This window comes from Rousettus aegyptiacus, unplaced genomic scaffold (assembly GCF_014176215.1).
Source record: "Rousettus aegyptiacus isolate mRouAeg1 unplaced genomic scaffold, mRouAeg1.p scaffold_m13_p_1, whole genome shotgun sequence".
Classification (NCBI taxonomy): domain Eukaryota; kingdom Metazoa; phylum Chordata; class Mammalia; order Chiroptera; family Pteropodidae; genus Rousettus; species Rousettus aegyptiacus.
This window is the reverse complement of record NW_023416284.1, coordinates 181141360-181375207: the sequence shown is the minus strand read 5'-3', so window position 1 is coordinate 181375207 and position 233848 is coordinate 181141360. Positions and strand designations below refer to the sequence as shown.

The following is a 233848-nucleotide window of genomic DNA, read 5'->3' as shown; positions in this document are numbered from 1 at the left end:
GTTACGCATGTGATTAAAAATATGCCATCAGATGCTATGTCATATCACGTTCCCAGGTACAAAATGATGTCTCAGACACAAAATTTATCCATGTGACCTTTTTCCCTACGTCGTTTGCACAATACCAACGGGATTACTGTTTCTATCACTTAAAAGCGCATCGCATTTTACGTGCTTGGCAAATGCGTACAGAACTTAATTTCCTGTTCTCGGTGCCCCTTCGTAAAAGCTGTGTCTTCCACTCCACTTGAAAAGTTTCAATAGAAACTCAATTTGCCAGAGTGAGCGATGGTCCTTTGGACGCAAGCCAAAACTTTGGGGTGCCGGGTTCTTTGGGTGGGTGATCAGGAGCTGATGAGCACAGTGGAGTTCTACCGTGTGTGCTTTTGACTGACAAGAGTCAGCCGTTTACACTTGGCTAAGAAACATGAGAAGAGGCGAATCCATGTGGCCCAACGCTGGGCAGCACGGCGGGTCCCAGGGCGAGCCTGAGTCGGGAGCTGTGGATGAAATGTCCCTCCCGGTGTCCGCCCGACGCCCCCCACGAGCGTGAGTCGTTGTGTCATTTTTTAAAGACAACTGAGCCCCCAAAACACAAGTCGGCTATTTCAGCTCATCCTCAGCCTGAGAAGCGGTCAGTCATCTTTCTCAGCCCTGGAAGAAAGGTTGATTATGTTGGATTTATCGAGAAGTAGTCTAGTCTCCAAAGTGGCCGTCCCCTTTGAGCGATTTTAAGAGGGCCGTTAACGAGACGTCGCGTTTTGCCATGTCCTCCGGACGGGGAATTTAACCAGGTGTGAGCAGCGATGCCTCGGTTGGTCCCCCGATCTGGGCGTTCGACGTCACAGGCTGCCACCTCCCTGGGAGAGACCCGGAAGGCTTCTTGCTGGACAGAGCGCGCGTTCGCCCCACTCCCCTCCCGCGCGGGGCGCCCCCAAGCCGCGTCTTTGGGCTTCTGCCCCTGGACTCCGTGACGAGGAGACGCGTCCCCCACAGACACTCCGTCATCCATTCCCTTCGACGCCGCGGCTCGTTGCCACCGCCAGCCGCGCGCGGCCCGTCCTCGCCCACCCGCTCTCCCTCCTCGTCTCGTGACCCCATCTCTCTGCCCCCCCTCCCCTCTTCCTTCTTACTTCCTTAATTCAACTTGTCTTCCGCCCGCCGTCTGTGGGGCCCCTCCCAGGTGCTGAGCACTCAGGAGACCATATTGCAGCCCGCAGCCCCGGGAGTGCTGACCGGCCCACGGGAGAAGGGCAAGACGCACAAACCCACAGAACCCGAGGGCAAAGGTAAACGTTCTAGAATTTTCCACTTTAAAAACGATCGTCCACAGACGGAATGAGTTCCGGCGCAACATTCGCCAGCACGTGAACCTTCCGAGGGTGCCTGCAGGCGTCGGGTGTCCCGTAATGTTGACTTGACGTGAGGTCAGTGCAGCCACGCAGACTTCGCTTCCGGAGACGAGGCGGGTCGTTCCAACCAGAAGCTATCGCGGAAATTCCCCAGACACAAACTTTAAGGGAAAAAAAAATCCCTTGATTAGAAATCTAAGAAATACACCTTTCTGAGAGAACAGTGTCCTCACTGATGGTGCGTTTACACTTGACACCCACTATGTGCCTAACAAAGGAGCCCTGACTGAGTGTATGGGTGAATGGGTGCATTTCCCCCCGAATATGAACAGTAATAGCTGTCCGTCTTAGGCCTTGTCCTTCGATCCTTGGGCCTCCTTCTAACTTAGGCTGGACATAGCAGAACATGCGTGAGCCACAAGACGCAGCTCTCGAAACATGCAGAGAGGAGCCTTTGCTTCACTTGGAGGAAGGGTGTATTGACAGCTCATCTTGTGTGTGTGTGTGCGTTGTTTTCTTTATTGGAAAAAAATTAAGCATACCTTTGTGAGTATCTCTTTTTAAAAATAGCAACGACATCAGGTGAGGGTTACTAACGCTGATAGCGATCATTTATCAAGCACTTCTGTGCCAGGCTCTGTGCTACGAATTCAACACGTGCAGACTCACTCTGCTCTCCTCCTCGAGAGGTGGCTGCCCCTGAGCCGGGAAGACGGTGACCCGTGGCGAGCCCGACCTGCTTGGGGTCGCCCAGAAGGAGGTGGCCTCCCGGGAGGCTGAGCTCTGGGCTCTGCACCCCCTCCCTGTGGAGCGCTTGGTTCGGGAACAGGATCACCCACGTGGAGATCTGGTTCACCTGCGTCCTTAGCCTCAAAATGAGCACACAGCCCCGGCGGCAGACAGGTCACGCTGCAGGACTGTTTACTCCCCCGACTAATCCAGTTCAGCCAACTGGCTTTCAATCAGATGGTTAAAAAAACATGTCAGAATCGAACGCTCTGACTTCCCGTGGGGGGCTGAAGCAACCGCGCGGTGGCATTGGAAGGCGTTGGTGACTAAGTGAAATGTGACTGAAGACTATGTCTCACGAAGACACAGGCTGATTCCGTCTAGGGTTTCACTTCCTGTTTCTCTTCTAGGCTGGGCATTGTCCCCTCACAGTGGGAATAATACAATCCTCTTCTCATCCACGTAGTTGGCAGCTTTACCAGAAGCCATTTTATTTATCTAAGATTGCGATTGTTTTATCTAATGGTTTTTTTTAATCACTTCCTTTAAGAAATCTATCATTGGATTTTAAAGATAAAGGATAGAGTAATGCAGTTTATAAAATAAGGAAAACGTGTCCCTAATCCCACTGTTTAAACGGGAGCCCTGCAAGCTGAACAATAGATGGTGATAGATAGTGTTGCTATTCATGTCTTTTCTCTCCCGTAAGAAATTATTCGCTAGTATAATAAGATAGAACTAGTTGGGTTTTTATGCCCCGCCCCTTCTGTTTTGGGTAATATCCGAAGGACATCGTGCAAGAGAAAATACTGGGACTTTAGACGAAGAGAAGCTATCTGGAAGATTCATGGGATAAAGGAATCTCACAGTAAAGAAAAAACTACAGTTTGCCAAACGAATAGACCCTGGTGCGCATCACTGTCTGCCTGCCCACGGCTGCCTGATTACTCCCCCGGTCTCGTGAACAGCGGCCACGTCACATCGGGTGGACTCTGGACCGTGTTTTTCAGGAGGAGAAAGCAGCCTGGGCCTGGGCCATGGGCGACGTCGAGCTGCTGGGGGCCAGCCTGTCCCCAGACGAGACCAGGAGGATGGGCCCCCATCGGTGCACCCAGGGGCTGGTTCAGACGTGAGACCGTGAGGCTTTCCTCAGGACACTGACAGGTCACGTGGGACGCACAGGACGGAACGCGAAAGAATGGGGAAACTGAGCAGGGTGTTGGGAAAGGACTCGAAAACTCGCCCTCCACCCCGAGAGTCCAGTTTCAGCCTCTCAGACAGTTCGGATAGGAGAGAAGGAGGCCAAAACGGAAGAAGCAAGTGCTCCGTGGCTCTGCGACGCCGAAGGGCGGGGCCTCGCCTCTGGGGTCTGCCGCGCAAGCCCACCCGATCCCACATCTGTGGGGGTGGAACTCCATCACGGCTCTCACGTGCCCACGGGCCTTACTGAACAATAACCTGCCGCCGAGAGCTAGAGCTCAGGATGGCCGCAGTCCCGAAGGGCTGCACGGGGAAGGAAGAAGGAAGAAAGAAAGAAACGGTCAGAACGGAGAGACCGAAACTCAGCTACCTAAAGTTCTAATCGAAGGCAGTCACAATTATGAATTATGTCTCTGCCATGGCCCGACTTTCTCTACGTCCTGCTGCCACAGTTAGGAGACCCCTGCTGTGGGTGCTGGGGGGTGGGGTCGGGTGGGGCCAGAGCCGCCAGCTCCTGCTGTGAGCACTCTCCCCTTCAAAGGGGATTCTCCGAGTCGGCTTGCCTGTGAGGGGAGATTTTTTTTTTTCTCCAGAATATGATGGGGGGGGGTCGCCTTTTGAAGGGTGTGCCCCTGTGGCCACGAACGTGCTGCCCACTTCCACAAACGCCTCTTTGTGACAGATGGGTGACAGGGAGTGCAGTCCGAGCAGAAGCCCTGGCCTCCTTTGCTGTTGGAAACGCACTCCCACAGCGCAAAGAGCCACCCTCCTCCCGCTCACGTCCCTTACGACACGGTTTGCACCCGTGCTCGGTAGCTGTGTAGCACCGGAGCTTGGAAGACAGATGAGGTACGATTAACAGTAATTCTGATATGTTTCACTTCGACCGGGTTTGCCAAGTTCCTGACCGTATCCCTAATCACCGGTGACTTAAACACCCCCTAACGAATGACAGAAAGCCACAGCTGCAAAAAAAATGTATCCTGTGGGGCGTACGGTTTCTGCTGAGATCGACGAGGAGAGCCTGAAGGTCATGTAATTCCCACGTGGAGTCCATGAACTGCACATGGCCTCACGCCTTTTTAAGTCTGAAGACGCATCAAAGAGGATTTTTTTCAGTCATTCATCTGTCCCTTCATTCATTCAGCTAACATCCGTTTGGGGACTTCTGTTTGTGTCATCTTGTGCTGGGTCCCGAGTCGAGCTGATTAAGCAGGGAGGGGTGAAACAGTGGATTTAAGCCTGAAAATTATATCATCTCTGATGGAAAGAGCTAGAGCAACATTGTCTTCAATCATAATATTGACACCATGTTGAATTCCTGAATTATATTGTAACTCTATAGAAGAATGCCATGTTCTGAAGAGATATATATTTAGGGGTAAAGCTCACGAAGTGTATAACTATCAAATAGTTTGGCAAAAAGAATATGTGTGTGTCCTTATATATGTATGCATAGACACACATATGTAATTTATATATAATGTATACATTATGATACTTGTATATAAAGAGAGAGCAAATGTTGCAAATTATTAACAATTGGTTAATTTAGGTGAAGAGAATAGGAGTGTTTATTGTACTGATTTTTTTTCTCTTCTATACTTTCAGTACAAAGTTAGAGGAAAATTTATCATCTCTGACCTCAAGGAACTTATTACCTAGAGTTCAATTTTTTTTTTTCCCTAATAAAAAGGAAAGGAGGGGAGGATTAGATTAAAGACACGGGGTCAGAAGTCACTCAAAGGATGCTGAAATTCTTAAACCAAAGCTGGAAGTCTCTGGCGAGGGCTTCTGGGCAGCCCGTGCTGGCATACAGGAGAAAGCCCCATCGTGCATGGACCAGGTCCAGCTGAGCCCCTGCCTCCACCTGGGGGTTCCAGCTAAGATCCCTCCCACCCCCACAATCCCAGCTTTTTCTTTTCTAGTGACATCTCTCTTAAGCAAGAAACACCTCACCTTTTCAAGGCACGAGAGAGAAGGAAATCATAGAGAAGCCATGGCAGGTGCCCGATCCAGTCTCTGAAATTCGGGCACATTATTACGATGAGCTCAGCGAGCACTTTTTAAACCTGTTTCTTCTGACAGGCGTGGTCCTTGGGCTTCTCGGGTATTCGTCTTCAGAAAGCAAAGGTTTTTAAAGGAAGAAGAGCCGCCTTTGGAGCGCTGCTTGCGCTTAGTGTGGAAAGGCAGAGATGAATGTCGGTCGTTGGGGTGAACGGACGAGGGATGGGAAAGTGGACGGGTGTCGGGTGGCGGAGCAGGCGAGTTTGGATGGATGTCGCGTCGATGTTGGACAGAGTGAGTAGATCCGTGTTTCTCTCCTCGGCCCGTCCTGGGATAGGGAGGCGGAGGGAGGTGGGACAGGGACTTGTCCCGGTATTAAAGAGGACGGACAGGCGGGCGGGCGGGGCGCCGGGGTCTGTATGAACGGAGAGCATGGAGCCAGCATTCGTGGTTTCCGGCCCAGACTGGAGAAGCAGCTGTGGAGACTGAACAGTTAACAGGCTCTTACGGTGGCCGGATCTCAGGTGCTGAGGCCTCCGTGCCTGCAGAGAAGTTTTTGCTCTCGGCACACACAGAGTATATCTCTGGCCCAGCTGGTGTTTAATCGCTCCATAGCCCAGGTGACCAAGGTTTTTTTCTATGGCCTTGCTTAGCCCATGGTCAGCGAAGGAGGAAGGCGCAGGACCAGAAGGATGTGATGGGGTGACACCTGCCGGCCCCAGGCAGCCGCGCCTTCCTCCTGGCTTCTGGAGCCACCGATTCTGAGTGGCCTGGGCTCTGTCCCCTCCGGCTGGCCTTGTCCATTCCTCCCGACCCCACAGAGCCTGGGAAATAATCCAGGACTCCAGGGTGTGCTGTCAGTCACTACCTTGGTTGGAATGTTGTGGGAATAGATCCTTCTGGAATGAATGAAAACCCATCGATCATTCTTCACTCCAATTAGCGTCTTAGAAGTAAGTCTGAAAATATTATTCAGAAACTTTGCCTATGAGAATTTTATAAAGTCCATTATGACTGCTTGTTTTCAGAGTGATTCATGGTAACTTTCAAAGAGAAAAACAGCCTGCTATGGGCTACATCGTGTCCCCCAAAATTCACGTTTTGACGTCCAAACCCCCAATAGTTCAGAATGAGACTGTATTTGGAGACCGGGCCTTTAAAGAGGTGATTACGTTACAGCAAGGTCCCTAGGGAGGCCCTTAATCCAACACAACTGGCGGCCTTCATAGAAGAGGAGGTGAAGACGCCAACACACGGAGGGTCGGCCACGTGAAGCCCCGGGGAGGAGGTGGCCGCCCACCAGCCTAGCAGAGACCAGCCCTGCCGGCGCCTTGACCTGGGCCTTTCAGCCCCCAGGACAGGGGAAAGGTAACTTCCTGTTGGTTAAGCCCCCAGCGTGCGTTCCTTTATCGTGGCAGGCCTAGCATACGGGGCCTCCATACCCATCGGCAGGGGCGTCGAGGAAAGGGGAACCAGAGAACGCTTTTTTGGCGGCCATCCTGTGAGCAGTAAGGGATGGGGAGGTGAGGGGCATGTCACTAAGAGGAAGGGAGGTGGCCCCCTTCCCAGGAAAGCGGCCCCCGCGAGACCGCCGCCTCTGACATTTCGCAGCAGAGCGGAGCCCCGGCCGAGGGGAGCACACCCCCATTTAGAAGCAGCAATGCGTTCGCCCCACACACCCTCAGAGCCACGAGCAACAGGTGAGAGCTGAGAGAGAGAAACCGTAACAGCACCTCCAACAATGCCAAACGCGTGAAGAATCTGAGCCCATCCGGCAAGGAAGACACCAGCCTCCGCGGGGCTTGTGGGGCCTTCAGAACGCCGCCCACTCACCCGCCTGGAAGGCACGAGGCCCGGGGCATGGCGGTCAGGGCCTGGACCGAGAATCGGAGCTGCGGCTTCCGGGCGGGCTCCCTCCGGCCTCGCAGCACGTGTCTGCTTTTCACGCAAATGTCCCACCTCCACTGTGCACCTAGAAAACGAAGACGTGGAGACAGCTGGCCTTTAAGGTCCTTTTTTGTCCTTTCTGTACTAAAATCCCATGGTTCTGACTTATAATGATGACTCATCCTGAGTCAACAAGAAGTTAAATTATGCCCTGAATATTCTAGTTTCAGAAAACAGGCAAGTGCGTATCCTGTCACATAAATGTTCCCACCACATTTATTAGAATTTGAAAACCATTCTGTTATTTAAAGATGAAAGGTGCAGATACTGGGAATGAATTTTTGTGAAGCGACTCATCCCCCCGTGGTGCTCGATGGGGATTGGCCGTCTTTGTAGCAATTTCCTCAGATTGCGTATTGTGCATTTTCAAGGTCAGAGGGCTCTACGTTCTGAAGTCGCATATTATATTTCTGTGTGTGACAGCATTTAAAGTTGCTGTGCCACACCCAATTCTAGTTTTCTTTCAGAAGTAAGATTATTCAAGCAAATGAATTTGGGCATTTGCAATGCAGTGAGCATCTATCTTCCTTCCTTAGAAGTCAGTGTCTTCCAAATGCCAGAAGTCTACAGATGATTGGATGTATCCATCTTTAAATTATTTTAAAATCGTAATTATTTCAAAACAAAGTAACAAAGGGATTCGAAGATTGTATCTCCGTTCCTTTCCTCTAAGCTGAAGACACATTCCCTTCTTTTCGTTTAAATATTTACCCCTTAAAGGAGATAAGACCAACTTCGCAAAGCCGGGAGGTAACTGCAGGGCACAGGACGGGCCACGGGGGAGCGGCGGAATTCATCGGCACCGAGCACACGCGCCCCCTTTCTTCCATCCCAGCCACTACACCTCCCTCCCCCTGACTTGTCTGGACTTTATGTTCTTTCGTATTTTTGTCGGTTCCAGTTTCATATGTTCCATTGACTCTATTTCATTCTAAGTCGAACGCTCTCACTTAAAGAAAAAGTGGGATTCCCTCCGTATGAATTGTTTGGGACACTCAAACCGCTCAGTTTGCTCCATGACCTCCTGCCAGAAAGTGAGACCCGCCAACACCTGTTGACAGAGGAGGCGGGGCCTGGAACCATTGCGGCCCCCGCGCGACCGACCAGTGACCCTTCCTTAGTTTCCTCCCATGAGAACACAGGTATTTGTGGCGCCGTCGACCCGTTCGACAAACCTTCGTCGGAGGCCTGCTGCGTTTAGGTAGACCCATAGAACGTGGGAGTTCCAAGGAATTTTGAAAATCGTCTGGACCGACGCCTTCATTTCACAGTGAGGAAACCAGTGCTCCTGCGAGCGTTCGGGGGACAGCCAGCGCCTTCCGTCATGATGGAGAGAGTCCCTTGCTCTGGCCGGAGGGGCCAGGACACGAGCAGCGGCGTGTGATGCCCGCGAGGGCCTCGCCCGGGCTCAGCGGGGCATGTGGGGAGGACTTCCCCTAGCTCTCTGGGCATCGTGAGCTGTGGCTCTTCTAATACAGGCAGAGGAGGAAGTTCGAAGGTTCAAGTTCAAAGACATATAGCCAGAAAGGTCAACGTTCTTGATGTTCACAATGGCCATGTCATTCCTCTAGCTCTAATTCAAGTTCTTTTCCGCCTGTCAGCGAAAAAGAGGAAAGAACTTGTATAACTTAAACATATTATGAAAAGAGGGTCCCTTTTGACATAGAGAAGAAAAATGACGATTTAGTACCCTCTCTGTCCCGAACGGAGGGAAATGTCACCGGGTAGGAAAAACGACGAGCCAGTCTGGGATTCTGGGAGACGGGACGTGGACCCTGGATCGACTCACATGTGCTCACCTGCATCATGGTTTCTCACCTGTAAGATAAGGAACTGGGGTCAGATGCCCCTCACGGCCCAGTATGGCTCCATGTGGAGAAAGTCTTTATAGATAAGCTTTACTCCCCGTCATAAAATTTTTCTGAGACCGGTGTGGGTGACCAGCAGCATCCACATTACCTGGGAAATTGCTAGAAAGGTACGTTCTCAGGTCCCACCCAAACCTACTAGATCAGAAACTCAGGGGTGGGGCCCAGAACTGTGTGACTTGACCAGACCTGCAGGTGACTCTGGCCCCGGCAGGCCTTTAAGAAGCACTGCTCCAGCGTAGATAAAAGTCAGCGTTGGCCGCCCACGTGGAATGGGGCCTGTTCACTGCCGCGAAGATGATAAGAAGTGAATGGCACTTAATCAAAAATCACTCGATGGTAGAAAAAAATAGACTAGACACATTAAATTTGATAAACACATCGCATCAAAAGATTTCCCCAAACAACATATAAACATGTAGTGCTTTCCATTTCTTTTAATGCAGTTAAATAATTTTGATTTTTTTTTTAAAAGAACAGCAGTGTAGTTAACCAGATGTCCCTGTCTGACTAAATGTACAACCCACAGAAAGCTTTCAGATAGGTGAAGTCATAGAATAATTAACTTCTAGAGAGCTGTGCGAATTTTTTTTTCCCAAGCCATGCCATTGAGTTTTTCTGGGGGAATAACTTGTAAAAAAATTAATTAGGTAGAAGTAGATAGATCATCTATTCAGTCACAATGTTTTCAGTATAAATGTTACTTTTTTTAAAGGCAAGGAGAACAGCCCCGACGGCTTTCCCGTGCGCACTGTGGCGTTTTCCAGCTCACTTTCTCACGTGAGAGGCTGACTCAGGCCTCCGGGCGCGATGTTGTTTGGACGGGGAACAGAGATGAGCTCTGTGTTCTCTCAGGTGAGGCAAACCGTTCTGAGCTGCGACCTCGGATTATACTCAAGGTGGGAGAGAGAGAGAGCGGCCCCCGAGTCTGGGCCGACATGATGCCGTGTGAAAACCCCCTCGGCACTCACATCCGGGACCGGCTTTCTACCTCCGCGTGACTAAGGGCACGCGAGGTGTTGCACGTCTGTGTTCGTTAGTTCTGCTTGGCTCGGGGACGTGACGTGCGGCCTGCACCCCACGGCTCCCTCCTCTGCCCTGACCCTCCCTGCCCCCGGTCCCGCTGGTCTTGGACCGTTTTCCTCATTCACCTCCCTCCCCTTTGCTCATTCCTTCTCTGGTCCCCACCCTCTGTTGGCCACAGGCTCAGATTTCAGTCCTCAGACCACTTCTCCCCTCCCTCACTCCCAAGGTAGCACCGCCAGATTTAGCAAATAAGGAAACAAACAAAAAAAACTTCCCAGTTAAATTCGAATTTCAGAGAAACAACTGGCAATATAATTTTGTAGAACAAGAATGTCCTGAATATTGCGTGGTGCCAAATATTTACTTGGTTAACAAGGAAACATTGCATGAAACATGCTTATGCTAAAAGTTACTCTTTATCTGAATTCAAATTTAATCAGGCATTCTGTGTCATCTGCCAGCCCTGAGATCATTTCACCCAGTTTCGAGACTTTTGAGGCAATCTCTGTGCTGACTCCTCCCCAAATTTTATCTCCAGCCTAGATATCTCTCTCTCTCTCTCTCTCTCTCTCTCTCTCTCTCTCTCTCTCTCTCTCTCTCTCTCTCTCTCTCAATCTCTCTCTCCCCCTCCCTCCACATTCCCACTTGCTAACACCTCATTGCTACATGGATAATTAATAGATGTCTCAGCCTTAACATCTCAAACACAATGCTAATCTTTACCCAAATACTCGCTCCATCACAGGTAATTTTGTCCCCACCCCCCCCCCACCATTGGCTCAGCCACACCCCGAGCACACGCCTGATTCTTTTTCCTCGAGCCCCGCATCCCACATACCGGAAGCCCCTTGGCCCCATTGGTCTGCCACCGACATCTCTGCTGGGTCACTGCGAACAGCTCCTACTCGTACCCCTGTTCCATCGAGACCCACATTCCAGCAAGAACGGTTCTTCTGAGACATCGGTCACGTCCTAACTGACTTTTCAGCCCGCCATCCTGCAAGGCTTCCCACACCAGACAGCATAACACCCACAGGTCCATCCTGCAAAGCTCCCCTGGCCCAGCGCCCCGTGTCCCCTCAGACACCGTCCCCTCAGACACCGTCTCCCCCGGCCGCCTCCGTGTTCCTCCAGCGTTCCGGTCCCAGCATTCGCTCTTCCTCCCGGAACTATCTTCGTTTAGAGAAACATCCCCCTGGACAACTCCTGCCCCTCCCCGAGTCTCCTGTCAAATCTCGCCCTGTCAGCGGACCTGAACTGACCCCCTTATGCGCACTCCAACCTACTTACCACCCCTGGCCCTCCGGAAGCTCCTTCCCAACTCCTCATTTTTCCATAAATATCAACTTCTACCATCGTATAAACTTTATTTATTATATCAAACCCAGGTCGCTTTGTTTGGTCCCCTGATGTACTCCAGGCACCCAGAAGAGACGCCTCGCAGGAGGCATTCGCACTTGTCGAATGAATGAATGAACGAACGAGACTTGGGCAAGTGGAGATGATTGCAGGGCAAACAGCTTCTGCTCCCTCGAGAGCACTGTTCTCAGATGGATCAGCGGCGACGTCATCGGCAGAACCTTAGTCGGCCTTCGGTTGCTTCCTTCCCGCCCGCCGTCCCTCGCCGGTGAAGCCGGGCGTGTTAAACGCAGGTGAGGGGCAGCCGCCCTGTGCCTCCAGTGGGGCGGGGTCTCAAGGGAGCATGACGTCTCTCCGCAGAGCCGCTCGGCAGTTTCCAGAGACGAGCCTTCCAGGGGCTAATCGTTGACTTCAGGGCCTGCCAAGGGCTCTCCGCACGCGGATGTCATGTCTCCACGGTCATCTCTAAGGGCGGATGAACCCGTGGGGGCCACAGGGCGCTGGCTGGACGCGGCTCTGGGGCTATCCACAATATCTCCTGGGGATCGATAGTTACCTTCCTGGGTGAAGTTCTCGATTTTAGTTCTGGAGGACCCTGAAAATGCCACGTTTTGGGGAACAAGGTTGGGATTAGTCCCCAAACACCCCACCCCTGGGCTCACAACCCACGGCACTTAGCGTGTGTGTGCAGCCCCGGGTGGGGTGACATGGTGCCGAGGCCACAGGCTTTGGGCTCAATGACTTGGACAAAGGTCCATCTCATGGGACATTCGCGACCTCTCCAAGCCTCAATTTCCTCTCCTGTAAGATAGGGTTGCTATGTCAAAGGGGCGCCGTGAAACCCACATGAAAGACTTAACGCGGAACCCCGAATAGGGTGAGCGCACAGTGACCTGTAGCTGTCTCCATTCTTCGGGTGACAGATGCTGGCCGCCAGAGCCCAAGAAAGCAGCTGGCAGGGAGGAGAAATAAGGTTTCCCAAGAAAGGTGAGACTCATTTCTCTTAAGGGTGTGGTCTCGCTTCAAAGAACGTTCAGGAGCGAGGCAGGAGTTCACACACGAAACCTCTCTGCCCTGGCCAGACACTTGACTAGTCCAACGACGATAATGCAGGAACGGCCTGTGATCGTAAAGCGATGTTCTGGCCAGTGTACTTTTTAGTCCAAGTTGTGTGCATGCCAGACACAGCTTCTTCCCAGAACCAAACTGGATTACGTAATTGGTTGTCGACAATACTTACCAAGCTTGTCTTCAAAAGGTTGGCGTTAAGTAGTAGAGGCGTGATAAAACATATTGGTCTTGTTGTTGTTGTTGTTATAAAGAATACTAAACTACAGGATCCATCCTTATAATAAAGGAAGAAATCAAAACAGACCCAGATGGGAAAGAAAAACAGAATAATTACAAAGAATCAACAAATGCAAACTATCACAGTTTATACCAATGGTATTCGGCTATGCTTACCCGTGATATTCTGCCCAAAGCCCTTGTCCTACACCAAAGCCAGGATCTGTTCCATTTCTGAGCACCATGAACAGAGAAAATTTTATTTTAAAATTAGCATTGGGCTGGGAGAACCTAAAACCTATTGCTTTTGAGAGAGCTGCAGTTTTCTCTTGGATGACAGACAGAGAAATTGGGTGAATAGTTTTTCTTTTTGACCTTTTTATGGAAACAACATGCAAATCCTAAATGTGTCCCTATCACTGACTTTTCCCATGGTGAATCCCCTCCCCCTCCCATGTGATATCTACCAAGCGAGACCCTCTCCCACTCACTCACGACGTCCCTGCTTCCCCAAAGGTAACCACGGAGGCTTGTAACACAGACTGCAGACTCACCGAGCAGGTGAACCTCGGTGTCTAACCTCTTCGTGTGAAAATGATATTCGTAACGTTCCTTCATGTTGCCGCCTCAAGTTCCCTTCATTTCCGTTGCCGAATAACGTCTCATGGCTCAAACGCACCGCAGCGCATCTCTCCCGTCGTCGATGGCCGGCGCTCGTTGGCGGGCGCGGGCCGCCGTGAGGCTTGCTGAATCGCGAGCGCGCATTCCCATCGGGCGTACGCCTGAGTGTCGCGTCGCTGGATCCCACGAACAGCTTCGACTCTATCAGAGCACAGGACAGGACTTTCCCGAAGTGGTCGCCTCCTTCTTACCTCCCCTCCAGGGCGCGAGTTCCGGCTGCACCACAGTCTTGCCAAGAGCTGGTATGATTAGTTCCTCTTTGGAGTGTTGGCCCTTCCGATGGACTCACACTGGTGAGGTTGTTCGTCTTTTCCAATGCGCATTGGTGATCAGGATGTTCTCTTTTCTGAAGCGCCTGTCCAGGTTTTTTTCACGTTTTCTGTGGGGTTGGCTTTTCCTCACTTATGTGCAGAACATTTTAACCCATTCTGGATAAGGGCTCTTTGTCCGTCATTCACGTAACCAATGACCTCTCACTTTCCATAACTTGCCTTTTGACCCTCTTCATGCTGTCTTTCAATGAGCAGAACTTCCTTTCAGGACAATCAAATTCCTCAGTCTTTTCCTTTACGGTTAATGCTTTTGAATTCTGTTTAAGAAAACTTTGCCTATCCCAAAGTCATGAAGACAGTTTGCTATTGTGTCTTTGAGATGCCTTTTTATTTTCTCTTCCACATTTAAATCTACAGCGAGCCAGAGAATGACTTTGTGCATGGTATAAGGAAAGAATCAAGTTTTATATTTTTATTTGTGGCTATCCAATTACCTCAGCACTATTCTTTTTTTTTTTTTTTTTTTTTTTAACTGACTGTTCTTTCCCAATTGCCCTGTGGAGCCACCATCATCATAAACCAGTGCCCATGAGGACATAGATTTATTTCTGGGCTTTCTGTTTTGTTTTGTTGGTCTATTTTCTATTCGTGGACTGTCTTAATCCATGCGGCTTTGTGGAACATGCTCGTAGTTCTTGGATCGGAAGGGGTAGGTCCTCCCTCGCTGTCCTCTTTGGCTCTTTGCATTTCCATATAAGCATTAGAATCAGCTTGCACATCTGCTCGAGTTCACATAGAGTGCACCAAAATTGTAGATCGGTTTAGGGAAAATTTACATCTTTACATACATATCTGAGTTTGTGTTCATGCTATACTCCTCCATGTATTTAAGTCTTCTCTAATTTCTCCTAATAGACCTTAATCGTTTCCTGTGTAAAAGTCTTACACATCTTTTGTAAGAGTCATTCTCGGGTATTTGAGCTCTTTCAAGCCATTGTAAATACTATTATTTGTCTAACTGATCATTATGCTGTATGTTTTGATAAACCAAAGCTGTATGACAGACCACCCCAAACCTAGTCCTGTGAAATAACGGCCACCGTATTGTGCTCACGGCCTCTGTGGAGACAGTGAGCTCGACAGGTGCAGTGAGAATGTGCCCTCTCTGCTCTGGATGCCGGGGGGCCTGGGCCAAGATGACTCGAATGGCTGGGGGACCCATCTGGAGGCCCCTCTGCTCACATGTCGCGCACAGGCGGGGCTTTTCCAGAACTGTTCGCAGAAGCTCTTCGCGTGACCTCTGTGTGCTTCGGCTTGTCACAGCTCGGCAGCTGGGTTCTGGGAGGACCACCGAGAGTGACCTGGGGAGTCACGCAGCAGCATTTCCATTCTCTGTCAGTCACAGTTGAGTCAAAGGTCACCCGGACTTGAGGGCGGCGCGGGGAGGAAACCCTACCTCTCGCTGAGGGAGTGAGTGGTAAGTCACACTGCGGAACATGTGGGAGAGCGGAGAGGGCCGTGGGCGTCTTCGGAAAATGCCTGTCACGTGGTATCGCGAGCCCACCGATGTGAGCACGTCAACCTTGCTAACTAATTCTAGTCCATGAGCGGCAGGTTCTTTCGGAATTTTATTCATACGAACACGTCTCTGCAAATAATAGGAATTTCATTTCTTCTTTTCCAAGTCTTACACTTATTTCTTATTTTTCAGTACTTGGTGTTCTCATTTGAGTTTGCTTTTCCTCCGTTCTCAGGATATAATTGTTTTGAAAAATATTCTATGAAAATACACGGGAAGTGCAGAGATTACGAGAAAGGAGGGCAGCGGAGGTGGACGGCGGCGGGGCGCGGAGAGCCCAGGGTACGTTCTCTGTCTGCCGCAAGTTTTTGAAGTCCTTCGTTCCTTTTATTTTTTTTCTCAAGGCCCAACGACATAATTGATTAGTTTATTTCACAATTTAACCAAACCTTGGTTGTTAAGCCAACCCACCAAGAGGGTTTTCTTGAAAACGACTCAGACTCCTCTCTTCATTTCAGCAAAAATTCTAATTTGAAAGGCCCTAGGATCTCCCTCTCCAGCGCCCCGTGGGGCTGGCTCAGGGCAGAGTCGTCCACAGAGCCAGCCCCTACGCAGTGAGCTCGCGAAGCCTGGCGATCCTTCCAGAAGAAATGTGTAAAGTTGACTGAACATCGTGACAGGCCACGTATTTCAATGAAAACATGCTCAGGGGTGTGAGCATGGGAAGACCAGCTCTCAGCGTGAACGGCCCAGTCCAAGGCAAAACCTGGCCCTTCGCGGGGGGAGGGGGGGCGGAGCTCCGAGCCCAGTCCGTACCTGCGGGGGAGCGGGCGGGCGGGCCACCGGGTCAGCCCCAGGAGCTCGCCAGCTGCTCTCTGCGGGTGCTCTCGCTGCAGGCACCCGGGGTGCAGACGGCGGGGGACACCCGGGGTGCAGACGGCGGGGGACACCCGGGGCGCAGGCGGCAGCGGGGGACACCCGGGGCGCAGGCGGCGGCGGGGGGCACCCGGGGCGCAGGCGGCGGGGGACGCTAAGCGATGACGTCATGGAGACTTACACCCCGAATCAGTAGGCGAACCCTCTTCAAAGGATTTGGAGAATGCTGAGGCGAGGAAACATCCCAAGGGCCCCCTTCTCCAGAGAGAGGCCCGGAAACCCCGGCGGTGGGAGCGTGGGCGGGACACCCCCACCCCCACCCCAAAGTCACCGCAGCAACCAGCCGAGGGGCCCGGCGTCGCCAGTTTCTGTGTCCGTGGGGGAGGCGGCCCCGCCACAGCACGGAGGGGACCTGGGGACTCACGTGCGCCCCAGGCGACCCCCGGCGCTCAGCCGGAAGCGGGGCGGTGACGGGGCCAGCGCGACAGTCGCACGGGGCCAGCGCCACGCGCGTCGCGCCCTCCTTCGGGGTCCCTCTCCCGCTCGGGCTGTGCCCTTCTCTCCTGGGGACGGATCCCGCGCAGCCGCCGCGCGGGCTCTGCCGTGGAGACGGGCAGCGACCTTAGCCCAGGTCCCTTGGGAGACGTCCGGGTGGCACGTCTGTGTCCTGCAGCTTCGACGTGGAGAAACGCTCACGTCCCCCAGACGGGACGCCCTGGGCGGGGGACGCGGGTGGTGGGTGTGGCGGGGCAGGGGGCTCCCGGTCTTCCTCCTTATCCTCCCCTGTCGCGTAGCCCGAGCTCGGCGGGTGGAGGGCGTGGGGGGAATGCGTGCCCCCTCTCGGGAAAGGCCACCCCCAACACTGCAAGACCAGTCTCCTCGGCCAGGGTCCTAACCCATCTGTTTTCTCCAAAAGCCCAGACTCCTACGCCAGCACACTCAAAATGTAAAATAATAATAATAATAATAATAATAATAATAATAATAATAAATAACCGAGCCACTTTCACGGAGAGGCAAAGCCGCCACGCCAGAGGAACTGTCCTGCTCGTCATCTGCCTGGAACTTTCGGATGTTAAACCTTTGGATCGAGAGCAAAGGAACCTTCGGACAGGGCCTAAAACAGCGCCGTGTCCCAAAACACGCTCCGCAAAGATAATAAGAAAGCAGATATTATGACTGCGGGACTGATGACTACCACACCAAAAATTAAAAATGTTGTCGAGAATTGGCGTCATCGTCTCAGCTTATCTGCACTGATACAAACGCCTTCCTCCCACGGTGTAACTGACCCCCTCCCCCTTCTCATAAACACCCTTTGCCTGTGTCTCCTGCTCAGAGCATCATTTGGGCTTCTGCCTGAATCAGTGCATTGCAAATAGCTATTCTCGTTTTGAACTCACATAAATGCCTGTTGCCTCTCGCTTAGTCCTTTTATTTTTCAGTTAAAAAAAAAAGAGGAAGAAGAAAAATCATTGAATCAACAGCATGAGAGGATGGCAATTCGCCAATCATCTTAAACATTTTACACCATACACAAAAGATGACCTCAGAATAAGGAGTTAAACATAGAATAACAAGTGGGGAAAAAAAGAATTGCATGTTGAAGCAGTTGAGATGTTAAAAGAAACAGAAGGATAAAGTTTATATGCAAATGATAGGAGGAAGCCACGCCCACTGTGCTGGTGCGTGAGGCTGCCGCCGGCCCGCCCAGGTGCGCATCCTTCTGCACTCTTTGCCAGGTACGGAATCGTGAGGAAGTGACCGGCCCAGGCTGAACTTTGTATTCCTCACTTGTAAAATGGGGGGGCGGGGGAGGGAGAGGAAATAGTGTCTGATTCAAAGTGCTTAGCTCTGGATAAACGGGCGTGAGTGAAACCGAGGAGTGAACCACGGCAGGTAACAGCGGGGGGGCCGGCTCATCCCACAGGACAGTCGCGGGCTTCACTGTACAATCAGGAGACAGAGTGTTTGGGCACCACTAAGATGTTAATTATGAAAACTCTGATATGAAAACCGGCTCAGGATGTGCGACATGAAAACGTAAGGACGTGTCCCACACTCCCGTGATCATAGCTAAAATAACGCACACCCGCGAGCAAAGACCGGAAAGGGACACACGGAGCGGAAATGAGAAAGGTGATTTTATGGACGGTTAAAACTTTTTGTTAGATGGATTTATGATAGATGAAAGCCAGGATGAAGAAGATGCCCGAAGAGAAACTTCTTTTGAGGTATAAAAGTCGACACGGAGAGTCTCACCCGCCTGTAGAAAAAGGGGATTCGCGTGAACACGCCTGTTCATTTAGTTAGCATTTACGGAGCCCTGTGATGGGTCAGATCTGTGAAAACAAAGATCCTGTCTTTGCAAGCCAGTAGGTAATCAACACACAAAAACAGCCAGCGAAACACCATCGCGGAAGGTGCGTTAGCACAGGTGCGGCCTGGCCACTCTTCCCACTGAAGGAGCAGGGGACTTCCTGGAGGAGGTGGCAAGCAAGTCTAAAGGGCTGGGCGAGGCACATCCGCAGATGAGCGTGAAGAGGGTGGTCCTCAGAGAGTGTGGGAAGCGCAGAGGGATGAGACTGGAGGGAGAGCGAGGGCCAGATCCGAAAGGGCCGTGCCTGTTACCCGAAGGCGTTTGGAGCTTTATGTGGAAGCGAGAAGTCGAAGGAGATTTTTTTTTGCAGCCAACCTGAGTGGACCTGGACTCGGGCAGCAGCAGAGGCACTGAGAGGGGACGGCTGCCCGTGAATACCTCTGAGAAGAAAATCGACAGTGACGTGAGGAGGAAGAGACGCGAGAGGAGCAGGGAGGGATCGGAGAGATCCTCGACGTCACCGCTCACCGCAACGGGGAACCGGAAACCCGTGAGACAGGAGGCCAGAGCACCTGCACGGCTGAGGCCGAAAGGTCGGTGTTTCGGACCTGTTCAGTTTGGACAGCTTCAGGGTCTCTCCGGAAACAGTCAGTCGCCGGGCTGACGGGTCTGAGCTTCAGGAAGGAGACACCACGGAAACCAGATCTCAAAGTCATCTGTGTGTGAATGACCGGGGCGAGGAGAGCAGAATGAGCTTTTTTCGAGATTCTACGCCATTTCCGGTGCTTCACATTTCCCGTCTCCTGTAAACGTCTCAACCCGTGAATTTCATGTCCGGGGAAGCCGAGATTCCAAAACCTGTGTAAAGACTCGGGACTCTGCCACCTCTTGCGAATCAGTCACAAAGGTAAGGTTTATTGAACTAGGCTCAGCTTTGGCTTAAAACCGAGATAAAATGAGTGATTATGGAGAAAAGATGCCATATGCTTTTTTTTTTGCCAACTTTGGTCTCGTAGTCGCCAAATTCCAAGGTTAATTTTCTTTGGAGTGAAACCGACTATGTATAGACTCAAATGCATGGCGTACAGATGAGCTTTTAATAGCTAACGACACTTAGGAAAATGAGCGTTTGTTTCAGTAGAGATTCTCTTCTTCACGTTGTTCTGCCAGTAGATTTCTTTCGGACTTGGTTTGCATCCGAACGCCGAGGGAATGCAGTGGGGAGAATTCTGAGGTAGGAATCATCGAAAGGCGGGTCTTTGCTTCAGCTCTGCCCCCATTCGCCATATCACCCGGGACAAGCTATGCCCCTTGAAAGGCGAGAGACTTGGACCAGAACGAGCACGTCTCAGACCTTACGTGTTTATGAATCTGTCGCGGACGTGGTTAAAATGCAGCTGCTGAGTCGCCAGCACCATGACCACACTTAGATTAGCTTATCTTCTAACGTGCTTTTGGGGCAAAAGCTTAAATGGTCACCAAAATAAAGAAAAGCATTACGCCAACAACTGATAACAATAAATATTTACTTTAAAAATGAAAATGCTTTCGTTTTCTGTTGATAAACGTATTCATGCTTATCAAAAAATTTTTTAAAAATCAAATGATAGTATAAAGTTCAAGGGCAGAAAACCATCTGAAGGGAGATACCACTCAGAATACGTGACCTCGTCTCTCTTGGATGCGAGGCGCACACGAGCTAACTTCCAGTATGCTTCTGTATCTCCTCGCCTTTTAAAATTAGATCGCGAAGCTGGTAACTTTTATGTGTGCTGCCCGTCAGCTGGGCATTAATTGATTTGGATGCAGTTCTTCCTCTTGCAGGACACAGCGGTTTCAGTCTGGGTGCAGGAGGAGGACATGGACGAATCTGGGGTCACCCCTGCCAGGCCGACATGGCCGGGAGACATGGAGAAGGGGAAGGAGCTAAGTGCATAGTGAGAGCAATTTTTGAGAGGCTCGCAACGAAATCCCGAGCTGAGAGTCACTGAGAGCTGACCGACAGAGGGTTCTGTGTGCGCATCAACGTATGGGGAAGGACTCAGGCCACAGTCGCTTATCGAGGAGGACACCCTGTCCAGTCCCACTGGACTGACCCCTCGCTGACGGGCACTGTCAAGGCTCTTCCAGGGTACTCAGAATGACCACAGTAATAACACCACAGCCTGGAGAGCGTGTTGATCATGAAAAACATGGGCATGGCACATTTTTAAGGCTCAGTTAGAGTTGGTCGAAACATGTAACTATCCAGTGTGAGAGCATAGATTCCAAATATCAGACTAACTTTATTCTTCACGCTTTGTACGTCGTCTCCTCAAATCAGCCACAGTTCCTATTGTGTACCGATTTACCGTCACCAGTGAGAGGGGAGCGAGCCATGGCATAGCTTCCTGCTTACCTCGTACCGTACAGTTTCGGAACGTCTGATAAGGGGACAGGCAAAGAGCGGACATCTCTTCCTGTCTCCTTGCATTGGCACGTGAGGTTGCATCTCTACTGTTGTTGCTGTTTATTGGCTATTTGTGAGTCCTTTTTTCGAGTTACCAGTTTATGCCTCTGATCTCTCTCCAGTTATCAGCATTTATTTCTTACAGTCTCGCTAATGAATACACTGTTCACTCTCATCCATTCCGCAGTGGCTGTGAGCTAGGAAGCTGGGGTCACACTCCCCCACTGCCATTGCCCCGTTCTGAGGACCATCTCCGGAGCGTGTGCAGAATTCAGTGGCTGCCTCCCTTACCTCGTCCTTAATTGCTTTCAGGTCTCTTTCGCTTCTAAGACTTTGAGCACCTCGGGCCACTGGTCGTGCCTTACTCCTGTTTTTCTATCTTCGACGACTAGTCCAGATTCTCAATAAGTATCTGTTAAACTGAATTGTTAGATCGTGATCTTGCAATATTCACGGTTCTTTGTTTAAATAGAAATAGCTGAGTAAGGATATCTAAAAGTAAGATAGATTCTAAATGGGACTCTGAATAAAGCTCATGGGATTTTTAATCCATGAATGTCATACTTCCACGTAAAATTTTTAGAAGTAGTCAAATTGTTCTCCCATCTTTCTCAGCTACATTTCTGAGATACTTGAGACAGTGAGCAACATCATCTAACTAGGCAAAGTGTTACTGTAGCAACCGTAAGCACAATAATAATTATAATCGCAATGGAATAGAGACACGGTAAGGTATTGAGATTAGAAGAAGATTTGCAGTTGTCAAAAATTTTAACTTCGTATTGTTTCCACTGAAATCATTGACTCTGCTTGTAATAAATATGGCACAAATGTGTTCCACATGCAGATTTGGAAATAAATTTCATTCAGAATTCAAAACTTTTGCAGGTCCCACTAGAAACAAATGAATTTTAAACCACGATTTGAGAAGTTAGGAGAGCGGACTCTTAAAAATTGCATGGGCCGCAAGAAACCGCTGTAACTATCTTTTACGAGCACTTCTGTACGGTCGGATTTATTTTTTACACGGGCGTGAAAACCAGCCATCGCCACCAGCGGGCTTCCTGTGCGGACTGCGTTTTGTGTCTTAGACGCCTGCCTCCCATTGCCACCTGAGCCCTGTCACTGACGGTCAAAACGCCACATGCCGTAGCGGCCCCCGTCCAGACACCCCACTCGCTGAGCGCGCGCTGCCTTCCCCCAAAACCAAAACCAGCTCTTCCCACCCTCTTGTGCTCCTGGCACAGTTTTCTTGTTTGTTTGTTTGGACTTTTGCAGTTCATCGTAATTCCGCAGTGTGTTCTCGTTACTTGTGACTGTGTTTATTTCCTCCCAGACTGTAAACATCTAACGCACGCGGGTGACCATAGGAGACAGATGTAAATATTCAAATATTATTTGTGACGGTCGTTCTCCTCCTGACCATTCGAAGGGTATCCGGAGAGTGAAATCCTTTTCTTTTTTCCCCGTAATGTTAGAGACTTGGCATTTCTGGAGTTTCAACAGCCGGCTCTTTTCTCAAAGTCACAAACACACTCGCTTCTCACCGGGCGGCTCTAACCCACTGTGGGGAGTGGCCCGGGCACGTGCTCGGTGCCCGTGGGGTGTGCGCCCCGCTCAGCCCTGGTGGCTGCTTCGCGGGGAGAAACCACGTGGACCCCCGAGCTTACGTTGCCCGTTCTGAACCTCTCCGCTCTCTCGAGCCCTCAGTGCTGTTTCGTGGGAGGTCGCCTCGCGACTCTTCTGAGTGGAGCACAGTCCCCACTCAGCACAGCGCTGCCAGTCAGAGGTGACGGGGTGCTGGAGAGGGGGCTGTTTTACAGAGCAAGTCGGTCGTACCCCGGCTGAATTAAACAGGAGCCAGTCGAGGACCTTTTCCAGGCTGGCGTCCGTCCGAGCAGAGCCTGGAGGAGCCATTTCGGCCCAGGGATGCAACAGGATGTGGGGAGGCGGCGGCAGGAAAAGAAAAGCCACCTTCGCGGGCTTTGTCGCTGACTCTGGCAGATTCTCGAGCCAGAGGTTTCAAACGCGGAGCCGGGAGAAGCCCTCGCTGCGCTAATGGGAAGGGGCAGGGAGTGACTCATAGGCCACCAGCCCTGATCTCCGTCCCCCTAACTGCTAAATTGTAGCTTTAAAAGGAAGTGACATGGGGTGGGGAGAGACGTCAGCCGAGGACCACTTTTTTCTCTCCCCGAAGGGTCCACCCCGTGGGTGGAGTCTGCCTTTTCTTTCCAGGGCTGGCTGCCTTACAGCGCCTATAAGCGAGTGGCGATTCCTGCGCCCCAGAGGCTCCCCGTCGGCGTCCGAATCCGAAGCCCATGTGTCCAGGGCATCCGGGAAGGAGGTACGTGCTGCCCCTGTGCTGTGCCCAGGCGCCTTCGCCGCTGGGCGTGGCAGATTCCGGTCCCTCTTTCCGTCACTGATTATTTATTCCCTCCTTGGCTGGATTTCACGAAACCCTCTGGAAGGGGTAGGTACAGAGCGAGGAAGCGTGGAGGGCGGCGGAGGAGGAAGCGAGGAGGGGACCCTGGGGGACGTGGAGGGCAGCCCCGGAAGGCAGAGGGGCTTCGCCGCTGAGGAAGGACCTCTCTCCTTTGTGCTGGGCTCGGGAGCCCGTCCCCTCCCCGCGGGGATCGCGCTGCTGCTCTCGGCTTCATTCTCCCCAGGCCCCCGAAGCCCCTCGGATGAAAGCATTTTTTTTTTTCTGCAATAGATGAAGCCCGGGGAGAAGGTGCCTATTACGTATCGGTCTCTTTTGTGTCCTGCAACACGTTCTTCTCGCTCTGGCGTTTCTATGGCAACCACGAAAATGCTACACCAAATGCGGCCCCAACAGAAATGGACTGATGTGGCGTCTCGTCCGGAGGTGGCCGCGGCCAGGCTGGTGATGGCCGGGGCTGGCTGGGATCCGGCGCGGCCGCGGGCCACCCGCTCCTCCTTGCTTTCCTGTTGGTTTTTCCCTAGCACAGGAGGGCTGGGGGAGGGGTGTTGTCAAGGAAACAGGCATTTGTAATTACCTCTTTCTATTTACTTAATTTTTCCGCCTGCAAACGTCTCCGTCGTCATCTCTAGGAATTATAAAAGGAGTGGTCAGGTGTTTATGCAAGTCTTCGGTTGGGGGTCTTTTTTTAAGAAAACCTAAGGTTTCTCAAGACGTGATGTTAGCGCCGTGAGCAGCCTTTGGTGGGGGGGGGGCATGCACTGCTTTCAGGGAGGGGGGACCCGGGAACTGAGGCGTGGAGGGTGTTTGAGACTCAGCACCGAGAGGAGGGGTGTGGCGTCCTCTGCTCGGTTTTGCCTCGAAGTGTAAAGATTTAAAGGAGGGGTCTTCACTTTAAAGCTGGAGTCTGAGGACATGCAGCACCGGACCTAAGTCCGACAAGTGTGAGGGAGCAACAAAGGGCGCCCGCCCGCGGCGGCTGTCCTCCCTGCCTGGCGGGCTCCCCCCATCAGCGCGAGGGCGCACGGACCTCCCCCAAACGCGGGGAGAGGGTTAGGCCATCTGTGCTGGTTAGTCAGGAGTCCTCGCTTGGAAAGCATCCGAGATAGGAGAGAGAGTGAGTGAGTGTGTGAGTGTGTGTTCCTCTGTGTGTGTGTAGGTGTGTGTGTGTTTCTCTGTGTGTGTAGGTGTGTGTGTATATGTGTGTGTGTTTCTCTGTGTGTGCGGGTGTGTGTAGGTGTGTGTTTGTGTGTAGGTAGGTGTGTGTGTGTTTCTCTGTGTGTATGTAGGTATGTGTAGGTGTGTGTAGGTGTGTGTGTGTGTTTCTCTGTGTGTGCGGGTATGTGTAGATGTGTGTGTGTGTTCCTCTGTGTGTAGGGGTGTGTGTTTGTGCAGGTGACAGGGATCACAGAAGCAAGTCAAGAGTCCTAAGTGAAAACTATTGAATCTTCTTAATTTCCTCAACGGGGAGAAAAAGAATTGATTTTCAGGAAAGATATAAAACGTGAGGGAAAGGAATCACCTAGCTAGCAAAAAGCAAAGTTTAATATGATTAGAATCGAAAGACACGTGCGTTGGAAAGACACGGTCCAAATGCGCCTGTCGGCAGGTGGGGGTCAGACAGACGCTGTCACTCAGTGCACCTGACGGAACGTTGGGCGGCGGCCAGCCTTCTTCTGCTGGGCACCCCAAACTGCCAAACGAGCCTTCGTAAGGCAGGCGAGTAGTCACCTCATCCTCTATTCTTAGTCTTATCTGTAATTCTGGATCAAGATTTGTGAAGGTCACTTAGCCCTCACGTCGCCTTCCCGCTGTTAAAGCCAAAAGTGCAAACCTCCCAGTGACCCCACCTCAAGGAAGCAGGAAAAAAGGGGTGGTTTTCATGAGGTTCTGTTTGCCAAGATCCTTATCTCAATATGCTATTATCTGTGGCTTATAAACGCTATCTGAAAATGGGCGCCAAAGAGCAGGGCACAACACTGACTAAACAGAGTCGAGGCGAGAACTCGTTAAAGGGCATAAAGCATAGAAAAGTGTCGCAAGGAAGAATATGACTCTTGTTTTGAAAATCACCTGTTAGTACATGAATAGTTAGTTGCATGGTAGGTTTTCAGCGTTTGCAAAGTAGTCATGCTGGTGACTGTTTTTCTCTCCTGGGAATGGTCCTCGAGGATGTAGATTTGCCGCAGGACCCTCCAGAGCAGATGGGCAGAGTTTAAGTCGAAGTCCGAGATGTGGGCAGTCTTGGGTTTCCAGACTCAGGAAACGCACTACAAGAAGCCTATGGGATGGAGTTCAAAGGAAAAGTAGCAAGAATCGTTTGGGAGCACAGCCAGAAACAAAAATGCTATCTTATAATCAGACTCTGAGTAGAGGGTAGAAACTTGATGAGCAGCCTTGACCTGATGAAAGGCGTTGGGGTTACAGACGCAAAGCAAGTTCCAGTCCCGTGAAAGAGGCTAAATGGAGGCGCGCCGAGGAAATCACTTCTGAAGTCATCGTGAGTCACCGTCACGCTGGGGTCTCACTGTGTGCAAGGCTCTGAGCTGGGAGCTGCCGCGTTCGTGAAGCACACAGAAGTTGCGGTCCGTGCTCTCCAGTCGGAGTCCACCAACCAGGGCGACAGCACGTGTGGATGAGCACAGATCTGGAGGGGAGGAGGCGAGGCAAGGGGGAGGTTGAGAACACAGGATGCAGTTCGTCTAAGAAGAACATTCCGAGGATGCTGCTGCTGAGAGTGTGAAGGAAATTGAGGCAGACGATTCAAGGGAAAGGAGGCAGAGGTGTCCCGGGGGACGGGGATGGGTGCTGAGAGGTGGGTCATGGCTCAAGGTTCTTGTCCCGAGTGGGGAGATGTCCATCTGCAGTGTGAAAACAGGGCATTTACACTCTATGCTGGTGCAAAGAACTAGTAGATATATAGGTCCAGGGACAATTTTGTTTAAGTCAGAGCAAGAAAGATTGGCGATGTGAGTAGGAGGCAAAATCCTGCCTAATCCAGGTTTTAATTCAATGGAAGCTCGAGAAGTAAACACCAGACTTAAATTAGACTTGAAATGAGTAAGAAATCTGGGAGAGAGGATCCCACCTGCACCTACAACATCCTTCTAATAATACCTACCATTATCATCACGCTAAATCGCGGGGTGCTCAGATGAGCGTTTGGAAAACTTGTTACGTTTTTTTTGCGGGATCTGCTGTGTTCTGGAAAGGAGGTAACGGGTATGGGGAGATACTGCATTCACAGTTCTAAATGGTTTTTGACACCGAAATGTTTAGAGGAACATATGTGGTCAAGCCTGGCATCATAATCATCCGACCTTACCCAGAGCCGGGGCAAATGTCGTCCAGTAGTCTGCCCAAGACAGAGCCGGTTTGCGAAGCGAGTTTTGAAACTCTGCAGTTTGGCTTCATGCGCGGACCAAGGATCACTGACTGATAAAGGCCATGGGAAAGAGGAAGCTGAAATCATGAACTCGTTCTTTTAACAGTATTTATCGACCATTTATGATGTGCCAAGTTCTGTGAGCAACTGTGAGCAAAACCAGACACAGGATTAACAGCTACTGGTTTCAGATATCTTGGGGGTTTTAAAGGGGGCTACTGCGACTGGCTGATTTCCGTTTTCTTCTAATGACAAAATAAGAGGAAATGTCTTAAAATAAGAGCAATTTTGGTGAATGTTATCACAGAACGGTCCATCTAACCTGCCTTCCTCTGTTTCTCAAGACGTGCTCCTGCTCCAGGCACTATGTATTATGGATATAGCAATAAATAGGAAACTATTTCTTCACTAAAAAAGCTCAGGAACCAGCAGGGAGACAATGTGGAAACAGGGAGCTCCTTAGCCCAGGGAGTGTTGTTTTTGATAGAGGTGTTTTTGGTTTCTTTTACTATTGAACAATTTTGTGTGTAGATTGTGCTAGGTAGAGAGGGAGACAGTGGTTAGCAGTTGGCTGTTGTCCATTATGATTTTCTTGCATCGTCCACGTTGGTTGAGCCGAGGGCTGGTGTCAGTAGACATTTCTGATTAACTAGATGGGAGAGGTGGGCTTTCTGACCCTGGAGACGCAGAGGGATGCCGTCGAGAAGCCTTGTACCTTCTGTTTCTGAAAAGCGGAAGCTGAGCGAGATGAGTTCTCATAGTGAGTTACTTATAGACTTCGGTGGGACTGTAGTCCCTCCAGATGGACTCAAAGTACAGCAGCATATTTAAAAGAGAGACTCACCTGCATCAAGAGTTCATGGCCGAAGGATTCCTAGGTAACCGCTTGTCATTTAGAGCTAGATTTCCCACGACACGCTGCAAGTCTGTCTCATTCTGACAAAACCGAGTAGCTTTCAACACCTTAAATCTCTACTACCCAATGGAAAGAATGTTAATACCTCGTTCCCGTCCATCCTATTTGTATTTCCTGATGTTGTGAAGCTCCTCGTAGTAGAATTCATTTGCCACACTTAATTTCTACCTTCGCTGTGGAAATTATACGGGCAACGTAGCCAAGTTCATCTGGAACACCGCCCCCATGTGCTCCCCTGACCTTCCAAAAAAAAAAACATCTGGCACGTCCCCCTGCTTTGTTTTTTTGATCTCAGATGAGGTCAGCTTCTCCCTGAGGCATGAAGCTGTTCCAGATAACTCGGTTGGCACAGATCTCTCCCCTCTGAACTTGGTTTGTACATAATCGCTATTACCTCGTCATTTCTACGCGGGGCCCCGTGAGAGGAGAGGCCCCTTTTGGACTTCATGGTAGTTCAAAGCAGGACACTACAGTCCCTGCAGGAGGGTCTTCCTCCGTCTGGGCGATGAGTGGCAACCTGCAAATGCCATCAGAGACGCCGAGGTGACCACCGACCTGCAGGACATATGAGGACGATACCAGCCCGCCTTCCCTGAGTGCTTCCTGGGTGCCGTTCTGTTCCGTTTGTTAGTCCATTTCATCCTCATAACAGACTGAGGAGGCAAAAACTTCGATCGCTTCCCATTTTGCAAATCAAGAAAGGAGAGATCGGAGAGTGTAAGTTACTCACCTCGAGTCGCAATAATATCAGAGCCGAGATTAGGACCTCGCCCACCCCGCCCCTGGACCACTGTCCTGTGCCCTCCCATTCGCCCGCGTCATATCCGCCCACCGTCTCCGAGGCCTCGTGCACCGCAGGCGCGCAGAAACAGTTCTGGAATCGTGAGCAAGTATCTGCCGCGCAGATCTTCCTCTTGCACGCCTCTCGATCCAGTTCTTACGCGCTGCAGAGATCCTAAAAGAGAGGCTGGCGTTTTAGAACCGGAGGAAAAACCGACAGCAGTGCTTCTAGGACAAGCCTCTGGTTTTCAGGGAGCTTTGTCGTTTTTTTGTGGTTTAGCCCAGAGGTGAGACGGCGGGGGAAGGGAAAGGGCTCTGCGATGAAAATATCTGAGCAGCCTGAACACCAGATTCCATACGGACTGTTTTCAAAACCAGGGCTTCACTCAGGACGGAACTTTGCTGAGAGGTAGCTCTTAACACAGTGAGCTGGTGGCTCTCTGTGGGTCCCAAGGCTGCGGGTGGAGAGCCACAGGCTTTCTCTTCTGTTCTTTGCCGTCAACAACTCTGTTACCGCCCCCATGTGCTCCCCTGACCTTCCAAAAGGAGGATCATCTGAAAAGATCCTGCTGGCATTTATCCTAGACACAGACTCTGCAGTGAGAATGGGAGAGATAAACTGACCCAGGAGAGAGAGCTTGTCTTTTTCGCATCTCTGTCGGCTACCCCGCGAGCTGTCACCCCTCTGTGGGGCAGAGGTTACCCCAGGTGGATGGAATTTTAAAGAGTCTGCGCTCTCCCCCAGCGCAGGAACCCAGAACTTCCCACGGTCCCACCCCCTGTAGAAAATTCAGGCTCATTCCTCCTCCCTCTCTGTTTCCCGCTGCGGGGGAGGGGGGAACTTCCTGCCCCCCCTCCACGTGTGTGGCCCTTCGCGCTTGTCGCCAGCATCCCTGGCCACCGTCCTGATGTCCTCCCTCCATCCCATGGGTCTTCACGAGACCGCCACTCTGCCCAGACGCTGTCCCTGTTGTGTGACATTCTCTCTAGGGTTCCACCCCCCCCCCCACGACGGCCCCAGGTGCTTATTGATGGCGGAGGCTCCACCTGCACTGTCTCTAGCACAGAGCTGAGCCCCTGGCGCTGAATGGGACCAGGCAGATTTGCTGATCTCGGTGGGGCCAGGTTGGCCTCTGCCCTGGGGGCTGCCCTGTGCATCTTAGGCCATTTAGCATCATTCCTGATCTAATCTCTGCGGATGCCTGGAGTATTACCCCGCCCCCATGCCCCAGCGAAACAACCAGAATTGTTCCACGCATTGCCAAACGTCCCCTGGAGGGGCAAGGTCCTCTGGCCGGCAAAACCCACTGCTTTAGGGAACTCCATCTGACAGGGATCTGGTTAGTCCACTCCCATCCCAGCCTGAATGCTCAGGGGAAGGACCCCTGCCGGTGGAAGGGATTAACTAGCTAAAGGGAAGTAAAAGCCCCAGGCACACCTGCCTTCTCCCTAGGCCTTCACCCAGAACCCCTGAGCTCCAGGCCTCAGCCCTTATCTGTTCGCCTCTGAGCACCCGCCCTCCCTGTCTGTCTCCGGCCTTCTAGCTTAGGAGGGGGCCGCCTCCCCTGCTCGTCCTGCAACCTTTGGACCCGCCGCACCATCCCCAGGTGAGGCCCGGCCCCAGCCCCTGGGTGCACACCGTGGCCCTGCCCTCCGTCTCCCGGGTGGGGTCTGGGCGTGAGCGGGGCCGGCCTGTCCCTGTAACTAACTTCCCACGAGAGTCCAGGTCCTCTTACAGCGTTTCCACCCAGACCCTGGTGTCCAGCCTGCTGTCCGCGGAGCGCTGGGCGCGCAAAGATGAGCCAGGCGGGTCTGCCTGGGGGGCAGCGCCGACGCGGGACTCGGGGTTCTAACCCGGCTTGGGGAGGAGGAGTGTGTGATGTGGGACGTGGGACGGGAAGCACGGACCGCCCGCCCAGTGTGGGGTCTCGGAAATGCTTTCTAGAGAAGGGTGCAGCCCTGCCTGAGGAACCGGGGAGCTGGAACGGGGCGCTGGCTCCCGGCACCTTCTGTCACCTGAGGGCGAAAGCGTCAGGAGGCGATTAGAGGGGAGAGGAATGTGGCCTGATGGGGAGGGGTTAGAGCATTCTGGAAGATCCGATCTGGGGTTCCCTGGCCAGGCAGGCAGACCCCGGTCGGGCTGGCCTCTACGTCCAGGGGACAGGGGTCGAGTCAGGCCTGCGGGGGCGGGGTGAGGGCACAGACCTGGGCGCCTGGCTGTGCAGAGGGCCTCTCTGACCTTCCTGGGTGGGAAATGCAGGGGGAAGAACACCGCCCTCTTCCATGACGCCCCTCCCCGCGGGTCGCCCACCTACGCTCTGTGACGTGGCCGTGCCCGGCGCCCTGCGCCGCGCGCGCTGCCCGGCTCGCCTCGTCCCGCCCCCACGCCAGCGGGCCCGGAATGACCTTCTCCGGCCCCGCGGGAAGCCGGGGCCCAGACCCGTGGCCGCGCTCTGCGAGATCGCCGCGCGACGCGATCCTTCCCTCGGTTTCCCCGCGTCGCCTTGTTACGGCGAAAGGACTTTGCGAGCCTCGTTTTGTGCAGAAATGCACATTTTAACACGCCCCCACCCCGCACACCCGCCGACACACGCACAAGTCATGCGGGAGTTTAAGAAGTTACTTCAGACCAAGCGACGCGATGAACGTCTCGTGGTGCCGCCGAAATCCTCACTTGGCCTCCATTCCTAGAGGAATCCCGAGGAGGACGCCTGCGCCGGGAAACGCGGAGAGAGGCCCTCGGAGGAGTTTTACCTGTGTCTGGTCGTGTCTACTATTTGTATTGGTTCCTGTACCTGCCAGACCGAGGCACCCTTCTCCCTTCCTCCTACCTCTGTCTCCTCAAACCGCCGAGCCGGGTTTGTGGGTCAGACCCTGCGGGCGTAAGCAGCTTCCCGCAGCCTTCCCCGCCCCGAGGAGCTGGGCCTCCCGGGGCGGGACGCGGGCTTTGCCCACAGGGCTGGGCTCCAGCTGGGTCTGTCCCGTGGGCGCCGGGCCGGCCTCCAGCCGCCACTTCCTGCTGATGGTTGCACCGTGGGACACGACCTGCCTCTCTCTCCCCCACCCTCGCGCCCGCCCCCGGCGGGGAGGCGACTCGCAGCCCCGTAGACAAGGTGGGTCCCACCTGTGCCAAAGGCCTGCAACGCTCCGTGAGGGAGAAGCGGGAGGCTGCCCGGCCTCCTTCTCCAGACGCTCTGCTGGACCCTGCACACTGGGGTCTCTTAGGGACCCCGAGAAGCGGCGCGGCAGAGGGGAGGGGCACGGCTGGGAGGCTCCAGCCACGGCCGCTGCCCCTGTTCCGTGGGCCCTCGGGCTGCCCCCGCCCAGGGACCGTCCCTCGGTCTGGCACGGAGAGGTGGCCTGGCACGTCCCCTGTCCCCATTTCCTGGCGTGGTCCCGGGGCGGGGGCGGGGCGAGGGGAGCCCGGGGTAGATGCACATTTTCCGGCCACCACATCCTGGGCCATTTCGGTGGCGGGGCCGCCCGTGGGCGGGATAAATGGTTCCGCTCGCGCCAGCCTCCGTTTCGCAAAGGACCCCAGGGAAAAGAATGTTTTCAAGTAAAACAAACGCGGATGTGCCACAATTTAACCACATTTACAGGAACTTTTTAAGACCAGCAGAAGACTCCGTGCCTGGCGGTTTGGACGGCTTTAAGCCGTCGCTCCAGACCCTGTGGAGTTAGCTCCCTCTGCTGAAGGAGCGATTCTGAGGACAGTTCTGAGAAGAAAGCCAGCCGAGCTGGGTGGTCTCTGCGGGACTCCGCGGGAAGGGAGGACCAGGGCCGTCACCTTTCCCTCCATCTCCAAACGGAGCCCCTTGGGGCCGGGGCAGAGCGGGCGGCACCCCTGAGAATCTGCCCGCCTCTCCGTGTCTCTGTTCCTGAGGGTGTAATTGGTGGGGGTCTCTGGGTCTCTGCGGTCACCCACGTTTTGGGGCCCTCCCTCCCTTCCACTGGAATAGCCCCCTCCCTAGGTCAGGCCAGGGCTGGTTCTGTTCCTTGTGGGCCGTCTTCTCCCCTGACCTTGACTGTCTCTCGGATAAGGAAGTGTTTTAACTCTTACTGCTTGCTAACAGCTTTTATCTTACCACCATTTTATGATAAGTCATCCTCCTGGTCCCGGAGAGGCCTCTTTCAGTGGGGTTCTCTTTTGAAATCTGAACCGAACAGTTGAGCATGTGAAATGTGCCCGAGGCAGAGCCTAACAAGCCCTGGTACCCGGCACTTTCGGGGTCTCCCGCTCCTCCGGGGGGATTGAGCAATAACCCGACCCCAACCACCTGTGTGGGATAAGAAGCTTGGATGGAGAACCCAACGCCTAACTGCTCCACCCACCCACTTTTTTTTTCTTCACAATAAGATGTTGGAGGAGAAAAATATGAGCTGTAGACTCTGCCCAGGCGCAAGCAAACCAAGTTTGTGTGGTGGATTAGAGAGTGATGAGGAAGCAGGGCGGGCCTCGTGTGTGTGTGCACACACGTGTGTGCATGTGTGCATGCATGTGTGTGCACGTGTGCGCACGTGTGTGTGTGCATGAGTGTGTACGTGTGTGTGTGTGTCCATGCTCTTTCAAAACCAACTTGTTAAGCAGAGAGGTGAGGTGTCACTCGGCCGAGTTTTTCACAGTCATCATCTGAAGATGGAAGTAGTTCTGTCAAAGCCTTAAGGAGCTGTGGGGTCTGCACCTAAGAGGTTCTACTGTATGTTCCAGTAAAATTCCTGCTAGAACATTCCCGCGACGCGGGGCAGCCAGCCTGGCGTTACGGTGTGGGTTCTGCGGGAGGAGGAGAGAAGCATTCTCTGACCATGGAGTGTTTATTATCTAACTGAGATTAAGCCGACGAGTGTGCTAAAACACATCCTATTTTAAAAGATGGTAGATATTCAGCCGAGGAGAACACAACCCCAATTCTGAATTACAAAGTGAGAAAATTTATCGTCACTGTGAACTCGATGAGGCTCAGTCCGGTGTTACGGGGAACCTCCTTCGACACAGCTCGTGTGACGCGGCAGTCGCTGGCTTGACCTGCTTGGTTACCTGCGTACGGCGGGACCACGCTGTGAGGCGCCGGTGTCGTGGCCGACGTGCTGCATCCAGGTGACATGGGACGAGCCACATGCCACATGGAAGTGTCGTCCGCTTTCTCTCTCATGCATTTAAGCTGTTGATTTTAACTTCCCAGAAAATTCTTTCGTTCAGAGAACGTCGTCCCCCGGCTGCCATAGCCGAGGAAGGAGATGGCTGCAGGTGGAGTCGCCCGCTGCCTGTCCCCTCTGTCCGGGAGACGAGCCCCCAGTTGGCCTCCCTGCAGAAGACGGAGCCCCCTGGAGCATCTGCTCCCGATTTCGTTCCTGGAGAAAGGAGTGGGAGGTGAATCCAAGGAAGGAAGAGCAATCGGGAAAGGATCGGAGTGCGAAGGGCTGGGTGACCTGGCGGAGGTACTGAGGTCCTCGGTGCAGAGTCACGGGAGGGCGCGGCTGTGGCAAACGGAGCTGCCGCTCGCTCGGCGCCTTGCTCAGGGCGGTGGCAGAGCCCCACCCCGCTCCCAGCCTTGCCTGTCCACCGCGGTCGCCCGCCTCGGACCAGCAGGAAAGCGACTGGACGGAAAGAAAACCAGAGTCAGGACGACGGCCGTGGCGATGACGATGGCCATGGTGACAGCCCCATTTAAGATTGTCCTGTCCCAGGCCGGGTTCTGGAAACGGCTGAGGCCCAGTGCAACCCCGCAAAGTCGGCATGGTTAGTACCCCCATTTTGCAGATGAGGAAACTGAGGTCACGTAATCCGCGAGGGCTGCGTAGCCATAGAGACAAAGCAGCTCCGCGGCCCCCGAGGCCCTGCTCGGTGTTGAGGTCGGTACCCGGGGTCGGGGCCGTGCACCGCGCAGCCTCCGCGCTCCATGGCCAGGCCCCCCGTGCGGGAACGCGTCACCGAAGACCAGAGGGATACGGACGGTAAACCAGTTGCGGGAAATCCCCTCGCTTCTCGTTTTGTGTGTTTCGTTTTTTTTCCCAGCATCTCTTGGACATTACTTTAATAGCATGGTAGAAATTTACGGTAGAAAGTCTGGAAGGTTCCATCATCTCTGACCAACCTATATTCCTAGAAGAGATGTATTAAGGTGCTGAGCTTTCCCACATCAGCTATAGGTGGGCGACTTTGTCTCGGGAGCTGGGTTTATGGAAGGCGAGAGGTCCCAGCTGCCCGTCTGACCTCTGCTCTGTTAGTTGCGATGCCCAGGTGGGGGGCGGCGTAGCAGCTCCTCGCCCCTGACGCCGCGGTCAGGTTCCCCGCACGCCGGAGGCTGGGCCTTCCTCCGGGGCAGGGCGCTGGACGCGACACACCCGTCAGGTCGCTGGTCGAGGGAGGATGCGTGAAGCAGCGTCTGCTGTGGCCAGGTCCGCACTGGGCGCTGCTGGGCAGCAGGTGTCCAACACGATCGCTCCTGCGGACTTCAGGCTCATGGGGAGGCAGACAGAGGCCACCAAGGGAAGTGGCGTTGACGTCGTGCGGCCCTGGCACTGTGCCGAGCGAATCTTCTACGTCGCTTCCTCACGCGGTTGGTAACCTTTGTGGCTCTGGGCCAAGCTCTGCAGTGGTGACCTTAGCAGCAAATAGAGGGGCATCGAAGTGCGCCTAACCGCTCGGGGGAGGCGCGGGCGGGCGCGGAAGGTCCACACAGCGGGAGGAAGGCGCAGGGGGCAGGGGGCAGAGGGGCAGGAGACGCCCATGCTCAGGGGCACGAACACGAGCCCGCGCAGGGCGCTGCAAGAGCCGGTCCTGAGAAACCCCGCGGTGCGCCCGCCTCCTCCGGGGGGGCCGCCCTGACCGCCCGCCCCGTGGGTCCGGGTGCCCTCGCCTCGCCTTTTATTCGAAAATTGCCCCGCGTGCTCCAGGAGGCTGCAGCTGTTCGCCTCTGACTTGGGACCGGCTTTCTCGGTTTTCTCTCGCGGTTCCTCCCTGCAGTGCGGCGGGTCCCCTGAGGCCACGCCAGATGCGTCTCCCCTCCCCGGGGCGGCACCTCAGTCCACATTTGTGGAAGGAACGAGAGGCGTCCGCTGCGGAAGGGGCTGGAGAAGCGGGGCGTGGTTGTCGCCCGCAACGCGATTCGGCCGAAGCCTGAACGACTTCGCAGCGACAAGGTGCCGGGCCGCGTGGTGCTTTTGTTAACGAAGAGACTGAATCTCCTTCTCCAGATGAGTTTTCTGTTTGCCGCGGGGACATGCAGCTCCCTGCGAGTCCCAGGCACGTTCCAATGGTGACTGTCTCACAGGGGGCCGGGCAGGTCAGAGGACAGACCAGAAACGAGGTGTGCCTGGCTGTCACACACGTGTGGTCAGCTCTGCGTGGCTCCGAGTACGCTCTGTGCGCTAGCTACTGACTTTTTTTTTTTTTTTTAATGGATCCATTTTCCAGATACTTTTCCTTACCTTCTGGAAATTATTCAATGACTTCCTGATTTAGAAGGATCCGAGGAGCCGCCCTTTGGGAAAATGAAGGCGTCGCTGAGTGAGGCTGGCTTCGGGGCGTGTGAACTGGACGGGCACACGGCGCCCCACACTGGACGTGGGGCTCGCCTCCTGCCGTCTCGGAATTCTCGATCGCTTTTGCACCGGGCCCCACGCATTACGTCGCCCGGGCTCTGAGTCTATGAAGGTTCGCTGTGCCGTCGCGAAGGCCGCTGAGCTTACGGCACACTCCATCGCCTTCCTCGTGCTGTGCGAGGCGGGACGTGGCCACCAGCCGCTCGGGGCCTGCGTGCTCCTGGCGGCCAGAGTCCTGCCGGCTCGTCTCAGTGCGTGTAGGAAGCCGCGCGGCTGCCAAAGCCTGTGGTGAAATTGTTCCCCAGCCCTTCCCTCCAGCCGCGTTAAGTTCTCAGCTGACTCTTATCTGAAACCTCGTCCGAAGAAGGACTCTCCGCATGGCGCTTCCATGGGGCGGTGGTTCTGGTTTGTTTCTTTGTTTGTTTATTGGGGGAAGGGGGTTAAGAACCGTCTCCAAACACGTAAAGGTGGCAAAAACCAAGCCCGAAGTTGCGGCAGATCAGAGGCTCTCCGTCTCCGCGGTGATTACGAAAGGTCGTCGCTGTCCTATGTCGGTTGAAGTGTGCATGTGTGTGTGTGTGTGCGTGCGCGTGTTCCGTATTTCGGTTGCCTTTCTGAATCAAGACATGAATCCAAATGTGTGTTTCAAGTTCTCCACCAAGACCTTCAATTTTATATTCGGAGAAGGTTAACGTTTTAAAAAACAAAATTCTAAAAACGGTAGTCGCGCGCTCTCCGACATTTGGAGAGTCTGCTAACTCTATTTGCAGGAAATTCGTTTTCACATGGGAAAGGACAGGAAAATGTAAAGACGGCAAGGCCGAGCCTGGATGTGTTCAGTTTTTCCAGCCAAGACTGATCACTTTTTAACGAGCGGAACAAACTCACAGTGTTCCTCTCTGCACTGCTTGCTCAGCGTGGAGTTCTCGCAGGGCCTTGGGAAAGTGTCATTAAGTCTGGAGATGACTAACGCCCTGCTTCTAAAAGCTGGGAAATGTAAGTGCTAGACATTTCGTTCTGGTGTGCAGGACTTTGTCCCCAATATTTTAATGCAAGAGGGAACGATCTCTCAGAGCCGTCGTGCGTACACGGAAGATAAGTCGTGCTGGTGGACTTGACCTGACTCATTCCGCTGGTACCGCGATGGGGTGAGTCGGTTGGGGAAACTTCCGGAGCAAGGGCGTTGTTTAGTTTAAGGAACAGTCTGACAGAACATGCCGCGGCGTTACCACGTCCATGCTGGTGAAGCTGGGAGGTGGGAGGCCAGCCGGATCCGTAGCCCACGGGGCAGCGAGACAGGCTCGTTTTTGCTCCCTCTGTAAAACAGGAGATGGAATTAACCTTCTCTCCCTTATTCCACTTCACATGTCTCTCCCACTCATCCCTGCACACATTCCCTCTTCATTTCCACGAAGAGAAATAAATTGCCTCCTAACATTCAAAACTCCAGCCGATTTTATATTTTTACTATTGGGATTTCAACGGTTTTTCTTCTTCTTCTTCTTCTTCTTCTTCTTCTTCTTCTTCTTCTTCTTCTTCTTCTTCTTCTTCTTCTTCTTCTTCCTTCTCCTCCTCCTCCTCCTCCTCCTCCTCCTCCTCCTCCTCCTCCTTCTTCTTCTTCTTCTTTTCTTCTCATTCATGTAATTGTTCGACTGCTTTATCCAGATATACTTTGCATATCATAGAAGGCGCCCATTCTAACTGCATGGTTCAATGAGTTTGGGTAGATTCTTACAGCTGTGCCACAATCCACCCAAATCCAGGTTAGAACCCTCTGTCCCCCCAACGGGTTTCCTCGTTCCTGTGCTCTGGGTCCCAACCTGCGCGTCTCGCCCCAGGCGGCCGGTGTCCGTTTTCTGTCTGTGTAGTTTTGCCTTTTATGGGAACTGCGTATCAGTGGAGTAACTAACTCCATGTGCAGTGGTTTGTGTCTGGCTTCTTTCATTTAGCGTAGGTTTTTTTTTGTTTGTTTGTTTGTTTTAGGTCTGCTCCTGGGTTTCCTGGGTCAGCGCTTTGTTTCTTTGTTTTGCTGAACAGTGTTCACTGTGTGGATAAACCACATCTTGTTTAGTCATTCACCCGGTGATGGATGTTTGGTTGGTTGGTTTTCAGTATTCTTCTAAGTTTAAGCTTACTACTTTTATTCCTGATCCAAAGTGCATGTCAGAAATAAGGCCCCTTTTCCTTGCTGGTTTATCTGCATCTCCAGAATCCCACGCGGGGAACCCGAATATCCGGACCCTCAGAAAGAGCGAGGACCACTGTCCCCAGCCATCTCTGGCCACAGGGCTCTGTGAGAATCATGCAACGGATGTTTCGAATGTGATGCCGTAGGTGGATCAGATGAACAACTCTGACTTGGGGGAAAGAAAAAGTCCCCCGGACCCAATCCTGGAGAACAGGGGACATAAATTTGTGGCATCTGTCTTGTTGGCTCATCTGTCTTCCACCCAGAAAATGTGAAAATCTGGACATTGGCAAACCAACGAGCCCAATTATTTATCTCCCCATGTATTTCCTTAACTAAAGGAAGCTCTGGGAAATTGACCAGATTTCGTTCACGAACTCTTTCCTGAGGTGCCTGCTGCACATGGGCCCGTGTTTGTTCCTGGGGACAGGGAAGCCACCAGATGCCACCCCTGCCTCGGGGGGGTCCTGACCGGGATGAGGACAGCTGTGTCAGCTTCCGCTCCGCTTGGCCCTCGCCGGGCAGCTGATTCCAGAGCTCCGGCCCCATGGCTTTGGCACGTTCGAGCCCTGAAAGGTCATCCGAATTTCGTCACCGTGCATCGGCTGTGGCGAATGTGGTCTCCTCCATGCTTTCGTGGGTAGCGCTGAGGGTCATGAACACACGCAGAGCAGTCGATCTCAGGTATTCGAAACAGCCTGTGCGAAGGAGGAAAACCTCTGCCCCACTGAAAATTTTCTCTGGCTCTCAAGCACAAAGCCTGCGCGTCCTACATGGTGGCACTAGCTGCTGCCGGCATGCCTGCCAGGGCTGCCTTCCCTTTGCTCTTCGAGGCTGCCCGGAATGGTGCTTTTACAGCCTTTGCCCATGGGTTATACTTAAGTTGCAAGGCGAGGTCCCACCCTACCTTTATGGCTTAGTCTCACAGAGGTCACATCATTTTAGAAGGATCCACTCTACCTTTCTCCAGTGTTCCGACAGGTGCCAACATCATCCCAGCAGACTTCGGCGCCAGTATCTGGCTCTAGTCCCTGGTGAGGGGTGAGGGGACTGAGCCTTTTCCTGCAGGCTGACTCTCCTTCCCAAACAACACGTGTGTAGTCGTAGCATACGCAGACCGACTGCAAGCTCACCGTTTCATCTCCTGCAGGACCAGGAGTCTGCTTTTTAAAACGACTTTACAAGATACGATTCACATACCCTAAAGTTCACCCATTTTAAGTGTAAAAGTCAGTGGCTTGCGATACATTCAGAGTTGTGCAATCGTCACCACTACCTACTTTTAGAACATTTTCATCATCTGCAAAAGGAACGGCGTACCCTTGGGCAATCTCTCCCCATCTCCTGGCCCCTCCCACGCCGGACAACCGCTGGTCAGCTCCCTGTGGGTTCACCTGTTCCGGATCTTTCGTTCAAACACGATCATACAACATATGGTCCTCGGCGACTGGTTCCTTTCACTTAGTGTGACGTTTTTGAGGGTCATCCATGTCACAGCATGTGTCAGTCATTCATTCTTTCCTTGTGGGTGAATCACATTCCATCGCGAGGACACAGCAGATGTTGTCTATCTGTTCATCACTCAGTGGGCTTCGATTGGGCCGTGACTGTCTTTCTAGCTGCTGTGAATAATTCTGCTGTGAACATATGTGTACAAGGCGTTGTGTGAACTGAGGTTTTCATTTCTCTGGGGCCGTTAATTCCTGGGCACGTGTTCACCCTGTTCAGCGTGCGAGAAGCTGAAGGTACGTGTTTTTCGTTCGCTTCCCACAATCTTCTCGGAGGCTAAGGAGGCAACGCTGCCTTGCGCTGATGTCTTGACCTTTCGAATCCGAGTTCCTTTGCCGTTCAGACCTACGTCAAAATGCCGTTACAGGATTAAGGCAGGAGAATTTTATGCGTGAGATGCCACAGGAAAGGCATGAAGGAGCAGTTGGCGGGAGAGCCACAGGGAGCCGCGGTGCGTCGCATCCTGCCTGGTTTATCCTCGGTTTAGAAGTGTCGTGAGTGCAGCAGCCGCTGGCTCTGACCCACCCTCAGGACCGTGGGAAAGGACTGGCTGGCTGTGCGTGGCATTTTGTGCCTTTTTCTTAAGGTTTAGGGCAGTAGCATTTCTGAGCCCAGGTGTTGCGTTCCAGAGCTCTCCACGCTGCCAGGATTTGCTTTCTTGGAAACCAGGAAGTCCTGTGAGGAGCGTTATCTGACACCAAAAAGCACTTAGCTTTTAGATTTGGGTCCATTTTTTGTTCTCTGATTTGCATCAGTGTTTACCGATTTTTAAGAATCAAATTGCTCTTAATCTAAAGCTTAGATCAAGGATTAAAAGAGTTAGTCTCCCAGTAGTAAATCATTTGCTAAACTATATACTTCTTTCCATGGGAGAGGCCAGCTGGTAATTGTACCTTGAGGTTTTGTAAGAATGTATTTTTTTTCCATATTCCTCGATACTTAGTCATTTCTTACTGTATATAGAAATGTAAAGAACATAACTATGAGAAAAATAACCAATTGTATATACACATAAATCACTTTAACTTTTTTTTTTTTTTTTTTTAGTATTTCAAATCAATTGTTTTATTTTTACCTTCAATGGTTTTGTGAGGTTAGTGACCAAACTAAACAAGCTGTAGAACTTCCCTAGGCCTTCATCTTGTTATCCCTAAAATAAGTTTACTAGTAAATCAGGGAGCATTGTCAATATCAAGCAATATATGTCCACATGCTTAAGTAACCTAAAAAATGCAGTGTAAAAGTTTGAGGCCTTTTTTTTTACTTAAATAATATTACTCACGTGATAAAAACTCTCGGAAGAATAGTTAGAAAATGCAGAAAAGCATAAAGAAGAAATTTATCATTTCCCATTATCTCACTAACCTGATACTTCCTCAGCAATTTATTAATCTAGGAAAGCTAGCGGTGTGCATGTCAAAATGACACAGTGGTCACTAATGCACTGTCTGTAACAGAGAGAAAACAAGAAACACCCTAACCGTCTATCAATGTGGTGATACACTTAATTTTTGTATAATTATGGCAAAGAATACTCTCCTGCAACTAAAAACAACTCAAGTAGATGCACTAAATTTCAAAGACCTAGTGTGCAGAAAACATGATCACAAAAGGATTTAAATATTTACATGTATCTTTACAAAACTGATATATTTTTGTATATATACATACAGTAAAAGAATAAACACATAGGAGGACACACACCGATTTCAACCTCACACTGAGGAAGTGGCTTTAATATCTATAATATTTTATTGCTTGAAAAAAAAAATGAAGCAAACACGACTAGATAGAAACCTGATAAATATTTTATATGTTTTCTATATTAAAAATATTTCAGAAATTTAAGAAAAGTTTGATGACTCATCATCTGGAATACTCCCTAAACAAAGAGATACATTTTTTATCTTATAAAAGCTGTTATCGTTGACGTTGTTTATTGTAAACATCTGTTCGCCACTAACTATGCTTAATTATTGTTGGCCTTCTGGCTCTCCTGAGTCTCTCTCTTCCAATTTAAATATTTATTCAGAGACGAGTTCTCAGAGGGACCGAAATTACTGAGGCTTTTTCTCAATATTTTGTAGTCACTTTCTACTTATTCGTTTATAATTATTTATAACTCTTTCTAATTCCTTGATGATAGATTTGGTTCCTGATACTGAAGGAGCTCCGATCCTAAAAGCAGAGGCAACATTAAAGTCTGTTTTAGTCAAGACACAAAGAATCCATTGGGTGTGTAAAAGAATTCCTCGAAGTTTGGGAATTCACGGGCCAAACTTTTACTGACTGTGACCAAAAATACCCATCAAACATCTGAATTGGAAAGAGAGCCCCCCATCCCCGCTGCCAGAACTGAGTCTCTGCTGCTGCCCACGGCCCCCTCAGTTTACCCTGTGTCTCGGGCCTTCCCTCCTTCAGCAGAAAGTGGCCCAGGGCCTCCGGCGGCTGTGTGTCTCCTCTCTTCCCACGGGCACTCTGTCCCTTGGTTCTCGAGAGGCACCAGTTAGGAAGACAACTAAACCCCCTCGCTGTTGCCCAGTTCTATTTCCTAATCTCCGATCAGTAACGTGCCCCCGTTAAACACCTGAACTGCTTCTCCTCCCTGCTTTACGCCTTCCCCCGCAGAAGCCGTCCCACAGCAAACCCAGTGACATGCTTGTGAGTGTCGGGAGCACGTCTCCACTGAGAGGGACGAGTCAGGTTCAGGGGGCGGCTCCTGCATCCACCTGGCTTTCCCTCATCTCACTGAGGTCCTATCAGCATGAACGTGGTTCTCAGGTGAAGCTCCTCCTGACTTCCGGCTCCTTAAGCGGGATTGAGGAAGGCTGATTTGCAATACACAGAATCATCTTACTTCCCCTGGGAGAGGAGACTGTCAGGTGGGAGAGCCAAGGGAAGGGAGGAGGAGCTCAGAGCGCTTTGGTGATTTGCTCTGTCCCTAATCACCTGAGCCGTGGGGCTGGTCACCTGATTCTCTAGATGCCAGATTTTTATTTATAAAATGAGCAGTTAGACTATTGATCCCCACGGCTCATTTCTTCACTGTTGATTGGTATTTAATGCATGGAATTATAGCATGAACTAATGGAGTAGGGAAGGATCTTTCAATAAATGCCTTGGAATACAGCTGGTAAAATATTTGGAAATAAGTTAATTTAAATCCTCACAGAACATCATAGCCAAAAACAAATGTCAGGTCAAATAGTTAAAAATAAAACTATTTATGGAAAAACTAGATGGAATAAATGAATAGTTTTCTGCAGAACAGAAAAGGTAGAAAGACCTTTCTAAACCTAGACTTTATGAAAGACATCACAGTTCTTCACAATAATTCAAAACTCTGATAAGCTGAAAATTAAAGCACATCAACCGCAAAAGTTGATCACTCTAGATGGAACAGGAAAGGTACGATTCTGTTTAATATGCGAGGGGCTCATGCGAATCGATAAGCAAGAGAGAGTAGGTGATAGATAAAATGATGTCTTTTTATAAATAAATAATATAGATAGATACAGATATAGAGAGGGAAAAAGATAAGGTAAAATAACAAGGAAAAAGCAATAATTCAATAAGTGTTTAAAAATATCCAGCTTCGCTTATTACCCCCCCGAAATGCAAATTAAAAGTGTGATACCACTTTTAATGTATAAAGAGTTCATCTTTTTTTTTTTTTAATTTAAATGAGAATTTTTATTGCTACACACATGTGATGAAATGGGTATTTTTGCATATTGCTGGTCAGAACGTAAAAAGCTACAAATCTTATGGAAAGTAATTTGGTGATATTTACCAGATGCCTTAAAATGTTTGTTCCTTGAAGCCAGAAATCCTGTATTCAGGAATTTTTTCTAAATAAATGACCCAAAATTCAGGAGAAAAAAAGCTTTATGCTTCAAATTGGTAATCATTGCATTTATTATTGAAAAGGAAAAAAAGAAAAGCCTAAATATAAAATGAGACATGATAATTACGATATGTCCAGTATAACTAATAGAATATTTTTAGTGATGTTGAAAATGATCTTACTAAAGGTTAAGAAAAGGACATTTAAAATTGATTTAACATGAGATCTTAGCTATATTTAAAAATGTTTAAAAAGCTTCTGTAATGGCTTTACTAGCAAGTGGGGGGGGGGAGGTGGAGGGAAAGCCCATGCATTCACCAAAGACTGGGAAAAAATAAAAATGGACCAAACTGTCGGTGGCCATTACAGGTGCTATAATTTCTGTATTTGAGAACATCCAAGTTTTATATAATGAATGTAAAATACTGTTATAATGGAGGGAAGTTACCTTTAAAAATATCCGTGACTTGGGCTAAGTGACTTACACAGTGAGTATAGTTCCCTTTACTTTTTCCAGATTTCTTTATTTAAAAGAAAAAAAAAAAGTCAACTCCGTCCCCCAGCCAACGTCTGAGCCGCCCTCCTGGGGTGCGAGTGGGTGATCTGGTTTCACTCTGGTTATATTCCTGTCGGGCCGGTATGTCGCCCCGTGTACTTTCCGTGCTGGTAGGGGGCCGATGTGCCTGGTCACACGGCGTGAGGGTTGGAGAGAGGGCTGGAGGGAGCAAAAAAAAAAAGGTGGGTCACCCGCCCGGCGCTCAGTGTGATGGGGAAGCAGCCTAGGGTTTTGCCAATTCGTGTTATCACGTTCACGGGGCGTTTTTGACCGTAGAGTTAACGGTATAGAAATAAAATGTATTCGATCATCTAGAGGTTCAGGTGGAATTGACATTTATTGAGCATTTATTTACCCCGTAAGACGTGGAAGGAATGGGGTTGTGTCCTGGGCTTTGGGTTCCTGGGCGTGGAACTGCCCCACATGAACACAGAGAGGGGCTCCGTGGGAACCCCCGTGCTTACATTCGGAGGTCGGATGCAATGGTGTGACTATACCACTAACGCTATAACAATACGTATAAATCAATGAACGTTTAACTTAAGGGGTGGATGGGCAGCCTCGTGGACAGACCACCTAATGAAGGAACGAAGTTCCCAATGGATGAATGAACGTTTGCATGAATCCAAGGACACCTGTCCTGGAGTCTGCTGAATGTGAATGCTTCGACCAGGCATCCTCTGATCCCGGACTTCGTGACTAATGCAGACCAAGAAAGAGGAAGAGAGACGATCCTGCGTCGTGTTTTGTCACGCCGTTATTAATGAAACTTTTCGAGGAACGGCCGGTCTGCCTGGCCCCACACGCGTTGTTCATCTCCGAGGACTTTAGCGCTCTGCGGTCGCGTTTCAGGCCTCTCGAGAAACAAGGATGCTGTAAGTCAACTTATTTTGGGCACTCGCAGCCAGCAACTCTGTCTTCCATTAATGATTCATGTCCGGAAAGCATCGAAGTGCATTTGTTTTCTAATAAGTCTCTCTTCGGGTCCATTATGCATGAATCAAGTCAGGGAAGTCGCCTGGGTTCATTGGCACGCCTGTGTGAAAATCAAGGACATAAGAGATCGTAAATCTAACCCTATTGATCTCCTGCCTCCCCCACTCTCCTTGGCAGATGATAAGGATGGGCAAGAACAGGGTCCCTGAGAACTCGGGGGTCAAGGGCACATAACAGACAATGAGGAGGATGGAGATGGACCCGCTGGAGAGAAAAGGGCCCAGTGACTGAACCAACAGAGTGCTGCCTCGGTGACCACCCTGGCGGGGGTACCACTCCCGCGTCCATGAACCAGAGCTCTGCGGCTGAGGACATGCACCTGGGTGGCCCCATTTCCCGCCTTCTGAGCCATGGAATCGGGAGTGGGCACGGCTGGCCCAGCATGTGGCCAGCAGAGCCCGCGGCGGTCTCCCGTCACCCTGGTGAGGTCGGTACATCTGTCGGGTTCTCCTGCTGACCAGTGAGGACGCTGAGATTTTCTGGAGGCCAAGGGACCAAGCTGATATGGACACGGATGGTCAAAGTGGAGCCTAGACCCTCGACTCCGCACTGGGGCTGCCCCTCCAGTGCTGGGAGAATCACAGTTTCTAGGTTCCCAAGCCCTGCGGGCACGCGCCCTTGAAAAATGCGTTCCCAGTGGACTTAACCCCCTAGCCTGCACCTGCCCCGGGGCGGCCGCTGTGTCCAAGGGCATCTGTGCCCGCGTGCTTTGCTCACGTGGTTACGATCACTCCACATCCTCTTGGTTTTACGAGCTAGCCTATCTCTGATGCTCAGAGCTGGCGGCTTAGCCACTTGTTCGAGGCTGGTGACCCTGCTCACGGACGGCATTTTGTCCTGTGAGTTGTGACACAGGGTCACACTCACAATGGAGCCGTCGCCCCAGACGAGGTGCGCAAGGCCAGGATGAAGGAACGGGCTGGTGCGAGCTCATCAGTGTTCCCCGGGAAACGACGCGGAGAGCGCCCCATGTGTCCCCCGTCTCCTGGCCGGCCCTGCACAGACTCGGGGGGCGGAGCCCGCTTAGAGATTAGAGCTCCTCAATATGGAGAGGGTTTGAGCTGTACCCCTCACCCCAATGGGTCCTGAACATGAAAATATTAAATGGTAACATAAGCTCAAAGGGTGTATTCTGAAATAGGAAAGATCAGATTTGATGACAAAAGTCGAGGTGCTGTGATTTCCTGGCGGCTAAGCACGTGTCTGTCTGCACCCCGAAGCTGGCCCAGCGTCACCCCGGCCCGGGCAGCTTCCCTGCGGGTTCGTGCATCCTCCACGCCGCTGGAGCCGTGTCCTCGGCTTTTCCGGAAGGCTGTCGGCGGCCGGGGCAGCACCGGTGCGGTCACCGGGCACTGAGCGGTGACGGGTGGGGCATTTTCCACACCAGTTTTCGCCTCTTGTCCACGAGGTGAGCACAGAGCCCATATCGTGTGTCCGGCTCATTTCTTCTGCGCGGTTTCTGTAGGGAACGGAACGGTGTCATCCATCATCGTGAGGACAGCCCCAGAACCAGCGACTCTGAACCACCTGGCTTTAGAAACGAAATGGGGACCTGCCTCATCGCTTAACTGGAGCTTGTGAGTAGACTTAGGCAGTCGTATAAGTCACTTCGGCTCAGGGGTACCCTGGATTGTGTAGATGTCAGAAAGAAAGAAAAAAAAATTGTCCAAATGAGGAAAATCTTATCAAAACCAAAGAAACTGATCATGAGAGCCACTAGCTGAAAGGTTAGTAAGGAAAGATGGTAGGTGGTTTGCGGGGGGCCATGAGGGCAGCACTGGGGGGCGGGGAGACATGCCGTGAGCAGCCGGGGTGCAGGCAGGGCTAGGGGTCCTTCGTGCAAGTTCGAGCTAGACGTGTCCTGTGCATTCACGCATGCAATCGTCAGGCCCCTCCCGGGGGGCAGGCTTGTTCCCTCCATTAAGCAGGTGCAGAAACGGAGGCTCGGAGATGCTAGTTACTTGCCCAAGGTCACACGGATAAGGACCGGGGGGTCAAATCTAGCATCTGCCCGCAGCGTCGCCACACGGCTCGGTCACGGCCCGTGTGGGCAGGAGAGAGGCGGGCGCTGCGGTAAGGCCTGACCATGTCGCCCCGGAGTTGGGGGGCCGGGAGCCGGAGGCGGTTTCTGTCCTGCGTCAAGCTCTCGGTTCTGTTTCTGGTGCCGGCTGGTACGCGTCTGCCCCCTGCCGGCTCCCGCAGGCCAGAGCCGGTCTCAGGCCGCTTCCCGCGCTTGGCCGGACCCGAGGGGGCAGTGGCCCCTTTGTGTCCCTCGGCTTCCATGTATCTCCAGCCTTCGCAGGGATATTCCCGAACCGAGGGCGGCTGCGACTCAACTCGGCCTCTGCCTGGTCTGCCTGCCGTGTTGGGAAGCGTTCATCACTCGTGGAAGACATTCATTTAAAGCAGAAATGTGCACGCTTTCCCATTGGGGAGATTAATTTCCCTCATATCACTTGAGTTTTTCATTTCGTGATATTGGACTTTTATCAGGACTTAATAAGAAATTTTTGGAAACTTCCCCAGACTGAACATAACTTAAAAACATATTTCCACCAAGTGTCAGCCGGCCCCGTGGGCCGCATAATGCTGTGAGGCCAGAGCCCCCGCTCCCGGAGATTGTGGGGGGCTGGGTTGGGCTTTGGGTGGGTAACGGGTAGTCTTGGGAGGAGGGTGTGACAAGCCTCTGTAGGATTCACCAGGAGAACCCGCGATCACCCCGACAGTCACGACAGGGACCATTCCTGAACGGAATACAGGAGGGTCCCGTGAGGGCCCGAGTTCCCGTGACGTCTCCCTAACGCGGCTTCCTGTCTCGCGAGCAGCAGAATAGCAGTCAGGAGCTGGGCCCGGGCCTCAGGCGTTTCCTCGCTGTCTGCCCGTCCTACGTCCCCTCGTCTAAGCCTCAGAGTCCCATCTGCACAACGAGGCCTGTGACGTGGGCTTCGGGGACAGTTACAGGGATAATGCGCGTAAGCGTTCAGCACTCTGGCCCTGGCGCCCGGCTTACTGCTCGGGAAACCTGATGTTTACATATTAATCTCGTAGCTGTTAGAGCCACGAAGGCTTTAGAGAAAACCTAATTTAATTTCCTTCCACCTTTGTTTTGTTTTTTTAAGATGGGAGAAGGTATCTAGGTTGTGTCTGTCTGCATCTTCCTCTGAGTTTCGGTTTCCTTGGACTAGACGTAAAAGCCCTTCAGAATTTGGTTTTCTCTTCCAAACTACTCAGAACCAACTATTAGACATAAACTTAGACTCCTCGGCCTTCTATAGACTTAAGTTTTTATCGTCCTAAGATCAGATTTTGGAGAGAGGCTCAGGGTTATTTGTTAGAGGACGTAATGAGAAAGTCGAGCGTGATTTATGAATTCTCCGGAGTCTGGTTAGTTTTAACGGACATCATGTACTGTACACGTTGGACCAAGGACAGTTCCATAAAATTTTTAAGGAAGCTAATTTTATATAGGCTTCCGCCAAGCCATTAGACAATGATGATTTTTTAATCGGGGAATATTTTAGTTAGAAAATATATGGTCCCAGAGACAGTTCGGGTCAGTCTGGAACTCTCTCTCTCCTGTTCTGCTTTGGGCCTTGGGCCAGTCCGACTCTCAAGAATCCCAAAAGGAAATGAATCCTCTTTGTCAGGACTAGGTGGGTATAAGCAGCTGCCTCAGGTCCCACAAGTGAGCTGCTTGTCGGAAAAAGAAATTCTAACCCTAAAGAAAAGTTTGAATTGTTTATTATGAGCCAAGGCCTTGGGGGCCGGTCCCGGAAGCAGAATCTCGACAGACCGAGAGGAGCAGTTTTGCAGTTTTATGCGTTGGAGCTGAAGGAGGAGACAGCAGGAGGGTCACATGAAACACATTGATGGCAGATTGCGGGGGTGGAGAAAGGGAAGCGAAGTCCCCGAGAAGTGCCCAGGACCGAGTAACGAGCAGAACGGAGACGCGGACTTCCTCCCCGATATGGTGGGTGCAGGACGGTTCGGCTCTCGCCGTCGACGGAGGGCTGCAGGGAATGTGGGGTTCCTGCCTGGTACCGGGGTCTGGAGGAGAAATCACTGGGACATGTTAAGTGTGTGATTCTAGATGCACAAAAGCGAGGGGCGGGGCTCGTTCAAAGCAGAGCTTCCTCTGTCCTGCAGACCATCGGTCGGAAGGGACCTCCTTCCATCGCCTGCTCACCTAGGGTTTTTATTGTCTGAAGACGGAACGCCCCGTGTGGTTGGTTACTTTTAGTGCTGAGCCTGTGTGGCTTGCTGAGATGGCCTCTTTGTGTTCACGCCCTCTCCGAGAGGTTTTTCTAAATTCATTCAACCCAGTGTGGAACCTGAGCTCCGAATGCTCCCAGGCCGGGACGCCACGTGACTCGTTTTGCTCGGGGCTGCATCTCTGTCCCTGGGCATGCTCCACCCTCCAGACCAAAAACACTGGTCTGGAGACAGCATTCGCCATCGGCCCTGCTTTCTGCCACGCTCCCCTCTGGGCCAAGCACTGCAGAGCTTTTGTTCTCCGCATGTGGTTAGCCTCGCCCCTTCGGGAGCCTTCTCTGTAGACGCGAGCTGAGGAGGAGGGTGGAGCTGGATCCCCTGGTCGCTGAGGAGGGAGCCCTGGCAACAAAGGAAGAGCCGGGGGTGTGAGGGCATCAGTTTTCTCGCCCGGAATGCGAGAGCCTTCCGTTTGTGGAGGGTCCGGAGCTCACCTGCTCGCTTTCCTCCTGAGGGCGTCGATGCCAAAGTGCTGGGCGGGCTGAGCTCAGACTCCAGGTGGGCCGACAGTGCGTGTGTGCGTGAGCGTGCGTGTGTGTGCATGCATGTGTGTGTGACTGCTCGTTCTGCTTTTGGTAAGGCTTTCTTTTCTTCCGGGATTTGTTCTATACTTGATTTGACAGTTGTGATGTATATATACAGATATGACATATATATATATCTATATCATATATATATAAAAGATGTCTTTACCTCTTGATATCGTTATGAAATTTTGTCTATTTTATCACAAACTTATTACAGTGTGACCTTATTCATTCAATTTATTCACTCAGTCGTGTGGGGTTCTCAGAATTAGCTTTATGGTTTCCTCATGTCGGAAATACAACCCGTTTCTAATTTTGGGTGCTTATAAATAACGCTTGTTGACTATCTTTGTGCAGAGAGAATTTTCTAAAAGCTAAACTTGTCCTCGGGAGGGGCCGTCAGAAGCTGGTGCACGAGACAGTCGTGTGGCGCTGTCAGAGGTATTTTAACGTCGAATCGCTTTCTAGGTGGCCGGAGCAAGGCCGACCCTGTTCCTCGTCTCGCTCGGCGTGGACAGTTATTGTTTTAAGTTTGGAATGTAAAAAATAGTGTCGTTTCGACTTGCATTTCCTGTTATTGCTTTCATCCTTCGTGACGTGTTCTGGCGTCTCGGGTGAAAACTAAATAAGGGGTCGTCTTAATTTCAGTGATGATACTAAATCCGTCATGAGTAGTGTTTTAGCAGTTACGCTTAGATCGATCTCTTTGGAGGAAAGCTTTTGCTTCTTCTAAAACCCTGATCTGGTTTGGCACTTGTCATGTGAATGTAAAAACCCAACCGACCACCCAAGGAAACCTTGAAAAGCCCGCCCGGGGGAGGGCTCATCTCGTCCCAGGGTTTTAGTCTCTCTCGGGGAATGACCGAAGCCCGTGCTCATTCAGTACCTTCAGAGCGCTGACGAAGGCAGAGCGTGTCCGTCTGAACTGAGGTCCTGCGTGTCGCCTAACACAGTGCTTTCTGCCGAAGCGCCGCGAGTCTGTTTAGAGCGGGTGCAGCTCGAGTCCCCCAGCGGGGAGACCACGAGCTTCTCTCACGTGCTTCTGTCTCCACCGCCGGGGGCTTCGCGGCCGGGGCGCCTGCCACCTTGCCACACAGACTCCCGCACCGCGGAGCGGTGAGTGCGCGTCCGCGCGGCTGCACGCGGGTGTGTGCCGGTGTGTGCCACACGCGTGGCTCCCGGAGGCGTCCTGCCGGCTTCCGTTTGCACGTGCTCTGAAGTCCGCGTCATCGTCACCACGCTTTGGAAAGGCTGTCCCAGGGTGAGGAGGGCGAGTTTTTGTGAACGCACCGTTTCCTGTTTCTGAGTCATTAGCGGGAAAGTATAGGATAGAATTAAAGCGCACGGGGGAGGAAATGTTTTAACACGCCTGAAGGTATTTTACGGAAGACGTCAGGCTCTGGATAGGTGGTGAGCAGGAAGACTGAGTCAGTTTGCATCTCATCGGCTTTCCCAGAAGCATCGACGTATTATATCTTAGCTGCTCCTTCTCTACCTCCTGCGTGATCGAAAAATTCCGCCATTAATTTGCACACCCCCCATGGTCCAGGCGCAGTGTTAAGTGTTGCAAAGCTTCCTTACACTTGATCCTCTCAGCAGCTTCATGTTGAAGGTTCTGGTTGCACAGACGAGGAAGCCAAGGGCTGTGGAAGCTAAGTGACGTCCGTGCTGTAAGGTGGCCAAGCCTGGGTCTCTGGCCAGAGACGCGTGACTCGAAACCTCCATCCGTCATTCCTATCCTCTGACAGCTGTGCTCGGTCTCCCCTCACAAATGACAGTGCTTGGATTCAAGGCGGCCTCAGGTCACCCTCACGTTTTCGAATTCCTCTCGTCTGTTGCTGACAGGCTGGATTATCACCTTTCCGCTCACGCGACAGGGTGTGCCAAGCCTGCTTTGGTGTCAGGTGTGCAAGCAGTGTACTCATTCTCCATCGGAGACCTGCAGGTGCCTCCCCTTCTTCATCACACGCTCTCCAACATCTGACCCCGCCTAACCGCAAGGGAGGGAGGCTGGGAATGGTCCATCCGGTTCTGTGACCGGGAGACGGACGATCTCATTCTCATTATGGAAGAGAATAATGAAGCGAAAGAAGGAAAGAGAAACCACCATCCTCCTCCCACCAAAACGTAGCCACTATGAATAGATAGCAATGAAAAGAAAGGGCCGTGGATGTGAATGGTCGCAATGCACGTTGCTTGACGACCCCTAGTCTTGTGTCTGTGGTAACATTTCTCCCTCAGATATTCTAATATTCGTCAAAGGCCTATGCGGGCTGGATTAACGCCTTGTCAACATGGTCATTCAATGTCCTCTGTGTGCGCTATCCCTAGGTATCTCCCGTTCTTGTATGAACAACTTATTTTTACATCCAAATGGGACACAGGGAGACTCCTTCCGCTGAGTAATTAATGCCTCCAACATTCATGAAATAGTTTGTTAAACAGCTGTGCATCAGTTTAAGGTAGACTCATAGCCAACAGTGTGCCCTAGACTGGCAGAGACTTTGTCGAACGACTAGTAAAATTCGAAATTTACTGAACCATCGGTACCTAGGAAATAAGGGGCATCTGGAGTGCATTATTTGCCTCGGACCTATTATGGTTTCTGGTAAACGGTTGCTTTTCATTTACGTTTACGATGTTGGTTTAATTTTCAGATGATGTACATAATACTAAGTTCATTAGATCAGATTGCACCTTTTGAAAAATTCGGATAATCTATCTAAATTGGGGTTTCTAGCATTTCTCCTGTTCTCTCCAATTTGAGGAAGTGAGTGCAGAACCAAATCAACCAAGGCCTGCCCGTGACGCCCCAAGCCTGGTCTGCGAACCCTCCTTGAACATCACCGGTATTACGTTAGACCCCTCCTTCATGCAGCTCTAGGAAGAATGTCGCCAGCTGGCATGGCGGACCTTTATCTTTTTGCAAGGAAAATAAAACTTACCTTTTCTTCATAATGCCCTGCTGCTGGCTGGACCCTGCGGAAGGGAGCGTTTGACCCCTGCACTCCTTGTCAGCCGAGCTCCACTTTTTAGTGTTAAGTCAGCATAGCAAAGGACTTTGTCAAACACTTTACAAACACTAGATCTCAGAAATGTAGTAAAGCATCAGATTTCTTTGGGCCAGATTGTCTGGAAGCATTTAGTGGCTAGCCCAGGGACCGTGAATAAAGTGCATGAATATTCAGCATCAGACTGTAAATGTTGCCACACGGCTGGGCGAGGTGTGTTCCTCCCACGAGGCCCCGCGAGCCACGCGCGCTGTGGGCGAGCCGCCGGCTCTAACGCCTGCTCCTTCGACAGAGTCTGGCTGTGTGGAAACTGGACGTGTCGTAAGGAGTCTGACTACCTGGAGGCGTCTGCGGGAAATGTGTCTGGGGAAGGTCAGGGCCCAGGGACGTGGTGCTTCAGCCCTGCAGAGTCCTGGCTCCATGCTGGGGCCAGGGCCCCTGGGGAGGACGGGTGTGTCCGCTGGCGTGAGTGGACTTCAGAGGAATCAGGCCAAAGGTTACTTTCAGTTCCCCTCCGGTCACAAATGTATAGAAGTCGGGCAGAGATACAGCGTGCCTTCCAGGATCCTAAGCAAATGTGAACGTTCTAGAAGGACGTGAACGTTCTAGAAGGACGCGCCTGGTGACGGTCCGAGTGCCCAAGACTATCCTCAGAGCCCACCCCGGTGGCCCGGGAGCCAGCCCCACGCCCCAACCCTGCCGCAGTTTATGATGATGAACATCACAGGGGCTGTACTCAGTCTTGCCCCGGGGTCGTTTCTGGGCTGCTCTGTGCAAGGGGGAGGTCTGAGCCTCTCCTCACACCGCGGGAGCAGCGCAGCCCACACACCGCTGCAGGAGGAAGAGCCCGCATCGCCACCGAGTCCTGGGACCAGTCACCTGCGGCGGCAGCCTGAGGCCAATCCGTCACCCGGCCTGTGGCTCGCATCCGTTTCTTATTCTGAAACGTGGGATAATAATAATAGCCCTCTCGCGGGATTCCTGTGAGGCTCGGTACGTGACGATATGTGTGAAACTGTTCTACAGATTTCTCAGGGCGTTATCAGTGGAGGTTGTAACGGAGCCTCGGCTCCCTCAGCTGCTGCCGGTAGGAAGTTGACGGAGCCCGAGCTGTCCTGGGCCGCTCGCAATGACCTCTCGCTTCCAGGACACCCCGGGCTGCCGCGCCCTCCCCTCCCCCAGAGTATTCGGACCTCGCGCATCTACGCTTCTCTTCGAAGGCTTTATTTGCCGAACCATAAGCTCATGCCGTTGTTTCATTTTGGGTTTGGAGACTGATCGTGGGATGTGAGTCCGGCCGCTATGCGTGTTTTGGATTTCCGATTTTGGAGCTCGCGCGTGCACACGCGCGCGGGTCGGGCCATCGCGGGGGCGGTCCTTCGCCTTCGTGGGTGGTCATTTGTGTTCCCTGCTCTCTCAGAGTTCGCCCCTGGTCTACCTTCATTAAACCATTCCACAAACGTTGTTTTTTGTTTTTAAAATTAAGTCCCGATTGTGTGCCAATGACTGTTCCGAGTGTCGAGGAAATACTGGGGACCCTCCAGATAATCGTGTGCCCTGGAAAGGTGGCAGTCCAGTGGGGGAAGGCGAGTGATTGAACAAGTAACAGCAGGGGGTACCAAGTGGCACCGTAGTACGGGACCCCTCCCATGCCGCCCCCCCCAATCCCGCCCGAGCCAGGTTCGAGCTCAGGGAAGTCTCATCAGAAGTGGCCTCTGAGCTGAGAGCCGGGGGATGAGATGGGGTTAGGTGGGGCATGGGTGAGGCCGTGTTGGCCGCAGGAGGACGACCCAGCAACACGGACTCTCTCCCGTGAGCACCTGCAGGGAGAGGAGCTGGCGAGACCGTGCACACGGGGAGGGGAGAGGGGTCGGGGCGCCAGCGGGCTGGGCCACACCTGAGTGCTGGAAGCCGTGAGGCCCCCGCAAGCCGCTTATCCTCTCAGGGTCCCGGTTCCTCCTCCGTGATGAGAGTAGCACCTCCCTCCCAGGGCGCTGGGGCAGTTTAAGGGGCTGAAACTGGGCCCAGCACGCCTAAGCACTGTATAAATATTTGCTAAATAAGAATAAATCCACCAACGCACGACCCGTTTTATCTCAAGGGCGTAGAGTTTTGCTTTTAAGGGTTTTTTATTTTCCTGACCGTAAAGGCGCGCACTGTTTTTCCCTAACGTGCAGCATTGGTCTGTGTTTCAGACGCGTCCCTGAGTCCCGGGTCGTCTTCGCTCTGGAAACGCTCGCCCACAGGTCTTGGCGGTCGCGGACCCCGGCCGCCGCCCACCATGGACCTGGCCGGGCTGCTGAAGTCCCAGTTCCTATGCCATCTCGTCTTCTGCTACGTGTTCATCGCCTCGGGGCTCATCGTAAACACCATCCAGCTCCTCACGCTCCTCCTCTGGCCCATTAACAAGCAGCTTTTCAGGAGGATCAACTGCCGGCTGTCCTACTGCGTCTCCAGCCGTAAGCAACTCACTCACAATCCTCTCCCTGCCTCCTCTCCGTGGCGGTGTGTCAGCCTCGGGGCTTTTAGGTAGTTCACTGGGCTTGCAATGCGTGCTGAGCTATGCATTTTTGTTTTGTTTCTGGTCATTTGGTTTGGGTTGAAAGTGTCTATTTATCCTCACTCTAGAAAAAAAATTGTGTGTGTGTGTTTATTTTTGAATGAGTAATGCCAGTAACACAAAATTTACCAGGCGTAGAGGGTGTACTATGAAAAGTAAATATGCATTCAGTCTTTTTCTTTAGTTTCTCTCCTTAGAAGCGATCGGCGTGAATGGTTTCTTAGTTATCCTTCCAGAAACAGCTTATGCATGGAAATATATGTCTGCATGGTTCTTACGTGTGTACATGGCTGCAAGTGAGTCTCTCTGTGAGAAGACACGTTATACATGCACACATTTAAAAAAACTAAATGGCAATATAAAATGGCTTCCTTTTTTCCTTAAACTTTTTTATTTTGCGGTAATTGTAGAATCAGATGCAGTTGTTTCAAATGGCTTAGAAATATCCTATGCACCCTTTAGCCAATGGTAACCTCTTGTATAACCACAGTATACTATCCCAACAAGAAAATTAACACTGACAGAATCCACCAAACGTAGTCAGATTTCTCCAGTTTTATATCACTCATCCGTGTGTGCGTGTGCGTGCGTGTGTGTATGTGTGTATAATTATACTATTTTAAACGTGATTAATTCAGCTGGCCTGAATTTCAAAAATGAAAATGAAAAAGACAAATCAGAATAATGGGATGTCCAGAGATGAGTTTTGCTTTTGATTGATCTTAAATCTATACTTCTTCTCAACAGTAGAAAATGCAGTGCGTCATTAGCAATTATGTATGTGTGGTGTGAGTATATTTTTACATGTGAGCTCTTTCAAATTAAGCCATTTAAAAATCTCAGCTCTCTTAGATTATGCCAAGAGTCCAAAATTATTGCCGTCTTTCTGAAACCTTTTAAACGAAGCAATCAAATTTGAATTTGAATGAAAACAATACAAGCTGCATACCGATCAAATGATCACTGTCGATCCAATCCGTTATTTTTTAAACCTCAAAATACCAACTTGTGAGGAGAAAAAAAAATGATAGAAACATCCTTATTCTTGGTTTCTTTCACCAACTCAGAACTCGCAAATATGTCTGCTAGTATTTCTGATTCAATTTGAGTTGTCTTGTATTAACATACTTTATATAAACATGGCTTGAAAATGTTGTTGAGATTATAAAACCAAGTTATAATGGCAAAAATGTATCTTTAGTCCGCGTGCTGATGGACCTTGGGTGCAGTCGCCCATTCAATGCAGTAGCTCGTCCGTCATGTAAGTTTCCTTGTCACATTTTTACTCTAACGCTGGCCTCTGGTGCTTGGGCATCTCCCATGGTCTTGAAAAGGGGCAGTTTGTCAGAGGCCTGGGAGATGGCCCAAACCTGCATTGTAGCTGAAAACAGAAGAGTTTGCATAACCAAGGGAAGGAGACGGTTGTCTTTTACCGTGATGTTTACTGTTAAAATGTTTTCTTTTACTACTCCAGCGATAGGCGTCCATTTAAACAAAACGTAAATTTAACAAAGCGGTGCCGAGGGCACTTTTCCTTGAAACCCAGTGCATGCATATTACACGCGCTCACCTGGGAAGAGTCCAAAATCCGTCGGTTTGGACCTCGCAATGATCTGTATTTGCACTGATGCGGCCCTCGTCCACGTCTGAAACAGATGGCTAGACACTGGCTTTCTCATCCGGAGTCAAGACACGAGAGATCGGGTCAGGACGGGGCTTCCTGAGAGCACCCCGTTTTGCTTTGGGGGGGTGGCGAGGACATACAGAGGTCGCGGCAGGATCACATCGAGGTCCTGCTGAGGGTGCTCAGCACCCCCACTCGCTCCCATTGCCCCGTGTGCGAAAGCTCCAGAAAGGCTCCAGCAGCTGGAGTCTGGTCCCCACTCTCTCTTTTAAGCTAATTTTCCTCCAGGCTCCGCCCCCTGCCCTGGCTTCCTCCGGCTCCCCTGGGTCCCCGGCCACCGTGCCTGGCCTCCGAGCTCTGTGTGGTTCCCACGTCTCCGCCTGCCACCTGGTTTTCCAGGGCCGTGTGGCTCGCGGTTTCCATGGCCGTCAGCCGCGCGCAGGTCGGCACTGCTTCCTGAACGGACCGGGCTGGTTTCTCGTGCAGCCCCCGCTGGTCGGGCTTCGACGCAGGGCCATCGCCCAAAGCGCGGACTGATTTGACTGTTCCCCCGTACTTCCTTCCTTCTGTCATCTCTCACTTGGAATTGAAGATCCCGCCTCCCACCCAGCCCACCCCGAAGCAGGGTGAAAACATAAAAAATAAAAACGAAAGTCCCCGCTCTGGGTCCCAGACGCTCCTGCGCAGTAGCAGCCTCCTTCCGTGGAGACCGGTTAGTGCAGGCGTGGCAGGTGCAGGTGAGGGCCAGGAGGGTCCTGCTGGGAGGCCGAGGGACGGGGACCAGGAGCCTTGGAGTAGGACAGGGAGGGGTGCAGAGCACCGGTTGCTCCGAGTGTGGCCACTGCCCCCGCCTACCCAGCAGTCGGACCCCAGATGTGGGGCACAGCATCAGGGAGCCTCAGGTGGAGGCAGAGAGGGAGGCGGCCTCCCTGGGGCTAGGAGGGAACTTCAGACGAGCAAAGAGCACCCTGGGAGCCGCCAGGACCTGTTCCTCGATGTCTGTGTCTGCCCTCCAAGGGGAAGCCGCTTACTGATGCGCTCGGCAGAGGATGGCACCTAATTTTCACTAAGCGGCAGGGACGCGGGGCTGCCCCGGGCTCCGTGCCTGCCGAGGCCGGCCTCTCCGTGCACCCCGTCCCTGCGGAGGACAGAGGGGAGCATGGCTGCCACGTCCTGGGGGCCCCAAGGGGTGTGGAATCCGTCTTGGAGCAGGACCGGGAGCAGGGCTCGTAAGCATTGCTGTGTCGTCACGACGTGAGGCCACGATTGGGTGTCCCCCATTAAACGAAAGCACGAGGCAGGTCGAGGGTGGCCTTGGTAAGAGAGTGGTCCATCAGAGGGCGTTCCATCAGCGGGGGTTGCTGTGGCCTTTTCCAGCGTGACCTGGGGGGAACCGCACGTTCTGCTGCGTTGAGTTGTGCCTCGCAGGGCGGTCAACAGCGGGGCCGCTTTTGGTCCTTTCGATCCAAGGTAATCGTTTTCAGTGCTGAGCTGGGCTGACTCCTTCCGTTATCACGGTAGTTGTCACCTCCGAGACGTCAGACAGGGCCTTCGTTTAATTGTCCCCTAAGCCCTAGTCGACCCTTCCCGTCGCTGTCCTGGGTCCTGCTGAAATGTGACGCTGTAGGACCCACTGGTCCCTCCGCTGGGGCGGCACGGCCCAGAATCTGGGCACTCGTCCTCTTCGAAGGTCTCCAGGGTCATCCTCCTCAGCCCCCCGCTGGCGACCCCCTCCCAGCGCAGAGTGGGGTCTGACGCGAGCAGAAGCACCTGCGGTGGCCACCCTGTCCTTCACTGCACCTGTGTGATCAACACCCGTGTGATCAGATGGTGGCTTCGGCCAGTAGAGTCACATTGAAAGGGGTCTGAAAGGCCCAAGGCCCGTTCCTCGGGACGCCCTAGGGACATCTTCACCCTAAGGTGAAGCCTTTGCCCCCAGGCAGACCAATTTCTCTCTTGGGACACTTCCTCTTCTCACTTCTGTCACCTGCTGGTGACTTTGACGTCTCCTGAGGTGTGCTGGTCCCCACGCCTGGTGGCTTTAACAAAGCCTCCCCTGAGTCACAGCCCCACCGAGTGGCTACAGCCTCCCCGGCCACGCCGAGTCGGGCGCTTCCGGGAGCTCGCAGAGAGCATCTTCCTCTGTATTTCCTAGTTCTGAGGTCCGCGCTCCTTGTCGACAGCAGGCGGTGACCGCAGACCCCTAAGCAGATCCATGCAGTGAGGAGACCACACCGAATCAAGCAGCAGACCTTGCTCTAGTTGTTTTGTTGTTGTTGTTGTTGTTGTTGTTAGATGACTTAATCGACCAGTGTTGAGCACCTTCTGCATGCCAGCCCATGTGTCTGCTGCTGAGAAAAACAGTGGTGACTAAGGTGGCTCCTGCCCGGTCCCCGGGGGCTCAGGGTCCGCCTTCCCACAGGTCTCAGGATAACCTCGGGCGATGGCCCCTTCACCAGGCCTGCTTGCCGTGTGCTGCGTGGGCCATGAGTAACAGACCCAGACTGTCCCATTTGCCCCGGGTGCGGGTAAAATTAGACCTTGTTCTATGTCCTCCTCACGTTGTTAGGCCTTTCAGATAGCATGAAAAACAAACAATGAAAAAAGCCTTATCAGGTTAGCGACTCAGCATTTCAAATGGAGCGTAGCAGATGTGATCCAGAAATTGATGTAGGTTAGGTTTTATTTAAAATCCCTTAGAGAGTCAAAGAGCTCGCGTGTCTGAATTTAAATGCTACGAGAATGACTGTCGGCCAGGAGGAACCGGGCTCCTCGTCTGCCCCTTTATTCTACAGACCTGTCCCCGGCGAATGCTTACAAGCCCTCGCCATTCCGGGCTCTGGTTTTGAATACGTAGGCACAGAGGGGTTGAGCAACCCGCCCCGGGCACACAGGAAGCAGGCGGGCTGAGACTGGATCAGAAACTCTGTGCCGAGCGGCTCTCTGCAGCTCTGACCAGCTCGGCCTTGTGGTTGAGGAACCAGGCTCCTGAGCCGAGGCCAAACGTCCGCCTGGAGACTGCGGTAGAGAAGTGTGATTATAGTAGGTGGCCGTTTCCGTTTCTAATTTGTCGTCTCTTCAGTCGGTCGTGTTGGCTACGTATCAGGCATCGCACTTGTTTGAGCACGTGGCTACTCTGGTCAGGCCATTTCCATTCTGTGGATCAGTTAACGGAGGCTCAGAGAGGCCGGGTGACTTGTCTAAGGTCGCAGTGGGTAGGACAGCGGAGATCCCTGAGTCCATTTTCCCTGCCGTAGTTCGAAGCAAACACACATGGTGTGCGATAAGGGTTTTTATCTCACGCCCACGGGTGGTGCTCCGTCGCTGCCTGCCGGGGCCAAGCCCGCGCCTTCTGAGACGAGGCCGTAGGACGTGCAGCTTCTGCTGCTCCCTCCCCCACGTCCCCCTCGCCTCTCTCGTCCTGGGGAAAACCAGCCCACATCATGCGGACATTCAGACTGCCTGTCGCTGTCAGCGTGCATTAACAGATGTGCCTTTGTGTTCGTTCTGGGTCCTGACCCAGGGCCAGCACCAGGAGCACAGAGACAGGGACCGGCGGCCCCGAGAAAGGGCAGAGCCATGAGCCGGGTCAGCAAGGTATTCATTGTGGCATGTCAGCAGGAAGAGGGACGGGTGGTCCAGTCAGAGGAAGACGCACATTCCGGTGTCACCGGGGGGCCCTAGCTGGCTGCTCGGGGGGCCAGGCATCAGAAGGAGACGGAGCTGCCACTCCTCCCAAACGTCCTCACGCTTTGCTGTGTCTGGGCGGCAGCAGGAATGAAGAAGGCCGCCACAGCCCCGCAGGAGGCCCGGGGACCGCGGGGGCGGAGGTGTGGGCGCCGGGGGTTCTTCCCGGGCAAGTCCAGGCCTGGCGAGCTTCTGCGTACCTCGAAACTTATTTTCGCCTTGCCCTGAACAGCTCTGTTCAAAATGTACCCTGAGAAATAATTGATTTGCTTTTTTTGAAAAATCTATTCACATGTATGTAACCTTTTATAGAAAGATGCCCAGCTAGGTCACTAGTCTTTGAACCATGCAACACCCTAAGCATAGTATTAATTAAAATAGCGAGACGATGTCCTGGGTTCACGCCCAGTGGAGCTATGGTCCATGGTCTAAGGCCACGCCTCCCTGAACAAGCCTGATTCCTAATCTCAGAAGCTAAGCAGGGTCGGGCCTGGTTACTACTTGGATGGGAGACCACCTGGAAAGACCAGGTGCTGTAGGCATAAATAATAATAATAAGTTATTTTAAAAAGCATGATGCAGAATTGTACAACATGAAACCAATTTTAAATTGTAGACTAGACATAAATTTATCAGAGCGCTATTTGTAGTTCTAATTAGAGATGTTTTTTTTTTAATTAGCTTTATGTTTTCTGAATGTCGTCTATTTCATACGATGAGTATATATTTTATATCTTGGTGGGGGGGAGGGGGTGACAAAAACCCAAACACCAAAGGGAACGAACTAGAGATGGCTGCGGAAGGAAGCAGAAGAAGGGGCACACTGGAGCGAGCCTTCCGTGCCATCGGGCGGGTAAAGTCATTCCGACCCTCCCTTTTCCTTCTTCTTCTTCTCCTTTTTTTTTTTTTTTTTTTTTTTTTTTTGGTGAAAACTCTGCCAGGCTGGGGGTGCTGACCAGGGTGACGAGCTTTGACAGGGTCATTTATATAGGCTGAATTGTGCCCCCCTCTCCCCGGAAGATGTTGAAGTCAGAACCCCCCACCCCACTGCCTGCGAACGTGGCTTTCTTTAGAACGGGGTCTTTGAAGATCCTCAAACTAGGACGAGGCCGTCAGGGCGGACGCTAACACGGCGCGGACGTGTCTTCGTAAAGAGGGGAGAGTGGGGCCCGGAGAGGCGCGCGGAGGAAGGCGACGTGGGGCGCATCCGTGCCGGACGCGGGGGGACGAGGCCTGGAGCAGATCCGCCCTCCCGGCCCCAGAGGAGCCGCCGCCGCCCGCAGCTGGACCCCCGGCCGCCGGCCTCCGGGACTGTGGGGTGCTATTCCCGTTCCTAACCCCGCAGTTGGCAGCCCCCCAAAACCAATGCGCTCTGCTTTCTAAGTCGTCTTCTTCCCGCGTGGCAGTAAGGTGTGAAGGAAAGCCCCGTGGACTGGCACGACGCGCGCCCGCCCGGGGTCAGGTCCCCCCCCTCGCCCCCCCTCGGCCCGCCCCCGCTCCCCCCCCCGTCCCCCCCCCCTGCCCCCCCTCCCCGCCCTCAGCGCCGTCTCGCTGGCCCGAGGGAGTGACAACGTGCACAGGTGGAAGGCCTCGCTTTCACCCATGGGCCACGCCAAGGAATTGCTCTTCCTGCCCCTCGAGGTCAGGGAACTCAAACGAGGGGGGTGGGGCTGGTGACCCGGGCGCGGTGCCGAGAAAGGTGACAAACGCTATGGAAACCTCGCCCCGAGGCAGCAGCTGCGAACACACAGCGATGCCTCCTGAAGCCTGCAGACAAAGGCTGGTGGGCCTCGCTCATAGTCTCGTAGCCCTTGTGTTTCCAGCCGGCGCTTTCTTTGCATCTCTTTGAGCCCGCGATGCAAGCCCAGAACTGCTGCGGCCCGCCCCCAAAGCGGCTTGCCCCCAAAGCAGCCCGCCTGGGGAAGACCAGAATTGAACTGCCCTTCCAACCCGCAGGAAGGTCTCAGAGGTGAAACGGGCAGGAAGCCAGGGAGTGACTCAGGCCCCGGTTTTGGGTTTTGCCTGCACGGGACGCAGTCCCAGGGCCGGGGACGCAGTCGGAACCTCTCTGCGCCCTGGCCGCAGAGGGGACAGTGAACCTTTTCTGCCTCCGCTCGCTTTGCGTGCAGAAGCCGGGGAAACGCGCCTCTCACGACGGCAGTCGGGGCCTGCCGCCCCCGTCCGGATCCCGCGGCAACGGTTTTATTTAGACCCGGGCTCTGGTTTGGCTGGCCTTCTCCACGCGAAGCTTGTTACAAAAATAGCCCTTCGTGCCAGCGCCTTGCCGTTTATGCCGAGGCAAAGACAGTACTGGGGTCGAGACCCGATGGCGTCCGTGTGCGAGGAGCTCAGTTCCTCACAAAATACTGCAGTTGTGCGGTCGATCCCCTGGAAATGGGAAGCATGTTTATATCCAGATGGTTTCGTCTTAGGCAGCTGATTCAGAAAAAGGAGAGTGAAAGGCGAGGAGACAGGACTCTCCAAAGGTTGTTAGAAGGAGTGACATGACCACGGTGGAGCTCGCCCGGTTTATTTTGAGTAACAGTCCGTTCTGTATCTTGCATATACGTGTGCGTGCACGTGCATGTGTAAATGCGAATGTTTTGCTCCTAGCAGAAGACTATACATGTGATCCTTGGCATAGGGATGACGTTCTACTTTAACTAGGGAGCTTAACCACTCTGAATTTCTAAAAGGTCTGTTAAGGAAACAGCAGATTGAGGAAGACGAGGGCCATGCTGCATGGTCCGAGCAGATGCTGGGCTCCCGCAGAGGGGCTTAGCTGTTGATGCGGCTTATAAATAAGTTAATTCTCAGCCGAGGGGCCCGATTGGTTTAACGAGCATTAAATTTCACTTGTGACTTAGGTTACGGCTTTCCAGTGAGGTTCTAAGTTTGACTGTGGTGTCTTGTAACTTCAGAAGACAAGTGTGTGTGTGGTCTTCAAAGGGAGTGGGCGTGGCCAAGGAGGTAAACAGGGAAAGCTGTTAGCATATAAGAAGACATCCTTAGAGCTTCTCCTGTAGGCTTCTTTTACCATTTAGATGGATAAGAGAAAAAGAAATTTTTATATTTTATAAATTATATAGAACGAGTTTTTATGTGTGAAAAATTTGCATGTGGTAAGGGTGCGTATTTAATTTTTTCATTTAAACGGTCAAAAACATCCAAAGACCACTGCCTTAGCCTAGGGTTTGGGTGTTAGGATACTGGAGATAGAATTTAAATAGCGCGGTTTAAAGCGACTGGGAACTAGACTGCATAGAACCAAGCTCCAGAGCAAAGGGGATATTAACGGCAAAAAGCATTTCCATTTTTCCTGTTTCAGTTTATCTTGGGTCCAGAGGGACCTGCTATGAGGCACCCCTGCTCTGGCCCCATCCCAGGTCTCCAGGAGGATTAAAAGGATTCCCCAGCTCCACATTGTGTTTTGGAGAAAAATGTCCTGGAAATGCTTTGGCATTTTATCTCGGGTTCTGTAGCCCCACCCCCAGAGAGCCCTGAGCGGAGGGGTCTTCTGCAGACCCCCACAGCTCATTCTGGATAGAGCTGACAGGGGTGTCCTGTGTCTGGGGCCCTGGAGGGGGACCCACTGTGGTGTTCCTGTGAGCAAACTGCTTCTGGAGCCCAGAGGCCTATCTGCCCGGGGCTGGCCGAAGCCCCCAGGCTGCCTGGGCCTTTGGTTTTTCAATCGGAGAACAAGGGAAACAGATTTGATGTGCTATAAAAGCGTGGGGTAGTCTCTGTTATTCTGCACTGCGTCAGGCACGTGTGGGACAGCTGGGGTGGAGCGTGTTGTTCAGGGAGCCCTGGTGACCTGGCATGGGCGAGGGGGATGCGATGGAGGGACCCGGGAGGTGACTCCTGGGGAACGGGACGGGTGGGGGGATGGGCCAGAGAGACAGCCTTGCGGTGTCGGGACGCGAAGGGCATCCCGTGGGTGAGGAACTGGGTATGTGTCCCGACCTCAGAAGGAAGGAGCTGGGCATCTGGAGAAAGATAGCGCAAAGACATGAGCACGGACCGCAGGTGACGGCAGCTGTCCCCGGACCACGGAGAAGCCCAGTGACCGCCGAGCCCCTCCTGCGAACTCCGGGGGCGCCGGCTGACGACTCAGGGGAGTGTTCGCCGAGCGGCCTCCGAACGACCGATCTGGGCCGGAGCTGCCCTCGTGACCCTGAGAATCCCTCCTCGCCTTGAGAATCTGTCGGGAAAGATAGGACGGCAGGGTGCCTGCCACCCTGGGTGCCGAGGACAGCGTGTCGGGGGGCTTCACGAAGAGGGAACTAACCCTCGGCATGTAACAGGAGAATACGGAGGCTTACTGCAGAACAAGAGTGTGGACTAGATAAGGAGACGGTCGTGGTACAAGGCGTGCTTACGGACGGAGGGGGAGGCTGGGATGGCACCGGTTACACGGCAGAGGCCGGGACATAACGCGTGACATTGAAAACAGCAGCGGTCGAAACTTCGGGCAAGAAAAATAACATTTCGAACTGGCCAGAAGGTTAGGAAATGCGCGTTAGGAACGGGGCCCCCTTGGGGACCACTTTGCCTGACGATGTTTGTAGGGCAAGGGGACAGACCCATCTGGCGGAGGGTGACGGGCGGGCCAGGGGAGAGGGCTCACAGCGTTGATGAGGCTCTCCCCGTCCGCCGCCTCCGGCTACGCGGCTCCCGTTTGCGCCAGGGCGACTGGGAGGTGACCCGCCTTCCCAGTGTGCCTCAGCCTGGCGGGCTTCCCCACGCGTGGGACTCCAGTTCTAAAGTTGGGACGGCCCCACGCGACCTGACATGGCGGTCTCCGTAACCGAGGTCCGAGTGCAGAGGGCCAGGCCCAGCCCGTCCCCAGAACGAGGAAAACGAGCCCACGCGTTCTCTTCTGCTCCTTGCGGCCGATCTTAAGCCAAGGGCCGCACGCGACCCGGTGGCACACGCTCCCAGGCGGTCGTTTCCGTCCTCGGAACTCACCCCTTCTCCTTCCAAAAGGAGCGTCTCCTGACAGACGCGCTAACGTGGCGTTTTTGTTCGAAGGTCCTCTGAGCAAACGCCACCGCCGAACATCCCGTGTTTTGTGAGTGTGGCCTTCCTGTGCGTCCCTTCCGCTGGGTGGAAAGAAGGAGCTGAGTAAATTCGACGACAGCATTTTTTAAGCGAGGGTGGTGCTGAGCGGGCGAGCACGCCTGGCCGGCACCGCCTTGGGAGGCCGTTTCCATGCCACACGCGTGATCGGTCAGGCCGCCGCCTGACCGGATGTGGGAATTCCCGGCAGAGAGGCGACCGTGGAAAACTCTGTTTCCCGTCATTTGCCTCAAACTAATGTGCGCGCGATGCTTCTGGTTATTTTCTTGGAATTAACAGAGGGGACCATCACACTCAAGGGGTGAAGCGACGCCCTCCACAGGCCCGTGGTGGGTGCCACTGACGAGCGCTTTCCTCCAACACCTGTGTCCCGTGACGGCGTGGCCGGCTCCGTTGATACAGCCCACGCTTGCTTTTCCCGTCAGACCCTGGAGACTGCGGACTCCCCCGGGAGAGTGGTGTTGGATCAGGGGCCGGCGTCTTGCAGCCAGCAGCCAGCAGCGTCCCGGCCCAGAGCGAGCACCCTCTCTAACAGCTGAACGAGTGAGTGAGGCGGCCACTCTGAGCCGGGTGTGAACCCTCGCACTCCACGGACTATCCCGCTGGACCCTGAAGATAATTTGATGAAACCTGCAGGGCGTGGGTGATCAAAAGGCCCAGATGGGCTCAGGGTATTTTGCTGTTTCCAAGTCATATTTATTTAATGAGCCCAAACCTGTTTATTGAATCTAATTTCAGCTCTGAAACCAAGAGTCACACACGTAGGAGGGAAACGTAAGACTGTAAGGCATTCTTAAGTAGCACAGAAGAGACCTAAGTACGGTAGGACGTTAGAGGGGTGGAAGTTATTGCGGGCTAGACTAGCCAGGGGGCTATGACGTCAGCCAGAGCCGAGAGCAGGACATCCCGGGGGAGGGCAGAGACAGGAGGGCCAGCTTGCCGGGTCTCTCGGCTGCAGCCCAGCCAGCGTACGCACAGATCAGGACTTTCTTAGCTTAACGCCCAGCCGCGGGGAGGGCGGCGAGGGCCAGCACCCACTGGCGCAGGGAGCTGGGATGCCGGCCGACACTCACTGGTCACTGTGCTTCCCCGAGCCTGGTGGGCTTTTCCCGCCAAGGATGGCCGCCAGCAGCTTTGGACTCCGCTCCCCATCATTTCCGCCTCCGGGAGGAAAAGGGGGTCTCCCCGCCCAGGCTCCAGCCCCTGGCGCAATCCGAGTCGTGAGCTCGTGTCTATAGCCAGTAGTGCCACCAGACCCAGCAGCTAAAATATCAGCAATTTTCCAAGTCAGTTATTAAACACGGCCTTATAAACTTACAGTGTGTTACATTATAAAACAAAGTTACTAAAGACTCAAACCCTGCTACTTGCTAGTTAGTTTACTGCATTTTACTGTTATCTCCGCCCCAGAGGTTACTTGGGTGGACCCGTGGGTGCCATGGGAATGCTGCGTAACTCTGTATTCAGTACTGGCAATTACACCTGGGCATTCACTGCGGAATCCGCAGGACCGTAGAAGTGGCAGAGCTGTCAATCAGGGCTCCATCCCTCCCCCTGGAGAACTGATTGCGAAACATTGTCCGGCTCGCCACTAGCTGCATTGTCTGGACAGGAAGAACATCCTGTAGTGACTTCGTCCCAGTCACATGCACACCCTGAGTGTGTGGGCGCAGCTGGTCAGACGAAGACACAGCGTCACAGAGGGTGTCCAGCTGCCGTCCGAGGGCTGGTGCGCATGTCAGCACAGCACAGGCTCTGAGACTCGGGAGCGGGGGGGTGGGCCAGCGCAGGCGGTGACCGAGGGGCCGGGCCGGGTGGGCCAGCACAGGCGGTGACCGAGGGGCCGGGCCGGGGGGGCTGGCGCAGGCGGTGACCGAGGGGCTGGGCCGGGTGGGCCGGCGCAGGCGGTGACCGAGGGGCCGGGCCGGGGGGGCTGGCGCAGGCGGGCGGGGCGCGGGAGGCTTCCGGCTGGACTCGTCCTCTCCCAGGGCCGCGAGCCGCTCACTTCCACCAGGATCATTAGGGCGCTCACAGAGATAAGATTATTCACTTACAATCTGTACCCCAGCTGCCCACTTCTTGAAGCCGAAAAGGAACAGGTTATAGTCCCAGATCTCCAACTAGAGGCAAGATTGGAGAGCATGTTGGGGTGCAGCCAGGCGCCTTCATGGGGGTGCACATGCGCATGGCCAGGCCTCCGGGCAGATGCCCGCAAAGGCCTTTGTCCGGAACTTGGGTGGGTTTAGAGCATCGCATTGGGCTTATCAACAGCCTTCTCCACCCCCACCCCTACTCACCCCCCCCCAGCCACCGCCTCCTGCACCCCAAACATGTGGCCAGCGCACTCAGCGGGACGCCCTTCAGGTCGGCTCAGGACACATTTACTGAGCAGCTGCTGTCGCCACGTCCCAGCACGGGGCTCTCGTGGCGGGGCGCCCGCAGGTGACTGGAACCCCGCTTCCGGCCCCAGGTACTAGGGCCCCCGCGTCGCCCTTCAGTGGCCTGTCCGCTCCCCCCCCACCCCCCCGCCCCGTGGCTCCCCAGGGGATGACCGCGCTCTCCCGGGGTGCGCCCCTGCTCGTGCGTCTCCCCCCGCCCCCCGTGCATCTTCCACGGCCGACATGCAAAGTCAGGCCAGAGCCATGGGGAGCTCCAGGGAAAAGCGCCGGGCAAGCCTGGGCCGTGAGCGGGTGCAGCGTGAGAACAGGGTCGGCAGGTGGGACGAGGCGGCAGGGGAGCCGGCGGAAGCCAGGGCAGGGGGCGGAGCCTGGGGGAAAATCAACCTAAGAGAGAGTGGGGACCAGACTCGAGCTGCCCGAGCCTTTCTGGAGCTTTCGCACGCGGGGCAACGGGAGCGAGTGGGGGTGCTGCTGGAAAGCCACCGGGCCGCACCGATGAGAAGTCCAGAAGGCCGCGCGGGGTTTTGCTGCTGCTCGGAGGGGAGACGGTCGCCCTATCTGGTGATTCGAGTGAGCAGACTCAGCCCCTGTGAGCCCCTCCGTGCTTCACGTGTGTGCTTGACCCCCGGACAGAAAGCCCAGGATGTTTGAGGGTCAGAAGGAAGTGACTGTGGGTTTAAAATTCGCTTTTGCTCCTTCCTGTGCGTGAGAGACACAGACCCCAGCGAGGCATCCTCTCTGCAGACCCAGGCTGGCTCCATGCCGTCCCCAGCCGCTGTCGCCGTGGATGGATGTAAACTCTGCACCTTCTGGCGTGTGCAAAGAGTCGGGGAAAGAAGGCAGGAGCCCTCAGCTCCAGGAGCTCGAGACCGGCTCGGATGAGCCCATTGGGTTGTGCAAACGTCTCAACGTGCAGACGTGTGGAACCCCCGGCCTGCGATGACATTCGCAAACTAAGCTGCAGGTTAGAAATGCAGCGCTCTGGAGAACAGAGGAGTAGGGTCATAAATTCAATAGGATCATGAGTGTACGATGCCACATTATGAAGATTCATTTAATACTATGCAAATTGCACTCGGGGCTGTAGAAATGAGAAGTGTCTGGATGTTCCCTTTGGGGATTTAAATCAACATTCAAAATATTGTGTAAAGGGCATAGTTGTGGCCTCGCCAAAGGAATGATGGTTAGTTCATATCAAGCTGGATGGGAACTGGTTTTTCGAAATGGCAGTCAGCAGGCCCAGTCGCCTTTAACTCACTCTGTCTAAGGAGAGCTTGCGGAACAGGTCGGCCAGCCGACAAAGGCAGGGTTTTGAAAATCTCTGACTTGAAATATGACACTTTCCCGGGAGAATTCTGGCCTCCAGTTGCAGGCACTCCGCATGTCCGCATGTTGCTGGCCTGAGAGTTAAATAAGTCTCGGGCAGTTCCTCTGAGGCACAGTGAGTGAGAAAAGGGGCCGGCGGCCTTCTGCCACGGCCTCTACACAGAGCAGACAGGCCACAGATGTTCCACTCGTCAGACACGCGGGCGGCCTGCAGGGCCCCCGCTGGCCGGGCCTGCTCAGGAGCCCAGGGCTGCTCCCCCGGAGCTCCCTCCATTCTTGCCTCAGCTGGTGCCTAGGCTTCTGCCCGTCGCCTGGGGATTCGAACACGCCACTCCCGTGCCCTGCCCGCTGGCATCTCTGTGCTCCAACACGTCCCGTCTGGTCTCCGACCCTTCCCGTGTATCTCTGCCTCGATTGTCTCCATTCGTTCACTCGGCGAACGGAGGCTTGGCCTCTGACCCTCCATGGGGTCTCACCCCCCGAGCGGCCTCCGAAGCCAGCGCTAGCCCCGTCCTGTCTGCTCCAGCGGCTCTGGATGTCCCCTGGCCTGTGCCCCGCGACCCCCCATGTTTCATTCCGCTGGTCCAAGCTCCTCACTGGGTCTAAGACTGGGTGCCGACCGTCAAGATGAGGGACAAAGGAAACAAAGAGTCCATCCTCTCTGTGCGTTTGTGAGCATCACTAACATATTTTACAGTTAAACTTGCGAAAACATTTTCTAGTGTGTTGGCGACCCTTTCCTCATAAGTGGCAGGTGATCAAACCCATCTGTCCAGCCCGTGGACCGGATGCATCACAGGCAATTAGAGGAATGGTGTGAGCTCGGGGGTTGGTCCCTGTGCTGCAGAGGAGGGGGTGGCCCTCACTTCCTGGAGCCTCTCTGCTCAGCGGTTCTCTGGAGCGAGGGAACTCAGGGGTGGGGAACGCATCTCCTTCTAGCCCCTTCCGACCTCCTGTCGCCAGGCTTCGAGCTGATTTATGGGCGGCCCAGCTTTTCCATTTGGTTTGCATTTCTGTTTCCTGGACAGGGCCAGTGATCCTCGCTGGATGCATGCCTCCCTCCCAGGCACCGGCAGCCCGAGGTCACGGTCACCTTCGCAGTATCCGTTCTCGCACTTTGCTTACGATCCCAGCGGTGGTTCTGATTACAGCGCCCATCGGATTCTCAACTCCTTCCTGAGGGCGGCTGCACATTCCATCCCGGCTGCTGTTTGAATGGTTATAAATTATGAATTGGTGGAATTCAAATTAATTTTTTGTGCCTTATGTAAATACTTTGGAAAAGAATTCTTTATTTAATCGGCACCAAATAGTTTCTTTTTGAGCGTGTATAATTATTTTCCATTTCTTCTAAATTTTTTTTGTAGCCACGAATCTTGAAAATCCAACTGATGAATGATAGTTATTTTTTCCACCAAGTTGCTCATCACAGGCATTATTGCTGTTTTAAGTGAATTCAGATTTGACCTATGGAAATAGAAGTCGTTGTATGTCTTACTGGATTTTGTGAGTGTTGTGGGGGGGGGGTGGGAAAGACCTGCAGATCTGCAGATGATACTGTGGGGAGGGGCACTGAGCCGTTAAAAACAAAGGAGTTCAAGTTACGAAAGAACAGGAAGCAAACCACAGAGGTGATAAACACAAGAACACACTGGAATGTCTTGAAAGGTTGGTCCGAATATTGAGCAATTTACTTTTTAGTAATACGGTGTGTTCGTGTGCTTGGTATATAAAAGATAAAGACGGAAATGTAAAACATATACTTGGGTTTTAGAAAACCTGTTTTTAAGCCAGCTCTGACTGTCTGAGTGGAACCGGAACTCGGCCTACCCCCCCGATGCGAACGAGATTGTGCAGGGGCGTGATCGCCGCTGCCTTCTCAGTCCTCGTTCTTTTTCCTCCTCCACAAATACGAAAGACAGAAACCCTCAAGACAGAAACCCCCGAGGCATCGGCGGTCGACTCCCAGTCTTTGGCTCCTGGTCAGGCTTGCAGACGGGGGTTCCTGCCCCTTCCCAGGGGCACCCGCATCGCCGGGCGTTCAACCTGGGGCTCGGAGTTCATCGCTGTCCCCTCGCGGCTCCCCGAGGGCCCTCCTCTCTCTCCCAGGGGGCGCCACCTTCGCTCTCAGTGACTTTCCGTCCCCCGTGCTCCACATTCAGCTGCCACTCTGTCCCCGCTGCTTGGACCGTTCTGCCCTTCCTTATGTTTACCAGAGGAGTTTCCCTTTCAAACACACTAACTTATCTAATGTTTTATGCTGGTCGTTTACCGTCATGCCTCTCCAGCCCCCACCCGGCATGCCCCCCCACCTTACCTATTTCAGGAGCCTCTGTCTAGACTTCAGACACCTGTCTCAGCCGCACAGAGCATGCTTTGCACCTAGCGGGACTCGGAGATATATTTGTCGGCGGAATGAATTCATTGCATGATACTCGTTTTATCTTCCCATTGTCTGTGTTTACCCAGATCTATAGCATCTTTGTGGCATGGCCCAGGGCCCTGGCATCTGCCCGCGTGACCCGCCCTGTGTTCGGCAGGGTCCGGATAGGCACACACCAGCACACTGCGAGCAAGAGAGGCCCCCACCTCGTCGGCGTCTGATGCCATGGCCACTTTTAAGCGGCAAAAGGCATTCTAGCAATTTTGCCTCCAGAGGATTTCTAGAATCAGTACTAGATTGCCCAGTTTTCTTTGCAAAAGAGAGACCGACTCAGCCTACACATATTTCGTGGAAACACAAGTCTCTTAAATTCACATCTGCATTGGGAATAGTGACTAGATAACAGCTTCATATTTTCTGGGAACCGAGGAATTCCTTGGAATATTCACCAGGGTTCCTAGAAGGTCCACCTTCCAGCCCCTTCTCTCTCTGCCTCGGACTGGCTAATTTCTCTGGTTCTGACTTTGAGTCACTTATTTTTTCCTCTGTCCTCTCTAGCCGCCCAGCCCATCCACTGAGTTTCCTACTTTGGTTATTGCTTTTTCCGTTTTAAAATTTCCGCTCGACTCTCCTCCTCCTCTGCTTCCTTGCCGAAGCTTTCTGCCTTCGGCTTCCTTGGAGGGTGTTCGTTCTCCATCGCTCGTCGAAGCATTTCGATGGCGGCCACTTTGAAATTCTTGTTAGGTAAGAGGGACGTCTGTGTCCTCTCGGCGCCGGCATGTGTCACTGGTCTTTTCTCGTCAAAGTCGAGACCCTCCTGGCCCTTGGTACGCACCGTGATTTTCACTCACGCCTGCACGCGGTGGGTATTGTGTCGTGAGACTGACCGCGGTCCAGATCTGTTTCAGCAGATTTCCAGGGACACTGAATGAGCGGGAAGAAGGGGTGGACATTCAGGTTCCCCGGTGTACCTGGAGGGAGGGAGGGGGAGGGAGGGTGCCTGGTTCTGTGGGGCAAAGGTGCACGTCCAGACTCACCACTCTGGCGGGGCGGAGGGGGCCAGGTCGCGTCCGGTAGGGCAGCTCGTTACCGCTGGAGGATGGTGAAAGTTCCCGCTCCCCAATCAGCGTGCTTGGACACTGCCCAGCAGGCCGGAGAGTTGGAGGTAGAGGCCTCATGACAACCTGAAAGCGGTTCCCCCACCCCCACCCCAGCTGCATCCCCGGCGGTCACTGATGGTCGGGTCGGGCCACATCTTCTTCCACGGGGTAGGGCGGTTAGTGTCTGAAGGCTTTGTGTCTTGTACAACTGCCCTTTCCCTGGTCCTTGACCCGCAGAGGATAAGCTTTTCTTCACCCCACTGGCCTCAGGTTGCCAGCACCTGCACACCCCTCGTCTGGGGAGTCGGAAAGAATATGCGTGCGCACCGGGGACCCCGCCGCCTGTCTCCCCAAATCCCGGGCTGGCCCTGCTGCCTTCGCTCCCTCTCTTGGAAGCTTCTCATGTTCCCTCTGTATAAATTGCCCTGCAGTAAACGGAACAAGAAGTGTCACCGCACCTCGTCCCGGAACCGCGAGTCCCGAAGGACTGTTCTGATGCCCTGTTTTGACGAGGCGGCCGGGGAGGAGCTGGGATTTCACGTCGGCGCCTGTGGTGTAACCGCCGTCGCAATTTTAACTCTTGCGATGGCTTTTACCCTCTATGTCTCAAAAAGCCGATTTATCTTCAATTTGTTTTTATTTTTTGTCTTCTGCCAATAGGACATTTTTTTTTTTTTCCTCCTGAAAATGCTATCGCTTCTGGCTTTAAAATCAGGTATTTTTCTGGTTCGTCTTCCTTCCACGCCTGTTGGAGACCTCTGGAGGAGAAATAGGCCAAATGAAATTTTAAGTGTGCAATGTGGTGAGCTGCGCTTGCTTCCTCCGCCTCTGCCCTCCCTGGTCCTCGGCCAGAGAGTGATGCTCTTTGGTGCGTTTGACCTTAAGACGTCCCTCACAGTGGTGGTTGATGGCGCATGACTTACCGCCAAAGTTAGCGCAGGAAGCAGGTGAAAGGTGACGCCCCTCCTGCCCCGCGGTCGGTCCTGGACATTCGGCTCCGTGGGCCGAGGTCCTGGGGTCTGGCCGGAAGGGCGGCTCGGCAGGGGACCCGAGCCAGCGGGACGTGCACACTCACTCCGTGCGGTGTGGCCGCCTGGAGGGGGCGGGGCGGACAGGGGCGGAAGGGGCAGCGCATCAGGGACCCAGGACAAGTCGCCACTGCACGGAGCGTCCAGGAGGAGAGCCTCGAACTGGCCCGTCCAGCCGTGACGTGGGGCCGAGGCCGCCGGCTGTGTCTCCCTAGCGCTTATTAATCAATGATGTCACACAAGTGTGTTGATAAACTTCATAATCTTTCAGATGTGGGGCACGATTCTGTTTTTTTTTTAACTGTGGCAGAAATTATTCTTATATGAAGTAACGCAACAGGGGGAAAAGACAGGAATGAAAAGTCATCAGAGCTTAAGGCCACTACAAATACGTGTTTAATTCTGGAAATAAAATCCTGCCTTTTATCAACCATGTCAGAGAATGCATCTACTATGCGTGACACCCATAGCACATAAAAATATTTTGAATTTGAGGGAGCGGTTTCTCAACAGCTGCTGATGACAAACAACTGTAGATCAGCTTTGATTGGCATTTTGCTTGCTTTTTTAGATTTAATTAGCACCCGTAAAATTTGGGAAAGTTACACTTAATCATGAGTAATGAGATAATGAGAACTGAGTGCTATTTCTAGATAATTGTCTTTGCAGATAAATATAGAAGGAAGGAGAGGCTTTTGGTGGGGGGTTAAGAAGTGACCAAAGTACCTGCAAGGCTGGAGCCAGCTGTAGAATAGAATATTAAATATTCATATCACTCAATTAATATTCATATCAAAATATGAATATTAAATTATAGGCATTCGTTATTATTAAATCCATTAAAATGACAAGTAGAAGTGCTGGACCAACTGAAGGACATTTTGAGAATGCAAAGTTTGAAACTTTTACCCAGACCAACTTAGAGTCCATTTTCTCAAATTTCAGATGTTTAAAATATATTCCACATTTATGTAAAAAGATGGACAAAATGTTAATAAACACACCAGGCCCCTTTGTATATGTTTATTAAGATGAAGATGAAATGTATTCATATCCTCCGAATGCAACTGAGAAAAGTTTTAATTTTAAAACTCATCTTCCAGCCTGTGCATGTAGAATGGAGAAGATAAAATCATCTCGAGAGTGTGAACTTGTTTTCCAAACATTTAACAACTGGACTCAAAGTTAAACCTAAATACATCTTGACTTTGAGGTCACACCCACTTATGTGCTCATTATTACTGTTTATTTCTGTCAACAGTAGGCTCGTCTTTGCATAGCGGCAGAGTGAGTCCCCGATTAAATGCTTTCGGGGAGAATTTAAGTCAAAAGAAGGGCGGGATGCAAATTCCACAACCCTACGGGGGGCAGGGAGATGTGAGTCTGAGCTGGACAGGTAGACAAAGGTAACCTCGCTACAGGACTTGCAACCAGAGAGCCTTGTGAATCCCAGACAAAGGGAACTGTGCCTGCAAAATTCCACACACTCTTATTCATTCATTATTTACTTAACAGATATTTATTGAATGTATATTACATGCCGGGCGCTTTGCTCGATGCCAGCTTTATAAAAAGGAGTTAAGATACAGCCCTACGCCCTAGAGGAGTTTACAGTCTAATAATCTAATGGGAAAAGAAAAAGAGAGAAAGAGATAACATAAATAGACAATTATAACACAATATGTGTTACTAAATGCTATGTAACAAATTACCCCAAAACTCAGTGGCTTAGAACCGCCATCTGTTATGCTTACGGGTTTTCTGGGTCACGAATCTGAACAGGGCCCAGTGGGAAGGGCTGGACTCTGCTCCTGGATGTCTGGTTCTCAGCGGAAAGCCTCCCGAGCTAGAGGCTGGAGTCGACGGCAGGTGTCTACTCAGCGCTGGCTGCTGGCTGGGACCTCAGCTGGGCTGTCAGCTGGAGCACCCTACATGTAGCCTGGGCTGGCTCGCGGCGTGGCAGCCTCAGGCGGGAGGATTTCTTAGCAGGTTGTGCAGGGCTTCAGAAGCACGCCCCCCCCCACCCCAAATCAGAGGGAGGGGAATTTTATTCTGCCTCCCAATGGGGGAACAACTATGTTCTAGAAGAGCTCGGGGGATAGGGGATATTGTTACAGCCGGGCTTGAAAAGTACAATCTATTGCGGCGTGGTAAATTTAAACATGTCTTTGGCAATCATCCCTGCAAAAAATAGACCCTAACTCCTCTCGCTTTCGAATGTGGGCGGGACTTAGCGATTCTCTTCCGGTAAACCGAGCGGTGGAGATGATGCTACGCGCCTTCTGAGACGAGGCCGTAGGACGTGCAGCTTCTGCTGCGCCCTCCCCCACGTCCCCCTCGCCTCTCTCGTCCCGGGGAAAACCAGTCCACATCATGAGGACATTCAGACTGCCCGAGAGAGGCCCGTGAGAAGAGGACCTGGGGTCTGCAGCCGACAGCTGGCACTTGCTGGCCAGCCACGCGAGCGGCCGCCAGGGAGGAAGAGCCTCCGGAGACTCCAACCTCCCGAGAGACCCCAAGCCAGACCCTCTCCATCACATCAGTCCTGAATTCCCAGCTCCAGCAACTGTCAGAGAGTATAAATGTTTCTTCTTGTTCGGAGCCATTAAGGTTTGGGGTATGTTTGTCACACAGCAATAGATAACCAATGCACCTACTGGTTATCTATTAGGTACAGTATATAGGAGTGTGTATTGGGTGGATAGAGGAGAGCCACCTGTCCAGGCTTGCTAGGCCAGGAGGGCTTCCTGGAGGAGAAAACACATTGTGATGAGTCTTCAAAGGCTCAGACTGGGGACAGCAGGCTAAGGCACGTGAACCTAGATAGGTCACGTAAGGACAGTGGACATAGGGGAAGAATTATGGGTGAATAGTGACCAAGTCTAACTGATTGTCTGCGGCCTTCCTGTCGGACCGTTTGGAGCCGATGTATTTAAAGAGCTGAGAACAGGGCGCAGGGCCCCAGCTGGTGGCAGTTAATCCACCTGCCCCTCTCCCCTAGGTCGGCCTCCGGTCACCCCAGAGGTGTTAAAATGCATTAAAAATGCAGATCCGGACCCCTGCCAGCACTCGGACCTGAGAATCCCCATTGTAACACCATCTCTAGGTGACCGCGAGGCCGCCTGAAGTTTGAGAAGCCCTGCTACAGAGGACAGTGGCTGGGCACCCGCCTCCCCGTTTCTGGCACCCTGGCTGAGCAGGGGAATTTAGGTGACAGCCCGAGAAACCAGAGTGGCTCAGAAAAGAAACAGAAAACCATCTTTCCTGGTTGTTACAAATGACTTTCTTACTTCTGTGTTCTATTTTTAACCCGAAGCTCTCTTTGAATAAAAATAAGACTGAAGGAAAAAAAAAAAAAAGTAAATTAGTTCCTGTGATTTCCTTTTCTTTTGGTACTTCGACATCTCCCTTGGGGCTGCGGTGCTTGTTAATCTAGTCCCAGGGAAAATCAGCCACTTTTCATTAATGGCTTCTTCACCTCCGCCGTATCCGATTAGGTGCGGGTTTCGATCTCTGTCACTGCTGGCTCACTTTCTTCAGGAAGGACCAGGAAGGTCAGCGTTGCAGAGGAAGCCGCACCCATCCATGGGACGAGTTCTCCCTTGTAAAATCGCTCGATTTATCGTGACTTCGTCAGCCTAGCTCCAACCGCGGCGGCCGGACAGGGAGCACGCTGAACAGTCCCGCGCCCGCTCGTGGCAGGGGTCATCCGGTGGCCTGCATCTTGCCCTTGCCAGGCCCCCGGGCTGGAGGCGGTTGTTTCAGAGAGAGCAGCCACCTGAACTGCGACAGGGGCCGACATTCTGAAATGAGGCGGCAGCAGATCTCTAAGTCTGTGACTTGGGAGAGAGCAGGAAGCATGGCCCGTAAGAGCGCGTTCTCGGAGACTAGAGCCGGGTGACTGCAGCATCGCAAATGACCCGGGGAATCCTTCGAATTCAAACATGTCACCTGTTTGTCCCTGATTCTTTTACGCAGGGGAAAGGGAGGACTGGGATCGGCACGCAGTCGGCATGACAAACGTGACTGCTGAAGCCGGCAAGAGGCGCAGGTGACCCCGAGCGAGTGGAAAGCCAGGCTCGCTGCCCCGGGACGTGCGCTGGCAGGCGCCCGCTTTCTCCGTCTCCTTGTCCGGTCCGGCTCCGCCTGGACACTGGGCAGAGGCGGAAGGAGGGGGAGAGAGGGCAGGTTGTCCCGGACACTCAGGATTTTACTGATGTTATCTGGAGATGAAATGGCCTATCGCTGAGGACCGACCTCCCGATCAGAGAGCCTGGTCCGTTACGTACTGGCCTGTAAATGCCTTGCTGTAGCGCTTGGCACGTAGAGCTTCGTTAAAAATATTAGTAACTCTCACGGAAGCCCTTCCATGTGAGTAGCAAGCGTATGAATGTCGATGCTGATATTCCCATCCTTCTGCTGCGGGGTTCTCATGCCGGGGACGCACAGCTCGCATCTCCCTCGCGGGGGTCTGAGCGGAGAGCTAGCACGGAACGTCTTGGGCTTCCCCTTTTTTCCTTCTTTCCTTCTTTCCTTCTTTCCCCGTTCCCCCTGTGCCCGGGTTCATTCCGATTTGGAGCGGGCTTCCCTAGAGACGCTCTTTGGAACCTTTTCCTTTGTCTTTGTCTCCGCCCCATGTCACTCCGGTGGTGTTCAAAGGAGTTTGTGGCTCTGAGGGATTTTAAGGGACAAGCTGGTGTTCTCGGAGGTCAAGAGGCATAAATGCTCTTTATGCAAGAATCTGCATGGCCCCACAGCGAGGATGAATGTGCATCATCTCGCCCTTGGTCAGTCACGGTCTTCAAACCGGGCCTGGCGTGGCCAGTCCTATCAGCCAGGTTCTCCAAAGAACACCATATATATATCTCCACATCTACAAAGAACCTTCACAGCAACACCTGGATTAAATAACTGGGTGCTATAGTGGTAGCCAAGTTAACACATAAAACTAATCATCATATCGGCCATGGCTGGAGCCAGGCCAACGCGCCCACTTGTGCTTTGAACCCTTACCTTTGACCTCATCGGCCCTATGTTTTGAACAGTGAACAGTACGAGGGGTGAGCAGGACCCAGCGCATGGGAGAAATGGCAGAGGAATCCTGCTGGAGGGGTTTGCAGTCCTATAGAGAAGTTTCTGCGTTTCTGCTAGTCTGATGTGTGGTGCTGAAATGTGTTATTTATGCAGAAGAGACTAAGAGGCTAATTAATGGTTTTCGTAATTTCTCTATAATTATCAAACTTGAATCTTTTAAAAACCCGCATCGTGAGGCACGTCATATCCAGATGTTTTGTACTAGGACAGTGGAAAATGTTCAGAATGTAGATAATCTTTCCCAAAGGCTCCCCGCACCCTGGATTTCAAAAACGAATCTTCAGAGAATGAATCAGTATCACCAGTAACTCTGGAATACGTTGGCTTGAGGATTTTCTAGAGCTTCAAGTAGAGAATGTTGACTAATGTAAGCGAGGCGTTTTCCCCTTGGGAAGCATCCTCATCTCGTATTCTTTGAAAACAGACAAAGGCCCAGGTCGGTTCCGCCATGAACATTTACGCGCTCTGACAAAGTGAAGGGGGAGAAAAGCAATAATGCGTAAAATGCGTCGGGCATTACCCCGGGTCCTTTACGTGTGTTAGTTCCTTGATATCTGGGAACCGCTACGGATGAGGAAACTAAGGCAGAGCGAGGTCAGATAACTCGTCCCAAGCCTCACAGCTGGGACGTGAGGAGGCAGGACTGAACCCGGGCTGGGCAGGTGTGGCCCCGAACCCGCCCGGACGCCGCGTGCAGACCGGGTTTGTCTGTTCTCACCGTCAATGGCTGTGGGGCTGGTTTCTCGGCCTCCACACTGTTGACACTTGGGGCTGGGGAGGTCTTTGTCATGGGGGTGTTCTGTGCGTCGTCGGGCATTCAGTCACACCCCCGGCCCCCACTTGTGAAGCTGGTAGCAACTGATCCCCAGCCCCCCCCCAAGTTGTGACAACCAAAACAGTCTCCAGTATGGCCAAATGTCCTGGGGCACGGCACAAAGTCACCCAGCCGAGACATCGCCACAGAGGGAAGAACCATTTCAAGACAACAGTAAACACAGTGACTTACTAGGTTTGCATTCTATTTTGGACGGGAAACACAAATCATTCTACCCATCTGCTTTTAAAATTAAGAATCGGTAACATAAAACGCTTCTCTAAGCATATCCGTAAGTTCACTAGAAAGGTATTCTAGTTCTTTATTATAGAATGGTTTAAAGGAAAGATATAATAATATAAACATAAGGACGGGAGAAGACAGAAATGTGGGGAACTGTTCCGTGGCTCTTGGTGAAGGCATAGCACCCCGTGTCCACACTGACGGGCGCACAGAGGGGGCCCGCTGAGGCGGCAGCCCCTGGCCTCCGCCTGGCCACCCTTCCCTGCCTCCCGCAGCCCCCAGCACTTCCAAACTCACGGCCGCATTTCAGATACGGCCCCTCTAAACGACGTCTGTTTGCTTTTTCCTTTAATGTCTGTATTTCGTAGACTCTAAGCTGTCATGGATTGCAAGATGCATCACTCTAAGAGAAAAAAAAATAGAAATGATGCAATTAAACTGAGGCACGCCGTGGATAGTAAGAGGCCCCGATTTCAAACACGTTAGGACGAGAACACATGCTAAGAACGGCGAAGGTGTCGCACGGAGCCGGGCCTGCCCGAGCGCAGTGCTTAACTGACACGGAAGAAGAAAACATGCCGAAGAACAGCACCATGGTCCTTGCGAGGCCTCCGGGGGGCAGCAGTGAGCGGCTTGGGGGTCGTAGGTAGGAAGGGGTGACGGAGACTGCAAGGCAGCTGGAGGTTGAGGGAAGAAGCCTGGGGTCGTGCCCCCCAGGCGGCCTGGGTCCTGGAAGGACACAAACCGGAGACCCCAGGCAAGTCACGACACACACCTGTGTGAGCCTCGGTCTCTGCGTCTGCGTGGAGTCAGACTCCCCCAGGCGGCCTGTGCGGCCGAGTAAATGCGTTGTGTGTGAGCAGCCTAGCTCACTGCCCGCATACAGTAAGTGCTCCATAAATGCTGGCTCTCCCTCCTTCCCTGACTCCCCCCAACCCCCTTCTCCATCTGCCTTCGTGTCCTTCCATTGTTCCCTCCCCCGGCCTGGGAGGGGTCACCCACCCTCGCCAGGGCTCATGCTCTGGAGAATGGAGCTCCTGCCTCTGCTCGGGCCCCGCACTCATCAGCCTCACAGCCGGAGCTGCGTGGGGGGCCCCGAGGCCACGTCACGGCAGCCGGCGCCTCTGTTTTCCCGGCCTCAGGGCTCCCGGGGCTGGCCGTCATGGTGCCCGCTCCCGGCATCGCCCCCTGAGTAGGTGGAGCTCAGACAAACCCTGGTAACATGACTTCTTGGGGGCGTCCGAAGCGCAGGCTCCTCACTGAACGGCCGCGAGGGTTCTCAGGGACATGAGCTGTGCACGTTGACGAGGCCAGCAGGGAGTTCCAGGCGGCAGCAGCTGGGCCAGCGACCCCGCTCCGGCCGGTCTGTGTGACCTGGGGAAGCCACTGGCTTCCCTCCGGTCATCCGCAGAATGGGGAGCAGACGTCCGTCTCGCCAGAGGGCTGTCAGGGTTTCACGGGGCGACGCGGACGGCAGCCCACGGGACTGACTGCCCACTGTGCCACCCCGGCCATTCGGGTCCAGCCCTCCGGAGCCGCCTCCCTAGAGCCTCGCTGGTGCCTGTTGCCATGGTGACTGCTGAGCTGATAAGGACTCAGACTGCCAGGTGTCACGAATAAAAATTCAGGGCTCCGGGTTCAATCGAAGTTTCACATAAACAGCGAATTAATTTTTAGTGTGAGCAAAGTCCCAGAAATTGCATGGTTCATGCTTTAGAATAACTCTGTCTTTCATTTAGTATTGCATGAGACAGACTTAGGCTAAAAAAAAAATTTGCAGTTTATCTTATAATCACGTTTCCACTCCGTATTCTTGCCCAGCAGCATCATGGGGTCAGTACATTACCTTCTCAAAAACACTAGTAAGACGTTTCACTTGAATCAACTGATGTAGGATAATTAAGACCTAGCTGGTGACCTTGATTATCACGAGTTTGAGAGAGGTTTAATGAACAATTTATGCATCGCCCTCCACAGTTAAAAGTCACTCTAGCAAGGAAGTTGGTCCTGTTTTGGAAAATACAAAGATAAGTGTCCTGTGGGCCCCTTGGCTGACAGAAAGAAGCAATGTCTTGTGTGGAAAAAAAGTTTTGTTTTGTTGTTATAAATTCCAGGATGGTTTCTCCTTCACATTTCTGTCCCTAAAACCTAGTTTGGGAAGTGAGTTTTAGCATCTTAATGCTTTTGTCCTTTTAAAAATCATAATATATGTATTTCCCTGTGGGTAATGAATCTGAATTATGAAAATAAGCCTAATTATATTTCAATGAGGGGAAGGTAAGAGAAGCCATTAAGAAGATGAAAATTTAGAATGGGTATTTATCTTAAGTGGATTTTAAACTTCGGTTTAAACGTTCCTAACGAGATCGGTAATTTCTTAATGTTGCTTTTAAAATTTAAAAAAATAAAAATGTAATGGGCTTGAGGACGCGACCATTCCGAACCGATTTCCGACGTGGCGGGATTTCCGCGATGTTCCCTTGGCGAAAACTCCTGGTGTCGCCCGGGTTGTGGAAAGACAGACATTTGCCGATACTGGCGCAAGCCGCGTCCTGCGGGCTGTGGGCGGCACGACGACTTTCTGGGACCGAGAGACCCGAGAAGGAGGCTGACGGCGGCATCGTTACGTCGAGCGTTTATTCAAGGAACTTACCTAAGGGGCGCGTCTTGGGCGGCAGCAAGGTGACATGCGTGTCCTCCGGACCACGTGGCCGACGCGAAGGGGTCGTACGGGACGAGGCAGGGGTGCCGGGGCCTGACCCACCCCAGATGGCGGGGAAGCGCCTGCCGCGCTTGCCCGGGGCTGGGCAGAGGTCTGTCCCAGGAGCCAGTGCGTCTGGGCACAGGGGGCGGGTCACTCGGACGGTCTCCGAGGGTATTACGGGAGGTGGTCTCTGTTCCGGCCCGGGTCTGGCTGGGTCTAGCTTGAGGGTCAGCAGTGGTCACATCACAGAAGAGTCTCTCCACACACACACCAGAAAAGAGACAAAAGAAGCAATCCAAGTATTTGTGACAATGTCTTCCACCGTATTCCCCAGGAGCCTGTCGACGTAAGACCATCTAAACGCGCCCCTGGAGAAGCTAGCGGATGCCTCAGGACGAAGGTGCTTGGGGAGTGCCCTTGACTTTGGACTCATTCTCTGAGGAAGGGCGAGCCTGTTTCCTCTCACTTTTTATTATGAAACACTTAAAAACATGTAAGAGCAGAGAGAACAGAGTAAAGATTCCCTATGTCCATGGCACCCAGATTTAACTTTAAATCTTTTATCAAATTGGCAGTTACTAGATTATTATTAATTGATTGATTGCTGAAAGTTTATAAAGTGAGTCCAGGCACTGTTTGTCATGAAATACCATCTCCAATTATCATGAGGTGTGTTTTATAAAGACTGAGGTGTGTTTTATAAAGGACATCTTAGAAACATAATCACGATGTAATTCTCACAACTATCCAAATTCTTATTTTCTTCGTGTCATGCGATACCGTCTAGATTCAGATTTCTACAACTGTTTCAAAACGTTTTTTTCTCACGTTCGGGGTGTCTAAGTCAGGATTTAGAGTCCAGACGGACGCCGCGCCCACCCTCTTTTCCCGCGTGCCCCCCAGAGGAGTTTAGGCTGCCCCCTCCCCCCGGATGGCGAGCCGGGGGTCAGGCAGAAACGCTCCGTGGATCCAGCGTCGTCGTCGTCCCGAAGAACGTCTCACGGTGCTTGGCGGGGGCAGCGGCCTCCTGGCGGGACACACGCCGGGGAGGTGGCGTTCAGGGGACAAAGTCCGGGTGCCAAGGGTGCTCGCCAGTCCCGAGCCGCTGCGCACCCGGGCCCAGGGAAGTCTGACACCCAGGTACCTGACCGAGGTGGGGACAGCTCTCCTGGAGACCGAGCGGGAAAGGGTGAGGACAACGGCAGGCGGGGTCTGGCAGAGACGAGCCGGGAGGGAGGCGGGTAGAGTGGTGGGGGCGGCCAAAGGCGGGCAGAGCGAGGCCAGGGCGAGGTGGGACCCATCCGCCTCCGGCTCGGCTCCCCGCCCGCCCCAGACGGATGCATTGGAACCCAAGACCCTGGTGCCTCCACCGCCCGCCCCTCCCCCCAGCTTCCCAACTCACTCAACAGCAAGTCCGTCCCCAGCCGCTCAGAGTGCAGATCTCAGTCGCCCCTCCGCCTTCTAGTCCCCCGCCCACCACGGCTCCGGCAGAGCCCTGAGCCCGACTCGTCACCCCGCCGAGCCTGCTGCACCTTGGTCTCCGCACAGCAGCAACGCCGCCTCCCAGGGGGGCTCCCGGCCCTGGGCCGCTGCCGTCCCCCGGTGCCCGGCGCGGGGAGAGGCCGCATCCTCACGGTCGTGTTCACCGAGGTCACGCCCCGCTTCACGAGCATCTTGCAGTGCCGCTGGAGAGGTCCGTCTCCGGGCCCCCCGAGAAAGGTCAGCCTGGCCCCCCAGGGTCCCCCTCAGGTGGCCCCGCAGCGCTGACCGCCATCTGCCCTGTCGCGTGTGTAAGGGACTGACCATTTCCTGCCGCCGCCTCCGTAGGGTTGGTTTGCTCACTGCGGTGTTCAGCGCCAGAGCGGGGCCCGCGTGGGGGAGGGAGACTGTGACGTTCCTGGGGCGGCAGAGTCAGGGGCCTGGGGGGCTCCGCGAGCTGCTTCCTTGGCAGGGAGTCCCGAGAAGCCAGAGCATCCGGGCCACCGCAGTGGAGGGCCGGCGAGGTCCTGGGCCCTTCCTGTTGCTGCCCCCACCTGAGCGCTCGAGGGCGGCAGGAAGCACCGTGCTTCTCCCTGGCTTTCCCACCCGGCACCGAGACAGTCGTGTCTCTGGACCTTTCGCCTCCTCCTGAAAGCGCGGCCGGTCCTGCGCGGTGAGTAGCGCCGCCGCCCGAGGATCAGCTGCTCCTCCGCCCCTAGCTCTTCTCACCCAGGCTGACTCTGTCCGCGCTTGTAGGTCCTGTGCTGCCCGTCAGCCCCCCTCTGCCCCAAGCTCCGTGCCCAAGCCGCGCCCCCGTCTGCGAGGGCGTCAGTGGGGAGCGGGAGCACCCCCCACACCCCCGGCTCCTCCCGGGGAACGTGTTCTCATGGGGCCTCGTGGCCCGGACCTGCCCTCTCACGGCTTCGCGGCGAGGCCACCCCCTGGCGGCCTCAGGTCTTGAAGTCTGAGTGCCAAGGGTATCCCAGGTCAAGTGCGTTCCCTCCTCGCCCTGCCAAAGGCAGAGTCCGCAGAGAAATGGGCGCTTTGGGAGCTGGGCGGGGGCCGCGATGGAGGTGCCGAGTCGTCGAGGGGAACCGGCCCCGTGATACCAGCTCGCAGCAGGTGCGTCTCGATCAGGGACGTCCTGGAGGGTCTCAGACGCGTTCATTCTCACCCCCTCTAGGGAGCCCTTCTGGACCTGGCTTCCCTCCTTGTCTCCGTGACACTTTAATGGCTCAGATAGACGGTGTATCGGTTCGTGGGCCTCTGGCCTCGGCGCCATTCCAAGGCCTGGGCGTGCGAGGGGGAGCGGCTTGGAGGACTTGGGGGGGGGGTGGGGACCGAAAGGCTGCAGGCTCCGCGGGACCCCCAGCCGGGCGGCAGAGAGAGGAAGCGCTGAAACCCGGCCGCGGCCAAAAGGCGCGCGCCGCCGGCTGAGCTGGAAAGAGTCCAGAGCGAAGTGCGCGCCGAGCACCGGCAGGCGGAGAGCACCGTGGTGTCGGAGCTGAGGAAGCCGGTGTCCGTGTCCTCGGACCTGGGGCCGCGTGGAAACAGGGCGAGCACTGTGCCCGGGGGGGGGGGGGCGCGTGGCCGGGGGCGCGCGGGCGAAGGAGAGGAAGCGAGGCGCACGGTCTGCGGGCCGGGGGGACCCGGCTCCCGCCAGGTTCGGAGCTGCTTGGCCATGGCTGCGAGCGGGGCCGGGGGACCTGCTGGCCTCACAACGGCCCCTCGAGGTGCACGGGGCCCAGGAGGCAGCCGTCTCCACCAGGAACCCCGGACTCTGCATCACGCGCTGTAGGGTGGAGGGTGCAGCTGGCGAGCTCCACGCCCCTCACGGCATCTCCATGGCTCACGTGTGTGCCCGACGCCTGCCGGGGCCCCGAGCTGGACAAAACCTTCCCGTTTACTCAGCAACCACTGGTCATTCAATTTCCTGTTTTCATTCCAGTTTCTGTCCAGGGCCCAGAGTGCCGGCCGGGCACCTATAACCGTTAAATGACCTGCAGGTGAAGGGCGCAGGTCAGGTGCGAGGCCGGGGAGAGGCACGCCCCTCCGCCCTCGGCACAGGACCAGAAACCAGAGATCCGTCTTTGCATTTCGGAGTGTCGCGAGGACGAGAGGCTTAAGTGTTCACCTGAGCGCTCATCAGCGAAATGCTAAATTATAAAAAGCTATTATAAATACATAATTGCATATACTTACGTTAGAGATTACATATAATTATACGCGCAATTATGTGATTATTAAGATTAGGTAAAGTTAATTATGAAAGTAGCCGCGTTCCTTCGCGGCCTCCCTGCCGTCCCCGCGGGTGCGGGGAGGCTGCTCCCGACGCGCCTTTGCACGGCAGGCAAACTCGGGAGTCTATCTCCTCCGCGGGAACTTTGCCCTCTGGCCTTGGGAGACTTCTCCTGGGCGCGTCTCCCAGCAGGAGCCGCAGGCGGGGGAGGAGGCGGTGGTCCTGCAGACTCTCGAGAGTGACGAGTGACGCTGTGATGGGGGAGCCTTCACGCCCCCGTCGGGGGGCGGGGGCCACGGAGGGGTCTCGGCTGTGGTTTGAGACCTTGCGGGGGTTGCCGGGGAGCACGTGGGCTCCTGGGGCTCAGGCCGGAGTGGGGCCCGGTCTTGCTCAGCACGGTCTGTGGCTGCAGGCCTCAGGGCTGAGGACAGGCGGGTCCAGGGGCGACAGGCGCAGGAGCTGCCCGAGGCGGACGCGCAGCCAGGGAGTGCCCCCCATGTCCCTCCTGGCCGTTTTCGTCCATGCCTTAGTTGCTTCCTGTGTGGTCACTGCTGTGCTGGGAGCAGCAACAGTCCAGTTGGGGGAGAAGCCCTGGCTTTACGCCCGGCCTGTGTTAGACGCTCTAAATGCTTTAGCATAATCGAATCATCACCACGACCCGACCCCCCTCGAGGTGGGTGTCTTTATCTCGCAGGAGAGGGGCCGACCACGGGGCTACCTGGGGGCTTCCTCCTATGTCCTCACCCTCTTAAAACGACACCCCCCCCCCCCACTATCACGGCTTTCAGCGTCTCTGCAGCCTTGGGCAGCCGGCTCGGCCGTCCTGTCTGGGTTTGACCCCCGCACACCCGCTTCCCAGTGTGGGAGCACAGCCACCACCTCGCTCCGGTGCGCCCCGTCCTCGCCACGGGGTGGGGACGGCCACAGTGGCTCAGCCATGATGCTGTCAGCGAGTAACTCTCGCCCCTTCCTCCGCCTCTGCTGCCCGCCCCTCCCCCTTCTCCACGGACCTCTGGTTCCTCTGTGTAACCGCCTTCAGCTGCACATGCCACTAGCGAGGATGAGAGGCAGGCCTCTGCTGCGGACCGTGGGCCCTGCGGCCGCCCGGGTCTGGTCCCTTCACGGCCCCGAAACCACGGGCGGTGGATGGGGATTTCGCAGTGAGGGTCATTATTCCTTGTGCCCTGCGTGGCCTTGGCCCCAGATAACGTGGAATCGCCCCCAGGGGCCTCCAAGTAAGTCATGCTCGCAAAAGTGGGAGCAGCCACTTTTGAGTGGGCGGGGCCGGAGGAGGTGGGGAGGGGAGGGGAGGGGGCGGGAGGAACCAGGTTCCGTGATGAAGCCCATGAACCGTGCCCAGCAGAGGCGGGTTCTCTGCCGACCTTCTGAAACACGGCTTCCACGGCTGAGCAGAGTCTCCCGTGTCTCACGCATCTGCTCCGTCCTCTGCTTTGAGCCAATGCTGACTGGTCCCTTTACATTTATTCTGGGGCCAGAATGCAGTGCGGGGCGGGGAGGGGAGGCCGGGAAACGTGGGTTTCGCGCCGGGTACCGTCTCGTGGGAACGGTTCACGGGGACTGAGGCAGGTGCCGAAAGGCGGCTGAGGAGAGAACCTGGGGAGACGGTGAGTCCCGAAGCCTCGGAACCCACTCGGCCCCTGGGGCGTCCCCCCACTCAGCCAGCGGGGGCAGCAGAGGGGCTGGCCCCGGGGGCTCGGGGCTGGGCCACTGCAGAGCCACGGCGGGGCCCAGAGGGTCCCGGGCCCGTGGTCACCACCGGTCTCCTGCGGCTGAGACCTCAGGCGGGGGCGGTCTCGCCCTGGAGCCATGCCGTGCCGGCGGGCAGAGCGATTTGGGGGGCGGGTGGAGGGGACTCGGGGTTGGGGGAGGGGAAGCTGACCCCCAGGCCCCCGCCTGCGACAGGGACCGAAGTGCTTCCATCACCACAGGCAGAATCTGACTCTGAGCCAAGCTCGCTGGGACAGTGGGAGGGAGGGAGGGAGGCGGCCTCGGGGCCTGAGGGGCTGGGCAGGACAACGGTCGCCTGTGCATGACCCTCTACGGCCATCGTCCACCGTGTGGACCTGCTGCCCGCTCACGCTCCCCAGAGAGGCCAACGGCCTTGCAGAGTCCCAGGCTTCGTCCCTCTGCAGGGGACCGAGCGCTCTCCAGTGACGGGCCCGTGGGGCTGAATGTGACCACACTCAGAGGTCACCATTGCAGAGGACCAGAGAACCGTGCGGCGCCCGGAGGCTCCCGGGAGAGGCGCTCGTGGGCACATCGGGGGCCCCCACACCCTGCCTTTCTGTTCTCCTCCCTTCTGCCTTTTCCGTTTCACAGACCTCAGGATACGAGGGCCCCCGGCGACTCAGCCTAGGGTAGCAATCTGCTTAGCTACTAAACGATGGCTCACACAGTAGGGCCAGGCCCCGGCCACGGTGCGGGGAGTCCGCAGAGGCTCTGCATCTGGAGTTTTCTCTGCCCGGCAGCCCCTGTGACCTCGGAGGAGCCGCGTGCCTGCTGCTCTCCGAGCTGGCCTCCCCAGACGGGGGCCTGGCCAGTCCTGCCTCCGCCTGCCTCCCACAGCCCCCGCCGCCCCAGGGCCCGGGCAGAACGCCCTCCCCAGGCCAGCAGTGTGACCAGCAGTGCTCTGAATATACAGTAGACCGGGAACTCGCTTACCCTGAAGGTCGAGACGTTGCCCTGAGGCCTGGCCATCACAGAGGGTCCAGGGGATGACCGCGGCCTCCTGCCCCCCACCCCCACCCCACTGAGCCCCGCGCTGGGCACGGGTCACAGCCTCAGGCCCCTCTCGGGCGGCAGAGAGCCCCCTCCCTCTCCCCCCTCTGCTTTGACTGTGATTCGACGCGTGGTTTTAATTCCCAGCTCGGCTATGCTTCAGCCGGCGTCGGCGTGTTAGGGGGAAGCCCGCCCTTCTCTGGTCGCGCATCATGTGGTGTGTGCCCGTCTGGACACCTGCACACGCTTTGGGGCGACGCCTGGTCTTCGCTTCCCTCCCACGTGCCCTCGTGGCCTTTGCGGTTGCCTCCCGGCCTCTGGACGAGAGCTCGTGGGACTGCGACCGAAGCTCTCCACGCGCGGCGCTGCCCCCCTCTGAGCAGCAGAGAACCTGCTTCCTCCCAGGCCTCGCGCACTTCCGAGATCTGCCCCCTCGCTGGGCAGACAGCGAGTGGGCGGCACTGACTCACGCGTGCTGGGGGGGCGGAGCTGCTGAACCCCCAGCAGCCCAGCGCGCGAGGGCCCCCCGGCAGTCCCGAAGCCCCGACACTCGACGCGGGAGGTGCAGAGTGCCTCTCGGTGGGGCGGCAGATGCCCCTCCTCACGCGGAGCCCCCGTCAGGCAGAGCCCCTGTCGGCGTAAGAGATGAGCCGCCCGGCAGGCGGCCGTGAAGCCACCGAGAGGAGGCGCGAGCATCGACAGAGGCCACACGGGACGGTCCATGAAACCTGTTCGCGGAGACGTTTGCAGGCGGCGGGCAGCTGTTCGCACAGGAAAGCCTGGGCAAGCGTCAGGAGCAAGCCATGCCGCCAGCCGCCAGGGCTTTCGCGGGCTGGAGCCCGGGGCGAGGACGAAGGGGCGTGGGCACCGCCTGCAGGGTGTCCGTGACAACGGCGGCGTCTCCTCGGGGACATGGGCGGAAGGACGCGCACTTGGCGTGTGCACACGCTCAGGTACACGGCCTTCGAGAACCTCGCGGCGTCAGCCCGGGCCGCGGGAGAGACGCTCTCCCACCCTGCCGAGTCACGCATAGGCGGGTAGGGTCTTTAGGGGAGGCAGTTTTGGAACAGCCATACAGTTTAAACATACGCATACTGTTCAACCCATCGTTCTATTTTTTGGGGGGGGGAGAGGTTATATTTATGTTGGAAAATGCTTTCGCAAACATTGAAAAGAAGAACCTGCATTTTCCGAGCTGTGGGATGCAGTGTTTTCTGCAGCCGTGAAAAGCACTGGGGGACGAGGCCCATCGGCGGCAGAATGGCCGCGTGAGCCACGGTGTCCCCGCGCGCGAACCGCTGAGCGGCCATCGCATCGCCCTTCGTGAAACCGCCGCTCCGGCCGCCTTTCTCCCTTAAACAAGGGCAATTTCATCTGTTGAACAAAGAACGAAAGCTATTCCTATTTCTTCATTTCTAACATGGGGAGAATGACAGTACCTCATAGTCTCCCAGGATTCACAATAGGACTAAGTGCATCGTCGCGTGAAAAGCCTGGGAACAGTGCCCACACGTGGCCGGATCCCAGTAAACACTTGCTAACATCGTTATATGGATGGCTTAACACAGAAAGATCCGAAATACACCATTTGAAGAAAATATACGTATATGTTTGCATCAGCGATAAAAGCACGAACTCATTAATGGGGGGAAAGGTGTGCGTGAGAGCGGGTGTGTGTACGTATGTCAGCGTGTGTGTGAGCGTGTGTGCGTGTGTGTGTGTGCATGCGTGTTCTGCATGCATACGTCTAGGAGCAGGACTAGAAGGCTCCCTTCCAAGCTGATCTGAACAGTTAAGCCTGCGGAAGGCGGTAGGATTGTGGGGGCGGGGGAAAAAAAACGGGCAACAATCTTCTTCCTCCCTGAGATTTCGTGTCCACTTGTGCCACGGGCAGCATATTGAGACGTGAGAGAAATCGGGCTTCTCGCCACTGTCCCCGCCTGGTCCCCACCTGGTCCCGGCCACTGGGCAACGCCTCCAGCTGGCCTCCCTGCTTCCGCTGGCTCCTCCAATCTGTCCCCATGTCAGCCATGGTGGCCTTTACAGAATGCAAATGATGCCGCGGTGTGCGCCTCTTTAAAAACGCTCCAGCGACTTCTCATTGCCTTTGTCATGAGACCGTAACTCGTAACTCCTTCTTCCGGGGCAGGAGTCGCCGTAACACGCTGTCTGTCCATCTCTGTCCCCTCTTCCCTCTCCCCGTCAGTGACCGCAGAGCCTCGTGCGCTGCAAACTTCTCAGACATACGATAGTAACGAAAGGCTGGCTGCTTATCGGTTAGACGATGTCCAACATCGTGCTCGGTGTCTCGATACCCACGGCACCTCTAAAAGCGTTTCCTGCCCCTGTTGTACAGACAAGAATGCTGGGACTCAGGGGACCTTGAGAGACAGGCTGAACGTCTCACAGCCAGTGAGCGGCCTCGGCAGGACTACAGCCCGATTGTGCCTGACCCCCAAATCCACGCGCATGCCACTCGGCGCCCAGCATGCTGCCCCTGTCGCCCCAGGCCCCAGGAGGGTGGGCGCCGGCCCCGACGTCTGCTGTGACGCCCCAGGTCCCTACATGCGGCCACACGCATCGGCGCCGGGACGTGTCGAGGGCATTCAGCTGCCGGCTCCATGCTGGGCCTCGGAGTCGAGGCGGGGCTCAGCGTGACCGGACAGAGCAGTCCTCGCCTGACGGGGCTTCCCGTCTGTCACGGGACACGCACGGGCAGCATCGCGAGCTGTGATGAGTGCCGTGACGGGCCCTGGGGCACAGCGGGCTCCGGGGGCCCGGCCCGGCCTGGGGCGGGGAGAGCAGGACACAGGGAGGCGTCAGGAGACGTTCGCAGGGTGATTAGTCACATCGGGCTTCGTCCCGCGGCCCCCGCGTCGCTCAGCTCGGGGGCTTTTCCGGGCTCCGTGCCAGCGACGGACGAGACCGTCCCGACCACCTGTCTCTCAGAACAAATCAGGGCAGTGACCGACGCGCCATTCTGCGCAGCGTCCACACGGCCAAACACCCCTTCGTGCCGGCCGGCAGGGCCGCCCCGCGAACCCTCCCTGAACCTAGACCTCTGTTCCTTAACTCGCTGCTCCTCGGCCACCAACGTCACTGCCTGAGGGACAGCTGACCGACTGGGGGCCTGGCGCTTTCTCAGCTCTGCGCCGCCGGCAGGCCCGGCCCGCTATCGGGGGAGGGGCGCCTTGGCCGCTTTTCGCGGTGCCGGTCGGCGCAGAATGCCTGGGCTTGCTGGGAGCCGAGCGCGTGGGGTGCCCGGGGCGCCCGCCTGAGTCACGCACGTTAATTCCCTCAGCGCCCCGGGACGCGGACCCCCTCCAAAGCGCGGGACGCGGCGTCTCCGTGCGGTTCACCTGTCTGAAGCCCCACGGTGCTCATTGCTTAGGAGCTAGACCGCAGTGCCTTCTAGAGAGTTCTGGTGCTCCAGTTCAAAAGCATCCGTCTCCAGCCCAAGGAGAGAGGTCCCCAAAAGCCGCCACTCGAGGCTTTAAGATGCGAGGCTTGGCCAGAGTCAGGACCACGCCCGCTCGTGCGTGCGTGCGTGCGTGCATGTAGGGGGTGATGAGCGAGTCCTCTGCTCAATGTGCACCCCCACGCGCCAGTGATAAAAACGGGGCGCGACCTTCACAGGGGACTCACACACCCAGCCATCCACCTGCCACACACGTTCAGCTGCAAAAATTCATTTCGAAGCTGCTGTGCAGCTATAGTTTTCATCACTGACATTCGACTGTTTTTTTCTGGACACTTTCTACATACAGGCTTTTCCTGAGGCCACCAGAATTGTTCACTGGGTAAAGCCAAATTGGTCATTAGTGCCTGGAAAAAAAAATTTAAAAAGCGTTTCTATTTTCACAGGGAACTAGAAACACCATTCGCGCACGTCCGTGTGGGCCCCGGCACGATGGCCTTGACCTGGCCCTTCCGGGGCGGATCTCTGCAGCCCCCCCCTCAGCGCTCCATTAGCCCCGGTGCTCTCACGTGTTGCAAGGGGGGGAGGAAGCCTGGGTAGTCACGTGTCCTCCCATGGTGTTTATAAGCGTCCCAATTGGTCACTTCCCGGGATGCCGAGAAGCCTGTGCATCACCTCACACGGCCTCCCAGAGCTCGGCAGACACGGGGCGTGAATTCCCGATGGGTTCAGGCTCTCTGACTTATTTTCCCCAAGGTACTTAATCAAGGGACGCAAGTTGCAAGTCGTTTGTCTTGTCAAAGCTTCCTCTCCCTCCCTGGAGGCCGTCGTGGAGTCTTCCTGCTGCTTCTCGACCCTCTCAGGGACTGGGGTGTGGGCTGAGGTGACCCAGACCGTTAGCCCCTAGACGTCGCCCTGGGCCCCGGCCCAGTGGGCAGAGCCCCTGCTCCCCGCCCGGCCCAGCGGAGCCAACCCCGGGTCCCGCGGGACCCGCAAAATGAACGTGCGTCTGTTGTGTTTTGTTCCAGAGCTGGTGATGCTTCTGGAGTGGTGGTCCGGCACGGAGTGCGTGATCCACACCGACCCCCAGGCCTACCCCAAGTTTGGGAAAGAAAACGCCATCGTGGTTCTGAACCACAAGTTCGAGATCGACTTCCTGTGCGGCTGGAGCCTAGCGGAGCGCTTCGGGGTTCTGGGGGTAAGTCGGGCGCCCGCTCACCCGCCCCACACGCCCTGCCTCGCCACTCACTCTGCACCGTTCGGAGTGTGCAGACGCTTTACGTTTCTACTCGATGAAGTGTTTTGGACTAACTGCTCTTCCTTCTTGCTTGGAGCAAAGATGATTCTTTCATGAGCCATATAATACTGGCTCAGCAATTACGCTAGGCTAGGCATCTTACGTGCCGTCGGTTTGTTTAATCCTCACAGAAGAGTTCAGGAGTGGGTAAGGCGTACTGCCCGTGTTTCAGAGGCTGAGTTTAAACCCTCCGCTCGGGACCACATGGCGTGTAAGCAGATCTGGGGCTGGACTGGTCTCGTTTGACGCTACTTCCTATTCTTACTCTTTTGTGCTCTGCTGCTTCCTGGCTGACAGGCAGCATCCGCCTCTGAGTTTTTAGCCTTCGAGTTTAAGCAAGTTGAATCCCTAAGCGAAATAGTTGGAACTGCGGAATTTAGAATAAAGACGAAATTCCGTTTTTCTCCAACTAGCTCAACGGCTTGCGTGCCTTTGGGTCTGGGTCGGTTAGGGCGACTTTTGTCACCTTTGACACTCGAGCTGTGTAATAATGGCTGAGCCTGTGTCAGGTAACCGAATCAAGTCATTGGGGGCCCAGGTATTCTAACGGGAGTCACAACGGCCTGGGCCCGGGGCGGCAGAAGGCACCAGAATGCAAATCTGTGCTTTGCACTTGGGAACAAGCCCCTGCAGACGGATTGGGGTGGGGGGGTGGAGCTCGCATCGCCCATAGACAACGTCGGGGCGTTTAAGACGTGAGCGACTGAAGACTGGGGAGAGGGGACGGGGCGGGAGTCGCGGGCCAGCTCCTCCGGGACCCTCTCGCTGCGTCTGGTCCCTGACATGCCCGCGGAGTCCGTCAGCAACGGAACTTGGGGCCTGCTCCACTCTGCTGGTCTGGGGAGGACCCTTGGAAGGCGGACAGAATAGCCCAGGGGCACATTTCGTAGGCGCTTTTAAACATCGATGTGTTTTTAAATTGGGGGCAAAAGAAGAGACGGGGAAATGTGGGAAGAAACACATCCCGCTCCTGTCCGTGGGACGAATGACGGTCGCGATTTCGCCGTCACTACCGAACGGCGAGGGGTCCTCGGCGGCTTCTTGCGCGGTGGGGAGACCGTGTCGGGTCGCGGCCGGTGCCCGGAGGCCCCCGGGAATCCGGCTGCCGGGCGGCGGGTGTGCGGGCGGCGGTTCCGGGCACAACGGGCCTCCTGCCGGCAGCTTCCTCTCGCTCTCCTGTTTACCCCTCCCGCCCCGACCGGCCACACGTCTGTGTGCGCGTCCAGGTACATTTTCAGGCAGAAACCCCAGAATCCGGCGTCGGCGTTCTCTGCTGGAGACGCTCGGGCGGGGACCTCGGCCGCAACTCTGTGGTTTTGTTGTCTCTGAGAGGAGAGAGGAAACGCGGAGCCCGCCCTGCCGGGGGCACCATGAGTGACCTTGGGGGGTCGCGGGGCTCCGCTCCTGCCCCTTAGGCTCCCTCATTCTTTGTGTTTTCTAACTCCCAGAGCCTTGGCGCGGGGAGCCGATTTGCCCCAGGAGAGTGACCAGCACAGCGTCTGGTTTTGGAGCCTTGCTTTGTCCCCCGGCAGGTGTCGGAGGGAAAGCCCCAGGGCCAGGTGCTGGGGACCCGCTCCAGGCACGGCGGAGCCGCCTGCCCGTGCGAACGGGGCCAGGGCTGACGGGGCGGGGCGCGCCCAGCTTCCCGGCCCCTCCGGGCTCGCGGTCTGTGTGTGGCTTGTTCCGAAGAGATGAATTCTTTCATCCGGTCAGGATGAGGCTGATAGGAACTAGCGAGGAACGACACAGACAGAGAAGCTCCGAGAAACACACAGACGCCCAGAGGCAGCAGCCGCAGAGACGCGGCACAAATGGGAGAAAAAGGAGGACCCCGCAGTGTGTCCAGAGGAGGAGCTGCACGTGGAGATGGGGCCGGGACTGGACGGGGCCGGACTGAGGGGACGGGGGCCGAGGGGACAGGGGCCGAGTGGACGGGGGCCGAGGGGGCAGGGGCCGAGGGGACAGGGACTGGACGGGGCCGGACTGAGGGGACGGGGGCCGAGCACACAGGGACCTGGAGCCAGGGCCTTTAAGGGAGTGTAACTATCTCGGCACCACTTGGGGTGCTCACCGGTACCCTGAGACCCGTGCCGCTCCACGCCCTGAGCGCAGGGCGCCGTGCGGATGGCCCGAGGTGGCCACGCAGATGCCCGTTCATGGACACACCAGACAGCCTTTCCGTCTTGACCTGGACTTCTCGAACGCGTGCCGCATTGGTAGGATTTCGCTTCCTCTTAAAAGCCAAGCGACGGAGGCCATGTGTACCGATGTGCGCGCGGCCCCCGTCCCCGAGTGTCAGGGGACCGCGCCCCGCGGGGAGGCAGGCAGGCCCCACGCCTCGGGCCAGGCTGACGCATCTCCCGTCCTCGCAGGGAGGCAGGGAGCCCTGCCGAAGGCCAGGACGGTGCCAAGGGTGCAGAGTGGCTGCGGGTGCCCCGTACCCCCTTTCCCCAGGCGCTGGAGGTGTGGCCTGGGCTGCGGCAGACATGTCCGGTGAAGCGTGAGTTGGCAGAGCCCCGGAGCTGCCGGGGGAGGCCATGGCGACCTTGTCAGGGGCTGGACGGCTCGGGGGGGACGCTGCTAGACCCCGTTCTCCCGGGGCGTGTCCTCCCTGCGTGCAGGGGACAGTCGGCCATCTCCGCAGGTCCCAGGAGGAGCTGAGGTCTAGTCGGAGGGCGTGGGGCCAGGCGAGCTGCCTGGCCTCTCTCCCAAGTGACCCGTCCATTTCTACCACCCTTAAAAGGAATGAAATGGCATTCTGTTACGTGCATTGTTCAGCGGTACCTTTTGTCTTAACTGACCTTCAAAAAAATCACCTGATTTATCTCTTTTTAAAAATAACGCATGGTATTGAGATGCTTCTGGAGTCAGATGAGACTAACTTTTAAGAAGGGACAGAGATAGGCTCCCGCCTGGGCATTTTCCACCTTCGCATGTAAGAGCCCAAAAGGAAGTGAGTATAAATTGAGGCAAGTGAAATTTGCAGGAATTCTGGAGAGTGGGGTGGTCGTACAGGCATCCGAGGACCCCGTGTGGTCACTCTGGTGGCCTGTCCTCAGAGGCTCTGGCCCCCCCGGGGCAGGCATTTCACGGAGTGGGTGCTGGTCATGACCTTTGAAAAAACACGGACTCTTTCCTGTCCGGGGGTGAGTGTGACCTGCGGACAGCTGAGAGCATGTGTCTTATCTTTTTGCCCCAGAAGCATGTGCGCGTGGCCCCGAAGGTTCCTTAGGCTCACGTCTGTCTGGGCTCTGAGCAGCCGCAGGTGCTGGTGAGCACCCCGCAAACAGCCACTGTTCCTGTCAGCACTGACCTGCTGGGCAGGTGTGGCTTGGCTCACCCACAGGCCAGCTGGGGGGCGGTTTTTCCTCAGATCTGCACAGAAGCCACAGGGATTCCTTATCTGTGGATTCCTTATCTGTGGCTGCATGAAGTGGCTTGAAATAACAAGTGTGTCTTATCTCGGTTTGGTTTGTGCGGCCTGGGATCCAGCCTGAGGGGCCTGGCCGGCATCTCTCATGGGGCTGAAGTCGGGCCCTGGCCAGGCAGTCTCGCCCAAGGCTGGCTGTGCAGGCGGGTGCCGGGCCTCCACGCTCAGACCTGCTCCGTCCCCCGGGGCCTGTTCCCAGGGTTTCCCCTGGTGCTGGCGTCCCCCGGGGCCACGTGGGAGAGAGGAGAGCAAGCACCCCGGGCTGAAGCCGCCGCTGGGCTTTTGGTAACTGACATGTCCTATCCTGTTGGTTCGAAGCCAGTGGACGGGCCCAGCCCACAGCCCAGGGGAGCGGGTGGGTGACCTGGGGTGTGAGCACCAGGAGGGAAGGGTGGGGCTGCCGGCCACACCGCAGCATGACACTCAGTCTCAGCTGGTCATACTCCCCCTTTAGGAAATATCATTAAGGGACGTGTTCCAGATCAACCTGAAAACAGGTCGAATGTTTGCTGCGTTTCCCCACACGGGCGGGGCGGGGAGAGGAGGGAGGGTGGTTGTTCCCGAGCGGAGGGCGCTCTGCCTGACGTCACAAGGGCTATGCCACCCTCCAGACGTGGGCACCGTGGCTGGCCGTCGGTTGCCACGTCTTCAAAACATTTTCCCAGCAGGTGTATTGTTTGTTTTGTGTAGAAGACACCACACTGGGGTCCTGGAGAGGCAAAGACGGACTGAAAGTCACGGTCCTTGGGGTCGAGGACTTTGTAATAGAAAGGGGGGAGGGGCCCTGCCCCCCACTGCAGGGGTTGATGGGAGCAGCCCTGAGGGCGGAGCCTCGCCCGTGGCCCAGGGTGTGGGCGGGCAGGGGCGAGGTCTGGTCTCCCTGCAGCAGCACCTGGGGGTTCCATGGCGTCTGGGTGTCGCCCCTTCTTTCTCTGGAGGAACTGGGTGGAGTATTGGGGGGTGAATTTTGGCACTTGGGGCAGCTCTGTTTACCAGTCTGTGGGGAAGCATTTCACTATTTCAGCAGCTGGTACCCCCTTTGGGGGCTTACCTGCACCCTGACCGTGACCCCGAGGACACAGAATGAAGCCCGGAAGGGTGGGTACGGTTTTGGGAGGGGACGAGAGATCGAGGGATCTGATAAGGATCACCTAGAAAGTAGTTATGAGGCGCAGGGGACAGAGGGGCGAGGGACAGGGTAGCCACGTAAAGGGGGACCCCGAGGGCCACGCCCGTCGGTGAGGGCTGGCCCTTTGCCAGGGTCCTGGGCCGTGTGGACATGTCTGGCCAGCCACGCACCTTCCCCCTGTTCACGGACTCTAGCTCTGTGTTCAAGGTCACTGTGGGGCGACTCTGTACTTACTGAAGCAGTTCAGACAGAGGGGTCCGGGTGTCCACGTGGCCACGTTGCTGTCTTCGCCTGGGCCGAGGTGGTGGCCTGCACAGCTACTGGCGAATGTCCTAAGACGCTAGAAAATCACTCAGGGGCTGAAACCACCACGGACCCCAAACCGCCAGAGTTTCGCCTGAATCTTGCCAGGATGCTCCTGGCCGTTCACATGAAATAGGGACCTTTCTGTGAAAGATTGCATGCATCTGACAACCAGCGCCATAAAAGGATCCCTTGTTTAGCCCAAGTTTTTCCGCAGGACAAAGGTCAGTGCAGACTGGTCCAATAAAGCCACACGAACGTTATTTCCTGTAAACCTCTCTCGGTTGTAATCTTCCCCCAAATGGTAGGTTCCCTGTGTTTTGGTTTTGGACATTTAAAACTTAGCCAAAAAGCAAATGCTCCGAACGGTCATATGTCGGGAAGCCCCGAAGGGGAATTTATGCACATGGCACCTTGACCGGGGGCCCCCCTGCTGGCCCACCTCAGCCGTGTGTCCTCTGCTGTCCCTACGGAGTGGTCGGAGGTGGGGGCATCATGGAAGGTGACTGAACGGGATACTCCGCCGGTTCCAACCACCTCATAAACCCGGCATCAACGCTTAATAGTCCACCTTGTCAGTCGGCAGGTGGCCGTGTCAGAGAAACCCTCGCCTAGAGAGGCCTGACCCCACTCGTTTCTCGCCCGGAGGAGGGAGCCACGCCATTGCGGGCGTGGCATGCACGGGACACCAGTGTGTCCTTGAAGCGGTTCGCGTGAGCGCCGCGTGCTCTCTGCGTGGCGTGGACCCGTGGGCTGGCCCACACCGGGGCTTACGGGAACCGTAATGATTAGCTGCTAAGCCTGGCTTAGACAGGGGGCCGAATCCAGAAAGATCCGGCCACCCGCTCGCTCCGTGCTGATGACAGCGACACGCCACTGGACAGCTGCGCCCGGCTCTCCGCGCTGCCGCTGCTGCCGGTATCGCCGTGGGTCCTTTAGAAGCATCGCTGTCCTCATAACACAGCCGCCAAAACCGAGGCTCGGGAAGGTTCCGGATCTTAGTCAAAGTCACACGGCCGAACCGCGGCGGAGCCTGGTGGAAACCGAAGCGTTTCGCACAGCCCCGTCGTCCCTGCTGAGGTCAGAAACCGAGCCGTTGCTTGGATTTGGAGGGTAAAGGTTTCTACCTTAGTATCTGAAAAGTTTCTTGTGTCAGATAAAACATAATCAACAACGAGGAGAACATCCAGGACGTTCGTGCGGAAAGGCGCAGGGATTCGACCAAGACCAGCAAGGTCTCCCTCGTTCCTCCCGATCATCAAGGGTGACTGGGCTGTGGCCGACCCAGGGCTCGCCCGTGTGAAGGGAAACGTGCCGGTTCCCACCACTCTTAGAAGTGACGTGGTGAGAGCCACGCTGCAAAAATGTTTTTTTTTCTGATCGGAAACAGGACAATCTAATAAAAAAAAAAAAAAATCGCTCCTACGCTGACCAGCCAGCTGTAGCTACCGTTATTTTTGTTTTGCTTTTTTTCATCGGGCCGGAGACTCGGCTTTGATCCCAGATCTTCTAAAAACGTAGTACAATGAGCCACCCACTAAATAGTCACAGAGAACAGATTTCGGTGGCTCTAAACTGAAGACTGACCAGCTTCGTCTGGAACGGGTCGGGCAGGGCACATGTTAGGCTTCGTGGGCCAAACCGTACTGTTTCTGTCGCGGCTGCTCAACTCAGCTGTGGAGCGGCCACAGGCAGTGTCGTCGTGACAAAACTTTATCTGTAAACGCGCGTGGAGCGGACTCGGCCCGCGGGCCACGGCTCGCTGCCCCTGCCCCGTGGGGCCGCACCGCGCGCCGCGCTGTCGCTCGTAATTCATCCCGCGCTCCCACCGCGGGCCGCCGCAGCCGTCTTCAGCGATCTAGCGCTCCAGGCGATGGACATGCGGGCCACCGAGGCCGCCTCCTTTTGCATCCACGCTTGAGTCCACGTCACTGCCAAAGCTGCCCTTTCCTTCTAGCGGGTCACCAGAGGCCAACGACTAAGACCCACTGTCAACAGGAGATAACCTGAGGGTCCCTTTCCCCGCCAGACGGCGTGGTCCACGGCGCTGGGCCACTCCCCGCCCAGGCCCGGCGGCCGCGGCTCGGGGCACGTGGTCCCCTCTGGGCCATGGAGACCAGCTTTCGTCATGTTTATGTTGCTACAAATCATTTTTCCAATGAGTTCACACGGATGTCATTTTCAAAAAAGTCTTAGGCTATCAAGAATGTAAGTGTAGTTCATTAGTGAAGAAGTTTTGTTCTGCTTTACCTGAAAGGTTGTAAGTTGAGAGGTGACCGATGAAGGAGGCAGGGCGCTTGGAAGACACCCCTGCCCACGGAGCAGGGGGGCTGAGGGACGGGAGGGGGGTCTCCCACGGTCGGAAACCCCCGGCGGACGCACAGTGCGTGGGCTTTTCACTGGGCTCCTCGTGGGGAACGGTTAATTCTCAAGTCGGTGTGTTTTCGTGCTTTCGGGCGACAGGCATTTCCTTTTGACGTGTGGCATGCAGAGGAGTCAGGGTCACCAGTGTGCCGCCTCCTCCGCGCGGAAAGAGAAGACGGGCGAGATCCTCCACAGCAACGTGACTGACGCTCTGCCCCAGCGCTCCTTCAGGTCCGTCGGCCCTTGCTCCGGTGGTTTCAGCCGTGAAGACGTTCCGCAGGTCAAAGGACAGCCGGGCTGCAGCCGGACGCCTCCCGCGGTGGCCCCGACGGCCTCGGCATTCCGTGACATTCAGCAACTGTGTTCACAGCAGGAAAACCGGCCCCTCCCTCTTATTCTCACGGTTCATGATCTTCCCAGAAACTCCAAAACATACGCATCCCCCCCCCCCCCCCCCCGCAGATCTCCGAGTCACCTTGGCTGGAACCGGGTCATGTGCCCACACTAAGCGAAGCATCCAGGGGGACACTGGGCTGGCCTGGCATCACTCGAGGTCACCCCTGGAGCCTGAGCATGTTGCTTTTTGTACAAAATGGACGGTCCGGTGAGAGAAGGAGGGGTGATGGCCATGGGGCAGGTCGCCCGGCATCTGGCCTGGGGACTTCGGCCTCCGACGGACAACCCAGCGTAATTCCTGAGCTTCCCCAGCTGGTAGCTGTGCGGCGCCAGGCCAGTTACTTAACATCTCTGAGCCTCAGTGTGACCACCTGTAACATGGGCTATTCTTCTTGGTTTAGAATCGAATAGGATTTATACAAAGTGTGTAGCCCGCGCCTGGTGCATGGAAGCCCCCGCCCCACACGTGGCGAGTTTTCTGACCCGCGGGACTTCATGCTCTGTTCTCTGTGAGAGAATTTGCATGTTGGATTTGTGCGAAAAACGAAATACGTGGACGCACGAAATCAAACACATCTGTGCTTCTCCTCCCCGCCCCGGGGACGGTCGTGGTTTTTTAAGGTAAAGGGAGAGGGTGGCTGGGTACCGCCTGCTCAGGTCTGCGTGGCAGGTTGGGGACACGGCCCGTGGTCCCTCTGCCGAGCTGGAGCTTCATGGCTGTCCCGGAAGGCACGGGGAGAGAGGAGAGAGGGCCCTGCAGGTTGAGGACCATAACCAGACACGGGTCACCGGGAGCTCAGCGAAGGCCGCCCGGACTGTCCGCGTCAGCACCTCAGTCGTCTGTGCCGCTGACCGATGACGGCTATTTCAAGGCGCATCTTAGCTAATTCCAAAGTTAAGGGGGAAAGGTGCGGAGGCCACATCCACTTGGATGAAACGGTGCTTCTGCATGTCTCCTGCCCCCTGGTGGCGGCAGCCCTGTAGTCGGGCAGGCTGGTTAGGGGTCCGTGCCCTGCAGCCCAGGGGGCCCTGGTGGTGGGCCAGATCCTGGGGTCTGGAGCCAGCCTCGGGCAGGTGACCAGCACCGCTCTGGCCGCAGAGAGGAGCTGGCAAAGGGACAGGGTGACGGCTCCCGGCGTGACCTGGTAATCTGATTCTAACTCACGGCTCCGCCATTATTTCCCGGCCACGGGACCCAGAGACGCCTGGGGCGCGTTTCCCGGCCCGCGCAAGGGCAGCGGCAGCCCTGCAGAGCCAGCGGGTCGGGCGAGGGCTGAGTGAGGCACAGGAAGCGTGTGACTGCTGTCACCGCTGCACGACGGGCTCCGCGAGCCAAAGCCACGGTGACCAACTGGAGTCCCTTGGCTGATGGCCATCCGTGACCCCGGATTTCTTGTCCTTGGTGCCTGCCCAGACACCCGCGCTCCCCCACGGAGCCGGGCCCCTTCCTCCTCACCCCGCGTGGGGCAGCACCCTGACCTCCAGGTGGCCGGCGGGGAGGCTCCGAGTCCGCGGCACCCTGACTCGCTGAGTCCCGGGCTGTCCCCTCAGGCCTTTGGAGCGGACGCTCACTCCTCCTCTTCTAGCGAGATCTCCGTCAGCCACCAGGGAGGCCCATTACCCCGTCACGGACACCCCGGGCCCCTCCTCTGTTGCAGGGCTCCAAGGTCCTGGCCAAGAAGGAGCTGGCCTACGTCCCCATCATCGGCTGGATGTGGTACTTCACGGAGATGGTCTTCTGCACGCGCAAGTGGGAGCATGACCGCAAGACGGTGGCGAGGGGCCTGCTGCGCCTCCGGGACTACCCCGAGAAGTACTTCGTACGTGAGGCCCCCGCGCCCGCCCGCCCGCGCGCCCCGCGGCGCTCACGGCCCCGGTCCTTCCTGCCCGCTGACCTCGCCACGCCGGCACGCGCACGCACGCTCGGGATGCTCTCACACATGCACATACACACGCGTGCACACGTACACGCTCAGGGTGCTCCTCTCGCATGCAGATGCACACACACGCACACTCAGGGTGCTTGTCACACACATGCACATACACACGTGCACACATACAAACACAGGATGCTCATCTCACACGCACATGTATGCCCATGCGTGCACACGCACACACACGCACACACCAGAGGTCTTGCCCGGAGCCATGAGCAGAGGAACACTGGCCTCTGGGCTACCCGGGGGTCAGCTGCCACTGCCAGGCCATGCCCCCTCTGACCATGCCCAAAGGCTCCTGTGGGACCATTCGTGACCAAAGTGTACGATGGGGGTGGGGGTGGAGGCAGGGTGCGGCCGGGACCCTGTGTGCCCACAGGGCCGTGCGGCTAGGCGTGGGGGTGGGGGCGGCATGTGGCCGGGACCCCGTGTGACCGCAGGGCCGTGTGGCTGCCGCCCTGTCCCCTGCAGTTCCTGATTCACTGCGAGGGCACTCGGTTCACGGAGAAGAAGCACCAGGTCAGCATGCAGGTGGCCCAAGCCAAGGGGCTGCCCAGCCTCAAGCACCACCTGCTGCCTCGCACGAAAGGCTTCGCCATCACCGTGAGGGGCTTGCGGGACGTGGGTAAGGGAGAGCCGGGCCCCGCGAAGCCCCCGCCCCACCCCTGCCGCGCGGAGCTCTGCCCTTGGCACCGCTTCCCCAGCCGGCTAGGGACTGGGAGGGGATCTGGGGACAAGGGTGACTCATGCACAGCTGGTGAGCCGGGGTCCAGGCCCCTGGCCGCTGCCTGCACACGCGAGCACACACACATGCTCACGCACACGCACACACTAGGCCAACACTGCTCTCCACTGCCTGGCACCGTGCTGCAAGGCTGTGGGCCCGGGGGCATCCAGGTCGACCTGGGCTGTCGTTTTGTTTGGCATTTTTTTGCCCACCTGTTGGCACCAGCTGCCTCCCGAGATGAGCTCTGACTTTGCCATCTGTGGCAAAGCTCGGAGCCCTGAGTGACCGCACGTGAGATAAGAAAGTATCAACAGCTGTTTCCGGTCTCTCGCCATGACTTCCTGTCTCCTCTTCAATCCTTTGTCCCATCAGTTTAGAAATGCGACACAGCCAACCCTCCTCCCAAAGCCCCGCGCCCCGCCCCTCGTGGCCACAGGGGTGGAGGGCTGAGCAGCCTTCCCCACAGCATGCCGGTGCCAGGCTGGGCACGGTACGAGAGGGAGACGGCACCCCAACACCCCGTCCACGCGGCCTGGCTCCCTGGCCTGGCCCTCGAGTCTCCTCCGCACCCACGAGGCTCCCCGCTCCTCCCTGGCCTGCTCGGATGGTGCCCTGTGGACGGCGAGGGGTCTCCTGTGGCGTTGCTCACCCCGGGGCATGAAAATCACAGATTCTTATTTGCTTCTCAGCCATGTTTCAGGCGACTGTGGTTCAATCCCGTACGCACTCTAGTGCACAGCTGTCCTATTTTTCTAGGGGAAAAAACGCACGTAGCACGGTCCTGCTGCCACGGCTCAGACACACCCTTCGATAGTGTCAGTGGATCTGTCTGACTGTGAATCCTTTTTAAATACTGGCGTTTGCTGTCACGCGTCTAGGGTTACACTGCAGTCTGCTCGGAAGCGCGCTGGCCTCAGGCGCGGTCTGTTTTCCATTGCTGAGCCGCGGCGTGCTTTTCCGGCTACGAGATGTGACGCGTGTTCAATGCGGAGCATCTGGACAGCATGGAAAAGCACGAAGCAGCCACCAGCTAGCGCTTTGTTGTTTTCCAATGTGTGTTATCTACGGAACAAAACTGGGTTCACGCTCTATATACTGCTTTGTATTTGTTTTATTCTTTTATAGTTTCAGCTGTATATGACTGTACACTCAATTTCAGAAACAATGAAAATCCAACACTGCTGGGTGTCCTAAATGGAAAGAAATACCACGCAGATCTCTACGTCAGGTAAGCTGGCTGCGTCTCCATTCCCGAGAGGCGAGCGTCTGTCCGCAGTCGCTCCCAGGGGACCCACGGCCCTCCCCCCGGGGAGTCCGTGTAACGCTGCCTCGCGTGCGGCCTGCAGTGAACTGGACTAGGTCACAGGCTGCGTTCACGACGTGAACGGCAGACACGCGCCGCCCTCGTACACAGGGGACTCCGTCCCTGTCGGCCACTTCCTGGTCCCCCGGCCAGCTGGCTCTGGTCCGAGAGCTCAGGTTGGACACAGGTTTTACAGTCGTTTTGAGACCGAGTGCGAAGGGACTGTTCAACGTCCCCTTTTCTTGGAGGACGTACGTGTCTGCCGCAGGCAAACACACACAGACGTTTCTCGCTGTTGTTATGGTTTTATTGAAAATGCGTCACAAAGTCTTAGACGAACCAGCCAGTTCTCTTCACCTGTTCGGTGCCGCAGAGACTGCGCCATCTGACTTGTCGTCCAGATCAGTGGGGAACGAGGGAGAGACGCGGGAGACAGCACGGCGACGGGCCTCGCGCGTCGAAATGCCTCGCGACCGGGCTCGGGGAGGCACCGCTGGTTTACGCGCTAGGCTGCTTTCCCTGAAGGCTAACCCAGGGGTCCGAAATGCCCACAGCTGGCGAACTGGCTGCGCGTCCTGTAACATTCCGATTATTTTTTTAAAAGATGTCACAGAGACCAGGTTACGAGATGGCACAGGAAAATCCAGTGGCCGATCGCCACTGGCAGGCTGTCGAAAAGCTCACCCTTCCTGGAGAGGTCTGTTGGTGGAGTGACAGCCTGAGTTAAATAGCTTTCTACCTCAGGACTCCGGTTACCCCTTAAAAGGAGGAAAAGGGCCTCGCGATGGTTACTGTTTCCTTGGCTAACGCGGCAGTCAGTCCACAGTCTGCCTTATCGCTCCCATGCCAGCCTGCGCGGGCCGGAAAAGCACCCGCCTTCCCCAAGGAGGCCTCTGTCACTTGTAAGTGCCAGAGAAGTCAGGAAGGTGAGGTTTTGTCCCCGAGTTCCTTCCACGGCTGGCAGGAGCGCCACTCTGTGGCCAGTTGTGCCCGCGGGGTTTGGGGAAAGCCGAGCAGGTCAGCGTGCGAGGTTATGTGAGGACGAGGCCACAGGGCAGGTAACGCCACCGCCGGAGCGCAGGTAGGGGCCGGGGGGAAGCAGCCAGTCAGACCAGTTCGCCCCTGAAGCTGGTGCCTGCTGGTGGCCTCGGGGCAGGGCTGCTCAGGCCTGTCCACACACACCCCTCGTCTCTTGCCCATTACAAACGACAGAACATTTTCACGTTACACCCCACCCCAGCTGCCCTGGGATCACTGACCCAGCACCGGTGGGCAAAGTGTCCAAGCCTCCGAACCTGGGGAGGATGCCCTGGTTTCTCCATCGGGGAGGGGACACTTGTCCCCCAAGATCCATGTCTTATTGGGCAAAACCTTTGCAGAAAGTCGGCCTCAGCACTGCCCAAGAGGCCAGGGGAGTCATCTGAAGGGAAGTACCTTGCATTGGCAGTAAGTCCTAGCTGAGAAAGTTCTAGAATGTCATCGCCTACACTGAGCTTCTGTGCAGCTTGGACTGGCTCCTGTGGAAACTGAGGCAGTGCTGCCCGCCACCGCAGAGGCCAACACGTCCTCTTGGCCATTCCTTCATGGGCCACAACGGCGTCCGGCCCATACCCGCCGTATGCATGTGGCCTTCGCCCCTGGATACGAGTCGCCTCCTCGAGATCCAGGAGCTGGAGGATGGCCGGGGCTCTGCAGCCACATCCGCGTGCCCGGCGCTGGCCTCCTCCTCCACCTCCTCCTGCTAGCCGCTTTCTCTACATTGCAGGCGGATCCCTCTGGAAGAAGTCCCCGAAGACGGGGACAAGTGTGCGGCCTGGCTGCACAAGCTGTACCAGGAGAAGGTCAGTGCAGCGGCGGCTCTGGGGGTTGAGGGGCCATCTCGGGTTGTGGCTGTGGGTGTCTTGCGGGACCCTTGGGAGCTGGCAGCGGTGGCGAGAGTCTTGTCCCCCAGACAGGACCGCGTACCCGTTATTAACCAGGCCTGACGCTCCACGTGGCAACAGGGAGAAGAGCGTTGCAAAGTATTTGTAAAGGGGGTTTCACAGAGAGAAAGTAACTATTGCATAGGTGTAGTGGACAGAAAAGGCAGTCATGGCCCCAACAGCCCCGATCTAGTTTCCTGTCTCTGCTCTTGCGGCAAAACATTCCCTAGCGATGCTCATGATCTTGCTGGCTTCTGAGTCCACAACTGGGTTGTCTGGTCTCAAAACAATCCCGGGCGTGAGCAGGAAGAACCCCGCAAGGCCCGCCGCCGCTGGCTTTGATCTGCAGCGGCCCCCGACTCTCGTCTGCAGTCAGCTCTCTCGTTCCTTCCTCGGAGCAGGGCCTTATCTTTCATTGGTTTCTGTCCTCCAAGACAGTCGCAGGGCAGAGAAGGGCTAATTATTCCTGCCCAGGCTGCTGGATCTCACAGGAGGAGGAAGGTTTAGCTTCCACCTGGGGAGGAAGGCACACCTGCGCCCTGGTCCCACGGCCCGGTAAACACTTCCTTCTGACCCGCTGTGTGTGTTGAGGCCAAACCATCTAGGGGCGAACACAGACAGAGCTCCCGAGCTCCCAGGGAAGGGGCGATCGCTTCCGAAATGGCTCGTTCTGTGACTTTAATCACGACACCAAGCGGTCGGAGCGGCACGTCATTCTGTACACCCTGGTTGGAAAAGCAGCAGGATGTACTCTAGACGTTTCAGCCTCGTGTTAAAGGAAAGCACCCAGCACTTTAAGCCTCTCGAAGCTTGCTTTCCGGAAGACTCCTGCCCTCTGAGAAGCAGGCGCTCGTAGGCTGAGACGGGTTGCAAGCAGGCCTGCCTGGCGCGGCCACCCCGCAGGGTGTTTTCGGGGTGGCTGCCGGTGAGAAATGGGGACACTCCCAGGGCTGTGAGTGAACGCAGAAGGCGGTGTCTGCCACCCCCGCCCCGCAGGGGTCTGGGCGTGAACGTCCTGCACAGCCTCAGGACGCACACACGCCGGGCAGTTAGACCTGGACGAGCACAGACGGAATTTAGCTTCGGGGGGCCGTCAGACGACAACCCGAGCCGACACCCTGGGGCGGGGGCCTGGCTCAGGGCGGCGCCTCCCTCGTCCCCCTGACCTGTGTGGACGGCCTGACTGGCCGTCCCAGCCCCCTGGACCTGGGCCTCGGGCCGCTCACCTGCCCAGTCAGACGAGGCCGGAGCGGGCTGGCTTGCGCCCCAGGACTTGGTGGCAGAGGTGCGGTGGCCCTGCCTCTCCATGTCACCGCAGGGAGGGAGAGCCAGATGTGGCAGTGGCACAGCCCCGGGTGCCTGCAGGACCCTGAGCTCTGAGCTGCCCGGTCCGCGAGGACGGGCACTCAGGCCGCCTCTCCGTCCCCAGGACGCCTTCCAGGAGCAGTACTGCAGGACGGGCACCTTCCCGGGGACGCCCATGGTGCCCCCGCGGCGGCCCTGGGCGCTCCTGAACTGGCTGTTCTGGGCATCGCTGCTGCTCTGCCCTTTCGTCCGGTTCCTGGTCAGCATGGTCAGCAGCGGCTCTTCCCTGACGCTGGCCAGCTTCGTCCTCGTCCTCTTCGTGGGTAAGTGGGGAGCCAGAGGCTGGGGGGGCGCACGCAGCAAGGTGCCCTCGACGGGGGAGGGCTCCGGCCCCAGTGGGGATGCGTCTGCTCGCGGCCGGGCCGTTCCTGAAGAGCGGCGCGGCCTGCGGGCAGCAGGGCGAACAGCCGCAGGACGGCGGGCGCACACTGTGACCGCGCCCGTCCTGGGCCCCCTGCCACCTCGGTGGAGCTGCGCAGCAGCTCGGCCGTCTCGTGGACCGTCGCTTCCCCTACAACCCTCCCTGACACTGACGCCTGCTTCTGAAGTGGGGCAGCCGGGGTCACCGCGCTTGCCTCTTGCCCTCCGAACGGGGGACACTGTGCTTCCGGAGTCCGAGGGAAACCAAGGCCTCATCTTCATGTCTCTCTCGTCCTCACAAGGCCTCTTGGGGCAATGGAGTGTGTCAGCGGCCCTGTGTCCCCCGAGACGCGTGCCCGTCACCCCGCGGCGTCCCCTACGACATGTGCCCGTCGCCCGTGCACAGAGGTTCTCGTGCTGGGGCAGGGGCTCCCGTCAGCCTCTCCACAGCTGGCCCCAGGCCGCGGTCTGCCCGGCCGCTGGACTCGCGCTTCCCAGCCGGCTCCCCCTGACCGTCCCGACCAGGGCCGGCGCGGCACACCTGTCTGCTCTCGCGTGTGAATTACGACAGTATGAGCGGGCCGCTGCCGGGCCACCCGGTGACTAAGACGCGGTCCCCGCGCCCAGGCCGCTCGCCGAGTCTGCCGTCCCGGGGCGCTGACCCCGTGGGCCGCTCCCTGCGGGTCCCCGTGTCTGTGCCAGGTCAGCGCCGGGAAGAGGCGGCGCCTCTCGCTGCCCCGGTCCTCGCCCCAGCAGCGACGCGGGCGGGCCTCCTCCAGGGGCCTGGCGTGCCCTTCATTAACGTGAGTCCCCGCCACGCAGTCCCAAAGACCCCTCTTCGCCTCCGGGATCACACGGGAAGTCTGTAAGCCGCGCCCGCGGCTGACGTGTCGGAGGACCGGAGCTGGGCCACAGAACAGCCCTGCTCTGTGACTGTCACGCAGTCCCGTGAGACCCGACGCACGTGCTCGTGGCCGCCCGTGAGGCAGGGGCTGTCCAGCTCTCGGGACGGGCCGTCTCAGGGCCCCCGTCGGCCTCGCCCCTCTAACGCCCCGTCCTCCCTGTTTCCGCAGCTTCCATGGGTGTCCGATGGATGATTGGCGTGACAGAAATCGACAAGGGCTCCGCCTATGGCGACACCGACAGCAAACAGAAACAGAGTGACTGACTCAGGACACGTTCCCATCCGAAGGGGACCTTGGGGACCCGGTGGACACTGCCTGCCATCCTTGCCGGGACGCAGCGACATGGCTGGGCGAGGCCTGCTGGGAGCCGGGAGTCGGGCACGGACGCTGGACGGAGAGGAAGATGAGCTCAAATGTGTTTCCCCACGTGCTCTCCTGCCGCGTGCGCGCGCGCACGGGCGTGTGTGCAAGCTCACGCGGAAGTGAGAACGACTGGCGGCGGAAGGCGGCGGGGGCGCCAGGGGAGGGCGGGCAGGCGTGGGGAACGAGGGGGGCCGTTCCCTCCCACCCTCTGGTGCTGCTGCCTGTAACCCCACCTGCCAGGGAGGGCGTGAGAGGCGCTGTGGGGAAACGGCTAAACGATGCCTCCAGAACAGAATTAAAGTGCTCGGCTCCTGGTGTGCGTCCACACAGCCTGCGCCGTCCTTCCGTGCCGCCCTCCGCCGTGCATCTGGTGTTCTGGACCCTGGTGATCGGACTGGTCTCTGGGGGAGGGGGCTGGAGGGGGGGACTCGGCCTGGCGGCGCTGAACGCACCCCGATGACCACTCCTGGCGGCAGACGCGATGCAGGAGCCCGTGTGCGTTTAAGGAAGACGGCGGGTGCTGGGAGACTAGCCGCATGCATCCGCATGACACTGTGGCACGCTGAGGCTGCTCTGGGGCTCCCCGCCTCACGCAGGGGAGTGGGCCTGGCCCAAGGCCCGGAGAAGCGAGGCCCTCAGTCGAGGTGAAAAGGAAGGCCGGGCTCGCTGCGGGGATCGGAGCTGACTGCACCCTCTGTTCTCGTCCCAGCAGCAAGCAGCAGCTGGGTCCCCAACACAACGTAGGCTCACACTACAAAAACGCCACGCAGAGCCCAGGTCACGCTCTGCGCGGGCTCGGGCCGCAGCAGACACCGGAACAAAGAGCCCGCGGCTCTGTCTCCCTCCCGGAGCCCAGACTCCGAGGCCACCTACGTCCCACTCGTTACGGATGGGTCCACGTGCCAGACTTCTTCAAACGGCTGCCGGCAACAGCCGCCAAACGCAAAGCAAGACCGAGGAGCCGTACTTTTGCAGGAGTCAGGGACCCGGCTCTGTGCCCTCCGGCCGCGACGCGATGGCACGCGGCCTCGCGGGCGTTTACAAGCATGAACGCTGCCGAGGAGAGGGCTTCTCCCCGTTCCACGCGTGCCCAGCCCCGGCCGGTGCTGCTGGTCATGCAAGGGACACACCGCTCCGTACAGGTGGCCGAATCGCAAAGGCGCAGCCTATTCAGAATCCGGTTCTCAGGTTCGCACTGTCACCGAGTGTTCGCCAGGTGCAACCGAACGAGAGACGCCCAGGTGACACGTGGAGCTCTCTCTGCTTCAGTACGGGACAGTCACGCGTCACCGATCCAAACCTGCAGAGCGCTGCGGGAGCATGGGTGAGGCCGGGCCTGAGTGGACACTGACCAGCGTCCCTGAGGGCGGAGTTGACACCCCGTGTTAAGGCCGTGTGCTCGTTCCAAAGACAGAGCATGCGGGACAGGAATTCGCGGGCACGGGGTGTGGGGGGCACAGGCGGCACCGTCCTGCAGGCCGGCCACACCCCGGGCTGCACGTGCGCCTCCCCGACCTCTGCAGCTGCTGCGTGCCCACACCCTGGCCGAGCCACCTGCCTCTGGACACCCAGCGTCCCCATCTGTGAAACAGGGATGATGACACCTACCTCGTGGGTGGTTCCAAGGGTGAACGAGGCAGCACCTGTGAGCGCATTCTGGGAATCGTAAAGCACTCAGCGAATGAGGGATGGAAGGTTAGAAAGTGGCCTCCACGTAGCTACTTCCCCAAAATGCTCAGAAATTAGTGAAGTGTCCAAACGTGTCATTTCTCTGTCATCCTCCCATTCAAAATGGTGGCGGTCTCGGTTCTAATAACACCTCTGGACCCTCCGCCTGGCTCTGGGCCCGACGGAGAAGGTGAGAAAGCAGCAGAAACGCACGCACAGCCCCACACCCCGCTGCTTCGGGTCCAGGTCGGAGGACAAAGGCGGACAAAACTCTCCTCCCGGGCAGGAGCCGACGGCACCCTTCCTGAAAGCTGCCTTAGAAAACGAGAGGATGCGGGCTGCTGGGGGGGCGGGGGGGCGGGGAGCCTGAGCTTCACTGGCTGCTTGGCCCTCGCACAGACACACATCTTGCTAGGAGTGTGGGAACCCAGTTTTGCTGGTCACCATGACAGCAGTGACGCATCAGGCCCCCTGAACCCCGGAGCCTGGTTCAGGCCGCAGAGGCACCACAGGCTGGAGCTGCCCACGCACCCCTGGCACCTCTGCCCCATGGCTCAGCCAGCCCTGCTGCCACCAGAGGGGCAGCTGGTGTGGGTCGGTGATGCAGGGCCGCCCTGGACACCTGGCGTCCTCGGGCAGGGAGTCTAATGCGCTTCCTCTAGGGACCGAGCTGCAAAGCGACTCTATTAAACAGCACGAAGCACAGGGGAGGCAGCCGGAAGCCTGGGGAGTGCGGACTGACCCGAGACCGCCACGGTAACGTGACCCACCTCGGGGGACGGCCGAGCGCCCTTCGTGAGTCTGTCACCTCGTGTGCCTTTTTAGAGATCGCATCTTGCACAGGCTCACGCAGCAGTGCTGGACCATCTTTTGACCGCTAAATAAATGCACGTCAAACCTAGTAAAAGGAGCTAGTGATGTTTAAAAAGAAGCAGTGTTCTGACACAGCCACAAGTGGACGTGAAGATTTAGACGCAAACCCTACGGCAGTTAATAATCGCCCGGCCCTAACATAGTAGTAGATGTGACAGACAAAAGAGAGGCCCCGGCAGCCTCTGGCTGCTCAGCCGGTAGGGGGGACGGTGGTCTGGCTGGTCCCCAAGCAAGACAGACTCAGCTTCCCAGGGGCTTTCGGACGTGCACACAGGGACGGAAGTGGGGAGGGCGGTGGCAGCGGGATGCTGGCCCGAGGCCGCGACAGGAGGCTGGTTCCCGCCTCCCCTGACGAGGCCGCCAGGCTCTTCCCACGACTGCGGACGCTGAGTGGCGCTCTGGGCGCAGCCGGCCCCTGCGGGACCACTGCGTCCGGCCACTGGGTCTGAGGGGCCATGGAACGAGACGGGCCCGGCTCTGCTGCCTGGGTCCGCGGGTGGCCGTGCACCTCCCGGCCTCCCCCAGGGCCTCGAGCAAGAGCCAGAGTGCCTCAGTGTCCCTGCGACAGGCCGTCCCGCGGGAACGGGCCTACCCGCCACATGCCTCGGGAAGTAGCGCTTACGTCGCCTGCGGAGTGGAACGGGGAGGCCTGCACGCAGCACGCCCGGTGACACCCCGGTGACACAGCGGTGGCCTCGCCTCCCGGCCCCGCCTCTCAGTCCTGGGCGCACGCGGCAGGGCCACAGGGGCCGCAGACCCGGGCCGCCCGCTCGATTCCCGAGTCCGGCTCTCGCTCCGATACGCGCTCTTCCTCCAGCCGGAGCGGCTCGGACTCCGGACGCCGGAGGTCGGAGGTCGGAGGTCGGAGGTCAGAGGCCCGCTGCTGCGCGGGCGAGCAGGGGCAGCAGGGCGGGCCCCGGGGAAACGCCCCTGGGCGGCCCCAGCTGGCGGCCCCGCCTCCCGGCGCCCGGATCTTAACGTCCGCGGCTCCTAGAACCGGCTGTGGGAGGGACGCGCTGAAGCGGCAAGAGGCCCCGTCCCGAGTCAAGGCCGGGCCACTTTCAGCCGAAGAACCCGCTGGGGCCGGCAGGCCGTCCCAGGCCGGCGGCAGAGCTGCCCGCACGCTCCGGTCTGGAGCGTCTCCCGCCCACCGGAAAACGCGGTGGCCGCGGGGACGAACACGGAACTGGCTGCAGCGTAGCAGGGCAGCTTCCTGAAAATGTCTCCGGACGTTTAATTGAAAAATATTTTAAAACACTTTTATGAATGAGGCTCAACTGTCCTCGAAGAACACGCTAACATAAGGGTCAGGCAAGCGACCCCTCCAGGTCCAGTCCCTCCACCCTCCAAAATGATCGCGCAGGGAAGGCTGAGGGCCCAGGCACCCCCAGCCCCAGCCAGCACGGCGCCCGCCCACCCACCCCCCGCCGCCGTGAGCGAGTGGCCCCGGAGCTCTGTGACACACAGGGCACGTCGCGCCCTCCGCAACCCTGGCTGGCATCCCAGCTTTTCCAGAATTCCCAACAAATGCAAATGAAAACCAAGCGCCCAGACGTCTCCAAGCACTGGATGTACAGCAGGAGGGCAGAGGAGAGGAAGGGAGGGAACATGTCCCTGTTTCCTGTGGCCCGTGACATTCGCCACCATTCACAGCACGTGCAGCCACTGCTCCCTGTTTACGATACTCCGCTATTTGAAATGACCATTGCTCTGATCAGAAAGAACAGAATACAGAAATTTCACCAGAACAGTTAGGGCACATGTCCTGAGTGTCCCCTCTCCGGGGGCAGGGATGGGGACCCTGGGCCACCTCCAGCAGTGCCCAGTTACTGCAGGCACCCAGAGGAGACCGACCGAGAGCACGCTGACTCAGGCTTTAGTAACTAATTCCCACTGTCTTCTTTTGATTCCCTTTCCTAAAGCAAAAAATACGAACCTTTCTTAAGCAGAATTAGGCCAAAATAAAATCCAGTCAACACTTTGAAGTTCGAAATCTTACTGGGAACAGCGAAGTCTGCCCCCCATCAGGGATAAGTGGTCCCAGAGCGGGCACCCCCGGCCCGCAGCCGCGCCCCGTAACAAGGTGCTGGAACGCATCTACTAGGCGCTGACTCAGATCTCTTCCGTGCCCAGAAAATGTCCTCTAGGGCTGCGTGAGAAAGGCTTCCCACCGAGACTCAGGCAGTGCTGCCTTTAACGAATTCATTCAGACAAAGTCACAGTCTCGTTCCGCAAGCTGGAGTGCGTAGGTGTTTTTGAAGCTTCTGGCATCTGTGTCTGTTGAACTGTAAGAAGTCAGCAGTTTGAACACAAAGTGAGGGTTTCCGAAATGAATTCCATTACACGAACTGCACTTTCTCATCTTATTGTCCACACGCCAGTTCTAGCCAGACCTTTGCTAACATTCTAGGAAATTATGAACGGTCGCCAGCAGTGTCAGGGGCCATTCTACGCGTGTGTTGGAATGACAAGGGAGGAAAGGGGTGGAGGGCACAGCCAGAGTGGAGGAGCAGTGCGGGGTGGCGCAGGCTTCAGGCACCCATGGGGCCGGGTCGCAGGCCCACGGAAGGCCTGGCCCTGCCAGACGGTGTCATCCCAGAAAGCAAGCACCTGAGGCCAGAAGCACAGCACACAGGCCCCTGTGGACGACGGGGAGGCCGTGGTGGACAGGCTGCCCCGCGTCCACTTCCTGTCCGGTCCACCCACACCTGATGTTGGGGAACGAGCTGCTCCAAGTGCAGAACATCCCGTCTGACACTACACACAGAAATTAACAATGGTGACAGAGCTGAAACTGTGAAACTCTTAGAGGAAAACACAGGTATAAATTTTCATGACGGGTCCAGTAATAATTCCTTAGATACGACATCAAGAGCACGTGCAACAAACTCCTGTACTTCCAAAGACACTGCTAAGTGAGAAGACGAGACACAGACTGGGAGAATAAAATACTTCCAGGTCACGTACACAGTAAAAGACTTGTGTCCAGAACATATGAAATCCTCTCACAACTCGATAATAAGTAGCGCAATTTAAAAAATGGGCAAAAGATCCAAACAGACATCTCACCGAAGATGAAGGACAGGCCAGCAAGCCCAGCAGTAGCAGCAGCAGCAGCTCACAGGGGCACAGACCGAAACCTCGCCAAGACAGCACCCCCTCAGGCGCGGGAAGGGCCATGCCCAGGGCAGCAGCAGGGGTGGCGGGACCTGGAGAAGCAGGGGCTCCTGCTGCCCGCAGACGTCAGCGGTTTGGCAGGTTCTTAAATATTGAGCATGGACCTTCAACAGGTTCTATTCCCAAGGGAACCGAGAACGTGTTCACGCACAGACTTGTCATGTTCAGAGCAGCATTATTCATAATACCCAAAAAGTGGTACTAAAACATGAAGGAAACTCGCGGCACGCCGGACACCCAGGGCGGCGCGCGGCACCGAGCAGCGCGGACGCCGCCACGGCGCAGATGAACCTCGTTAGCGCTGCGCAGAGCACGCGCAGCCAGACCACGTGTTGTCCAAGTCTGTTCACGTGAGGCGTCCGGGGCAGGTGACTCCGGGGAGACCGGGTGCGGCTTAGTGGTCACCTGAGGCTGTGGGTGACCACAGACACACATGAGATTTTTGGGGGGCGTGAGGGAAATGTTCTGAGATAGGTTGTGAAGATGGCTGTACACCTTCGCAGCTATGCTAAAAATTGTGGCGCAATCTGCTTCAAATATTATATAAACTTCACCTCAAGGGCTATTTTAAAAAACGGAAACTTTAAAAAATGCTGTGCTTGTATCAAATGCTGACGTCCCCTGGACAGTAATTTCTCCGCAAGCGGAGCCGCCGTGCGGGAGGGAAGGTGAGCACAGAACCCACCGAGGAATTACTCGCCCAGTCGGCCGCTACGTGCAGGGAAGGAGCTGATGAGGTAAACAAACCGACCTTGTGAAAATTTAATAGCAAAAAAATTAAAGACCACCGCCAATGACACATAATTTAGGCTATTTTAGAAAACTAACTGCTGGCATAGTTACATCCTGAAAAGCCGCTTTCTTGCCAAGAGATTATTCAGTGGTATCCGTACTGACCTAGCACATCTTGGTGTCTGAATAAACTGAGCCCCCAGCATGTGGTCAGCAGGCTCACACCTGCACGTGTTATAAACCTGCTGGTTGATGTAAAACCACTTCCGCGGGCCGTCTCGTGTGCTCAGCGGTGTTTCTCCCCGAAGGACGTGCCGAGCCCACGCCCATCTGCAGCACCCGCGGGCCTGTGGCTCTTCTGCGGAGGACACAGACGTGCGAACGGACCCCGCTGGCTCTGAGCTGATTCCATTAAAAGGCAATGTGACTGTGCTTTCCTAAAATAAACCATTTATTGAAAAAAGAACCTTTTTCTTAAATTTTATCAATCAGCCTTTTGCAAAACAAACCTGCGGCTTGCCAACAACAACAACGAAAGGAACAGTTTCACAGTCAGTGCACGCGACAGACAGGAGGTCAGCGACAAGGCCCAGGACGCCGGTAACTACAACTGCTTCTGAACCTAGTAAGGTCGAAAACACCACACTGATGTCATAGTTCTCAGTCACGGAGACAGGGCGGTGACAGAGGCGACGGTCCGTGTACAGTAGTAATGGCACTTAACATGCAGCTTCTTTACCTCGTGGACACTGTCACTTGGGAAGGCCTGTGCCAGGTCGAACCAATGGGAGCAGCAGGAGAAGTGACACTCGTCACCTGTGCAGTCTTCAGTCTTGGAAGGTTGGAGAGCTCACACCGCCTCTCGGCACAGTCTTCACGTAAATGTTACATACAGTAGTGATTTGGGGGTTCCAAGGACACGCGCTCCGAGGCCGCAGGCCGACCACCTTCACTCCTCGTCTGTGCAAACCTGTGGGGAAGGCGGGACAGCTGAAGCCCTCGCACGGCGCCCGAGTCTCCCCGGGGAGCCCCATCGGCGCGCCCTGCCCGTCCCAGCGCCGTGTCTGCGACAGACACCGTCCGTGCCGGCCGACTGCTCGGCGACCTGGCCACGGACAGCATTTTTATGTGCTTTACAATGAAAAAATACACGTTCACTTAGTCATGAGCCCCTGATGCCTCCACAGCAGGTCGCTGGCTGCCTGACGTCAGGCCCCAGGAGCGATGTCGCACCCACCCGCCGTCCCTCGCCCATCGGCACGCGCTCCCGCAGCACCCACCCCTGCGGTTTCTCCCACTCACCCTCTAAATCCTCTCCTGGCAGCACCCCTGCCTCCCGAAGCTACGTCCCGCCCCAGGCCTCCCTCGGCGCCGGCCCGAAACATCCAGACGCCCATCTCAAATCCCCGAGCAGCTGCTCCAGAGACATCTCACACTCGTCGCCAAAGAGTCGCCATCATCTCCGGGCCCCACCTCGACCGGCCGGCGTCTTCACCGATCGTGGTGACGGGGTTCCTATAACCTAGGGACCCAGGCCGGACACTGCGGAGCCATCCCAGACCTCTCCACTCCAGTCACCCTTCACGTGCCGTCGGGGTCGGGGGCTCCGCACAGCCACCTCACTCCTGCGCATCGCTGACGACTCGCCCCAGCCCCCCGGCCCCCCGCCCCCGGCCCGTGCGGTCTCGCAGCTTCCTTACGCCCTCCTGCCTCCAGAGCGTCGGCGCCAAAACACCGCGCAGCCGCGCCACGCTCCCCAGAAAGCGAGCCCCTTCGGGGGGTCCTGCTCACCTCCCCAGCCTCCCCTGTCGCACCCGTCACGTGCTGTGCTCCACTCGCATCTGCCCGCAATGCCCTGACCACTTCTCCCCTCCGCAGTGGGCCTTCCCACGCCCCACCCGGTCTGCCGTGCCCCGCCCACACTCCGGACCTGGCTGACACACCCCATTCTAGATAAAGCAGTATCTGGAGCTGCCCGGCAGCGCGAAGCACCTCTTCCCAGTGACCCCATGACACGGCACACGTACCGCGACCACAGCTTCCCATGATGCTTGCTCGTTAGGGCCCTGGCCTGCTCCCTGCATAGCGGTGAGCCACCCCTGCCCTGAGGGCGGCAGCCTCCACTCACAAAGGGGGACCCGCTCTCCTCCAGGCCCACCGGTCGCGAGGCACCTCGCGGACATCGCCAAGGCAGGCCACGCGGGACGACCTCAACAAATATCTTCCAGAAAAAAAACACACATGGCTCTCCCTGACGTGGCACACTCGGCTCCCCTCCATCTCAGATACGGACGCAGATGTCCCATATTTAAGTTTCCCAACATCTTTAAAGTGACAGATGCAGACAGGACCCAAACATTCAGACATGGAGGAAACTGCACAGCAGTCTGCCAAACCTTGACAAAGGAGTGGTCGAGGAGCTGGCTGGCCGTCCACCTCATCCTGGGCTCACTTTCAAGGCAGTGACAAAGGAAGTCCTTTCCTTCTGGGCTTAATCTCTCAGGGATGGGCGGCTTATGCCCCATTCCCACTTTATACATAATCTGAAAGTTGTGTTCATATTCATGCCAAGGCCTCTACAAAGAGAAAAAAAATCAGGTTTTAACACTACGTGGCTGTAAAAAAATGCAATTTCCCAGTCTCTTTTTTGGCATCTCAATAGTTACACGTATCAGGAGCCTGCTAACTTTTCCTTACAGTCAAATAGTAAATATTTTAGGCTGTGGCCACATGGCTGGTCTCTGTCACAACTATTCAATTCTCCTATTTTAACAGAAAAGCGGCCTCTGAAAATGTGAAAAAAAGAGTGTGACATTGGGCCAGAAACCTTTCTTTACACAGTCATGTAGTCAGCAAGGCCTGCCTACCCCATTCAGATGTTCTATTTAGTCCAGCATTATCCACCATCATCGTGCAAATAAAATATGTAACATACAAAAAGATATGGAAGTGTCACTACAACATAAAATTCAACAGTTATCTATCTTATAGAGAAGTTATTAAATGCTACCTTCTTGCATAACGAGCATCAAATGCTATTACTGCAGAACTTATTTTGTTATCACAGGAAAAATAAAATTCGTGGGAGGAGGAGCTAAGTTTGTGCGGCATTGTAACGTGTGCACCACTGTTCAGTTACGGAGGTGTTTTCTTCTCTGACGTATGGCTTGAATGAGACGATAAGCAACGCGGGCATCTTTCCGCGTCAGCGCTAACGGAAATATTATCAGCGAGCATTTACTCAGCACCTACATGGTCTTTCTCAGTAGCTGCAAGGTGTAACTGTATGTTAACTTCATTTCCTATGAAAAATACTTAATAGATTTCAAACATTTTGCTTTAAAATGATGCTACACGCAGTGCCTTTATACATTTCATAACTGCTCGTCAGCTGTATCTTCGCGAGGACACCACTTTCGGAGTTTTCAGATGTGACATCACAGAAGAGTCACCCCGCCCGCCCCCACAGTCCCCGGTGATCACTGGTCTTTCACCGCGCCAAGAGCGAGGCCTCGCCCGGAAGGCCATGCACCTGTAATCGCGCAGTGCGGCCTTTTCGGACTGGCTGCCTTCGCGCAGCAGTGTGCGTTTAAGGCCCGCCCCCTCCGCCGTCCCCTGGCTAGACAGTGCATTTCTTTTCACTGCTGCATGACGTTCCATTGCACAGACCACCGCGGCTGGCCCAGTTACGACTGAAGGGTGCCCTGGACACTTCGAAGTTTGAGCAATTATGAATAAAGTTAACACGTGCCTTCATGCGCCAGTGTGTGTGTGGACTAAGTTTCAGCTTCATTTTTCTTGTAGCTGCTTGTTTCTCTGTGTTTTAATTCAAGCTTTATGTTTTTATTAATTTGTAAAAGTCCTCTGAGTCATATCTCTTATAAATATTTGGTTCCTAGTCTGTCACCTTAACCTTACTGTATCTTGTGACAGGTCACTTTTCATCTCTGGTTATGTCCTCTATTTAGCAGAAAACGTATCCCCAGTATTCATGATAATAAGACCACAGTGACTGCCCTGTTAACGTAAGGCGACCTCTTGAAGCTTCTCCTCCACGTACGGGCTCTGCTCACCTTGCCGGTCACCATCTCTATGACGACGCACCCCAGGCTCCAGATGTCGGCCGCACGCCCGTGGCCTTCTCCTTTCGCTCGAGTGATGACTTCTGGAGCCATGTAAGCTTTAAAAGTCACAGATACACCGGCAGGTACGGGTTAGCAACACAGCACCACATAACACACCACACAAAACAAACGAGCAATGCGCGGGGGGGGGGGGGGGTCCTCCGAATTACATAATAGGAATATCGCTGACTGAAAACGTTGCAAATCAATTTCTTGAAAGGGCATTTTAGGGGCCAAATTATCTTCTGAATGACAATTTTTGAAAGTGAGAGACTCTTCAGACAAATTGTATTCATAATAAAAATACAAAATGTAACCTGCAAAGGAGGATACAAAGGTTTATGATGCTGAGGATCAAAGCAGGTGGTCGCCACTTAAGCGTAACGCTCCTTCCACTAGAATAATGTTAACAAACCGGTGAGAAGAGCCTGGAGTTCTTCTGGGAGGAAAAGGCCCCTCCTCACTCCTTTGACTTTAAGGGGAGTTGGTTTCCCAGGCTGACGGGTGTGGACATGGTCCCCGTGTGGTCACACGCCCTGCCCTCCCAGCCAGTGCGGGCGGCAGGGCTGGCAGGAGGCTCAGTGCCCAGGCGCAGAGAGAGAGCAAGCCGGGCCCCACCTGCCGTCCCCAGGGTGCTGTTCACTTCCCCGGGCATGGTCTGTGCGTTGTTTTTAAGCTTCACTGAGCATCCAAAATCTCCCAGCTTGATCAGCCCAGATGAGGTAAGGAAGATATTGGCACCTGACAAGAAGCAAGCAGTCGTTAGCCTCTGAAACACAATGTGGCCACCTTAAAGTTTACACAGGAACCTGAACTACAAAGTAAATAATATCGAGGTTCATGAAACTTTATTAACCACGTGTAATCATAGGAAGATTTCAAGCTTTTTGTAAATGTTAACAGAATTTTAATATCAGTGCAGACAGCTGTGACCCATAATTTCTAAACTGAAATACCTGCATAAATTCTAACATTAGAAACCCACACAGATACTTAAACACGAATGCTTGTGGTGGCAGTCCCCGAAACAGAGCTGTATGCCATGAGCAGCTCCCGCAACAGGGAGCGGCACGTGGCCAGGAGCCGGCACACACACTGCTTAGTCACATCTGAGGCCACCGCTGCGCGGTTTTAGACGGTGACCAAACGGGGGGTTCTGCAACTGCCTCCTACTTCGACAGGCAACAGCCACCCCGCCTTGTGTCTGCAGGGACCTGGGGTACCGCTCTCTCCCAGGCCGCCTGCCCTCTGCTGCAGGACAGCATCACTGCCACTGAGCCACACGTCTCCGGCATCACGTGCCCAAGGAACCTCCTTCCGCAAGCGACGCAGAGCCGCTCGAGAAAGATGAGCAGCCGCAGGTGAGCGGAAGCTCAGAGCTGACCCTCGTGGCCGAGCGCGCCTGTGGGGGTGCAGCGCACGGCGCAGAGTCCGGGCCGGCTCCAGTGCCGGGAGCTGGTCCACGGGTGCACGTCCTCGGCCGCGCTGCACAAGAGCACAGTGAGTGGACTCGATTCAAGGACTCCGAGGGATGCCTTGTAAGGCCGTGGCCAACGACACGAAGGTGCCATTTCGTGACAGTGGGCAGAGGACTGAGTACGGTGTTTGTGGCGGAAGAACTGGAAACGCACAGTGAGCCAATCAGGCGAATGCCCAGAATGACGGCCGACAGCGGAGCAAGGCAGCGGACGAGCAGGCCGGCAACGAGGCTGCGCGTGCTGGGGACGCGGGGAGGCCGCCACGGAGGGCCTGGCCCGGTCGCACTCCCAGACCGCGGCAGGTTCTCGTGCCATGCAGCTCCACGACTGGCCGGAGCCGGGCCAGTTCTGGGGTGCACGGGTTTAGGGCAGGCCTCAGACTATGCGACGGAATGGATTGCTTCGTTCTGAGGCCAGAGACACAAATAATTTGTTGCTGTACTTATCCCCGAGGCACCCAAACACAAAGGTCAGAGCCAGGGTGAGGCTCAGGCAAATGCAAGAGGGGCACTTCTGAGGCGGACGCATGGTGAGCCCCCTCACGCCAGAAGGAAAGGCACTAGAACCAATCGCGGGCACAGGGCAGTCGTAAGCAGAAGCCCACGCTGGGGGATCAGGTAAAGAAGCCCGTCCCTGCGTCCCCAAGCAGAGCTGCGCATCGTGGCCCACACTGGCGGCTCTGATCACAGCCGCTTTATAGATTCATGACATTCACACAAACACGAGGCTCTCGGCCGGGGAAAAGGGCGCTCTGCTCGCGGCTGTGTAAACGCACGAGGCCGGCCGCGGTGGCCTGCGCACGGCGGCTGTCTCGGGGAATGACCTTCGCCCGAGGCAGAAAGACAGAGCAGGCGCCTCTCCTTGGCGTGTGCAGCACGCGGCGGCTCCACGCGGGGCCCTTCGGAGAGGCGCGTGTGAAGCAGAGGAGGGCGCGCGGCGGCTCGCGAGCGCGGGGTTACCTTTGATGTCGCGGTGGACTATGCCGTGCTCGTGGAGGACGTTGATGGCGATGGCGATCTGCTTGGAGTACAGCCGGATGACGTGTTCCTGCAGGCCCAGCCGGGACACCTCCTCCAGGGTGCCCTCGTCGCAGTACTCCATAAAGATGTACATCTCCTCCTGCGGGAAGAATGAAACGCAGCCGTGTGTTCACGTGGACATGAAGCAAAGGGTCTGGAAAGGGTCACAGGCCGGGCCCCGGAAGGACCGTCTTCCTAGCGGTTTGCTACACTCGCCATCCTGAACTCGCCTCACGGCAGGCATCTCTGACTCTGTCGCGGTGTCTGCCCGCCTGCTCTGTCTGGGGTTATACAGCTGGTCGGGATAAAACATCTCCAAATCGCAGGCGATGAGTGTCTATAATCATCCAACGACATCAGCCGCATAATCTCAGACAGGGCCCGACAGGGCTGTCCCTACAAATGTATTATTAAGTACTGAAACACATCCTTTTCAAACGTGAGTTTGTGTGAAAACGTCAAAAATCACCAACATCCAATTTCCCCTGGAAGCTCATATTCTACCAAGATGCTCCGAGTTATCCTTTCTCTCAAAGTGTTTATTTCTAAGCATGAGGGGAAAAATGAATTTGGGGTTTAATTTTCTCTCGTGTCACAATGCCTCCTTAAATGCATGTAAAAGGAAAAGCAATGTTACTTGACAGTGTACTCAATAGTGGTTCAGCCAAAAATGGAAGGAAAAAAAAAAAAGGATGGAGAAGGTGCGCGAGGGGCATTTGAGAGGCAGCTTCTCGTCGGCAGGATGGGTTTCAGTGCTCTGTGCTGTCGGGTTAAGACTACAGTCTACAACTTACATTTCAGGAAGGACTCCTCTAGTTTCAGAGAGAAGGCAGAAATGGTGTAAGTCATGGAGGTTTCCTGATAATTAGGCAAAGTTACTGTGCTCTGAAATGAGAAGACCTGTGATGTAGAACAGGACCCCGCCTGCGCCCTCACTGACCCTCACACGGCAGTGCGACTGAAGGTGGCTTACTCTGTGCAGCTCCACACCAAAATACCGCACCAGATTGGGGTGCTTGATGCCTTCGAATATCTTCAACTCATCGGCAGTCTCCTTGATAGTTTTGTGGTCATTAGGCTGAAATCGAATCTGTGGAAGGCAAGCAGCGGTTACTGTGGGTGCCGTCACCTCCCAGGAGCGGGGCCACCTAAAGCCCGGGGCTGTGAAGCCATCTCTTAATACATTTACTGTCCAGACCCACAGCACTACGGCCAGTGTGTCTGTGACTTTACTTCCAGACCTTCTTCCCCTCACTGACCCAAGTGAATGAAACGTGCCTACTTTAGAATCCCTGCTGCAATGACAGCTAACGGGATCGCTTTCTTAACTGCGAACTGAATTAACGAAAGCCTGAAACATGCAGTGAGCAATCCCAGGTGTTCAGGTCCTGAGCAAGACAAAAAGATGAGATATGCTCCTGCCCTTGAAGTGTACCACCGGGCTGGGACAAGTGCTAAGTGCCATGCAGGGAAGGTGAGAAGCAGGGCAGGGGTGACCAGCACGGTCCGGACACGGCCTGTGCCTGGTGAGTGCCAAGCCGCTCGGGATGCTAAGGCCGCAGCGGCTCCAGCCTCGTCCTCCCCGGCCCTCCGCTTCGGAGTCACAAGTCCCCCCACCAGTGACGACAGCCCGTTCCCTGACAGGCTCTGTTCAGGTTTTCCTACTCTTCCCTGTCTACCGCTGGCTGCGAAAATGGTGCTCGCATCTAAAGCTGATCACGAATGTTACCTCCTCCCCAGATACCCCTGTGAGATGCTACCGCCGCCCTCTGAGCTTCCCTCGGGCTTCTCCCACGCCTGGCACTCACGTCCGGGTGCCGGCGGGACGACGCGGGCACCTGGTCTTGCCCTCACTGGAACTGCAAACTCCCTTCCTCCCACGTTATCTCAGTTCCAACAGTGCAAGCGCTAAACGCAGCCTCAGGCCCAGGTGACGCGCGACGGGAGCGCGGACGCCAGCTCCAAGCGCAGAGGAGAACCTCAGAAATGCAATTCCCTCCCCAAGTCTCCATTCACAGAGGCTTCAAACGAAAGGGCCGCCGAGGGCCAGGCCACTCACCTCCTTCATCGCCATCAGCTCGCCCGTGTCGACACTGATGCAGGTGTAGACCTTCCCGTACTGCCCTTCGCCTGCGGACGGGAACACGCACGCAGCTCAGGCACCGAGCTGGCGTCCTAAGTCACTGCACTGCACACTAGTCTTTCCCAGTGCTGGAGCTATGTCACAGACGCTCAATTATGCCTGCTGAAGCCTACTACTGCGAACCCTAAAACACGCCTGAATGTTCCCTAACAACTGAAGTCTCAGGCGATCTCTCCACTGTCTCACCTGTGAGCATCTGTGAGGGGAGCAGAAGTGGCTTTGGCACATCCCAGAAGAGGCATGAAGGGGAGCACCGGGCACCCGGAGCATACTCCTGAGCCCCTGTGGCCCCCGAAGGAGTCTGGGCCTGAGGGTCGGAGGCCAGGGGAGGGCAGAGGGGGTGGCCGGGAGTAAGCCTGGCCACTGCCCAACTGCGCCTAAAGCTTCAGGTCCAAGAGCGTGTGGGAGGGGCGCTCCACTAACACACCATTAGGGACATTAAACTATGGGGAGCGATAACTAAAAAGACTGATAACAACGATCAGTGCAATTAAAAAGTACTAGATTGTGTTCAGTGTTTTCTGCCCAAATAGGAAGTTCAGGTGACCTGAGGCTCACAGAGCCCTGTGTTACACTGTAACACCTCTTCACACCTAAAGGCTGGACAAACAGATGCATTAAATGGGGTGTGTGTGTGTGTGTGTGAGAAACCTAATCGGCTTCCTTCTCTCACACGATCCACCACCAGCTATTCTACAAGAAGCTGTTTCACCTGGAAATGAATTAATTAAAAAGACGGCCCTGTCTTCTATTGGTATTTCTCTTCGATAACATTCTTGTGGGAATAAGATGGAAAGCATGTAGACTACACAAGCGGGTACAACTTACGCAGTTCTCCACCAGAAATTTCTGGAGTCATCCAGCAAAAGTATTCAATTTAATGATCTACTTCTAAAATCTCATTTCATATTGCTCCCAGAACACATTTTGCAAACTAAACAAACAGAACCCTCTGCAAAAAAATACAATGCACACGTGCCACGTCCCTAAGAGAAAAGGACCAGCTATGTAAGTTTTTACCTAAAGAAGTGGAACTATTGCTATTTCTAACAGAGACGGTCTTTGTGTCACGTTCCTTCATTTTCTTACCAATTTTGTTTCCTCTTTGCCACTTGAAGGTCACTTTCCTCAAGCCAACGTGCATAACGTTATCATAAGATTTCGGCGTATCGCAGACTTGGCCGATGATGTTCTTTCTCCTCATTTCTCGATACCTCTTTTCTTCGAACAACCGGACTGACTTCTGGATAGCTTCTATGGGTCCTTGTTTAGAAGCAGTGTCTGCAGGGAGAACGGCAAACTCAGTAGTCCCACTCACTGTTCTCAAGTCAATTTCCAGCAGATGACCAGAAAAACAGAGCAACACACAGGAGCACGCCATCCAAGCCAAGGGTAGCATCTGTTCAGATGCGCAGCAGGTGAATTACGGCCCATCACAATGCAACAGCTCCAGAGTGCGCCACCCACTGATACTCATATGAAATACAAGCTCTGCAGACGAAACCCATCACTGCCTCTCCCAAGCCTGCTGCTCAGACTGCAGTAGCCGCCCTCTTGCCTCAGTTTCTCCTCTCTCCAAGTCACTCTCGTTGCCCGGAATTAAACATAACATCTGATCATGTTACCTTGCTACATAAATCTATTTCATGGTCCGTGACGATGTGTTAATCAAAACTGCGAGGTCCTTCACGTGGGTCCTACACGATTCGGACCCAGTCTACCTCCTTCGGTTCACATGGACTCCAGGTCCTACACGATTCGGATCCAGTCTACCGCTCCCATTCGCTTTTTCAAGCATCCCCCTGTTCCTCTCCTGCCACAGGCTCTGGACTAGCCGCACTGAAGACTCTTCTGCCACACACCAAACCATTTCCCACTTCCATGTCTTTGTTCGCGCTTTTCTGTCGGCCAAAAACACCCACCACGGTGCCTGGTGATTGACATGACCTGTCCCAGCTCAGCAGCGATACTGCATCTCCCGCAGGAAGCCCTCCTGCTGAGAAGCGAGGCGCACAGCGAAGGGCTCCAGAATCAGACCACCCGGAATAACATCCTGGCCTCGCCAACTTAATTGACTTCTTCATATGCAAAATTCCTAACCTATGAAATGAAGGTAATAGTACCTAATTCACAGAGCAATTGTGAGGACTTAGACTTAATGAAATCATGCATGTAGAGCATTTAACCCAGTGCCTAGGATACAGGAATACTCAATAAATTTTAGCTACTGTTCTTATTATTCCTTATTTTTCATAAGGTACTACGTCTCTATTTCTCCAACTTATTTCATCATGATTTACAGTAAGAAACACCTTTTACACATACAGAATCTGCAAGTTTCATGAGGCATTATTCTCACCACGTGTGATTCAGGCTGCATCCTGTTTTTCTTTTAACGCTGACTTTACCTCCCACCAGTAGGTCACAACTCGTCACCCGCAGAAGCACCGCTTTCCACACATCTCTAGCACAGCCTTTGCACGCTGTATCCTAAGTAGCCATCTGAGAGCCTGAATTTTCTGGCAGACAAAGAGGTCACTGGGGCCTGGGATGACTGTAAGGTTAATTTGAGATGAGCAATTCTCAGATATTTACAATGTTCCAATTACAGTTTCTTCATACAATCTCTGCTTTAAAACACGGACCCCAATTCCCTCACCTGAATAAATGGCACTGATCATTCGGCACCAAACAAGATTTTGCAGCTGTGAGGCCGGGGACTCCACTGTCAAATATTTCTGGGAAAGGCTTATATATATATATTTTTGGTACAGTAAAAATTTCTCAGGATTTCTCAGTCTTGACTATGTCAATGTGAACTGTAATTCTCCCAAGAGTTCTCAAGTTTACTTGACCACAAAGTACTTGTTTTGAAAATCATCGCAAAGACCTGGTATCCGTGAGAACCACTGGAGAGACCCTCTGCCCTGCCACCGGGGCTCAAGCCACCAAAATCTCCCCCGGCCCCTGGCCCTCCACATGCACCTAACCTGCCTCCAGCCTGTTTAATGTTGTTTTTGTCTCTATTCCTTTTTTCAAAATCCCACCTAGGTCCAGTATCTCACCGGTCTCCCCGTCTCCTCCCCAGTCCAGGCAGGTTCATCCACCTCGGCGCCTCCCTTCTCCCCGCCTCCCGCGCCCAGCGCACGCCAGCTGCTCGAGGGGCGCCAGGGGCCGGCTCCGTCTCGGGGCAAGGCCTGCGTCACGCAGCCCATTGCTGAGCAACGCCGCGACCCGATATCCCCCCACCCTTTCAAGTTCATCTCCTTGTACGTCTACACCACCCAGACCCCTCCAGCGGGTCTACTCCTTAGTCACGGCCTCCAGGTGTTGCTCACTCTACGTTTTTCTCTTGGCTTGATGCAGACCTGTCGTTCCTTGGAGGGCCAGCTCCAGCCTCCAGGAAATCCCCCTCGACCGCCCTGGCCGAGGTGGACAAGCGCTCTGAGCGGCCGCTCACGTTTCAAAGGGGCGCTGTGGTGGGAAGGGCACTGGACTGGAAGACAGAGACAGTGTGTTCCAGCTCTGGCATTTGCCACCCTGGCCGAATTATTTATGAAAAGAGAACAAAATCAAAATCTGTCCTGTCACCTGCTCTAGAGTGTTGTGACAAAGATTACGTGAAGGCATTTTGTCTTCAAATGCTAGGCCAGTGATTTTTCTCCTATCTATTCTTTTGGTGAATGTTGACAGATCACCTAGTTGGTAAGATAAATGCTTTCTTTCAACTTCTTAGCCCAAGAGACGAACAGTTTTTCATTTGCCAAATATTTATGATAGCCGACCACGTGCAAAGAATGCTCGGGGCCCACCAAAGGCGACGTGACGGCGACCTCCCCGCTGCTGGAGGAGTGCGGAACGAAACACGCCCCGGTGCAGGCAGCTGCGACTCAGCACGAGAGAGGGGCAGCGCCCGCGGACACGGCACCCACGGGAAGTGACGTCAGGCGGACACGGGCGATCGCGACGCGTTGCCGGAGAAGGGCTAGGGGCTCGGGGGCTGGGCGCTGGTTACGCGAGGCCACGCTCACTGTCCGCGCCCGGCCGTGGGGCCCCGCGCGCTCTCCCTTACCCTTGGTCTGGCTGATGAGCGTCCGGAGCTCCCAACTCCTCCGCGCTGACCCGCCTGAATCACCTTTTGGATACGCCGGTTCTGCAGAGAGTATTTTTTCATATGAATTAAGACATAAAACAAATATGCTTTTCGATCGAGAGCATGACCAAAGCGGCGAGTGGCCACGATGAGTGACCGCCAGCCTGTCCTTTCTGGGAATTATAGTTCGATGTGAGTGTGAGAAGCTGTCTCTACAACCAATTCAAGAAAATCGCACCAAACCAAACAGCTCTTAATGGGGTTACAGGATTCTAACTATGTAAATGTTCCACAACCGACAGACAACACAATACTGGGCAGAAAGTGGACTCTTTGGGGACCCCACTCGAGGGGAGCCCAGTGGTGCTACAGCGCGAGCAACCCCGGCTTCCGGGGCTCGGATGCCCAGGTCTGCATCCTAATAAAACTTCAGCACATCAGCAGCCAACACAGTACCACTTTTGTATTTTTAAAATGAATAAGAGTGTTCGGCAAGTAAAATATCAGGACAGCAATTTTTTAAAGGCAATAAAAGGAAACCTAGGAAATGCAAATACAGCTGAAAAGGCATGTACGTTAAAAATCCACGAGTTCAGCATTCAATCTCCTCACAAAGCCGTCACTTATCCTCCTTCCTTTCACAAGGCAGCAACGCCGCATCGGCGGCGCGAGGCAGGGGAGGCTGGGTAGGAATGCAGCGGGCACACACGTACCGTCTCGCTCCTCGGTGGGGCTGGAGTGACGACTCAGGGACCTAAACTGCAGTTCGGCTGCTATGGAAGCCAAGCGATCGTTCTCAGGGACACTGGAACCCCTGTTTCAATATTTTTAAAAATTGAGCTATCAATTCCATGGAATTCAAAATGCAAGATCTGTGAGATTCTTCTAGAGCAGTGATTCTCAACGGGGAGGTGACTCTGGCCCCTGGGGACCTCTGGCCTCTACTGGGTAGAGGACAACGCACAGCAGAGCCCCAAACAGCGAATTATTCACCCAAAGGGAACAGTGCTGCTGCTGGGAATCCCTCCTCTGGCGTTTAGGAGAGTTACAGTTGCTCCCCTCCATACCTGACACATGAAAACCTAACTGCATAACACATTGTTTTATGTCAAAAACAACAAAAATAAAAACAAAAGAAAAATGGTACTTATGGAAGTGTTACTGACGTGTGGAAAGCTCCATAACTTAAGACCAGGATGGATAAAAAATATTAGCCAAATCTGGTAAATATTTAAAATTACCATCAAATTATGTACTTAAATCTATTTAAAGTACTAAAAAGTTTCAAATCTCTTAATAAGAAAACAGAAGTTTCTTATTTAGAAGCTCTAAGTTTCTCAAGCAGTAGCCAAGCAAAAGTGCAGACGAGCAGGAAGCTTAACATGTAAACAACACGGTTAATTTGCTGCTTTTCCATGATTAAAGTTAAAAGTTAATTGTTTAGCAATCAGAATGAATCCATAAAGAGTAAGACCCAGAATTAAGGAAGGGAGCTGTTAAAATTATGATACAAATCATTTAAAATAAGTATGGCATTAGTTTATTAACAGTTTAGTGTGTAATTTTTAAATGAATGACACAATGAAGTATGGTAGCATTTATGCTCTCTTTAAACACACACTGACGAGCGTAACGTGACGAGGTCTAATGAACAGACGTCTACGAATTATGAAGCATGCAGTGCTCTGTTACTTCCCTATACTCAAATCCAGGGCAGTACTTGCTAAGTCTGAAAGGAGGGGACGTCCCCTCCTGCCATGTAGTTCATCAAAAAGTCTTTGGCGCCACTTCACAGAAAAGTCACTAACGTTGAAGCAAAGAAACACAGTCCACTCCTGAGCCAGCCCCGAGGCTGGGGGCGGGCGGGGGGGGGGGCTGTGAAGAAGCCACTTAGCACCCCTGCTTTCCACATTTCCCAGGGACAACACTAGTCCACGCTCCATCCTCAGAGATCTCTGCCAGGGTAAAAGGCAAGAAAACACACTTAAATGAAGTGTGCTGGCGGGTGGTTAACGGCCAGGTGCAGGCCGGGGGAGGGCTGGTAGAGTCTGACGGCTCCTGCAGCGGGATGACGGGCTCACAGAAGCCCTGAACATTAAGAACCGGCTCTGGCGAAGCCGTCAGAGCCGACCCTGGCAAGCAGAACGTGCGGAATGCTTTATAAAACAACGGTACGACGACTGAAGCCCAGCCTACTTCCTAAGTCAAAGCAAACCAAACCGAAATATTTGCAGGATGCCATGGGGCAAAGTACGATGCCACCGCGGCAGGTGTATCTCGGGCAGGGGAGGGCTGCGGGCGGAGAGGCTGGGCACCCCTGCCCACGTGGGAGGCCGCAGGCACCCTCCTGCTCCCTCCCCACGCTCACAGAGCCGGCCTGCGCGGAGACGCCGGATTTCGGGCACATGTGGTCCTCCTCGGGTCCGCCACACAGGTGCAGGGAAAGGGGCCGAGGCACAAGGCGCGACTGCAGGGTGAGACCCAGCCACCCGCCATGCACGTGCCCGTGTGGCTTTGCTATTCTCTATCTATGGTCACTTCTACACCGCAAAAAGGGCAAGAAAAGCTTCATTCCTTTGTAAAAAAAAAAAAAAAAGAAAAAAAAAGAAGGCCTGCAAGATAGTATACTGTGACGGCAGCAAAATTTCTAAACATCAGGGATCACTCTAAGTATGTGCAAATTCAAGATGAAGAATACTTACGAAATGCTACTTGGACGATGCTGAAAAATCACTATGCAAGTCTAAGACTAAAGGCACAAAAACGCCTCTGCAGGTGTTTGGCTTTATACGGAAATGCATGTCACGTTCCACGCCGCCAGCTTTATAAACGCCTTAAACTACAGTTCACGAGACTTGGAAAAAGTGGGGTGTTACTCCCCTTTAAATCGCACGTGAACATGGAGCTGGCACCACTGTTCTGGCTGCGGGCTCCCCTCAGCTCACTGCTCTGTAGGGCGCAGTGCCCCTCTGACTGCATTTACAGCAAAGACGGATTCAGTGCCCCACGGGGACAGGGAGGTGAGTGTGGGCACACCGGCCACAGAACGCTCTAAGCATAAAAATAAACACGGTGAATGGGACTTCATTCAACGTTAACTGTTAATTTTTTTAGTTGACCGCTTAAGCTGTAAAATACATGGACATTTTTTAGGTTACAGATGTTTGTCACTAAAAATTAGGAATATTAACCATTTTAATGAGAAAAAATAAAAGTGTTTGTAGAAATTTTAGATTGTTATAAAGTTAAAAAAACTTCAGTCTGCTTTAAATCCTAAAGCTCCGTGCCACCCTGCTGCCCACGTGGCACTAACCCCGTCTGACGAGACCGCGCCCGGCCCAGTTCTGTCTGTCGCCACCCTTATGGGTAATAGTGACAACGTCCCTTCCACCAAATGTGAGGGCAGAACTAGAGCAATAGAATGTCCTTTTTCCATTAAGCACACGAGCCCCTGAGGAACACCGGTGGAGAGGGAATCGCAGCGCCCGCCTCGAGCCCGTGGCGACCTGGCCCCGTGTGTGGCTCCAGCCCGTGAACTCCTTTTCCACCCTCACGAACCACCTGTAATCAGCCACTGCAGACGTGGGGCCCCTGCTGCTTAGAGGAGCGACCCTCCTAAAAGACGGATGGGCACCTGCCGCCTGCGCCGCCGCGGCAAAGGCGGCGTCTCCACCGCCTGTCCTCGCTCCCCGGCGGGGACCCGGCGCTTTCCTCTGCTTCTCCCCCCAGGGAGTTGTGACTGGCGGAGACCCTGGCCCTTCTGGTTACTATCAGCTCCAAAGAAGTCTTAAAAGCGGGCAGACGTCCACCCGCGCTGGCTGGTGCTGGAGCCCAGGGGTGGGATGCCCCGCGGGGAAGCCGCCGGCACCTCCCGCGGCGGCCAAGGACCCCCGCCAGGGCCTGGGGCGTGGCGGGAGCGCGCAGGGGGGCGGGGTGCACGACACTGGTAGAGCGAGACTACCTGGCGTCGTGAGCACTGCTGATGAGTTTGGGGGGCGCAGGGTCGCTGCCCGAGGGGCCGGGGCGCCCGGCGGCGGCGGCGGCGGCGGCAGCAGGGCTGCTGTGGCTCCGCGCGTCCGAGGGCGCGCTCCGAGGGCTGAGACGAGAAGGACAGCGTCAGGACACGGCCGCGCACGGGGCGCTCAGTGAAAAACGCAACGAGATGAGGAAGTGAAAAGTGTTTTAAAATATAGCATGGAAACTGTTCCTTGACTGAGACTCAGGTCTAGGTGTGAAAAAGAAAAAAACCCAAAAACCCAAAAACTAATTTCAACTAATTATTTTAAAAAGTGTGGTCCTTCCTCACAAAAACTGTCAAGTAAAATGAAAAAGTGATCACCTGGCAGAAGGTGCTCGCTGCGACAAGACGCAGAAATGCCACCACACTCAGTAAGGGTTTCGAAGGAGCTAGTTGCTGAGCTCACTTCGGTGCGGTCACTTCGTAGTTACACACACATAAATATCGAGACTGGAAAGATCATTCCAGTTTTTCCTCCACTTTTAAATTGATACGTTTATTATGCCATGAACACCCAAATTTGTTTCCCTAAGGTCATTTTTCAAAGAAAAAAACTGAAAGAATATTCCAAAGCTGGAAAGGATTTAGTAGCTTGAGATTATAAATAAGCTGAGAAACCAAGTTATCTTGAAAGGCACAATTTGCTGTAGATTTGTGCATCTTTTTCTTTTGCAACTAAGGCACTGCAAATGAGAGCTTTTAAAGGCGTCTGGACGCAGAGCAGCACTTCGTTATCAGAGCAAGCACCCAGCAGCTTCCAGAGTGTTAGCATGCACGCAGAAGACACTCCACCACGCAGTGACCAGAGAAGCACCGAGTACCTGAATCCCTCTGGAGTCGGGATAATTAGATGGGGGTTAGGAGGGTCGCTGTGGCATCGTGGCACCTTCACGGGACGGGGGCTGTTCCGATGAATAGCTGCTAGTGAAAATGGCGACAAATGCAACTGGTTAAAGGGGCCAAGACACGGCCAAGCTGGGTGAGTGACCGGAAGCAGGACGTAACTTTGCTGGTGACCAAAATACACACATCTATACAAGAAAATCACATCACACACACAAATATTGTGGAAAACGTCCCTTTTTAGTTATGTTACACACTCACACTTTTCTCCATCAAAACCGTTTGTTTAAACCCTAGGGGTGAAATGTACATAACGCATGCAAAACGAACAACAGACCACCCGAGAGACAGATGAAAGAAAGTGTGGCTTATGAGGCCTCTTTCTAAGAAATAGGTGTCCTTTATGTTATCTGCACTTTTAAAAGGATTCGCGTGAGTAGTGACAGTGTAACAGGTCCCGAGCTGGGGAGCGGTCACTGTCATTTTCCTGAGTGTGCAGAGTTTTATCTCATCCCTTTAAACCACACCAGGAAGACAGGGCACGGTTTAATTGTTTTGGTTTTTTTTCCAAAACAAGTTTTCTCCCTTCTTTTAAATATTCTGGTAGACACAGATAAAATTTAAAACAATTTAAAAAAGCAATCTTACCTAGTCGATTACAAAAATGTTGACAATTCTACTTTTCCAATAACTAACTGTAACCAGTAATGGACATGTGTTATATTTTGTCCAAGTCTCTATTTTCCTCTTCCTTTCAACTTAGTTTTAATCCTCCCGAGTTTGTTTAATGTCACATTTTCTCTTCCTATGTTAATAATTTTAGTCTACATATGCTTTATTCTAAATATGTTTCATCCTAAATGGAAATACTTCCTTTTCCATGTTTTTTGCTCCCTTTTAATAAGATTACACAGGAAAGACAAAAGTACCAAAAATGGAGAGAGCTGAAAAGAAAACTTGCAAAACAAAAATCAAGCACTTGTTAGGAAAAATTTAGAAAATTTGTGTTCCTGCTCATTGCCCTTGACTACCATGACAGTAAATGGAAGGAACCCAACGGGAGCAAAGGTAAAAAGGAAAAAACAACAAAAAATACGATTTGGTGAGGATGGTGATGTCTTTAACGCAGCAAACATATGGGAACAGAGTCAAAAATGATGACAGAATTTGATACAAGACATTCTGATAAAACACACATGCGCACACACATACATACACACATAAGTTTAACACTCTTCACATGTGAAATAAAACACTGATTTTAAGAGTATGCCTATCTAACTTGTTGAAAAAGTGAGACACTTAACAAACGGCAGGAAAACAGCCCTATAAATGCTGTGTGGAAGGCAGAATGCGTCCGTGTAATGATATGAGTGCACAGAAGATGTGGAAGGTCCAACATCGGGTTGCCGTCACCAGGCGCACAGGCAGAGCAGAGACAGGGAAGACAGCAACGACCACGAGAACGGCCTATGTGCTCTCGCTTCCACCGATTTCTCCTGCACGGGCAGGAGACCAAGCGCTGACTCCTGCCCGGTGTCAACGGCACCGTTCACAGGGCTATCGCCTTCCTGGGCCCTCGTGGGTCCTCACTAGCACCCAGTGCAAGCACCAGAAGGGAAGGGGAGGCTCACAGGTGGTAGACGAGCAGCCCCAGGGCCCTGCACGCTGTTGGGCGATCTGACTCTGAGTCGGGCGCTTTCTCCATCTTCCACAGTGGCGGGAGGACAGAGGGGGACAGAGGAGGACAGAGGAGGTCAGAGGAGACCTTGAGCTATGGACCAGCTGACCCGCCCGCAGGCTGAAGAGCGGCGGGGAGAACGGCGAGTGACCCTGCAGCAGGGGCCACATGTGGGCTGTCGGGAGCACGAGCATTTCTTTCCTCTGTAATATATTTCTACACTGATAACTTTCCTACATCTACATTTTCTATATTTTTTATATACTTGAACTACATTGTAATTTTTCTATGATTTCTTACGTGATATTTTAAAGAAGTCGTTTTTACCAAATTACTGGTCATGTAGTCTTAGACAAACATTTTAGATTACAAAATCAAAGTATTTATGATAACATTCTTGATCAGAAGTTTGATAAAAACATAGCACATTTTACAGAATATGCTCAAATAGTTTTTTCACTTCTTAACAACCTTGGGGGAAAAAGGTAAAAACTGAGCGTATTTTAAAGGCAAAGAAACCTCTACTAAGCTTTCTACAGCTGCCAAGGACCTTTAAGACATAGCTGCTCCTCAATAAATTCACCATTTATGAATTATTTTGTGTAATTAAAATTGTTTAAAATTTCTAAGTTTTCACTTTTGGGGTGTTTATTACATAAATACAGTTTTGCTTTGGTTTACTATCTCAAGAATAGGGTAAGACACAGCCTTTTTCTGATACATATTTTGTTTTCAAATTTCAACACACACTATAAAACTGTGTTTTAACTACAATTAAAAACTGTAATTAGAGTATACTGTAGCATAACTTGACTCCTTTTCTTCTAGCAAAACCAGACGGGAGCTCACTGCACGGGGAAAGGGCCCCGAGGAAGGCCGGGTGAGGGGAGCCACCCGCTGTCCTCCGGGAGGGGAAGGCGGCGGTGCACAGGCCCCCGCCGGCGGCAGGAAAGCCCTGCACCCCCAGCCGCCCTCCTCCCCGGGAGGAAAAGCTTCAACCGGGAGAACGGAACCGAGAGCGTTGGTGTGAGTTGGGGAAAAAGTAGTTTGCCAACGCTGGCAAGCATCGAATGCCTTGTGCTGGCATCTGAACCTTCCTGTTGGGTTTAGAAGGATTACTGTGGAGTTCTCTATGCACATACCTCATTCCTCTAACTTCTACTACCATTTTCCTGAATATTCTTAAAGCACATCTATGCCATTTTAAACAAGTGCAATTATGGGATGATGCGCTCGCCCAAAGCAGCGGGTTCTAGGAGAAATGCTGTAGCTCTGTCTTACCAAGGTACAAACCTGTGACAGGACTGTGCGGCTTTCCTATGACGTGGCCAATGCATTCATTCATCAAGGCTTGTAAACTCTGGGGGCCGAAGGAAATGGGGAAGGAGAAGAGAAAGAATGAATGCTCTCTCAATTATGTGACTAGCATTCAGCTTCCAGCATATTTAAAAGAAACGTGCGATCCTGAGTAAATATTTTCAAAGTTGGTTTAAAATAGGTACAAACACAAAATAAACACACATGCTACATAATTTAAAATAACATACGCAATTTCATTTCACAAGCGAACGCGGGTTAGCGTTCAGCCCCTCACAATGAGGCAATGTGCACAAGCGAGAGACTTCTATCCGTAATCGTCCCTACTGTTTGGAGGCTAAGAGGAACGACGTCGTTTTGATCTGATGGAATTATCTAGGATAACAATGATAATATTTAACATTTGGCATCAGGCTTTCAAATGATGCACAGTGAAGTGAAACACCTACTTTGTGTTCTTCATTAAACTTTTAAACGCCAGCGCCTAAGGCAGCGCTTGAGAAAGCATGACGCTGGCCCCGGGAAGCCGCGCCGCAGCCCGCCCTGCGTGGCCAGGCCGAGCTGCGTCGCGACGCGGAGAAACGCGCCCTGGCGGCTGCTGCGCCGCTGCGCCCTTTGCTCACTCAGTCCTCAGCACTGGCGTCACAGTTACGCTACAAAGTCCTTAAGAACCACTATCGAGCATTTAAAAGGGGCGCGATCAGGAAGATGCAGTGATCGACTTATTTTTTTAATGAAAAAAAACTTTAGAAAAATCCATACCAAGAAGTCATCTTCTGGTAAAGCTGAAATAAATACAGGCTCAATGGCTTGTAGAAAGTCAAAACCTTGAGTTGCCCACCTGCGCATGAAAAAGTTCAACAGTCACAAAATAACCAAGAAAACGCTGCAGCAATTTTAGTGTACACAATACTGAAAGGAATGTGATTGGAACATTACTCCCTAGAACAATCCCATTTTTTATTTAAATAAATGTCTGGGATTGAGTACATTTATAGCATGTTTGGGGAAAGACAAATGGCTTCTTAATAAAGGGACGAGTTACCGATTTGTTCTCCACTTACACAAATAACGGGCTTAAACTTCGTGAGGGAGGAAGACTGACAACCAGGGAGAGGATGAACTTCTTTACAGGTAACTCGTTTGGGGACAAGTTTTTTTAAAGTTTTCCAAGAGTTATAAAGATTCCTATGTAAATAGGTCAATTAAAAAAAACAAAAAAATAAAAAACTTGATCACCAAAGAGTTCAAAATGCTCCTTTTCGTGTCATCTGTTCAGAAACCCAATGTGAAATACCAGAAGGCGGTACCGACCCCACAGGCTCGTGGAGAACACACCCGACGTGGTCATACCTGGGTCTTGTACCTCTACCACTCTCACATTTGGTGAGGACGTAATTCATCCATTTCCGGGCAAAGCTTATGTATTTGTCTCCTATCTTCTGTCTAAACTTTCCAGACATCAAGCGAACAACTTCTTTATGGTACTGTAAGAAGATTTTATGTATATGAAAGTTAATAAGAAAACGATTATACAAAAGCCTAAACACTATTAATGCTATATCTGTTTAAAATGTCATTTTTCTAAAAATAAAAAAGTCTGATTAAAATTAATATTCTGAAAAAAGCATGAAGAGTTAGAAAGAAAATAATGTCTTAAATTGCAGCTTCACCAATGTTTTACTCTTAAGTTTAAATTAAGAATGTGCTTTCATGATATTAACCATCTCTCAAAGAAGGTTTTTAAATGTATGCAGATAGCTGTTAGCACAAAATAAAAACTGGGCAATCCTACACTTTAAAAGCAAAACAACGTTCCTCAGATTGACTGATGGTATAAAACAACACTCTTAACTAACTGAGCTGTGATTACAATCAATCAGATTTGTATTTAATTCATAATGCTTATAAGTAAGTTATAAAGCAATTGCTAAGTTGTACTGTTTTTCCTCTTATTTTGTACCTACCTCAAACCCGAAATTGTACCCCTGAATCATAGCTTCTCGGTAGTATTGCTGCAACGTGACACACTCAGACTCATCGACTTCGGCATCAAATTCTGAAGTGAATATGTGGTCCACTCGGTCGATGGCATCGCTTATTCTGTTGCAAAGCTCTAATGCGTCATTCTAAAGAGTCCCAAACCATTATCAATCCAAAATGAAGCAGATCACAAACACTTACAGTATTTTAGAAGAAGATTTCTTTAATCATCACACAGATATAAACCACTACGATATTTTTTTGGTCATATTTATTTCTGTTACTCAAAAAGAATGACCAAAAATAGAAGAAATTATATCGTCTTCATTTTTATTTTTATTAGATATTAACATCTCATGAAATACAAAAGGAAAAAATTCCTTTGAAGGACAATGCCTGATCACGACGTGGCTCTGAATCAGTGCTTACAGCTTCAGTATTTTCACATATCAGCCGCCAGCTGGTTTCCCCCCTGGGTCGTTGCTCAAGTTGAAGTTTGGTTTCAATGCCTCACAGGGAAGTAACGATGTCTTTCTAAATGACCTCCACAGTCTCATCAAGTCATACTGTCCTCCTTATCGCCCCCGCCAGTCCCTAGTTCAGGAGTTCTCGACTTGGGCAGATTTTACCTCACACACACCCAGGGACACTGGAAATATCTGCAGGTATTTTTGGTTGTCAAAACATGGAAGGGGGAGTAAAATCTACTGGCATTTACTGGGTAGAGGCCAGGATGCTACGAAATATCCTATAATACAGCAGTCCCCAACTTCGTGGCTCCAGGGAGCGGTGCTCCTACGAGAATCTCATGCCTGATGATCTGAGGTGGCGCTGAGGCGGTGACGCCGGAGCTGGGGAGCGGCTGCAAATGCGGGCGAGGCTTCACTCGCTCACCTCCTGCTGTGCAGCCCAGTTCCTAACAGGTCACGGACAGGTACAGGTCCGCAGCCCAGGGGTTGGGGACCCCTTCCGTAATACACAGGACAGACAGCTAGCTCCCCGGAACGAAAAATTACTGACCCCGAATGTCAGTGCTGAGGAGGTTGAGGAGCCCTGCCTAGTGCAACCTTTGCTGTCTCCCTAAGCAATCAGACAATAGTTCCAAACAGGTTTCCATCTACCCTTAAACACACACACACACGCAGACGTGGTCCCATCACGCACTCTCTTTACACACACGGTCCCATCACACACTCTCTTTACACACACACACACACACGCACACGCGGTCTCCATCACACACTCTCCCTGCACGTTGTTCCGTAATACTCTTCCTCAATATTCAACAACTCCCCGAGGTTTAGAAAATAAAATCCGAAATCTCTCACCAGCCTGATCTTTGCCCACCTGAGCCTACCCGCCTCCCTCTCACTGCCCTCCACTGTACACACCAAGGTCTGGCCCAATCAGACTGACTTGTCTGATACCCAGTGAGCATTCCCATAACCCGATCCGACTGGCATCTTTTGAAACCCTCCCAAACTAAAATGCCTCCATGTTGACAATTCTCAGATGTTACTAGAGTGTCCAATCTCTCCCTTCTCTGTTGTTCAGCGTGACAGTTCACATCCTTAAGGTTATAAATTTCTTAAGCTCAAGAAGAATCAATGTCTTCAAAATTTTGTGCTCTCCGGAGTTCAGTGACTCAAAGTAAAAGACAAAAGCCCCCTGCCCTGGCATTAGAATAGAATGACAAGCTGTAAGAGGGAATGTAGATAAATGAGTAAGACAAATCAGATTGAAAAACACACTTGTCAAACTCCTTGTAATTTTGATAAGTGCTTTTTCCTCAAGAAATAAAGTCTTAAAGTGACTGAGAAGACATAACTGGTGACCTGTGGGAAAGTGTGGGTAAGATCAAGACTGATAAATAGAAAGTGGTGAAAATAAGAAATAATGGCAAGAGAAGAGGAACCTCCGGCCTGCCATGGACGCCAAAGGCGTCCGTGCCGGTCTACAACCTGCTCTCCCTGTTACAACTGGCTGAATTATCCGTTAAACAAAATAATAAGTTAATAAATATTTTAATTACACAATGTTGACTTGGAAACTACTCTAGTAAATACTGGTAACTGCTAAAGAATAAAAAAAATGGATCAGGAATGAGGAGACCTAAATTCCAATATCAACTTTACCACTGAACAGCCATGTGACCATTGTTAAGTCACGTAACTGTTCAAATTTCTATCCTCTCCAACTTGAGCATTCTATAGTTCCAGGAAAGAACCGGAACTTTTCATTTCCACAGGGGGAAATGTGTGCTGCGAAGACGGGCCACCTGAGAGCTCGAAGCCCTGAAAGCTATCACAACGCGACACATTCGCTCCCCACGGCATCACATCCAAACGCAAGCGAACGAACTACAGCAGAGCTGGCGGTGAACTACCTTGAGCTGCTGCAGCGCCTTGGCGACGACCGGCTGGCTGGACGTCTGTTCCTGGCGCAGAGTCATCAGCCCCTCGACGGTCTGCTGGAAAGCTTTCCTCTGAATTATGAGATGCGCGGACTGCGTGACAACTAGCAAAAGATTATCCACCTGGGAGGAAAATCAAGCTTCGGGCTTAAAAACAGACCAGGCACCGCTTCCCCGTTCTAGTTCAATCCCCCGCCGAAAATCAGCGCCAACCTCAGGGCTGCCAGGCCAGCAGCAGCCATCTGGTCAGAGAGCAGCTGGCAAGCAAAGCCGCTCCCACAGAGCAAGGCGCTGCGGTGGTCGCCCACGTCTGGGACCTTCAGCATGTGGTGAAGGACCCCACGGGACCATGTGGGCACAATGTCTGAAATATCCCAGGACTTTGAGTAACTCGACACTCTTGGTGCAGTGTACGTGTGTCTGTGTTGGAGCCGCACGTGCAGACGGAGAACTGAAGACTAAGAGTGGGGCGAGATGGGGGCCTCGAATGAAACAGTAGAACACGGAGATTTTATTATTTTCACTCTTTAAGTGGCACTCGCTGCGATACGCCGCGGAGACGTGCGTGTGATAACGACCGCGCCGGCGGTACCCGTGTGATAACGACCGCGCCGGCGGTACCCGGACACACGCGAACACAGCAGTGGGGGGGCCGGGGAGGGCTGAGCGGGAGGCCTGCAAGCGGGACCTGCGGAGTCCTGGGAGCGGGTAAGCGGTCTGGCCACCGGAGTGGCTTCGGAGACACTGAGGAAGGGTCAGTGCCTGGAAACGGCCGGGGCTCGCGAGAGCTGCCGATCGACTGGGAGGGCAGGAGGAGCAGCTCTGGAGGGTGGAGCGGACGGCAGCCGGGCGTGCCCGGCTCCAGCCCCGTGGAGCTTGAGGTGCACGGGGGCACCCGCCATCACTGTCCCCTCACTGAACACAGGGGCCGTGAGAAAGCTTCTTATGGTTTTGATTACTGAGTTACATAAACTGTCATGGGATCCTGCCAGGTAGGTGACAGCCTTTACTACAAAAACGAAAATGTTCCTTTTAGATCACGGATATACAGACCTAACTACACGATGGAACTAAAAAAAGATGTAAATAAAATAGTTCAAATATTCCAGCATAATTTAACATACCTATAGACTTTGATAGAATATTTTAGTGTAAGTAATGCTACAAAATTTTCTATTAAAACATGAAGGCATAGTTTTGGGATGTGTATATTTGAGACTACTCCAGCAGTTAAACAAATCATTCATGAGCGGCTAATAATTCATTTTTCCCTAAAGTATTTTAAGTAAATACTGCTTCGCGTTAGGGGTGGGGAACGGCAGGTGTGGGAACTGGGAACGGGACACACCTGCATGCTTCTCAGGGTATCGACAGTCTCCACCTGAGGCACGATTTTGACAGGCGGTGCGTCCCATGTGGCCCAGCTGTCATCGGAATCCCGAGCGCGGTCACTGTGCTTGGTCAGAAGGAGATAGGCGTCCATCAGTACGTCGTCGGAATCTTTGGAGCAGTCCTTGCCCGCGGCTGCATTGAGTAAATGCAAGATCATAGTCTTCTCCTCAGCAAGATAGTCTGGAACAAATACTTGCAAGTTTTCTAAGCCAGGAATTTGGACCTAGAAAAGAAACAACCCAAAATCTGGAATTAAGGAATGTCAGCATTATAGAAATGTTGTTTAAAAAAACAAAGTAGAAAAAGACAAGCGGGTTTGGGGAAGGCGATGCGGGAAGGGCATGAGATCAGAGCAGCGAGGGGGAGGGCAAGTGCTCCAGCCCGGGGTGAGCCGGGGTGACTGTGACTAAGTGCGGACAGGCTGCTGGGGGAGCCTGGACCATCCCTCCACTCACAGAGCACCCTCCAATGTCTTTATTTTCAACAACAAAGAAAATACTCCTCAGGGAGGAAGGTCGGCCTGAGCGAAACCTCAGCCAGCGTTAGTTTGCGGAACAGCTTTCGAGCAAAGCTGCTCCCAGACAGCAAAGCCCTGGCATGGGCGCTGAGGGCCAGGGTCTTCAGTGCAATGATGAAGGACCCGTGAGACTGGGCAGACACCTGACTCAGTACAAAGGCAAAAAATGTTAATACGGATTAGCTAATTATTCTTGGTGGGGGCATCATAAAAACCCTTTAAAGATCATTTTAACAAGGAATACACATGCAAATATTTTGTGCAAGTCACACGTTAACGGGGGTAGGAAATAATGGTGGCTTTGGGTAAAATTTCCAGTAACGTCATCATGGCTAGATGCTAAAAGTACTAAATCTCAAACAACTGAAATGGGAGCAAAGGTGGTGACTCAAGAAGGGGCTCCTGTGACGTCCGGGACACCCACACCAAAAACTCGCACAAAGAGAATGAATCGTTTTAGGAAACGTGACAGCGGAAAACAAGCAATTACTTAAAATCAACAAGTTATTTTACATACATTAAATGTACATGCACAACTAATAAAATAAATAATATGAGTAAATATCTGATTATCTGCATTTTAAAAACAAATTAATAAGTCAAAGTATGAAAAACTTTGTTTTTCTAATTATTTCATTGGGAAATTGTGGGAAAGTCCCATAATTGGGGTCAACGTATGGCCTGCGAAGCCTGAAACATTTACTATCTGGACTTGCTTTGGGTCTGCCTGCTTTGGAGTGAAGGAAGACAGGCAACACGTTCAACTACACCACCTTAAACACTCACCTTAACGTACTGTTTTGACTTCAGAACATCCAGAAAGTCTCTAACTGGAGCAGAAAGTACGAACTCAGCCGCTATTTCCAGGTCCTAGGATCACAGAGACAGAGAAGCATCTTTAGGGTTGGCCTCTCAAACAGTAAGACAAGAGAAAAGCAAGAAGCCAGGCATTAGGATCAGGACTGCTGACTCACCTTTCTCAGCATCTTGGCAAAGCCGAGTGCTTTGGAGGCCCTCTCTCTGGCTTCGTGAAAGAGCTCCTTCAGGGCCCGGCTGATCTCTATTACAGACCTCCTGCAGGGCGATTGCCAGCCAGGTAGAGCACGTCAGGGTGTGCGAAGACATACGGAACAATGCAACAATGCGAACCATAAACCACGTGAATAGACTACAGATTCCACACATGGGAACAAGCGATTATCAAGAACGCATTCGAAATATTCAGAAGCCTGCTCTCCAGCCTTCCTCCAGAAAATACTCGTATTCTAGGTAAGCAGGGCACGTCTCATCACCTTTAAACGGCAGCAAGCTCAATTTTCTAAGGATTTTATCATGATCATTTCCTGCAGTTTAAGATAAGTTCTTGGCTCCCGGCTCATAAGCGAACTAAGAAGGGCCCATCTCAGTGGTGCACAGGTAAATGTTTAGCAGCTGGCTCCGTCCAAGCTACTGTCTTACGTGGGGTTTGGTGACTTTCATGGTGTAAATACTCCCATTATAGCTAATTTCAAGCTACCAGTGTGACACTGAGCCATGGGAAGAGGTGTGCACAGTCACCCGCTGGCCCTCGGGAGCCAGGACAAGCCAGCGCCCACACACCACTGCACCTGAGCCCACCTTCCAGACCCCTCCCAATAAGCCACCGGAGTGCCAGAAGAGCCGTTCTCCAGTCACCATGCTAGCTCCTTTTTATTTTGAATCCACTACATTAGCTCTCAAAACCGCAAGACCTCCTACAAACCGATTTATTCCGTTTCTCAGCTATTCGGTACTTTCCCAGGTGAGAATCTACGTGGTTAATTTCTTCCTTTTTAACTGACACAAAGACATCTCAGGCATTCTGAAATCCAACTCTGGATGGTGAGAGAAAACATCTCAGGCCTGGAGAAGTCCGTTTCACCTGAGCATTGCCCGACACTGCTGATAACTGGCCACGAAATGGCTGTATGACTGATAGACGTGCCATAAAAAGAGCAATTTCGCACGGGTCTACCTAAATACCACTGCGCAGCACGTGGAGGAACGCGACAGATGAGTGAGCTATGGTTTCGTGTGCGTAAGCCTCAAGTTCAGCAGAAGGGGCAGGCTAGGCACGAAACAATAAAACAGCAAATGTCACTCAAAGGTGTGCGTGGACTGCCACGGGGGTATAAAGGACGCGGTGCCCGAAGCCATTCCAGCACATGCGGGTGATGCTGCTCCACTCTACTCATTTTCAGTCAGCTGAGACAGTCTCCCCTTCCTCTGAGGACACTCGTTTTTATGAGGCTACATGAATTCTAAGTTCACCTTCGAGGAAAACGTCACATAAAACCATGACTAAGAGACCACATGAAAAGACAACAGAGAAACAAATCCCTTTACATCTACTGCCCAAGTTCACAAAGTCCAACACGATTTGATTGCAATAAGGCTGACTTCAGGCTCGTCACCAGGAGCAGAACCGTGTGAAATGCGGAGGGAAGAAACGCAGCCCCCACCTGATTTCGTCGGAAGCGCTGTCGTCGGCGCCGGCCCAGAGCTCGGCGCAGCGCTCCTGCAGGCTGGACTCCAGGAAGCTTCCCGTGGACTTGAGCAGCATCCCCGCAATGTCGCTGCGGAGACAAGCACAGAGTCACCCAGGGGAGGAGGCCCTCGCGCACCCTCGCTGGAGAAGGAGGAGCTAAAAGGTTCGGCTACTGTTTCAATAGCTACGAATGACTGAGAAGTTTTTCTCGTAATATGACGTCGAGATTAACGTGAAAAAGTGGAAATCTCAACCATGACAGGTATCTTACCTTTGTTCTGTTACCAGTGTTCCATTATAAACTAAAATCTTAAATAACATTCACGGTAGCTATGTAATCATTACGCAATGTTATTTTCATCTTAAACAAATGTTCAAAATGATATAAAATGCCTTAAATACATACCTGTAAGACTTTTTAAAAACTTAATAAACTAAATGATAACATAAGAAAACAATGTGAATTTCTTAAATGCAACTTTTTACAAATTCGTTTCACAATTAGCTTTTCATAGTCGATAAACACGAAATGCTCTATACAGCTCATGCTTCTCACTGAGCATACGATCTAAGTGCCAGGTTAAAACCCACGTGTGCAAAATAAATCTAAACAGGTCCTGCAAAATGTTGACAGTGGCTGGACCCCACGCCATCCAAGGAGAGGGCGGGTGGCAGTGAAAAAGAGCGGCCAGCACACCGCCGGGGGCAGCCGGGGCAGGCTGCCCGCGGGAGCCCAGGAGCGGCGCAGGACCCAGAGGCCGGCGTGGTCTCCACGGGCCTCGTGGGCCCCGCGGAATTTTAAGTAGAACGACAGCGGCAAGAGGATGGCAGAGAGGCCAGGGAAGGCCGGGAAGAGTGACGAGGACGCGCGGAGGGCGTGCGATGTGCTGACAAGCGGCCTGGCTGCGCCGAGCGACTGTCCGACCCGAAGGCGGAGGGCGAGGGCGGAGGCGGGAGCGGCCGGCCACGCGGGAGGCCGTGCACACCACTCTCGGCGTCCGGCCTTCGCCTGGGGCGCAGGCGGCGGGCTCTGAAAATGACGGAGTCGGAGAGCGACCCGATTAGCGACATGCAGCTAAGACAGCGGCATACAAGGGTGTCCAGGACGGGCGCACTCCACACACACTGAGAATGGCGCGTCCTGAGGGCAGCGAAGCAAACAGATGCAGCCCTCCACTGGATGGAGGACAAAAACAATAAATAAAATTAAGGAAAACACACAGCATGTCAGATATTAGTGAGCGCTATGGCGAGAAAGACAACAGGGAAGAAAGCTAAGGGGTGTTCGCAGGTAGGAATCTCAACGTTAAACACGGAGAAGCTAACACCTGGTCAGAGAGCTAAAGGAGGCGGAGCGGCGAGCGGGGGGGCTAGCGGAGCCCCGGCCGAGGCGCCGGCCAGTACGAGGAGCCTGCGGGGCAGCGCGGAGGCCAGCGCAGGCGGGCAGCAGGCACGAGAGAGGACAAGGACTCCACGGAAGGGCGGAGGGCATCAGGCCTTTCCTGGCTGTTTTCAGGCCCCGCCTCACTTTTACTTAGTAAGACGGGAGCCACAGGCACATTGGAGCAGAGGAGAACACAGTCCGATGTACATTTTAACGAGATCACCCTGGCTACGGACGGTGCTGAGAATAAAGGGCAAGGGATGGTGGGCAGAAGCGGAGCCCCGCGATGAGGGGCTGCGGAGAGCAGACGCGGGGGTGGTGAGCAGAGGTCGGGCTCTGGGCACGTCCTCGAGGGACGGCCCCGCGGATCGGCGACAAAGTCAGGTTCATTCCAAGACGGGCTGACCCTGGGGCCCGCCTACAAAGCAGGCACCGTGCTAACAGCCCGGATGCAGCCAGGCTGCCGCAGGGCAGTGGCGGGCCCGCGGCGGGCGCTTCGCGGGACACGGGACAGGAAGGGAAAGGCCAGAGATGGCGCCGCGTACAAAATCTGAAGGACAGGTAACGGGGACACAAAAAGACTGACGGGAGGAAACGAGGGGACAGTGAGACTACGTGACATGAACTGGCAGCGAAACCATTCCGTCACCTGCACAAAACATTTCTCCAACAAAGCTCGATGGCCCGGAAACAGAAAACGCAAACAGAGGAAGCTGCGGGCAAGGCTGGACCGTAGGGGAGGAGGAGGGCGAGTGAAGGCCTGTGGCGAGGCCGAGCGGGCACCATCCGCACAGGGAAGCCGGCCGGGGCCGGGAACCGGCCTGCGGGGCGGGGCCGGCTCGCTCACTGAGAACCGGGCTGGAGGAGACGGAAGAACGGTGGTTAGGGCAGAAAACTGAGCACAAGACTCTGAGACACCGGGCACGGGACAGAGATCGGCACAGTGGACAACGGGCCCCTGGAGTGAGGAGCCGTGTCCTACAGGAGCCACCGGGGGCGGGGGGTGGGGGAGGGGAGGGAGGACACGAGCTGGGCAGGGGACGCACAGAGGAGATGCGGGTAAAACGCTGGTGAGCAGGGGGGAGGCGGCACCAGCGGGACCACGCCGTCAGCCAGCCAGGCGGTGGCCCGGCACAGGCCACTGAAACGTGCCCGAACCCACGCCAGGTGCCTGAGCCCCAGGGACACTCACTCTCCAGAACAGACAGACCAGCGACCACAGTCCCCCGTCCACGGCTTTCCTGCTCATGTGTCTACCCCTCACCGCACGTGTGCCCGAGACAGCGACCCTCCAAGCAGCGCTACAGCCCCAAAGCGGCGTCGCCGAAAAGATCGTCCCCAAGACCGATGCGCGCAGGGCTACAGATCCACTCTGCTCTCCCGAGGCCCGGATTCTCTTCCTTCTCACGTACAACCAAGAGCGTTTACACTAAGGCAGGATTTCTCAACTTCGAACTTGACGCATGGCGTGGGTGACCCTTGGTGGGGGGCAGCCCTGTGCACTGCAGGGTGCTCTGCGGCGGCCCTGGCGCCCCTCAGTCTAGCACCTCCCAGTCAGCACGCTCAAACTGCGTCCAGACACTGCCCAGCGGCCCCAGGGGCAAATGGGCCTGGCTCAGAACCACTGCTCTAAGGGAACCGGCACCGTGTGGAGGGGCATACGACGGGCATGAAGGACGGCCGTGACACGTGACCACACCCCAGCACGGGCAGGACCCTGCTGAGCGGACCGGGGTGGGAGCGAGGCGGGCGGGCGCACGGGGTCCCTACCAGAACAGCTTTCCGGCCTGAGCTTCTCCTCCCCGGATGTAATGGGTTATCTCTTTGGTGAAATTCCATTCTTCTTCTAAGAGATTTTTTAAACTATGAGATGCTTGAGGTAACTGCTGTAGCATTTGGATCCAGCTTCTCATGTAATCAAAATATACCTTAAAATGAAAAAAAAAAGGAAAAGGAGATATTAGAGAATAGAATTCAGCAACTCGCAAGGTTCACGGCTGTCAAAATGAAAGCTATGAATCGGGGGGCAGGGGGAGCGTGGCCGAGGGGCCGCGAGGCCTGCAGCACGAGACGCAAGGCCTCCGTCCTGAACCGACGTCTCAGGGAGGATTTTTATTAAATCGTAGAAGTCAGCGCCTTGGCAATTTAATGCATTATTCACAATCCCTTCAACTTACTGAGAAAATAACTAAAGTGCTCACAATGTATAGAAAAATAAAATAGCATTTAAAAAATCAAAATAATAGCGCCCAGAAACGTTCGTCATTAACACAGTGCAAGCATTACTCCCTTAAGAGGTTGGGATCTTCTTCACTTACTTACTTTACCTTCGGACGGCACCTCACGTGTTGAGAGGAGGGTACGATCACACCTCACACCATCCCCTCCTGACATCCAGATCCTCGTGACAGGATTTTTCAAGGGTCACGACACATGAATTATGAACTACAACCAAAGTCTCTGACTCTTCTGAGGTGGGGCTGGTGGCTACCACCAGGCTTATCGCAACGGCCTCCCCGCTGCTGAGCTCTTATTTTGATCTCCCTGTTGCTTTAGTCACGTTTTACTCTCATGACAGGTTCACGATTACTATAGTACGAAACGTCACTGTCTATGGATTATCTTACTGAGAAGAGTCACTGGACTGGGTACACGACATCTGAGCTGTATACACATTCTCTCCCTCTGAACTCCTGAGACACGTTCCAGTACCTCCTAACGCTGCGCGCTACGCCAGCAGGGCGAACTCGGAGGCCAGCCTCCTCTCCCGGCTGTCACCCCTCTCCCCAAGCACGCCCTGACGGCGACTTGTCCTCTCTGCGGAGGTGCTCACAGGGCTCTTTCTCTAGTCATGGGGGTCAGCTCCTTCATCAGGCGACAGCGTCAGGGTCACGAAAATGGATGTTTTCTGAGACCCAGTAACAACTCTCAGCAGTCAAATTTCGGGCCTTTTCTTCATGTCGAGAAAACTGTCTTCTGTCCTCTCGGGGTGCCGGGTCCTCCTCCACCCGGCCGTGCAGAGCATTCTCCAACCCTGGGGCCTCCACGAGTGCAGCCGCGTGTGTGCCGCCCGCAATGCACGGCCCTGCCAGCACCCTGCCCAAATGAGTGAGAATGATGCGTCCGCGCCGGGACTTCCTTGTGCTTCCTGGGGTGCTCCTGCAGCACCGCGGCCCCCCGAAACCGGGCCGTCTCCTGAGGCCTGCACTCCTCCCGTACGGCCTCTCGGGGGGCACGTGTCTCACTTTGCCCCTCGAGAGCTCAGCAGTCGACACCCTTGCGCTCCTCACTGCTGCTTCCGAACCACTGCTCTTACGCAGTCTTATTTAGAAATAAAAGAGATGCCCGCCCCTGTAAGATTTGCCATCAGACGGACCATCGACACCCCCTGATTTCCAACTGCTCATCGCCCCTCACCGCACTCCGGTGCTGGACTCAGCCCCTCCACCCCAGGCCCCATGGCCATGCTGTGACTTCACACCACGGGACGGCCCCCGGCCGTCTCGGTCCCCTCCCTCACGACCTCCTGCTCGCCTCTGCTCCGCTCTCACGTTTCGTCTCCGCTCGACTTCCCCAGAACTGCGCGGAGCCCCAAACCGCCAATTCAAACACGCCGAGGCCCCCGGGCCGTCCTCCTTCGGGCTTATTCGGTCCGGCAGCAGCACCGCGTTCTCTTCGCCCGGCCTGGATCCCTGGTCTCTGGCGCCTCTTCCTTCTCCGCTCCATTCTCTTCCTCTGTTCACTCCCTCCTTACAGTCTAGAGGCCGTGGTCATCCTTCCGAGCCCCTGCCAGCATCCTGCACCTGCCGGCCCTCGCGGCCTTTCCGTCTCAGCTGCCTGTCAACACCCCGAAGCTACAGGAGCCCGACCCTGCCCCTCCCCACGCCCACTCGGAAGGTGAGGCCAGGGGTCCACGAGCAGAAGCGCCTGCCACGTGGCTCACCTGTCTGGTAGTGGCTCAGGTTCTGCTCAAATCATTTTCCTCCTCTCGACAAGCACGAGTCTCCCTCAAACTGCCAAGACCCACCTTAACCCGCTCTCAGGTGACGGCACCTCTACACACACGCACGCACACACACACACCCCATCAGATATAAACCCTCTCATCCTCCTGACGCCAAGAATGCAAACGTGCCCACTGTCCCCTGCTGCCCTTCCCTCCTGCACAGCAGGGGTCGATGCCTGCCCCGAGCTCGGCACCCGTGTTTAGAGATCCGGCTCCCCGTGGGAGCTGAGGAACCGACCCCACGATTTTCCCTTTCCTCTCACATACACGTAACTTTTTCCAGTCTCTTTCCCTTAACGAAATCGATCCCAAAGGCTTCAGCTAGACCCAGAAGCTCCGCTGCTCACACGCTGCTCGGGCCGGATGCTCGCGGCCTCCCCGCATCCGTCCCCTCCGGTCCCGCCGGCCCAGCGCCGGCTTCTTCTGAACCCTCGCGCCTCTCCCCGCGGCCCAGCAGCTGCCTCTGCCCGGTCCCTGCGTCTGCCCGAGGCCCCGACGGGCCCTCGCCAAGCTTCCGTGGAGCCCCGCGCTCCAAAGCCGCTCCCCGCCGCGGGGCCCGCGCCTGCTGCCGTTGCCGTCCGAGAAGTCTTTCGGCCTCGCCCTCTCCTAATTAAAAAGTTAGGGGGCTGAAACATGCTCTCACTGACGTCACCCAGAATGAACCAAGGTTAGCACTGTCATCTTGGCTTTGGCCATTTTTCAATAACGAGTATCCCGAAGGTGACTTCTCTTCGCTTCTCTCTGCTCTTCCTTCAGGGGCCACAGAGATCCATCAGTATGTCGCCTAGTGCGTGCGCTTTTTAAACCACCTGCTGCTGCGTAAGCTACGACGTACAGCATCGTTCTGTGTACGTTTTCAGTTTCTTACACAAACTGCGTCACAGCACACCCATGGGCTTGCCGAGGAACTCCACGTGCCCCTCAGAGAAGCCCCCGACTCCACGCGGACTCAGGTCACACTGCTCGCGCCCAGGAAAGACCCAGGCCTCTCCGCCTCCCCCCTGCTGCGGTGCTACGGCCACGCGACTATCTGACCGCCGCTCCCCACCGTTTAAACCGCACGCGGGAGTGCACGCTCCTCCTCGCCGACTCCTCAGCAGCTGGCGTGCCGCCGGCCCAGCACGGCACGCGGCAGACACCCAGAAACGCCGCGCCCGGGACATCTGCCGGGGGGAAGGGAACCCGTCCCGCTCCTTTGCGCCTCACGCCCCCACAGGCACGCGGCCGTGCCCGTCTGCGTCCTCCCGTGTGTCTTTACGAATACCACAGCTCGTTCGGCATGTTCGCATTTTCGTCCTATTTTAAATTCTTTTTATTTGGGTCCTTAAATCTGTCCACTACATGTTCCTACATCATGCGTTTATTGTTTTGGTGATTTCTAAGGCCGGGGCCAGGGAATGGGCTAAGATGGTTCACAGCTGCAATCGAGCTCTGCTGCCTCGGACGAATGCTCGCCGGTGGCTGCCCGGGCCCCGCACGCACCCGCGCCTCCGTTCCCGGGTCAGAGGGATGATGCGGCACAAAGACCCCTGGTCACCTCCGCTGTGCGTCGCGACTTGCTCATCGGCGCTTGCCCTCGGCCTGGGCCCTCGCTCCCATCGGGCAGTCTCCAGCCAACGGGACAAGCTGTGGACAGCGGACGTGCCTCCACCTTTGCTCTTTCTGTCCTGCAGATGCGCCCCCGACAGCAGGCCCCCCGAGGGGACGCCCTCTGCTCCCCTGACCAGTCACACCCCCACATGTCACAACCCTCATCAATCGCTGCTGGGGCCCTCTGAATCTAAAGCGGAGTATATTTAGAGCTCATGCCCACCCTCATGTTAGTGTAAAATTTAAAGCAAATAATTCTAATAGTCTCTTTTTTGGGGGGCGGGGGGGTGGATACTATGGTCAATTTCCTCTGTTACTAAACATGAAAGGTTTTTAATCTGCATTCTTTTTGCTGTTTGGAGTGAGTTTCAGGGAGCGGGTGCTGCCAGCTTAGGTAAGCGGAGTCTGACTGCCGGCCCGAGGCCATCTGTCCTTCCTCGCTGACAAGAACGCCGACTGGGTTCCTCCAGGTCTCAAAACGCGCCTCCGCACTTGTCCACCTGGCGCACTTCGGGGCACAATTTTAAAACCACTGATAATTTCTAGTTCTTCGTCCGTGAATTCATAGGGATAAACTAAGGAAAATTACGCCTTGCACAGATAATTAGTAGCAAAGCCAAAACTCAACCGTCAGCATCCCTAGCTCGGAACCAGCTGCGTGTTTGGTAATGCGCTCGCCGAGGCGCCACAGCTCGCCACACTCCAGGACACTGACGCCCCACGGCAGTGAGGCCACTTTACCCGCCTCGTTCTCACCCTTCCGGCCTCGGCGATGCACGGCGCAGGTGTGGCATGGGCCTCCGTGGCCGGCAAAGACAGTGCAGAAAGCACATTTTGTCCTTTTAAACCTCTGGTTCAGTCAACCACAGGGAAAAATTAACTCGTTTATTGCTTTTTTACTATAACAATGATAAAAACTCTTCTGACATGAGAACTATATAGTATTTCAAAACACAGCCACAATTTATACGTTCTGGTCTTTCATATATTCTCCCGAACAATTAAGAAATAATTTCAAACTCAAACTTCCTTTTCATAACATGCAGGATGTAGGCGCCCCTCCTGGCGCTCCCTCCCATCCTCCGCCACAGAGGCTGCAGAGCTAGCCGTCTGCAGGCCAGCGCCACCCAGGGACAGGCCACGCGCACGTCTGGGCAGCAGGACGCGTGGCCCGGCCCGCGACGCTCAGGAAGAGCTGCCGGCCGCGGCGAGGCCCGCACTGCTCCGGACCTGGCTGGCAGGCACGCCTCGCCTCTGCCCTCGCCCTCCCTCCGGCCTTTCTTAGAAAGCCGGCGGGGTCCCGCCCTCCCGAGGTAGGGCGGCGAGGTGTCAAGCGCGGATGGAAGCGTCCCACAGGACGTGCACCTGCCGGCTCTGCCCTTCGCTGGGTTCCAGCAGCCGGCCACATCACGTCAGGACGTGTGCGTCTGCTCTAGTGCACCTGACGTGCTCACTACGCGTCAACACCCCGCCAGTCACGCGGAACACCAGAGAGCTCCGAATCCCAGCCCTTGGCCTGTGAGGCTCTCGGTCTCACTAGAAAACCCTGAGCACGGAGAAGTGGCCTCTCCTTAAGCGCTAGTGGTGCGGGTCTAACGATGGCCGCTGTGACAGTGCAGAGGGGTCCCCATAAGGCACAGTAAAGGTTAAAAGCATCGAATAAAGCTTTCTAGAGAGAAATAAACCTTGAAAGGAGGTCGCGAGTGGGCATATGCAGAAGGGACATTTCGAGCAGGAGGGAACAATACGAGCAGAAGCGGAGAGGTCAGAAAGCACAGGTCAGCACAGGTATGCACAGCGCACGTGAGCAGACCGGAGCTCTTTGGGGGAAGAAATGCAAATCGGTTCGCTCTTGTCAAGTCTCGTTAATACCATTCCTCGAACGCGCCAGGCCCCTCCGTGAACCCGGCCCATCCGTGAGGCGCGGCGTCCTCGCCACGGAAGCGCCCAGACGTCCCCAGGCTCGCTCGGGAGCCCCGTCTCCAAGCCTCGGTGCATCGCAGCATGATTCTAAGTCAGCGCTTACCTCTCGAGGGGGCGGGATGGGGGGAGTGACATCAACTCGGCCCAGCCCGCACCAGACTGAGTCCCCTAGTGTCTGTCACTCCACTCTCAGAGCTGTGCAAGGTCCCCCGCACCTCCCACATATTACAAATATGGCCGATGCCATGTGGCTCAATAAAACGGAACCAGACTCTGATTCTACTTGGGGGCCATCCTGCTATAGCGCCCACAATTAAATGACGAACCAGAAGCAGCCACGAAACGCGCTGGGCTGCAGGCGCCCCGCGCCCTTACCATGAGCATCTTGTGCAGGTCCTCCTCGAAGGCGTCCATGTTGCAGCCGGCCGGCCCCGGGCCGTGCGGGAGCCCGAGCAGCATGAACTGGTGGTACTGCTTCATCAGCAGGCCGCCCTTCAGCACCTCCTTGCACTCCCTCACCAGCTGCGGGGGACAGTCACAAGATCCGTCACTGTGCGCATCCCGACCGGACCACGTGTGGGTTCCCACTCCTGTCCCACTTAAATCCTCAAAAACTCAGAAGGGAACCCTGCCTCTGAAGAACCTGAAACAGTTTCCAAATTCTTCCTACGACAAGGTATACCAAAGAAAAATCGCATGCAATGGGTCACTTTTTAACCAAAATTGTAATAATTCCAATATTCTTGCATGCCACAGAGCATGGTGGACTCTGTAATGATTCGGTCTACCTATTGTGATTTGTGCCTTTTACCATTAAAAAAAAAACCTCTAGTGAGAACAAAAACAAATTAATCTGACAAAATTAGATGGAAGTCAAGGGGGAAAAAAACGAAACAAAAAAATGAGTAAATCCCAAACGCGCGGGCCCAGAAGGTCGTGCTGGCAGGGAGGCGGAATGAGGAGCCGTGAAGCCCCCGCCAGCCGTCCCAGGCCGGCACGCGGTGCCCTCAGAACGCTGCGCGGCGGGGGCTGCGGGCGCGAGATCACACGGCGCCATTAGTTTTAACAGATACTAGCTGAGACACAAAGGAACCTCAGTGCTGCTGCTGGGAAAGTAAACAGGTCCCAACTTTCTGGAGTCTAAAAATGTATGACTCACTAATCTATTTTTCTGCTTCATACTTAAGAAATCATCAGAGATGCAGACTAAATATTACAAATATAGTTATCACATTATTCAAAATGACAGTGGTATTAAATACGTGAAGACGTACCTATACAGTAGAACACTACTAAAGTCACTTAAAATCTTGCTTTTGAAAACTATTACATAGCAAAAACTCTGTACATATTACATGTTTAAACTTTTATGTGTAGGAAGTATGCATGCACAGGAAAACAAATGAATGGAAATATACCGAAATGTCATAATGGTCATCTCTGAGTGGCAGGATAACTTCCATTTTTTATATCATTTTCTGTACTTTTCAAATTTTCTAAAATAAACAAGAATTGCTTTTCCAAACAGAAGTTACCCTTTTGAATGTTTGAAAAATAACCAGCATAAGACATCAAAGGCTAGAGTTAAATCTCTTAAAAAGTGCCCTGTTACCATCTATACAGAATGTCACGTACGTGCTTATAATAAACTGAATCTCTGAATGTGTTTATGTCAAAATGACTATTTTTTTACTCTAGTAATGTTACATTAAACCAAGAAATGTTTTTTAAAAATGTTTTAACGTTAATTACTCTTTAATCTTCACAGAAGCCCCATTAGCAAAAAGTAAACTCCTCCTCGTTTTACCAGGCTACGTTCCTGAAGTACGTTCTGTGGGGAAGGGAAGCTAGTATTTTCCCAAACCTTTGTAAACTACCACGGTGATGTGGAGGACAAGCGTAAAGCAGGGACGAGGACGCGGGAGCACAGCTCCGGCTGGCACTGGAAGCTGAAGGGACGACAGGGAGGCCAGGGGCCCACCTCCGGCTGCGACAGCCCCCAACGCATCACCGAGCTCACGAACTCAAGTCCCACTGCGCCTGCCCTACGGCTGGTCCTTCCCCGGCCGGCACTTGTCCCCTTCAGCTCCAGCCTGTCATCCAGAGCCGACAGGCCCCTAACCCTTCAATCTCGAGGGGCTGGACACTCACGGTCTACAAAAAACATACCTGCGCTCTTTCTTCAAAGTCTGAGATGTTTAGTTTACATAGTGAATACCAACACGGTGGCATCACAAAGCATGAAAACCAACACAATTTAGCACTCAGGCTGCTAGGCACAACTGCTTCTGGCCAGTTAGCAGTTCTTTTGTTGGCCCAGAGTATTACACCCTAGGAAATTCCAACTAAAATCAGTGATAACGAAGAAAGCAGAAGCCATTATTCTGTTTAAAGTATACAATTGCCTAAGGAAGCAAAAATTCCAAACACCGCCCTTCTGTATTTGCTGAAGACAAGTATCTGTTTATATGTAGCTTAAAAAAAGAAAAAAGTGAATTTAGAGAACCTACGTTCTCTCTTATAAATGAATTTTAAGTTCCCAGTCTTTAAAGACTGATATTAATAGGCGACAGAGGGTCAGACCATCCCCGTACTTTTATATTCTTCTAGAACAAGGAAGTGAACGGCTCAAAGGCTGAACTACAATCTGATCTTTGAGGAGTGCAGGTGAAGAGCATTTAAAATTACCCGAAAAAGAACATCTTAAAAACATTAACAAATATTCATCTTTCATCATTTGCGACAATTAGGAAAAACTCCTCAAAACAAAAATTATGAGTCTGTAGAGCAATAGAGTAATTGTTAAAAAATTTTTAGCAACCTTTGAAACAAACCTGCTTAATACTCAAGAGAGATGGTTCTCCAGCAGGTCTCTGCTCCAACCTCAACTTCAGACATTCGTGTATAACGTTCAGAAGGACTCGGCAGAGGACTAAGAAGGCAGGCTCGAAGGAAGGCAGGTCCATGGCCTTCAGCTCATCCCAAGACACCGTGCTGCACTTCTGCTGCGAGGACGGCGGCGTCCTGGACAACTGCACATAATCTGAGCCCCACATGGGATCTGGAACTTCGGAGAACTATGAAAGAAATTCAACGAAGGTTAAACGAGCACACAGGAGAACGTTCTAAGGTTGTAGTTATAAACTAGTATTTGCTGACAAATCTACAAAAATCATGATTTTACAGGAAAAGTAATCTTTATAATAATTCAACCATTTCAACAGACCCCAAAAGTTCTAATTTTTTTTTAAAAACCGTAAGAACTAAAACTGTTATATTTTTATCAAAAAAGTATAGTAGAAATGGAATCAAGTTCACCTTTTTCATTTTTTTATTAATACTTAAAATGATCAGAACACTTATTTTTAAGGTTATATACACAACTATCTCTAGATTGAGAAAAGCAGAAAATTATTAAAATTCGAGAAAAGATTATCAGACCAGGTAGCCAATATGCAAACATAAAAACTAGCAGATTCAACAAACTCTTTTGTCCATTTGTTCTCCTGAGTTATACTGAATGATGCTGATAGAAAAACAGAAAAAGGTTCATAAAACTGACCTGGCCGGTCCCAAAAACCTGTCTTCTGATGTTTCCTGGGAATCCTAGTGTTGCTCACCCATCGTACTTTTCCCCATAAAACATGAGATCTGGAGCTTTCTCACTGTTCTTAAACCTCCGGCAACATCGTGCTGACCAAGTATATTCAAAGACCCTGCCTTCTCCTTTTATTGAGAAAACTGAAGCCATTGAAATTTGAAAATCTAGACCTTTCTTCCACTTAAAACATCACCAGTTTTAGCTATTCTTCCCCCAAATGCCATTCCGTTCCAGGCCCCCTGTCATTCCAAGAGCTCTTAACTGGTCTCCCCACTCATGTTTGTTCTTTTATGTTCAACATCGAGTTTTGCATTTAAATTAACACATACGTTAGTTTCCCATAACAGGCGAAAAATTCTAACTAGCCACATAATTTTTTAAAAGATAACTTGTGATGTGAAGAAATCTGAAGTGTTAGGATCAGTACCAGTATCAGCACCTATGCTGTATTTAGAGCGCGTGTGTGTGTGTGTGTGTGTGTGTGTTCTGTTGTCTGTTGACGAGAACAAAAATGCTGGCCATTTCAACTGCAGGGGGCAATACCGGTGCCCAGACAGGGTCCTGGAATGCCATTCCCAGCAAAAGGAGAGCGGGCTCCTTGAAAACACGTCAAGTTCTGGTCTGGAGCAGACGCACAATGTAAGCTTAATATAATAGTCCCAGTGATAACATAACTCCTTGTAAATATAACACTCCCTGTTACATCAGATAGCAAGGGAGCTATCAAATGCTCACTGAGGTAGTGAAAAAGGACTTAAGCCAAGAGCGAAGTGGTTAAGAAAGTTACGGTACAGTCCTGACACGATGGCACGGAGCCGCTGAGGGGAACTGGTAGAGCTACACATCCCACAACGGACAGATCCAAAGCAGAGGACATTGAGGAGGGGGTTACACAACCCACAAGGCATGGAATAAACATAGCATTATCACGTTTTCTTCAAAAAAATGTACCTGCATTACATACAAAGGCGTTTATTTATATGTGCACAAAAACGTCTAGAAGGTGCAAACTGAACTATCTCTACTCTGAGCAGGGGTAGAGGATGCACAGCAACGTTATTTTTTTTGTAAACTTCAATAAATAAGACACAGGAAAGCACAGTGTTTTACAAAATGAAGGACTAGATCAGAACAGTCCCTCTGTCACCCTATGAAGTTAATGTCTACGATTCGGTGCTGGGGGGCGTATCAGAAACTGAACCGTCTGCAGGCCCAGGAGTGTGCCGTAGGCGGGAGAGCTCGGGCAGGGTGACCGACGAGAGCAAGGACAGACGGGAGCCGTGGCGACTGGAGCACGGCGGGTGCTGTCATGTGGGAAAGTGGCCCCGGGTTGGCAGGTCTCCCGGGATTTCAAGGAATATGAAAACTCCAGATTTCTATGTGCAGTCTTCTCATCGCTAAGTGCTAGCCAGCCACTAAGTTGAAAATATTCGAAGCAGCACCACGTGGGACAAAGCAGAACCTCGGGAGGCAGCGCACGGGCACGGTTAAGAGCTGGGCTCTGCAGCCGGCTCTGGGCTCGCGTCCTGGCTCTGCACTTAGCGGATGGGCAACCTTGACCGAGTCACGTGACCGAGGCTCTGCACATAGCGGGTACTCAGTTAACGCGAGCTGCCAGTCTCGTGGTGGCGCTGGTGGTACCACGGACCCAGTTCTGGGCTGCAGGTTGATCACTGAGGTTCTATCCTGATCTCTTCCATCTCACATTGGGCTTGACCCAGGTGGCCCAGTGCACTCAAAAACAACAGAACACAACTTCCTTTTTTCCCTCATACAAGTTCCTTATTTTAAGAAACTGGAAAACCTACAGGCAGATGAGCAAGTATGTGCTCGTGAGCTTGCCACTGAGCTCAATTAAAAGGTTCATGTAACTTTACTAATGAAAGCAGACAGGTGATGATTAGCGCAAATAAGAAGTCACCTGTCATAGCCATCAACGACCACTGGTCATGACAGGGGGCAGGAGAGCCCTGCAGCCTCGTGGTGTCCCACTGGACAGGCTCAGAGCTGCAGGGTGCTGGTCTGGCTACACGAGAAGCAGGGGGGAGGTTTGCGGAGAACGCCAGTGCTCAGGTCCTACCTCGGGAGGCTCAGATTCACCCTGCACCCGAGCAGGGAACGGGCACGTGTCCTTTAAAAGCTACCTGGGAAGCCACACGTTAACATCTGGCGTCCCCGAATCCTGGGCTTGAGTCCCTTCAACTACCTACAGCTTCTGTGACTGGGGCAAGTTATCTACTCTCTGTATCTGTAAAACATAGAAATAAAAACACTGCTTCGTTCGGGTACTGTGTCTGGCACGTGGTAAGAAGACTCGAGACGCAGCGGCGGTGGGTATTGTAGGTGTCTCTCCGAGTTTCCGCATGCTTTATCTGCTCTGAATGCATGAGGCAACCTCTTCCACGTTTCAGGGGCTTGCAGGAAAATGTCGGCATAATTATTGTTAGATCCAAAGATAAATAATATTTCAGTGGCCACTAAACTTATGATAATTATAGGACCACTTTTAATTCAAAAGTAATAAATAATTACCAAAAACGTTCCTAGAATTTAAGGTAATATTCACGGAAATATGCAAAGTCAGACAGCTCACTTTTTGTATACTACATTAAAATATTAATTTTCATTTCATCTTTCTCTTCTAAAAATATATAAATTTCAAAAGGTAAAGCAAAAAGGAAGGAGCACACATTAACCATGTTGCAACTGAAGGCTCAGATATTTTACGTGTATTTAAAATGCACAAAAGCCACAGAATCGTACAACACAAAGAAGAGTGTTACAGTATGCAAAGTCAAAGTCAACTGGGACGCTGAGATTTGCAGACTGAGATAAATGAAGCTAACCATGACACTACCTCACTGGAGAGGGTGAAGGAAAAAGGTACCGGCCTAACTTTGACTAAGTATGTCCTGACTACATTGCTCTAAGGCTGAAGACAAGAAGAATGGAATTAAACTCTGTACTCTAGCTGGTAAATTCATCCCTCACGGAAGTCCTGGCGAACAATCCTGAAACTACATGTATACTGGGGTTGCACAAATAGGTAGATAAACTGCAGTGATGGGGGTCGAGTTTCTCACTGCAGGAGAAATAAGTTACAAATAAGCAGAGGAGGCAGGCTGGGAGGAACCCGGTGGGGCTGGATTAGAGCCGGAAACGCCAACATAAACTTATGCTTAGTTTTAACAGATCACATGGCAGACAGACAGACAGACATATACACAGACAGGCAGACATAGACAATTACAGATCTGTGCGTATACATGGGTTGGAGGACACACCTTTATTCTCTAAGTCTATCATTGAGAGGGCATAGAAACAATGACACCCCAGTAGGAACGAACACAGCCAACGCCCAGATCTTCACTTCTAAACACCATTCTCCAATAAAAGGAACCAGAGTTCCTTGGAGAAATGGCTAATTTCAAGATTGGAACAGGGAAAATACAAGATGGTGCCAAAAAGGAAGAAACTGCTCAAAAAGCAAACAAGGCAAAGCCACATACAAAAAAGATGGCAGCATGTGTACAGGACATGGAAGCCAACTAAAAGAGCTCCGACGGCTGAAGCAGGAACGAATACCATTTGGGCAAAATAAACAACAACAGTATTGGCCTATAACCCAAAGTAAAAGAATAAACATGTCTGGGTCCATAATGCGATACATAATTGACTGGATAATACATGGGAGAGAAGAGGCAACTCTTCCATCCAGAAGAAATCCCAATGATCCATGTAGACACTCCCACTCCCGGAGGCGGAGGTGAATTCCCTCCCGAGGGTGGGTGGGGCTTAGGGACTGGCTTCCAAGAACAAAGCAGAGAAACGGAAACCTGGTAACCTGTGCAGGAACCTGGCAGATACCACCTTAACCAAGCAGCTGAGGCTGACGTCCCCAGCGACACCCAATGCCACGAGGGCACTTCGGCTCTGTGGTGTTCACACCTGGGCCCACAAGCCCCGGACTGATCATGAGAAAACATCGGACAAAACCAAATTCAAGACAGGCGTGAAAAACAAAGACTGAGACCCTATCACAGATCCGAGGAGACTAGGAAGGCACAGGGACCAAATTCCACGAGGCACCTTCGGCTGGGGACTGCAGCGGGAACGGCACATCAGGAGAAAAATAGGAACCCGAATAATGTCTGCCGTTTAGTTCACAGTATTTTGTACCAATGTTACTATATTAATTTTGACAAGTATACCAGAGATGCTATTCGAAGCTAGATGAAGAGCACATGAAACTCTATTTTTGCAAGTTTTCTACAAATCTAAAATTATTCCAAGATCACAAGTTTTATTTAAAAAAAAAAAAAAAAGACTGCAATTGCATTGGTTAGTTTTGACATTAAGGATAAATTTTCTATATGTTTACATAGTCCCTTGTTTTAATTTTTAAACTAAAATTGAACTGTAAATAATACAACAAAAGCCACACTTTGCTGCAATAACTGTTGGGAAGACGCCCTAACTACTGAACTGCTGAACTAGTAGTTTTTAAGGAAGGACAGGAAGGGTCACTGGACCAGCAGTATCTAGTGGAGCCGGAGCAGGACCAGGAGACCAGAGGGTCCCCAATCCGGATACCAGCACATGTTACTATGAAATGGCTCTCAGAGACATGCGACATCCACCATGCTAGAGGAATCTGGAGTACAGCCAAGTGGGAGAAATAAGTAGGAACAAGGTGCTGGGATGCTCCAAACTAAGGGAACAAGAAAACTAGGAAATAAATGAGTAAGTATGAAAAAGAACTAAGATCACCTCTGGGTCCAGAAAGGAGGAGAAAATGAGTTCTGTTCTATCTCTGAGCTCTCATGTTTTTCCTCTCGCATTATTATGTTGTCCTTCCTCCCAGGAATAAAACTTTGGCTAGCATTATTGGTTCAGTTACTTAGACTTAAACAAGTTTTATCTGATGGCCAGAGACTATCTCGTTTACAGCAGTTTCTCTAGAGAAGTATTTTCGAGTTCCCAACAACTATCTCACAAAGTGAGCTTTGGAAACTAACCATCTGCTAATCAGGGACTGCACGTGTAGTTAGAAACGTGTCCTGAGAACAGGAATTCACAGAAGCTGCAATGTTATCTAATTTCGAACAAAACATTAAGGCTGTGTATGATATTCATATTATTAAAATAAATTGCAAACATTTTTTACTATCACTAGTTGCAATTTTTTAATTTAAAGATTTTTAAATGTAATAAAATTTTAGAGGAAAATCGTTTTATAAAGCATGCTTACAAGCCAAGGGGAATTAAATATAAGATCATATGTTATTTATAAACTTTAGTTACAAATAACTTAATCATAAAGAATAAAAATATAAAGACACACACAAAACAAATCAAATGTCATGAGTATATTGCTTCTTTTCTAGAAAATCCTTCAACTCTATTACCATTATCACGTAAGCCATGAAAACTGCAAAATAGAAGATATGTACTGAGAACGACCTGCCGTTGGTCAAGATGTTTCTAACAATTAACAATGATAAAATCATTCTCAAGCCTAAAAAGTTCTGCACTTATTAACATGCCCTTAAAATATGTGATTATTTGGTAATTAAGGGGTAAAACACATATTTTAAACAAAATATAGAACAGTCTAGCCCATACTGACTTATAGTTAGCTTCAAGGGAAAAAACCAGAATGTAACAGAACTTCTAAAAAAACTAATAATTCATATTTGACCTCTACAGTATTTCACTGTTGATACAAAAGTCTTCTTAAAGCCTCACAACAACCCTGTGAGGTAGGTGAGAAAGTACTACACCCATTCCACAGCAGAAAAGACTGAGGGTCAGAAAGAGTAGGTCACTTACGAAGTTCTGTGGTGAGAAAGCGCCACATCGGGGAAGGAAACCCAGCTCCTTGACTTCAAAGCTGTGGCTCTTTCCCCGAAACAAGGTCCTCTTTCCCTCCCCCGTTAGTCGAACCTCGCCTTTCATGAGTTTGGATCAACCTCCACTGCAGAAGAGCTTCTACGTTCGCTCTGTCCGCTCTCGGTCACTCTTTTGTTATTTGACAAACCTATTTCCTCCAGTGGGCAGACCCCTCTCACAAAAATCTCCACCAAATGAAACACGTACTTGCTAAGAACTAAGCCTCCCGCAGACGTCCATCGTCCACGTTAAACACTTCAACCCTACCAGACAGTGTAAGCGTTTTCCCCTTGACCCTTCTCACATTTCTCTACAGTTCACATCCAGTGCTGACACTACGCATGCTACTCAAAAAGGGAGTAGGTGTCTGCAGAGAATAGAGAGAGAACTATATCCATGGCCTTGGATGCCATACTTAAAAATATTTTAACATCATGTTGACTTTTTACTGACTCACATTCAGCTTGTGGTCACCCATGATTGTGGCTTTCTGCCTTCTTTATTTATACCTAGTCTGTCCCTCTCCATCCTATATTTATATGGTTGGATTTCACACACACACACAAACACACACACCTTACACTAACTTCGGTACAGTTTTCATAGATTCATTTCTCCATTTATCACAGTACTTTATAGGAATGTTTAAATCTGTAATTTATAATAACCACCACGTAGGCCTTAAGAATATCAAGACTGGGAAAGTGCCTAATAATCAACACGACACACCCTGCAACTTACAAGCAGTATTGGTGCTAAGGAAAAGACCACACTGATTAACGCCCACTGGACACCTACCTCCACCGGACGGTCACTCTTTACCAGTGCTACACGTGCCCTCTGCAAGGAACCGTCCATGAGCTTGTGAAGTCTTAGAATTAACTTTCTTAACCCCATCTGCTTCAGTGCTTTGTCCACAAACGGTCTATAAATGGAAGTCAGACAGTGTCTGCTGACGCCGGCTTCTGCGCTGCCGTCCTGCGTCCCCCAGCCAACGCAGTCGTCCTCGGATCCGAGCCTCTCCAGCTTCTTGGACCCGCAGGCCTGCGGCTGGGCGCCCAGAGAGCTGTCGGCGGGCTGTGCGGGCTCCGGAGCCCCTGCATCGGAGGAGGTCTGCTCCTCTTCGCTATCGTCGGTGCTACTTTCCAACTCTTTCAATTCTCCTTCCGTGTCCTCGCCCTCGTCTTCGGGCTCGTTGCCTTTAGATGATCGAGGGGAAGGGATTTCAAACACCGGCCAGCCGATGTCTGATAAATTCTTGATGCCCAAAACAGTGCCCATAATCCGCAATTTCTGATTCAAGTCTTTCGTGATGTTCAACCACAGGCAGAGCGCCTGCACCCTGTCCTGAAAGTCCTTCGCGGCGTATCTCTCGTAGTCCTTCTGGAGAGCCTGCAAGGACGGGTAAAGTGCTTCGATGTACTCCAGCAGCTCCATGATCCGTTTTACCTGCTCAAACGACACCCTCTGGCGCTGGAGATGCTCGTGATACGTGGGGTAACCCACAATCCTTGTCCCATGAGGGGCTCTGCACTGCCCTTCCACTGAAGTACCATTAAAACTAGCGCCGTTCCTCACAAAGCCAAAGCTCCCATAATTCACTTTGAAAGTCAGGATTTCGTTGATGATATCCGGTATGGCCTGCCGGGCGGTGTACAGAAAGAGGTCCTGGTCGTTAATGGTCCGTCCTGCGTGCCAGGCTTGTAGCTCTAACCAGATCAGCTCATTGGATCGGTTAAACCAGAAAGCAGAAGTATTCTCCTGTCCTCTTTGCTCCCTGTCCTTCTTCTTCGAGACTGAGGTAAGCTTTAGCAGAAGTCGTAAAGTTTCAAAAAACTTTAAGCGATCTGCGGGGCAGTCCGTCCTGGAAGTCTGGCGGGCAGTCCTCGGGATGGGCACGGGCACGGACACGGGCAGCTTGGCGTTGCTGCAGCCGAGGCTGAGGTAAGGCTTATTGAGATCCACGTCCGGGATGGGTTTTTTGGGCAACGCGCCCCCCACCGAGTCCAGCATGAACGAGCACTGCACGCTCTTCTTGTGGTCGCGCTCCGTCGTCCTGAGCGCGGCCCGGGACTTCTTCTCCTGCTTGTAGCTGTACTCCTCCACGCTCTCCCCGGCCTTGCCGCTGTCTCTGTTCGCGGGCTGGCTTGACGCGTTCATTTTTTCTATCAAAAAAGTAAACATGATGTTATATTACATTAAGATATGAAGCTGATCTTAGTATTTTCAATAAAACCGATATTCACATGTACTTATATTTTCGGGCTGTTACTGGGGAAAAAAATCAGACCAGATGCTGAAAATTAAAAAATCAAAATATATATATTTCTCTCTCAATTTTTAAAAAGATTTTATCCATTTCTCTGCTACATTCTAACATTCTCCACTATTAACCTAAAACGAGCTGTTTACCTCGATGCTACAAAGTACGGTCATCCAGGAGTCAAATCTTCACAAGTTACCATCTTCGACTTAGAAGGGAGAAATTGTGCAGATCTGCCAGAAACCTGGTTTAGAAAATACCTGATTCCTGCCTTTGCCATGAACTAAATGTATTAACTTAGACCAAATCACTTAAGTTTTCTAGGTCACTTTTCTCATTTATAAAAGTAGATTGAGGAAAGAATCCTTAAGGCACTTTAAGATTATTCTCATGAAAATTAAAAAACAGGTGATAAGCAAAAATTTTAACCTTACTTTAGTCTACTCCTTGATTTCTTCTTGGCCACAAACAAATGAACAAACATTTTAAACTTAACATTAACAAAATGAAAGACATACAACCTAGTTTAGTATAATTTGCCTAGTCTACTATACTGGCACATAAAATCATTAATGCAAAGAAAGTAAATATCGCACTTCTCCTTCAAACGACTGTAAAAAAAATTCTACAGCTTTCATTCCCGAGCTCTGACACGAACGCACGCCCGCCCTCCTTCCAGGCCGGCGTTTCTGACACCGCTCACTCTCCGCCTCGCGAAACCCCTCCCTCCGCTGCTTTCCAGGGGCAGCACTCGGGGGCTCTCTCCTCCCCACGTCGCTCCTTCTTAAATCCTCTCCGTGGAACTCTGCTCACTCCGTGACAAGCTGTCCTGTCTTAAAGCTCCACTCTTAGACTTCTTCTGTCCTACTCTCCCGCCCCTGGGCGATCGCCTTCAGCCCCACTTCAGTAACGCCCACCCTGGGACGCCGTCACGAGCTCTCCTCCACACGCAAGACAGACTTCGTTTCCCTCAATCTAGGACACGTGTTTTGTATCTTAACATCTCTAAAATTAGAATGTGTTATAATTAGTAGTGACATGAATAACCTTTAGAAACATATCCACTAATATATTTCGCTTATATATTCTTATATATGAGTAATAAATGGTTTTCTAAACCTGTACCTAAACATTAGCATAGTTCTTTCAAAAAAATAAAAAGTTCTAAGTATAAGAACAACTGCGCCTTCAACTGTAAGCGTTTTTCTTCTTAGTACATAATAGTACAGTAAGCCTTAGATTTGATGAAATACTGTATATGGGTTATAGACTTATATATTCGAAATGAATTCTCCAGAGAAAATCTGTTTAAAAACGTTTATCTCTTAATCAATTACATTAAATTAGTTTTAAAATAAGAATTTTAAAACAAATATTCCTAAGAGCACCTCCAACCTGATTCACAGTATATTTCATTTCCTTTAGGACTGATTCCTCATAAAGGATTTATGTCTCGGGATTTCTGCTTACTGTAATATAAAAATTATTATAATTTATATTTTTTTTAAATTAGCAATATTTTTACATGATGAGTTTATCTGAGTTTTAATATATTTTACTTCAGAATATCGTAAAACTTTTTATACAGTCCATTTAAGCAATTTCTTCACAATTTCATTGTTTCTAGCTACAAACGATTATCGATCCTCATTCATAACAAATGTACTAGGCCAGCCCTTCACCCTCTTTGCTATTTGTTTACTGGTATTCTTTACGGCTTTATTGAATAGCACACCCAAAACATTCACTTCTGCCGAGTAAGACGGTCATTTGAAAGCAAAGCTAACAAGTGCTTCTAAATTTAACGACACTATATTTTAACTATACCATATTTTAACTACACTGTATTTAGCTTTAATGCACTGAGTTTGATGTGTCTATGGGACATCGTGTAGAAATGTCTATAGGTAACTTATGTATAAGTCTTGAACTTGGGAGAGAAATCCAGAGATAGCGATTTGGAAATCATCAGTATGTATTAGAAATTATTTAATACCAGAAGAATATATAAGAACATCCAAGAAAAGTATGCAGAAGAGACAAAGCAGACCTAGTACAGAATGTTGTATTAACCAGTATATGCATCCAAATAAATGCCACAATACCATTTTTCTGTATAGACAGAAATTTGGGCAAGCCTAAAAAACTAAATTTTGTAGATTATATACAAATCTTGGTAAGCCTACCTTACCTACAGCACACGAAATATATTATACAACTTCTTGAAATTGTGTTTACAAAAAGCCGTGGCTTAATATTCAGATCTACAATGTGTGTAAAGAAAAGCAAACAGGGAAAAGAACAAGATGGAACAAAGAAGGTATTTTTTTTCCAAAACAAAAAGACCAAGCTGATTTTAGAGGGGAAAAAAAAAAAACAAAAACGGATACATCTTCAAAAAGATGTAATTAATCTTAAAATGGACTTAACCCCTGATCTTGTTACTGTGAAAAAGATAATACTCATCTATCTATATCATCGGGAGCTATATTTTTCAAATAATACACTTGTGATGAAGAAAGGAGAGAAGGGGATTTTCTAGCAAATGGTGACCAAGCAGGCCTCTATAAAATTACAAGGGACCCGCCAGTTAAGGGAGACCCAGAGAAGCATTAGGCTGTTGAAAGAAAGAGGTCTGTAAAGTTAGACACGGTAACTTCCCAAGCACTAATGCTTTTGTCTTTACCACTGTGACATGAGTAAGAAACATTTAACAATACTCGAGAGCCCAATATCAATGGACAGGTTTTTTTGTTTCATTTGTTAGTACTAAATGCCTCCTCAATTAACGAAGTAAAATATAAATAGAGCTTCTGAAAGGAGATGAATTCCCCACCATCCACACCTTGAAATGGTTCTTTGGAACATGTATAAGATGTAGTTGATATCAAGTCCTTACAATTCCAGTGTCCTCTCATACATGTATTGGCAAACTCAACACACTGGCCTTCCTCAAGCTCTCAAATGAGAAAGCATAAATCAATGTCTGTCCTTCACCTTTAAATGTGAGGTGGTCATCAGAGCAACGATCCAGACTATCAAAAGATGTCAGCAATCTGAAGGGGCTTAAAGATTTTCCAATTCGGGGTTCTCAAATTTCCACAGGCGTTAAAAATCCCGCGGATTCCTGGGCCCGGTCCCAGTGTCTCTGATTCAGCGTGGCTAAAAGGACACTATTTTGGGAAACACTGCTTTATTCAATCACTCATTTTCGAGGTAATAGCTTTACAGAGATCGTCATAATCTTCATAGTAAGATATGATGAAGATCACCACAGGACACAGATGGAGAAGCAGATGTCGGCACAGGGCTCCTGACCCACACTTACACCATCACGGCGACCGTACACCTCTCAAAAGCTGTTCGCAGGGCAGTACCGGCTGACCGAAGAAAGGCTAAGACACTGAGTACCATGAAAGACAGATTACAGTGGGCTACCTGACCTGTGCGGCTTTCAGTAAGACCAGGCGCCTGGCTGGGGCCCTGAAGAACCCGTCGGCTTCCCTGCGGGTAGTGAGGCAGGCAGGAGGAATGTTAAGCCAGAGGAGCATGACGACTCAGAGGCGGAAGAGAAGAGTGTGGCTGGAACGGAGAGTCCGGTAATGTTATATGTTTATTTTTTATAAGGATTAAAAACAGTTAAAGAATCGTGCCTACACATGAGTTCATGACAATGGCCACCACTCACCATCACTAAGAAAAAGAGTGTTAATGGTCACTCTCACCTCCTTTCAACACGCGGAGCCCTCCGCGGCCCTTCTGCACCCTATATTCCCTCGGGTACGCTCCTGATGCCGTTTCCGTTTATGAGGGAGAGGGGCTGAAGGGCACAAAAACAGTAAGGCGCCCAGACACTATTCCCCCTTACGCGCAGTGAGGAACTGGTCTCTCAGGTCACCAAAGAACCAGACCTTCGGGCGCGGATGCCCTGTGTGGTCCCCTCCCACACTGAATCCGGCCTGGCTGGCCCTGTGTCGCCCAAAGGACGCAGCAGGAGTGATGCTGGGTGACCTCCCAGGCTAAGTTATAAGAAGCTTCCCAACTTCTCCCTCGATTTCTTAAAACACTTGCTCCAAGGGAAGCTAACGGCCACATAGTTCAATTACCCCGGAACCAGCCCAGGCGAATGTTGTCAAAGGTCACATGGAAAACAACGATGCTAGCCCTCAGCCCAGGTGCTAGACCTGGGAGAGGAGGAGCCCCCTTGGACATAAGACCCAGCAGACGCCATGCGGGGGAGAACTGAGGGACCAGGCTTCCGGCACAGCTAAGCCATGACGCCGCCTCCAGTCGACGGAGCGGAGCTGGACGGGAGCCACCTGCCCACTGCAACGCGGGCACGGAAGACCGGCTGCTGTTGTACCCCGCGAAGTTTGGGGTGGTTTACTGCACAGCAATAACCAGGAAAATGCAAATGTTACTAATGACATTTATTAAAAAATGAGTCTGTTTGACAGCAGTTCAAGAGTGAACAGTATGATTCAGAGGGGCCGTGCCTGCTGCAGCGAGAAGAAAATAATGTCCCAGTTCACAGTTCCTTGGAAAGTTTCTAAGGTAAAGCTGACCAACTAATTAATTCTAAAAAGCTCTTAAAAATACTGAGGGACCAACACATTATTATGAATCACAGACCAGTTTGAGACTTTGGTCTCCCCGACTCCACCCTCAGGTCAGAGCACAAATGTCGCTTGTTCCAGGCGTCTTCCCAGCGCCGGGGCCTGTCCTGGCGCTGCCGCGGGCACTGGAGGCGGCCTCTGCCGTCCGCCCTCCATTCCAGGTCCACCACACGGCATCGCGCGGCCTGCTCAGCCGCGTGGTCCCCACGGAGGACGGGGCTACGGCTTACCCAGCATCCGAAACAGCACACGCCCCAGCGTCCCTCAAATTCTAAATTCTGACTCAGTGGACAGGACGAAGAAGAAATAAGGGGAGAATGGAAGGAAGGAAAGAAGGGAATGAGAAGAGGGGGTAGGAGGAAGGAAAGAGAGGTACAGGGAAACAGAAAGGAAAGAAACACTTAATGAACAGTGACTGTGGTGACAACATGTGCAGCGAGAAAGCGAACACCGGCGGGGAGCGCGCAGTCCGGGGAGGGCTGGCCCGGGCCGGAGTCCCGACGCGTCGCTCAGGAGCTGTGCGGCCTGAGACTCGGCGCCCTCACGGTAGGGACACCAGTTCATATGGACACATCCAGCGTTATGATTTAATTCTACTCGGAAGTTTAAAATCGAGGACGAGAATAAAAGTAATAAATATCGAGGACGAAATCTTCAGTTTACAACAACAACGACAGCTAATTACTTACTGAACGTACGATCCTCACAGCACTGCCCAGCAGAGGATTTTACCGATGAAGAAAATAAGGCAAGAGGCTGCGAGCACAGGAGCCGGCAGAAGCAGGACGAGGAGCCAGGCGATGGGCGCCAAGCCCCGCCCTCCAGCCCTGCCGCAGGGTCCCCAAGCAAGGACGCCCTCGAGGACTTTCTGCGGTCACGACACGAACACCCCGCCCCAAAATGTCGAACGGCCACCTGCCCAGCATGGCTGCTTCATGTCCATCTCTTCCTGGTGTTCGTGAACAAGAACAGTGGCAAGAAGCGACTCACCTGATGGCAGGCACAGGAAGCTGCTTTCCAGCAGACACGCGCCTGGGCCACTGAAAACCAAGGACCCTGGAAACTGCCATTTCCCCAAGCGCAAACTGAACGCTCTGCAGGACCCATACCTCGGCGGGTTATCACAATATTTAAAAGAAACTCTTCTGAGGAGCTAAGCACAGTGATTTGCACATAGTAAGCGCTCAACAACTCTTAGTGATAACTGGGCAAATTCTGCGATAAACGATACAGCAGCCATTTAAATGAACAGTGCCGGTTATCCGATGACATAAAAAGTCTGTAAAGCATTAAATGAAAATGCCGGTTATGAAATAGTAAATATAGTATGACAACATAAATACAGGCAAACAAAGAGAATACAAGGCAAAGATGGTAAAAGTTACTGCTGCTACTGGGTTTTTGGATATCTTTATTTCTTTTTGTCTGTATTTTCGAAATTTCCAAAAACAAACCTGTAATCTTTTGCAATACGATGGAAAAAAACAAGTTACCAAGGCCCCTGGTGTCCAGGTCTGCTCAGAAACGGCTACGAGGCTGGTTTATGGGCTTTCGCATCCCCACCTGAAGAGTGGCAGGAACCAGAAATGGTCTCTGGACCCCTTCCAGACCTACAATTCTGCAATTCTATGACGTGAACAATGGAAAGAAGTCTAGAAGGAAAAGAGAAGCCCTTCCCGCTTTCTTCTAGCCCCACGTAGCCCGAAGGACATGGGAAGCTCAGCGAACACCTGGTGCCTGGTGTGCTGACCGACGGGTGACAGACGGTCCAGTCCAGTCAGCTCACGTACCACGTTCGGGCGAGCCTGGTGCACGCGGCCTGCACAGGGAAGAGGTCCACATCGAGGAGCAGGGGAACCGGTTCTCGACACAGTCCTGCCACTAGCTCAAGCCTCCAGGCCTCAGTTTCTCAATCTATGAAACGCAGAGACTGCGCTCTCAACTCCTACTCTAAAATGACACGGGCCCACGAGTGAAGAAACAGCAGGTGTGCTCCCGGCACCCTCTCATGTCACCGCCGCGAAGCAAACGCGTCCACTAACACTGACTCGGGAGACGCCGCTTCGGCGCTAGGTCAGATAAGGAATCTCTGAAGGCACTTGAAAAATTTGAGAAAATGGACAAGGACTGATTTTAAGAATGACAAATTGCAATAGGAAGCTATTAATTTCCAAAGGGGTAAGTATAGGACACAGGTTAACAGACCGCTGCAAATAAAGTAAAACGAAGTAAAGAACCATCTTCCCTGTGGGAAAGAAAGACAAGTTCCACCTGGGAACTCGTCCCCGGACAGGGCTGCACTCTAGCAAATAAACACGACAGGTGCCGTCTCTCCCGCTTCCCCCCTCCCTGAGGAAGGCTACGACAGGGACACAGAGCGAACCTGCCCATCGTGCCGGTGCGAGTCCAGTGTGGACGGCTGTGGGAAGCGGGACCTGGCCAAAGAGGGAGGAAAACAAGGGACAAAGAAGGGGACAGACGACAAAGGGTTTGATTTCAGTAGGGGGAACACGTGATGGGGGGATTTCCCAGAAGACACAGAAAATGAAATCCCTATTTCTGCAGGAACAGATGGATGAACTCCAGAAAGCTATGAAATCAGTTTCAGGACAAGTGGGCTGCTGAAATTAACTGGGACACTGTAATACCTTCGGCTTCAGTGACCTGAGGTTCCACGCCAGAAAGTAGGGCACAAGGGTGCAGCAGGCCAGCGTGATTCAATCGTCCACCTCAGAAAAAGAGCGGCTGTGCGTGCGAGGAGGAGGAAGTGAACACACAGGCGCTCGGAGCTTCCAGGAGCTGCGGGGTCCTAAATAAACAGCAAAGCAGAGCGCAGCATCTGTCCATGGCCATGAGGTGTGGGGACCATCGAGGCACCGTGCACGCTCAAGGGGCAGCCTCCCGGGCACCGGCACGGAGCACAGTCTCGGGCTGGCCAGGGGACCCTGGGGAGAAAGGCTGGCTCTGCCTCCCCCAAGTGCCCACAGACAGAATGCAGACACTTCCGTCTAAGAGATCCGGAGGCTCAAAGGGGACCATCTACCACACACAGCGGAAGCCAGCCTGGATGACTACACCGACTCACCCACAGGCGGCCCCTTTCACGATCTAGAAGAAATACAAATGCCTCACATCATCGACTTTAACCATTCCTCAGGACAAACCTTTCTATCTCCTTTATTAACAATAACCGTAACAATTCAAAAATCAAGAATAAAGTGGAAAAGTGGCATTAAAGTCAAATTTAAAATAAAAGGAATAACTAACATTACCATAGAAGGATCAACAGTTGCTTGTCTATACCAAAAGCGCCATCCCTCTCCTGCACATCTTTTTTTTTTTTTTTTTAGGCAAGGCAATCCTTGGTTGGCCTCACAGATTGCAAGAACCTTCTCAGCTTACAGTCCCTTATTTTTTTTTTTAGGCCTACAGCACCTGGTCCTCCTACGTGGTCTCCCATCCAAGTACTAACCACGCCGACCCTGCTCAGCTTCCGAGATCAGCCGGGATCGGGCACGTTCAGGGCGGCGTGGCCGCTCTCTCGCAGATCTTTTTAAGAACAAGACCTACCTTTCAAATTAGTTCGACTGGCGGGCCTCCCTACGTTATTCCTTTGGTGTTTGGCCGACATGCGTTTCATCTGCCGAGGCGTGCTGGGGGGCGAGGCGCCATAGAGGTTCTCCGCGTTCGTTTCGTCTGAAAAGTCCTCAGGGTCAGATTCGGAAATCCTGCAAGCCGCGTCTCGCAAAGCGCACTCTTGCCTGCGAAGGACAAACGTGGAGGAAATATTCAGGAGCGTATAATGTGAATTCAAATTCGGAACGAACTTTCTGTTAAGAATGCCTCCTAACACTTTACTGTGGCTATGTCCCCTCGTCAGCACGGCGACCTCTCCCTCCGCACGGGGAAGCCGAGGAAGGACGTCCCTCACTCCAAACGCGATGACTGTGACGCGGCCACTGTCACCGCGCAGGCGGAACCGATGGGCGGGTTGTGTTTGGAGGATTCTAACACAAATATAGTTTAAACCTAAAATCTTACAGATGAAGAACTAAAAGAACTAAAAGCCACTTGCGGGCCAGCTCCCTGGACGAGCGGGCGAGGGCGGCCGCCTGGGGTCGCAGGGCTCCTCTGCGTCCGTGAAGCACAGACAGACAGACAGACAGCGCAGGACGCTCGGCCAGGCCTGAGCGGCAGAGTGGAGCGTGCTGGTACCGCGCGGCAGGCGAGTGCTCTGTGTCGTTAGACGCCACGACGCAGCGCTCGGGTGGGGGTGGGGGCAGAAGGGTGGTGAGAGCAGGAAAAGGAATTCGCTTCTCTCCGCCTTCAAAATGCAGCTCCTCGTCAACCTGTTCTCCGGAAACAGGTCCTCCTGCCAAGCCTCGGTCCCCAGCCAACCTCTCCAATGATGGTAAGAGTTCTGTTTGCATAGCTAACGGAAGAAATGTGACGCTGTAAACTGAGAACAAATACGATTCCAAGTCAGCCAACCAGCAGGAACCAACCTGAAGCTCCTTTCGGATGCTGATTACCACCGCCTACCCTGGTCTGAGCATTCTTCATAACATGCACTTCAGATTTTACGAACATCACTCCAAACTATCTCCAAAGTACAACCAGGTTTTTCCTGGCAATTTATACCCTGATATAAAATCAAAGCTACTCAAAATCACACGGTAGAAAGAAAAATCACTAAAATCTATGAAACCACTATTATTAGACTGACAAAATTTCAGAAAAAAATAAAAAAGTTGCAGAATTATACAAATTTACAGTACTGAAATCTTCAAAGAACAGCTTTAACAGGTCAAAACTGATTTTTTAATCAGCTAAGCCCACTCTAGATACTTGGAGTGCACATGCCTCACACATGTACACACAACACAAGTGAAATTCGCTGAAAGCTAACTAAAACAAATTAAAACGGAGCAAATTTAGAAATAACTTTTAAATGCACCTATTCCCTTAGGCTAATTTACTATTTAAGCCTCACGAAGTCACACAACAAATAACACAACTTGAAATTTCCTATATCCGTTGCTTCTACACGCACTGCAAAACAGTTGATTCAGCTGAGGAAAGGACATGGTTACCACGCCAAGGTCACTAATTTCATTCTCATGTCTTAGCAGTTACTAGCACAGGCTTTGGAATGATTGACAGCAAAGGCTTTGTGGCTTGAGGGACTTGGGTTCAAATCTCTCCTGCGCTCGTTACTAGCTGTGTGGGCCTTGGCCAAATTACTTAGAATCTGCACTCTGCACATTTGCAAAATAAGTGTAAGTACTTTGACCCCTAATTAAATCCAATAACACATGCTTAACGAAGGAGCAACAACAGAGCGAGGGTTCACTAGATGATGGACGCCGCTCGTGTTGCAGGCCTTGGAAGTCACCGCACTGACCACCGACCGCGAGAACCTGAGTTCTTTAAGCATCTGCTTAACATGAAGAGGGAAGTCTGCCTTTGAGTTCAGCATGACATAGGACTGGAAACCATTTTAACTTTTTTAACAATTTCTAAATTCTTTCAAATTAAATATCATAACTTTTTTTAATTTCCCCTAAGATACAGTCAATGGTAAAAAAGGACTTTGCGTTTATTTTACTACTTTTCTATCCCCTGTAGTTTCCAACATAGTACTCAAAACCGTTTAGTGTTTTCCACAATAATATGTTTCACATACTAGAATGGTCATCACTGAAAGACTATAGCTCATTTAGTCAGTTAAATAAACTGAGCTGGACGACAGGGAGAACCAGGACGAAGAGGAGAATGGAGGTGGACGAGAAAGGGCAAAGGCAGCCTCGCGCAGAGCATGCCCTCGGCCGGAGACTCGGAGGCCTGGCTCCTGCCTGGCTACCAAGAGGTGGCCGCGCGTGACCTCATCCTGCTGAGACTAAGAACAAGGCTGATTTAGACTCTGTAAGGTCAACACGGTAACATATTTCAGGAAATTCAGTTGTGAAGAATAAAAAAGAACCAAAACAAAATAATGGAAATAAAGGGCTATGTGGAAAATACCAAAATATCAAACAGACATGTAAGCTTGTATGTTTCACTAATATCCAGCAGTACTAAATGGATGAATGGATTCAAGAAGTACAAAATGAAAGTGGAAGAGGATTCTCTGAAGAGAGACGGAGACGTCCAAACTTCAGTGCGCAGGGTCCCAAACGGCAAGCACCTGGGCCTGAGGACACAGTCACGATCTCAGGACAAGGGAGCTCATCTTCTTAAATAAATACACTGCCTGATAAACACGGAAACAAGTCCTGTGCTTTAATGAATAAAAAGTGTAGGTAAGCATATTTAATAAAAATGTAGCTAACTTTTAAGAATTTAATTCGAAGAAACAGAAAAAGATATTTGTTTTATACTGTCCTCCAACTGTGGATATGGACAAATTCATCTGGTTGTGTTCTCCAAACGAAAGCAGAAAAACCACTCTAATTTCACAAAAGCTGAAGGTTTCGTTTTCAAACCTACATCTATCACAAAAGAAAAAGTCATCTATCTAAGGCTCAATACCTTCACACACACATAATAAACTACTGATTTCAACATATTTCCAAATTATTTTTCTAACAGCAAACAAAAAATCACAAGGAAATGGAGATAAACACTGTTAACATATACTAAGATACAACATAATATATTTTATCTCTCCTTATTCATTATGCATCACAGAAAAGGAGGTAGGAAAAATGCCATATGGTACTGTCAGCCACTACATTTACAATTCATAATTAAAATGAGTTTTAGGACAGGCATTACACATAGGTGAAGTTATGTATTTAACACTTTCTTAGGATTTACTTAGCTCAGGCAAGATGGCATTCACACTTGTCGGAAATGTTATTAGTTCACATTCTGTCCAAGTAACTTAGTAATTTAATTACATCTCAAAACAAAGTCCAACATTATTTAGAGAAATTTTAAGAGAAAAGTCTAGCACCCTATAAATAAAATTCATAATGTCTGATACCCTATCAAAAATTACCAAAGAAACAGAAAAATATGACTCAAACCAGGGGAAAAATCAATAGAAACATACCAGAAATGACTCAAGCAGAACCTAGAGATGAAAAATTTCCTGAAATGAAAAATACTCTGGATGGGATTAAAACCAGATTAGACACAGAAGAAAAGATTGGTGAACTTGAAGACACAGCAACAGAAACCATATAAAATGAAACAGAGAGAAAAAGATTGAGAAACAAACATGAAAAAGAACAGAGCACCAGTAATCCATGGGGCAGTATCAAGTAGCATGACATGTGTGTTACTGGAGCCTAAAATGAGAAAAGGGAGACATGGAAAAGATCTCTGAACAAATAAGGGCTGCAATTTTTCCAAATCTGAAGAAAACCACAAGCTCACAGATCCAAGTAACTCAGCAAACTCCAAACAGAAGAACTATAAGCAAACTAACAGTTTCCGATTATGACATCAAAATCTTAAAAGCAGCTGGAGAAAAACAACCTAGTTTTGGAGCCTTAGCTGAAAAGCAATACATAATGGGGGCGGAGGGCGGGGGCGGGGGAGGGAGGGGAGAAATCAAGGAAAAGTTTATTCTTTCCTTAAAAGAAACATTTATACACAAAATCAGGGAAAAGAAATACTAGTGGTAAATTCAAAGGAACTTGCATCATTTCAATTAACTGACCAAAAGCATCCAAAACCTCATTTTCTATTAGCTCATGTGAGATGAGCTAATGTGGTCAGCTGACTGGTTCAGAGCATTTCCATGGATACCAATTATTTTGGATGAGGAAAGCAGTGCAAGATCTACATCAGCTGCCCTGAAACATATGCCTTACTTGTGTTTAAAAACATGCAAATGTGAAGCATCTTTCTGGTATTAAACTTCTCACAGCCAAATAAAACAATGTTTCACTCTTTTAACATAAAACTTTGCTAAAGTACTATTCACTTGACATAGAATTTGGTCTAAGAAAAGTATGTCTTGAATTCGACCCAAGGGAGTTTGGTGTCCTTTATAAATTAAAAAAAAAAAAAAAAAAACAAAACCATGTAAAACAAGAATTCAAGTTACTTGGGGTTAAATAGTTCTGCTCTGACATAGTAGGTAACCCACATAGGGACTAAAATAGCCCAGCTGTAAAATGATGAAGCTGAATTAGGTGAGTCTGAAAACATCTGTGGTTTTGCAAAAGCCCTTAAAATTAGCTTCATTAAAAGTTCTTTAGCAAAATCTTTAAAAACATTTACTCATGAAGTACAGTACCCATCTGCATAAGGTCCCCTCTACCACCCCCCTCCCCCATTAACCCATTCTCCATCATGTAAAACTCAAAGGGGGAGGGGCTTCTGCTATGGGGGGCGGGAAGGCAGGGAGGGAGAGGTAGGCAGATGGGGCGGATATTCCAGGTTTCTTTTTTAAGACCTTGTACAGTTTCCTGGGCCTGCAGTATACATCAAAGGACCTTTGCTAATTTTGAGCTTGCATGGTTGGTTCATACTGTAAGAGTCAATTAATCAGTAAGTTAGTTGATCTTTGTATCAGCCTATATATAGCTGAGCATTTATGAGCTAACCTCCAGGTGAGCTGTTGTTAAACCTCAAGCTTTTCCAACATTCACTATTTAACTTTTGCACTGATTCAGACTCACAAACCTAGTGAGTCTTGGTTACTTTTTCTTAAACAAGTAGCTATTTAATAAAAATAAAAATAAAAAATAATAAAATAAAATAAAATAAAATAAACTTCCTATGGAAATGAAAAAGAAACTATCCTCGCAACTAGACTTGCAGCTCCGTGAGAGCAGAGAGCCCATCTGTCTCTTTACCACCGGTCCCCTGGTGACTAGAACAGTGCCCAGTAACTACCTGCTGAATAAATGAACTTGTGAGGTAGGTAACTTCATCTTTGATAAAGTTATCTAAATTCTATTAAAATAAAATCACATTTAATTATTTAAAGAATGCCACTTCTTAAAGGCTACAAAAACTAAAGATTATTTACTTCTGATGATAATGTTAAGTGATACTGCGACCCTAGGTGCCAGAACGACTATCTACTGACCAAAGCAGCAGCAACGGGGCACGGAGCACAGAATAACGGTGTTGGAATCGGATTACCGTGCGCTGATTACCTACATTTCCAAGCTTATTAGTAAAAAGACAAGTTTTGACCAAATTATTTTGTTTGCCTGCAAACGCTTTCATTTATCAGAAGCCTTCTTATCAAATGTCACCAAAACTTGTAGTCAATGAGTTAATTTTAAAAATATATATTAAAAGCATTAAAAATTGAAAATACCAAAGTGGAAACATTTGTGGTGGCTGTTACCTTGGTGGCCACCAGGAGCCCCACCTCCAAGCAGTCACACCCTGTGAGTCACCTACTCTTTAATTGAGGGTGCCCCTGTGATCTGCCTTAACCAATGGAATGTAGCAAAAGCGACAATGGGCCAATTCCAGGCCCGAGCCTTAAGAAGGCCACTTCTGTACTCCAGGGGAAACTAGCCACCACCTAAGAAGTCCGACTGCACAGGGGCGGCCGCGGCCTTCAAAGGCCGCCCTAGCTGGGTGGGAAGGCCGCGTGCAGGAGAGCCCAGCCGGCCCGCAGTCTTGCTGAGCTGCCGGCCAGCACCGACGCGCCGGCCCACGCGTGGGGCTACTCTGGGCCTCCCAGGTGTCCGTGAGGCCGGCACCACCACGAGAGGCAGAAGAATCACTCAATGCCGTTAACAGGTGATAAATGGTGTTGAGGCCATTAAGCTTTGGTATGGTTTGTTCAATTATAACAGATAACCAAGCACATCTACAAAACTTCAATATTTTATTGTCCCTTAAGCCCATGAATGAGTATAAACCCATCATTACTTCAATGAGGGCCAGAGCCTTGCCTTTCAGTGAGAGTCCCTGAAAGAAGACAGAAGTTCGCTTTGTCACGAACACCACAACCAAAGAGCAACATCTGCAATCTCTACCGTTTCTTTAAAATAGAACGAGAATTTAAAGAATTTGTGGAGCAGTTTTTCAGTATATTTATGGTTTTTCTTCTTAAACTTTACAGTTCTCTCCTATACATAATTTGATGACAATTCTTTTTGTGAACTATGTTTAGACTTTGCAAAGTAGTCCAAATTAGTTTATATAAAAACTACAAGTCTTTTTTGCATTCACATTTCAAATATTTGTCTAACAGTTTACTAATTATGCAATTACAACTAAAATATACAATAGACCTAAACAGATTTAGGAACAAACCAGGAACTCTCTCAATAAGCGTATAGTTCAATTGGTGGGAATAGAAAATCATGGGCCTTCTAGAGAGTAGCCTCTTTGTCATAAGGTTTCATGATGCCGTGAGCATCAGCTGGATGTTTATAGAAGAAATGAAATGCACAAGGTCAGGTCTTAGAACAGGTCAGGTAGATGAGTAGTTAAGGCCTGCCTGACTTAGATCTTTTGGTAGAAGTCATTTATTTACTTCACTCATAGATTTATGCAAAACATACTTTGTCAGTCCTAAACTAAGAAAAACAAAAAGAATACATAAAGATAGAAATCAAATTAAAGAAAAATTATTCCAGATGGAAAAACTTTACTCATGATTAAAAATATAAATTATTATAAGCTGTTTAAAAAATATTTTCAGATGAAGGCTTTCAGAAAATAAACTTACAAAATTATGTAAACAAATGCAACAAAGACCTTTAAAGACTTCATGTTATTATTTGTCACTTTTGGTTAATCCGAAGACTACCTCAAAAGAACTAGAACAAAAAGAGAGAGGAAAATGCTTTGGGCATTTAAATACATAATCATGTTACAGATGAAAGACAAAATGTGATTATTTCTGTCAGTTCTGCACTTTTGCTCCAAACAGTTGAGTACTTAAAAGCAAGTGGACAAACAATAAGACATTTTTCAGGTGTACTTTCTTATTTTTATCAGGTCTAACACCTCCAAAAAAATATGTGAGCATATCTACACCACATCTTTATCCAGAGCCTGGCAAATCAACACTAGATAGTGTAACAGATTAGCAAGGGGACAATCAACATGGAATGAGGCCCTTCTTAGGTGCACCTGGGTGCACAGGGGGACGGATGCAGAGAGCACCCGGGGGGGGGGCGGGGTATGTCCCTGCAAAACGAGAAATGAAAATAAGCACCACTTCGGTCTCGTCGTGGAGTATTTCGCAATTAGATGCCAACGAAGAATATTTTAAAAAGCAACATAAAACAAAAAAGAGGATTCATTCAAAGTTTGTTTGAGGCTTAACTAAAAAGAACCACAGAGCTAAGGCAAGGAGACTTGGCAAATGGAAAGACGCATCAAAGCTGGCAGAAAACACAAAGGGTCTTATAATCCACTAAGTGCATGTAAAACATTGAAGAGATTATGAGAAACAAGAAAAATGCTTAAAACTTTAAAAGTAACAGTAAAGAACTTGATCTCCCTCTACCTACTCTTCCTACAAATGAGAAAATTTTTAAATTCTTTTAATTTTATTTGAATTTATTTGTGGGGGGAAAAAAAACACTATATCATGAATTACTTTCCTGTCATTCTTTGAACTCAAGTAACTGAAAAGCAACTTTCTGTAGGACACACATGAGCTGTTTGAATCTCCTGGGCTCAAATTCTCTTTTTTCCTAATTTGATTTTAAAAATAATTAACAAAAATATGCTTTATGACCCACATATACATTCAAAAGATGAACTCTGTTAGAAGAATAAATCTAGGGGACACAAGCATATGAGATATTCTCCCAGTGTTTTCAGTTAAAGAAATGGAAAGAAAAATGGCACAAGCCATCAGGACAGTTTGGACATTAACTCTCTCACCTCTGCTTTGACATCAGCACAAAAAAAACTCATCTACCTGGGAACCAGATCTTGGGTTCCTATGCCAGGCTCCAATGAAAGAACCTGGACTCCCCGGAAATTGGCTGACAGACCCCCGGACTGGAGCAAGGAAGACGGACCGCGAGCCTGGAGCACTCTCCAGTGCAGCAGGCAAGGAAGGGCTCAAAACCCAAAACACGAACCAATGTAGTATGTCAAAAGGACGTGGAGCAGAGTTCCCATTAGCCGAAGCTGGGACAATTTGAGCAACAAAATGAATGACACAGATCTGGGTTATAACCGTGAATCCATGAGTCTACACTGATACGAATGATTACTAAATAAACGGGAGCAGAGACGAATCTCCCGCGCAGAAAAAAGGCCCAGTAATTGATGTAGACGACCCCCCCTGGAGGCAGGGGGGTTTAACTCCCCGCCACCTAGCGTGGGCCGCGCTGGGAACGGCTTGCTTCAGAGCGCGGCGCTGGCGAAGGCGGAGAAACACACGCGCCTGCGCACTGGGGAACCGCGGCCAGCGCGCCTCGGCCAGCCGAGCCAGGGCGCCATGGCTAACAATGGCGGCGACAAGCCACGCTGAGAGCGTGCGCCCCTCGCATGATGCCCAGGACACTTCGCCTCTGTGGTCGCCTTCCCCAAACCCATAAGTCCTGGCAAACCATGATAAAAACAGCAGGCAAACCCGAAGTGAGGAACAGTCTACAAAACACATGACCGCCATGCCCTGAAACTCAAAAACAAAGTCTGAGCAACGGCCTGGAGGCGGCCAGGGAGACATGATGACCAAAGTGCTATGGCGCCGGGGATGGGATCTGGGAGCAGGAAAAGAATAAAATCTGAATAAAGTACAGAGTTTAGTAAATAATAATGTGTTAATACGGCTCCATTAGCTGCGACAAGTGTACATAGTAATGTTTAACGACAGGAGAAACTGGACGCAGGACACACGGAAGTTCCGCACTATCTTTGCAACTGTCTAAATCTAAAACTATTTCAAAATTAAAAGATTATTTTAAGAGTTAAATAATAGCATTATATGGAACAGTTCCATGACAATGTTGAATAAATTTGGTGTTACTATAACGCATAAAAGACAAAGAGTCAGAACTAAATGAAAACTGCAGTATTAATTATAAAATTAAGCGATTCTTTATCAATATAAGTAATGGCTGTGGCTTAAAAAAAAAAAATTTAATGGTAGGTAAAAAAATTCCATTTAAAACAGTGACTTCCAAGAAAAAAAAATGGCGTCGATGATGGAGGCTTTGTTCATCGCTCAAGCGAAGTCACCTGGGGCCTAGATGCCCTACAACTAGGGAGAGAGAGACATCGCCCCGCGACGGGAGGAGGCAGGAGGGGCCGAGGCCGCGAGGCCGCCCGGTCCCCGTCCCGGGGCGCAGTGGGGCAGAGGCGGGGGCAGCGGAGGCCGCAGGCGCCTCGTCCAGGGGCCGAGGCCGCGAGCGGACTTGCTCGGGGAGAGACCTGCTCCCCCGAGCACCAGCGCGGGGTCGGCCGCGCGGGGGGCCCCAGGGACTTACGGGGGGCTGCCGAGGGGTCGGCGTGAGGGCCGGAGGCGAGGCTCCCTCCCGGACGGACGCGCCGGCGGTGCCCACTGCTCCTCTGCTAAGTCCTCTCCGCTCCCAGTGTGGGGACCCAGCGCCGCCATAGCTGACACGTCGACAAACTGGACAATGGAGGTGGCTCCACCCAGAGGAGTCCCTGAAACCCCGCCTCCCCCAGCTCACAGCCCCACCCCAGCCACGTCCAGGCGGGTCCTCCGCAAGTCAGGTGCCCACTGCTGAGCAGCGCCAAGACTCACAGTGGTAGTAGAAACTGACCTCGGTTTCTGGAGTGGCCTCTCGAGGCAACTATAAGCACAGCACCTGTGGCTTGCTTGCTGAGTCTTAACAGGTGGCCCCAGAGGGGCACAGGGTGGGACTAAACTCAGCCTGCAGCTAAACCCTTCTCAGGCCTGTGCCACTGGACACCCACCTCACAAATGTACACTAATAAGACCAGGAGACTTAGGAGCTTTGCTTAGTACATAGAAAGAGACACAGAAAAGCCGCCAAAATGGAAAGACAAAGAAACAGAAACCATATGAGAGAACAGAATAGAGACCCAGGAATAACAGAGGCAAGCAATCTAACAGATGCAGAGTTCAAACACTGGTTATAAAGATGCTTAATGAACTTAAGGGAAAGTAGTTGAATTCAGTGAGAACTTTAACAAAGAGATAAAAACATAAACATGGAAATGGAAATTATAAAAAGGAACCAGTCAGAAATGAAGAACACGTCAGCTGAGATGAAGAGTATATTAGAGGGAAGAAACAGAGTGGATAAAGAAGAGGATCGAACCACCGATAGAGAGGATGGGGAAGCCAAGGACACGCAATCTGAATGGCAAGAAAAGAAGCCAAGACTATGACAGTAATTTAATGAGCCTATGGGACAAAATGAAATGTAAAAATATCTATGTCACTGGGGTACCTGAAGAAAAACAAGACACTGAAGAGCTTTTGAAATTATGATGGAAAACTTCCCTCTCCTAGTGAAAGAAATAGACGTACAACTCCAGGAAACTCAGAGTCCTAAGAAAGATGAACCCAAAGAGGCCCACACCAAGGCACATCATAATTAAAATGCCAAAGGTTAAATACAAAGGTACAATTTTAAAAGCAGCAAGAGAAAAGCAGTTAGTTACCTACAAGGGAGCACCCATAAGACTGGCAGCTGATTTCTCAAAAAAAAACTATGCAGGACAGAAGGGCTTGGCACAAAATATTAGACATGATGAAAACCCAGGATCTATGACCAAGAATACTTTATCCAGCAAAGCTATCATTTATAGAGTTAAAGGACAGATAAAGAACTTCCCAGACAAAAATAAGCTAAAGGAATGTCTGACACCAAGCCAGTATTACAGGAAATGTTGGAGGGATTTCTTTAAAAAGAAAAAAATATGTATCAAAAACAGGAATAAAGAATGGCAACAATTACATTCCTATCAACAAGTACCTCAAATAGAAAAGAATTACATGCTCCAACCAAGATAGGGAGGCTGAATGGATAAGAAAACAAGACCCCTACATATGCTGCTTACAAGAGACTAGACTCGCTTCAGATTAAAAGACACACAGAGTCTAAAATGAAAGGGATGGAAAAAGATATTGCTGTGATGGACCTAGAGGGTATTGCGCTGAATGGAATAAGTCAGACAGAAAAATACACATATTGCATGATTTCACATTCATGTAGAATGTAAAGAACAAACAACAGGAGAAGTGGAAATAAACTCAGAGAGAGAGAGAGAGAATATTTTGAGGGCCACTAGATGGGAGGGGGTTTAGGGGGATGGCAGAAAAAAAAAAGGCAAAGGGATTAAGAGGTACAAGTGAACAGTCGCAGAATAGACATGGAGATGCAGAGTGCAACATGAGGAAGACTGGTAATAATGTAATAAATATATGAGGAAAACGGGATGCAAGATTTAGTGGAGTGATCGCTGTGCAAGTTATGTGGATCTCTGATCACGAGGCTGTACAACTGAAACTGGTATATTGTATGCCAACTATACCTGAAAAAACTCATTGAATTGTACAATGTAAATAGAAGCAACTAATTGTCTATTATATTTCAATAAAGCCAGGAAAAATGAATGCTAAAATAAAAGTGACTTCCAGAACTGGGGTATGCAGCAGATTCCTGTTTATGTTTTTAATCGGCTGTATAATTTGTCACATAGCGATGAGCAATTTTCATTGTAACTGTGCTCGCCAGCGTCAGGCACTGCGTGCTGCCCACCTGCCAGGCGCCGCGCTGGATACCACACGTGATGTCATCTACCCTCGGCGGAGCCTCATGGCACCATTTAAGGACGGATTCTTTGCCCACAAGGCCAACTCTGGTCCGTAATGAGAGGTTCTCATTACCAATACCTATAGCTCCATACTAGGTGCTTGATTAGGCACCTTACCAATGTTATCCCGTTTTCTCTTCCCAACGTCCCCTCAGATACTCTCACAATCCTCCGGTGACAAAGCAGGAACAAGAGCTGCAAAGGGCACTTGTGTGCTCCGCTGGCCAGTGTCTGGGCCGCGACCAGAGGCCTGGTCCAGCCCCAAGGGCCCGCCGGCCCCACCTTCAGCTCGCCACCACTCCCAAGTCGCCGTGACGTCTGTCCTCCCGAGGGGCAGGCACAGGGCCTACTCCCCCTGTGGAGTGGGGGCCCTACCAGCTGGGAGGCAGTTTGGAGGTCTAGTACCCTGGTCGCCTCTAGGGCTCACATCTTTGTTGAAGTCTTCTAACCACTAAGTCTAAACTTCCTCACCTTTAATAACGGTGTTGACCTGCGTAAGACAGCGAGCCTAAATCCAGCCAGTGGGACCCAGCTCGGCTACAATTTAAAAGAGAAAAAAAGAAAAAAAGCACGAGGATTTTGCCTGGCTTACTTATTTCTGAATATCGTATAAAAACGGTCGAACTCCAATCCTCTCTCCCTCAGGAAGCTACTCGCCTCCCTGGCCAAGTATCAGAACTACGCCCCACCTTCCCAGGAACCCCAACTTGCCGTTCCTCTAACAGAGCATCCTCACACCAGGCTGCTGCTTCCCTTCATTCGACAAGGGCCCTACGGACCAGTGCTGCGCTAGGAGTGGAGGAAAAACGCCCTACTGAACAAGAGCATTCCCATTCCCGCCCGCTGAAGACTGCAGTCTGTAGAAAGAACTAGGTGTGCAGCATGTGAGGGCACACCGAGTGTTTCTAGCGAGTTCTGAATTATGCTGGGAAGGAAGACTGCAAAGCACACCCACAGACGGGATCGAGCTTTGAGCATCGGATGGTGACAAACTCCTGTGAAGAAGGGACATTTCAACAGGAAGCAGGAGGGGAAAGAGTCTGGGAGAGAAGCGTCAGAGACCGGACAGCATGCGGCTCGTCTGAGAAACCCGAAGGCCCTGCGACCTCGAGCAGAGTGAACGGGCGCGCCGGAGGAGCGGGCAGCCCCGCCTCCACTGTGCCCTTCGTCCTAAGGAGAAAGGGAAGCCAGGGAGGGCATTAAGCCGGGGAGGGACGTGCGTGCAACCACCTTCCTCTCCAAAGCGTTTACCATATCGCCCGACACTAGCAGACAGGCACACAGGTATACACAATTTCCTAACACTACCTTGACTTTTTCATACACAAAGCTTCTCAACTATTCCATCTTACAATCAACCTAAACGGCTATTCTGTCTATACTATTCAACAAACAAGTTCACCTGCCGAGAGCCAACAGAGGAAAAAGAACTGTTCACTTGAGAGGAGAACTGCCTTTAGGAATTATGAAATCCTTAAAAATGGCAAGTGAATATAAGAAGGAAAACACTACCCAAAATCAAAGATGCATTGAAAGATACACACACACAAAGTTTATCTCATGAAAAACATAACTTTCTTCTAATTAAAAACCATGTAAACTGGGAAAATTTAAATGGGTCTAAAAAAATTTAGAAGAAAAAATAAAAGTTATTTTTAATTTCATAGTTGTCTTTACCAAGAACATAATTGGTGACTGTGGCTGAATACCGGGGCCAGCATGAAATTTACTGGAATGTGGGCCTAAAGTCCTGTATCCCAAACACAAACGCCACGTACGGTTTCAGAAAAGAAGCGTCTCAGCGTATAATTAAATGCAACATGTACAAAATACAGGGAACGTACAAAAGTAGTTAAAGTATAGAAACTGCATTACTTTAGATCTCGATCATGGGGACTATGAGTCCCCAAATGTAAATTTTTATACACATTTTTCAAAGTCAAGAGTCCTCCAGACTCCCTATAAAAGTGGTTAATTAACATAACAATTAGTAACACAGCTAACTTAGCAATATTCAGGAAAATCTTTAAATGGTTCATAATCAAGGCTATAACTAAATACAATAAAAGCAAAGCCTTTGGGGGAAAAAATGGTTTTAAGCAAACATAGAACAACATGGTTTGATAAATGAAGGAAAGAAGAATGTTTCGTGTAATACTAGAAGTGTGAAAGCAGAAAAAAGAAACATTTTAAGATTAAAGTTATTTGAAAGACTGACAACATGGGTAGAAACTGGAAGAACAAGAGATTTAAGCAGAGATTTTTCCAGTGACAGTTTCTTTGTGTTTATCCTTCTTGGGGCTCACTGAACTTTTTGAATCTATGGGTTTAGTGTTCATCAAATCTGAAACATTTACAGTCATTATTGCTTAAAATATTTTTCAGTTTCTCCCTTTCTTTCCTCTCTAAGGAGGTTGAATTACACATATGCTATTTGGTATTATCAGATATGTCATTGATGTCTTTTATATTTTTGTCTGGTCTGTGTAGTCTTGTACTATATTTTTCATAGTTTTACTGCTATTTCCACAAGGTCAATAATTTTTTTCCTACAGTGTCATATCTTTTGATAATCCTATCCAGTGTATTTGTCATTTCTGAGACTGTATTTTTCATGTGCAGAAGTTCCATTTGTGTCCTTTTTTACATCTTTTATTTTTCTCCAATATACATGTTCTCCTTTAAATATTTGAACATAATTGTAACTATTTTGATAATTCTTCTACTTCCATCATTTTTTGACATTTCTGGGATTGTTTCTACTGACTGATTTTTCTCCTGGTTATGGGGTCATCTCTTCCTGCTTATTGGCATGTCTAGTAATTTTTATTAGATGTTGGACATTGTGGTTTATTTGTTGAGTATCTGGATTTCACCATCTTCTTTTAAAGAGTACTGGTCTTTGTCTTTTTGTAGGCTGTTAAGTTATTTCCAGTTCCATTTTATCCTTTCGAGACTTGTTTCCAAGCTTGGTACGGCAATCCCAAGCATGCCTTTACTCTAGGAACAGCTGAGCCCACTACTCAGATGTGACCCTTCCACCTATCGAACGCCCCAAGTGGACAACACAACAAAGACTTTGCACTTTGACCAATGAGGGCTCAAATGCCTCTCAGCCCCATGTGAGCTCTGAGAACCTTCCAGCTCACAGCTCCCCACTGGCTCTTTGCTTAATCTTGTGGGATTTCTATCCTATGCAAGTGCATCCTGAATTCAAAGACTCAAGGAAACCTTAGGCAGATTTCTGGCTCTTTTTCTACATCACGCCTTCCTCTCCAAACTCTGCCCTCAACTTCCAACTGCCTCAGCCTCCCTGAACTCCAACCTGCCTCCTTGATTCAGCAAGACCACTCTGGTTTGCCTGGGATTCTCCTCCCTGTGCCACCGTCTGGAGAAGGCTTCCAGGCAGAAAGCCAGGGTAATCACAGAGCTCATGTTGTTTGTATACCTTGCACTTCATGAAAATTAAAAACTTTGATGCATCAAAGGACACTCTCAAAAAAGTGAAAAAGACAACCTACGGAATAGGAGAAAATATCTGCAAATGACATATCCAGTTAGGGACTTGTATCAAAAATATATAAAGAACTCTTACAATTCAATAAAAAAAACTTTTTTTAAAAAATAAGACAAATAACCCAATTAAAAATGGGGGGAAAAAATCTGAATAGCTACTTATCCAAAGAGGATATACAAATGGCCAAAAAGCACCTGAAAAGATGCTCACCATCATTAAGAAAATGCAAACCAAAACTATGAGATAGTACTTGACACCCATTAGGATGGTTATAAAAAAATCAGAAAATAAGTGTGAGCAGGAAGTGCACAACGCCCGCCTCTCACATGCTGTTGGCAGGAATGTCAGATGGAGCAGCCGCGCTGAGAAACATGCTCCGGAAATTACACTCTCGGGTACATGTGCAAGAAAGATGACAACGTATGTCCACACAAACACCTGAGCACAATGTTCACAGCAGCATTACTCGTAACGCCAAATGGCAGAAACAACTCAATGCCTATCAAGTGAGGAGCAGATAAACAAAATGTATGTAGCATTACCCATTAAATGTAATATCATTCAGCCATATAAAGGAATAAAGTTCTGACACATGGTACGACACGAATGAAACTTGAAAATATTATGCTAATTTAAAAGTCAGTCACAAAAGACCACACGTGATATGGTTCAATTTATATTAAATGTTCAGAATAGGCAAATACATGGAAAGCGCGAGTAGATTAGCGGCTGCTTAGGATGGGGGGGGACGGGTGTTGAGGGGCAACAGCCAAAATGTACAGGACTTCCTTTCCAGGTGACTAAAATGTTCTGAAGTTGACTGTGGTGACGGCTGCACGTGTCTGGGAATGTACTAAAGCAACTGATCCGCGCACTCGAAATGGGCGAATTGTATGGTATATAAATTATAACTCAACGAAGTTATTTTTTCTCTCTTTTTTTTGAGGGAACAACACAATATAAACTGGGACTCTCTTAATGTGCAGAAAACTATTTAAAAAAAAAAAAGCAAACAGAGGTGAGATCCCTACTCATATAGTTCTCTTCCCCCGCAGTGTAAATTCTGACTCCAGTTAGAGTACTTTCTGATTCCCTAGAGATGCGATGCTTTTGGGAGTCCAGAACTCAAACATGTATACTTTAAGGTTAGTATATTTCCACTAGAGCAGTCCTCAAAAAAAAAGTAACTTATTCTTATTTCAAACTAAAGTAATGGACTTCGAATTAAAAAATTAATTTGAAAAGGCAGTAGCAAAGGAGAATTTGAAAGGAAGGCAATCCTCTATCGAATGAGGGGAACGTCATGGCGGGGTCTGCATTCGCTCACTCAGACACCAGAGGCAGCCCCCAGGGACGCGAACGGGCTTAGAAGCCTGCATGAGACACCTTAGACGGGGCTCTCCTTTGTCTTTCATCGGTTCACTCACTCTCAGAAAATACGAGCAAATGGAAAGCAAACGAAGGACCAAGCACCAGGAAACTTAATGAACCCGGATCAGCCACTGATAGTTCATTAGATTAACTCATTAATTCCATCGACAGATATTTATTCAGTACCTACTATGTGCATGGCTACTAGAACAAGATTTACAGTGATGTATAACCATAAAAACCCACATAATGAGCTCTTTATGGCTTACAGTGTTATGTAAGCTATGAGACTTTCTGGTATTTTCCCAAAAAATAGGTCTGAAATTATTTTCCCTTAATTTCATGTGTTGGACTTTCTAGCTTTAAATGGAAGAAAATTTAAAAGAAAAGCTATAGCTATTTGAATGTTTAAAACTCCAATATATATATATATATAAATTAAAAGTTAAACTAGAGAAAAACACTGTCCTTAATTTTTAAAAGACTCATTAAAACTGGCAAGAAAAAAAACCCAAGATACCGAAAGGAAAATAAGCAAGGAATACAAAAAGATAATTCACAAAAATTTAAATAGCAATAAAACATGAAAATGGTCCCACCTATGGTAGTAACCAGGCACTCAAATCAAAACTAGATAACCGTCTCTGGCTTTGAAATTAGCAAAGACTTTTTGTAATACTCAAAACGAGAAAGAGAATACATAGTAAGGTAAACACTATTTGTGACCTATATGTTTGTCTAATCTTTCCAGCGAGAAATGTTTAACAACAGATATTAAAACTCTTAAAAAGTGTTCAAACTCCTTTCAAATTCTACTTTCAGGAAAAGATTTTGCCAGAGCAGCCAGAGGAGCAGACAGAGTTGTGTACAATCTAGAATAGTAAGAAACTGGTAATAACTTAAATGATTTACGGTATGACATGAGATATGATGGAGCCATTTACAAATGTTTTAAAATGTTTACTCACATGGCAAAAGCTCACAATTTGTTAAGATAATATATCAAGCCCACCTCAGTCTGAAGGGACCTCTTCCCATCCTGTATAATTTACTTGGCAATTAATCATCCTTGTGATAACTCTTACTGTTATAGTAAACCATCCTTCACCACCTCCTTTCACATTTATGCCTAAGGGGATAGCACATAAAACAGAGAACCACCGACTCTGAAGTGTAACAAACACAGATGAGTTCTAGCTCCAGGTATTCTGAACTAATACATCTCTTAACAACTCACTTTCCTCATCTGGAGAATGCACGTCAATTTTACAAGTTCACTGTGACCATTATATAAAACATGTCATACCATCTGAAGGATGGCACAAGGGTAGACGACATACATAAACTTATTACCATTTCTGCACCAGACCATGAATTATGATGTTTCCATTATCTTATCTCTTCTCCTTAACTAGATTATAAATTCTTTGAAGACATGTTTTATATTATGCTTATATATAATAAAAATCATCATCTGCCTGGGAGGGTATTCACAAAAGAAGTGCCATTTGAAATGACTCTGATAGAAAAGAGAGGAACGGGTAATTGACAAACAGGAACCAATCTACGCAAAAGCAAGAAGGTGAGCAAGGATACAGCCTGCTCACGAACTGGGAAGGTGTTCAGTGTGGATGGAGACTTAAATTCTAAGAGGCAAGGGGTTCAGCAGGTCTACCTGGCGTGGACCTCAAGCTTAAAGGAGCCTCAAAACTGGCTCCTGTTGAGTGGTAAATCTGTGTTCAGATACAGTATGAGATCTCTTTACAAATGTGACTTTAAGAGAAACTCGCGGCCCCCTTAATTCTAGCTAAATCTCAGGGTGTGGAGATCTACTAAGAAAGCTCCCTGGACCTAACCAACTGTCTCAGAGAGAGGGCCTGGTCACCAAGCAGAGCCCACGTCTTATTTATCCGTCGCTGGAGGCCCAGGGCCTGGGCTTAGCACTGCCTGGCACGTGGTATGCACTTAATCGTAGAGTGAGCGCAAAGGAAATAAATTAATGGTACAGGAGGCTTAATGGGCGAATGGGATGAAGCAGTGAGCCACTACCGACCACCGGTCAGGACATTGAAGGTTGAGTTTTTAAATTTCACTCACACGGGATAATGAATATCCCTTTTTAATAGTCATTTCTTAATACATGCATATTCCTCGGTTTTCTATTAAATTACACCTAGATATTCAAAGAGTCAGGTAAAACTTTCTAAGAGCTTCTTTTACAAAGCATGAGCGCAGTTCTGGGTTGAAGCATCATGGCAAATGTTTCCGATGCTGCCAGGAGTATCTTCCCCTGATGTCCTGCTTCTTCAGATACGTGAGTTGGGAAACACAGAACTGTATGAAGAAAGCAACAAAAATCTCACCACCACTCAAAACAGTTGTTAATTACACACACATGCACACACATACAGCAGGGGAGGATAAGTTACCTTTTTTTTTTTTTTTTGAAAACTGCTCTATAGGAAAAAAATTTAAATGCGTTTTAGTGTTTTAGAGAAAAAATAAATTACTTAAGGTACTCATATATTCCAACGCCAATTTTTCTCACAAACTAATCCTAAATTTTAAAGTCGCCTTTATAATTTTTGTGTCTTGAGGATAAACAACTACAAGAACAACCTTGAGAGACAAAGATAAGAGGCATTCTTACTCCCGCTATTTTCAAGGAAAGACTCTTTGGATCCCAGCCTTGCCTAGTTTCTTCAAAAGCCTTCTGGTCATTTAGCATTACAAGCTCTGCGGCTGTTTGACTCAATCTCAAGAGACAAGGGACAAAGTACAACAGTATCTTTTTTTATTTGGTAGAGCCATGTTTTTTCGAAGTGAGGGTCACAACCCATTTAAGGGTAATTCAATCAATTTAATGGGTCGCAATGAGCATTTTTTTTAATAGAACAGAATAAGAATTATCAGAATACTACTACATATTGCAAGGTCAAACACTGTTTCATAAATTTTTATTTCAGTTATGCGGCACACAAGTACTGTTGTAAAACATATTTCTTACGGCAGATCACAAAACGGTCAGTTTCAATATCACTACCACAGAAGAGAAACTGCAATCTTATGCCTGCTTCGGCTAAAGACTGAGCACAGCAAAGAACAGGCTGTCTAAACAGGTTTGAGCATTGGCTCCTCTTTATTTGTAAACTTGAAATAAAGTTTTATGAGGAAAAAAAGGTTGTGTGCAGTGGGAGTTTCGGGGAGACTTCAGGGTGGTTTTTTGGCATTTATTTTTCCGTAAACGAACCTTCCATCACTGCTCTACCCTGTCGGCCTAATTAATCCAGAAAACACAGCATCCCGCAGCTGGTCGTATGGGCCTGCGCAGGCGCGGGGCTAGGAGTCTGGCGGCCGAAGCACCTTCAGCCACCTTCAGCCGGGACAGGAACCAGGGAAGCGCAGCGTGACACGTGACGCAGAGAAAGGGAAGCAGCAACCTGCAGACCTGGATCCTGGGCTGCGACCCTGGGGGCGCTGCAGCCTCTCCAGGCCAGTTCTGTCAACTCTAAAATAAAAGGCGTGGCGCAGAGCATCTCTCAGTTCCCCTCCAGCTCTGAAGCCCTGCGGGGCTGTGAGCAGCGGCCAGCCAGTCAGACTAAATGAAAGTTAAGAGTCCTCCAGTCCGTAAGACTGCATTAGTAAGTGCTTTAATTCCTTATCAGAATGAAACTAAATACTTACACATTCAAAAAATTAATTCTAAATATTTTGTGAGAAAATCAAGTTATACCTGCATTTTAATGTTCCGTAGAATTTTAATGGCACCATAAAAATAATGCATGTATTAAATTTTCTTTCAAAATACTCCCACTGAAAGATTACAAAGGTTGACAATTTCAACGATTTTTCAAGATAAACTAGCTGTCCTCTAATGAGCCTATTCGGAACATTCTAAGGTTCAGCAGTGTTCTCAAATACCCCGCTCAGTGGGAAAAAACTCCGCGAAAAACATCAATCTGATCAGCTTTGACACTTAGTACCCACCTTTCTCCACAGAAGAGAAGGTTTACTTCTGTGAAATGACGCTGAAATGAAATCCACTTATGAAACGCTTTTGACAGAATGCCTAACATATTCTTAATAGCTTTCCCTTCTACTTTATAAACATTTGGCATCCGTATGATCCATGAGACTAATACCTTTACTGATGTCTGCAAAATATAACGAATGGTCTTACAGTTCCAAAACAAATTTCCATTTTGCCTACACTGTTAGCAAATAAATATCTAAAGGCAAATTTCACTCTATTACATGAGTGTGAGGTATGTGGGAAATAAAAGAATGTATCTTCCACACCTACTTTCCAGAGGAATAATGTTCCCTTTAAAATACGGTGGCTTCGAATATGCCCCTTAAAAAGGGATAAGCATTTTAACATAACAGACAAGTTGAGAATACAGTTAGAGATTCTAAATAATAGCGCTATTAATATAAAAGACCACCATAAAGTGAGCCCTTTGTTACTGCTGATATTATTTTTAACCTACGATTCTGTTATCCAGGATGAAAAAAAAAATAATTAAAGAAAACCAGCTGGATATAAGCAGCTCAGACAGATCATAGATACTAAAAATAAATTTTTAAAAAGAAAATTTAAGTTATTTAAAAATTTTGCAACAATATTCTCTTTGTATAACATAAGGAATCTCATCAATTTCAATTTTAGTAACAATTCAAAGTAATTCAAAACAATTTTTAATAGCTGCACAAAATTCTAAATTTTATGACAAATTCAGAAAAACTACATATCATGATCTTTTTTGAACACAATAATCACAAGTGTCAAAATGCATTTTATGAAAGCACCAGCCACTGACACCTTTGCCACACCTTTTTCAGAAACCATGACAGAGTCTTAGGGTGCGGAGAGGGGTGCAGAAGGTGGACTACAGGAAGGGTAGGGACAGTTAGGCGATCTGAGATTCACCATTAGTAAAAATCTACCATTCAGGATTTTTAAAATGTATTTAAAGAGCAAGGATATACTATACCTCAAAGGAAAGCAGGGAAAGCAAGGTTTGTCATAAACTAATTAAAGAAAGACTGAAGATGAAAAACAAACATATAACCCAACTGAGGAAAGTCAGTGACGGGGGAGGGGAGGGGGTGGGGGCAGAGCAGCCTGTGTGGAGCCTAAAGAAATGAAATCCTCAGGGTGAGGCTCTACACACAGGCCTCTCCTCCTAAAAGCAGCGGTATGCTTGACAAGGATGCAAGCCAACCTCCCTGGTGTGTGAACATCAGTCAGGAATTTCAACTAATTTCATCTAATTCCCCTTGCTGACGTACTGCTTACCAATCAAACTCTTAATTACACTTTGGCTTTCTAGAGGCAAGAAAGCACCCTGACCCGCCAGGTGCAGACAAAGTTGAGTGGGAGCTGAGACACAGCACCGAGACCTTGCCTGTGGCGCCTGCCAAGAAAACGCCAATCACAAAGCCCCACAGCACTCGCCCGCCAAACTCCTTCTCTGACATCCCTTCTTTTTTCCGCATTAAACAATTTCCAATGACCTAGTGATTGACAACATGAAAGCGTCTTTAAAAAGAACACATACCACCTGGTCAAGTGAGAAGACTAAGAAAACAGAACGCCATGAGTAAAAAGATAATCACTGAAGAATGAGGAATTAAGTAACAGGAAGTTATTAAGGCAAATGTATCCAGCAAGCAGTCAGGACCTATATCCCCGCATTTCTGTAGAGCTCAGGACAAGATTTACGAGACACCAAGAGACCGTAGTGAAGGAAGAAGCAGCTTCTAGCAATATGACGATTAAAGGGACCACAAAGTCCTCCTAGAGTGACAAGCATCCCCATTTCAGAACACGAGGGACCTTCTCCCATCACTGCAGCCTCCTGGGACTGCTGTTGCACGGTCCCACTTCTCTGCCAGGAGCCCTCCCATGCACCCATGGGATCTACCCTTGTAAGGGTCTCGAGCCTCGCCCACCACTGAGGAGGCCCCAAAGGTCTGCGGCTGCACCGTAAGGTGGATTTCCCTGGGACGAACAGGTGACATCCAGTGTGGAGACTGAAAGCAGCAGGCTCAAAAGGGACATGCAAGTTGAAAGATGAAATTGCCAAGGAGGGGACATTCAAGCACTTTTTGTAGTGAAACCCTGTTTTTTTCAAATGAACTTACAAGAACCGTATTATATAAACAGTAGATAAAATCACTGGATAAAAAGAGTTACTTCTAAGTTCATATAACAAGTACTTTATGAGGTCAATAAATGAGAACAATGAGGCTATTTTTAACCATATATATTTTTATTTTATTTATTTATTTTTTTAGGCAAGGTAAACTTTGGTTGACCTCACAGATTGCAAGGACAATCCCTTATTTTTGTATTTTTTACACCTACAGCATCTGGTCTTCCTAGGTGGTCTCCCATCCAAGTACTAACCAGGCCTGACCCTGCTTAGCTTCCGAGATCAGCTGGGATCAGGCTTGTTCAGGGTGGCACGGCCGTAGACTTTACACACATATTTTGAATGAGCTTACAGTAGGTACGAATAGTCTTTTATCGGCCTTAATATCCACGTTAAGTGTAGTGTCAAGAAATCACAAAAGTAAATTGTTCCAAATTAGTTTTAATAGCTCTCCTTGCAATTACAGGATCTCCTACGACTGACCCAGAAGCTTGAAAAATAAATTATAAGGAATGTTTATTTCTAAGTTGAATCACCAACAATAACAACTGTTACCCTTATCCTTAATCTTTATCAAAAATAAGGACAAGTAGCCGCCACGTAAAACTGTAATAGAGGACTATCACCTATTTGTTTTGTGTTCCTCGGTCATTGCATAACTCTCGCGTCAGCATGCACCGAGCAGATGTGCTGGGCTGGCACCTGCCGCAGCGGTACACTGGCCAACATGTGCAGGCCTGCACTCTACAAAAAACCTGTGCATTAGAACAGCCTTCCTAATCAATGACGCACTGACACAAAGTAGGTAAACAAAGACGGCAGATGAAGCCTTATTCTTGTTTGTCCCCAAAATAGTTAACCTGGCAGCACATACACCACGTTAGTAGTCTCCGATGTGTTAAAATGTGGCATCTAGCACATTTTGAATGTGCATGTTGAGATTTTTAAAAGTGGTTAAAAATGTAAATAAGAGAAATGCAAATGAACAGCAGCAGAACCCTTGATGCATCTTTTACTGATGATTTACAGTAAGTCTGTCAGTGGTCAGCTCTGTGTATCGAAGAGGCAGTGGTAACAAGGAGTGTATATAAGAGAAAATAACAGCTTTGTCAAGTAATCTGTGTTACAGATTAGCTGTTGTATAATTAACTGCAATGTTGCTAAGAAAAATATTTCCGAGATCTTCTTGTTCCGTACACTGCTGTTCACTTAAAGTTGGATGAAGCCCATTATTCTGACCTATTTTTATTTTAACAAAGACAGAAACCTGGCTGAAAAATCGAGGTTTCTTTTAATCATTGGAGAAACAGTCTTTTTTACAGCACAGCCCCCTTCCCCCTGCCCTTTTTACTTTTACCTAAGAAAGTTCACATCTATTTTATCCCAAATTGTAATTATACAGAATTATAACTTCTGACCCGCCCATCTGGATAATGAAATCACACCTCTTCTTCACGGGGGTTAAGGGCATGGAACGTGCAGCTGGATCTGCGCTCACTGCTAGCTGTGAAACCTCAGACCAGAGACTTAACCTCTGTGCCTCAGCTTCCTCATCTGCCACAGATAAATAACAGGACTTGCCTCACGGCATTATTATAAGGATTAAATGGGTTAAGAGAAGCAAAGAAAATGGCATATTTTAAGCATCTGGTCAATGTTCGTTACTATTTTTTTAAAAAAACTTAAAGGAGTCAAATGTTCAGGGACTGAATCCACTAACAAATTGAATAAGCTGACACAACTCCTATAAATGGCAGATGTATTTAAAAGGAAATAAATGAATTCTTATCACACCATGTACCATTATTTAGAGAAGTTGTTCCTTAAAAGTCCACCGACATGTCTGAGAAGTATCTCAGAATTAAGGAAAATGAAAAACGACTTTCTTCACAGCTTATAAAAATGAAACAAATCTGTTTAGGCTGACTGGTCATGACAAGCAAGAAAGGGACTCCTATCATCTACCTAACTGCAGCCGCAGAATCTGTTTAAAATGTCTTTAGGCAGGAAAAAGAAGAGGACAGTCTGCTGCCTGGTTCCTGGGACTCAGAGCAGGACAGTGAGAAGCAGGAGGAGCTGTGGAAGCGTTTTCATTACAGGGGGCCAAGGGAGCAGCAGTTTGCAAGTTACTCCAGGACGCGAAGGCCGGAGTGAGAGGACATTTGAACATAAAAACGTTGGCATGTAAGAAGAGGGAAATTACTCAGTTACGGCAAGTTTGCTCTCCCGGTCCAAAAAAAAAAAAAAAAATGACATTAAGCTAACTGACAGCGTCCCAAAGGGACAAAATACAACAAATGCTTTGGGTACCAAAGTTCCCTCTTAGAGCTTCCTGCGGTAGCGAAGTTTTAGACAAATCAGTCCTTTCCTTTACGTGCACGTGTGAGCCACGACCTGCACAATGCCACCCGTGAGGCCGGCAGAGGGCCCTCAGAAAGGGCGGCCGGCCCGCCGGTCTGCAGGGTCGCCGTGCAGCGTCTCACCCGAGGGCCAGCGGGCACCGCGCGGGGGGCCACGGCGCGCGTCTGCTTCCCAGGTCTCCTCCCTCACTCCAACGGGGGCGGGGAGGAGGGCGCATTTGCCCTCAGTGATGGTGGGAGCAGTTTCGGCGCGGCGCCCTTAGCCCAGCTGGCGGCGGGGCGGGCTCCCGCAGGGCCCGGCGGGGGGGTGGAGGGTGGGGGGAAAGGTCCCCGCGTCCCGCGCGCGCGGCGCCGCTGCAGGGGCTGGCCCTGGGCCGGGGTCCCCCCGGCACACCCAGCCGCGGAGCCCTGGGTCCCAGCGCTGCACCCCGCCCTCCGGCCCGGCCGCCGAGCCTGGATGCTGCCCTCAGCACCTGGCGGGAAGCGGGGGCCCCCACGCCCCCTCGGCCCCAGACCGAGCTGCGGCCGGGCCGGGCCCCGCCGCCCGCGCCGGGCCGGCTGCGGCCGCCCCACTCACCTCGCCGCGCGGCAGCGCTCGGGCTCAGGTTTCGCCGGCGGCGGCGGCGGCGGCGGCGGCTCCTCCATGGCGGCGGCGGGGCTGACGGCAAAGGCGGGCGGGGGCACCAGCTCGGCGGCGGCGGCGGCTTCTCTCATCCGTGCACGGAGCTCTGCATGGCCGTGGAGGGCGAGCGGCTGCAGCGGGGCGCGGGCGACGGCGCCCCGGGATGCGGGAGTGACTCGGCTCCGCCTCCGCCCCTAGCCCGCCGCGGGAGCCGCTCGCGCCCCGGCCATCTTGGAAACGGCAACCGGCCAGCGCCGGGCTACGGCGGGCGGCGAGGGACAAGCTTCCCAGGGCGGCGGCGCCGGTTCGGCCGCGCACGAGCGGGGGGCGGGGCGGAGGGCGTGGCCAGCGGCGGGGGCGACCCCGGCGGCGCGGCGCCCTGGGTCCCGCGGCGGTCAACGCCTCCGAAGTGCTTTGTCAACTTTGGCAAGTGAGTCACCGCCCAAGGTGATGCCATCCTCGGAAACAGGGTTAGATGGAACGCAAACGCTCACGAGGCTCAGGCGGGCGAGGAGGCTTTGGGGGACCTGTGAGTCTAGGGGCGGGGATTTGGGGGTCCACTCCGATGAAGGCGCGCTCTTCGACAGACACGGAAAACGCAGGTTTCTGCGGCCGCAGAAACAAAGGCTGGGAACGCGGAACGCGAAAGCCACCCTCCTCTCCCCTGGGCACAAGGGACGCCGAGCGAGCCCTCGGACCGCGGCACCGCGTCGTGGGGCGCTGATCTGCCCCAGGGCTGGCGTGCTGCTACGCTGACGGAAAAAAAAGGAAAGAAAAACACGTTCTGCAGATTATTTCAGAGATCCAGAAATACTACCGAAATTCCCACTGCATCGGTGTACTCAGCACTTGCGGCTTCGCAGTTTTAAGTTGCAAATATTTGCAGAATTTGTCATGGGGTGAAGTCCAGAGTTAATTCGAAGACAGCATCATTTAAGATTACGTATATTCCATTCAAATGTGCTGGGTTTTTAGACCCCATTCGGTTGAGCTTGAATATGTAAAAGACGCGTTTTGAACAAATGTTGATAAGAAAACTGGCAGAGAGAAAAAAACGTAAATATGATTACAAAGACCAGTTGTGAAATTCGCTGTTACAGAAATTTATCTATTTTCTTTACCATTATAGCCTGTGTTATGCATACAACGTGCTACTGCTGAATTTCAGAATTGACATTCATTCTATTCAACAGCATTCATTTCACAAATATTAATTAAATCCACGTATGTGGATTAAATCCACTAGATGCTAGGGATACATCGGTGAGAAAAACGGACCAGTCTTTTTCCAGTGGCACTAACATCCTGGTTAAGTAAAGGGAAGAGAGAGGAAATAAAACAAATAATCAAGTAAATATATAGCATATCAGCTAGTGATGATAACTGCTCTAGAGAACAGTCAGCCTGGAAAGGAGTTGGAGAGGGGAATGCTGTCTCACATAGACTGGTGGGAGGAAAATGATTTGGTCAGACAACTATTGACCAAAAAATAAAAATAAATAACATTACTAACTGGATTTCATGTTTTCTTTTGAAATGGTTGTATGACCAAATCATTTAACTTGATCCTCACTAACTCATGTTTAGGCATTTTAATATTTTGGATAAGTCATGATTTACACATAACTTCTGAGGACATTCTTAGCCTAGGGCCTATCCTCGGGTCTCCAAGCGTATAAATCTGTGATATTTGATAGACCAGCCTTTGGGAGCTGTGCGCTTTGTCATTTTAATTTCCGCTCGAGGGGTCTGTCTATTTCTGCAAACACCGCACAGATTTACATTTGACTAATCAGGCATCACATGTACTAGCCTCAGCTAGTACTAGATATTCGATTTCAATGCAAGGAACTTTTTCCTTCATTTTGTGTTATTGCGTCAACCTTTTTTGCATGTGTCTTTCCAGTCACATCCCGGGCCACTTCATTTCAGCCATTCGGTATTCCAGATTTCAAGATCTGTATGTGCGTTACCCACACTAACGCCAATGCTGCTTCCTGCCTGTGTTCTCCGACTTGGTGAGCTGCAGCACCCTTTACCCAGTCGGAACTGTCAACGACCACTCTCTCAGCCCCTAACGGATGGGTCCATAATCTTGCCAAATTCTGCCTTCCCTCCGGAGCCCGTACACTTTTCTCCAGCCTCACCGGTTCAGACCCCTGTCATACGTCACGTAGATAACTCCCAGTCTCCCGGTCTCCCGCCTCGGGGTGCATGCCCACTCCCCAGCCCGATCTGTTCTCACACTGCAGTCACAATAATCTTTCTGAATCTCGGTCTAAACGTGTCACTTTCTTACTAACTCATTTCATTGACATCTCATTGCTGTCAGAATGGTGTCCTCAATGAACTTTCTTTGAGATCTTTATATGCTCCACCCCCGGTCCTGCTAGTAGGATTGTGCACACGGAGCTTCTGTTCCCTCCCTCCACCCTTTCCATGTAGCCAGCCCTTTCTCATCTAGGCTATGCCCGCTTCTAGGAGGCCTCCCAGCTGGCAAACTGCTCTCCCTAGGGCAGGAATGAGATGTGGGCACTCCGGCAGGCTAAGAAGTGGCATCTATTCACATGATAAAAATATCTGTTCGAATGAGATAAACCGATTTTATCTTAATCAAAACTGCAAACCTCATATAAAGGCATCTCTGCTATGTCCTATCGGGGCACCATGGTAGCACCCTATCAAGGCCAGTCTATTGGCAGAAAGTCAATTTTATGGGTTTCATGCTGAGCTATGCTGTATATAGGGCTATGTGTTTATCATTTAAAAAGAAAAGATTCTAAGGCTACACATTTTAGATTATTATGAGCATGGTGCTGCATTTTCCTAAAAATGAGTGTCCCTTCCGAGTGGCAGCGGTGAGCTGTCCACCCGGGTTCCTGTGCCAGAGCTCGCACAAAGACTTCACCAGCCCTGCCCTCTCCTCTCCCTCGGCCCAGCTCTGCAGAGGCAGAAAGACAAGAGTACAGACATCCCAGCCTGTCCCCAAGCAGAGGTGGCCAGAGGAACTGGATTCATTTTCAGACCAGCACACACAGAAAGAGGCTGACTCAGGGCAGTAAAACCTCACTCCTACGAGGAAAGCCTGAACTGAGGTTACACACGTTGACTTTTCCCATAACGATACAATGACATCTGTTTCTACCTACTAGTAAAACACACACACACAAAATATTGGATATGTATGAAAGATAATTAGCGCACTTTTTAAATAGTCCTCATAACATTTAAGTTTCACCCTCTGTTGAGTAGTAGTAGATACGCTCTCCACTGGCGTTTTCAGGGAGGTCATTTGCCTACTTCTGTTCATTTCTCCGCCGGGACCCAAATCGCCCCTTACATTAGACATTCTCCTCTGTACAAACAAAGGGTCTGAAATGTCCAGCCATTAAACAAAGGATAACAAGTTACTCTTTCTTAATGATTAGAATAATATGAATGAAACTAATCAGGGGAAAGGACACACAAAGAGTCAGAATGCGGAGGCCGGGAGACAGCCGGGAAAATACCCGTGCGAAGAGCACTCCGTTTCCTTCTGGAAGCGCGGGCAGACAAACCCAGAGAGCCCACATCCCCTCAGGCCTGCCCCGACTTCTCAACACCCCCTCCGGGATCTCGCCAATGACAGGGACAGGTAGCTTTCCCAGGGGGCATCCCTGAGGAAGCTCGCTCTTCTTGCTAGCCCTAAACTTCAATCGTTTTCTCACCAAAATGTCAGCAGCACTTGCCTGGTTCTCATCCTCTCGTTTCTCTTGTCCCGGCGCAAATTTAGAGAACCGTGAAACTGCACACTGCGGATCCTACGTTATTTTCGGATCCTACATTATTTTCGGATCCCTTCAAATCGGTCAGGGTCTCCTTTGCCCACTACTCAGAACCAGGCACAGAGACACCCTTGTGACTAAACCCGCGAGATACCCCCGGACCCCACGCAGAGGCTTCTGCTCTTCACCGGCTCAGGGCAAAGTCACCGTTCCTCCCAAATGACGTCCAGGTGGCTCCCACCCCACTCGGAAGATTTGTCTGAGCTTCATCGCCAGCCCGTCCTCACTTGACTGGTGCTCCCTTCAATAAGTCCTGGGCAAACCCTTACTTTAGCACCATCTGCCCACCTATCTATCTGCATCTATATATTTCATTGATGACATGTATTTCTTGCTGCGACCTTCTCAGGAGCAGGCAGTATTTCTTGCTATCGCTGTATCTTCAGCACCTAGAATAACACCCTGTACATAGTACCTGTTCGGTAAAACACCTGTTGAAAAAAAAATGAGCTGAATGGATTTATGAATATATGGATGGATGGATCAAATTGGGGAAAATTACCAATAGACCCTAAGAAGCATCACAAGGCAGTTTTTTTAAGTGCGATGGTGTTCTAAAGAGTCGAAGACAGTCAAGGTGGACTCAAGAAAGAAAAGCTATGTAAAAAATAGACATCTATATGAGAGGTATGAGCAACATTAACTCATGTGAAGCTTTAAGTCACAAAAAAATACTAGGACAGAATTAACCTGGATTCTTATGTTGACAGTGGAGAACCTTAATGGCCCTTCGGCTGTTTGTGGACATACACCGACAGCAACAAGTGTGAGGCCCTTAGGTTACTCTGGTTGAAGAGAACTACAGTCATGGATAAACAGTGAAATGTATGTAAAAACACTGCTTTTCTTTGGGCTCTGACTGATGCACATCGGGACTATTTTGAGCCAGTGGACTCATAACAGAGGGACAGAAATAAGTTCTAAGAGGTGGAAACCCCAACCTTCTGACGTGTGCATTTTCTGAGTTTTGTGAGAACATGAAATACCTGAATTGGAAACACGCCGTGAAGCTGCCTCACCTTCCCGTCTTTTCAAAACATGATTTTTCTCTTCGTCAGTCACAAAAGTGTCCAAAGCTCAAATTTCCTAGCTTCATATGGCAGTCTTTTCCAAGTTCTGACAACCTTTATTCTTAGAAAATTAATTTTTATAACAATTCCAAAAGTGCCTCCCTAATATCTTCACCCAATGTTCTATTTGGGACCACATAAAATAAGTCTCTTTGACATTTGTCAACAGCTATTTTGTGGTTCTCCTCCAAATGGCAACCAAAAAAATCTTTAAATTGTTTTTCCAGATTTATCATCCTCTTCCCCCAACTTTTTCCAGACTCGGATAGTGTAAACTGGAGAGATAATTCCATTGGAAGATATTTCTTATAATAGCTTACTTGATAATTCAGATTTGATTCATTTTTATTAAACTAATCAGATCTTTTGAAATCCTAACTTCAGAACATTTTTAGTTCAAATGCATTTCAGAACATAATTGGAGAATAATTATGAAAGACTGTTTAATGGTGAATTTCCCTGTTTAAACAATCCACATGTGTTCACAGCAACCAGGATCATTCCCCAGTGTAAACGGTAATTCTTAGCTATTAAGACTCCTGCTTTTCAAAATTCAAAGTGCACACCTGGAGATCCTGTTAAATTGCGGATTCCCAAATCGGTAGGTTTAGGGTGAGACCAAAGCGTCTGCTTTTCTAATAATCTCACAGTCCCAAGTACTGTGGATGCTGCTCGATGGTGGATCCCACTGACTGGGGATGACAGAGATAGATGTCCTATATCTATACCCTGCATCTCCGGATAGGTCACAGACCTCTGCTTAAGGAAAATGACCAAGAGAAAAGACAGAGGTGTTGATTTCAAGCAAGATCACTAAGCCGACTCCCACCCCACCAGGTGCAATCAGCAAGCATGGGGTCATCCTGGTGTCCCTCAAAAGGATATGTTAAAGTCCTAAACCCCCGTACGTGACCTTATTCGGAAATGGGGTCCTCCAGAGAAAGAGAACCAATAATAGATAGTTAGATGATAGATTAGATAGATAGACAGATAGATAGATAGATGATAGATAGATAGATAGATAGATAGATAGATAGATAGATAAGAGAGAGAGAGAGAGAGAGAGAGAGAGAGAGAGAGAGAGAGAGAGAGAGAGAGAGAGAATTTCTCCAGGCAGCAACCTTAGATCTCCAGCAAGGAAAGCTCTATGTAGAAATGCAAATCACCAAGCCCCATTCAGGAATGAGAACCCTTGGGAGATTACCTGGGCATCTATATTTTAAACAAATTCCCCAGGTGATATTTATAAGTGAATGTAAGTAATATGAGCATATTATAAATATAATAAAATACAGTAAATATTTATTATACATATAACATAATATATCTTTATATTATAATAAATATTTACATATCAATATGATATACATCATAAATATTGTATAAATATTGTGTAATAATACATACTAGGAATCCTATGACCCAAAGCGGGAACCGAAGCCAGGTGTTATGTTAGAGCCTTGGTTTTCGTCACATCTTTGCTCTAATGCTGCACCTGGTACGGCAAAGTGAGTTTAAGACATTGTATTGACCAGGCGACTTCAGAGCTAGAATTGTCAAACTGTCCTTTTTGCCAAACACGACTGTCATAAAAGCATGCACGGGAGCCTTCCTGGAAGGAGGCAGGAGGTGGCATTTGAGCAGGGCCTCGAGAGACTAATGGGATGTCACGGGTAGAAGGCCAGTGAAGGAGAGGGAAGGATGAAGCAAAGGTGCGAGTGGGGTTTGGGGACAGACACAGCCCCGAGGACACGATGATGCGGGCGGGGATTAGAAAGTGCCCGGGCCCGGAGCCCATGCCGAGTCTGGCCTCTGTCCCCAACCGAAAGCACCGGGAACCGAAGGCCGGAGCCTGTAAATCTCTCCCTCAGCTGGCCCTCACCGGGGTGACTCGTCCCTGCAGGATCCCCAGTCAGGGTACCCCGGGGCCCTCGTCACTGGGTGCTCGGGAACTGTGTGACAGCAGGACCCAAGCATGAGGCTCAGACACGCCAGTGGGTTTCAGGCCACACTTCCTTCACGCCCCTGCTGCCTGCCAAGTCGTGACGCCTCTGTTGTTACTAGGTCATCGCCGTGGGGCGTTGACGAGCTGTGGGGACACCTCGGCCGCGCGAGGGCGGACGCGTGGGAGAGTGCTCTGGCCACTGCATCGGGGCTCAGGGTTTGCTCCCACGTCCTCTCTGGAAGACGCCACAGCGAAGGTGCTTATCGATCTGAAGTGAGGGCAGCCGCTGAACACAGACACGTAGGGCAAACGCGAGTGCGAAGACCGCCCTGCGGACACCGGCTTCCACACAGCCTTGTCCCGCCCTTGTCTCTCCTCCACCCCTGGGTCCGGCAGAGTGGGTGGGACGGGCAGTCTGTCACCCACCTACCCCCCGCTCGAATGGACACCACGCGCACATCTCGACTGCACCCAGGGGACACTCCTGGTGTCTGCTGTCCGGAGTCCACTGCCCGCGGCTACGAGGGTTCCAAATTCGATGATCTCATCTATTAAAAAAAAAAAGAAGATTGTTTTAAGCCTCCACAATCAGTTCCTCTAGGACATGCCTTGCGAATCAGCCTCTCCCTTTGTAGAAGTGGCTTTTAGTCACTTTAGATTGAGTTGAGTTGTTTTTTTAAAAAAAAAAAGACTCTTAAGAAAGAACATTGTCAACATCAGAGCATAAAACAAATAACGGTTTAAGATAAGCGTTAGAAACCCATGGTTTTATCATGATTCTAGTCGTTGAAATGTTTAGAAGGAAATAGTAGAGATTTAAAAGAGGTTTTCTGAAAGATGCCTCATTAGCAACTTCAACAATTTCAATAATTGCACATTAACCTCCTCCCTTTATTTTCGAGCATTTTCGGGACCACCTCGCTCCAGGGGTGAGGATGCTTCACCTACCGGACGTGGACGCGCAGTTCTGTGCTGGGGACAAGCGGAAGGTCACGCTCCCTGCAGGTGTGCAGTCCGGTTGGGAGATAAGACAGCGCGTGAAACTCTTAAGTAACAGTATCTGCCAGGCAGTAAGTGTCTGCTCTGCTCTCCCGCCCGCCCTTCTGGATCCGGCCCAAGTCCCACCTCCTCCCTGGCCAAGTCCTCAGCTTCCCCAGGTGGCCCATCGCGCCTGCCCCAGCTCCAGCATTCACCTCCCACTCGGCCACTTCCTGGGGCATACGTAGCCCTCGCTGTGGACTTGATTGTCTTGTGTGCACTGCTTTCGTCCTGGGGCTGAATGGCCACCTCTTGGGGGCCGGGGGCGAAGATTCACATTTCTTTTGCATTCTCTTTGGCAACTAGCACGTGGAAAAGACTCAATAAATTGTTCCGTGATAAAGCACTGGGCTCAGACTTCGTGAGGCACCTCACCCGGACAACTCTTAGCTCCTGGCATCTCAGAGAGGAGAATGAACCAGAAATAATCACAGCCAGTCGTGGTTAGTGATGAACTGGAGGCTCCGAAGGCAAAAGTCAGAGGATAAAGACCAATCCTAACTATCCCCGTGTGTGTCCTGTGCTAATTTCTGACAAATAAAAGCACCTCACTAATTCCAGGGCCCCCAAAGACCCAGGGGAACAACGCAGGGAGGAACAGCTGGGATCTTTTAAAATCTTTATTATTCTCCTCAAAACATTTCAATGGACAGAATCAGGATAAAGCCAGCTCTCTAACGCTTATCTTAAATTGTTATTTGTTTTATGCTCTTAATGTTGACAATGTTCTTTCCTTAACTCGACACATGTTTTTTAAATATCAACTTTTATCTTGATCTGAAGTGCTAAGAGCCACTTCTCAATTCATAAATCAAAGTGAGTCATGGGGACGGAGGTGTTAGAAGCGGTTGCTTACGTCCACTGGAACCGGGTTTCTAAATTCTGAACTAAAACCAACCGATGCCCAAGCGGTCCATGCTTCGAGTCCTCCCGGCTTTAAAATTCTGAGTGACAGTGGTTTGACCGAGACGTTTGTTTTGGAATAAAATACTGTTGTGTGTTGGATCGACCACGGCAGCTTTTCAGCAGCAGAACCTTACCTCTGCGATCATAGTTCGCCTTCTGATTTGTGTCGGGGTGTGGATGTCCCTGAGTCCTCCGGGCTGTAGACTTCATGACCCAGCGCGGTGTGCTCTGGTGCCTGATCTGCTGCTGAGAAGTGGCCTTGTGGACATGTGAAACGTGGCCTCATTGCAGGTACTTTTATACTGGTTAAGGGCAAGGAATTTTGAATGTAATTTTGCCATTCGGAAAGCTTGACATTCAAAACTTATTCCTGCGAATTGTCACGTGGTCTTGAGGAAAAGCCTTGGAGCTAGTACAAGGGTTTTCTTTGTGATTCTGGGTTCCTCTGTGCAACCAAGAGTCAGTCTCTGAACCTCTATATCTCATTTTTTCAAACTAAATCCTACCAAAAAAAAAAAAGTAACTGCACCTTTCTTATCTCCTCCGTGTGGGTTGAGAATGACTGAGATATGCACGAGGCGTCCTGATTCAAGAAAGCCATTTCTACATACTCAGAGCAGATCACCGCTTCCAGGGACAGAAGCTGTGTGAACAACAGTGCTCCACAATCAGCAAACCCAGAAGCCCCCAAACTATCACAGGTAGCTGGGAGATCAGCCTACTGAAGGACTTCCAGAAAGAAAGGTTCCTCACCTTCCCCTGCTCTCTAGACCAGAGGTCCTCAACCCCTGGGCCGTGGACCGGTACCTGTCCGTGGCCTGTTAGGAACTGGGCTGCACAGCAGGAGGTGAGCGGCTGGCCAGTGAGTGAAGTTTCATCTCTATTGGCAGCTGCTCCCCAGCGCTAAGCATCATCTCTTTTCCACGTCTACTCTCTGTAAAACACACTTATTTTTCAAAATACTAGGTGTTTGGTTTTTTTAACATACTCAGATTCAGAACAAGCTATAGTAAGTTTCTTCAAAATATACAAGTATGTACAAGTAAGTTTTTTGCCAACAGGAAATAGCAGTCCTTTAGTTGTGTGACTCGGTTTACCCTTGACACAGCCAGGTTCAGGCAAGAGCACGCGTGAGCCTGAGGGAATCCAGCTGCCGTCCCTCCAACTCTCTGCCAAGTTCTTCCTGCAGACTTCAAACCACAGCACGACTGACTCCCATATTTCATGGACTTTTAAATGTCCTGCTGGTTTTGAGATCTGGGAGAACTGCATCTCATGGAAGAGCTGAATGACACAGGGAGAGGAGAGGCACCATTCATTTGTTCATTCATTCATTCATTCATTCATACAGCTACTAATTGAGCACTATTGGTGTCCATTACCTGGCTGCATGCTGCAAATGATACCACAGAGCAAGAAAGAAGACAGGTATTTTTATATCTTATACCAGCTACTAAGGATTTCTGGTGTGAGGTCAGAATAACCATGTCACTTGTGAATTTTGAAATGACTGATACATGGAAAGAAATTAGGACCGTGCCAGCACATAAGCAAGTATTTAATAAATGGTAGCTATGCAGTTATCATTACACCTCTTCCTCATCAAGATACTTATGGATTTTCTTTAAAATTATAGAAGAAGATATTACCTTAATATTGTTTCAGAAATCATATTAAGTATATAAAATTATAATAATATATAACTTACATTTATACTACTTTATTATCAAATACAATTATGTGTAATAATATTTTTATAATATATTAATATTATATATTTATATGTTAATATTATAATATACTTATATAATTGCATTAAATCATTATAATAATATTTTATATTGCTATAAAAATATAAATACATTCCATCTGGAATAGTGTGAGTAAAAAAAATTCAGTGCTGTTCAAGAGAACTATAAGACAAGTCACAAATGTGAGCCATACATGAAATTTTTAATTTTCTAAGAGTTACACTAAAAAGATAAATTAATAGAATTAATTTTAATAATATTGGAATGGGTAGCGGTAGAAATGGGCGGACTTTTTTTCAGTTTAAATAAATTGACTAAAAACAAAAACAAAAAAAATCAGAATGATGTGTAGTCAGAAGCATAATTTATGAGTTTGTTAAAATAAATGATCCTTATAGGTTCCAAGTTCCAGGTCCTATTAGCTCTGAGTCCTGACAAATACCATTTATTATGTCTCTAGGCACCTTTGCCAGGAAAAAGCTTTATAAGTAAAAAAAAAAAAAAAAAAAAAAAAAAATTTAGCTCAAATAATCAAAATACCATAATTTCAACATATAATTAATATAAAACTTTATTAGTGAGATGTTTTACTTTTTCTTACTAAGGTTTCAAAGTTGTGTGTATTCTGCCCATACGGCACACCTCAATCCAAAGAGCCGAGTGTCAGAGTCAGTGACAGCCACTTGGGGCTACTGCCGGTTGCCATATAGGACAGCACAGCTCTCACTGACTAATTAGAACTGATAATCATACTTATATAAATTGTTGTGTTTCCTTTTATTGCCCTGGTTGCCAGGAAACCCAAAACTAAAATCGGTGCTCAATTGTAGAAATTCCCTTATCCCAAATTCTTCTAAAATCTATTTCTCTTTCTTCTGAATGGATTTGAACGTATTTCGTATGATCTTTTAGAAAAGTAATTAACACTCATAAAAACCAGAATGATAATGGCCTTTTGTTGTTAATAACGATAATAATAAGAAGAATGATGTTGATAATGATAATTTGTCACTGGCTCACTCCATACTAGGCAGAGTGCCTTATGATTCACATGTACCAACAGCAAGACGATTGTAGAACTGAGACTAGAGCTAAGGTCTGATTCCATAGCCCTCACTTTAAACCATTTAACTCCCACAAGGCTTGTCACGATGGCTGGGAGTGTCTCTGCACCAGGGAACTCACATACGCCCCGTCCCTAAATCCTCAGAGGAAAGCTTTGGGGCTGTCGCATCATTCCCCTGGCACAGGTTAGAGCTGAGCTACAGAGGTCAGGCTCCCTGGACAAGGTGCAGCTAAAAAATACCAGAGACACCATATGAAGTCAGGGTTTAAGTCCATGTAAGCACTTTCTAACTGCTTTTGACTTCAATTACATAAAAACGACTTGAAAGGATCAAGCCTCTTTTGGAGATCAACACAACTCAAAGTTACTAAGTCGACAGTTATATTTTTATGAGCCAGTCACAGCCCCCGCTCCTCATGCCCCAATGCTGGGGCTTCATAAATGGAAAAGTTCAAATCTCTGTCCATTTGGAGTTCATAATGGAAGAAATGCAAAGAGGAAAAAAAAAAGATCACAAATAGTCATTGGAAATTCTCTACTGAATTTTGCATGGCAGGTGCTAAACAAACATTTGCAAGTAAACAAGTCTAGCTAAGACGAAATGAATAAAACGAACCAGAAAACAATTAGGTCGAAGCACCTGTTACTCGGAGCAGACCCACGAGTGCATCAGCGTGGACCGCCACATGCCCGGTTCTCCTCGTCGCCCTCCACACCCTCTGCTGTCATTACCCTCACCCCCACGAGCCGTGCAAAGGCAACAGGCCCACGAGAGGACACAGCCCACCCTCCATCTCAGCATCGGGCGACACTCAGCACCATCGGCTGAATTGCTTGGGCGTCTCGCAGAGCTCGCAGGATGAGAACTCACGGCTGCTGCCTTTCACGTTTGGCAGGGGCTCGTCGGTGCCTTTCCTCAACGTGGACACACGCGGGCTGTTGGCAAACACGAACGAAGGGTCCTCTTACTGTGTCTGATGCTGTCATCATCACTTTCTCCACAGCATCTGCGCTCGACACAGACTTCGATGGCCAATTAGTGCGTGAGACTCATTGCCGCAGAAAATCACTACGCTTCACTCAGGAAGTGCCTTCTGGCTCAGTTCTCGATGCTCCCTTCCTGTGACCACACAGGCAGGCGAGTAGAGAAATGACCGACTAAAGATCATTGGTCAGGAATCAGTGGTGGTCGGGGCGGGTGTGGGCACTCCATCTCCCTACTCTCCGTCTCTCCATTCTGAGATTACATCTAATTCTACAAATATCACAGTTTTAAACCTAACCTTTAAGTCACATCTCATTTTCCATGCTATAGTGTCCTTAATTATCCCTCCAAAACCAGTGATTGTGAAGGTTTCCCTTCCCACGAGACTTCGGCACGAGCGAGTCACAGCTTGCCCCGGAGGGTTCCACGTTTTCTGTACACCTCGCAGAGACGCTTTTCTGCTTAGGCTGTTTTGGCTTCAGAAACAGAAGCCTGCTCTAATCGACACAGGTAAAGTGGGGCTTGCCGTGAGGACACAGAGAAATGGAAACAGGTCTGGGAACAGAGGCACGACAGCCTCCACAAGCTTTGCATCCCCCTCCCCCCTTTGCTTGCCTCGCCTGGCCAGCTGCCGTGGCTAGTCAAAACCTTTTCCTCTGACTGCCTCAGACTGCACATCCCTGATCCTCATTCATGGCATGGTTTGAGCTGCTGTCCCAGCATTTGCCAATTTACATTCCCAACGAAGATGACTGTTTCGGTCCAAGCCCACTTTCAGCACCCTATGTCACTGGCCACCTACGGATTTGCTTTCCTTGGATCAGATGCCCAACGCTGACCCAATCGGTTGTGGCTTCAGGGGATGGGGCAGGATGGCAATGATGTGGCACCAAGCAGGTCGGTCTAGCCAGCAGGGACCCTAAGTGGACAGTATCCTACAGAGGTGCCTTCCCGGATGACACTCGAAGGTTTGCCTTGCCCAGGAGAGATGAGCAAAATTACATAACATGCTAGTCAACCAAGAAGCACCTGGGAACTAGGTACTATGTCTGAAGTGGAAAAAAGGAGATGAATAAAGAAAATAAATAAATCCAGCGGGATTAACGGCGGAAACGAACACTTATTAAATACTCAATGTACATGCCTTACGTCATCTAAGCCTTCCAAATATCCTAAAAATAAGTACCATTAACCCATTTTCATTTGTAGGAACTGAAGCTTGGGGACAGTATATATGTCTCCATGTGACTCAAGTTCACAGAGCCAATAAGAGGTGAAGCCAGGATTTGAACCCATGTATACTTGACTTCAAAATTCTTTCCACTATAAAACACACAGAAAAAGAACTAAATATTAACAATCATTCTAATCTACCTGCTAAAAAGGATAAATTATGGCAATTCCCTTGCAGACCTCTGTTTATGGTTGGACCTTACCCAGATTAATATGAATGAACAATAATGTATTTGCTGACTTGATAGTGTGATAAAATCATTAATAATAAGTTACTGGATGAGAAAGGATTAAGTCTTTAAAATAATTTGTTTTAATCTACTATACAAACGATTTTTGTCGGTACTAACAAAATTCAATCCGACAACATGCTGAGCCAGTCTATTATAATTCCTCTCCCTCACGTCTTTCAAGCTGAGCTTAAGGAAATAAAAAGTATGAGCCCCATTGCACCTTGTTTCAAAAGTGCTCTCGCAAGCTTATATCTATATTTTTTATAATGCAAAAAAAAAATCAAATATTTTAAAGACTCAGACCCAATCCTTAAAGATTTAGAACAAAGTGAATCTGAAATGTTGCACAATGCTCTGTGTTGATCTTCTGCAGCATACTGTCACGGGAATGCACACTTTATCGCGGGTGGAAATGGGTGAAGAAAATACTGCTGTCGATAGTTTTTTATCCTGTCAAAAACAGGCATTGTTAGTTCAAGGTAGAAATGTATTGCTTCTGGCCAAATACCTTTGCAAGATTAAAAAAGCAAGAGCAGACACAAATGATCACTAAAATAAACATCGAAGTTTAAGCATGAGAATAGATAATATGTTAGAATTGTCATCATAATAAGAATCATATGTAACATCATCATGTTATTTTAGCTTCACTGTTTAAAGCGTTTCAGCTTTCAGCTCTGACATGGCAGGAAATGTAACAGCAGTAACATTTCTAAGTATCAGAGTTCTTGGTTAAAAACAACGAAAGCTACTTCTAATTTGACTTAAGTAGAAAAGGAATTTGCTTTTTATTTACATATTGGCCCCAAAAGATGTGCACAGGAAGGTTTAGAGTGGCATTGTTTGTAAGAGCCACACCTGGACTGAGCCGTGTTCACTCACAGCAGAGTGGACACACGCATTACGGTGTGTCCCCTTACAGCCCCACGATGCGAACCAGCCATCGACGACGGCGCAGGATGTGGAAGCTTCTACCGCAAAATGAAAAGCTCGGCACCAAAGAGCACGTACGCTTCGAGCCCACTTTCTTAAGGCACAAAACACAGGCGAAACTAATGAACAGTGCGAGAAGCCAAGACGCGGAGCTCCTTCTGGGGACAGCGGCGATGGGCGAGGCAGGTGCCAGACAGCGAAGGGCTTCCAGGTGTTATTTCTTGAGGTGAATCCCAGGAAGGATCAGAACACTTTGTGACAAGCAAACGGACTACACTCTTAGGATTTGTGTGGCCTTGTGGACGTGCGTTCTTTGCCAATAAATCTCATCATATAAAGAACGCTGTGTGGCTTCGGTGTTGCTCAATAAAGCCGGAGAAGCAGGTTCAGGGGTTCGCAGCTGAGAACAGAGCACACTGCTTGCTGCGGGACCGCTGGGCCGAAGGCACCGCTGCTACCGCCCTCCCGTCCGACGGGAGACCCCCACGGCCCGCGGGCCCGTCCCACGAGCCCACGCTGCCCTCCCCGCCCCCCAGGACAGAGCTGCCCCCGGTTCTAAGGTTGGCGGTGGAGCGGAGGACCCAGACCCAGGGCTGCTGCCTGATATTTTCGACTACTGTAGTGAGAAACCGCATGGAGATTCCTAAGGCCGGAAAGAGAGTCAGATGCTGGGCGGGTGACAGGAAGGCGATGACCTGCCCCACACCTGCACGAGACTCTGTTCCGGGATAGACACAGAGTCAAACGACTCCAAGAAACTTTGGACCTGGTACCAGATGCGCGGAACAACTTAACAGATGTTTTAGGAGATACTTTGGTCCTTAGAAGGTCCAGAGACAGGTCACCAGGGAGGGGTCTGAGTTGGAACTTGCAAGCAGGGGCGGCTTGCATCGGGTTGTTGAATGGCACAAGTGATTGTGGAGAAAGCCATCTCGACTCATCTGGACGGCCCATTAACGGCCATTTTTAAAAATCAACTTTTATTTTAGAACAATTGCAGAGGTGCAGAGCAGTCGTGAAGACAGGGCAAAGGGAGTTCCCACACCCCCACGGCCAGTGTCCCCTTCGTTAAGGCCTTCCACTAGCGTGGTGCGTTTGTCACAAGTCCTGACGCGTTGTTATCACCTGAAGCCCTCGCTCTGTCCAGATCTCCTAATGCCCCCTTGCTGTCCCATCCCGGACCCTGCATTCCGTTTAGTCCATGTGTCTCCTTAGGTACCTCTCGGACGGACCGAGTCCTCAGACTTTCCTTGCTGCCGACGGCCGTTTCGAGGACTAGTGGTCAGGCGTTGCGCAGGAAGTCCATCCCCGGGGGTTTGTCTGGTGTTGTTCTCGTGGTTAGACGAGGGTCGCAGATTCGGGGGAGGAAGACCACAGAGGTGAAGCGCCTTCTCGTGACAGCACATCGAGGGGCCCTACCATTGTCGACGCTGACCTTGGTCACCCGCCTGGTAAGTATTTGTCAGGTTTCTCCACTGTGCGGTGTCTCTTTCCCTTGTCCATCTTTTGCTCTTTGTAGGGGGTCACTGTGTGCAGCCCACATCTCAGAAGTGGGGGGTGTGCCCCCCAACGGGAGCTATCTACCTAAGCTATTGGAATTCTCCAACAGGGGAAATCGATGACCATTTTTTATTATTTTCTAACATGTGCAAAGTTTTGCGTCCCAAATAACAAGTCGATCAGATATAATGTTTTCATTGTTTAAAAAATTAGCTATGTAGTTGGTATTTATTTTAAAAATTAACCCACAAAGCCTGAGGAGGCCAGAATTGACTTGAATGCAGACCTTGCGAGGCTAAACCCAGAAGCAGCTCTACGATTGTTTATTAGGTGTCAAGGTAGGGAAAATACCTATTTAGCAAATACTGAGTATGTCAACATTTCAGATGTTTCACATATTTTGATGGGTAGCTTTTAGGGAAATCTCTTAGTTTATAGACTTTTAGTAATGGCAATATTAACACAATCTTTACCAGACCTAATACTGATAAAGAGAAATAAATGTAAGAGACTACTTGCGGTGGGGGTGGGGGGGGTGGGGGAATGGAGGGCAGGTTATTTTAAAAAGATCTATAGGTTTTTAGCCTCTACTCTGTCTGAGATCTGGGCCTATCTCTGTGCTGCAATTAAAAAAAAAAATTCATGCAGAGGTTACTGTCATAAAATTCTGTCATCATTTTGACATATTGTGAATTTATATGCAAAAGTTTGCTAATTTATCATTTCTGAATAAATTTCAGTTTTCGGACTTAAAACTACGCTCCTTTGCTTGGAGTGTATTCAAATTGGTTTAAGTCATATCATAAGCATACGGTATCCGAGTTCTCTCTGCGATGTCCTGAGTGATGAGAGCAGGCATTTTAAACATGGGGACCCTATCCTCAGAGCTGGGCAGCCCAAGGGACAGAGTCCTGGGGCCTCAGGATGGAGAAAGGGGTCACAGGTGGGAAATGGAGAAACAAAGCTACAGTTATTAAGATTCTAACCTAGAAATCTGAAGGCCAAGGTAGGAACTGAAATTTCAGTTTAGAGAAATGGGCTAAAAACCAAGCCCTGGTAAAATCAAGCAACTGGGGTCTGAGCCCCTAAAAATATTATGTCTCACCAACTGGGAGAAGATATTCACTAATGATACATCTGATAAGGAGTCAAAATCCAAAATTTATAAAGAACTTATACAACTCGACAACAAAGAAAACAAACAATCTAATTAAAAAATGGGCAGAAGACCTGAACAGATACTTCTCCAAAGAAGAAATACAGATGGTTAACAGACATATGAAAAGATGCTCAAGGTCACTAATTATCAGAGAGATGCAAATTAAAACCACAATGAAATATCACCTCACACCTGTCAGAATGGCTGTCATCAATACATCAAAAAACAGCAAGTGTTGCTGAGGATGCAGAGAAAGGGAACCCTCATACACCGTTGGTGGGATTGCAAATCGGTACAGCCACTATGGAAAACGGCTTGGAGGTCTCTCAGAAAATTAATCGATTTTGACCCAGCAATTGTGCTTCTGAGTAGTTATCCAAAGAAAACCAGGACAATGATTCATAAAGATCTATGCACCCCAATACTCATGACAGCACAATTTACATTAGCCAAGATATGGTAGCAACCTAAATGCCCATCGACAGATGATTCGATAAAGAGATTATGGTTCATATATACAATGGAATATTACTCAGCTGTTAAAAGAAATGAAATCCTACCACTTGCAACAACATGGATGGACCTAGAGGTCATTATGCTGAGTAAAATAAGACAGAAGAGAAAGATAAACACTGTATAATTTCACTTATATGCAGTATCCAAGGAACGAAAAGAACAAACTAATCAAAAACAGACTCACAAATATAGTGGACAATTTGGTGATGGAGAGAGGGGAGGGGTTTTGGGGAGGCTGAGAGAATGGGGTGAAGGGTTAAAGAAGTATAAACTAGTAGTTGATAGTTGGTCACGGGCATGGGGAGCATGACAGAGGGAAGGCAGTCAGCAGTAATAGGATGGCCAGGTGGAGGGCCGGGGGAGGGAGGGAGCAATTGGTGGGATCGCTTTTTGAGCATTATAGATGTCTGACCAATGTATTGTATACTTGAAACTAATTTAAATAAATAAATAAATTTTTTTAAAAAAAGTAGATGTGTCTCAGAACTTCCTGCTTTCTGGGCCTCATACGCGCCCCCCGGTGGCCCTGAACTTGACTGTGATGCCAGGTTAAACAGATACCTTATGTTTGGGTTAAACTTGTATTTTACTCTTTTAAACCTGTACTCACTGCAGTTAGTTCTCCTGAGAGCAGCAGGCGCCCCATGCACAGAAGCAGCGGTGTGACTTCTTAGAGTCTAATTGGCATCCTGGAAACGAGAAAATTCTTAGGAAAGATTGAAAAGAAGGTTAATACAGTCGCCTGGCCATTTTCCAGTCCTGAAATTGTAAAATCAACACAGCTGAATTTCCAACAAGAGCCTCCATTCTTTTCCACGCCGCCATCTCTGAGGACTAACCTTTGATATTTCAGACTCGCATGGAAATTAGGTAATTGCGAGGCCTACTCACATTACTTGGAACAAAAACATGTTTTGGAAATAAAGTTTGAAAATACCTTCAGGGTAGCACAGAGAATTGTCGGGTTTTTAAGATGTGTTTATCATGCATTTAATGAGTGGCAGTTTCACATGAGTCTGACTGCTGGTTTCAAGACAGGTTTACTGGTATCCTCGCCCTGGAAAAACAGACTTCAAGCATTCGGTTACGACAGCGGAGGAAGTCAGAGATGGTGGTAGCTGAGTGTGTATTTGGAAACCGGTAGGTAGGTTAAAGGGTGCATTTAAGCTTAAGCTCGAATATACTTACGTGTCCCAATAAAAGTTTGAATCTGGACTAACTGTTAGAACAAACCACGTCCCTGGGTTCGGACAAGAATTTAATACACACGTATGACCAGCCATCACTGGGACAACTGGCTGTCACATGTAATTAGTAGTTACCACCTTTATGACTAGCTGTCACACATAATGACCAGCTGCCACACAGGTTTGTGACACAGCATTTAAGGGTTATAAGATGCGGCTATTTCTATGCAGTATTTTGAATAGGTTTTAAACACAAATAAAGCATACAAATGGGTGACACAGAAGTCAACTTTATATTGCCCTATATATCTTCTCAAATGTCACCATGGCTAATTTTCTTGGCGAAAGCACTGTGAAGAAGTCTGGCCTTTATAGACCCCTCGGGCTCGTTGTCACCATCTGCCTGCATGGGACAATGAAGCACCCTGGGGGAGGGGGGGCGTGGCCAAGAAGGAAAGCTTTTTTGTTCAAACACTAAACGGATCAAGGCCAATTTTCCTATCTGGAAAAAGAAAGTAGGCGACTAAGGCTCTGGAATTCCCTTCTTCTTCCCCCTTCACAGTCAGCAGAGACTTGAAGACTGTCACTGCCGTTATCCAGTGTATGGCATTGTTTTCCTAGGCTGTCTGCTTTTTTCACACCCCAGTGGCTCATCCAGCCCCAACAGAAAAACAGGAAGCAGCAGGAAGCGCTCCAGCTGAAGCCCAGAAATCGGATTGATTGTGGGGCTTGAACCAATTATATCATAAACAGTTAACAGCATCTTAAGGAATTACTTGCTGGTCATGGCTCCAGGATACGGCTTCTTGAATTGGTTAGCATCATGGTTCCAAGTCTCCGGAAGCTATTGGTACACCCTCCACGCCGCTACCTGGAAAGCTCGGAGCCATGCCTCGTGCTGGCTGGGTAGAAAGATGTCGTGCGAAGAGATGTCAAGGAGAGGAAGATAAAGGCTCTGCTCCAAGAACATAAGGCCGAGAGTGAACGGAATGGTGTTAGAAACATCTCTGCTTCAATCACAGCCATTCGGGTGCCAATAAGTGACAACGCATCCAGAGAAAGGTCACCGGATGGCACAGGGGTAAGAAACTAAGTCATGGGAAGAATGATCCAAAGAGTAGGGTGCTCTTTTCCTGAAAACCAGAGGACGCGGTGGGGCCGGGGTGTGCCCGGCAGTAGGTGCATGTGGGAGACTGGGATGCGATGGCTACTTTCAAGTATTTGAACGCACGTGTGGAAAAGCCTTCCTCTGTGCGCCCGGGGCCGAGCCCAGAACGAGCGGCGGGAACCCGCAGCAGGGGAGCACGCCCCCTGAGCATTCCGTCGGCTTCTCCGCCTTCTCCCGCCGCCTGCAGGTAGGCAGACTCCTGTGACTCGCTCGAACCCCACTTCCTGTCTTTCCGCTCAGTCTTCCAGTTCCCCCTGCAAGGTGTGACCAGAACGAAACCACCTGTCCACGCCGCCGCTGCTACGGCCCTCGTCGCAGCTGTCGACACCCCGCGGCCGGACACGTCACAAGATCCGCCAACACCCTTGGTCTCCTTCGGTCTACTCGACACGACAGCAGAACGATCCCTTCTCTCCTCGAAATCCTCAATGCTTCCCATCTCACTGGGAGTCAAAGCCAAGGTCCTCGGATGGTGTAGAAAGTCAGCGAGGGCCTGGCCTTGGGCCCACTCTCCCTGACCACCTCTCCCCAACTCGCCCACCTGTTAGCCAAGCTCCAGCCACTCCGACCTCCTTGTCATGCTCCCAAGAGCCACGCAGGGTCCTGCCTCAGGGCCTTTGCATCTGCCGCTCCCTTGCTCCCCAGAGAGCTACGGGCTTGCTTCAATCTCTGCCAAAACACCGCCTCCTCGGGGAGGCCTGAGCCGACTTCTCAACATCAAATAGCAGTCCGCAACATTGACTCCTCAGCCGGCTTCATTTTTCTGGGCGGCAGGAATCTCTACGTGGCATATTGCATACTGACTTGCCATTTGTTTATTATCTCTTTTCCCCTCGCTAGAACATATGCTTCATGAGGACAGAGACATTGCTGTGTTCCCAGTGCCTGGGAAATAGCAACTGGCATGTCGTAAGCAGTCGCATAGCTATTGCATAAATAAACGGAGGCTATAAATGGGAAAAAGAACACTTCCCTGCACTGTTTGCTTTGGAGCCCCCGGCAAGTCGCTCGCAGCCTGGGGCTGGGAATGATTATCTGTCTTCTCTGGTTCACAGGGCTGCTGTGAGGCAAAGATAGGTGTGCAAGACACTGTGCAAGTGCAAATTGCTGGTAGTGTGACGTGCATGGAGGGAGCGCTTGTTATTCTAGGCAAGGGGAGAGACTCTATTCCCCTACTTACTTTCAGCGTTGAGAGCTGTACGATCGCATAGCTTTGGTGCCGTGCCCTGTTCCGGGCTCAAAGGGAGCCCCCGGGAGTGGGGTGGGCTAAGGACCCCCAGCCCCGAATCAGATTTCTCAGTCACTGGGACATTAGGACAAGTCCTGAGTCATCGGGACAACTGAGGCAATCGCCAGGAGGGCTCCGAAGAGTGACAGAAAGCTTCCGATTAGTCCATCGATGTAGTATCGGCAACGTGGGCGCTTCACACACATCAGCCCTGGGCCCTACACTCACACTCTCCTGCAGCGAACACCGAGAGCCCCAAGTCCACGCTCACCGCCTCCCATCCGCCACGCCTCCCATTCGCCACGCCTCCCTGAGCCCAGGCCCCCTCAGCGTACCTCTTCACATCTTAACGAATGTCCTTCTCAGGTAGTTACAAACAATTCTAGGAATCGACGCATTCATAGACTTTGCCCTTGCCGCGTAGGTCTGAACCACGTAAAGAATGAAAATTCGACTTCGTTTTGATCACACGTGAAAAGGACCCAGTGATGCCACTTATTCAGCAAATATTTCCTTCCTTCCTTCTTTCCTTCCTTCCTTCCTTCCTTCCTTCCTTCCTTCCTTCCTTCCTTCCTTCCTTCCTTCCTTCCTTCGTTCCCTCCTTCCCGTGTGCCACACACTGGAGAAATAGCAGCGAATAAAACAGGAAAAAATTCTGCCTTCTTTAGCTTGCATTCTATTGGTAAGGACAATAGACCTTAGAAATAAACAAATAGATGGTCACAGGATGGCAAGCGCCCTAAGGTGGAGAAGGCAAGGAGGACGACGTGTGCGGAGCGGGGTGGGGGACTAGCTCGCAGGGCAGGCTGGGAGGAACCTTGAAGGAGAAAGGGGCGTGGCCACGTGCTACCTGGCAGGAAGGTCCAGGAAGAACAGGGCCAGCAGACCCGCTGGAGGCGGGTCGCAGGATCAGTGGCCCCTGCAATGGGAACGAGGGTGGAACAAAGGGCCAGCGAGGAGGTCAAAACCACGGTCCAGTAGGAGGAAGAGCGAGGTCTTGGGCCGGGGTCAGGGCGTAGGATGAGCGCCAGGTGCGTGGGAGGCCGCCCTGAGAAGCGGCTTCCTGCTGCAGAAAGAGCCCGCGAGGCCTGGAACGCCGTCCCGCCTTGGCGTCCGGATTCGCGGGAACTGGAACCGTGCGCCTGGCTTCATCACGGCCCAGGTAAGCGCCACAGACCCCCAGTCATCTTTGGAAGGTCCTCCTCGGAGAGCGTCAAACAAGTGGGTGTCTCAAGCTCGTTTAAAACTACGAGACTAGCGCACACTTCCTTTTCTAGCTAAATTTTTAACAGTGAAAGGGCCCTAGGAAGTCACTATAAACAGAGCTCCGAAAAAACGGGTCAAAGGTTCCTGCCAGAATTGAACGCATGCCTCCAGGAGGAAAGGGTCTGCTGTCTGCCAATGTCCCCAAAGCTCAAGGAATTTGCCCTCGGAGTTTTTTGGGACAAAGATGCCTCTGAGTTCACATTCTTCTCCATGGAGCTTTGCAAGAAAGGGAAACCACTTGGAGGCAGAATCGATGCTGGGCTTCTTAGGGACAGGGACACATTGGTGACAAAAGGGAGTGCCGCACACTCAGAGCGGCTCTCAGGGGGGCCAGACACGCGCTGAGCACACCCGATGTCTTTTCTGGACCAGGTGGGGGACCCTGAGACCCTGGGCCAGTGGCCCTGTCACAGGAATACACGGCCAGTAGCACGCTTGAGCCGATGTCTCTTCAACTTAAAATGTCCACCTACATCAAAGACGCTGGAAGACAGCGGAAAGTCGAATGGCGAGTGTCCTCAGAGGGTGGGCTTTCTGCGTTCCCGAGGTCTTTTTTTCTGATCAGCGAAGTACTTGATGTATTACTACTGCCCTCTTTTCGACCAGTCCTCTAAAATGTCTTCCTTTCTCGTAAACACGACTGAGCAGGACCCTAGCATTCATACCTGTCCCAATTGTTGTGCTGACGAAGAAACGAAACCCCGGATGGAGGTAAGTCCCCCGGGGCCCAATGTCACAAATCCGGCAAGGGGCGGGGCTGGGACTGGTTCCCTGGTGTGTACAGACAGCTCCGGTCTCTTTATCAAATGACTTCGGCAGCACTGTCATTTAAAAAACAAAACAGCAACTACAAAAAACAAAAACAAAACAAAAAAACAGAAAACTACCTGAAAATGTATGGCTGACACTTAATTATGCTCCGAAAGCTGAACCAATCCCTTCTACACATGTGTATTGATGCCCACCATGCGCCAGGCGACCTGCTAACTGTGAGCACGGGTAATGAAGAAGACAAACACAGTCCCTGTCCCCAAGGAGCCGACAGTCTAGCAAGGGAGACAGACAATGAGACCAGCCGTTAAAATGAAGTGCGACAGCATTTCTCATAGGGAAAGCACGGCGTGGAGAGCTGGGGGAGCAGGACAGGGCCGTGAATAGCGTGCACGCGTGTGTGTGCGTGTGTGTGCGTGCGTGTGCACATGTGTGCGTGTGTGTGCGTGTGTGTTGGCGTGGCGGGCGTCGGGAAAGCCTCACCCATTATTTCCCCTCTGAACAGACCTTACTTTATTCTCCATCTCGCCATCCGCCCCGTTTCCTGAGCTCGAGTCACCTTGACCTCACATGCAAGCAGCTGTCGCGCGCAGGTGATCCCGATGCTTCGAAGTCTCGGAGCAGGCCCCTCTCCCCCCTCCCCACACCACCTGGCGCGTCTCCACCTGACCGCTCGCTGTCTCTCAGCTCTTCTCCAGGCTCAGCCTTGCACTCTCTGGTTCTGTCCTCTGCAAGCTGATCTGCCTAAAACGCAGCTCTGGCCGGGTGACTCCCTGCTCGAACGTTCTTCCGACTCCCTCTCGGCTCAGGATGCAGTTCGGGTTACTAACGTGGCCCCGAAGCCTCCAGGAGCCTGGCCTGCTGTGCCAGCTTCCCCCTTGCCTCTCCCTCTCTCTCACTTTCTGTGCCAACGACGTCACGCTGCTGCTTGTTCCTCAAAGTGCAGCATGCTCTTTAATGCATCTTAGCTGTCATTCACGTGACCCATCTCCACTGTCACTGCCAACCCTCCCAGCCCGTGCCTTTCTCTCCACTTTGGTTGGCCATCGTTGACTCAGTTCAGGGACCCTCCCTTAGAAAACTGCCCTGGTTGCCTCTCCCCCCAACCCCCCTTTCCCCACCAAGCTGAGTTAGGAACGCTTCTGTGCTCATATAATACCCTGGGTGCACAGCGAAAACTACACATTCCACATTGAATTAGAATCATTTGTCTACGGCTCGATTTCTCTCACTAGCTTTTGACCTCCTAAGGGGCAGTCCCCAGCCTTTGTGGCATCAGGGACTGGTGCTGCTATGGGAATCTAACACCTGATGATCCGAGGCGGAGCTGAGGCGGTGATGCTGGCGCTGGGGGGCGGCTGCAGATACAGATGAAGCTTCACTTGCTGGCCCGCTGCTCACCTCCTGCTGTGCAGCCCAGTTCCCAACAGGCCATGGACCAGTAACAATGTGTGGCCTGGGGGGTGGGGACCCCTGTCCTACAGGACTAGGATTGCCTCATTCACCTTTGCATATTGAGCATCCAACACAGTCCTGACACCCGACAGGATGTCAATTCATATTCATTTAATGAAAGAATGATGGTTGTGGATGTTACAAGTGGATAATGCCCAACCCAACAACCGAAAGTGATATTATTACACTTAATAAAGGGGTTTGGTTCCCCCAAAGTGGAACAGTTGACTTAAGCTTTTTGAAAGTTACTGGTTTGGGCTAGACAGATAATGTAATACTTAAAATCGTCTCCATTTTCAAAATCCAGTGATGCCCACTGTTTCATTACTAAAGAGTTATAAAGTCAATATGTGCTCTGTTGAATTATTTTAAGTGCTACAAAATAGCACAGCATTAGCCCTGCATCAGAGCCTCGTTTGTTTTTAGAAGAGTTGGAGGTAAACAGACCGGTAGGAGACTGGCACCCAGGTGACTTCTGTGAATGACACCCTGCCTGGTGATGTCACCCTTCGAAATAGCAGATTACCAAAATGACACACATTTACCCTCAAATATCGAAACAGTGGGCTCCTTTCTCCGAGCGGGTTTGTCTACCTTCAAAATTAGTTACCATTTTGTAAACGTTGCTAGGAAATTGAAGAAGGGAAGGAGCGAAACCTTGGGAAGCGTTTGGGTGGAAAGCAGAGGCCGGCGGATTTTCAAATGGTTACCCAAGAGTGCCAACTACCTATAGATAACCCGCAATGTTTATAAACAAAAACCGACTGTATTTCTGCGCCCACATGCAATCCGAACTTCAAATTACGAGCTATATGATCACTGTAAAGAAATTTACAAAGTCTTTTTTGGAAGTTGGGGGAGGAAAGCCAGCCGATCCCTATAATGCAAACTTATAGACCATTTCTCTTAACAGAGCACACATGCCTCAGTTTTACACAGTGTTCTGAGGGTTTTCATACGACACTCCAGTTGTGTTTATTTAAAATGTGGGTGTGGACTGAAAAAAGAAAAAAATCACTTCATAACGCATTCTATACTTGCATCCCAGCCTTTCCTTTCTGCCCAGAGCTATTTCTACCTTCCCTCTTAACCTCAAATTTTAAAAATGTATCTCGTCAAATTATGATACATTGTTACCTGAATGGTGAAGCACTTGCTATCTAGAAGTAGCTAAGTACATCTTCTATGTAACAGATTGAATCTCCTCTTTGTCTTTCTGTAACCTTGGGGGAAAAAAATGTGTGTGTGGAGGGGAGGTTGCTCAGCGAAACTGGTGGATTATTCCCAGAAGTCCTGGACTTATTTTAAAAGACACTTTAAATGAAATATTGCTCTTAAATTTAAAAACTGAAATAGTATAGTCTGATGTGGAACTCATCTAAAAATAAGTCTTTGGTGGAAAAGCTCTCTGCCCACAACACTAAGGCTGTGTGTCTGTGTGTCTGTATGTCTGTGCCCTTGCCCACACATGCCTGTGTGTTTTACTGCATGCTCTGGAAAAAAAAAAAAAAAGGTAACTTTGGCTCAAAAAATATTTTAAATGATTAATTACCAATCTTTTAGTTAAAAATTCTGAACAGATAGTTAAAAAATTAGCCCTCCTTTGGAAGACTTCTTCAACAAAAGCTAAAAGCTAAATGCTTGTTAAAATGCTTTTGAGAAATTGTACACGTAGGATGTAATGATTTTTCTTTCGTAAATGCAAAGTTTCAAAAGTGTACAATATATAATTGAGAAACATGAATCTGACCTTATACATCTAGAATGAAAGCATTTTAAAAATTTTTTCCTGAAACCTAAATACATTTTTAAATTACTAGACTACCTTCTGCTCTGTTGAATCTCCTTCTAGATTTCTAGATTTTCTCTTGTTTTGTTTCCACTTGACTGGGGTTTCACTTTGTAGTGGGATGGTCCTTTTGTTTTAGGGAAAAGGGGTATTAAAAAAAAACCCAGGTAAATAAATATATGTGTTTTAGTAGTATGAGATTAGTGGTATGAGATGGGTAAAAAGGTATTTTCGGTATAATTTTAGCTTTAATGAGCTTATTTGTTAGTTACTTTGGCTAAGATCATTAAAATTAAAAAATTGAGATTTCATGAGATTTCGTTAGTACTTTTCTTTCAGATAAAATACAAAAATAGCTATAGGCCATAAAATTACGCAAAGAGGGCGTATAGATGTACCACTGTAGGTTTAATAACAGTGTAACTGGAAACTTATATGCCTAACAGGATGAAGAGACTGTGATGATCCATAAAAGTGTCTCTCTGGTTCAATCACATATCTGTGAATTGACATTCTTCCTGAAATGAAAATACCACTTAATGATAATGCAATTGTCCAGAACACTGCTGCCAAATGCAACTGTGAAAATCTCTTCTAGATGTGACCAATGATTTTCACAAGCGAAAATTGCCTTTGTACTTATTTGTCCCATAATTACCAGGCAATAACTTTTCAACCCATTAAGGCAAAAACTGGGAATGTTCTGAAATTTTAAGATACCTAGGAATGAAAAAAGGTAAATGAACCATTGTTTCAACATGTAATAATGAGCCTTTTCTCTTCTTGACTAGAAAAAAAAAATTGGCGATGCAAGATGAAGTGGTTTCATTTAAGACAGGAGTGAAAGTAAAAGTGTCCTGTTATGTAATCTATGACCTTCATGTATTAGAAATATTGGTAAAGATTCCCACCTTTCCCCTGGATAGCGGCACATTGACACAGTTCTAAGGAATCTCTGATCTATAGGTTCATACAAGGTAAGACATGGTTTGAACATGGACTGATTTTATAATGTTCCTCTTTTGCTCTGAGAAATGCACTTGTGAGAAAGAGTTTTAATCATTGCTCAAATGCATACTTAAGGTCACAGACTATTGTGACATTCAAAGTACTCTGGTGGTTATATTGACCCAAACAGGCAAAGCAATCAGTGGCAAGTATGGCAAATTATGGCGGTAACACTTCAAATCTCTTTAATCAAAAGTATATAAACAGTTTCCCAATGGCATTTTCTATATAGCTTCAGAGAATTCGCTGCCATCCATTTTCTTATTGAAATTTGGAAGGTCAACTTATTGTCGATTGTATTTTAAAGTCTCTTTTTGTTACCAAAACCTCTCGTCTAATAACAGGGAAAAAGAAAATGTGTCAAAATAGAAGTAGAAAAAAAAATTTTTTGACAAAGAAACAGGAACTTATATTGAGCACACACTGAAAGAAAATCTTGACAGAATGACTTTCAAAAGCCACACGAAAAACTAGTCCAGTGAAAATAAAAGCATCGTAAATAATATCGAAACAAGGAATCAATGTGAGAAACAGCTCAAGGTGTTTTGATAAAAGGCAAAACAAATAAGCAAGAATGTTCTAGGGGAGTATGGATAAAGCAATCATTCATAAAGTTTTTTTAAGAAGATAAATGGGGAGATTTTCTAAAGAAGAAATAGGACAAGGAAAAATAAACTTATAATTTGTTACATAGAATTCTAAGGGGATTTTTTTTTTTTTAGGTTGTGCTGCAGAGAAGAGGCATTTCAGAGAGAGAATTGGAAGATGAAGAAGAAGCTGAGGGAAATAAATTACAACGGAGAAAAGAAGGATTTAGTAAGAATCGGGTGGCCTCTGAGTCAGCCTTCCAGAAGTCGTTTTTTAAATGATGAGAGGGCAGAGTGATGGTTACTACATAAAATAAATTTTTTCAAAAAATTAGAAATAATTATAAATATGTTAGATCCAAAATCAAAGAGAAACAAAGAAACAAGCAAAGGAAGCAGATAAGAGTTAGTCAATCCCTGCCCAGTGGACTGGCCATATTTAGGTCTATTTTCAACTTTAAAAGCTGATTATAAAGCAGTTAACTAAATGGCTGCACTGTTGGTCCCATTTAGACTTAGAATTAGAATAATTCCACGGCTTTTCTACTAGAAATGCTACCAAAAATCCCGGTGGCAGGCTTCAGACAGTCAACCCAAAGTACCCCAATTCTTTCAGTCGTGTGACACATTGCTACTACTGTCCCATTGGCACTCATACAGAGCATTCCCTGCAATCTTGCCTCAGATGTACAAAACCCAACCCAAGAAAATTTGTCCCTGAAGAAAGAAAAATGAAACAAATGAGGCTACGTCGAGCAAAAAGTTTTTGCACAGCAAAGGAAACCATCGATAAGTTGAAAAGACGACCTACTGAATGGGAAAAGGGATTTTCCAGTGACACATCTGATAGGGGTTACTGTCCAAAATATAAAGAACTCATACAACTTGATACAAAAAAAAAAAAAATCTAATTAAAGAATGGGCAGAGGACCTGAACAGGCATTTCTCCAAAGAGGATGTACAGACGGCCAACGGACATACGAAAAGATGCTCAACATCATCAGGGAAATACAAATTAAAAACACAAGGAGGCATCACTTCACACCTGTCAGAATGGCTAGCATCAATGAATCAACAAACAACAAGTGTTGGAGAGGACGTGGAGAAGAGGGAGCCCTTCTCGCACTATTGTTCCAATTGCAAATTGGCGCAGCCACTACGGGACACAGTGTGGAAGTTCCTCAAAAAATCAAAACTAGAACTACCATAGGATCCAGAAACTCTGCTTCTGAGTATTTGTTCATGGGAAGCCAAAACACTAATTTGAAAAGGCATATGCATCCCTATGTTCACTGCAGCATCGTTTACAATAGCCAAGCTAGGGAAGCAACTTAAGTGCTCATCAATATATGAATAGATAAAAAAAAAAAAAAATGAAATCTTGCCATTTGAGACAACAGGACTAGACCTAGAGGATGTTATGCTAAGTTAAGTAAGTCAGACAGGAAAATAAATATCGTAAGATTTCCCTTATATGTGGAATCTAAAAAAGCAAAATAAATGAACAAACAAAACAGAAACAAACTGGGATACAGGGAGCAAATTGATGGTTGTCACATGGGAGGGGGATTGGGAGACTGGGCGGAAAGTGTGATGGATTAAGACGCACAACTCGGTAGTTATGAAACAGTCGCAGGGGTGTGAAGTGCAGCAGAGGGAATGTAGTCGGCAATGTTGTAATAACAACGTGGTGCAGTGGGGACCAGACTTATCCGGGAGGTCAGTTACGCAAATGTCTCATACAAATGTCTGATCACTGTGCTGGACGCCTGAAGCTCATATAATATCGCATGCCAACTGCAATTGAAAAATAAAAGACTTAAAACACGAAACGATGAAATAAATTAAGAAATTGTCCTCCACGGAGTGCCGGTGGGGAATGCCCGTTCTTTTTGGGATGCGCCCAGATGTCAGCGGAGACTCGCTTTCAGGGTTTTTGTGTGTTTAGGTAACCACGAAAGCACATACCAGTTTTGTTGTTGTTGATTTCACGGATCTATATATTTCACCTTTTTTAATTATGAAAAGGGTCTTAGTGATGTTCAGTTAAAGTACCAACTTAGTACAATGTAAAAAGATATATTTTCTTATAAAGATCTCTGTCTACTTATACACACATACAAATGTATATCATATGGGTCAAATTACTAGAAGGAATAACATTTTTTTTTTTTTAGAAACTGGAGTGTTTTCCAACATACCAGCTTGCTCTAGAGTATTAATTTTACTCTACTTATTACATTAATTTATTGGACCTTAACTTCAGAAGAGTAGAGGATAAATGTTAAACTGATTTAAGTAAAACTGTTTTTCCTATATTACTATTCTGTAAATAAGAGGAGAAAGATTTAAAAAGAAAATAGGACACCCCTCCCCTTACAACTATGAAGTAACCAGCTCGCAATTATGAAAACCAGTGAAGAGACCATCTCATCTGCAGTTCATGTGCCATGAAGCAGACAGAGGATATGCATACCCATATTTAAGAATAAATAAATCCCTCTTTACCTGGGATCAATATGCCCTATGCCAAGCTACTTTTTGCCTTTTAAATCAAATTCAATAAACAAAACTTGGCTTTCTAGGAACACAGTTATTGCATAAAACAAGATAATTCTGTAGAAGGAAGATAGACGACAGTCGCATTGGGCATGTTGGGGAGGTGGAACCTGTCACATTGGCTTTTCCGGTGTCTGAATTTCTCTGTAACAGTACAGGAAGTAAGTCCCCTGACCATCTCCTCTCTGTCCAGCCTGTCCCAGTCTGCACATGCCCTCGGCGAAAAGGTGGAAAGGTCAGTGTCTCAACTCAAAGTGCCGGGTCTGGAGCGTCAAGGCCAGGCACCAGCGCATGTGGAATGGGAAAATTAAACGTCTGCCTTTTCACACAGATTGTCAGCCCCGCCACCCGACTGCGGTCAGGCGCCTAGCCGGCTACTCCGCCCGAGGACCAGCGCTGTGCACGAGCATCCTTCCCCTGGGAGAGCCCTGGCTCCCACCGCTTGGGCACTGGCCACGAGGCTGCAGCCGCCGCCCCGTGACCTTGCCGGAATGCAGGCAGCTGCCGCCTTGGCCAGCATGTCCAGTTTTCCAGAATAGCTTCCTCCTCCCTATCAGAAGCATAAACTGTCCACAGGAATTGGCTGCATGCCCGTACCAGCTCCAAACCCTGCTTTTGAATTCTTTTCTTTTCGGGCCCCTTCCACCCTAAAGTCTGCAGCCTCAGAAGGGAATTAATTAATCCCTCTGCTGGTCAAGTCGCTGAGGATGAACCTGGACAGGTTCCATGACCTGGAGACTCCCCAACAAGGACGCGTGCGCTCAGCCTCCGCGGCAGAAAAGGTGGGGTCTGCTGCCCCCTGCCGGCCATGGTCGGTATACGCCGCGGTCGAACAGTGACTCAGAAGGGTTCCAGAAAGCAGAACACTTCAAAGGCGCGGCGCAGAAAACGGGTGTTTCGCGCTCCTGTGGGTTGGCGCGAGGTCTTAACTGCGTCAGCGCTGTTGCCTCCAGGGGCTGGGATCGCCCGAGGGGAGGCAGTTTCAGTGCCAACTCTGGAAACTCCACGTTCTTGCATGAAGCCAACTTTCCACATTAAGCGTGTAACAATCTGCTTTATCTCCTAGGGCTTACCCATCTGATCTCCAGAAGCGCAAGCCTCTGCA

The 233848-nt window shown here is 51.1% G+C and overlaps 2 protein-coding genes, 1 long non-coding RNA gene and 2 pseudogenes across 11 annotated transcripts; 3 read left to right on the top strand and 2 right to left on the bottom strand.

The window, feature by feature from the left end:
• The first annotated feature begins 23021 nt into the window (after positions 1-23021).
• Positions 23022-110740, top strand: AGPAT4 (1-acylglycerol-3-phosphate O-acyltransferase 4). The gene is made up of 9 exons (XM_016152745.2): positions 23022-23236; positions 55057-55320; positions 93809-93978; positions 103358-103519; positions 104108-104261; positions 105489-105591; positions 107432-107507; positions 109018-109216; positions 110387-110740. The coding sequence occupies exons 2-9, from the start codon at positions 55143-55145 to the stop codon at positions 110479-110481; spliced, it is 1137 nt and encodes a 378-aa protein (XP_016008231.2). The 5' UTR covers positions 23022-23236; positions 55057-55142; the 3' UTR covers positions 110482-110740.
• On the top strand, positions 58732-67582 carry LOC118603965. The gene is made up of 3 exons (XR_004951532.1): positions 58732-58744; positions 60089-60091; positions 64949-67582. It is a non-coding gene; the product is annotated as an uncharacterized LOC118603965 (long non-coding RNA).
• Positions 61159-61274, top strand: LOC118605096 (annotated as a pseudogene).
• A 6719-nt stretch (positions 110741-117459) lies between the features above and the next one.
• MAP3K4 (mitogen-activated protein kinase kinase kinase 4) lies at positions 117460-201802 on the bottom strand. Of its 9 annotated transcripts, none has more exons than XM_036223439.1 (27): positions 201522-201800; positions 175404-175594; positions 165753-167119; positions 158296-158538; positions 155837-155983; positions 149713-149870; positions 146533-146646; positions 145027-145126; positions 144839-144922; positions 143492-143758; positions 142117-142266; positions 139715-139876; positions 139101-139234; positions 138510-138588; positions 137712-137790; positions 134728-134827; positions 133850-133984; positions 130602-130702; positions 129868-129948; positions 126885-127076; positions 125712-125782; positions 124626-124742; positions 123593-123752; positions 121774-121896; positions 121105-121211; positions 119428-119607; positions 117460-118001 (listed from the first exon to the last, which is right to left on the bottom strand). In XM_036223439.1, the coding sequence occupies exons 1-27, from the start codon at positions 201656-201658 to the stop codon at positions 117981-117983; spliced, it is 4800 nt and encodes a 1599-aa protein (XP_036079332.1). In that variant the 5' UTR covers positions 201659-201800; the 3' UTR covers positions 117460-117980. The 9 variants fall into 9 exon arrangements, with proteins under 9 accessions (XP_036079332.1, XP_036079346.1, XP_036079333.1 ...); XM_036223440.1 differs by having other exon boundaries at positions 117498-118001; positions 134728-134824; XM_036223441.1 differs by having other exon boundaries at positions 117498-118001; positions 137724-137790.
• Positions 198790-198908, bottom strand: LOC118606753 (annotated as a pseudogene).
• Positions 201803-233848: the final 32046 nt, after the last annotated feature.

What these genes read in the sequence shown, in the direction of transcription:
- AGPAT4 (XM_016152745.2), top strand. Translation starts at nt 55,143, where the DNA reads ATGGACCTGGCCGGGCTGCTGAAGTCCCAGTTCCTATGCCATCTCGTC. An exon ending in AGCGCTTCGGGGTTCTGGGG is followed by an intron (nt 93,979 to 103,357) that starts GTAAGTCGGGCG and finishes CCTCTGTTGCAG; the next exon opens with GGCTCCAAGGTCCTGGCCAA. An exon ending in GAGGGGCTTGCGGGACGTGG is followed by an intron (nt 104,262 to 105,488) that starts GTAAGGGAGAGC and finishes ATTCTTTTATAG; the next exon opens with TTTCAGCTGTATATGACTGT.
- MAP3K4 (XM_036223439.1), bottom strand. Translation starts at nt 201,658, where the DNA reads ATGAGAGAAGCCGCCGCCGCCGCCGAGCTGGTGCCCCCGCCCGCCTTT. An exon ending in ACCTGCACAAGATGCTCATG is followed by an intron (nt 149,871 to 155,836) that starts GTAAGGGCGCGG and finishes TTTCATTTTAAG; the next exon opens with GTATATTTTGATTACATGAG. An exon ending in CCGACTCCAGAGGGATTCAG is followed by an intron (nt 133,985 to 134,727) that starts GTACTCGGTGCT and finishes TTCTCGTCTCAG; the next exon opens with CCCTCGGAGCGCGCCCTCGG.